Source organism: Idiotropiscis lumnitzeri, chromosome 10, assembly GCF_059441095.1.
Source record: "Idiotropiscis lumnitzeri isolate Australia: NSW breed Sydney's pygmy pipehorse chromosome 10, RoL_Ilum_1.0, whole genome shotgun sequence".
NCBI lineage: Eukaryota > Metazoa > Chordata > Actinopteri > Syngnathiformes > Syngnathidae > Idiotropiscis > Idiotropiscis lumnitzeri.
In genome coordinates, this window is record NC_142400.1 from 11,605,297 (window position 1) to 11,837,965 (window position 232,669).

At 40.5% G+C, this 232,669-nt stretch overlaps 17 protein-coding genes and 2 pseudogenes across 46 annotated transcripts; 11 read left to right on the top strand and 8 right to left on the bottom strand.

The window, feature by feature from the left end:
• The first annotated feature begins 3,071 nt into the window (after positions 1 to 3,071).
• Positions 3,072 to 12,288, top strand: fxyd6l (FXYD domain containing ion transport regulator 6 like). Of its 4 annotated transcripts, none has more exons than XM_088307497.1 (10): positions 3,072 to 3,301; positions 4,613 to 4,684; positions 5,633 to 5,689; positions 6,938 to 6,961; positions 7,076 to 7,102; positions 8,273 to 8,347; positions 10,998 to 11,034; positions 11,131 to 11,168; positions 11,284 to 11,310; positions 12,199 to 12,288. In XM_088307497.1, the coding sequence occupies exons 3-9, from the start codon at positions 5,638 to 5,640 to the stop codon at positions 11,286 to 11,288; spliced, it is 258 nt and encodes an 85-aa protein (XP_088163623.1). In that variant the 5' UTR covers positions 3,072 to 3,301; positions 4,613 to 4,684; positions 5,633 to 5,637; the 3' UTR covers positions 11,289 to 11,310; positions 12,199 to 12,288. The 4 variants fall into 4 exon arrangements, with proteins under 4 accessions (XP_088163623.1, XP_088163625.1, XP_088163622.1 ...); XM_088307499.1 differs by having other exon boundaries at positions 3,073 to 3,301; positions 7,079 to 7,102; XM_088307496.1 differs by lacking the exon at positions 4,613 to 4,684 and having other exon boundaries at positions 3,074 to 3,301.
• A 1,575-nt stretch (positions 12,289 to 13,863) lies between these two features.
• Positions 13,864 to 16,642, top strand: fxyd7 (FXYD domain containing ion transport regulator 7). The gene is made up of 6 exons (XM_088307209.1): positions 13,864 to 13,977; positions 14,484 to 14,519; positions 14,592 to 14,666; positions 15,912 to 15,948; positions 16,384 to 16,415; positions 16,493 to 16,642. The coding sequence occupies exons 1-6, from the start codon at positions 13,965 to 13,967 to the stop codon at positions 16,510 to 16,512; spliced, it is 213 nt and encodes a 70-aa protein (XP_088163335.1). The 5' UTR covers positions 13,864 to 13,964; the 3' UTR covers positions 16,513 to 16,642.
• Positions 16,643 to 18,181: 1,539 nt separating this feature from the next.
• Positions 18,182 to 27,120, bottom strand: nfkbid (nuclear factor of kappa light polypeptide gene enhancer in B-cells inhibitor, delta). Its single transcript, XM_088307425.1, has 12 exons — positions 26,979 to 27,120; positions 24,459 to 24,595; positions 24,363 to 24,396; positions 23,514 to 23,698; positions 23,249 to 23,430; positions 21,697 to 21,802; positions 21,479 to 21,625; positions 21,084 to 21,135; positions 20,198 to 20,355; positions 19,674 to 19,790; positions 19,436 to 19,600; positions 18,182 to 18,295 (listed from the first exon to the last, which is right to left on the bottom strand). The coding sequence occupies exons 1-12, from the start codon at positions 26,992 to 26,994 to the stop codon at positions 18,227 to 18,229; spliced, it is 1,368 nt and encodes a 455-aa protein (XP_088163551.1). The 5' UTR covers positions 26,995 to 27,120; the 3' UTR covers positions 18,182 to 18,226.
• Positions 27,121 to 28,991: 1,871 nt separating this feature from the next.
• hcst (hematopoietic cell signal transducer) lies at positions 28,992 to 31,279 on the top strand. The gene is made up of 4 exons (XM_088306545.1): positions 28,992 to 29,062; positions 29,583 to 29,654; positions 30,869 to 31,015; positions 31,133 to 31,279. Exons 2-4 carry the CDS (start codon positions 29,609 to 29,611, stop codon positions 31,177 to 31,179), a joined length of 240 nt encoding a protein of 79 aa, XP_088162671.1. The 5' UTR covers positions 28,992 to 29,062; positions 29,583 to 29,608; the 3' UTR covers positions 31,180 to 31,279.
• A 611-nt stretch (positions 31,280 to 31,890) lies between these two features.
• Positions 31,891 to 32,845, top strand: tyrobp (transmembrane immune signaling adaptor TYROBP). Of its 2 annotated transcripts, XM_088306543.1 has the most exons (5): positions 31,891 to 32,083; positions 32,160 to 32,177; positions 32,245 to 32,379; positions 32,478 to 32,530; positions 32,612 to 32,845. In XM_088306543.1, the coding sequence occupies exons 1-5, from the start codon at positions 31,906 to 31,908 to the stop codon at positions 32,666 to 32,668; spliced, it is 441 nt and encodes a 146-aa protein (XP_088162669.1). In that variant the 5' UTR covers positions 31,891 to 31,905; the 3' UTR covers positions 32,669 to 32,845. The 2 variants fall into 2 exon arrangements, with proteins under 2 accessions (XP_088162669.1, XP_088162670.1); XM_088306544.1 differs by lacking the exon at positions 32,160 to 32,177.
• Positions 32,846 to 32,946: 101 nt separating this feature from the next.
• LOC148329353 (uncharacterized) lies at positions 32,947 to 37,425 on the bottom strand (annotated as a pseudogene). Its single transcript, XR_015845579.1, has 10 exons — positions 35,849 to 37,425; positions 35,715 to 35,767; positions 35,598 to 35,630; positions 35,401 to 35,448; positions 35,159 to 35,206; positions 34,982 to 35,032; positions 34,829 to 34,870; positions 33,872 to 34,183; positions 33,750 to 33,800; positions 32,947 to 33,323 (listed from the first exon to the last, which is right to left on the bottom strand). The product of XR_015845579.1 is annotated as an uncharacterized LOC148329353 (transcript).
• Positions 36,776 to 45,230, top strand: LOC148329354 (casein kinase II subunit alpha-like). Its single transcript, XM_088306546.1, has 15 exons — positions 36,776 to 36,927; positions 37,663 to 37,754; positions 37,948 to 38,029; positions 38,145 to 38,273; positions 38,346 to 38,457; positions 38,555 to 38,656; positions 40,341 to 40,391; positions 40,476 to 40,535; positions 40,628 to 40,711; positions 40,807 to 40,917; positions 41,012 to 41,113; positions 41,199 to 41,299; positions 43,963 to 44,111; positions 44,214 to 44,303; positions 44,382 to 45,230. Exons 4-15 carry the CDS (start codon positions 38,173 to 38,175, stop codon positions 44,495 to 44,497), a joined length of 1,179 nt encoding a protein of 392 aa, XP_088162672.1. The 5' UTR covers positions 36,776 to 36,927; positions 37,663 to 37,754; positions 37,948 to 38,029; positions 38,145 to 38,172; the 3' UTR covers positions 44,498 to 45,230.
• Positions 45,231 to 46,094: 864 nt separating this feature from the next.
• LOC148329355 (serum paraoxonase/arylesterase 2-like) lies at positions 46,095 to 50,262 on the top strand. The gene is made up of 9 exons (XM_088306368.1): positions 46,095 to 46,395; positions 46,482 to 46,552; positions 46,623 to 46,678; positions 48,031 to 48,193; positions 48,597 to 48,723; positions 48,936 to 49,139; positions 49,238 to 49,319; positions 49,478 to 49,606; positions 49,683 to 50,262. Exons 1-9 carry the CDS (start codon positions 46,319 to 46,321, stop codon positions 49,842 to 49,844), a joined length of 1,071 nt encoding a protein of 356 aa, XP_088162494.1. The 5' UTR covers positions 46,095 to 46,318; the 3' UTR covers positions 49,845 to 50,262.
• Positions 50,263 to 50,417: 155 nt separating this feature from the next.
• LOC148329356 (serum paraoxonase/arylesterase 2-like) lies at positions 50,418 to 55,473 on the top strand. 4 transcript variants are annotated; one of them, XM_088306365.1, is made up of 10 exons: positions 50,418 to 51,009; positions 51,426 to 51,582; positions 51,672 to 51,742; positions 51,809 to 51,864; positions 53,332 to 53,494; positions 53,782 to 53,908; positions 54,018 to 54,221; positions 54,291 to 54,372; positions 54,494 to 54,622; positions 54,718 to 55,473. In XM_088306365.1, exons 2-10 carry the CDS (start codon positions 51,455 to 51,457, stop codon positions 54,877 to 54,879), a joined length of 1,122 nt encoding a protein of 373 aa, XP_088162491.1. In that variant the 5' UTR covers positions 50,418 to 51,009; positions 51,426 to 51,454; the 3' UTR covers positions 54,880 to 55,473. The 4 variants fall into 4 exon arrangements, with proteins under 4 accessions (XP_088162491.1, XP_088162490.1, XP_088162492.1 ...); XM_088306364.1 differs by having other exon boundaries at positions 50,418 to 51,582; XM_088306366.1 differs by lacking the exon at positions 54,291 to 54,372 and having other exon boundaries at positions 50,418 to 51,582; positions 54,018 to 54,225.
• On the bottom strand, positions 54,940 to 67,113 carry LOC148329357 (potassium channel subfamily K member 5-like). Of its 2 annotated transcripts, XM_088306362.1 has the most exons (6): positions 66,981 to 67,113; positions 66,759 to 66,863; positions 57,568 to 57,679; positions 56,377 to 56,543; positions 56,115 to 56,283; positions 54,940 to 56,029 (listed from the first exon to the last, which is right to left on the bottom strand). In XM_088306362.1, exons 3-6 carry the CDS (start codon positions 57,620 to 57,622, stop codon positions 55,326 to 55,328), a joined length of 1,095 nt encoding a protein of 364 aa, XP_088162488.1. In that variant the 5' UTR covers positions 57,623 to 57,679; positions 66,759 to 66,863; positions 66,981 to 67,113; the 3' UTR covers positions 54,940 to 55,325. The 2 variants fall into 2 exon arrangements, with proteins under 2 accessions (XP_088162488.1, XP_088162487.1); XM_088306361.1 differs by lacking the exon at positions 66,981 to 67,113 and having other exon boundaries at positions 66,759 to 66,974.
• LOC148329358 (uncharacterized) lies at positions 57,934 to 66,059 on the top strand. Its single transcript, XM_088305960.1, has 3 exons — positions 57,934 to 58,129; positions 58,642 to 65,324; positions 65,837 to 66,059. Exon 2 carries the CDS (start codon positions 58,987 to 58,989, stop codon positions 65,059 to 65,061), a length of 6,075 nt encoding a protein of 2,024 aa, XP_088162086.1. The 5' UTR covers positions 57,934 to 58,129; positions 58,642 to 58,986; the 3' UTR covers positions 65,062 to 65,324; positions 65,837 to 66,059.
• Positions 67,114 to 71,209: 4,096 nt separating the features above from the next.
• LOC148329359 (uncharacterized) lies at positions 71,210 to 101,343 on the top strand. Of its 11 annotated transcripts, none has more exons than XM_088305868.1 (33): positions 71,210 to 71,547; positions 78,831 to 80,425; positions 80,532 to 80,810; positions 80,884 to 80,988; positions 81,321 to 81,439; positions 81,582 to 81,800; positions 81,888 to 81,975; positions 82,814 to 82,966; positions 83,418 to 83,515; positions 83,792 to 83,964; positions 84,048 to 84,155; positions 84,691 to 84,873; positions 85,034 to 85,171; positions 85,281 to 86,072; positions 86,334 to 86,534; positions 86,619 to 86,834; positions 86,971 to 87,189; positions 87,272 to 87,490; positions 87,597 to 87,773; positions 87,852 to 88,085; positions 88,216 to 88,380; positions 88,528 to 88,725; positions 88,805 to 88,996; positions 89,469 to 89,662; positions 89,847 to 89,912; positions 90,002 to 90,040; positions 90,630 to 90,692; positions 92,856 to 93,029; positions 96,763 to 97,140; positions 97,595 to 97,717; positions 98,801 to 98,911; positions 98,999 to 99,079; positions 99,497 to 101,343. In XM_088305868.1, exons 2-33 carry the CDS (start codon positions 78,839 to 78,841, stop codon positions 99,524 to 99,526), a joined length of 7,122 nt encoding a protein of 2,373 aa, XP_088161994.1. In that variant the 5' UTR covers positions 71,210 to 71,547; positions 78,831 to 78,838; the 3' UTR covers positions 99,527 to 101,343. The 11 variants fall into 11 exon arrangements, with proteins under 11 accessions (XP_088161994.1, XP_088161989.1, XP_088161991.1 ...); XM_088305863.1 differs by lacking the exon at positions 71,210 to 71,547 and adding an exon at positions 72,971 to 73,126; XM_088305865.1 differs by lacking the exon at positions 71,210 to 71,547 and adding an exon at positions 72,971 to 73,126 and having other exon boundaries at positions 88,582 to 88,725.
• Positions 101,344 to 102,368: 1,025 nt separating this feature from the next.
• On the bottom strand, positions 102,369 to 103,708 carry LOC148329360 (allograft inflammatory factor 1-like). The gene is made up of 6 exons (XM_088306841.1): positions 103,592 to 103,708; positions 103,458 to 103,519; positions 103,312 to 103,378; positions 103,173 to 103,214; positions 102,921 to 103,086; positions 102,369 to 102,841 (listed from the first exon to the last, which is right to left on the bottom strand). Exons 1-6 carry the CDS (start codon positions 103,608 to 103,610, stop codon positions 102,757 to 102,759), a joined length of 441 nt encoding a protein of 146 aa, XP_088162967.1. The 5' UTR covers positions 103,611 to 103,708; the 3' UTR covers positions 102,369 to 102,756.
• A 1,816-nt stretch (positions 103,709 to 105,524) lies between these two features.
• cyp21a2 (cytochrome P450, family 21, subfamily A, polypeptide 2) lies at positions 105,525 to 110,243 on the bottom strand. Its single transcript, XM_088307017.1, has 12 exons — positions 110,116 to 110,243; positions 109,760 to 109,882; positions 109,586 to 109,675; positions 109,309 to 109,463; positions 109,078 to 109,173; positions 108,799 to 108,909; positions 108,624 to 108,710; positions 108,062 to 108,133; positions 107,629 to 107,742; positions 106,699 to 106,865; positions 105,911 to 106,014; positions 105,525 to 105,837 (listed from the first exon to the last, which is right to left on the bottom strand). Exons 1-12 carry the CDS (start codon positions 110,225 to 110,227, stop codon positions 105,590 to 105,592), a joined length of 1,479 nt encoding a protein of 492 aa, XP_088163143.1. The 5' UTR covers positions 110,228 to 110,243; the 3' UTR covers positions 105,525 to 105,589.
• A 285-nt stretch (positions 110,244 to 110,528) lies between these two features.
• Positions 110,529 to 118,113, bottom strand: tnxba (tenascin XBa). The gene is made up of 15 exons (XM_088306882.1): positions 118,029 to 118,113; positions 115,538 to 117,003; positions 115,325 to 115,456; positions 113,136 to 115,226; positions 112,942 to 113,064; positions 112,708 to 112,851; positions 112,496 to 112,615; positions 112,252 to 112,407; positions 112,041 to 112,153; positions 111,826 to 111,958; positions 111,598 to 111,749; positions 111,420 to 111,516; positions 111,176 to 111,337; positions 110,939 to 111,102; positions 110,529 to 110,851 (listed from the first exon to the last, which is right to left on the bottom strand). Exons 2-15 carry the CDS (start codon positions 116,904 to 116,906, stop codon positions 110,753 to 110,755), a joined length of 5,055 nt encoding a protein of 1,684 aa, XP_088163008.1. The 5' UTR covers positions 116,907 to 117,003; positions 118,029 to 118,113; the 3' UTR covers positions 110,529 to 110,752.
• Positions 118,114 to 129,160: 11,047 nt separating this feature from the next.
• LOC148329363 (C-type mannose receptor 2-like) lies at positions 129,161 to 132,762 on the bottom strand (annotated as a pseudogene). The gene is made up of 5 exons (XR_015845604.1): positions 132,576 to 132,762; positions 132,103 to 132,462; positions 131,680 to 132,018; positions 130,321 to 130,461; positions 129,161 to 130,140 (listed from the first exon to the last, which is right to left on the bottom strand). The product of XR_015845604.1 is annotated as a C-type mannose receptor 2-like (transcript).
• Positions 132,763 to 134,220: 1,458 nt separating this feature from the next.
• On the top strand, positions 134,221 to 143,764 carry LOC148329364 (retinoic acid receptor RXR-beta-A-like). Of its 6 annotated transcripts, none has more exons than XM_088306222.1 (12): positions 134,221 to 134,425; positions 135,433 to 135,601; positions 136,186 to 136,339; positions 136,467 to 136,646; positions 136,913 to 136,957; positions 139,428 to 139,588; positions 141,035 to 141,164; positions 141,496 to 141,622; positions 141,704 to 141,745; positions 141,833 to 141,948; positions 142,386 to 142,491; positions 142,572 to 143,764. In XM_088306222.1, the coding sequence occupies exons 2-12, from the start codon at positions 135,476 to 135,478 to the stop codon at positions 142,717 to 142,719; spliced, it is 1,335 nt and encodes a 444-aa protein (XP_088162348.1). In that variant the 5' UTR covers positions 134,221 to 134,425; positions 135,433 to 135,475; the 3' UTR covers positions 142,720 to 143,764. The 6 variants fall into 6 exon arrangements, with proteins under 6 accessions (XP_088162348.1, XP_088162350.1, XP_088162351.1 ...); XM_088306224.1 differs by having other exon boundaries at positions 136,913 to 136,948; XM_088306225.1 differs by having other exon boundaries at positions 134,224 to 134,425; positions 141,857 to 141,948.
• A 57-nt stretch (positions 143,765 to 143,821) lies between these two features.
• Positions 143,822 to 224,462, bottom strand: fhod3b (formin homology 2 domain containing 3b). Of its 5 annotated transcripts, XM_088306746.1 has the most exons (28): positions 223,948 to 224,462; positions 217,820 to 217,926; positions 211,508 to 211,572; positions 179,727 to 179,794; positions 177,635 to 177,740; positions 165,602 to 165,696; positions 165,036 to 165,147; positions 163,955 to 164,049; positions 162,762 to 162,905; positions 162,422 to 162,669; positions 159,228 to 159,347; positions 157,690 to 157,737; positions 156,807 to 156,914; positions 156,585 to 156,719; positions 156,456 to 156,506; positions 155,300 to 155,490; positions 154,411 to 154,986; positions 152,993 to 153,625; positions 152,721 to 152,959; positions 151,950 to 152,108; positions 151,179 to 151,361; positions 150,608 to 150,727; positions 149,036 to 149,197; positions 148,700 to 148,890; positions 148,416 to 148,608; positions 146,066 to 146,252; positions 145,778 to 145,939; positions 143,822 to 145,211 (listed from the first exon to the last, which is right to left on the bottom strand). In XM_088306746.1, the coding sequence occupies exons 1-28, from the start codon at positions 224,110 to 224,112 to the stop codon at positions 145,129 to 145,131; spliced, it is 4,746 nt and encodes a 1,581-aa protein (XP_088162872.1). In that variant the 5' UTR covers positions 224,113 to 224,462; the 3' UTR covers positions 143,822 to 145,128. The 5 variants fall into 5 exon arrangements, with proteins under 5 accessions (XP_088162872.1, XP_088162871.1, XP_088162873.1 ...); XM_088306745.1 differs by having other exon boundaries at positions 152,721 to 153,625; XM_088306747.1 differs by lacking the exon at positions 159,228 to 159,347 and having other exon boundaries at positions 152,721 to 153,625.
• Positions 224,463 to 226,251: 1,789 nt separating this feature from the next.
• LOC148329366 (sodium-dependent neutral amino acid transporter B(0)AT1-like) lies at positions 226,252 to 231,672 on the top strand. The gene is made up of 12 exons (XM_088306732.1): positions 226,252 to 226,450; positions 227,878 to 228,018; positions 228,091 to 228,228; positions 228,304 to 228,485; positions 229,043 to 229,153; positions 229,266 to 229,378; positions 229,458 to 229,586; positions 229,681 to 229,837; positions 230,237 to 230,441; positions 230,557 to 230,716; positions 231,239 to 231,401; positions 231,484 to 231,672. The coding sequence occupies exons 1-12, from the start codon at positions 226,252 to 226,254 to the stop codon at positions 231,670 to 231,672; spliced, it is 1,887 nt and encodes a 628-aa protein (XP_088162858.1).
• Positions 231,673 to 232,669: the final 997 nt, after the last annotated feature.

Below are 232,669 nucleotides of genomic sequence, written 5' to 3' on the forward strand. Positions count from 1 at the left end.
AAAGTATTTCTTCATTACCATATTGATTCCCATTGTGGATTCCCATCCGTCTCTTATTTTCCTCCACTGCCCTAACACGGAATTAGATCTGTTTGTGGTTTGTGTGCATAACAAGTTTGATTCCTGCAGAACCAGACAGTCTATTCAACAACTCAAGCTCTGGGGAGGTTTGCAAGGAGGCAGGCTTACATTAAGGTGTGAGTTCATGTCAATGGGCTGCATTCATATAAAGCACATTTTCTACCTTCAAGATATTGTCAGCGTTCCAGTTGCAGAATGAGAAGCTTCATTGGGTTACCTAAGCTTCATTGAGGATACTAGAAGAATTAAGAATAATATATTTATCTCATATTCACTTTAGATGCATTCAAACTGTTATTTGTGGAACCTTGACTATTATGGGTGAGGTTTCAACTGTTAAAGCTGTATTGCGAGCATTGAAGTTAAAGAGTGTGCCAGACCCGGGCCGCAATCAACGGATATCCTGCCAGTCATCTCCTTCAAGATGATGAAAGTGCTTGTCAACTCATGAATTTGTTTTGGGTGTAGTCCGGTAAAATCCGATACTTTACTATTTTTTTTTTTTGTCAGGGGCTGATATTGGACCGATATCTGATACAAATATCGGTTTGAGGCACCCCTATTTGTAATGCGTCTTTCGTGAGACTAATAGAACAAAATTATTTCTATAATTACTTGTAAGGCAGTTGTTGACTGCTCCTGATCATTTCTTGGGCTAGCATTTTTGTCATTACTGGGTCTTAACTTTTGAGGATATGGAGAATAAATGCCAAAAATAAATATGCATGCTAACCTTAGCTCACCATAAGTATGCTTGGCTCTAGGCGCTGATGTTACACCCCAGTCTCCAGTTCTCATTGGCCGTAGGGTCACCTCTAGCAAAATTAAATAACCAAACACTGAATAGTAAATACAGGACACACTTCATCTCCCTCATCAAAATGCTTCATGCTAAAACCTAAATATTTATATTTAATTATATTGAACAAATTTGTTTCTGAAGTCATTCATCTGGTCGCTCTCTGGGTGGAAGTGGCTCTCAGTTTCAAGAAGTTTGGTGACCCCTAATTTATAGTAACATTGGGCCAAAATTAAAATCTAACCTTCTTTTACCCCGTGAACTATTTTTTTTTTTGTGCAGAGGGAAACTTAATTTGACCACTCGCATAATCAAGTGCAGATCAGGCTGCAATGGGACAGTGCTATGACCATTCAGCTTAAGCTCTTAACAGCGAGAACTAAACAAGGACTCCACAGAGCCCTTTTAAAGGAATAGGGTGTGTGGTTTTTAATTGCATTCGGTCCAATTTAATTAAGAAATACCAGAGAATCCCCTATGGTAATTACTGATTAAAAAGCAGGTGAGGCTGACAAGGCATGGTCATCAAAAGCAACCAAGCTTGCAATCCAATCACTGCTTGTCATCCAAGGACATTTAAGACTCATCTGGGTACAATTTTCATTGAAGCCCTCACCTAAAATTCCGTCTTTTTGCCCTTAGTCCGTACTGTAAAGAATTATATTTTTATTGTGTCGCTTCCCTCTAAAACTGTACACAAAACAGCAACAACATTTGGAGACTTTCACAATCTCCTCTGTGCCGACCATATGAAATCTTTTCATATGTCTTGTCAAATCGGTGAACTGAATGATTGCCTTCTGTTGGTTGTCAACTTTGTCCAAGTCATTATTTTGAACGTTGAGAAGTTTAGTCATTATGGATATCACTCTGTTCCTTGTAGTGACCCTTAATTAAGCCGCCCTTTCTTGACTAACATCTCCATCTAGTGGAGAAGGATGTTACATCGTCTCCAAGCCTGATGCTGCTGTCACTCACACGTCCTGTTTGTGAAATGTGTGACATCGTGTTTCCTGGCTGGTGATCAATGCATGAGCTGTCAAATAATATTTTGAAGGTTTCCAGGATAAAAAGCCTGAGTGCTTCTCTATATAGATCAACTGAACACCTCTCTTCAAAAAATATAAAATAAATAAATAGATAAATCCCCTGTGTAGTGAATGGCTTGTCAAGCATGCCAGTCCAAAATCTCCTATAGATGTTTCAACGCCTTAAGTGCTCTTGACTGCGAAGGCCATGGGAAATCATTCTCATCCTTTTTCACACCCATCAAACCATTCATAGGAAGGTTATTTCATTAGCCTCTCCATCATTTAGGCTCCAATCAATAAGCCTGACTCAACTATATACCGAGTCATATTGTACAAACGGTTTGTCCAGCCAGTTCTATATTTGCTCGTCCCACAGGCGAGAATGTGTCAGTTCGGTGTGGAGGAGCCCTTGAGAACATAGCTGGGCAGCAACAGACTGATAGACCGCACAACAACACACTGGCATTATCTGCTTTTATTTTGGCGACACACTGACACATTCCCATGACACCACAGTGCAAGTCTGATTTGTGTTCTTTGTGACATTTTCTCTATCAATGTGACTTCAGTTCAAGGACATACCACCTGCACCCACAAGCCACAACATGTATCAAGTATCAGAACATAGAGCTGTAGGCCTATTTCTTTATTCAGGTGACAGCAACTAATGGTTAGCAAGTCTGCAACAGTTCAAATCTCAACTGTGGTCTTCATAAGTGAAGCTTGTTTCCCTCATGCTTGCATGTGTTTTCTCCGGGTACTCTCCGGCTTCCTCAAACGAGCCAAAAACATGTATGCTAGGCTAGTTGAATTCTTTGATTGCCCTTTGGTGTGAATATGAGCATGAATGGTTGTTTGTTTGCGTGCACTTAGGGAAGGCTACAGCTCACTCATAACCCAAATTAGGAAAAGTATGCCCACTGTAGAGAGACTGTTTGTTCTTTCATACATGAGAAAAACATAAACATGTGACTAAATAGGCTTCTTTACAGAAAATTGATGAATGGTGCAATAAAATACACGTTGTTAAAATGCTACAACTACTCTGACTGTTTCAATCAGGGCTATAAGCATGGGTTTTTTGTGTCCCTAAAGATTTGTCCTGTGGTTTTAGTTGTGCTGCATTCCCACTCCAGACTGGGAGTAACTTCACACCATCCGCCCCTCCTCCTCCTCCTTCATTCCTTAGTGGACCAAACAAGACACGCAGTCAACCCCCAAAGAGTTTTCCAATTCCTCGTAAATTAAATGTAATCTTTTTTTTTCTATTAAACATTACAGCGGATTTCATCTTTTCTGTCGGGGAGTTGAAGCTGAAGGAAAACCTTTTTTTTAATGTAAAGGAGTACACCTCAATTGGGTGTAGGAAATATCTGCGGTTTAAAAAGTGGTGAGTTCTCGTTTTTGACTCGTCCAATTTGCGAGATGCCTGGAACGCGCTGAACTTTATCTACACTTCCGACATATTTCAATCAACTCACGTTTGTTCAATGAGACCTGGAGGGTTATTTTTTTCTTTTTTTTTGTTGTTGTCTGCAATTCCAACTTCCAACTTTTATCCCAATACCCGTGGCAGCATGTGACTATTTAATAACGCCAAGCCGCTTTACTCTCGCAAGTTAATAATACAAGTGTGCCCATTTCTTTTCTTTTGCATTCTTTTTACGACTTCTCTCTCTTTTTTCAATGATTAGTGAAGTCCATTAGTGCTCGTCATTTATAAAGTCTTGCGTTCTAAAGTTACTAACAAGAACGATCTCAACGGTGGTATCGCGTTATTTCGTGAGAACGTGAACTCAGCACTTTTTGTTTATAGCGCGACACCAACTGCATCCAATGTTAATCTTGTTTCAATATAACCCGAGGTAATTTATTTGTAAGTGTTGCTCTTAGTCTTCCATTTATGCCTCTCCATCATTCAATTATTGGACCGGTGCCTATTGGTATAACTCACTCTTTGCGTTTGATTTAACTTGATTGACATGCTTTTGTTGTTAATCCCATTTCCACAGTTGAAGTGTTCATTGCTCTCCACCCGGGGCCGTTTTCACAACCCCACTGCAGTCATGCTTGAAATCTCAGCAGTGTAGAAGCAGGCTTGTCCCAGGGAGGAAAGCCTTGGTTCTCCTTGCAGTGGACAACACTCACACATGCCAGGGTTTATGTTTCAAAATCCGTGTGTGTTTTCTTTTCATATTTTGGGATTCTTGTAGTTGTGCATGCGCTCCGCCAAGGATCTTCTTAGGGCTTTCGTCTTTCAAATTGTCAACCATCTGCACACCGCAGAAGATAAACTCATAACTGAGTGAACTAGCTGTGGAGCAGGTAAACCAAAGTATTTGTGTGAGCTTTAAAACAACAATACCCAGCTAAATAATGATGTAAATGAAACGGCGCCTGTAGGTGCCGGCCAACAAAAAGAATAGCAAATGCAACCCAACACCGGTGATCTTGGACTGCAAACAATTTGAGGTGCCTTAAATAGACCCGTCGCTATCCCAGTCAGGCGATGTTGACTGCAGAACTCAAAAGTGCATTACTCTAAAGCAATATTTCCCCACCAAAAAAAAAGTCACTCAGGGTATACAATCTAAATTCATGATATGATTACGCACAAATTTCCTCACTCAGTGTGATTCAAAGTGGGGGGCGATGAGGAGGACGCATTTCGACATAAAAGCATTTTTATCTGTGCTTACAGCACTTCACACTCTACACTGTGTGTCTGTGGGACAAGGAGACATCACCGCACACAAATATCCTGCGCAACCAGGTCAACGACTTCACTGCCAGACTATGTGCCACTTAGCTGTAGCTAGCTCTATAGGCTAACGCAACTCCTGGCATCCATCTATGCAGCTCTTCTTACAATTTGGCTTTGACATGATAGCTGGAGAGTCACACCTGTGGGGGTGGGTGGGTGTTTCTTCATGGTAGTGTCTCTGCATTATAATATTTTAAACAATGAAGTCTGACAACTCCGGTCATAGCTTGAAAGTGACACTGAATCCTCACCTGACCTAGCTGTTTCTACCAAGCAGGGAAAGTCAGTGCGGAGCCAGTTATTATGTAAATTAGCTGTACTTTTACGTAACAGAACAGATCGCTCCCTAACACCGTTTCCGAAATAAGCAACAAAGGGTTTGCTTACTTGTTAAATTTTACACTTGATAGATGGGCAAAATTTCCAGGGATCCAACTAATTGTATACAAACACATCTTTTTTTGTTCTACCTTTGAAAAGAAAGTCAATCAGATCAAACATGATAGCAATGATAATTTGGACAGTTGAACAATTTCTAGTAGCCTACAGCGGCACCGTGTCTTGTGCACTTCTTCTGATTGTTTAATTTATCACTTGGTTCAGATCGGGATCTTGCGTTCTCACTAAAACCACCAGAATTTGTTTGAAATCTTCCCTGGGTTGTTGATTGGCTCCAGTTGATTAACTAAACGCTGTAGGGTATTTGCCTCCCTGTTAATAAGTCAACTGTGCACATCAATCGCCTTCTGGCACATCGGGAGGAGTTTTTTAAATTAGCTTGTTGATTTGTGTTCTTTTACACATCTAAAATGTATGCACAAACAAAGTTGGAGACATTTGGGACTTAGCTGATATTTCCGAATCAACCAAACCTTTATGGTCGTGTTTATCCTCTTCATAAGTACGTAAGAAAATAAAGTCAACTTCATTGACACTTGTTTTTTTTCTCCTCACCAGCGACAATGGATCTTTTGTTGTTTGTGGCATTCGTCTCCTGGTTGACTCCTGCTCTTGGTAAGGATGATTTTTGGTGTCTTTTCGATGGGACCTCTGCGTCTTGTTTCGTAAGGTTTCATTTTTGTTCCGAGTCTCCCCCACTGGTGGTCACATGGCACTTTGGCCTTTTGATACTCTTGGCAGACTTGCCTGTCATGCGCCACTTGTTTGAAACACAGAACCATTCTTAAATGATTTGCATTAGTTTGTCACCCAAATTGCTGGTAATATTTTTTTTTCTACAGTGAGGAACAAAGTCGTATTTATGCAAACTTTGTTTGAATGATGAAGTCTTTTGACTGCCGCTGCGGTTTTTCTTCTTTCTGTTTATTTTCTCTTCCTGCATTTCCTTTGCTCTGCTTGATGTTACGCATATTTGCAGACACTCACCATCATTTAAAATTGGCCATGCTGTCATTGCACACACATCTACGGTACATGACTTTCATATTGAGGATTGGAATGTTCCTCGGCTGAAAGCTCATTTTATAAGAAATGCTATGAAAAAGTGAATATTACTCAATCTCCCTCTAGGCTTAATGCCAAAGCTGTGAATTATAAGCCACCTGCAGAGAGTGTCAAACACAATCAGTTACGGGACACTGGTTGACCTTTAATTTGTTCCCATCTAAAAACAAAGGAAATAATACAATTTGAATGGCTCAATAGTAGCATAAAGCCGTTGCTACAAAGCCTTTAGCCAATGTACAAGGCATTACATTGAAATGAACATTTTAACCTTCCAAATTGTCATACAAGTGTAAAAATAAGTTAACCTCCATGAGATTGTTTAGAGGGTCCTCTGTTTATGACGGCATTCCATTCTTATGGCTGCAACATAATCCAGATTAAGATCTGATGATGCAGTAATGAACTCATAACTACAGTAAAAATGTAATTTAAAAAAATTAAATACAGAAAAATAATCAATTGAAAAACAAAGTACGGCAATAACCTACACCGCTGCATACAAGCTAGTTGATTTACGCCATTCGTAACCTCGGAATGTCGTATGTAGGGATCAGCAAACTGAGAACTGACTGTATTAAAAAAAAATAGATGTTTATTTTTTCTATTTTGGAGATGATTTGGTTCTACAAACGGGATTTCTAAACCCTAAGACTTTGTGTTGGTTGATTTTGCATCTTTAAATGGTGCATCTGAAAAGCAGCTGCAAACAAGCATTCCAATCAATCAGAGTCTATACAACTGGCAAAATAATTGTTCTTTAATGATGTTTGTCTAAGGTACTTTTTGTCTTCACAGTTTCAGCTGCAGACAGCGAAAAAGGTGTGTTTCGTTTGAGTTCACCTTCTGGCACTGCCAAGGCAAAGGTCAAGTGCTACATACCAGTCAAAATGTGTACATATGTTGCTTAAACCTTTCTTGTGTGTTTTCTTCAAGCAGACTATGACAGCGCGTTTGAATACGGTAAGTAAGCAAGTCTTACAAACCTCTGAAAGGAAACATCTGCAAGGTCAGATGATGGCATTTCAAAATTGCATTTCCTTCAGCTCATTTCCACGCCAACTGTGCATTTTCTATTCATTTTTTTTCTTTGAATATTTTAGCCTTTGTCTACATGCATATTAGCATTGAAAGTCAACATTTTCCATAATTCGGTTTTAAGTTTATCAACGATGTAGACTGAATAAACTCAACAATTTTTGGGCCACCTATTGCATGCCAGCATTTTTTTAAAATTATTTCCCACCCCATTGGTGAGAATGGAGATTTGCAGTTGTCATGTCCACAATATTCCCATACTCCTCCATAAAACTACTGAGAATGTGCATTCATGTTTTTTCAATCATACATCTTGATCAGTCGTGTTTTATTGCAATGTTTGCAACAAGATATGTCATAGTTATCGCAATTGTGTTTTTTTTACTTTTAGTTACCAATGATCAAGTCAGTACAATAAAATAGACATTGTTATTGTCGTTGACGGTGTACTCTAATCTCTTCAGCGGTTCGGAGGATGGATGGATGGATGGATGTTAAAAAGTGGTCCCAGCTCTCATAAACACTGTCACGAGTAGCGTTGTCCACTTGAATAATTAAACAACTTTCCCCAAAATAAACACCTCATTTTTCCTTTGGGAAATAAACATCTAGTTCCTGTAATTATCTCGTTTATACACAGACATTAAAGCATTCGGCCTATTTGAACTTTGTTGCTAACCAAAGCAGCAGATACCATTAAATGTAAAACTCGTTCTCAGTTTAATTAAGTTGTGATGTCTTATCACATGTTGTAGTCAAAGATCGTCCGTGTTTATGTTTTGGTGTGCTACACGCCTTCAGATTTGTTCTGACTTGGTTCTTTCATTGTGTTCGTCTATGATATTTTTGGTCTTTTTATGCATTTTTACAACGGCAGCAAAATATATTTAGCCTACTTTTCTTTGGGTAAAACTATTTCTGTGTTGACGATTTGGATGAGACCTGGATTTGCTGGTCTCCCAACAGACGGAGCGAGAGTTGAATTTAGGAATTTGTGCAACTGACAACTTTGACTGACATGTTTAATTTAATGTGTGTTGATAATCTTGCAATCTGTATCGCTGCAATTTAATACTGGAATCTTTCACGTTACAGACTACGAATCTCTGAGGATCGGTGGCCTGGTTTTTGCCGTCGTGCTGTTCCTCCTAGGCATCGCGCTCATCGTCAGTGAGTACTATTTACGACACATCTGCGCACTCTTATGATGAAGAGATTGTAGTCCATTATCAGCGCGTACACTCCGTGTCTCATACTGGTCGGACCTTATCACCAACCTCCTCACTTTCTTTCCGCCTGGCAGCACATATATTCACCAAAATAAACCATACGCATCACCCAAGAACGAACTCTGCCTGTGGATGGCATCTCATTGCTTCTCCTGGCTGCCAGGATGGCCGAGTGGTCTAAGGCGCCGCATTCAGGACCCAGTCTCCCCAGGAGGCCAGGGTTCAAATCTCGAATTTCCCCATTGTGGGACTAATAAAGGGAATATTATTATTATTATTATGTTATATACTGTCCCCCTTGAAAAGTCATTCTGAATCTAAAGAACATAATTAAAATACGCAACGGCCCTTTTCTACAGCTGACTTTGGGTAAAAGGTGGGGTGCTGGGAAAAAAAATACACTAAACTCTCCTTTATTCTTCTATTCTCTCCTGCCTTGACTAACAAAATAATAAATACCCCCCCTCCAAAAAAAATGAATTGCCTCGATTAATAGTTTAAAGTATAAATATACCACAATGATTTTCATGGAATTTCAAACTTGTCTTACATTACCCTTAAAATAAAATGGCTTATAGATTAGATTTATTAAAAAAAAAAAAAAAAAAGTACAATTGCTCAGCAAGACAAAAACATACACGCGCAGCAATGACTGCGTGACTTCTGGTAACAATCCAGGCTAAACTCAGCTCCTCTCCGACAGGCAAAGGTTTTAGACCCTAAATTGAGATATTACGTCATCATACTTCCTTGACACCAATGAAAACCTACCTGATTACATCTATTGGCATCCTAAGCCATTGCAGAAAGATTACAAAAATGCAAGTATGTTTTTCAGCAAATTTGTGAATGGGGCGGACGAGAGTTTACCATATATACATAGAATAAAGTCAAATATAATAGCAGGCTCTCCCACTGATGTAGCCACAGTTATATTTGTATGCAGCTTTCATATTTGCAATCTTGCAAGTTTCTCATTTTGTCAAATGTATTCATTTCAAAAGGTGACTCACGCATGCAAAACTGCAACATAAAATGAGACATTTTGTTACTGCCGGAATCCAATTAGCATGTAGTAATTTTTTTTTTAGTCAATCTTGTTTTTATTATTCAGGGTTTATGTAGTTGAGTAAAGGAAGGCGACAAGGTTTTCACAGCTATTCCCGATGAGGTCGGCATCGGAGAAACATCATAATAAACGGCTAGAAAAACTGACAAATCATAAAGACAGTGCATAAAAAAAGAATATAAAAGAGAGCAGTGCTGTGCAAGTTTACGGTTTGGCTCTTAAAAAAAATGAGAGCGCTGAGAGACTTCCTGCCAGTGAAAGACACCGCTGGCGCCTCCCAGTGGATGAATAAAGACGAATAAAGGATTAGCACAATCTTTCAAGATGCTTCGCCCTGACATGTAGGTCACAAGCCTGCTTTGGGATTTCCCACATCAAGCTTTCCATCTCGTGCGGCTACAAGAATGAAGTCTTGTTCTCACATGCTGTCCATTGAAATAAAAAGTATAATAAAAATGAAGGCCTCCCCATACTTTTCAAAAATAAGCAACACATGATTTTAATTAGAAATTAAATCATACTCATATCATTAAATAGAGATATTTTTACATTTGTTATTTATTTTTGTTAAAAGCTTGAGAAGAGCTGTTCTTGGCACAAAAAATGTTGTGAAAAATAGAAAAGGATTCTATTTATCGGTATTTCATCCTCCATCAGTGGTGAAAATGTGTGTTCGTTTGTGAAAAGTTTAGGCGTTTGTTTGGTCTTCCTAAAGATGAAACTATTCACCAGAAATGGTTGGAATTTATTTTTGGAAGCATGTGACAGCCCATCCAACAGCTTTTTGATTGTGATTTCTCAGAGGACTGTCTGATGAACTTTGGTCAGTACAAAAGTGGATTGGCCAGGTGATAAAAACCTAAAACTGACACGCAATTACGACAATCAAATCTGAGCTGTAAGGAAATCAAACTGCTACGTAAATGATGACAGAATATTAATTAGAATAACATTATTAGTATAACATTAATCCACGAATGTTGGCTTCGTGGTCAAGCACAATATGTCAAACGTATTTTGTTGTCTAAAAAAAAAATAATCTTGTTAAGCCAATTTATACGCCAGAAAGAGGATTTCCAAATGCATTTTGGTATTGAATGTTTGCTATGGTAATAAAGACATAAACGCTTCCTTTGGAATTTTCTGTCAGCAAACGTTCACTTCTTCTGTGGGAATTGTTTGGCAATGTCCGGCTTTAAGACAATGTCATGAAAGGGGCAAGGCAGCCACACGGGAGAGGCGGGGTTTTAGTGAGCAAGGTGTTGTACTTCCAGGTTCGAAAAATATACACCAAAATAACTAAATGTGTACCGTAATCATGTATATGTTTACAGTTAACTGTGAAAAGCACAAAATAGCCTGATTCAAGCCCTTTAAACCCAAATTTAAAAATGATCAATCAAAAAGAGTTATGTCATTGTACAATTTTAACTCGTGACAACAAGCAAATGTAAGTATGTCACGGCCATATTTTATAACTTTCTTTGTTTGGTTTTTTTAAATAATTTTTTCTCCCTAACAGGTAGAAAATGTGTGTGTAAAAAGAGTGACAAGTCAAGGTGAGTCAATAAAACCTCAGTTTCCGGCGACTGTTCAGGCATGTTTTTAGTTGTGCCTATAGTAGACTATTTTAAAAATATGTTCTTTTTGCTCAGGTCACGAAATCCAGATATGGACTCAGGTGTTCCAAGGGGTAAATATATTCATGCATGTTTTCTGTTGTGTGTATGTTTTTTTTTTGTTTTTTTTTTTTCAATGTTTTGCCTTTCTCAACAAAGTAATTGAACTTTCTTTTTTTTTTGTAACAGCATAATCCCAAAGACAAAGACCGGCTGGTATGTTCCGCTTAACCAGTGATGGGAAAACACTTTCCACATTTGAGTTTTAAAACTGGCAAATGGGGTTGGTCAAAAAAAAAGTTTTAATGTAATGCTTTATATTTATCTTTACTGGAAATACAAAATATGGAAAATTGTTTACAATGTTTTATTAATAAAATAAATTCTCTCTTTTTTAACTTACAACCAATTATTTGATATAATTGGAATTGTTAAATCTTTGCCTAAAATTGCTTTATTATTGGCTACAAAATGATCAGTAACCAACAAATGCATAAAAAGTATGTAAAATAGTAAGTGTATTTAAAATAATTATTTTCCAATTTTATTTCTTTATAATCAACAAATCAAATAATACAACAATTTTGAAAGTAAATCTGTCTTTATTTCACTAGTTCAACTGTATTGTTTCCAACCAGTCATCCAAACAGTTAAATAGATAAATATGTAATACAGTTAGTCTTAATAATAAAATATTGTATTTTTAGATGATGAGTTAATTCATTATTGTAGAATTGCTTATATTTCTTTAAAATCAAGTTAAATTATTTTTTCATTTTGCTCATTTTTAATTGTGTAGTATAGTGATTTTTTTTCTACAGTAACGTAAATCAATTAATAGTTTAATGAGGAAAATGAATGAAAAGAAAAATAATTCATTTTCTCCAGCCAATTTTTAAGGAAAAAAAACAGCTGAATAAATATGCCAAAAACTACAAGACTGATAATATAAATGCTTGATGAGACAGATTAGAAAATGGTACATATACGTGGCCACTGGGTCATGCTTTGCCGACTGCGGCTCAACAACCTCAACCGATTGAACTTGCTGTGTACAGTAAATGAATTTCCTTGACCGTTCCTTTTCTGCTCCTCTCCTTGCAGTTACCAAGCATTACCAGCAGATGCCAGCAGATGTTCTAATCAGCTGAAGACAATCTTTTCATTAATAAAGACTTCCGATTTTAAAACATCCCTCATTTTCATTTGTTTTGTTTTTCTTGCAAGCTCTTTAAGTTATCCGCTTGATGCAACAGTGCAACCAAACTATATTGTATATTTATGGACATTGGCAACATTGAATCATAAAATATGGCTTAAAAAAGGTTCCTGTGTTATCTATCTCATGCACGCCACTATATGGCTGGCGATCTGCCCGTGTGTTTGGGGCAGGAGGCAACCCACTGCCGCACTCTTGTGCTGACGCTGCATTTGGCTCGGTCGCCACCAGTGAACGTGAATGATTTATGTGGTGCAAAGTGGCCGTCTACAGAGTGGTTATCTGCAAAATTGCATCTCATTTCATCCAGCTCTGCGGCAATTGCAGCTAAACAGGGATTTCCTGCAAATTTGTGCATCTCTGAGGCTAAAAGCTGTACACGTTGCCATTATTAGATCACAGGAAGAGGCTGTGCTCCACTCCGACCAGTGCATATTCAGCAAAACCTCATCTAAAGCAACAGTTTCATGAAAAATTTGCACTTGCACAACATGTGCCCGCCAACTACACTGGATGGCTAATTTGTTGTAGTATTTCACTTGAGCATTTATTTGATATCCACCTTAAGGTCCATGTATGAGTACACTCTTCCTGTCCTCACTAGTAAGACAATTCAATACACTAGAAGACGTGGCGCCAGTAGCCACGAGTGTACTAGTAGCGGCAAAATGCCCACTAGTGATATGTTGTCTTACTACTGTGCATAAATGTCATACAGTCATAGGGGGGGGGGAATGCCCATTCCATTCATTCCACTCATATTCGTTCTAGTAATATGCCGAACTGTCTCAGTAGTAAGGACAAAGAGCAACTCGTGTATGGAATTCATGGAGCTTTGGCATACTAGTTAGTTTTGTAAAATTGTGCTCTCATTGAAAACTTGTACTATTTCTACTAGTGATGTAACAAAGTTTTCCTAGTTCACAACTAGTGCCTCACTAGTAAAACTAGCAGTGCAGAGGTGTCAATTAATGCACAGTTTTGTCTTGCTACTAACATGAGGTAAGCCGTAGTTCTTACCTACCCTTCTAGTATGCTAAAAATGGCCTCCTTGAGGAAATGTCATACATCAGCAATATGAGTTAACTTGTCAAATACTCTCACTTTTAGCCATCTGAGGGGCGGCCATTTTGTCACTTTTGCTGACTGAAAATGACATCACAGTTGCTCAGGTAATGACAATTGATGGCTCACCTGTTTTCTGAACCTTAGCCACGATTGATTGTTTAATCAGAATGCCGTGCTTAGACTATTGAATGCGTATAGAACCTTTTATTGCAAAGAAAGACCAGCACAAAAACACAAACAAAACCAGGCTGGTCTATACCTGTTGTTGTTTTATTTTCTTCTTTTGTAGAGTCAAGATTGTCTTTCATACTAGTGCACTGAATTAACATTTTAGTGCAGACAATGAGCGCACTAGTACGTAGCCTTTAAGCTGGATATGAAGGATCTCAAATAAACGCTGAAATGAAATGGCTTCCCGAGTGTTGCACCAGTCAGGCAAGTGCAATGCTTTACTTCCGCCACCAGGGGGCTCCTACTTGAAGGCGGGCTACACTTCTGACTGCTCAGTGCGTTTCCACCCATCTGCAGTCTGCGCATCAATTCACTTGGAGGAACTCTGTGTCAACACTTGTGCGCTGAAACCATGGGAACCACAGGTCAGTTCATATTACATAATCAGAACACGGTCAAAAAGTTGGCAGCTTGGTTATTTTCTTCCAAATTTTAAAGCTTGAATTTTCTTGGCGCTGTTATGAAAATGTATACCCTGTGAATTTTTATTCATGACTAGTGGATTGTTGCTACTTTTTAACACTACTTCTTCAAGTGTGCGTGTGTCACTGAGAAATGTTATTGCAGGAGATTATACATGCAATACATTTAAAATGAAATAAAATTAAACATGCATATGTATTGGATAACATTCTTCTTTGCTTGAGATGTAAATAATTAATCAGAACCGCACATGCAATTAAATACAAAAGCTACTGTGTTAGTGCTGGATTCTATTGCTCCATCTTTTTTGCTTTGCATCTTTTCTGCTGAGAAAAGCATTGAGAGGGAGGGGAAAAAAATACTCCAGAGATATGTGGACGCAATGCTGCTGCTGTACAGGAGGACTGCACACACACTTAACACTGTTTTTTTGTTTCTTTATACACAGAAGCAATGTTTCCAGACCATAATGACTTTGAATATGGTAAGAGATATGTCCAATAAAAGTGTGTGTATAATATCTACTTTGAGTTTATTAGATTCTGTCTCCTAATAGATGAAGAGACGTTGAGGACCACAGGGCTTGTCCTTGCCATTATCATGTTTGTGGCTGGCATTTTGATAGCCTTAAGTACGTTTTTACTTCTTTTATACCTTCCCTGTAGTACGCTCACTGGACTCTCTATTAGGTACACACACACAGGCTAATGAGATCCAAAAAATGATGACTTTACAAAGATAATGCTCAGATTTGATTGTAACAATAATATTGTAACCTACTAATTCACAGAATAAAAATTCACTTCAAGTAGAAATCTGGCCTGGGTATGAATAGTTTCAGTTAACTCCATATTTTTTGTTTGTTGTTTATACTTTTGCGATTCGGGATTGCTATATAATTCATCGTATGAGGCCTCTCACATGCCAATTTTTCAAGAATGTGTCTGAAAATGTATGTGATGAAAAATAAGCTCATGAAAAATTCCAAATGGTATGAGATTCTGTGGACCAGTGATTCCCAACCACTGTTGCCTGGCACATTAGTATGTTGCGAGAGATCATAAAGTGTGCCACTGGAACATTTCCGATTCCACTAAATAATTACTCTTTATTTACTACAAAGTATATTTGTTCATCTACAGCAGGCGTGGGAAAACTATGGCCCGGGGGCGGCTCGTTCAACGTTTTAATCCGGCCCGCTGGATTTAAAAAAATTTTAAATGAATAAACCTTCAAAATGTTTTATTTTCTCAATCCTGTGGTTTTTCAAAGACAGATATATTGTTGTAATGCTTTTGTTCACTTTTATTTAAAATTGTATTATTTTTCTCCGATGAGAGGAGGTCACCAAAACACTCCATCCATCGGCTAAGTGGTCCGGCCCCTCTGTCAAATTATAGAACCAATTGTCGCTCGCCAATCAAAATGTTTGCCCACCCCTGCTCTACAGGCCCACCAGTGATGAATAGTGACAAGCAGATTCATCAGTTTTTATGTTCAGCAAATCAAGCCCATATTTCACACTAAGTACATTTGCGAGTAAACTGATAATCATTATTATTTTAATACATATAATTTCATGACATCTTTATTTGGTAGCGTACTGTGAGATTTTTTTTTTTAAATGTAATATATGTGCCTTGGCACAATTAATGATCGGAAACAAGAGTGAAGAACACCATTAATATTACAGCTGTCTTTATTATTGGCACTTGATTATTTTGTTACTTCCACCATAAGGTTATCTTTGCAAAGGCTGAATTCTCAATACCGCCCTTGCATTAAATCTCATTAAATCGTGCGTATGTGCATGACAAAGTGGACAGTGAGCGTACACACTGATGTACTAGTAACCAATGTATCATTCCTCAAACAGGTAACAAATGCACTAAATGTGTAAAATCCTCATCCAAGTAAGACGTGTTTAGTGGATGTTGCGCCTGTGCATGTTGTATGAATTTGACTTTTTTGAAGAAGTGGACCAACCAAAGGATACTAACCTGCATCAATTAAACACACTCCCCAAGACATGACAGAGTTCGGGAACAATTTTTAGAACGGTCACTCGTCATGTGTTGGTAAAGTGTGATGTCTGAAATTGATCGCATGTCGCTTGTTTAAGAATACAAGAGTAAAAAACAAAACAAAACAAATGTATATATTGAAAAAAAAAAAGATTCTGTTGGACCTACTACTATACGGACTGAATAAATACCCTTTCTTACAGACCTTGTCACAATCCGACCCCCTGATAATGGATGTGCCTGATCCAATTTTGCCTCTGCATGTTTGAGAACTCTAAAAACATTTGCACTCATGTCTTTTATTTCCTCTTTCTGTACTTGCAGATCATCTGATACTCAAATACCAAAGACAGACGGTGAGCTCACTTTAATTTGGGCTGAAATACAAATTCTGTAAAATTCTAATCGTCTCTTTTTTTTATCTCCACTGCAGTGCCTCCCCCAGCTGTATAGCAAATGCAGTATTTTTTTGGAGCAGCGAGAGACCAGCATCGCGAGAACGGAAGAGTACGATATACATAAAGGTGTTTTATGGTGGTTGGACCTTAGCTGGATGATCAATAAAAAATGTACTTACGATAAATATTTCTCACGCTCATGTCAGATTCTTTTGGATCCACTTGCTGAATACAAAGAGGATGTTAATCTTTCATTTAAAGCACTCGACTGTCGCAGTCATGTGCATTAAAAAAAAAAACAATAAAACAATCAATAAAGTCGATAGTTCGGCAATAGATGTCATAACACAGACATTGTTTTTGACACATGCAGTTTCTGAACATGTTTTTGCGTTTTCAATTCCTTTTGGTTGATCTTATTTAGCTGCTGGATAATTGCCATTACATGAATTATTCATAGACAGCAGCACTCAAACAGGACCAGTCTCCACCAAGGCTCAAATATCTGGATGAATTGAAACAAGTCAAGTTTTCGGAAGATCCATCCATTATCTGAGCCGCTTTTCCTCACGAGGGTCTCAGGCTTGCTGGAGTCCATCCCATCTGACGACGGGCAATAGGTGTTGTACACTCTGAACTGGTTGCTAGCCAATCGCAGGGCACACAAAAACGAACAACCAGGCACGCTCACGATCACACCTTGGGCCAATTTAGTATTCCATTAACCTCCCATGCATGTCTTTGAAATGTTGTAGGAAACCCACACATGCACAGGGAGCACGTAAAAACGCCGCACAGGAAGACGGGAGCCGGAATAGAACCAAACCCTCTGTACTGTTCGGCACTGACATATTAAAGCTTACATGTAAGGGGATTTTCAAATATCATTCTGGGTAGGTGAGATATGTTTTATAAGAAGCATGCAAAACAACAAAGATTAGTCACAGACTTCAACATTTATTTTTCTCACTGAAATTACAGTCAAAGCAAATTTGACCCCTTTTGGTGGTTTTTAGTCATGATAATTAAGATGTCAGGATTTTTTTTTCTATGAACATTACATATTCCTAGAGTGAAGGTCACAGTTGCTACAACGTTCCTGTAAGCGGCTCAATTTCCCCATGCTGCTCATTTATGTTAACACTCCAAAACGTGACTTGTTTAGTTCATGACTCATCACTGTTACGTACAGTATAATTTATCATAGTCTATATGTGTGAATTCCTCACGCTTTGGTCATAAGACACAGAACTAACAAAAGTCAAAGTCGTTTTACTCAGTAAACATGTTGCATTCTACAAGTATGATTCATACAGAACAGGAAAAAGTTTTCAGTTAGCTCATTTTCAACATGAGCAATGTATGATATGTAAATGCGCTGATTGAATTCAGCAGCAGCATCGTCAGTGCCGACATCATGACAAAAAGTCCTCCCGGTCCAGACCGTTGATTTCATGGAAATCAAAGAGTTGCTGGAAAATGTGAACTTGTTTAACTCGGTAACTAAGATACACAAACCCGATCAAATACCAATCATACCAACTACAAAAAAAAATAGCCTTTTACTAAGCTAAGACTAATCAGTGTTCGTTTACTCACTTTAGCTAGATAATAGCACAAAAACATAAATATGAATTGTTGTTCTTCTTGAAAAGCAGCTAAATGTCGAATCATTGTCGGAGTTCAAATCCAATGTGGATTAGCCTCAGACATTCGTGCCTTTATGTCACAGAAAGAATATTCCAATCTTAAAACGAGAAGACTTTCAATCATTCCTGGTCCTGTGGGGCCAGCCGTCGACGAGTCGAGGTGCTCCGTTTCTTTAGCATGAGTTTGAGCTGAAACAAAGTTCAAGCAATATGCAGAAGGTATTTAAAAGTATTCAGAAATGTTTCCTCATTATAAATAATGTAAAAAAAATATCATGTGATAGACCAGGGGTGGGAAAATTACAGCCTGAGGGCCACATACTATGAATATTATAATGTTTGCTCAATTAATTGAGCTATTTTTTTCTGTTTAATTGAAATATATTCATTGATTTCATTAATTGTTATCATTTATCTAATATAAACTTGATTTTTGTTGTGAGTATATTTTTGTCAGTTATGTATTTACATATATTATTTATATTTAATTTTCACTTACAGATTTTTAAAAAAAAAAATCAAATTTATAATTGGTTAATTAATTACACTGAAATAAATTTGACAAATACTGTTTCAAAATGACAATGTTATGGTTTTATTATTAAAGTAGCCACCTTGACATCATTTTCACAATATTTTGCCATCGTGCCATACACTGTCATGTGAGATTTTGAAGGTTGGGGATTTTTTTTTTCTTTTGTTTTGAACGTCACCACAACTTTACCCCTGACCTCTCTGGTGTTTTCCTTTGCATTCCTGTTTTTTCACTTGTTTTCTAACACCTCACTGACTGGGTGACTTCTGACAAACAGTTGATGCAGTGTATTTTTATTTTATTTTTTTAAAATGGATACCATGTATCAATTTCTTTCCACTTCATAATTTTGTGTGACGTTGTGTTGGTCTTTGAAATGAAACCGCACTAAAATACTTTTGTGTTTGTGAAATGTGAATCCATAACCAAATCACAGTAAGTCATGCTTGAACAATGAAACAGTGTGAAGGCAAGAAAGAAAACGAAAGGGATGACATCAATGGGGTTGGATTTTACCTGGGCAGTTCCTCTTTCTAACGCGACGTTCACATGTGCTACTAACGACCCATCTGTACTTTGTATTATCCATATTTACCCAAAAAGTCTGATTGACGCTGTCCAAGCAATATATGTTGTCGCGGCACAATAGCGACTTCTGAAGGCAACTTTTATTTTCATTTTATTTATGGGTGTCAAAATAAAGGGGGGCAAATAGCTTTATATAATAAAAATAAATAAAACGGTAGACTGTATTTGTAAAATGCAGAATTTTTATAATGACGACTGTAGCTCACCTGCTCCCCTTGGGGACCGCCCTGCAGAAGATGCGCCGGCAGGCCGTTCTCCATATTGCGGATGCTAGGATCAGCTCCTCTGCTCAGCAGAAGCCGCAGGATCTCCTCCTGCCGGGGGTTGCCATGGAGACATGCCGCCATGTGTAAAGCTGTGTGGCCGTGTGCCTTGAAGCAGAAATTGGGCGATGAATCACATTGTCCACACAGCAACTTTATGCAGGTAAACGTATGAACTCACTTTCATGTTGACAAATTCTTTGACATTGTGCATGGGGATGCTGAGTAGATAATGGAGCAGATTGACATTCCCTTCCTTCACAGCTAAGTGCAACACTGTTTTGCTGCTTTTGATTTCCTGCAATTTGACAAGTGGGAGCAATCGGGTGGGTGGGGGATGCGACAAAACCACAATAAGTCGCACTGGAACGTACAAACATGACTAGAAAGAAAACAAAAGTGATGACATCATTGTGGTTAGATTTGATAGTTCCCCTTTTTTAGTTTTTTTTTTTTTTTTTTTTTTTTTTAGTACAACACTCACTTTAAGTAACAATACATATCTACCTATTAGATATTAGAAGCCACTGCAAAAAAATAACAACATTGCAATAGATAGATAGAAAGATAGATAGATAGATGTATAATTTGACTTCATTACATTAATATGAATTGAGTTATAAAGTATTAGATAGGCTAATCACGTAGCATAATTTAGCAAAAAAGAAAAATCAGTATCACAGCAGTTGGACTTTTATACTCCACCTGGCTGAGTGGTGAGGCGCCCGCATTGAGAAGCATCTGGACACAGGAGAGCTTCTCTGCAGCTTTGGCCTGCAGGTGAACATCCGTCATCCCGCAGGCAAACAAAGCCTTCATGGTGACACAGTGAGAAATGGTAGCACAGTGCAGAGCGGTCATACCTGGGACAAAAAAAAAGAAATCAATATCAGTTATAGTAAGAGCGACATAGATGGTGCAGGGTGCAACTGAAGATCAAATGATTACATCCAGTAAAGAGTGAAAAAAACAAGAATTGTGTTAAAATGCAGCTAAAAAAAAGAAACAAATCTAATATCCAAAAGAGGAAAAGGTATGACATGGGACCCTACAGCCCACAAAGGTGTTGGAATTTGGACTTCAAAAAATCTGCCTCATATGTTGCATTTGAGATGTCCAAAAGTGTTTTTTTTTTTTTCTTTTCCTTCAACTTTTGAGGAGCTCTGTTTACCGACAGTAAACTCATTCTGCATGTTTACCGCCACATCACGCGATCGCTACGTACCCTCAAAGTAAGGGTGACTCCATCAGTACATTTTTATTTGACAGAAGTTAATTTCCTTTCACACCTGTATGACAGTTAAATTGGTTGAAGTTGATTGGCTTCAAAGGGCTCTCGTTTCACCCCATACATCATCAAAAACTATTTGTTGAATGTTAAAATAATTATTTAAAATATTGTCTGTTGTGGGAGTCAAACTTTTATGATGGCACCGGCCTGAACAAATAAATTATTTAAAAAACGTTTTGAAATTTGAACATCATGGAAGCCTGTTATGTGCAGCGTATTAGTGATAAGCGATGGCAAAATTAATATTCCACACAAATGAGAGACTGTATTGTAGTGTGTCCTCATATCGTGAGAGATTACCTTCAAAGTCTCTTCCCTCGAGATTGACTGCGGGTCTGTTGGACAGAATAACCTGGAGGAAAAAATGCAATTCGTTTATATTGTTTTTGAAGCAAGCTAGAGATACCAAATATGCTTCCAGGGTATGTTTTGATATGTTCATTTGGCATGTTCAAAATGTTGAACTGAAGAAGCCTTTTGGATTAACGTTCAAATGTATTAAACAAAAAAAAAAAAATAAAATAGTTGCCATGGTGAATCTTTTGTGGATTAACTTGCCCTAGATGAATGAGAATCTACAGGAAAGCACGAATCTCCAATTTTCCAATCTTTTTTTAACTAACAACTAGCAATATTTTGAGATACAGTCCATTTTTTTCCACCCACTCCCACCTCAAAGTTGTTCTGTCCCACACCTGCAGTATCCTTGGCACGCCATCGTGAGCGGCCAGGTGAAGAGCATTTTGTCCTTTGACGTCACAAGCGTTGATGTCTGCTCCAAATGACAACAGATCTTGAACAATGTCTGGCTGGTTCGCTGTCACCGCCACCAGTAAGGCAGTCTGTAAATATAAATCAATGAATAAATTCATGAATATGTCCATGAATTATAACCTAAACATTTTTAACGTACTTTGCCTTTGTGCTCTTTTGCATCAAGCTTCTCTAAATCCCTCAGCTTCTCTGCAGCAGCGAAGGCCCACTCCCTGAGACCCTTAGCAGTGTAGATATGGAGGATGCTGACAAAACAAAGAAAATAACTATTTGCGCATATTGGGTAGTGCATAAGTGTTTGAATTAGACTCTGATTATCATGTAAAAATATGTCAAGTGTAAACATTTTGTTTTGAAATTATCTGTCTATAGCACTTGTCAAATTGAGGGTCATATGTTAACTGGAGCCTACTTACTTAGTTACTTTTCAATGAGTCGAACATTTATGTTTTTGGAATGGTGGAGGAAGCTGAAGTATATGAAAAAAAACACACGCAAGTGCGGGGAGAACATGCAGCAAGCTCCATATAGGAAGTCTGGGGCTGAGATTCAAACTCAGAACCTCAGGAAAGTGAGGCAGACGCGCTAACCAAGTACCACATATTACTGCCATTATGAAATTATCAAAAACATAAAAAAATATAATAATCAAAACTTGGAATTTCTAATTATTCTAATGAATGACTTTTTTAATTGTGACACATGACCGTAAATGTGTGGGAAGCCTTCAAACATACATATGACCCAGTTTGCTTTTAGAGCTGAATATATTCCACGTATGACTCAGAGACTTTTGTTTTTCTTTCTACGATTACCAGACATCAACACACCCAGACAATTTAGCAGGCAGTCGAAGTAGTGATAAACAATCATTCATAAACAGTACACAGCGATGTTTGTGTAGTGAAGTGTCAGTGTTGTTTTTATATCGTCTTCTTGTACACATCACATGTTTGTATTAGTTCATTAGACACATTACCCATTGTTAATGAAAAAAAACTCACATGGGAACTTGTGATTTGATACTATCACACAGTGTTAGCAATAGCAATAGTATCGCAGTGAAGCATTACAAGCTAATCGATATACTGTAAAGAAAAGACACATCACATTTTCTAAAGAAAAAAAGGGAGACTTGTAAACTACATATTTGATGAATGCTTCTTGCAGTGAAAAGAATTACTTGTTGAAAACTATGACAGATTCAAAAACAAACACAACAGTTAAAACAGTCATTAATTCCAATGTTATTTATTTTTCTAGCTAGCTAGCTATATCGCTAGCTGTCTGTCTGTGTGTGTCTCACTGACTCTCTCTCTCTCTCTCTCTCTCGCTCTCTCTATTTATTTATGTCACCTGTCAATAAGTTGATACTTTTTTAAATGGTATTTTAAGTTCATTTTTTTACACGATGCTTAGTGAGAATCTTTTTTAAATTGTACACTCAAATATACTGTATAATAAATTAAAAGCAATACTAATATAAACTATACATGACTAAATCTGCCATAAAAAACTAACTGAATTTGAAAAACACCAGTCAAAATGAAATAATAATTAAGTGTAATGGAAAAACTGTCTGCAACGCAGTTGAAATACATCTACAAGATACGCAAGGGCCCTCCAAATGCTCATGGTCCCGCTCAAATCCCAAGTTAACTGTACACACTAACACACAGACGACCACTCACGTGTCTCCATCCTCATCCTGGCCAATAAGTCTACTATAGTCCATGTCTCTCATCAGCATCCTGGCCTTCTCAAGTGTGCTCGTGTCCAACCACGACCCGTAAGATGGCTGAGGATCCTGACATGGTTCCAGAAGGGGCCAAGCATAAGCCGCGCCCGGATCTGCCGCTGGCATCAGGCACTCCTGCTCAAAAGAGCACAGACTCTGAATCATTTATGCAAATTCTATTCACAATAGACTCTAGCTTCAAAAGACATGTTGCTCACGTAAGACTGAGATGCAAATCCTTGAAGCTGCTGTTGGGCGTTGAAATCTGAGTCCATTGGGACGTCGTAGCCCACAAGGAATCTTGGGCCAGGTTGATTCGGGTCATAAGAAAGAGCAGACTCTTGTATTGGTGTCCACTGCTCACAGTTCATAGCTGACTTTTCTGTGTAGCTGCTTGATGCACCTGAATAAGAAAAGAGGAGCCAAGGTAGGTGCACTGTAATTGGAGAAACAGTGGCTTGGTGATCTTCAAGATTTGGCCACTTGTTTGTTTTGTGACTGCGGATGGTTGTTTGTCTTTGTGTGCCCTGCGATTGTCTGGCAACCAGTTCTGGGTGTACCCCGCCTACTGCCCGAAGACAGCTGGGATAGGCTCCGGCACCCCCGCAACCCTCATGAGGAGAAGCGGTAAAGATAATGGATGGATGGATGTTGTTTTGTTAGTGTTACGATTACTGCATTTGTCTTAGATGATTAGCTAAAAAGAACAAATAAAGTTCCTATTCCAGAAAAGTGATACTTACTCTTAATTAGCAAGGGTGGAATATTGTAATTTTCAAAAGCAGTGTTTGGACACCGCCTCTTGTGTTGGATCAAATTTTGTAGTGAAAGTGTACCTAATCACGTGTTTATTGGGATAACTCCAACTTGATTATAAAGCTTTTAAAAGCTTTTGACTGTTGACAGAAGTCCAATTTTACTAAAAAAGAACAGATGGTAATTGCCATGAATACATGAATACTTTGAATACAGGTGTTTAACAAATACATAGAGTCCCAAAAGTATCAAGTCATTGTTGTTCAGGAGATATTTCGGACACTGTTGTTCAGGAATTGTCCAAGTCTTACCTCCGCAGGTCAGTCGTTCTGGTGTCTGCAGGTGCTGTGAGGACAGGAAAAGGATTTTATAAGATAATGCAAGACACTAAAATGCTGTCGGCTTACATTAAGCATGCTGTGAACAACGGGACCAGTTGTGTTTGGCGGGTAGGAGGTAAGCCCTGAGGACGTCTCTCGCTTCCTCTTCTGTTCCAGTAGTTTTTTCACTGTGGGCAGAGTGCAGCATGGCTTCTCCTTTGGTGCTGTGTGGCAACAACACATACGGAAATTATTTCTGCTTAAAAAAAAAAAAAAAAAAAGTAGAATCATTCATTTTTGCTCTATGGTGTCAAAGAACGGGCAGAAAAGTAATATAGTGGTTAGAATGTACGATGCGCCTCACAGTTTTGAGGTTCTGGGATTTTTACTGGGGTTTCTCCATTACCTAATCAAAAATATTATTTTAGATTATATTAGGCTCTGGTTGATGTTTCCCATGACAGGTAGGTGAGTACAATAGGAAAATGTCACACATCACACGAAAAAAAAAAAAAAAAAAAAATGATTCCGCTTTGTGATCTAACACGCTGACTCCATTAGGAAGACACATGAGGTTTAACCGAAAACCTTCACAATGGGATTGCCTACATCTTTTCTATGACATCTTCCTGTGTGGCTCTGTTACACTCACAGAAACACGTACCACAAACCTTTCCTTGGCACCCCCACAGACGGAGACGTCACATTGTCACGTTTACTTGTCTGCTTTCGACTGCACTGCTCTTCACTGTGGTTGTGGTCACATGTTTCCATTTCATTGTTTAATTTCATGTGAGGCTCATCCTCCACTATACTGTCGAGTCGTTGGCTACCACTGGCAGCAAAATAATAGCAGAACATGACGCAACCGCTACTACAGTTGGCAGTTGGCACTGTCTTATGAGGTTGCAAAACCTCAAAAAAAAAAAAAAAAAAAAAAAGGCTAATTCATGTCATTGTGAGCAAACAGCTCATTCCGTGTCCCCTTCTGAACACAAAACTACCGTCCGGTAGATAATTAACTATCCCATACGAGTGATTGCAAACTTGAGTTGAGCTTCAAGGCGTCAATGTGAAGGCATTCGTTTCAAGTGTTTCTTCATCAGCACCAAATGCAAAGTGGAGGCTTTACTTCTGACGGCGAATCGGCTGCATCGTTAGTCCATTCATGCATATAAGTTTGTGCCTTCTGCGCCATTTCTAAAAATATTTACGCGCATTTTCACAATTTTTATATTTGTGCCTGTTTGTGCAATTTTGACCATGTGAGGATGAGAAAAAAACTGAAGTAAATTATCCATCTTTTTAAAATGCTGAAAATAATACCTCAAAGGGAAAGAAAGGGTTTTGAATAAGTTATCAATAGGTCTAGAAAAGATCAATGTGTGTGGGGGTGTGTGTGTTTGCGTGTATGTGTGTATGTGTGAACACAGCAACTGATGGTGACTATAGTCTTTTCTTTCTCTGTGTGTTGTAAAATATGATAAAGAAAATCAAGAAAATTCAGTTACTGCTTCTCTCTCCAAATTTACAACAATCGCTCCTTTTGCAGTTGTGTAACGTGCCCCGTAAAGGTCACTTGATATGACTAATGAGTTTCATGTTTGAGTTGAAAAGGTGCTACTACACATTGGTCACTTTGAGACATTTGATCTTTACATGGAAATGTCAACTTAGGTCACAGGATGAAAAATGAAAAAAAAAAAAAATAATTCCAAGTTTCAAGAATTAGCTCATTACGGTTTGGTGCAACTCAGAGAAGTTGGTTGGGATGTCATACACTGTATGTGGGCAGAAGCACTGAGACAACCAGACAGATCTTTTGTTCATTCCGCTTATACTCTTCTGTCACAGAGAGCAAGTGCCTAACCCAGCTGACTGGCGGAAAAGCGGACTATGCTGGTTGCCAATAAATCACAGAGCAAATACTTACACAATGAATTAAGTCATCAAAAATTGGAATAGATCTCTTAACTGAATGTGAATCTTACTTCTTCCTCATAGCAAAACATTTTGTACAATTCTTTTTGGGATGGTAAGACAGTTGTGCAGTACGCATAATAGTAGTTGTCCTAATATGTTTGTCCATATTTGTCTTAGGGTTACCCATTTATTCAAATATGGACAGTGGAAAGCCCTGGACACTGAGTCATGTGTGTGGGAGGAAAGACGGGGATTCCAGTGACCTTTCTCTTCTGGGCTCCCTTCTCACAGAAGTAAAGAAAAAAAATGAAAGAAAGAAAGAAAAAAAAGAAAGACACGCATAGACACAAGCAGCACACTGCCAATTTCCTCATTTTGTGGTCAAACAGAATCAAAGAGCATGAAAAAAAGTGTATAAAAAAAGACAGAAGATGTTTTTTTTTCGGTCGAACACCAACAATAGATCCTAAGAGAAATACGGACAACAGAAGGTCTCTCCATTTGGGCCTACTGTGCACCATCACTATATAACTGAAACATACTTTGCAGAAATTGTAGAAAAATGCCAATCAAAATGCTCGGAAAATAAGAAGCAAGGGATTTGTACTAACATCAAAAATCACTGGTTAGGAATGACATGTTAGATGTCCATTCATGACGAAGATGAATGGAAAAGGTGCTCACCTTTATCAAAGTGCATGTCTCTGAGGTCTTGGTCTTGGTTGTTTTTAGAAGGATTGAACAATAGACAACTACCGGCGCGCAGATGTGTGATGTATGAAGTGTGCTAGTCTGAAGTCTGTGTGCCTTGTTGTTGAGTTCTCACCACTGCCTCGATACACAAAGAATACACTGCCCACACGCGTGTGCGCATGTTATCCACGCCCTTACTGGTTTGTGCGCGTTTGTGCGCGCGTGTGGGCTTGTGCCTACGCGTGCGCTTTGCGTGTATTTCACGCTCTCACTCTCAAAATGATACATTCTGAAATAAGACGACTGTAATAAATCATAATAATAGTAACAATAATAATAATACATGACGTTTCACTGTTGATAAAGAACAGTAATCCTATTGAAATAATATTCTAATCTATAAATATAAAAATGTAGTGACACAAAGAGCAAAACACAATGACTTAATAGCACACGCTAGGAGTTACAATAATAAATGAAGTACTCATATATCTTGCTAAATGCTAAATTGCCCCTTTTACACAGTAAATTGACAACATGACATGAAATACTTACATGGCATAAACATGGTAGCCGGATAATTGTTACAAATACTAACTTGAGATATAAAAACTAATCTGATATTGGAAACATGTGGCACAATCACTTTGTGTATTTTTGCAATTTCAATTACACACGAACAAAAAAGCTCTATAGTAAGACTTTGAAATATTGACATTTGCTATATAATAATAATAATAATAATAATATGAATGTTATTATATTGTTATTAATTATAGTTAATAAAATAAATTTTGCGCCATGATTTAACACACGCAGAGCAAACTCCTCTCCTGTAAATTTGATTTAATTTGATAATTGTTAAAGAAGCAGAAAAAAAAAAGAAGACACTCCTGGTCACCTTAATAAAAAAGTCAAAATTGATACAAATCGAAATAACAGTGATAGATTAATAAAATTCTGATTTAATAAAATGGTAACAAATTGAAAAAGGTATTTCAAATTAAAGTGATAATGCTAGGCTAAGAATGTAGGTTCTTAAAGAGTTGTGCTGTGTCATGTGCATTATTTAAGTTAATAAAAGAGGGAAATATTTTCAAGTTGACGAAGTGGGTAATAATGACGTGTTTTACAACGCAGTGGTTTTAGAACGCTGGGTACTACGAGGGCATATTTATTAAAGGTTTTTAATCGATAATTCTGTCAACTGAGCTGGGCGTGGCTAATTATCCTGAACTGCAGCATTCGATGTTGTGGACCACGACCACGTTATCTTTGTGGCTCAATTGCAGCACTTTGTGGACAGTAGTGGTAGCGCCCTGATTGTGGTTTTACACAATATACAATCACTATTGTGGCATTAAAACATAGTAAACAAACAAATAAAAATAAATAAATAAATATATTTTAAAAGCTAAGTAAGTAAGAAAATCTTAAATTGGTAAAATGAGTTTTCCAGAGATCAAATACAAATGGATTGTATTTAAAGGGGAAGTAAATCCAAAAATGTTCTTTACAAGAATATGTTCTAGGCAGGCCCACTAGTTGGAACAGGGAAGTCTGATTAATATTGCTTTGACGGAATATGAGTTGAGCAGTAAAATCCGCCCGTTTTTAGCTATCTTGGGGGGCGGACATTTTGTCACCTTACAATCAATCACGGCTCAGTTTAAGAAAACAGGTGAGCCGTAAACATTACTATGTTTCACTTTTGAGCAGTATATATGAATCTGCACATTTTTACTTTTACCTATATGTATAGGAGTTGCATTAGTATCTACTTTTACTACAGAGTCTTTTTTATTTCTTTACGCAAGAATGTGATTTCTTCGTTAAGTACAGAGATTACATTTGGCACATAGAGGAACAGCACGCTAAATTAACACAGGTAATATGTGAATTCTTTTATGGACAGCGCCCTCTGCTGTTAAAAGTGAGAACCTTTTTTTTAAATAAATCGTGACCCAAGAAGGGCGGGAGTGAGCGCCAGTGTTTCGAGGCAGTGAAGTCAAAACTAGAGGCGCAGTTTAAATCACATCATCACCTTCTGGTTCGTGGATGGCACATCACCACAGGTAAGATCTTGTAAACTCGAACATCCATATTAAAGAGTTTGGCGACATTGTGAGAGCGATAGATCATTTGTTTTGCTCATCAAACTGTTGCATGAATTGTAATTCTGAATTAGCACCAACGAACAAACGCTATAGATAATTACGATATGTATATAATGTATAATGTGTATATATTTGTATGTATGCAGACTGTTTACTGTATAATAGACTCACAGTCCCCTCCAAATGTATTTGAATGGCAAGGTCAATTTATTTGTTTTTGTTGCACAGTATACTAAAGACATTTGGTTTTTCGATCAAAATCAGAATCAGAATCAGAAATCCGAAGGATGTTACACATCTTATTCACTTTAAATTAATCTCATAATTCCATTCCAACACTTTTGTATTTCTATCTATCTATCTATCTATCTATCTATCGATCGATCTATCTATCTATCTATCTATCTATCTATCTATCTATCTATCTATCTATCTATCTATCTATCTATTTTATTCTCTTAATTATTTTGTCTTTCAGAAAGTCCACAGCCAAGCTTAGGGACAATGGCATGCAGCAAAGTATTTGTCCTGATATTCTCCATACTCTGCAGTAAGCCTTACTACCATTTCTGGCTTGTCGGTTGATTCTACTTGTGCAGGAAGTGAAAACCACATACTAATTTCAATACGGAAATAATGACTGCCAAAAGGTGAACTCCAAACGTCGAGGTGTTAATGTAGCATGTTTCTTTTTCTCTGTTAAAGACCAGTCTGTGGCACTTAGAAGAGAGGGAGCACACAACTCAACAGGACACTCACCAGGCAAAACATTAGGTATGCCTTAACAGTCTAATGCAAGGCTTCCCAACTGGTCAGGAGCAGTGGTGGACTGTTAGGAACTAAATTTACTTAAGTGATTATAGTGCAGTACTTGAGGATCTGTAAACATTTTTTTTCATTCATACACATTTGATTGAGACCAACAAGAACTTCTGAAACCAGAATAATGACATGACACTTTTGAGGAGTTATCACACACATAAGGGCAATTTGAGATGGAAGGCGTGGTTTCCAAGTACCCACTTTGCAGCGATCAACTTTCTATCTTCCGCAAGTGGATATCTTGCAGTTTCTTATAAACATACTTTGGACTTCAGTCCATTATGCTTCCACCATGTAGACCGTGCGCCTCTCCCGCGCTGAATTTAAAGGGTGTGCGGGGTGCCACTTCAATTGGTCATGAATCAAGTCAGCTGTGCTCACTCCCACAACGGTGCAAATGTCCATTTCTAACCATGTACTGAAATGCCAAAAGAAGGAAAACTCCACCCATGCGGACCGTCAGACAGCACTTTATTTGTGCTGAGTGCAAAAACAAGGCCGTCATCAGGGGCGCCGAAAAGGGGGGGAATAAGGAGAAGGATTCTAGGGGCCCATGATTGACAAAATCCAAAATCCCTGGCAGAGCCCCTGGCCGGTAATGTTGTTTTTTGTTTTTGTCCACCGCTGGTCAGGATCCAAAATGATTCAGACGTTCATTTTTATTGGAAGAGTAAAATCAGATTACAATACTGTACAAATTGTGTTGTGTTGCATTACAATTAAATCAGTTTCTTATATATTGTGATTTATCCTCTCTCAAAATAATCCAAAACATTAGAAATATTTCCCAGCATGAAGTAGTGCAGTTCTACACCACGGCTAAGTGTACCCTCAACAGTGAACATGGTGTTAAATGAATACCTTTCCGATCAAGCTTGATTACATTTTTCCAGCCTTCTCTTTTGTGCCCACTCACTATGTGTTGTGTCATCTACCCACCAGACAGCCCGGTGTCATGCTGCAGGCTTGAGCCTGGTATGCTAGCGGGTATTATATGTACAGATGTGCTGCTGACCCTCATCATCGTCAGTATCACTTATCGATATGCCAGAATTCAGTGTTGCAAAAGTCAAGCGTGCAAAGACAAAAGTAAGGCCATAGTGTGGATGTGTGTCATGTGTGTGCGTGTTCCGGTAAACATGATTCATTAAGCCACCCTCCCCTCTCCCTACCCCACCCCTGTGGTGTGACATCCCTTCTTCACAGGCAATGAAAAAGTGTATATGAACATCCGCGCCTCGAAGAAGACCTGACTGTGTTCAGAGTTTTGGTTTTCATTTTTTCCTGACATAGTCATGGGTTTTAACAAGAAATAAACAATACCAAAAACAAAGACAATCTTTGGCTCAGACGGAGAAAAAAATAAAAGTAATTTGGGGGAGAGGGGTCTTTACAAAGAATAATAATTCATGATTTAATTGTGATGATAAAAAAAATCTGGTTGTAATTTCTTCGAATAAGTCATAATTTTTCTAAGGCATGTGGCTGTCAAACGACTAGACAACTTTTTGACTTTATTCAAATAAAATGATGGCTTTGTTGTCATATAAATGTTTCACAAAAAATCTCATAATGTCTTGACTTTATTCTTATAAAATGACAAGTTTTTTTCTCATATAACTTCATTCTCATAAAATTGTAACTCTTTTCCCCAAAAACTTGACTTTTAATTTTTAATTTTTATTTTGACAATTACTGTCATATTGTTGACTTTTTTTCCCCGCTCATATTTTAACCCACCACACTCATGTTTTCAGACCATTCTTATGAAATTATATTTATTTACTCCAAATATTACGTCTTTATTATCAAAGAGTTGCAATACATGGGCGTATTACTATACTGCGTATAGAGTCTATCCATTATTGCATCAACTATAATTCAAAATTTCCAGATAACCTCTACCAAGCAAGTAAATAAGTGAGTAGGTTATATTTATCCTTCAATAAATGAGGAAATGTAAATCGTAACTTCTCTTAATGGACGCCCGCCTCCTCCCCCCAAACACAATCACATGTCCACATACAATCCTGGCTTCATCTGCAAGTCTGCCTCATCCTCTTCCTCTGGAACATCAGCTGATTGACAACATCTCCTTCATGGATGTGACCCAACACGGCATGAAGGACACGTTTTGTATCGCGGGTTCACTATTTGGTGAGTGCTGCGCCACGTCCTTCAACTGTCCTGTAGTGTATTTGTACAATACCCTGATCATGAACATGTCTTGCAGGCTCTGGACGACCACAAGGTACATTCATTTGAGTAAGATGGAGGTTTTGTTTTGAGTTTCAGTTATGCCTTTGTGTCTTTGGTAGAATGTGGCTCTTGTTATCTCATCAGCATGCAGTCCGTCATTGGCATTATTGTCTCTGATATCGTCTTGACTGTCGTTATTGCGGTTTTTGTCTTCTACTTGCTGACCCTCCCCAAGAAAAGGACAGAGCAGAATGGTGAGCATTAGACTTATGAGCAGTTAAGTCTTTTTCTTGTTGTTGTTGTGTTTTTTCACTATCAATCAGTAATTTGCATATTTTGAATGGTCTAACAGCAAAAACACATGTACAACCACAACCAGAAGAGATAGCAGAATCTCCCTATCAGGTGAAGTGTAATTGCATTTTCTTTTATACTAAAACTAAAGAAAAGAAATTGCCAGCATAATAATATGTTTTTGTTTTGTAGGAGTTGGATGGAATTCAATCCGACGTGTATAGTGAACTTCAACACTGCAGGAAATGAAGCTTTTTTTTAAAAATATTTTTAAATTTCATTTAACTTTATACATTGTTCAATTGTGTACTTGCTAATAGTCGTGTCTTGTTTTTCTCTCACACATTATGTGCTACAATTATTTATTACAAAATAATACCAATGCATGGTAAGTAACTAAAGAGAGACACTAAATACAAAAGAAACAAAGCTAGAACCCTTGTATTTTTATTTTTCAGGCAATTTGCTCTTTTTTTCAAGACTATTGAAAAATATTTCAAAAAAGATATCAGAGTAAAAAAAAATAATCAAAATTATTCTCTTGTCCTACACTTATTTATACATCTTTGCAGGCAAAACAGGAAGGAATCAAAAGTGAATTTTGTCTAGACCGCTTGTCTTCCTCTGTCTACCTGTATTTTTTTGTACTACCAAATTATTTGTACCTTTTTGAAAAACTACTGTCGTACAAGTTATTAGGATAAAAAAAAACGACAAAACTATTTTTGAAGAAAAAAAAAAGTAAACAAAGTCATCAACTTAGGTACACTCGCAGTTCAGTTGCCACTCAGTGATGTGTGAATGTGAAAATGAATGCTTGTCTGTCTCCATATGTGCCCCATGATTGGTTGAAAAGAAGTCCAGGGTGTCTCAAGTCATCTGGGAGAGACCTGCAACACTGGACCTGAAGAGGACAACACAGAAAATCAGTGTATAATTGTATAAAGTGTATAATATTATTATAGTATTATCTGTCTTTTGCAAAAATGTTCCATTGAATTTGAACTTTTTTCCTCTCTCCTCAAAATAAATACAAATCTAAATTTGGGTGACATTTGGAATCCGCTGATCCGCTGACTGTGAGTCAACCGATGGTGGAAACAATTACACTCAAAACTGCATTCATAAAAGTTGACAAGCAACTTGTACGTAAATAAAACGGCAAGGGGTTGAATTTAAAACGTGTCACGGAGAAAGATGAAGGCAGAGGAATGTTCCCATCAGAATGCTTTAGTTTTGACAGCAAAAGCTAAAACATACACAGCAAACTGTTCGTAAAATAAAATATCAACTGTAATAACAGCAGGAGTTGATATGCACATATACGTACCGAACGGATTTGTTTCAGAGTTGACAAATTCTCTTGATTCTTCTCTTGATTCTGAGGGAATATCGAGATAAAGTGTTCAGGTGTATGCTTCCGTTATCGTCTTCTGTGACATTCAAACTCACCGTCATCGTCTACGTCTGTGGCTCCCGCAGCAGGTCTCGTCTCCAAACTGTCCTGGTCCACCAGTTCTCTGCTCGTGTCCAAGGAGTTGGCTCCTTCAGTGGATGTTTTTTTCTGGACACTGCTGCTTTGGACAGACACCATGCTTGGCAAATTTGTACCATCAGTAACTTCCTCCTCACTGTTTAAATCGGCATCTTCTCCACTTTGTTGATCTTGAGCTCGTCTCTTGCTCACACACGTTGCTCCCATTTGTCTGCAAGATGAAGCTTTGTCTTCCTCTTTTGTTTGAGGAGTCTCATCGCTGTCAATGTCTTTAAAAGCATCAACAGAATATTGATTTTCAATCCTGGAGGTAGAATCTACATTATTATAGTAATGATTGGATTTCAACTGAGAACTTTAGGCCACAATGGGAAAACAATTCCGTGTGTGCTATTGGAAACGTCCCAGAAATCTTTGACACTCAATGATTTATGGACTGTTTTTTTTTTCAGTATTAGTAATAATTGCACACCATACTAAATCCACAAACCATATTTTGTTAATTAATTTGGTTGTTTTACTAATATTTTGATGCATCCTTAAAGGGAAAGTCAATCCAACAACAATAATATTTTGCATGTGCCTCCACTAGTCTAACTAAACATGGCATTCTGTGGAATATGAGAAGGTCAGAAACTGGTAAATGTTACTGCTTAACTCATATTCGACAAACATAATATTAATCAGAATGCCATGTTTAGACTAGTGGGGCTGCATAAAACATGAAATGTTTGGGTTGACTTCCCCTTTAAGTTGTTTTTCCCATATATATTCATTTATGTTCATTGTTACAAATTTTGTAATTTTCATTATTAGTATTCCCTTGTTAATTCCATTCTCAAGGAAAGTTTCTAATTAAGGTGAAATTGTAAGGTATATACATTAGAACTATATAATTATTATTGAAACTGTACCTTTGCTTTCTCCTCCAAGGCTTGTGTCAGATACTGCAAGCTCTGCAATATTTATAATTATTACAACTCAGATCAAATGAGCTGCGTCCAGAATATAACGATCATTTGGAACATTTTTCATGCATTAATTTTTTTTTTACCACACAACGTCACCTGTAATTGTATCTTGGTTGGCACTTTCAGAAGACTGGTCCTCTGAAAGATCTGTGAATGAATGTTAAAAAAAATTAACACAGGTTCAAGTGAATCATGTAATAGTTATTTTGTACTCTCTTCTTACTGATGCAGAAAAGAGTAGAAATGTACTCTACATAATATATAGTAGATAACCTTGAGAATCTTGTTCTTTCTCTGGTTCACTTGGAGGGTTTCTGTGTGCTGCGAAAGAAAATGACTTATCAAACCATAATTTAAAAAAAAATCATGTCACATCACATCAAATAATAATAAAACCAGTGACATCTTAGCTGTATAAGACAAATCTATTAAATAAATACTATATTGAACATCTTTTGACCTTATCATCTATTTACGCTTATTCTTATCGGTTGATTGCTCACTCTGTCACAGACCTGTCATAATTGCAGGAAGGGTCTTCCCCGCGGTTGTGCTGAGGGCATCTAAAACAACAGTGATGAGCAGTTGATGTTTAGTGTTCATTGTGCTCAAGAGATTCCAAATACTGAATAATAACAAATATAGTAGAATAAAATAAAGCATGACAACAATAACTGGCATGCGGTGAGAAATCTGGCAAGAATATTCTCACCATTCAGAAAGCTTATTACATTTTCTCTTTGTCCTACAAAAAAAAGAGACGGTTATTGTTTTTGCAAAAAAATGTAACAATTTAATAGGTCTTTTTTTAAAATTCATAATGGCTTACCTCTGATTGGCGCTGCATTCATGAGTGGCAGGAGAATCAGCCAACATGCGACACTGAAAATACTAAGAGTTCAAAATGTTAGCGAAAGATCCATTTAATGACGGAAAATAGAACATTAAAATATGAAAACTCACAGCCTCATTGTTGACGTCGGTGTCCTGCAGCCACTGTGAGGAGTCAATTTTGCAACTGCAGCTTTTTATTGAAGGCATCTTGTTCTCCTCTTTCAGCCCCGTTGCCCTCTAATGAAAGATTCTGACCTGACTCTATTGTATTTGTTTGACCGTGCATGGCTCGACTGAGCAAAGAAGATCTTACAAAGTTGACAAAGCTCTATTCACAGTTACAATCCAATGTCTTGTCTCGAGTGGTCATATGTGGATAATTATCTCTGGGAAATGCCCCCTGGCTGTTTTTTTTTTCACCAAAGTATCGTTTTAAAAAACGCAGGCCTGACTGCAAATTGTTCTTTGTTACAGCAACAGTATCCCTATTGTAAACAGATGTGACCACTGTTAAAACAAAGGTCTTCTTCACAGGTATCTTAATGGACATTCAGCAGTACTGGGAAATTAAAAAGTTCAAATTCTTTTAAACATTACTTAACTAGATTTTTCAGGTATCTGTACTTTGCTTGCGTATTTAAATTTTAGTGAATGTTTTACGTTTAGCCCCTAGATTTAAAAATAGATATCTGTACTTTCTACTCCTTTGTTAGTCAAAACGGGTGTGTTACTTTTTTCATCCTGCATGGATGGTAGACACAACATCAATAAAATATAAAGAGAGAAGTAGAGAAAACTGCTGTTGTTTGGCTTCCTTAAGAAAAGTGTTTGACGTTGCCCGCTCCAAGAATAAGTGGTGGCGAATATATTGTAAGGTGCACTTATTCAGGTATTATAAGGCAACAAAACATTTTTTGTTTGGCAGTTCACAAGACTTAGCAAAGAAAATGTCTAACCTGACTCAATGAAGTTTGGGAAACACTGGTTAAATGACGTCCTGTGATATCCATTGGCGAACACTCTAATAATGTAGCCAAGTGAAGATGAAATATTATATTCACCTTCAATGCGACCTGTTGTTGGCGGATACATACCCCCAAAAAGTCTTGGGAAAAAGAAAAGGCAGAGCGCCCCCTGGCGCCAACGGCGCCCGAGCTAAGCTCCTGATCCCAAGCATCGCCATATTGATGTCCCAGCAACGCTGAGAGGTAATCGTTTTTTATTACGAATCGTCGTACGTTTGTGACCACCGTTGACCGTTCCTCATTCGAGGGACGGTGGGGACCACGTCGCGCAATCTCGCTACCTCTCTGCGGCCATATTCGTCCTTGCGGGGTGTGTTTTTAAGGCGTTGTCAGCCAGTCGCCTCGCCATCCAAGCAGGCTATTCACTCCCCCATGAGCCTGTTAGCTTAGCACTTTTTAGCTCTAGGAAATACATTTTTTCGAAGCTTGTGGCTCGGCTAAACATAAACGTTTATCATATAAATCGGCGATTCGCCCCTCCCGGTGCGAAAAATGGAATTTGTCGCGGGCTCGCGTCCTTGTGGCGTTGGCAGGTTATGTTAAGTGTGACTTGCAACCGGCTTTAGCCTCTACACTTGACGAGCTAATGCTAACTCGTTAGCAGCCCGGACAGCTAGCCGGCTTGCCCCGCGAAGCTAAGCTAACGTTAGCTCCTTCGCTGCATTGCACTTGTGCAGGCCGTTGAAGAAGGGGTTCTGGCGTGCACCCGCCGCGTTCGTTTAAGCGTGAAGCGGGCAAATTGGCCACATCCCCACGAAGCTCTTTGACACCTGATCACAGCATTCGGGTGGATTGATTGCTTGGTTACATCAAAGATATTCAGTCGTATGAGCCATAATGGATGGCGTGCGTTAGCATAGTTTGCCTCATTGACAGCATTGATTGGAATCAACCTACTTTGTTTTTTTGCCCTTACAGGAGGTATTGTCTGGTTGTTGCCCCCAGTGATGACTGTATTGAACCCCGTATGTCCTGATTAAACTGGGTGGATGCCCCCATTTAACAACGAGGTGAAATGACTTTACAGTACTCTACATCTATTTGCAATCTGACAAGTTGTCGCCTTGTAATACTACTTTACTTCCACATAAGAAAATCTAGACTCGCTTCCTTTGTCCTGATAACGAGTCAGTCACTCTGTTATGCAAATTGGTCACATTTGCTCTGTACACGCTTTTGAAATGTCTTATATCTGCTTGCCAGCGTAGCTCTCTAACTTTGGTGGTGTCTCAACCAATCTCGTTCCAATTCATCTGTCACCATCTTCCTGGAGGATACCTCCCAGGTATTGTCATCTTTTACGCAGTGAGAAAATATTCCAAATATGTAGATGCAATCTTCTACTGTATTTGTTGAGGGCGTGTACACTTAAGACCTTGTTGCTGTTTGTCTTGTTTCAGGAGATTTCAAGAAGATTCTCTGTAGAATATGTCTGGCCCTGTTCCAAGCCGCTCTCGAGTTTACCCCGATGTAAACACACAGAGACCTCGAGAATACTGGGACTATGAGTCCCATGTTGTTGAGTGGGGGTAAGACAAATACACGTTGTGAAATATTTGCCTTTTGGTCATGTCATTAATGTCTACAATGTCACCTTGCAGAAACCAAGACGACTATCAGCTAGTCAGAAAACTCGGTCGAGGCAAATATAGTGAGGTGTTCGAAGCTATAAACATCACAAACAATGAAAAAGTTGTTGTGAAAATACTAAAGGTATAGAATGCATCACAATGTGGACAAATGTTTCTGAAAAATTTGTTGTGACTGTTTTGAAAATCCATCATTGTTCCTCTCCTCTGTCTTTTCAAAGCCGGTGAAAAAAAAGAAAATCAAGAGAGAAATAAAGATCCTGGAGAACCTCCGGGGAGGCCCAAATATCATCTCATTGTTAGATATTGTCAAGGATCCCGTGGTATGTATTTGCACTCATCTCTGTACTGTGGGACCTCTAAAGTCCACTACGTGTTGTATGACACCATGACCATTTCCGTCAACCTCCAAAACAAAAATTCCTACCGAAATTTGGAATAATTGGTTAGACGGTCCAAAATGTTGGCATCATAGAACGTTTATTTAGTATACTGAAAATATTTTAATTAACAACTTAATTTAATCATGAACTCGCCTAAGTTTGAAAGTTAACTATTACAGTATGAAACTATGGCAATAACACTCACCGTCAGTGACAAATGAAGAGCGATAATTTACACTGGATCGCTGATGTACTTTGCCTCTAAGTATTCACATCGTCAAATCACACGCACTTGAACGCAAGGGATAAGCACATGGGTGATTAGTGCAAGAAGCTAACAGCAGTATACTTGTTGAGGGGTACACTCATATTTCCATGTACGAGGTGTTTGTGGTATACACTGGAGTCGCGTTCCTATGCTGGAAACATCATCCAAATTTGTAATGAAGTTGGAATGCGCTGGAGTTTATTTCTAACCTACGCTAACGTATTAGTTTAATCATTACAAGAGTGGCTACTTTTTGGAAAATCTCTTCCAGGCCATAAATATAAAACAATCCAATATAAACCTGTAAGTGTGGTGGAAACGGCATGCCTTTGTGTTTCGTATGTTGACATGACTGTTTTGTAAACTTGTCCATTCCGCACTGTTAAGAATCACAAAACTTTGTGTATATCAGGACTGTCGGAAATCAAGGACCGCCTTTACCCTTGCACACTAGGGCAGAACGATTTTGGAAAATGTTCCAATTGTAATTTGTTTCCTCAATATTTCAATTTAATATGTTTAATATATTTTTTTTCTCCACTGACCTTTTCTAATGTATTTTTAAGGCTTTTATAAGAAACATTGTCAGATTCATTATATATTGTAGGATACAAAGATAAAGGCAAATGTAGGGATAGGTACAGACAACTGTTCTTTTTTTTTTTTTTGCTGCGCACCGATTGGGGTTGGTACTCCCGTGCAGCGCTTCACATGAAATTAAATGATGCCACATTTCGGTTCTAAAGTTGCGACTTCTGCACAGTGGAAGAGTTGCGTTTTTATTGCGATTTTTTTTTTTTCCATGGCGCACATCAGCGTGCTGACGTCACTTGGGCTAAAACTACAATTTCAATTTGGGAGCAAGTGACACTGAAGTATAGTGTAGCCACGGTGAAGCCTCACACTTCCTATTTAGCATGTTTTGGTTGAGCATAGTAGATGGATTTTCCGGCGCTGGTGCCGGGTGGTGTCTGGCAATATACCTGGTTTCCCGCTATCGGTGCAGGGCTAGAAGGGAGAGCGCCACCAGCTGGGGGGAAACCTCCATCTCAGCCATTTGTGCGGGCAGCCCGGCCACGTCGCCCGACTCGGTCCGACACTGGCACTGGGAGGTCCGTCTTTCCCCACAAAATGGAATCATACTGTCAGGGCATGCACGACAACTTATGTTCACCACAAGTGTGTCATAAACAAAATCATAATGCGTGAACCCCGGTTTACTCACGGTTCGGCACCCATAGATTAACCTATGCATGGATATTTATTTCCAATGTAGCTACAGACCCTTTAATGTGCCCTCACACTTAATGGATAATGACGTGCATGTATTTACGTGAGTTTTGTTTGTTTTTACAGTCCCGAACCCCTGCTCTGGTTTTTGAACATGTGAACAACACAGACTTCAAGGTATGGCTCAACTCGCTTTTCATCTCATTTAAGAGCGTAGCAATCATCTGACACCAAACCTGTCTGTGTTTTTCTTTTCCACAGCAATTGTATCAAACCCTATCTGACTTTGACATACGGTTTTACATGTATGAAATCTTAAAGGTAAGTAACATTTGTAAGGTGTTTTATTAAGGTTTTTTTTGTTGGCACTTTGTGTTGGTGTAATTTTGACAGGTTGCATTGCTTTTATTTAGGCTCTGGATTACTGCCATAGTATGGGCATTACGCACAGAGATGTGAAGCCACACAATGTAATGATCGATCACGAACACAGAAAGGTACTAGCGCAATTGACGCACGCAGAAGTGGCAACATTCAATTCAGTGTTCATTTGTTGACCTCATCTCCGATATGTTTTCCTGCAAATATTCAGCTCCGCCTAATCGACTGGGGATTGGCAGAGTTCTACCACCCAAACCAGGAATACAACGTGCGAGTGGCCTCCAGGTACTTCAAAGGACCTGAACTACTGGTAGATTACCAGGTTAGTAGAACAATAATCTTCTGATGTTTGTTTTTTTTGGGGGGGCACAGAATAAATGCAAACCATATTCCCTCTCTTCTCTCATCTTCTGCAGATGTATGATTACAGTCTTGACATGTGGAGTTTGGGCTGCATGTTGGCCAGCATGATCTTCCGAAAGGAACCTTTCTTTCACGGTCACGACAACTACGATCAGGTGGGATGACAGCGGGCCTTCCTAGACGATGCACTTTTAATAATATGTGTAGTTGTTATTTGATCACGTTTCCATTTGTTTGCAGCTTGTGCGAATTGCAAAAGTACTAGGCACAGAGGACCTGTATGACTATATTGACAAGTACAACATTGAATTGGATCCACGGTTCAATGACATTTTGGGAAGGTAAGACAAAGCCCCCCCTTAAAGAAACATTTTCATTCCCATCAATGACAATGCATTGTTTGATTACAGAACCATTTCTTTTTTGCAAATATTCAATTGTCATCTTATGTCAATTTTTTATTTTTCTGAGAGCATTTCTTTAGAGTGAACGTTAAGTATTTCTGCAGATCCTTAAAATGTCTTTAATAGTCTTATGTTTGTTTGTCTGAATTGAACACCTTAATTATCCTTAAAAATACCACAAGTAAAATTAAGAGTTATATTTTCTTGGTAAATGTTTGCATTTTTCTTTTGACAAATTTATTACAAATCAAAAATCGTATTGCAAAGATACTTTCTGAATGATACGTCTTAAATCTAATTTAAAAACATTTAAACCGGTGTTCAGTTGGGATTTCTATCATATTCTTTCCTCTCATTTATTAATGTCGCATATGTTGGACTATCCAGTGAGAGGGAATAAACTCGAGACATCTATTTAAACGATGTCTGCCTTGTGATCCAGCTACATCGATCGGCGCGGTACTCTTTTACATTGATGCTGGCCGCACATCGACATATCATTATTTGTACAAGTTATTGATCGATTTAATCTATATAATTAACAAAATAATTTTATTGTCTCTGGACACTTGGGATTGTGCGTCACTGATGATCTTTGTCACTCTTGGTGGCAGGAAAGCAACTGCTGTAATCAAGATTTTTTTTTATTTTTTTTTTATTTTTAACCTACCCCCATTTGACAACCACTGCTATGGGCCAATGTGGACGGAGCTCTTCTTTTATACTGAATTTTAATTAGGCAACAATATTTATCTATTTAAAACCTGCAGATAAGAAATTTTCATATAAATTACTATTGTTAGTTTCATCTTAACAAATTTTTGTTTTCACAACTGGAATTTTAAACATTTGTAGGTGGACTGACCATCGTGTCAAAGTGTGATAACTTGCTCTGATGAATGAATATGCAATTAAGAATTAATATAAAACATTTGGAACATTTACACAGACCGTGAAACATTAGGCACAATTCAAATTATGTTCAAATCAAATGCCAATTAATGAATGAATTAATTTAGCATAATTTCAACATTGATCACAGATGAGTTTTATATCGCTATAGCCTCACTGAGTTTTCACAAGTTCAGCGTGAAGCGTTGAGGTTTGCTAGGTGGCCACCAATAACAAAATAAGCGCACATGCTAACGTTATGTAAGCTTAGCCTGTCCACTCCAGCTGTGTGGGCGTTGCAAAAGTTTTTTTTTTTTTGCAATAGACGGGCTGCTTTCAACTGAAATGGACTTTAATCTTACACTGGTGTCTTGATATACGATCCGCTGACTTGATTTCCAGATAGAGACGGCATGGTGGGTGGAGCCATCGTACATACATTTTGGCTCGCAACACAAATAAAAAAAAAAAATTAAAAAATAACTACGACCAAGCAATGGCTCATCTTCAATGCAGAGAAGTGCTAGGTTGTTGCTCTTGTAAGTTTAGGTACTGCATTATTTGTGCCCAAAATAAGAGAGAGAGCGAGAAATTCAGAAAGGAAAAAAAAACTTATTCCTAGAGAGATCCTAACATACACCGTGCACATTTTTTACTTTTGTAAATGGAATGTAAGATGATTGAAAAGTAATTGCAAAGTCATATACAAAATTCAGTTTTTTTCTGTGCAATGTGCTGTCCGATACAGTTAGTTTGCTTCTCATTTGTAATTTCACCATAATAAGCTCCATTAACTGTTAAGTTATTCACTTTATAGTCTCAATATAATAAAGTGGAACTACTCATCCCTTGCAGGTGCTTTTAGCATCGGCACGAGAAGTTATTTACTCAGCGATATGATCATTTTTTTTTTTGGGTGTTTTGTATGAATTTCTGCAAATACAATTAATTTTGTGCATTACAAACGGTCGAGAAGAAGCAACATGTGGGGAATTGAGCTTTAATCCCATTCTAAGATCTTGGTCGCTAGACCAAGATGAATCAAGCTTTTCAGGAATGCTAAAATCAAACCAAAAGTTCCTTCTTTTCCTTCTGTAGGTGAGAATGATGTCATGTGCTTACACAAAGTTCATGCCATTCGAATTGAGCGCACTGTTGTTCTTTTTGTTGTCGTAGAAAAATCCACCAAGAATCCTGCTTGCAACTTGGTATGACCATTTTTTTAGGCAATATCTCCGCAAAATTCCTGTGCTTTGTCTCATAATCTTGTTTCAAATTGCAAATCTTCGGCAGGCTACCAGCCATATTGGTTGTGTGCCAGTTGGTGGAAAAGTGGATGCATTTCTTTTTTTAATTAACAAGTGTGAACGTAGCAGTGAACTGAGTCACCCGCTAACAGGTTGTCTATGTATAGTTGACATGACGATAAGTCCTGGTTTACACAGGCTGACCCAACCAAAGCACATGTGGTTTTCGTGGCGCTCTCATCGTGCTCAGTCTCGTCGTCGCTTCACACACGCACGATGAACCTGTCGGTTGCCACTGCGCTGTGCTCATTGCCATGTGACAAAAGTGTCGGTCGGGGTCCACAAACAGGCCACCGGATGTGGCCTGTGGAGCGTCTCTCGGTGGCCTTGCGTATTAAGTGACCTATTTATTTATTTATTTTAAAAACTTATAATTACTTGTCATGTTTTTCCTTTCTTTAGACACTCTCGTAAAAGGTGGGAGAGGTTTGTACACAGTGAGAACCAGCACTTGGTCAGTACAGAGGCTCTGGACTTCCTGGACAAACTGCTGCGCTACGACCATCAAGCCCGGCTGACAGCCAAAGAGGCCATGGATCATCCATACTTCTGTTAGTGCACCCTATTTTTTTGTACGACTTGGGTCCGCCGGCCTAAACAGGATCCACATGTATGAGCTGCGTCCTGTGACATGAACTCCATCTTCGTTCTAGATCCCATCGTCAGAGATCAGGGAAGGGGGGCCACACCCGGAGGGATGGCGGCAAGCTCAACACCAGTCAGCTCTTCAAGTATGATGGCTGGTAGGTTGCGCTCCCCCCAGTGGGGAATGGGCCCTGTGGTCCGAGCCCACGTGAGTAAGCAAGCTTTGTGTGTCCCAGGCATCAGCTCAATGACCTCCTCACAGCCGTTGGCGAACATCGCTGGATCACCCGTCATCTCTGCCCCCAACACTCTGGCCACACAAGTCCCTACAGCCACTGGGGCCCAGCCCTGAGGGACTCCCTCCCATCCCTGTTGCCCCTCGTCCCGTGTTTGTGTGTGCTCATGGCCACATCCTGCCTAGTTCTCACTGTGGCCCCCGCGCCACGGTTCCCCTTTTTATGTCAACAATAACAAAGATGATTTAAATTGCTTTTCACATTCATTTATATTTTGACACCTGGACTTGACAGAACATGTATTGTTACACCTGTCAGGATTATTAGAATTAATTTGGGTGTGTTGACAATTCTAATAAGATGTAGACATGAAGAGAATGGATAATAAAATTTATTTTGTATGTTCCAAATATACAGTCTTGCTTGAAACTGTTTTGATGCGGGAACCTGCTGTACGACACTGTGAACCTCCCCACGACTTCACGCGACAGTCAGGACTCTGGTGTGCTCAGTGCTGTGCACACACACAACACACACATCGCTATGTGCAGGAGTTGTCGGTCTTTTGAAGTTGTTCGTTGCTATTATTCAAGAATTGGACTTTTGTAGATATTCTACAGTAACTGTCAGGTTGCATGCACCCAATGCTGAATATCACAGGGTCGATAGTTTGCCAATTTTATGTTACGTTCACTTCTGTACGTGTATGTATGTGTTCATGTTTGTTTTTTTATGAAGTCTCTTACAAATGATTTTGATGACATAGACAATTTTGTAACTTTTTGTTTTATGTTGGGAAGAGTCATCACCTACAGAAAACAACTTAAAAAAATAAACAGTTTAAACAGGGATTTGCAGGCACAGTCTTTTTTAATTTAACACTCCCCTAATAGCGCTTAAATATTTGACAGATCTGGTGACAATTGAAATTTATTTCAGCTCCTTAGCGTTTACAGTTTAAAAGCAAAACAATAAGTCAACTTTTTAAGACAAGTACAAGTCAAAAAGCTCTTCATTCAATAGCATGGGAAGGTGTGTCCCAATTTTGGTCTGGTGTTAGTCTTGATTTTCTTCTCTGTCAGTTTTGTGAAAGGGATTCCAAACTATTTTAGGGCCTTCAAAATCGCTTCTTGTCTTCAAAATAGAAACTATTGTACATGAATTATAGATAAACTACCCAGCGGGTCAACGACGTACGACATCTTAGGTTAACCTTCGTTTCACGGCGACGTAACGCAAATAAGTGGGCTACGCAATTAGTTTAGCCCAGTTGTATATGCAAGTGCAGTACAGTACTTTGTAACTTCAATATTTATACGGAACAATATTTCTAAATAGATGAAATGTTAAGTCAGACTGTATGGAGGTAGCTAAGCGTGTTGCGCGCCGTCGTAAACCGAGGACCTGTACCATCATTTCGCCAAATGCGACGTCTGTCTTTCGCGGTATTTTGTCCAACGTTACAGCCAATAGCCATATCAATCCCTCCCTTTAAAAGCAAATAATGTCCCTCAAATCCACCAATCCTGAAAGTAATGCTTTTTGTCATTTTTTTAATCAAAAATCAAATGCGTAATGCATGTAAACTTTCAGCTTCCGGTTTCCTGTTTGAGACTATGCTGCGTTTAGGTGCTTAACGCATGTAGGAAATTATACACTCCATATTCAAGTAGGACACAGACAGTTGAGTGTCGATGAGTCCAGGTGACAAACAACAACAATCCACTCTAAATGGACTCATCCGTTTATGAATGTATAATGCAATTCATCATTCCGATATGTTATTCTGCGGCGTACACTTTTGTTCCCAGCGAAACAGTGAAGGCATCTCTTTTGGCTGAGCAGAAGCACGGCGCGACACGCCCGCTTGCTTGCAGTTGTGTGTTGAAAAGTTGGCAAAGGTTTGCAGCGCTTTGCTAAACCTGCGAGTTCTGATCATGGGCAAGTGTGGCCTCGTCGCACTTGTTGTAGCGGCGTTATCTGTGCTACTTGGTGAGAGGATAGTCACTTTAAGGTAAACGACATTAATTTATTTCCTCTGGAATTCCATTCAATCAGTCGGTCTGTGCTCTTTCCTAACTTTTCATTCGTAAACAAAAGGAAGAGGGCCTTCGCTTCTCGACAGCTGATCAACAATCACCTCCCCAATTGCGTTACACTAAAGAATCTGAGTAAGCAAGCTCACCTTACCATTGTTATTATTCCACAACAAATAATTTGTTAAATATGCTCTTCTCGCAGATGACGGTTCAGAGGACATCACTGTCTTTGGGGATGGACTCGCCTTTATCAGCTCCGTAAGTGTTTGACTCGAACGAGCCAGTATAAGATTAGGATTTCATTTATTTATTTGCGTTTAATGAGGCAAACGTTTTTAAAGTGTGTACAAACGTCGGAAATAATTCGAGAGCCATTGCATTCATTTGCATGTTGTGAAGAGTGGATACAATTTGACAGTGATAAGAAAGTGGAACTTTGCCTGACTTGGCCAACGTGAATCTGTTTGTGTCCTCTGCTGACCTACGCTCATAACTTTAGCTTTCAGCATGTTAATTTTCTATTCCGCAAGCATGCATGTGCTAGTAAATAGACTGCAAGTTTTTCCCTGTGACTTATTTCTAGTTATTTCTTTCAACTGTGCAACGTGGCTGTTATCATGAATAAGTATCAGATCGCCCAGTGGGACTATGCCCAAAGAGAAAAAAGAACAACTGAGACATGTCGTCGCTTCTCTAGCTATGTAGGAATGTAACGCTGGTTAATGCAAGCCACGTTCTAGCACTTCACATCAATTGCTAGTTTCAGTATTTGTGTCAGTTCCCCATCTTGTTGTTCTGATTGATATATTGACATGCGGTAAGACCACACTTAATACGCAAAAAAATGCTTGCATGCTTAGATAAGTGCTGTTCTTTTGGTTAGCAACTCGGTTGAAATGAGCTGAACAGGAACGTTTGTAAATCCACGTGTACGTGTGTCTGTTGCACATTTACCCACTCGCAGTTGTACCTGCATCTGACTTCGAAGTGCTGCTCACAGACACCTTGAAATATAGGCTTAGAGAGTTGTAATAAAAAAAAAAAAATGGAAGGCTCCATTTTTACGATTGTTGAATACAACAACGATGGAGTGAATACTATTGATAGGCATTTTACTCTCCGCAAGAATTGCTTGAAACATGTTCATCCGGACTTTTCGTGTTTTTGTAACCTCCTATATTGCTTGCTGGACATGTGATGGTCAAGCAACTCAAAGGTACCAAAAGCAAAACAAGTGTCTTAAAGGTGAAGACATTCCAAACACATTCTTAACTTTATGTTCTATGCACCCCCACTAGTCTAAATAGAGTATTCTGATTTAAATGGTATTTGTCGAATAGAAGTTAAGCAGTTAAATCCAACATTTTTTGTCCATATCAGGGCGCAGCCATTTTGCCAGTTGTTATCGACTGAAAATGACATCACAGTTGTTCAGTTGCAATGAATTCCAAACAATCAAAATTCAATCTCAGCAAACGTATATTGATTTTATCCATTGCTGTGCCTATCGATGATCATGAAAAGTATAAAATACAAAGTGGATTCGCCCATGTGCTTGATCAGATCACAAGTCTGTCATAATTTCTTTCTGCAATTTTTCTGTTCTTCAGGGTCTCAAGTACCCCGGAATCCCCACTTCCGATGCTCCTGGAAAGATCTTCTTCCTTGACCTGAAAGCAACTCCGATGAGGCCGATTGAGCTGCGCATGGCGAGAAACTTTGACCTGGAGACGTTCGCCCCTCACGGCATCAGCGTCTACACAGACCCAACTGGTATGAGCAGTTTTGCGTTGAATTCATGAAGATTAAAAGATTTAACTCGAGGACAGTAACAGGTAAGGATTTTGTTTTCTAAACCAATTGGAATGGGAGTTGACACTTTAAGCATGTGTGCAAACCTGCTATGGAGCCAAGCGCCTGCAAAACCTTACTCTGGGTGTGTCTCTTTTACTAACTAAGCTTGGTTTAAATAGGCATCCCGGTACAATGTCAAAATACGATACTGTACAGTATCTGTTGGCGAAAGCTGTGAATTCATTTCAAGAATGTGTTTTTTTTTTTTTTTGCCTGGTGAATGTTAAGAAGGCATTTGAAGCCGTGTATGTCCTCCCTCTTTCCCATGCAAAAAATCTGTGGCCAGTTCTTTTTAACACAATGCTTTGTTGTTGTTTTTCAGATGGCACCGTGTACCTTTTTGTTGTGAATCATCCTCACTACAAAAGCCAAGTAGAGTTGTTTAAATTTATCGAGGAGGAATTATCGTTGACGCATCTAAAGACCATCAAACATGAACTTCTTTATAGGTGCACCTCTCAATGCAACACATATTCTTTTCTTTTCTTTGTTCTTTTTTTAAATTGCATTACCATGGAATTTTCACGAGTTTTGTTTTTGTGTGTTTTGTGTTTGATGTCGGATATTTCTTAGCAGTGTGTATATATGCGCTAACAATACATAATAGATCTACGTAACAAATGTCTAATCCTATTTTATGTGTTGCATATGTTTTTTCTAGTGTCAATGATATCGTAGCTTTGGGAGTGGATCGTTTCTATGCCACCAATGATAACTATTTTTCAAATGAACACCTTAAAGCGACTGTGGGAGTTGTCATGGTTCAACCTTGGACTAATGTTGTGTATTACAGTCCAGAGACAGTCAAAGTTGTCTCTGAAGGATATTATATGGCAAACGGCATCAACAGCTCACCGGACAAAAGGTTGGTGACTTTCTCAAGAGCTTTGCATCTTTTTTTCATGATGGTCTTGGAAATAATTAATTCTCATGAATTCATCATTCATTCGTTGTCATTAATAGGTATATATATGTAACGGATGTCCTTGACCATAAAGTGCATGTTTTGGAAAGGAAAGAAGACAACGCATTGGCCTCTGTGAAGGTAGATTAATTCAAAGTAGAGAAGTAAAAAAATAAAATCAAAGTGAATACTGATGAATAATTATTTGTCTAGAGAAATATTTCACATGATGACAATACCTGAGTAAGACCATGCAGACAAACATGATAATGTTTAAATTTGTCTCACGATGTCACCAGGCCGTAGATGTGGGTTCCCTCTGCGACAACATCGAAATCAACCCGAAAACAGGTGACCTGTTGCTAGGCTGCCATCCCAACGGATGGAAAGTTTTCAACTACGACCTAAAAGATCCACCTGGCTCGGAGGTTTGTATGCGGAAAATCACTAACAATGCGAACCAACGCAACATCATCATATCTCCTCTGATGTTATGTCATCCAGGTCATCTGCATTAAGAATATTCATTCAGAAAAGCCATTGGTGACGCAGGTGTTTGCTGATGATGGTCACATGATTATAGGCTCATCTGTAGCTACGACCTATGGAGGGAAACTGCTGATTGGATCGATGTTTCATAAGGCTTTATGCTGCGATTTGGACTAGGACATGATGTTTATCTTTCACAAAACAGCAGGAAACACTAATTGAAAGGAGAGCAAGTCTTTGCCACTGTTTTTCTAAAAATGCACTTATGCATCTCATCGCTGTACTTTTGTTTAGTGTGGGTATTTTTTTTTAAGCTGCGATGATTTTTTTCTGAATAATTATTATTATTTAATTTTTGGGTATGGACAGGTGATTAAGCTTTTTGCTTTGTGTTTGGCGACTAGTACATCTCTGGAAAATTCTTCTAGGATAGATTCCAGCTAAACCAACCGCAAATGCGATCGAACCACCATCTATGGTTGGATAGATGAATAAGCTTTTACAAAATTGTATGTTCAAACGCGAAACACATATTGGTTCAGATTTTGTTCTGTACAATCATAAAATGCACAGAAATAAAAAAATGTATGTGAAATTTAGTGCATCACTGTTGTTTATATTATTCTAATATATTCCAGTTGTTGAAGTATGAGAGGCAGAAATTGAATGCATTTCCTGGAAAAAGACACTGGAGGGAATCGTAAGGAAATTGTCAGTCCTCCAGCACACATATACTTTGGACATATGGACATAATACTTTCTTGTTATGCTTCACAAAATGTAACATTTGTTATGAGAGATTTATTTGATTATTTTCATGATCATCATCAGCGATAATCCTTCCAGCTACATGATCTGCGTTAGAAATCAGTGTATGTAATTGATAATTAATTGTATTGCTCATATTATAATAACATCACTAATGGTGTAGTGGTACACTTACCTGACCTGTGTAGTATATATATATATATATATATATATATATATATATATAGCCTTTGTTTAATTATACATATGTGTATACACACAAATATGTCACTTTTATTGTATTCCATCTCATTTAACTAGGATGTAATCTAATGGGGGAGTCCAACGAGTGTGGCCAAGTTGATAAGAGGGCGTAACTGAAGCCTGTTATTTTCAGATGGCCCTGGTAGCAGTGTTGAGGCCCGCCTTGGTTGCTGTTGTTGTCATAAACATCATCACCCAAAAATGGGTGGATTTTAAGGCTTAACTCATATTCCGCAAACGAAATATTAATCAGAATCCTGTGTTTCGGCTAGTGGGCCTGCATAGAACATATTCTTGTAAATAAAATGTTTGGGTTGACTTCCCCTTTAAGGTATGTGTTTCAATTCCTTTATTGTACTCAATTACACTTGCAACTGGCATGTTGAAAAAAAAACAAAAATGCTTGGCCATAATGACTGAAAGAAACCAAACAAGAGACTCATTTTAAAGTTGCATCATAAGGTGAAATAGACCTTTGAGTGTCTGTATTGATTTTTTTTTTCATTCAGAGTGTTCCAATGTGTAGGCTACATCAATTGGCAAGGCACAATTTTGATCTCGGGTTCATTCATATCTTCTGACAATTAGATGTCAGTTTCTATTCTGTGTAAAGTTGACAAATACTGGGTATTCTTTTTCAGACACCCCTTGGAAAAACGATTTAGATTCCTTGCATAAGTCCCACAGCCAACAAATAAAGCAGGGGTCATCCAATCCTCGGTTTATTTACTCTCTCTCTTTATTCAGATTTTGTTTGGTGGAGCTGAGTATGTTGAATGTCTGACAGTGTTAGGAGTCTCTTGGACAGTCCGCTCCGTGATTTAAACATGGAAACAATAGGCTTCGTCTCAGTGGCTATAACTTTGTTTTACATGTTACTTGGCGAGAGGATGGTCAATGTCAGGTGAGCAGCATTCACTTTTGATAATATTACCTACTTTACTTTTAGATTTTTCTACACTTCTTGCACCATCTGTTTCGCAAATATTGCAGGAAAATGTACCTTGCGTCTCGAGAACCTGTCAAGAATCACCTCCCCAATTGTGTACTGCTGAAGAATCTAAGTAAGATCATGTAAAGTTAAACATCTGTGTATCCTTAAAGCGTGCCATTGAACTTTTTTTTTTCAGATAATGGATCAGAGGATATAACCATCTTTGGGGATGGATTTGCTTTTATCAGCACTGTAAGTTTAACTGATCCATTATTCACCTTGTTGTCTTTCGTTTTTTTTTTATCCCAACTCTTATTTCTAAAGATTGAACAGTATAGACTGTTACAAAGAAATGAAAGAGAATTTTTGTATGTATTTTCTGCCTGTGGAAAGCAAACTGATCATGGTTGATGACCAAGATAAATTCTATATGGTTGGACCCAGTCTTAGAAAGATCCTGGTCAGTGGACCACACAGGGTGATGAAAAAAAGCATACATAATTTTCAGTTGCACTTAATAATCAAGTGATATGTTAATTTAATACATTTCAGTAATATGTGACTAATGTACATGTTTAAATTAAGTAAATCCAAATGATTTTTTTTTCCGTGTAGTGGTTTTCACGATCACCACAAGTGGGACATCGACTCCCTCTAGTGGTATGCAAAATAATGACTGCATTAAATGTTCAAACTGAGCAAACTGTTACAATGGCTTGATTTAAATCGTCCAATTGTAGTAAAAGTAGATTTGTTAGGTACTGTTTAACTACATTTACTTTTCAAGGACAATACATCGGCATTCATTTTATTAGACCTGTTTGTCATCAAGCATTAGTTTTTTTTAGTTAACTTCTGTGTACAATACATAATTATTTAAGTGCAAAGTTAATGTTAAAACTGTGCATAATGTTAACGTGACTTACTATCATCTTAAATATAACTTTTAAGAATAAAGTACATCTGCCTTGTTTTTAAATGAATACTTGGACCTAGTATGCTACTGTTTTTTTTTTTTTTTTTTTTTTTTTTTCAATCTTAGCCATTGCGGTGGTATGTGAAGTATTTTTAGGTGGTATTAATTATAATGCAAAGAGGATCTACAAATCCAAGTTCTCAGTCGCAGACTAACTGGATGGCCTTGACCCAATCCCACCGAATGCAGAAGAACTCCAGATTGGACGCAGTCATGATGTACTGCCAGTCCTTGTCCTTATTTGAACCATTCCTGATGCCAAGTCGAGTTGATATCAGAGCAGTTGCCTGTTGACATCAAGTCACTTTCCTGTAATGTATCCTAAAGTGACATCTGACCCCTAAATCATTAAAGGGGATTAGGGAAACGTGGCTAGTTTGCAGTAGAAAGATTCTCCCGTAAAGGAAAGTGCAGAACTCAAATTAATAGCCAGAAGTTATTGATTGGATACACTGTGACAATTTTGCTCAGTTGAGGTAACGGCAACAGTTGCTCACCAAGCTCCTATAACCAGAGAGTATCTCAAGGAAAAAGATAAAAACATTTAAACATCTTAACTGTTTTTTTCTTAATGACACACCTGACAAGCTCTAAATGTGTGTATTCTTCAGTTGACTAACACAGCACACCACACACAACAATAACCACGTCTACGTAAGACTACGACCTACCAGTATCCCCTACAAAGAAATTAATCAGAATCCAACAATCTTCCATCATGCTGATATCTTCAATATTTATAGGGTTTAAAGTATCCTGGGGTGCCATACTCTGATGCTCCTGGTAAGATCTTCCTTCTCAATTTGAAAGCGTCTGACATGGAACCAGTGGAGCTGCCCATATTAAGGAGCTTCGACCTGGAGACGTTCAACCCTCACGGCATCAGTGTCTACACAGAGCCAACCAGTATGACCACTTCTGATTTCAAATGCATTCATTGCCTTTTTGCAAAACCGTGATGTCATTATTTGTCGACACAACAACATGGGATTTTTTTTCTACTTCACATACAAGCTATGTTGGGCAAACCTATTCGGACACAGTTTGCTAATGGATATGTCAATGGAAAATATTCTTACAAACTCTATAAAACAAATGAAGAGCTTTTAAGTATTAAATTGACCGTTTAGCATATCTTCATATCTGTAGACGACTGTGTTGTTGTTAATTCCTTTCCTCCTCATGATTTTCAGATGGCACAGTGTACTTGTTTGTTGTGAATCATCCTCACCACAAAAGCCAAATCGAGTTGTTTGAATTTGTTGAGAGTGGATTCTCCCTGTTGCATTTGAAGACCTTCCAACATAGACTTCTTAACAAGTATTTTAAGGCTACCTTTCATTTTTATAATAACTTTACAAAATTCAATCATGTTCTTTAAATCACTTTGAGTCAGTAACTTTTTTTCTCGTTTTTTCCTCCCCTTTAGTGTGAATGATATTGTGGCTTTGGGAGTGGATCGATTCTATGCCACCAATGATCATTATTTTTCAGATGGACTGCTGAAAAGTATTGTGGAGCCTCTCCTGGGTCTACCTTTAACTAACGTTGTTTATTACAGTACAGAGATGGTCAAAGTGGTCTCGGAGGGGTATTACTTTGCAAATGGTATCAACATCTCACCTGACAAAAGGTTGGTGAGTTCTTTAGGAGTTGTATGATTGAAAAATATCTACATACTTTTTTTTAATGTATTTTATAGGCATGTATATGTGGCTGATATATTTGCCCATAATGTGCATGTGTTGGAGCGGAATGATGACAATGCATTGGCCTTTGTCAAGGTAAATTAAAATAAAAAATTGATAGTATGCATGTATCTTGAGTGATTAATGTCACATAGAAGCAAATGCCTTGTGATTTCGAAAAAAATCAATAATATATAATAAAAATATTTGTTTCCAGACCGTTGCTTTGGGCACAATCTGCGACAACATCGAAGTCGATCCGAAAACAGGTGACCTGTGGTTAGGCTGTCACATCAACCTACAAAGAATTTTCCACTTTGACCCCAAAAATCCACCTGGATCAGAGGTTTGCCTCCACACAATTTTGTAAACTCACTGCAATTGTGACATAGTCATCCAAACCCAATTTCATTGTACTTCCCACGGTACTGCGTCCTCCAGGTCATCCGCATCCAGAACATTCTCTCAGATGAGCCAGTGGTGACGCAAGTGTATGCCGATGATGGTCACGTGATTATGGGCTCGTCTGTCGCTACGATCTATGGCGGGAAACTGCTCATTGGATCAGTGTTTCATAAGGCTTTATGTTGTGATTTAGATTAGGGAAGAGAATGTCATTCAAGTGGGGAAAAAAGGAGACTGGAAAAATAATTTAAAAAGAAATGCAAATTTGAAAAATTTTATTTCAATTTAAGTGTACCTGTAAATAGATATAATGTAGACTAGCCTGGGATGTAAACACACAATTTGGAGCAAATGAAGACAAAACAAATAAATTACAGAAACACGTAAATAAAGTCCTGAGTATCACTTGGCAATGAAATGTTACAAAAGATTTGGCAGGTTTATCATATGAATACCAATGGACATCAATGTGAGCTTGACAAATTTCAGCCCTGACCTCAACTCCTTCAAGCACTGTTGAGATGAACCACAGCAGAGAAAACCATCAATTGCATATTGTCACTGTTATAATATCAATACTTTTGTCCATAGAGTGCATTATTTCTCCAAACCATGCCAGACAGTTCATGGTGTTATTCTAAATGTTATCCCTTATCATCCGGATTAAGTAATACAGCTTCCTCTGCTACTTTAGAAATTGTAAACCGAGTTCCAGCATCAGTTGGCTGTGCAATTTGTTCCTGTGTGCTTTCTGGGTCCGGCACAGTAAATAAAATGCCATCGCTTGGTGAATCGTTCGTCCCGTTGACGTCGTTAAGTGTCTCATCGGTTCTCGTACACTCCGCTGGTTCTGCTGTCGTAGAATTTTCTTGGGGAAGAATCTGACTCTCTTTGCCTTGGCATTCGTCATCCTTTGGGTTCATAAACACTTCACTGATGCTCATCAGACGTCTGTGCCGTGGCGAGTGATCCAGCATCTCGATGTTGGTCGCCACAATGTCACTGCAGCTCTTGGAGCGATTGAAAACGTCAATGGAACTTGGTTTTGCGGTCATTCCGATCTCTTTGATGACAGTGCTGTAGTCTTCCTCTTTGTCCGATAAGAAGCTAAAAATATCGATGACGATCGGCCTTTTCGTGTCCAACTTAGGCGTGTCTTCTTCAGCGCTTGGTTCGTCATCTTGAAAGGGTCGGCGTTTGTGTCGCCTTTTCTTAAACACCTTGTGAGCCTCCACGACCATGTTTACATTCCAGCTGAAGAACAGAGACAGCCACGCCAGGCCCATGTAGATCCATATCTCCACAAAAACTCTGTATAGCTTCAGGTATTCAATATTTGGATTCACACCTGAAATACATGTACATGTGGAGAATCCAAGTATGAAATTGCTCAACGTACAACAGAGAGGAATTAATGAGGATCTGAAGTCAACCTGCCACGTAATCTCCAAAACCAACAGTTGTGAGGGTGATGAAAGAAAAGTAGAGGCCTTCCAAGTAGCTCCATTTTTCCAGGGACATGAAGACAAGCGGCGGGATCACCAGATGCACGAAGAGCCCCCATAACAGGAATATCGCTGTGCAGATAAGCTGAACACGTTTCTGATAAGGGGGAAAAAAATTAAGTAACTTTATGTGGTTTCAAAACTTTATGACACATAATCTCCAAATCCAAGCACGAGTGTTAAGTCTTACCACTGGCACGTTTTTGCGGATGAGGATCTGGGACAGACGTTTTGCCCGGTCTCCAAAGAATGAACCCAACTTACTTAACCATACCAGACACAGCGGGATGCCGCACAGACCATACAGGATGCAGAAGATTCGACCTCCATTGGTCTTTGGGGCGACATTGCCATAACCTATAGAATACAGTAACAACAAAAATGCAGTTTTTTTGTGGAGGATATGGAGGGAATTCAACTCTCCATTTTTTTGTAGAATAAATAATTTCCGCATCATGTAGGTTCTTTTAAATACAAACTAAATAATAACCAGTGAAATATTGTAGAGCAGGAAAGTGCTCAAGTGGTTAGAACTGATCAAGTGTCATTACTTGTAATCAAAATTAAGGCAGAGTGAAGTTTTTATATTTTACAGTGATTAGCTTGTTTTCACTTGTGTGACATCTTTTGAAAATGAATGTGTGAGGCTTATCTGTTAGATTAATCACTTCATTTGATTTTATGTCTTCACATTTCATCATTCAAAACTGAGTATTTTACAATTTTTATATATTTTATTAAAGGGACAGTGTGTCAAATCTAGTGCCATCTAGTGGTGAACTATTGGAACAAAGTTCAATGTGCATGCGTTTTGAAGCTTGCGCACTACAGTGCCTCATAGAGACCACACTTGGCAAGCCTACCACCAATTTTTTCAGCAGAGGTGCAAAAATCACAAACGATTTCTAGTACTCCCTCAAGTAGCAAAGTAAGTATAATGCATTTGCTATGTATGTTGCAGCCATTGATCCTGCAAATTTGTTATTGGGTGATTATCTCCTTCGGGTTTCCGCGGCAAAAAGACACTCTGTGAATGTACACAGTGCCTATTGCAGTAGGTTTTGTGATGTTCACACAGCATGTTACTACCTACTGTATTGGATGGTATATTTAGCCCGAACATAGTTTTGCACCCACGTCCGACAAGACAACTGCTTTCCGTGTTGGTGTAAAGAATCTCACTTCCATATGAAACTATATAATTTGCCAAGTTAGCTCAGTCTGAATTCCTACTTACTTTTAATGCTTTATTGTAATATAGTTGCATGTGAATAACTTTAACTAAAAATAAGTATTCTAAGTGGTGTGAATACAAAATATTTTTTCTCAATGTAATGACAATTTCAAGTGCGTGGCCATTTTAAGAAATAAACACACATACCTATCGTTGTGACAACAGTCGCTGCAAAGATAACAGAGTTACCCCAGTCCCACATGTTGTGATGTTTGTCCCCAGTGATGATCACACCTTGACCTGCAGCCTCTGACACTACCTGGAAGGTGTTACAAGGAATACACTTATTGACATCATGAATTCATTCATTCATTTTCTACAGGTATAATGCTTGACCTTGTTACACCCTGAACTGGTTGTCAGCAGGGTACATAGAAGGAAATAAAACGTTTATAAAAAAAAACATTGGCACCAATAGACAATTTGGAGCAAGCAGAAATCTGGAGTCGCAAGAACGATGAGTATGACGTAGATTTTAACCCTAAATCTAAGAAATGCTTTAGTCACTGTTAGAAAGGTTCCGAAGTTGAGTGTCGTCATTGTTTGTGTGCTTGTTGAATGACTGGAGTTGCGTCGGTGCCGAGCTCTCGCGAGAAGCGCCCGCATACGGGTTACTGGCAAATGCCTGTAGCGCAGCAATTGTCAGCCGACCACCACTAGTATGTGACGTGTTCGATGCCTCAGTGTCTGTGTGCGTTCCTGACCGCAAGTGAGTACATCGGTGTATTTATTTGTTTACAGCGTTCATTCATCGCGCCGCTGTGCATCGTCTTGTCTACTCCCGTCTAGTCTGTATGTCGTTGTGCGCCGCCGCCATGTTTCTGGCCATGCGCCGTCGCCGAGCTGCCTTTGAAGTTCGCCGCGTCATTGAATATGTGCCTTTCGCTCGGTGTGTGAATGCCTAAATGTTCCCCGCGGTGTGCTAGTCATATAAAGGGAGGTTGTGCTCCACTAAAGCGCGCCCCTTTGTATTGTTTTATATAGTTTATGCACCTAGGTGCGTCAGGTCTGCTGCAACCTAGGTAGTACGTCGGCTGTAACCTAGGTAGTACGCAATCCCTATGGCCGCCGCCATTGTGCGCCGTCCACGGCCGTAGTTGGCAACTGTTTGATGCAGTTGATGTCTCATTTGAGCTTATGTAATTGCGCATGCAAATACAGTTTATAGCTGCTGTTTGTTGAGTTGAGCTATATATTTATGTGATGTTTCTTCTGTTACAGAACCACACACACACACACACATACACGTGACCACTGCTTGGCACACACGTGCTCACTGTCTGCCACCCGCTCATTGCTTCATGAGCTCACTGCCACAAGCTCACATGCATCCTGCATGCCTGAGCCCATCACCTCATTCCCATCTGTGCCTATGTTTTGTCCGCCTGTTGCCTGTGCTGTTACATGTTATGTGAAGATACACTATTAAAGCTGCCAACCCACATCTTGGACTCATCCTTGTGTTCTGACCGACACCCAGGGGTGAAAAGAGCATACCCCCATTGAACCAAATCACCTATACAGTCCACCCCCTAGGCTCTCCAACATTGTGGTCCTTCGAGCCGGATGCTCTCTTTACCCTTGATCAACATGGAGTTCGAAGATTGTGGAGCACGACCGACGCGTCAGACACGCCCCCCCACCCACTTAGACAACTACCATGTCCAATATTTTGGGCACAGGCAGCGAGACAGGCATGGGCACGAAGAGGAGTGGCCATCTCACGAAGAAGGAGCAGCCAAGATGACACCCCCTCACTTCTCCCCCACTCCCTATACGGATCACCACAGGCGGGATGCTGACCTCCATGAGGCGGACCTGTACCACCCAGTGCAGAGGATATACAGTCCGGATTCCCAGCTAGCCCACCTGCAGCGTCCAGAGGGAGATCCCAGGGAGGAAGTCCGAGAGCCACACTCCCCCTATCCGGTGCTGCACAAACGCGCCTTGAGAGATGGCACACAGGACATCCATAAAGAGAAGGTCGTGCTACATCAACCACAGCAAGCCCTTCATTCCGACGTAGCTGCACTCCAAGAAGTTCAGGCTGAAATGAGGAGGCTCACCAACACAGTACTCAGTCTTCAACAAGCTATGTCACACTCTGTCAGCAGTCATGACCTCCGTCCCCTCCACTCGGTAGATGAAGATGAAGAGGACTGGCCTGACCCCCCGCCATGGCCTGACACAGCAGACTGTGACAACCCGCCGACTCCAACGATGACTGAGCAAATAGAAGAGCTGATTTCAGAGTTACATCGGATGAAGAGACAAGCCTCTAGCCACTGCGAAGTATCGCCAGTCAAGGTCAGCAGTCAGCCGTTGCGCCGCCAATCCCAGCAGTTGAGCGCGCAGCCCGGCCACCCTCATCTAGCTTCCTCTTCCACTGCGTCACAGCACTACAAGTGGAGTCATAGATTCTCACCAAAGCATCCAGCTGCTACGGCGCCACCGCCACAACTCCAGCACCAGCCTGCGTACAAACCCTCACCGTTTAGGGCTACACCTTATGCCGCAGCTTATGCACCTCAGCAGCCTCCAAACCTCCACCCGCCTGCGCACTCACAGCATCTACCTCCTAGATGTCCATCCTATGCTGCGACCTGTACTCCTCAACAGTCAACGCACTTGCCAGCACCCACACAGCAAAGCTACGGGACGCCAGGACCAGGCTGGGAGACTCCAGCTCCACGGCACCAGGATCCACCCGCCACCACTGAACAGAGCTACAAAGGGCCACGCCCCTCCATACCCTACTTCAGCCACCGTGATCCATGTGAGTTTGCACGCTTGAAGATGGCTTTGGAGAACCTCTTACCAGTGGGAGGGACAGAGCTCTTCAATTACCAAATCCTGGTTGATCATCTGAAATTAGAAGAGGCCAAGTTGATTGCAGATTCCAACATCAACTCACCTACGCCTTACACAGACACCATGTTAGCCCTCAACGAGAAGTTTGGTCAGCCCCACCAAATAGCCCTCAAGAAAATTGCAAGTGTCCTCGACTCACCCGATGTTCGTCGCGGCGACACCGCAGCCTTTGAACGGTTCGCCCTTCATGTCCAAGCATTGGTCGGTCTCCTGAGGACATTGGGCACCGCCGGCGACGTCGAACTCCGCTGTGCCTCTCATGTGGTGAGACTGCTCAGCAAACTACCCCCAGAGCAGCGAGCAGACTTCCGTCGGTCCACCTTCCGACAAGCAGGCAACATTCCCACTCTGCTTGACCTGGCCCAGTGGCTCAAATATGAATCGTGGTGTCTGGACTTCGATGAGCCAACAGCATCCAAAGGGGAAAAGGAGAAGCAAGCATCCAAGTTCGAGTGCCGCCAAAGACAGCGAACTGTTGCCGTTCTCCACGGCGCCAAGAGCACAGAGAACAGCGCACCGGTGAAGGACTCACCGAGGAAGAAGGGGAGGCCCAAGCCCTACTGCCCTTTCTGCGAGAATGAAGAGCATTTTCTTAGTCAGTGCGCCAAAGTAACCAAGCTGAGCAGAGAAGAACTCACAGATTGGATAAAGAACAACAAGAGGTGCTGGCGCTGTGCAAGGCATCACCAAGCAGCCCAGTGTGATCTGAAGAAGCCCTGCAGCCTGTGTCAAGGAAAGCATCTACAGGTCCTTCATGAAGTCAACGACAGACAACACAGACCTTCGAACAGCGATACCAGTCAGCAAGTGAGCCCCACTACTGAAGTCCTGTACCTCGACCGCCCCCGAGAGGGAAACAGGGTCTTACTGAAGGTCGCTCATGTGCTTCTTCATCACGGCAACCGCACCATAACTACCTATGCCATCCTGGACGACGGGTCAGAGAGGACAATGCTCCTGTCAGCAGCTGCCCGGGACCTGGGCATACAAGGCACGAGGGAGGACCTCCCACTGCGAACCATTCGACAGGATGTTCAGACTCTCCGTGGCTCGACGGTGTCTTTCCGCATCTCTCCCGCTGCTGACCCCAAGACCAGTTTCAAAGTCTCCAAAGCCTTCACTGCAATGCGCCTTGGTCTGGCAGACCAGTCCTACCCGATGGATCGACTCCAACGGAGGTACCCTCATTTGGTTGGGTTACCCATTAAGCCCTTTCACAATGCCAGGCCACTGCTGCTTATTGGGTCCGACCACCCACACCTGATTACCGCTGTCGAGCCAATCAGACGGGGCACTCCAGGCGGACCAGTAGCTCTCCGTACCAGATTAGGCTGGGTCCTCCAGGGTCCAGCGAAGGTCATCCAGGACCCCTTACGTCCACAAGAGTGTTTGTTGACATCAGTATCCCCAGTCGATACAGAACTGTTTAGACACGTCGAAAGACTCTGGCAACTCGACACTCTTCCCTACAGAAGCGAGAAGATCGTGACGAGGTCAAAGCAGGATCAAGCAGCCGTGGCCCTGCTCGAAGAAAAGACCATCCGCTTAGAGGTGCACGGGATCCTTCGCTATGCCACCCCCCTTCTGCGTAAACGAGACATGCCTATTCTCCGCGCCCCGAAAGAAGCCGTCATCCCGAGTCTGCGGAGCACAGAACGTCGACTGGCTAAAGACCCAGAGCGTGCCAAGGTCTATGGCCTCGAGATCCAGAAGCTGGTGGATGCAGGCTCCGTCTCCAAGTTAAGCCATCAAGAAGTTAACCAAGAGGGAGAAGAGTGGTATATTCCGCACCACATGGTGAGCCATCGCGGCAGGAACAGAATCGTCTTCAACTGCTCTTATCAGTATAGAGGCCAGAGCCTGAACGGTTCACTGCTGCCTGGACCCACTCTCGGGGCATCGCTTTTGGGAGTGCTGCTGCGCTTCAGGGAACACGCTGTCGCCCTTACTGCAGACATTAAGGGGATGTTCCATCAAGTCCGCCTACTCCCTGCTGACCGTTCCCTTCTTCGGTTCGTCTGGCGTGACATGACCAAAGGTGACCCTCCAGAAGTGTACGAGTGGCAAGTTCTTCCCTTTGGCACCACTTGTAGCCCCTGCTGCGCTACGTTCGCCCTGCAACGCCATGTAGCCGAACATAGCCAACCAGAAGATGACGTGAGGTTCTCCATTGAGAGATGTTTTTATGTGGACAACCTCCTGCAGAGTCTTCCTACGCCTCAGGAAGCCAGTCGTCTGGTGGACAGACTCCGGACGCTCCTAGCTGCTGGCGGATTCGACCTACGGCAGTGGGCAAGTAACATGCCGAGCATTGTCGAACACCTACCCAAGCAGGCAAGATCAGACAGCTTTGAGCTCCATCTTCCCCACGACCAGGCAGACTCCCCTGAATCCACGCTAGGACTCAGCTGGCACTGTCATACGGACACTATGAGTTACCAACACCGACATATCGAATATGGCGCGCCAACGCTGCGGAACATCTACCGCGTCTTAGCCAGTCAGTACGACCCCTTAGGGTTCCTGATCCCATACACCACTCGAGCCAAGATGCTTGTCCGACGCCTCTGGGAGAAGCACAGAGGCTGGGATGATCCTCTCCTCCCCCAAGATCTCCTACAAGCATGGAACAGCTGGGAAGAAGAGTTAGGGTTCCTCCCTCAAGTCACCCTACCAAGAGCCTACCTACCTGCCGAGGTAGATTCGTCAAGTGTCACCCATGAAGTTCACGTGTTCTCGGATGCTTCCGAACAAGCATACGGATCAGTGGCATACCTGAGAACAAGCGACAAGCACGGGCAAGTCCACCTGTCTTTCCTTCTTGCACGTTCAAGAGTTGCACCCAAGCGTCTCCTCTCTATGCCCAGATTGGAGCTGTGCGGAGCTGTCACAGGAGCCCAACTAGCCAAGCTCGTCAGGAGGGAGCTCACGCTGAAGATTACCCAGACAATCCTGTGGACTGATTCCACCACGGTTCTGACATGGCTGCAGTCGGAGTCCTGCCGTTTCAAGGTCTTTGTTGGCACTAGAGTGGCAGAGATCCAGGAACTCACCAGCCCTGATGCCTGGCGATATGTAGACTCAGAGAGGAATCCTGCGGATGATATCACAAGGGGCAAGAAACTGCTAGACCTTGTGAAGCCCAACCGATGGAGTCAAGGACCTTCCTTCCTTCTCCAACCCCCAGAAGATTGGCCAGTCCGGCCTAAGCTTGATAAAGACGACGATACCTCAGAGCTAAGGAGGTCTGCCTTCTGTGGAGTCACGACAATCCCCGTCAGCACCGCAGATGCGACGAGATATGACACCTGGAAGGACTTGTTACTCGCTACAGTGCAGGAGCTGCAGGGGGCGGCAGATCAGAGCAGCGGTCATACTGCTGAAGATTACCGCAGGGCAGAGATCCTCATCCTCAAGCGATCCCAACGTGACAGCTTCCCAGACGAGCTGAGGCTCCTGAAGGCTGCCAAGCCTGTCTCATCCAGCAGCCGGCTACTCACCTTGTCTCCTGAGATGGATGAAGAGGAGGTCATTCGTGTTGGAGGTAGGCTTCGTCGCGCTGAAGATGTAGACCAGATAGCCGTTCATCCTATCGTGCTGGATCCCAGCCACCCCTCCACTAGACTCCTTATTCAAGACTTCGACAGCCGTCTGCATCACCCCGGACCAGAGAGAGTGTTCGCAGAGATACGGCGCTCCTACTGGATCCTGCGTGGCCGTGAAGCAGTACGCCGCTACCAACATACCTGCACAGAATGTCGACGCTGGAAGGCTAGACCTGCTGTCCCCAAGATGGCGGACCTGCCACCTGCTCGGCTACGCCTCTTCAAGCCAGCCTTCTTCTCCACTGGGATGGACTGTTTCGGGCCATTCCAGATCAAGGTGGGAAGACGCACGGAGAAGAGGTGGGGCATCATATTCAAGTGCCTCACCACCAGAGGCGTTCACTTAGACCTTCTGAACACGATCGACGCCGACTCGTTCCTGATGGCCCTCAGGCGGTTCATTGCACGCCGAGGGACACCCGCTGAGCTGTATTCGGACCAGGGAACCAACTTCCGAGGAGCAGAAAGAGAGCTGCGAGAGGCGTTCGCTACCCTGTCCCCAGATCTACAGCAACAGCTTGCCAAGCAGAAAATCAACTTCCACTTCAACCCCCCAGCTGCACCCCACTTCGGAGGGACGTGGGAAAGGGAGATACGTTCAGTGAAGGCAGCCCTGTACACCACGGTGGGAGCCCAGCCAGTCCCAGAGGAAGTACTAAGGACCGTACTGCTTGAAGTGGAAGGGATCCTCAATTCGAAGCCACTAGGATACGTCTCATCCAGCCTCAATGACCTCGATCCTGTGACACCCAACGTCCTGCTGATGGGGCGGCCGGATGGATCATTACCCCAGATTGTGTATCCAGAGACTGACCTGCTGAGCCGTCGCCACTGGAGACACTCCCAAGTTCTGGCGAACCACTTCTGGTCCAGCTTCCTGCGTAACTACCTACCGAACCTGCAGACACGACAGAAGTGGCAATCCACCAGAGCCGATATCATCAAGGGCGCTGTCGTGATGCTGGTGGACCCCCAGCTGCCAAGAGCGATGTGGCCCGTGGGCCATGTCACCCAAGTCCATCCCAGCGCCGATGGACACGTCCGCTCCGTTGATGTGCAGATCGGCGAGCGCAACTACACCAGACCAGTGGCCAGGTTGGTCGTTCTGCCAGCTCTCCCGGCTGGTGATGAGGACGTCGCTACAATCAAGACCAGCCTGCCGTGAGACATTCGAGACTCTATCACCTTTCTTAGGAGCGAATGTACTTCGTACATTCGGGGGCGGCTGTTAGAAAGGTTCCGAAGTTGAGTGTCGTCATTGTTTGTGTGCTTGTTGAATGACTGGAGTTGCGTCGGTGCCGAGCTCTCGCGAGAAGCGCCCGCATACGGGTTACTGGCAAATGCCTGTAGCGCAGCAATTGTCAGCCGACCACCACTAGTATGTGACGTGTTCGATGCCTCAGTGTCTGTGTGCGTTCCTGACCGCAAGTGAGTACATCGGTGTATTTATTTGTTTACAGCGTTCATTCATCGCGCCGCTGTGCATCGTCTTGTCTACTCCCGTCTAGTCTGTATGTCGTTGTGCGCCGCCGCCATGTTTCTGGCCATGCGCCGTCGCCGAGCTGCCTTTGAAGTTCGCCGCGTCATTGAATATGTGCCTTTCGCTCGGTGTGTGAATGCCTAAATGTTCCCCGCGGTGTGCTAGTCATATAAAGGGAGGTTGTGCTCCACTAAAGCGCGCCCCTTTGTATTGTTTTATATAGTTTATGCACCTAGGTGCGTCAGGTCTGCTGCAACCTAGGTAGTACGTCGGCTGTAACCTAGGTAGTACGCAATCCCTATGGCCGCCGCCATTGTGCGCCGTCCACGGCCGTAGTTGGCAACTGTTTGATGCAGTTGATGTCTCATTTGAGCTTATGTAATTGCGCATGCAAATACAGTTTATAGCTGCTGTTTGTTGAGTTGAGCTATATATTTATGTGATGTTTCTTCTGTTACAGAACCACACACACACACACACATACACGTGACCACTGCTTGGCACACACGTGCTCACTGTCTGCCACCCGCTCATTGCTTCATGAGCTCACTGCCACAAGCTCACATGCATCCTGCATGCCTGAGCCCATCACCTCATTCCCATCTGTGCCTATGTTTTGTCCGCCTGTTGCCTGTGCTGTTACATGTTATGTGAAGATACACTATTAAAGCTGCCAACCCACATCTTGGACTCATCCTTGTGTTCTGACCGACACCCAGGGGTGAAAAGAGCATACCCCCATTGAACCAAATCACCTATACAGTCCACCCCCTAGGCTCTCCAACAGTCACTATACTTTCACATACAAACACACATACAAACATCGATAATATTCAGGCTTGTAAAAAGTGACAGTATAAAAGAGTGACGTTCTACATCACTGCAGACCACAACAACAACGTTAATGTAATTATTTTCAGTTTGAACATCATCTTTGCAACAAGTCTTTGTTTGGATTCCATTACATGTGCTAGTTTGGTTGAATAAAATATAGTACAAGCGAATAAGAACGTTGATATAGTGAGTTACTCCAAACAAAAACACTATTTGAGCCATTGAAGACGAGACACACCTTGTGCCAACATTCCAATATTTGAATAAGACGTGTAAGTTCATGCTTGCCTGCATGTATAGCATTTTAAATATCCTCTCGCTTTTTCCTCCTCGATCAATAAGTCAAAAAGATTTTTTTTCTTGTGGATCAAACAGGAAGTACTGAGCATTTGAATGAGACGAACTTTGACGGAACGGACTGACTGAAATATTATAGTTCCACTCCCGCGTCAAATTTAGATGAACATGGGGTGAGTTTTTTATGTTTAATTCCAAATCAGTACTAACTAAATGTTGCCCTAATGTAAATGTATATGGTGGCTAAATACCTCAAGAATTTCATCCAGATCTTCTTTCCGAAGGCAGGGGTACTTCTTCAAAACCTGCTCTTTTTGAAGAAGATATTTGCTCCGAGCCAATTCCCAGTTTGGCTCCTCAAGAATTTGAAATATCGCAGCCCCGATAGACAAGTAAAAGATTATACAGGATGTTAAAAGGGGGCCCTGGTCAGCCATGTTCAATAATACTCATCTAAACGCGTCTCTCATTACCTTTTCAACGTTCTTCCTGCAAAAAAACTTCCTGACTCGCGTGCGTGCGCACGCACACGCCTCTGTTCAGTCACCTGAATTACGTAATTATCACCTGGTTGCTACAGCAGGTGAAAACGTTCAGCAGGGTGACAAAACAACAATACACTAAGTGTCTTTTTTATTGTGTGTTAAATTGTTAAGGTTGTAATAAAATATTGCAGAAAGAAATTTCCATGAGAAAACACGTTAAGCTCACACATCCCAAAAAGTTAAATGACAAATGTGAGATGTCAGGAAAACTTAAAATCTACATCAGCTTAGAAAGGTGAATTTAATTTTACCTCTAAACGCTTGATGAATTTAAATGCTCTGTGTATTTTTTTCCAATTTACTATATATGGAGCTGAAGAGGTGAAATGTATTGACCAGCATGATAGGCACGGTGGGTGACTTTAGAGGTCTTGGGTTCGAGTCTTGGCCCCTGGCACTCTTGTTTCTCACTGTTTTTGCGTGGGTTTCCTCCCATTTAAAAAATGCACGTTATTAGTTTAATTGAAGAATCTTTACATGGAGTATAGTACACTTCACTGTGTCAACCAAGTGAGTGACAGTTGCCCTTATCTTCATTTGTAGCAACCCAGAAGCAGAAACAGCACACACGGGGCTTGTGTAAAGCTTTAATCGAAGTAGGGTGGAGCCACACTGCAATGCATGATAATACTGTACATTACTGTACTGTACTTTGGGTAATGCACACTCAAGAAAGGTGACACTGGTCCTGCGACTGTGTGCTATTATAGTATTGTTCATATATATATATATGTATATATATATATATATATATATATATATATATATATATATATATATATATATATATATATATATATATATATATATATGTATGTATATATATTAGGCCTGTTGTCAAAATTTTATTTGACAATTTTTAACACATTTAAATATTTTAACTCAGTTAACTCAGTCGTATTTACTTAATAATTTGCATACTTTGCAAAGCCTGTACCATATTAGCTGTATATCTTTAGCATATCATCTCAGAACAAAACACCCTGCTCAAGTTACCACTGGGCCTTGAAAATCAACACTGCTAGAGTATGTTGCCTGTGGACAGAACTTAATGTACTGTATAGGTTTTGAGAATTGTTTCTAAGAACAATGCCTGTAAAGATGACTCAATTTACATTGTATTCAAGGATTGAAGAAAGTTATTAGAACAGTCTTTAAATTAAAATACACTTCATATTTGTTGATTTTACATTAATTCCAAGATATGTCTGTTACAAGCTTCACAAAAAATAGTGGGTGAAACATTTGATTAGTCACAATTCATTACAAATTGTATTTTTTTTAGAATAATTAATTGAAAAATGTAATCACTTTTCAGCGCTAATATTATATATATATATATATATACCACTCGAATCTGTCTTGTCTGGTGACATTGTTTTCAGGAATCTCTTCAACTGCGCATGCGCGCAACACCTCGCCCTCACCTGTGTTGCGGCTACATAATACGTGAGTGGTGAGTTGTGACTTTTTTGCAGCCCCCACAAGGCACTTAAATGGACAAAAACAGAACTACTGTTTATGAGTACGTAAATTACACTTCATAACTCCACCCTTGAGGTCGACCGTTTTGCTTCGTCATTGCAGCTGCGTCACCGCCTCCGTGGAAATCCGCCTGACTCCTCCTGGGGAGGGAAACACCGGAACTAATGGCTCCTCACTAAACATGGCGCCAACACATCATCCAAACATGTCGTCGCTCAGGTAAGGATTTTTTTTAATTATCATGCGCAGTCTACAGGTTAAAATGTTTTCAACTGAAATTTCTTTTCTCAGCTGTTGGAGGAGGTTCTCTCTATAAGCGCCAAGCACCGCCAATGTTTGTCTTGCTAGAGTGCTCACTAGATAAGACTCACATCAATAACATTATACGAATACTCTAATACCTATTTTCTGTTTCAGTTATCATTGTAATTATTTAAACCTTAACAACTTTGAAGAACGTTATTTTTTCAGTTGATGTAAGTATGCCAACAGTATAGTTACCAATTACTGCAATATGTTTTCCAAAACAATTTGTGTTTTGTATATGCTATATGAATCTATTCATAGATACTTTATTTTTTCTTATGTTTGCTGCCTGATATTTAATACTTTATCTAATGTACATTTTTCTAGGCATATACTGCTTGATTTTGTTTTCGCTCAGTTGACAGTCTTCTTTTTTGCTTTTTCATGTGGACACACTCTCTTGGACGTTGACATGAACATGTTGTGAGTATCCATAACCTTTTAACCTTGTAAATTATGATATGGTGTCATTTCCAATATCTAATCAGAATTTTGGTTGTGTATTGCAAATATGAAGTAATGGACCACAGGGTTACACGTAAGGACATTGTAGTTCTGTGCAACAGAGGCAGTGTGGCATTTCTTCACTTTTTGGAGTGGTGGGGTGGGGTCACCGAATCACCAGAGGCTTGTGCACGCAAACACATCTTTATCTTATGAGAACACATGCTCTCGAAATGCTTTGCAAGTTCTGTGTTAAGGTGTCCAGGAAATTGCGCGGGATTCCTTCACTCTTGCTGCAAGCCTTTTGTATTATTTTTATGTATTTGTCTTTATACTGAAAGACAACTGTTTCAGAGTTAATGAAGTCAAAATATTTGTCACACAGCTCTCTATAGACAGTTGTACATTTACACTTGCAGCAGTAAATAATGTAAATTAGCCATGCATCTTCTGTAGCGTTTGTCCTCAAACAAAACTTGCTGACTTTGAGTGAGAGCGAGGTACACCCTGGATTGGTCGCCAGTTTGTCACAGGGCTCACTGCTATACTTATTTACACAAACAACCATTCACACCCACCGTCACACCTTTGGGCAATTTAGAGTTTTCATCGAATCTCGAAGGTCTGTTTTTTTGACTTGTGACAAGCACCTGGAGAGTTTAAAGCCTGTACCTCAGATCTGTGAGGCAGATGTTCAAAACACCAGACCACCGTATTAATGGAGATTTTGATTACTAATTACGTAAATTATATTTTAATATTCCAAAATTGTGTGTCCAACTAGTATGAGCATTTCAGTGGTTGGATTAACAACGCCATGCGTTTGATAAATGTGTTCTTTTTTTTCTGCACTAGGTGGCAGCACACACAAGCAAAAGCAAGTAGAATCAAAACACAATGATGCACCCAGATGGCCAAAAATGGCTATCCCTGTTTGGCCAGTGCAATGTCTTTCTATGAGAGTTGTTCTTTTACATCCCAAGCAGATCAAACAATAACTGTGTATTTCACATGGTACTTTAGATTTTATTGTGATACATTTAGGATTGACCTCAATGCTTTAATGGAAGAATACTTACAGTAGTTTTTTTTATTTAAATTACTATTTATTTATTATTATATATTATTATGTATATTATTATAAGACTGTGGTGCACTTTATTTAAATTGAGTTAATTTGATGGCTGCCTGTAACTAACAGTACAGATTATTTCTGTTTAAAAAAATAGTGTTGATACAAGTTCATCAACACAAGCCAGACCAAAGATGTCTGCTTGTAGACTGGGGCAGCAACATTCCAGCTTTATGAATTCTTCATGATATAACAGTGCCTCGTGAATATTGATGTGTCATCGCCATCCCATTAGTGCTCCCGATAGCTCAGGGCGGGAGCACAAACAAAAACCACGGTGACCATGCTTCCGTGCGTGCGCTCGAGATTCATATTTTTTACAGCATTTTCCTGGCGGCGTGTAGTTTTACATAAGATGCGGGAGAGAACTACTCTATGATGTGTAACATGCACCCAGATGCAGTGCTGAAAGTCAGAGGGAGATGATTTGGGTGGATGCAGTATGGGACTTTATTATGTAATCATCGAGTGACTGAGCCAGAGAGGGATAAAGATGTTCCAAATAAACATAGTCCTCTCCCCACCCCCACCACTGTGCACTCTGCTGGAGCTGAATGATGCTCTGCATCATCATACATGAACAGTACATGTGCATGTTCTTTTTTTTGTTGTTGTTTTTCTGGGGCCGTGTCACTTTTTAAGGGTGTGGCTCGGCGTGTGAGTGGGAGCTCGTCAGTTAGCCTGTGGTTCCAGTCTCAGGGGATCTGTGAGGGCTGTGAGTGGCGCTCCTCCCCTCCTAGTTCTGTCTCCCGTTGCTCTCCTGGGTCCAGCACAACACCTGCCTCTTGCAATCGTGCACGACAGTCTCCTAAGCAACTGAGCTGCAGCACCACTCCTTCATATGCCCTTTGTTTTGCTCTCTCAGATCTGGACACATATAAGTGAGATGAACAGAACAAATAAACTAAGTACTGTCTTTCCCTCTGAATCGGGGCAGGATTTGTCGGGTCTCTTCCGGGAATGAATTAGTAAATATTTAACAGCACTTTGAACGCCCTGATGTGGCGTCACTTTGCTCTGTGACTAAAGTCTACAAGAAAAAAAGTGACTCTTGCTGTGCTGGGGATATAATTTTTTTTGCTTTCCCCAATTTGGACTCCTGGGATCAACAAAACCACCTATTTTCTGGTAAGATCTTTGTTTGAATAACTAACTGCTGAGCATACTACATGAACTTGTCTGTGAGACAAAGGTGATGGTGTCTGAGGGAATAATGAACCCCTTCACTGACCCCCTTCCCACCCGCCCGCTGCCTATCAGCCGTATGGCCCTAATGGGGTCAGGCAGATGGGTGGGCTCCATTAAGACGGCTTGAATGTGTGCACAGAAGTATGAATGTGTTTGTTTTTGAAATTCAGATTGATGGGACTCTACACTTCTTGTCGGTACTATGTGCAACTGCCTTTTTGTGCCATAATGATGAGATTGTCCACATGATTATGCTGATATTACCTTTGTGACTGTTGGTAAATCCTTTTAGTGTTTCAAGTCATGTTTGGTAAGTTAAACCTAAATATAAAAAGATGTCATGCGGCTTAAGCTTACTACCAGGCAGACGAAGCATGTGATTCATAGACAGTGAGCAAAGACAAAAAATGATAAGGACGCGCGTGGTAGTGGTACATATAAAAAGAAACATAAATCACATTGTGGCTACTCTGGCTTCCTCCCACATTCCAAAAACATCCATGGTAGGTGAACTTAAGGGTCTCAAAGCTGTGGCCACAGGGCCAGTTGCGGCCAACAAAATGATATTTTGTGGCCCCTATGTTTTTACCATGTTGTTGCCCTGAATGTTTTGTCTGCTCTGGCTCATGACGACTTTTTGCAAAGTGTAATTCTGCAGTGACACCAAGTGGAAGGAAAATATATCCTGTCACCCAGTCGCAATCATATATTTTTTTAAAACCTGCTGTGAAGAGAGAGGTTGGCGAGGAGCACAGCTAAATTTCACAAAAACAGCAGACGGATGATTTTGTGTTGAGCAAAGGCACATCCGGCGTGTCTTGAATACAAAGAGAAATTTGCTCAAAAAATCAGACGCCAGGAGTATGCAAATTACCAGTGAGATGAGACAAATGACCCGGCCGCCAATCTTGTTGACATTCAGAACACCCTTTAATGTCCTGAACATTTATTAATAAAGATTGAGAATATTGTATTCATTGTGCTTTTTAAATACTGTACTTAAACTTCTTTTTTTTGTGAAAAATGCAGCCCCACATTCCCAGATTCTATCTCCAGAGGAGCATGAGTTGAATTTGAGACCCCTTGTCCTAATGTGGGAATTTGAATTTTAGTTTTGACTCTCTATACGTGCCTTGCTGGCGACCAGTCCAGTGTGTGCCCAGCGTCTTGGTCGAAGGCTTCAGCATGCATAGAGTGATGGATAAATGCATTTAAAGATTAGTGAAGAATTGAATTTTGTCAAATGTTGATTTCGTTATGATATCCAGCACCAATATGAAGTAGCATCTATTAAGTTGGTGTGCACCTTGCATGTGTTGTCGAGGCGTGCTTTCTGGGTGCCGATTCGGGTCCAAGGGTGGAAGAGGCTCCGCCCCTTTACGAGCGTCGGACACCTCGAGCACAACAAAGCATGTGTGCCACCGCAATATTGTTCCTCATCTGAACGTGCCGAATAAGGAATTTCGTTCTCTTTTGACTTCTTCTTTGCTCTTCCTCATTGATGCGCAACCCACATTAGGTGAGTCCGAATGCACCGAGGAGGGTGATGTGAAGGATTTGTTGTTTATTTTGTTTTGCCGCACATTCGGCGCCATTTTCGTACTCGGATAGTTAAAATAGCCGCCGCACGGTGGTGCGACATAGACCGCTCAGACCTGCGCTTTATTTGCGCTAAAAGTTCAAAATGAAATCCGATCTATTTTGTTTGCGAGATTGCGTCCAAGCCTTAATATTGTCAACACTGTAGCAATCAATTGAATATTTTGCTCGAGTGAAATTATCACGATGGGGCACCTCACAAATGAAAAGTAGTCTACATGTGAGTTGAATGGGTAAACATATCTGTGAACGCATGTTTTCCCTCGCCTGTCATGTACATTTTTTTTTTAGAAATTAAATAATCGAAAGTAATACTTTAGGATTTGATCAATTAGAATAGGTAATTTCATGTTGATTTCCCCCCTCTCTGTTAAACTATTAACACGATTGTACCCAACGTGTTATTTGATGTCGGTTTTGCCCTTCTATATCCCATTCTTACATAACGCTTATTCCTCAACATACTTATTTGACGTGCAGTTGTTCTTCACGCTCTCTTAAAGATGCCTCTCTCTGCTATTGAATGAAATTTTCTGCTTGACTTGCGCTCACCCCGTGAAGGGAGGTGTGTTAAAATACCCACACTCATTTGGCGCAGAATATAAAAAAAGGTCACTAACACACATTAGCGACAGTCATGCTATAAACCTCATCTTCATTGATGCTTCTGTTGGATAAATATAGTCAGATTATCTTTCATGAAGCTGCAAATATCACGTGTGGATGATGAGGCAGAGGCAGTCAGGGTTCATGTGGTACACCCATTAGCAAGAGGAAACAGCCAGGTTAAGAAATGACAATAATGGCTCTCTATTACTTTGGGTCATCAATATGGTGCTGAATCAGCAGTGTTGAGAGCATCTAAGCGATGCTGAAGGAGGTTTGTGGCTCTGCTGTGTGAGAGTGAGGTTATTCAGGTCCCACAGGAGCTTGCGGCTGTTAATCCTCTTTTGGGAGTTATGATGCGTTAGGGCAGTTAGACTACTACTGTGTTGTGATAAACAAACCAACTCTACATTGTCAGTCGTTTCCTTGTGAATGGCTGAAGAATTTACTCACTTTTCAATAATGTGTTCTAGATGGATACTCTGCATCATGTGTTGCACTGGGTAAATGCTGCTGTTATGGTTCTTATTATACCATATTTAGTTGGCCCGATAAATGCAAATATCTGGAGAAAATGTCAACTGTTTGGAAGCCTTTTTCCTCAGTGTGCTCTCATGCCTCCATTCTCGCAACAGGCTTTGGCTGAGCTGATGTTGGAAAAGGTTTTGGAATCACTTACAGGGTGACTATACTAAATCAATCAGGCTGCCTCATTCATTTCCCATGGTGGTTCATGTTACACATCAGCAGCACTTACCGTCTGTGTGTATTGATTCATTGGGAACTGGGTTTGGATAAGTTAACACTGAAATAAACCTCAGTAACCGTGTACGCAACGTAAAAAAGGCACCATTGTCGTAGAATGACCTTGGAATACTGTCTCTGTTCACAGTTTTATTATACACTTAATTGAGTCTTTACACATTAATTACTCTGCAGAGGTTAGTACTGTATAGTTTCTTTTTGTTTTAGGATTGATAAAAATCATGACTAATAGCTGCTTCAGTTAGTCAATCCTCAAGTAGTAAGTATTGCTCATGTTGTTAGGCAGGTCTGTTTGCATTACGTGAACGTTAAGTCCAGTGAAAAATGGCACGTGTTGGCGTGTATGTCAGCATGTGTACTGTATGTGTTTACTGAGCAAGTATAATATCAGGGGCAACCATGTGGCATGAGGTCAGATATCCTGGCTTTTAGCTGAATTATACTGAATCTCTTTTTTAAAATTTTTTTTTTTTAGCCAGAAGGGTGGAGCCCCTTGTAATACCATGAATCAGCACAGCTGATTGTCTCTGTGTCTTCACCAGCTTGTCTCCATTGCACACACACAGACTCAAGCTGAATACCCATTATGGCTGTCAATGAGTCCAAGTGCATGGAGGCTAGGGTTAGAGTGATTGTCGGCTGGCCCAATCATCAGTGCAGATATCCCGCATTTTGCAAAATATTTGGATATGCCATTTAGTTTTTTTTTTAAATGAAGACCGATACAATATTTATTTAAAACTGTTATTTTCAGGGAACTATTAACATTTTCAGTTAGTCTATGATATGCTGCTGACCATGATTAGTCTCTGTACCCTTTGTTTTTAGTTTGAAATTAAACCAAAGTAATGTGAAAGTGACAAGTAACATTTCAGTCATTTTGAAATTTTGGTGAACTTAATTTCCTGTAGAAACGTTTTTAGTTTTCATTTAGCTTTTTAAGACATGTTGATGACCCTGGGAGCTGCAAGATTTTTGATTTGTTAGAATTTGAATGCAAAGATGCCTCTTGTCTAAGATAAAAAAAACAACAACACTGTAAAAGTAGTTGCTTGAAATGCCTAGAGGCATGTCAACAAATTGCAGTTAATATTTATTTTCCCTCAATTGCGTCAGTATTTTCCCTTTTACTGAAAATGCGCCAAATATTGGTATTGGCTCGGAAAAAATACATCGTTCTATCACTAATGGAGACAGTGAGCTAGCCATTGGAAGCAGCTAGATGGAGATAATCTCACTTGGTAACTTGGACCTGCTTACCTCTAAACTCCTGCTAATTCCTTAAGCCTACTCCTGATGGCAAGGTAAAATTATTTCCTTACTTTAAATTGACAAGATGATGTATGTTCAGAACATGTGTCAGCATTCCCATTCATGCATTAATGTTTGCATGATGGGAACATTAACACTATTTGCTACAATTGTATGCATGTTGGGGCAAGCACGGATGCATATGTGTATATGTGCATCCCCTATGCGTGCCATGTGCTGCAGAATGCTGTGAACATAAATAGATGTGAGCTTGTCAGTAAAGGCTAACTAATGAGTCCAAGCATCCTGAGCGCAAACAGCTATTTATATACCTTACCTCCTCCTTCTCTTCCTCATTCAGCCCTCCTGTCTCACTTCATCTCACATTTGCACACCACGTCAGAGCAGCTGTGAAGCATCACTGTTATATGATAAGAGACTGAATTTAAAATTTGATGTGTTTTTGGGAGGCGGGGGATGAGATAAATTGTCTTGAAATGGCAATCATCCAATCTCCCTTACTAGTGAGCTCAAGGAAATAAAAAGAATAACTAACTTGGCAGGATGTTTCATTCAACATGGCACATTTTAGTCACAATATTCCTGTAGGTCAGGTGTTTCAAAATAATTTCTGTCGCAGGCCACATCATAGTTATGGTGTCCCTCGGAGTTCCGTTATGACTGTGAACTCATGTATGATCACCTTAAACTACCACATCCACACAACAAATTGAAGGATAACTACCTTTGTAATCAGAAACCAGTAAATACTGAAAAAAAGTGGACTGCATTTAAATAGCTCAATTCAAAGCCTCACATTCACCCATCACACATACAAATATATACTAGTGGGAAGCATATCTCCAATCTCATATGTCGGTGTTGTTAAAACTGAAGACAATATGCTAGAAACATCAAGTTAACGTGCATGATTTACCTTCGCAGGCCCCATAAAATTATGTCGTGGGCTTGTTCCGGCCCCCAGACCTTAAGTTTAACACCTGTGCTGTTGGGAAATGAATTCAACTCACTCTTGCAAGAGGGTGGCCTACTTCATCTATAATTTACCTCATTAGAGAGACTAATTATGTAGTATTGGGGGCAGCTTTTTTTCTTTACAGTGCAGTGGTATTTATTTCATTGTCTCTCCACAGTGCAAAAAAAAAATAGATACTGCACTTCATCTAGCAAGCCCACTCCTGTTATCTCCATCAGTCAAGTGCTGGTGGCTCCCCCTGCTCAGCTGGCCTATAGCTGAGATGTTAGATAGACAACTCAAAATGGAGGAGGCAGCAGGCACAAGCTCAGCTGGTCCATTAAGAGCATGTCTTCTTCCTGACAATCAGAATTGAGATGACAGAGCATTAAAAGACCCAGTGGAGGCTGTGAGCACTGATGCATAGCTGCTGCTGTGTGTGTGCGTGTGTGTGTGTGTGTGTGTGTGGGGGGGTGTTTGTGCGTGTGTGTGTTTGGTGACCTAGGGAAAAGGCCTATGGGGGGTATGTTGGGGGGAAGGGTGGTCAGGATTAGTTATAGAGTGCAGTGTAGTTATTGGTCACTGGACACAAACAATGGGAGGGCTAAAGAAGATTTTAATGTGTGTACCCCCCTTGCATGTCCAATGGGAGGTGCATGCATGATATAGTGGGCCAAAGCTTGCACCCTTTGGGGCGGCCCTGTACATCTGGAAGATTGGCTTGCCCCTCTGTCTGCCTGCCGAGCATCTCCCCTCCCCCTAGTTCATACATGGCAGAGGTGGGGGCCGTGAACTCATATGGCGGACGTTAACTCTGCCACATTAGTTACCAATTAGGCAAGACTTCATTCAGATGAAGTGTTTCGATAGTGTAAGGGAGCATCTCAGCCAGTAGAGGTTGAATGATTGCATAATGCGGGCAGTTTATTTCAGCCAGTCAAAGGCTTTAATCGTTAGTAAGACCTTTCTAAATATGTGAGATCTGTCCTCTCAACAACCACAACAAAGTCATGTTCACTACACTGCAAGGCTGATTTGGTTCAACTGTCAACTCGACAATTACAATGTGACTTCTTGGAGATATCATTTTTAAATGCCGTAGGGTTCTCTGTATGTTAAATAACTGAACAGGACAGCAGCCAAACAGTTTCTCTTGTCTACTGTCAACATCTTAAGAAAGTTAATATGACTTCAATGTGGAAATTTATTTATTTTAGTTTTTTTTGTATAAAAATGATAAAAAATCATTCTGTAGTCTGTAAAATCTTCCTGGAAAGCAGTGCTCACTGGGATTGGGGGTTTCTGTGCTCACATTGTGTGTTTCTCTGTCATCAAGCTGTTCTTGTTTGTGAGAAGGTAGAACTACACAGGTTGGTGTGCAATGTTGGCACGGATGGTACAAGCGACGCTAATAGGCACCTCCACAGTGTAGAATGCCTCCTTTGTGCTCGTAAGATTTAATGAGACTGTAACAGGCGAATTTGTGATATTGGACACACCATCCAACAAGGACAGCTATTGTAGGATTCTGCGCTTGTGCGTGTATTGCAGAATGTCTTTGGATGAGTGTGTATTGTGAATATAGTCTGTAGCTGACAGTTGGCTAAATGCCACTGGAAGGGGAAAGAATCAACATTAAACAACAGGGGATTGCTTAATTGTTAATAGTAGTTCAGTGTATCAATGCTGTAAAGAGACAATCGAGGCATATATTATCATTGTACTATTATTTGTAATGAAACCTTAGAAGCAACTTTTAATTATTTTTGAGAATAACCGAAGCAAAATGTTTTGGTTTCTATACTTGACACATGTTAGATGCATACATAAACTTGTTGTAGTGTTGCTATTTATTGCGTATGTTTGCCAAACAGAATTACGCATGTTTACCACACACAAGATTATAGTTCATTGATCCTAATCTTGTTTGTTGTGGTTCAAGTGCACCAGTGTTGTGCTCTGTCACTTTCTGAATAGCGCTGTGACCTGTCTACTTGTCTGACTTATTTCTTGTGCTCCATCCCAGTGGCTACCATGACAACAGAGGCAAGTGCCGTAAGTGAAGCGGACACTGAAGGCAAGCAGAAGGCGAGCGCCGCTGAACCCGAACCTGAGAACAAGCAGAGTCCAGAGGCAGCAGCATCGGAGCCAGAGGGGGAGCAGTCCAGCAAGAAGGCACAGGGACAGGCGGCAGAGCCTGGCTCTGTTGATGCAGTCTCCTCCCCTGAAGAGGAGCAGCTTAAGCCTCGCACCAGAACCTCTGCTGGCAAAGGCCTCTCTCGCCTCTTTTCATCTTTTCTAAAACGCCGCTCGCAGTGCTCAGAAGGAGAGGGCTTTGAGGCAGAAAAAGCAAGGGAGGAAAAGGAGGACAAAGAAGAACAGACTGGTAAAGCGGAAGATAAAGAAGAAAAAGTGAAAACTCAAGAGAAGGATGCTCTCCCAGAGGAGAAATCAGATTCGAAAGAGGTAAAACAGAGTGAAGAGAAACCAGAAAAAGAGGAAAAAAAGACTGAGCCTGAGAAAATAGAGAAGAAGGGTAGTAAGAAGAAAAAGAAAGAAACCAAGAAGAAAACAGATGAAAGGGATGCAGAAAAGGTGAAAACTGCTGAGGAGAAAAAGGAAGAGGAACAGGACAAGAAGAAAGAGGAGGAGAAGGAAGAGGAGGAGAAGGAAGAGGAGGAGAAGGAAGAGGAGGAGACGAAAGAAGAGGAGAAGAAAGAAGAGGTGAAGAAAGTGGAGCATAAAGATGAGGCAAATGTAGAGGAAGCTGTAGAAAAAGAAGAAAAATTGGAAACAAAACCAGAGAAGAGGACAGAAGATAAAGGCACTGAAACTGAGCCTGAAAAAGAGACTAAAGAGGAGGAAAAAGTTGACAAAAAGGAAGCAAAGAAAAAAGAAAAAGAGGAAAGAGTGAAGAAAAAGGAAGAAGAAAAAGCTAAGAAAAAAGCAGAGGAAGAAGAAAGGGCAAAGAAGAAAGAGGAGGAGAAAGAGAAGAAGAGAGAGGAGGAGAAGGCAAAAGAGACAGAAAAAGCAAAGAAGAAGGAGGAGGAAAAGGCTAAAAAGAAAGAGGAGGAGGAGAAGGCGAAAGAGGAGAAATTAAAAAAGAAAGAGGAGGAAAAACTGAAGGAGGCCAAAAAGAAAGAGGAGGAAAAATTGAAGGAGGCCAAAAAGAAAGAGGAGGAAAAATTAAAGGAGGACAAAAAGAAGGAGGAGGAAAAATTGAAAGAGACCAAAAAGAAAGAAGAGGAGAAATCAAAAGAGCTAAAAAAGAAAGAAGAGGAGAAATCAAAAGAGGTGAAAAAGAAAGAAGAGGAGAAATCAAAAGAGGTGAAAAAGAAAGACGAGGAGAAATCAAAAGAGGTGAAAAAGAAAGACGAAGAGAAATCAAAAGAGCCCAAAAAGAAGGAAGAGGAGAAGGGGAAGAAGAAGGCCGATGATAAACCGGAAGAAGACAAAGGGGAAAAAAAAGAAAAAGTGAAAAAAGGAAAGAAGGAAGAGGAAAAGGGGTCAAATGAGTCACGAGTGAAAGCGCCAATTGCTGCCCCTGAACCAGAACTTAAAACTGAGCCAGAAACTGAACAAGCTCCTGATCAGCACTCACTCAGCAGCGCCGAGATGCAGGTCAGTGCAAAAAATCGCTACCGTGGATGGTTGTGTTCATGTTACTGAGCTCTCATTTTCAAACGTTCGCATGTGTTTATCTGTTCTCCCTTTCGGACTCTTCCAGCCTGCTCCAGAGGAACCCAAGGAAGTAGCTGCAATCAAGGAGGAGTCCGAAGATGTCCAAGTAGAGGAAGAGGAGGCGGCTGCTGAGAAGATAGAGGAAGAAGCAGAAGCAAAGGAGGAAGCAGAAGCAAAGGGAGATGAAAAGCCCAAGGAAGGAAAGCCAGTAAAAGAAAAGAAGACAGAGAAGAAGGGTGATGATGGCAAAGGCTCCAAACGACAGAAAACAATCCAGTGCAAAGTCATTTTGCTGGATGACACTCAGTATGAGTGTGAGCTTGACGTAAGCCATCACACACACAGCATGCACACAAGTGTGTGAATTTGTCTTTCTGATTACAATGCTTCTCATTTAGAAACATGCGAAAGGACAGGAGCTCATCACTAAAGTGTGTGAGAACCTCAACCTGCTGGAGAAAGATTACTTTGGCCTTGCTCACTGGGAAACACCAACCAGCAAGGTCAGCTTTTTTTGTTTTTGTTTTTTAAAGTGAATGACCCTTCAAAATCTGAAATAATATTTTTTTGAAAATAAATTAGACATTTTATTGTAAGCATATACTCAAAATTAGCTTTTCTAAATGCTCAATGTTTCATGAGGGCCTTCATGTTGTACAAATGCCATTTACAAAAATCATTTCTTATCTGATCTATTAAGGATTTATTACACAAGTTATATCAAATTAATCCAAGTCATTCTTCTTCTGAATCAAATCTAGTACAACTGACAACAATTTCAATTGATCATAAAATATATTGTTATTTATTGACTATGCATATTTTAATCCATCAGACATGGCTGGAACCCGCCAAGGAAATCCGGAAACAGGTGCCAGGTGCTGTTTACGAGTTTACTTTCAACATAAAGTTCTATCCTCCTGACCCGGCACAGCTTACTGAAGACCTCACAAGGTGAATTTCACTTAGCTGTTTATGATTTTGTGAGACAGCCCCTTGGCTTCCTTTTAGGTGGGAAGCAAATGTGTATTTTACCCAAGAAAATCTGAACTACCCTGTGGATGTTTGATACGTTACATGCTCTTTTCTTCCGCAGGTACTATTTGTGTCTCCAACTAAGGAAGGACATAATGAGTGGGGTTCTTCCATGTTCTTTTGTCACCCTATCCCTGCTGGGCTCTTACACTGCACAGTCAGAGCTTGGTGAATATGACCCGGAACTCCATGGTGCTGAATATGTTAAAGATCTTAGTCTTGCTCCTGGACAGAGCAAAGAGCTGGAGGAAAAGGTGATGGAGTTACATCGTACGTATAGGTAAGCCTCCAGAAGGTATCATAACTTGAAGAATCTGAACTAGTTTACAAGATTCCATTCAGAACCCATCTCCTTTTTGTTTGGAAGGTCAATGACTCCTGCCCAAGCAGACATGCTGTTCCTGGAAAATGCCAAGAAACTTGCAATGTATGGTGTGGACCTTCACCAAGCCAAGGTAATATCTAGTTCCAACAATTAGCTAATTTGCCTTACTCCCAGATCACATCCATCTCATTCTGTAATTACATCCAGTCTGTGGAAGCATTTGATAAAAAACACAGAATTTGGTTCATGCTCTCACAGCAAGCTTGCGCTTGAAAAACAATTTCTGCTGCTTACACCTCGTTATTATTCATCAGAAATATACCTGTAGGTTGCCAATGCCTCAATTTCTGCAAGAGACCAGAGTATCATTAATTGCATTCTTATTGTAACTCAGTGTGTCATATTCACTGCGACCAAAAGTAACAATAATTTAACTGTGCTCTTAAACCACACACCTCCGCAAAATCATGCCACATGATAACATGGCCAAACATGATAATTGTAATAGCAAAAAATAACACTCACAAACGTCCAATCTCCTAATGCAATACAACAGCTTTCTTTTCCAAACGACATGCTACTTGCAGTCATTCTGTAGCTCCATATGCAATGCTGCTTGAACGCTGTACCTTTGTAGCACATATCTTTATGAGCAGCTGTCTGTGATGTAAACCTAAGCGGTGGTTTGCATTTTACAATCCTACAAGGTTTGTACGTTTTGATGTTTCCTTTTATTTTTATTTTTACTTTTTTTCTTCCATTTTGTTATGACAGCCTGTTGTTCGCATCACTAATATTCAGATATTAATTAGAAAATGTAATGATGTCATAAGTCTCACAGTAAATACCCTTATGAACCCCATGACCTCATAGTGTTTGAAAGTCTGCCCCCCAGTGGACAAATCTAAAAAATGCAGAACTTTGTCATGGCCTGCGTCAATTTGACCTATGTGTTTGTGCTTTTGCAGGATCTTGATGGTGTTGACATTACACTTGGAGTTTGTTCTGGTGGTCTGATGGTATATAAGGACAAGCTGAGAATTAACCGTTTCCCTTGGCCAAAAGTTCTCAAGATCTCTTACAAACGCAGCAGCTTCTTCATTAAGATACGGCCGTCCGAGGTAAATCACAATTCACATTTTGCATTTGTGCGTCCGTTGAATTACATGGTTTGTGAGTTTGTACTGTATATCGTGAGTCTTCTCCGTAAAATCAAAACAGCACACCTGTTTTTAAAAAAAAAAAAACATACATATATTTATTTTTAATCTGTATTATCTTTAGTGGTCCTGATGGATTATTTACTGTCTTGATTCATGGCCGTTTTCCACTCTTTTTACTTTTCTGTGTGTGAGGCCTTATGAAGTATTCGTACGTTGAATATTTTGAATACATGAAATTGAATATAGTAGTCTGTCTGACTGCACGGGATTTAGAATGTACTGATGCGACCTTGCTCCGGGGTAAATGTCATGCTTCAAGCTGTGTGGCAGACTAATGTGATCAACCGAGTGTGACCCTTTTTGACCCTGGCTTAATTGTTTTGTTTTGTTTTGTTTTGTTGTCACACAGCAAGAGCAGTATGAAAGCACAATCGGCTTCAAACTACCAAACTACAAAGCCTCGAAGAAGTTGTGGAAAGTTTGCGTTGAACATCACACCTTCTTCAGGTAAGAACAACTTGCCCATTTTGAATGTCATGCCCCTTCTTGCAAACACGTGCCTGTCCTCTGCATAATTGGCTAACTGCTGCCTAATCCGAGAAATTGGCTCCATGTCCAATTGCCCAGCTACACTGCACTCATCCTGACCTTAGAATGAACCATCTAAGGGTCAAAGTCGTTGCTTACCAAGTTACGCAACACTGCCAATTTTGGAATTCAAAATCATGTACAGTAGTTCATCTGTGAAGAATGTGAATGTAAAGAAATGTCTCTATTCCTCAGGGTATCAACAACTGAGCCACCCTCTTCACGTCGCTTCCCCGTCCTGGGCTCCAAGTTCAGATACAGCGGGCGCACCCAGGCCCAGACCCGGCAAGCCAGCTCCATGATCGACCGCCCTGCCCCTCGCTTCACACGCTCAGCAAGCAAACGCCTCTCCCGCAATTTCGATGGAGGTATGTTTGAGGGCCCAACCTTTGTGCTACACTAAGATTTCATAACACAGATACAGAAATATGCTATACATTGGATTCAACAGCTGGAGACAAGACTCTCCAGAGCTTCATAGCATCAACCAGGTGTGAGGTTGATGACTGGTCGTTGATGCTTGTTTCTGAAAACCCCCACCCTTCCCTAAAATTTCCAGGTACCCGGAATTGTGTGGAGCTTTGCCCCCCTGCCCCTACATTCATTGCACTTTCTAATGGCTATACGGTTTCGTTTAATGTACCAATCCATAGCTGCTTTGCCATGTTTAACACTGACCAAAAAAAATATTCAACTAAGAGTGTCAATATCAGTTCAATGAACTGTTGAGCTGACCACTTTGTCCTTCCCCTGGCATGATCCCAGGGTATCTTTGGTCAATGCACAATATGCTGACTGATGCACGCTTGACATTGTTTTGTTTCGGCTTGCTCATGAGTTGTGGCTTGATGTCTGTTATGCAATGCTTAAAACACGTTTTGTAACCATCGCTGCTTCAATTGACTTACTGAAACAGCATTGCCCTTTTTGGCTATAGCATTTGTGCTAAATGGCCACATTTAAAGAAAGACTTCCCGTTTAGCTTTCTCACTAACCTCTGCTTACTGGACTCACCAAGATCTCACTTCAACGCTTTTCACGTAACTTGAAACCCCAGGAAGCATCATCACAATAATGGCATTATGTCTTCACAGCCAGAGGTGAGTCTGAACAGACATTTATTCAGGTCTGGAATACTCAGGCAGGCAATCAGCCATGGTGGGAGCTTTCATATGATGCACGGCTACAGACGAGAAAAGAAGATGACTGGTCTACCCTGATCGAACGAGATCCTCCTTTTCCATTTTCCCCATCTTTTGAGTTTGTAAAACGGCCAGGTATGAGCTTTTCTAATGCCTGCTAGCTTCAGCAGCATATTTCCCTTCACAGGTGTGCTCCATGTTCACTCATTGAACATTTCTCTTCTTCTGTATTTTTGCTTATTTGAAAATTAAAAAAAATTTTAAAATTAAATTATTTTTCCTCTCATATTGTCAGCTAAGCTCAGCTTGGCAAACATGAGCTCTCACATTGACAGGCTAATGCAACCAGCGCAGGAACGACACCGTGATTGGTTCCTCTACTTTGATCCAATCCCCAGCCTGTCCTTGTATAAGCATGTCGATAAACCTCAGCGTGAGTTACTGTGTGTGATTAGCAAGCAGCCATTGTATATTGTGAATGAGACATAACACTCATCTTTGCATCACGTTTCGTGTTGCATTCCTGCTTCTCTTGCTTGCAGACCAGCTCCAGGTGAATGATGAGGAGACAATGTTTGTCAAAGAGCAAGAGCTGACAGATGAGGAGGTCATTGAGAGGCTAGAGGAGATGGTGATGATGGTGGAAAAGCTAGAAGAGATGGAAGAGTTGGAGAGAAAGCTGAGGAAAGTTCGAGATTTAGAAGAGAGGCTCCAAGAAGTTGAAGAAATGTCAGAAATGATCCAAGAAGTGATAGAAGAAGAATTAGGGGAACAAGAAGTTGCCAAACTAATGGAGGAGGAAATACAGAAAGAAAGTAGAGCCATAACATGGACTGTGTTGAAAAATTCTGTGATGAGTATGAAGAACATGAAGGAGGGCGATGAGAGCGATGAATTGGAGGAGCAAATAAAAGAGGTGTTTCTAAAGGACCTTTTGCCCGAGGAAGACGATGCTAAAAAAGGGAAAGATGAGCATTTGTCTTGTTGTAGTCTGAGAGATGATCTACGTCAGATACAAGAGGAATGGAAAGATGAGGTGGAGGAAAAGTCAAGTTTTACATCCATCGATACCTCTTCTCAGGCAGCTTATCAGAGTGTGGTAAGAACTAAGAAGAGAGTTGCTTTTGTGGATCAAAGGCCACAGACGCTTGATGCTATGGAAGATAGACTTCTCAAAATCATCTCAGAAAAGACTTCCCAAAATGGTGAGATTGGATTAAAGACAGAAATATTGGAGGAAGTGCCTGAGGTTGAAGATGGATCTTCACTAGATCAGGATATGTGGTCCATGCTTTTTGACCCTCTACCATATACACCTATTATCAAACCTTCAGGTAAGGTATTGTGTTCTACAGTGAGCATTTTAAATTTTTGAGTTAATTTTTTATAGAGCGCTATCCGTAAAACAATTTCCACCCTGATGCAATGAGACTTTATCAATGGATTTTTCAACTGTGTTTTGCACTTGTAAACAAAATTCCGATCAACGGCTTCCTGCATATGTCAAGCGGCTTTGCTTCCTTTTGAGCTTTGGTGCAACTCGCGTTTATTACTTTTGTCCAAGTAATTGATTATTGTTTACTCACTTTCTTCAGTAACATCAATGAAACTCAATGAAAGTGTTGCGTTGGATGAGGGGGAGTTTTTCTCTCCAAAATCGGTGGTTACAGCAGTTATGGATGAAAGGGTCTTACTAGAAGGACGAGTAGAAGACCTTCCCCCGTCACAGACCTTTCTAGAAAGACAAGATGACTGGTTTGTGTTTCTGGATGGTGTTCCCAGATTTGTAAAACCAGGTACGTTCCCTTGTGTTGCTCTTTGCACAACACTTAAGCTTTCTTGTGCCCTGTTTTCACGCTCACACATTTTGCTCATATCAGTTACCTTGAAGGAACCAGGCCAGATGGAGGCCAAACGTTTGGTCTCTGTGGTTGAAAAGCATGAGGCGTTTAGGGAGGTGCAACTTGAAGAGACAGAGATAAGGGAAGAGGCACCAACATATCTTCAAGAAATTCAACAGCCGGTGAAAGAACGAGACGACGACTGGTTTGTGTTGGTTGATGTCGTTTCCAAAGAAACGTCTTATGTAGCACCAGGTATTGGTAAATTCCCTTCTATTGCTTTGCAGTTTTACTAAAGCAAACAGTTGATTTGAGCTTTGCTGGCATTTTTTGTATCCAAAAGCCCCTCTGCAACTTGTTGGGTCTAAGTTTGTATATCTTCTTGTTGAAGCTGCTGTTGATATGTCTGCTAAAGAAGATGTCTCTCTGACTGACGTGACAGTTGAATTGATGGACGAACCCGTTGGTGTAGTAGTTCAAGAGAAAGAAAGAAAAGAGGATCTGAGCCAAAATGAAGTCACAATGTCGTCACGCAGTTTAAGAGAAATAGACGACGATTGGTTTTTACTGCTGGACATTCCCACTAGAGAAGCACAGTTTGTACCACCAGGTATTGCTAACCTCGCGCATGCTCTTCTTCAGTACATGGAGCCTTCACTGATTCAATTTCTTCACATCCTTTCTCCGTCAAGTGACCTGGGCTGAGTATGTTCAGACTAATGCTGAAAAAAGCATTTCTACTGTGGTTGAAGAAAGAGTGGAGGTTGTGGTAGAAGAGGTGGTGCAAAAAGAAGCGGCTTCCGAGAAAATGTATCCAGAGCTGAAAATATTCCCAACAGTCATAATGAGGGATGATGACTGGTTTCTACTGCTGGATGTTGTTCGGAGAAAATTGGTCTTTGTACCCCCAGGTACACACATTTATCTAATTTTCTTCTTTTGTACTTTTTACACACATGAGTTGACCAGAGGAATCTAATTTTGAAAAATTAAAATACCTAACCCCACCAACGGCAGCTAAAATTTATCCAGATGTTGGGCCTGTGATTGAAATGAAAGACATAGTGCTGAAACCGCTACCGATTGGTTTGGACCAGATGATAGTGCGTCCACCTCAACCCCAGCCCGAGAAAGATGATGACTGGTTTGTGGCATTTGATGCCGTTCGTGATGAAGGGGTTATACTACCACCAGGTACAGTTTGTGTTTGCACTCACTGACAGCAAAGCTTATTTGCTCCTTATTCAATTTGATTTTGTCTGCTTGTGCCAGACACCCTTGTTGAAATGTCTCCAACTGTTCGGAAGCCCTTTGAGGCTAAGGCGTTAACCGCTGAGACTAGAACATGGGAGATGACGATAATTGGTGAGAACACCGGGCTTGATGAGACACGAATTTCAGAAATGAGCCCAGTTGTACCAGCATCAGGGAGAGTAGGAGAAGATGATTGGTTTGAAGTGTTCCAACAACAAACCTTCTCAGAAAAGACAGCTCCTGTACCATCAGGTATCCTTCTTTAAAAAGTGTTCATGAAGATACATTTAAACTCAACACATTAATCAGAAAAAAAATAATTATACAGTAAAACCACTGCAAGTTTAATTTTAAATCTCTATGTACTATTTTTTTCTATCAGTTGCTGTGGTTGAACATATTGTGGATGTGACCGCAGTAAACGCAACAAAACAAAAATCCAGCACAGAAGAAGTGAGGTTGCCTGCGAAGTTAGTTGAAATTAAACCACAACTACGAGAGGTGGATGATGACTGGTTTGTGTTTTTAGATGCAGTAAAAGTACCAGGTATGTCAGTTTTACATCACACAAAGCAGAGTCTAATTTACATTTCAATATACTTTTATTTTGGTACAAGTTAAACATGTCACCTTTTTTGGTTAAGCTTGATTTGATGTTTTATTTTTGTACATATTTTTAAAAATTCTGAAATAGTGGTGGAACCTGTCCAGAAGTATCCTGATGTCGCTGAATCTAAAGCTTTTGCAGTTATAGAGCAGAAGTCACTGCAGAGAATTACTGTAGTGGAGCAAATGTGGAAGCGGGAGATGTTGCAGCAGCAACCATTTGAAACAGGGCGAAAGATGGAGGATGATTGGTTTACTGTTCTAGATGTGGTGCCTCGGAAGACAGGTATATTTGAAAGGATGGTTGCTCGACTTCATTGTTATTCTTTGTATCATATATATTTCATGATATTCCATGACATTAGCTGCCGTCCCTGAGCGCCTCAGATTGCCAGCAGAAGTTCCAAGAGTGGTAACTTCTGAGACCAAAATGACGATTTCTAATTTTGAGAGATCCCGGTTTGAGAGACAGATACTGGAAGAAAGACGGCCCCCCAAACACACACATGTCCATGATGATTGGTTTGTTCTACTCGACGTTGGCCCCAGAAAGCCAGGTATTCTGCCGTTTGGATGTGCAACTCGCACATGGTTTTGCTTTGTGACCCTTGCTTATTAACATCAAATGGAGCTGGACGATCGTTGGCTGACACTCAAGGACCTCTGACAGCATTTTGCTATTTAGAATGAAGAGATCTTGCCTCCTAATCTCACTTTCTCAGCCACATTGAGCTTTGTAGCTTCTTGCTTCCTCACAAGAACTATACCGCAGCTTCTCATTCTTTCCACTTGGTAGTATTTTGTGTATGTTCTGCTGGAGTTGTCAGTGGAGTAATATTCAAGGTAAAGTATACCAAAGTATACCACAGTATGCGCTCTTTTCCTAGATGCTTGCAATATAATAAAAAGAACCAGTTTGGCAGTGTGGAATTTGTGTGGATCATTTTTTTTTTTTTTTAATTGAATCGCGTTTTCTCAACATTGATTTCTAATACAAGCGCACTTCTGCTTTGTCTGTATTGTGTTCAGTGGTGATCACACAGCGAAGCGCCCGTCCTGTCAGTGCTCCAGTCTTCTCCCAAGCTGCTCTGGCAGAGGCTGGAATTCCAATGGCACCCTTGGAGCAGCCTCAGACCTCTACTCCAATCAGGACAGGAATCAAGGAGGAAAGGAAGCTCGAGGTCACTTTAGAAGTTGTTGAGCCATCAAAAACTGATGACAAGGTAGTCATTCCATCATGTATGTTTACTGTTTGACACGTTTTTATTCTTTCTTCGAAGAACTGCTACCTCATGAAATTTGTCATGAAATGGGTCAGAAATAGTTATTATCATTAAAATATTTTCATTCATGAAAAAATGCTAAATGGCCGATCAGTTCTCTGAACTATGTCTCTTGCTGCTGTAGTCAGCAGTATGGACTGACCAGAGAACTGACTCCTCACTGACACTTTCCATCAATGGGGACATTCAGGTTAGTGTCAGACTCCAGCCTCAGAGGCAAGTTTCCGTTCAAGACAACAAGTGGTAGGTGTGCTAACATGTCTCCATCTCTCCTCGCAGTCTGAGGTGACGAGCAGAGAGTTGGTGCAGTTGCGAAAGGTCAGATTCTTAGCCGTGTGTGTCATTTCTCCATTTCTGCGGACAAATTGCTCCGTCCAAAACCATTCCATTTTCTTCTCATATGCAACCATGTAGCTAGGCCAAATAACGTTCAAGGCATCTGAAGTTTATTTGATAGAACATGGAACGAATAAAACATTATTTGCAAGCCATATGGACTATGTATATGTAATTGTATTCGTGCCTCGAGATTGTACACGCATTGGCCTTTAATGGCATTATTTTACTCATTGCACGCTGTTACAGTTTCTGGAATGCTTTTGCATGGATATACTGTGCACTTAAAATAGAGCATGATGACCAATTTTTTATTGCCACTTGTGTCGCCACACATGCTTGTTTCTTTAGTTAACATTAGACAAAAGGAATTAAAAACTTGTAGTGATTTGATCACCACCCCAAGTATTTTAGCCTCAAACTATTTTGCATGTCGACTCTTTGCAGTTCCTTTTCTTTATTTTTAATTAACACTTCAGTATACGCCATAGTGTGCATGTCCGACATGTGCTACCTTCATAGGAAGCTGACACCCTGACTCCTTCCTTTTTGTTCTGTTCATTTTTCACAGAAAAGGGCTAAGAAAATTGAGGGTGACTCAATTTATATGAGACATAGCCTTTTAATGTTGGAGGTTTGTATCCCCACTGGAGATGTCACGTCTCTCGCTTTGTTTTCTTTTCTTGCTCTTTGGTGCACTGGCTGCTGTTTCACAACACGCTTGCATGAAGGCTTGATTTTGAACTCACGTCAGCATTCAGCAGGTGTGATTGGCGATTTAGATCACTAAAGAAATGTGTGTTTTTGCCAACTCTAATCCACTTGTTCCAGGAGTGTGCTGCTGAACGCTGAAGGGCTCTACCAATAGCGCTGTTGCTCTTGATACTTGCATTGATTATACTTCACAGTCCATAAAACGATCCTTCTAGTGAGGAGCAGCAAACAAAACACGATTCACAAGCAGATTATGATTATTTTTTTATTGTATTTATTTTATCTCAATTGCAGAGGGATCCAAAACCTAAAGCACGCGTTAGGTCGTTGGCCGAACTGGGTAAACCTTTATTGAACTAACTAGAAAAATGTTTTAGAACTTAACTCTACTTTATTTAGAGAGCACTGAACACAAGATGTTAAATATAATATAATAATAATAATAGTAATTATAATACCAATATATTTTCTTCAGAAATATTAATAAATATAATTATTAATGTAAAAAAAAATCTGTCGTCTACAAAAAATATGCCTTTTAATAAAGGTTAAAATACTATAATTATAATTAAAAACTTTCAAGTTTCTTTTCTCTTATATAATTTTGTCTAAGATGAAGTTTGTGTGTAGGAGATTCTCAGGATGAACTGATGGCTTTCATCAGTAAGGCAACTCCTATTTGATGTTTTATTAATTTTGACTACATAGAGCAGCATCTCATAGAGATATGTGATACAGATAAACAGCGTTTGAGCCGCATATAAACGGAGGTGCCTAATGTTCAACAACACAGCTGTTGCGCTGCATTATGGGATTCTTAGGTGATGTTTCTGTTTCATGGTTGCGCTTGACATAGCGTCATTAAAAAAAAAAAGATATTGTGCAGAGTTAGTGAATTGGTGGAGGAAGAGGAGGAGGCGCTACCCAGCATGCTTTGCTGGAGTCACAATTATTACTCTTTTGTTGTTGAGACTGTTTAATGTTTTTTGTACAGACAATTGAATTGACAATTGAAGTTGTGTTTCCAGTGTGCAGTCTGATTATTGCAACTTTTGGTGGAGGCGAATCTGTCAACCAAAGTAATGTAACGTCATCAAACAAGCTGTCTTAATCAATTAGGAACACTCAAATACAGCACAGTACAGGTTTGGTGTATGCGTGAAACAGCCTACCTGCGCTGAGATTTTGAAACAAATGATTATCAGGATCTACCTGCGCTTTTTTCGCCATGCTTTTGCCATCCCATTTGCTGATTTGCTTAAAACGCATGCAATTACAATCTCTGCACCTTTGCAACTAAAATTCATCTACTAATAGAATTCCAATTTAGCATCAATTTGAAATAGATTATACGCTGTCATACGGCTCTTTTGCTACTGTACGTATTCTAAGAATTTACAGTTGGGACACTTAACATTAAGTAGCTTTATGCTCCACAGGTATTTCCTTACTAAAGCTTTGGTGACTTTGTGTGATTGCACATCCATAGCAATCAATTTAATGCTAAATGTTCAGTGTTATTGCTGCTTGGTTCATTTGTGTTAAATCCAAAGTTTTTGTCCCTTCAGCCACCTGTTTCATGGCTGCAGTTTTCACTCCCACTGATTCACAGCATGTTTTCCAGATTTTTGCAAGCATCATGGCACTAAATCAGTCTGATTTAAAGATTCATAATCAACTCTGTTTGACAAATCATGGCACAGGTTGGAATATCATAAATTGAACGTCACAGAACATGGCGTTGCACAATGTGTCTCTTGATCAATAAAGTAAAGCGCACTAGCCGGAATATTCCAGATGTGCCTCATTTACTGTTTGTCAAAATTGAATCACTATTATTGCTTTTGCTTAGTTAAACATTTAATCATTGACCAAAAGTAAGGATAATCCCAGATTAATTTTCTTATTCCCATCCTTTTTCTCTCCTGCCCTGCTGTCACATTCCATATTCATCTTTTCAATCTTTGCTTTTACCCGCTTGCTTTCTTCCTTCCATCATTTATTTTGGGCTTACTTTTCTGGATCATCTCTCCCCATTCACCCTACGGCCCCTCTTCCCTTCACCTGGCCCTTCTCTTTGTAGGAGTTTGATAAGCCTCAGGAGGACCTGCTCAGGCATCACGCCAGTATCAGCGAGCTAAAGAGGAACTTCATGGAAGCTGTGCCAGAGTCCAGGCCCAGTGAATGGGACAAGCGTCTGTCCACGCACTCACCGTTACGTACTCTGGGTGTCAATGGTCAGCCCAGTGCAGATGGGGTAAGTCTCACACACCAAACGACACATTACTCTATGAAATGAAACAAAAGAGAAGCACACACAAAATGAATCAAATACAGAAAACGTGATCCACATTTGCATGCGCCGTATCATCAGATATCAGACATCTGCTCATAGTTTGAGAGCTGTCAGGGATGTTGTTGTTGTGTGTGTTCGGAAAGCATCACTGGAGTATGTGCTACTCTCCATGTGCAAGTTGGATGTTTTTTCACTGTTCCATGTGACTAAATTGGCAATATTTGATGAGGCTCCCCAAGTTGCTTTCTTGGTTGTTAGATGGTTTGATGGTAACAGACTGGGCGCATGTTAAGACCTATTCATGGCATTGGCATGTAAGATGCAACGCAAGCATGATCTGATGAAGAATGGACGTTTGACTGGTTGAATAGAGTCTGCACTTGTATATTGTCACTCAGTCAAGTCTGATGCGGATGAAGCATCTCCGCGTTTCCACTGACATGCTTCATCGCAGATGCATCAGATTTACTGACATGTCCGCATTGCATGCTGACAGACGTGACGCATGACAATGGGAAATAACCCCTTGCCCTGGAAGATTTGCACGTTTTCACACACCACAAAGTGTATTTTACTCCTCTCTTCATCATGCTTTTTCTGCTTCTACAACACTTTTGCTTTGCACTCTTTTCTTTCCACATTGCACTTTACTCTTGCTTTCTTCAAACCTTGTTTGTTCCTGAAGAGAGAAGGTCGGATTCACAACTGTGCTAGATGTTTTTTACCCTCTAGCTACCATCAAAATCAGTAACTAAATCATAACTAGAATAAATATAAAAAATCTTGAATTGTTTCTTGTGTAATCTGATTTGAAACATCGCACCGATATTGTAGTTTGGATCGATGAAGGTTGACTTCTGGTGTTGCTCCTGTGAAACTGCGCCCATAATGTCTGCACTTGGACACAAATCCATTCGTGTGGAATATCATTTGAAATGAGCATGAGAAATGCAAAGTATACCAATTATGTAATGTATAATGTAATTAATTTATCTATCACACTTAAAAGAACATTGGAAAGATTTTTTTTCAACTGTACAATCTATAATATAGACATACAGTAGGTTTCTTGCTTAGAATGGTAAAAGTGAGGACGACTTTCTGTCTTTTGAAACTTTAGTGAGCTGTAGTACATGGAAGTAAAAAAAAACAAACAAACAACCCCCACCCAAAAAAATGCATGTTAAAATGCATGTGCTGACCAATCCCATGCTTGGAACAACAGGACCTGAAATCTAAAATCAAACACTTACCTTGTTACCTAAATTTCAAATACTGACGATTTGGCATTTTTGCAAGTTCAGCGGCCATCAAAACTCCTCCCTCTCATCTCTCTCCCCTGCTCCCCCCACCCCCTTCAGTTTGTCACCCGCCTCCCGCGCGGCCCCCTGCTCGACTTCTACTCCAAACGCAGCTGAGGGGCCGTCTGGACTCTGTGGAAGTCCCACACAGGCGTGAGTGTGACCTGCGGAGACAGAACCCAATCACCTTGTCATCTCTCTTTCTCTTCTCCGCCCTCCGCCTACTCTCTGACTTCACCGTAGCATTCCTCATTTCTCATCCTTCGCTCCACTCGAGAAGCCACCATTTTTTCCCCCTCTCCTTTGTGGAACAAGACTGTCACCTCTTAACACTACTATTTCCAAACAGACTGATTAGAACTGGAATCAAATCCAACACTGTTTTACATCATCTCTGACTTTCTGTTGGACTCATTACCAAACAGACTTTTATTTACGTCTTATATTGCCTCTTTTTACTACTTTTATTCACACTGAAGTAAAGACAAATTTATTGAAATCAGCCAATAGTTCTGGTGTACTGAGACATTCATAAAAATATTTGTCACGGCGAATTAATTCTGTGATGATATTCCACAAGGCAGCTAAATTGTAATACTCAACTTTTTTTTCAAAATAGCTTTCACTATTGTTGGACAAGGCAGTGTATAGCAACTGCTTGAGTCGTCATGCATGACCAAAGAATAAAGGCATTCCATTTACACATCACTGGTTGTGTATTCATGCATTTTGTATTTTTTTGTATACATTTTTATCGTGTATCAAGGTGTTAAATGAAATTTAATTGGTATATACAAGTTAATGACTGATGTTAGTGAAAGTTAAAAAAAAAAAAAAAAAATTTCCTATGTGCTCTGTATGAATACGGAACATCTAAATGACATTGGCAAATGTTTTTATGGAATAACACATGGCTTTATCATCATAGTAAATTGTCTGATAAAAGCAACCAAATAGTAGCTTACAGGGTACCTCCAACAGCCCATTTTGTGGTATTGATGTGGGAGGTTTGATAAATATCTGCTGTGCTCATCCTTTTGTCTAGTCTTGTATTCATCAAAAGTGTGCACATGCAATCCCCTTGGTTAATTTTAATGCAAGGTGTCGTGGTAGGAATGAATGTGACGTCATGTCTTTGACACACACAAGCACTTCTGTTTTCTTTCTCGAATGTCGTAGGGTGTCATGCATATGCTACCTCCACATACACAAGTCACATATAGTTGTAAGACGTGAATCTGGATAACTCATTCGGCGTTTGTTTGCTAAGGCGTCTCAAACGGATAGAGTCCTCGGGCTATTATATGTTTGCTTTAATGTAACAAGTGTGATCAAAATGCGGTTTGATGCAATTTTTCTTGATAAAACATATTTATGTTTTCATCTGACAACCACAGGTACCCTTGAAGTTGTTTTTCTTTTAAACTACCTGCTGTCTTGTGTAGTTTGCGGCACATCCTCAAATCGTGACTTCCACTCTAATGGATGCTATGTTTCAATGAATCATATTAATGTTGAACACCTGCCTTCACGTCTCTTTTTTTTCCTTTTCTTGAAAAAAATAGCTGGCGATGCCACTGAGTACCTGTAATTGTATTTGCTATGGCCACATTTCTATCAAGTGCTAGTTTTTTTATATGCTTCACTATGATTTGGTTAACATCTCCACCACATGTAAAGATAGTTATTTAAATAGTGTAAACTTTAAACTACCCATTTGAATAGTGTTGGAAAAAAACAAATCACTTGGTGTTAAACATGATCAACAAAATGGACATCAACATAGTCTTACAGCCGAGCAGCAAGTGCAAACTTGAATAGACAACCCGGTCAGAGAGCTTGTGCTTGTCTGCTTTAGCCGCACTAGTTGTCTGTAAATGTGAAGCACAGACATTTCAGGGAGTAGGAAACAGTTAATTCCGCCGTCACTTGCACGGCAGTTACTCACTCCATTCCAAATAGAACATTCCTCTGTTGATCAATACGCATCACTGTGTTAACTCCATTCCCACTTCCACAACATCTGATTCTCTGCTTTTGGGTAACACCCTCAGGCCACTATTTACATTTGCATGTTATACAAAAATTGGCTTGATAGCAACCATGATTATCAATTCTTTGTCCCGATAATAATAAAATATTTCTCCCAATCTGTATCGTTTGGTGTCATATCAGGTTTAGTCTCTTGGGTGAATTGAATTTTCCCATAGAGATAATGTCTACCTATACATCCGTATTTTAGAGCGTCGTAACATTTCAATGTTGTACATGTTGCCCGAGTGTGTCATTTAACCGCAAAGACTTTTGGAAAAGGAGTGTGCTACTGCAGGGCACACGATAAATTCACATCATTATAATTCAAATGGCTTGGCGTTTTTCTTTTTTTCTTTTAGAGCTTGCACATTAGTCCGCTGTGCAGAGATTCAGAGACCAGGGCTGCACTCGAGGAAACCGCTGTGAGTTTGGGCTATTCCAACAAGTCCAGTCCCCTTGTGAGCCTTCCTCATAGTGCAATGGCTCCCAAAGTTCCTTTTGACAAGTCATGTGATCAGGAAGCACTTGTGGTGATTGGATCATCCTTGGTGCCAGTGGTTGAAGTGGAGGTGGTGCAATTGCGTCCCTCCCTCGACCTCAGCAGTAAATTTTTAGATGAGACCCAGAAAGAAGAAGGTTCATGTCCTGGATTTTTGGAGCACTCTGGGAATAAAGTTGGATCTTCCCCTACTTCTTATGTCATGAGCAGTGGTCCGCAGGTCATACACAGCTTCCAGGTAGCCTCCTGTCTCCTTTAGGCTCATTCTTTCTCTCTCTTCTAACTTTTTTGCTATTTTCAGGGTTTGCCACACTTGCTCATCGCTGCAGCACTCTTGCAAAAACAAAAAAACATGCGATGGTTTCTACTTATGATGCTGCAGAGTTGTCGCACAGTGGTGCAATGGGCTCTCACATTTGGTGATGGTGCTCTCTTAACTTCTGACTTTCTTTTACCCTCTTGGTTTTTCTGTCATCTTTTGTTAATTCCTGGGACTCTCGCTTCATATTTTCTGCTTTCCTTTTGTACTCACTGGTGATGGAAAGGGAATGATTCAAAGAAGGGGTTATTTCATTGTGAATCAGCCCGTTCTGGGAATGGCCTCAAAAGGCATGCATGGTGTGAAAGGTTTGCTGTGGGGTGCAAGGTGTCTGGGTAAACACCCACTCATGGGGCTATGCTCCCATCCACAGCCGCCTCTGGTGCAGACCCAGACAGTCACCATCACAGCTGTCCCCAACTCCTTACCCAGTGGCATCTCCACCACAGAAGTCCCTATCGTCCCAACCAAGACCGTCACCTACGAGTCTGCAAAGGTAGGGGCTCCAGAACTGGCCTTGCCCACTTCTGTTCCATCTATGTCAAATAGTCACCTGAAGGAAGCTGCAGCGGAAAAGTGTGAGTAGTTCTGTCAGGAATAAGGCCAAACCACAAAGCCCCATACCCGACCTGGTTGATGCTCATGAAATGATGATCCCCACTGGAATACAGTGAATCTGTAAATGTTTGTTTGCCATGTCTGTCACATTGTAAAGAACGCAGGTCCCAGCCATATTCTGAAAATGCTTTTTTTGTGTCCATTAGGCAGATCGGTTTGACCGTTTTCCGTGGTTTTAAAATCTCGAGGTTTCAATAACTGCTAAAACAGTCTGTCACTGGTAATGAACGCTTCTGTTATTTTTGGATCATCTAAGCAGGGAACAATATTATTGGCTGGTTACTGACTTGAGTAAACGAGCCACCTCTTTTGATGTTAATTGCCTCCATACAATTTCGATGTCAAGTGGTTGACAAATACTGTATTTATTGTTCGACTTGACCAGTGCTTCCTCAAACTTTTATTGAACCAAGGCACATATAGTATTTTACATTAGAAAATTCTTACGCCAAACCACAAAAAATCATATAAGTATATATATATATAAAATATACATATAAAGTATATATTTTGAGATAATGATTTTGTCCTACTTCACTCGCAATTTATATACTTGGTGTGAAACCTGGACCTTGAAACTGAAATGCTAAGTTGATATACTTGCAGGCAATTAATTATTCTTTTATATGAATGTCAATAAGTGGTTACACATGTTATTTGTACCCTTTTTCATCTAATGGCACATTCAAGTCACTTATCTGTCTTTGCCATAGATAGATTCATGTAAGATGTATTTAGTCATTCATAGTAAATACCTTTTTTTTTTTTTTTTTTTTTTTTACCAATGTAGTAGAATTGGGTAATTTTTTGCAACACACCTATTGTGAATCACAGGAGCCAAAAAGGTTTTTGAAAAAAAAAATTGTCAACTTGCCTCTTGAAATACAAGACAAGGTACAGATGACATACACAGTGGTTATCTCCAACCATTCACGTACATTTTTGGGTTTGTCTTTCTCAGGGTGCAGTTGATGGGACAGATGAAGACAAAGAAAGCGCAATGTCCATCTCTCAGACCTCAGAAACCATTAGTGGCACCACCGTCACTACCACCACTACACACATCTCAAAGGTCAGCTGCTCGTTTTTCAATCTGCTCTTCTGCTCTCATATTTTCAATTATTAAGATATGCATTATATGCTTTATTCCCCAAAACAGATTGTGAAAAGTGGCTCCTCAGAAACTCGTGTGGAGAAAAGAATTGTCATCACTGCTGACAGTGACGTTGACCAGGATAAGGTACAAAGCTTCATTAATGCCCAATGACATAATTCCAAAGCTGTAGTCGATAAAAATGTCTCTTGAATCAATCCTTATCTTCAATGTTTAGTATTATGAATTTGTTATATTTGTAAATGTTTTCCAATGTATTTATTTAATTTATTTCCATCTCAACTCCCCATGGGAAATTACTGGAAATTATCCACCCCTTTGTAACCTTATACGTTCAGCCTTATACGTACGGCTCTAAAATCTGAAGGCAGCCAGCTCGTAAAAGCAGCAATGTGATGTTGTGAAAAGTTACGCACAGTATGTTAGCTTTAAATGACTACCAGCAATCTCTGTGAATCTCCAGAAGTATTTTTCAATTAAAACTATTCCCTAAAATAACATACAGTAATTTGGCCTCCAATTAATATGTATTGTCTCTTACAGGGGAAAGATGGCGGCGCATCAGCATTGTAACTGGGCACCATAAGCAGCTACCGTGACTCCTTCGACTGTCCATCTCCACTATCCCTTGGTCAGAGTTCATCACACAAACACACACTGACTGACCCCCCCCCCCCTCTTAACGCACGCACACATATCTCTGAATGTGCACCAGCTAGCAGAATCTGCGTAGATCGTGTTTGTTTTCATTCTCTTTTATGATTTGAGCTGTTTATAGGAAGTTAGAGGAAGGCTGCACTGTGCTGATCAAACCTCACCTACAAAGGGTCAGAGAAACTTCTCACATCCACTGCTATTGTGGTAAAAGATATTTCTCTTTCTCTTCAATTGTAGCAGATAAGTTTGATTTTAAACTTGTCTATTACCCTTTTTAAAAAAAAAAAAAATGTTTCACAAATGCACTGTTTCTGAGTTAATGTCCACCATCAGTGTTCATTCCCTTGGACAATTCACAAGGGAATTCTTCTTTTCTTGTTTATTCATTCAGGAAAATTATTGAAATTATCTTGCTCGCGTTGATTCACAAGACAATTCTGTGCCCAAATTCGGGCAGTTGTTTGGTGTCGCTCAGGAAAAATAACCAAAATTTCCTTCTTTTACGACCAGCCGACAACCTGTAGCCTAAAAGTTCTTGTAAAGTTTGAATTAAAACTATTTTGACATATTTCTCTATTTTATAGGTGTAATGCTTTTATAGTGTTTGTACAAATTGAAATTTTTAAGTTATTCGTATCCCCCACTGATTTCAGTTTTGCTGTTGACTAAAGTCGAGGTGTCTTTCTTCCATGATTTGATCTTACTCAATTCCTCTTGTGGAACACCATGTCAGTCAGCCTGCCATTCATTAGCCATGGTCACAATGTGCTGTCCTCAGCCATGATGCTTTGAATAGATTTGCTTGATACCCATTTAAAGCGCTGGTCTGTTTCTCTCAGGTTTTAATATACTTCGCAAGACCACAGACCTCAATCAGAATGTATGAGGAATGTCCATATATTTATAGCTGTCCCTACTTTTAATGTACTTTCATGTTCAGCCGTGTGAAGTTAATACATTTGAAAGAGCCTGTTCTCACGAGAATTTCGGAGGAATGCGTACAAAAGTGGAGGTGACTTCAAAAGTCTTTACTTCTAATAATACATTTTGTAGTCATATTTCCTTCGACCCAAAGCCCTCATCTCCTTCCCATTTGCATTAATGGGAAAATACATTTGTCGTCGGAGCACAGTCTCTGGAAAACAGTCAAATTGAACCGAATATTGTGCATAACTTTTTGTACAATTTCCAAGTAAACTCTTGCGAGAACACGTTGCACTTGTAGCTCGTCTGCGTAAAGCGCAAGTGGAAGGTGAAGGCAGCTGTCCTGGTAAATGTGGCTTTTTTTTTTTTCGTCATAGGAGCACACAATTTTTTGTTTTTTTTTTACGTTCTACTATACAGTTATTTATTTGTAAAGTAGCAACTGTTTCATGTGAGTTGATGTACTGTGATGTTTCAAGGAAAAAGCTGCTTCCATTTAGAGATGTCACAAAGTTTATATCAAGAAAGTTTGTAAAGCCTTTTACCACATAATCCGAATAGATTTGCTCTCACTTGCTGTCCAATGTTTTTTTTTTCTGTAGAACATAGAGTTTGTCAAACACACCAGTCCCTTTTAGACCACGTGTTTCTTAGTCTTGGTCGCAAACTTGGTAGCTATAACAACTGCAACCTCCCCAGAAGAAACTTAGTATTTCACATGGGAAATATAGATTTTAGATGGTGAAAAATCTTGTTGCTTTGTGATTCTTCTTTGTCTTTTATTAAAAAAAAAAAGTGATATAAGCATTCATTTGCCTCTTAATGAACTCTGTACACTTCATACCACCGCACAAAGTATGAATGAAATGTTTCCCAAATGCTTCAATAGACAATTTAGAGCAGTGGTTCCTAATCACTGTGCTTTGGAACATTGTTATTTAATCACTACAAATAACGTACTTTTTTTCATCTCTCTATTCCAGTGACGTACAGTGACAACAGGCATTACAATTACATACTAAGACTACATAAATATGTCTCCACGTTTTTTGTTTTGTTTGGTTTTTTACTTTAGGTTTTCTGGCATGCAAATTTTCCAATGTAAACTGTGAGTTTATGCTCAAAAGTAGGATAACGTTAATCTGTAGAACAGCAAATTTAGAAATAGCTCACGAAGGGCAATATTTCAAAGTGATTTAGTAGTTATGCACAATGACTTTATTCATTATCAGGCTGTAATTTAATAGAGCTGCACTGCCCGCTTGGACATCATTTGAGGTAAAAATCTTTCATCCTGTCTCGTTTTTTAATCTAAGTCTGGTATCAAGACGACCAGATGAGCGTTACGCTTGACGTGGAAGAGGAACATCAACATTCTTTGTGTGGTAAAATATCAGACAAATCCAGTTTAAACTTCGAGCAGGGGGTTTTATCGAAGTACTTCCTCTTTCCTGTTTCAGAAAGTTGCATTGAATTTATGAAACGATATAAGGACAAACCACATATATCCGTATTATATTTCGTTTTAATTGTTTGGGGTTTTATTTTTCAACATTTGCTCTCAAGCTTTTCTGAGGCATTTTGTTTTCCAAAAGTTTTTTTCGTCACCATTTGTCTGTGAGCGCAAATCTACATAATTGATTTCAACTAAACCCATGCGACACTCTTTTTGAATATGGCTTGAAATTTTTTCCTTAATATTTCATTTAGCCAACACAAACAAACAGTTGATAGCCTATATTTATGCAAACATAACATATTAAAGAATTTCATCCAATTTACATCAAAATGAGACTTTCTCGATTAGTGAGCATTTAATTGTTAGTGCATTGAAGGCATGTTTCACATGTATTAAAAAAACAAAAAAAACAGAGGAAGCAACGTAAATATTGGGAGATAAATAATTTACAATAGTTACATAATAGGTAGCAATGGGCATTTGGGTGCACTTCCTTGACTGCGGTGAAAATTGACTGTTCTTTAATTGATTTAAAAAAAAAAAAAAGAAAATAACAGAATTGGACAAATTCACTGTAAAGTTCGCATTGGCCATATTCTTTACAGCGCAGACTGGCTGTGACTGACTCAACGGTGCCTCTTTTTCTAACCAATGAGTAGACTCCTTTTCATTTCAAGACAAAAAAATCCGCGATTACCGTGCCGATCACCAATATTAAGTGAGACATATGTATTAGTTCTAGCATTTGATGGTTGAACTTCCCTCAGGGTAATTGCGAGAAGGTTTTGGGCAAAGCTGGTCCCTCGAGTCTTTTCTCCTCCTTGTTCATACCTTCAAACATCAGAATTCTGCAATCAAAGAAATCGCATGTAAATCCATGTAGTTACTACAATATGGAAGTACAAATTCGTCTGAAGTTCCACTCACAGCTTCAAAATGGCATGTCTTTTTCCCAGCATCATATCTAGGAAATCAGTGTAACTAATTGTCTCTTTTGATGCTCCTCCAACCACTTCTGACATCATCTTTTTCAACTCCAAGTGAGTCTTGGCCAGTCCCAGTTTCTCCAACATCCTCTTTAAGCCCATCATGTCTAAAATAACAAAATTTAAAAAAAAAAAATCAAGTAGTCATTGCTCAAGGCGTCTGGAATTGTAATTCATGGATCCCAAGTTTTACCTATATCTCCTTTGTCATTCAGATCAAACTCCATGTATTTCTCTGGAAAGTAAGAAATAAATAATAAAAAAAAAACAGTTCATTTCAAATCCAACTGATACTAACATTTTCAATTAGTCAGTGAGTCTTAAGTTGTTACGTTTGAACATGTCAAGCTTGGAGGCAAGGTCTTCCACTTCTGCGTACTGCCCATCCGACAGAAAAGCCTAAAAGGTAAGAAAATACCACATTGTTTTTCGTTGTCCAACATTGTGCTGTTGACTTGAAAACGTTCAAATGTCTCACCTCATTGACGGCGTTTAGTTTGTCTTCTTGATGAGACTTGAGGAGGCCGTACGCTTTACCACCTGCCACCAACAAACAAATGTTTAATGATTCAACAATTAGAAACATGAAACATGCCGAGCAAAATAACAAACCTTGAACCTTGATGTCCATTTGTACTGTGCGGAAGCGAAAGCTAGACGCAGCCTGTTGTTGCTTCTCTAAAGTGAACTCAAGGAGGAAGTGCACTTCTCTTAGTATTAAAGCGGTAATCAGACTTTCACATTTTTTCACAAGACTTGTGTTGCATAAGATGTACACGCTTGCATGTTGCAGTGTCATTCACACTTTAGTGACAGCACATAGGATGTTTCTCAAATTAACATTTTCAAATGACTTCATTAGAGGAAAGACCTTTAGAACATTTGTAATGTTCAGTGATGACCAAACATCCTTTAAATTTGCAATAAGGGGGGGATCGGAGGATGGGTTGGGGGGTTCTCAGTTCATTACATTTTTATCATCTTTAGTCTATCTCACAAATATAAAATGACTGAAAAACATTCATCATGATGGTAACTGAGTGTGCCTTTTTGTGCCACATAATGACGTATTCTTCGTTGGGCACCAATGTAACCATGACATTGTGTATGTCAGGATTATCATAAATGGAGGATCCCTTGTCTGTCGGCATTATTTGAAAAATGATTACAATATTTCAATCTCTAAATTAAGACGTGTTTCTAAAATGTGAGCCCTAAATTTATCTCATCAAAATAACTGTGTAATTTTAAAGCATGAAATTAACTTCAATACACTGATGGCCTTTAAAAGTGCCACAATTCTAAAACACACTTGTCAGTGAAATAATGTATTAAAAAAAAGCCACAGTTAGGTTTATGACTTTATAGATTAGTTTGAAAAAGACAACTCACACACACCAACGAACAAGTGAAATTGACTTTTTTTTGGGGGGCGGGGGGGGCAACTGACTTTGTAAATGGTGGTGCAAGTCCCGTGGTAGAACCACTATATTAAAGTTTAGTTGTAATCAATCAGGCAGTTTGGAGTTTCATTATTATTATTATTCTATATATGAAGTTCTTTCCACAGTAATTTTAAAATAATCCCCAGATCCTTTTACTCTTAGGCCTTCACTTCTTGCCGTAACTTGGGTCTCGTGTTGTCCACGTGTAGCCTGAAATTCCTGTCAGATCAGTGTTATTGTTTGTTCATTCAGGGCCAGGTGTTGAATAGATTTAAAACTATTGTGGGAGGAGTGAAAGTGACATTTCTATGTTTTTATGTTTTTAGCAGCTCCATCTCTCTTTTGTGAAAGGGTGGTGCCTTAGATTAGAAAAAAAAATAATTTGCCTTTGATTTATTAAATGCCTATGACCCATTAAAAAAATTAACCTTAAAAAAACTAAAACTTGTATTCATGTGTTTAATATGCACAGCGATCACTGACTGACATCTCAACCAATCAGTTTGGCTGATTGTGCTGAAAGCCAGCCGCTGATGTTCTGGGGCAGGAAGGCGGGACTACTTGAGAAACCCAATTTCCATCGAGAGTAGTAATGCGTGCCAACCGTCATGTCATGGCCAGTGAAAAGGCATACCACAAAGGTCATAAGTGCCATAAAATACAAATAACCTTTTTTTCTACCCTGTGTTGTAGTGTCATGTTTTGTCCACATGGTGGCAGTATTGTTCATTTTAAAGGCGCTCTGATAAAACGTTTGCATGTCAACATAAAAATGTCCTACAAACGTCTGTACCATATGCTGTATAGTGTCTCATCGTGATTTATGGTTTCGTATTTTGTTTAACAAGTGCTCCATCGTCTAACTGATCAAACGTGGTGATAAATTACAGAAGCACATTTGAAATTTTAAAATGTGCACACTAAAGCAAAATCACATTTATAGGCACCAGAGTTTGACACCTATTTTTTTTTTTTATGAAATAAACATTTTCATGAATCAAATTTAATAGTACTGTAATAATTGTACAAGAGAAACAAACTAATACTCAATAGTGATGGTTGTTGATCTGTTCAAAGCATCTCGACATCATCACTAAGTGTGTCATCCTCAATTATCATTTGGGTATCATTTTATAATTTAAAGCTTTACTAATAGTTCAAGACTTTAGATACGGTGAACAGGTCGTGGGCATACAATAACTTTGTATGCCTTGACCTTGAGTACAACACTAGCAATGCCTCGCAGGTCGGGCAGACAGGCATCAGTGGGAAAAAAGTGAAAATCTCTCAGTAAATAGGCCGTAAAGAGAAAAAGCTCCATTTTGGCAACTGATTCCCCCAGGCAGAGACGAGCCCCCCCACCAAAGGGTATCAGGGCTCTCGGGGAGGCACCTCCTCCATCAAGGAAACGCTCTGAAAGAAAAAATGGTGAGGTGTGGTGTAAAAGGAAATATACTGCAATGATTTTTAAAAAGAAATACCACACCTGGTTTGAAGCTGTACGGCTCAGTCCAGACTGAAGGATCATGATGAGCTCCAAAAAGATTTGGAATGATCACTGTGTTCTTGGGGATGAAATAACCTGCAATACTACACACGGATCGATCACTTTAATGTCAGCATAATAGCATTAACCCTTGCGTTAAGGAACGTCAACAAAACCAACAAGATAAAAGGGAAATTATGAAATGACATTGAATAACTATCTCAATTTTTTATGAAAAAAAACCCCAAAATGTTAACTTATTCTAATTAGTTATTTTAATATATATAACAAGTTATTTTAATAATACAAAGTTTTTGTATGCACATATGTATAAAATATAAACCCCATCCTCATACCCAATCTCTGTAAATTTATATATATATATATATATATACGGTAATCAGACAATTTTCCCCAGTGTTATTCTTTGAATATTATAATGTTTAGTGAAGCTTTTTTTTCTTTTTGTTTAACAGTACAAAGTTTGATCAAAAATATATCAAAAGAAAACTGGATTATTTGCAAGGTTGTTATGTGTGACAAAAGAAACAAAATGAATAAAAGTAACATTTAAAAAACATTTTTGTAAATGAAAAAAGATTTTTAAAAAGTGATATAAAATTATACTTAGAAAACCAGCTCTAGTGAAAACATTTGGTTGTAAAATACTAATAAAACAAAATTACAACTATTTTCGAAAAATGTGAAACTCTCAAGCTCTCTCTAATACCTAAATACAAGTAATTGATTTTGAAAATTGTGGGTGTGAGTCACTCCAATCTTTTGACCTGCTGTCTCGGACGGCTCTGTGCGGCACGGCCAGAGGTGCGACAGGCCTGAGTCGGAGCACTTCGTTAACGAGCGCGCTCAGAACTGGAAGTTTGTGCCTCTCGCTATATTTGGGATAGTGACCCTCCGGTACTGTGCACAGCTCCTCGTACACCTGAGTCTGGACCTGATGGGAGGGATGATTAAGCACATGCACGTCAAAGGTACTACAAGTACATATCGTTCTGTACGACAAAATTAATATAGAATACAATTATTAGCAAATCCTTTTCAAGATATATGCAATTGAATATACTTTGAAGACAAGATATGTAATGTTCAACTTCAAACGGATATTCTCTCATTTTTACTTTAATGCCTGCAACACATACCACAAAAGATGAGACAGCGGCAACAAAAACTGGGATATTTGAGGAACGTTCAGATTTTGGAACAAATACGTTTTTCAGGGACATCAAGATAATACCAAGCCACACGCATATATTAATAATTAAAAAAGTGTGGCTTCTTAGTAAAAGCGTGTGAGTACTTGACTAGCCTGCTTGCAGTCCAGACCTGTCAACCATTGAAATTGTGGCGCATTATGAAGCGCAAATTACAACAATTGAAATCCCCGGACTGTTGAGCAACTGAAGTTGTACATCAAGCAAAAAAAATCTGCCAGTGAAGCTTCAACAAACAACAGCTTCCTCAGATCCCAAAACCCTCCTTGAGTGTTGTTAACGAAAAGGTAACTAATACAGGGGTTGAACATGCCCTTGTCACAGAATTTTTGGAAAGGGTTGCAGGAATCCCAATCAAAATCCTTCCATCCATCCATTATCTGTAAATCATTGTGTTATTATTTGCATTTTGCACAACGTTCCAACTTCAATGTCATTGGGGTTATTTCATGCAGTAAATGAGGAATGAAAACGCTGAACACTTGCCTCTGGTCGGTGCAAGAGGAATGCTACAGTCCAGTTGAGCCAGGCCGCTGTTGTCTCTGTTCCTCCAATGAGCAGGTCCACAGTGGCCATGTGAACATGAGTGTCCGTCAGCAGCTGGTGGCCAACACAGGAACCACATCAACTTATATCCATGAATATTTATCCATCACCACAGTGCATTTGATATTAAACAAATTTTCATCAAATGTGACACAGTCACTATCACCATAAGATGTATTGGGGATTTCCCATTGCACCGCCCAAAAGTTACGATTTTCCATTGAACTTCATATCTTTCTGGACAATGCTGATGCATGCAAACCAGCAAAATCTGTATTTTCATGATATCTAAGTCCTTCTGGTGAGGAGACCCAAGGACTTTTGGAATGGTATTGACCAAACACGTAAAAGTTGAGTTAATAATCCTGCTTACCACTCCGTTCTTCGTATCGAGTCCCTTGAGGAAGAGGCCAGTGATGGTGCTTTCGGGTTTGTTGTCTTGTGACTGCACAAGAGACGATAAAATAATACGACTTTTTTAGTGAAGGATATTAACAGCTCAAAGCAGTTCAAGTATAATAGTAGTGCAGCGTTATTTTTCAACGAAAGCAAACACAATGGCAATTACAGTTGTAATCAGGGGCAAACTTGCCCTCGCATACTATTTTTTTTCTTAGCGAATCCCTTAAATGATCATCAAAGTTAGATGTCTTACTTTGCTCACATTTGATGGCTTAGGTAAATAAGCTCCCCATAATAGTGTGAAAATAAAAATAAAAAACACGGAACAGTTCAAAGAAAAAAAATTATATTTTGTAGAAACAAGATGCTTTTCCTGCCGTTTGCCAGAACCAAACATTGTCCATTATAAGCGCTAAAAAAAGAATTGTAGGAGTATGTTATTAATGCTCTTGACAAATGAGACGGGACCTCATCCCTAAACACTGTTTCCTCTCAAAACAAACCGCATTGCAATGACATGAGGGATCACAGACCTTGTAGTCGTTGAGGTGTTTGCGTATGATGTTGTCTCTCTTGGTCACTTCTCGCATGAGATTGGAGAAAACAGGATTGGGTAATTTCTTGAAGAGAACAGATCACATTATACATTCAATGTTTTTCTTTTTCATGATTCTGACTGACTTTTGAATTATTATTTCTTTGACTGACTCTCAGCAAAGGGAAGGAGTCCAGGGCGGAAATCCAACAGGATCCCCACAGCGCGACAATCTCATTCAGACAATTGTGTAATTCCTGCAGCTCGGATGATCTCTTGTCATACTGAAACAATTGACCAATTACATGTCGTACAATGCTTAAAAATGGAAGAAGCAATCCCTGTCATTATCGATGCATTTATGCCAAAAATACATGTGCTATCTTGGGTCATCTGTCCCTTTTAAAAATCAAATATTATGTCTCTTGAGTTTGCGAAGGACACAAACTCACTTCCTTTCCAAAAGTCAAAGTGGTGATCACATTACTGGCTGCCACTGTGAAATCCTCCGAGAGATCAACAGCACTGCCTTGATAGGCCTTCAGAACCTGCAAAAGAAAGTTGCAACCGATATTTCATTATATTATCCATTTCGATTATCAAAAAGCCCAACAATTTAGAGTTCAGCAGCAACAGCAACTTTCTCGAAGCTCTTTGGTTGCTGCCGTGTTGTGTGTACCTACCTTGCAGAGATGTGCCGCCTGCTTTTCAATCACCCCGTGCAAAGAGTGATGACAGCATCGCAGCAAAGCACCATGGACCAGGCGACGATGGGCTCGCCACTCATCGTTGTAGTCTCCCAGCGAAATGGAGCGCCCTCCATCAGACACGACACCTCCTGTGGTAGAGGGCAAGTTCACAGTCACAAAGTATGTTAAAAATGGGAGAGATGCCCCAACTGAGGTTTGATTTTGGATTTCCTGATTGTGAGGCAGACATGCCAACCACTCTAGCGTTCACCTGTGAATGAAACGGGCCTCCCTGCAAAGTCTGACCATTTCTTCACCAAAGCCTCTTTTATGACCTCACTGCTGTTGAGAACCACCATACCTGAAGAAAAAAAAATGGAAGATGTATGTTGACCATGCATCTAAAGATGAACAAATGTTCACAACAACCAATTTTGCTAATTACAAGTCTTTCCACATTTAAGTTGGAAGATGTGTCCGTAGCGCTGCGCTAGATGGGTTAGGTGAATTGGCAGATGGTCGTGAGTTAACTCCATCATGTTGCCGATTAGGAAACTGCTTGGAGGGCCTGAGAAGGAAAAAGAACAAAAAGGAGAACAGCATGGTCTAACAGTTATTTATATCCCGTCACTGTCCAACAAAATGCATGTTTCTCATTATTATTTTCTGAAGAACCATTACACTTTACTCGTCTTCTTTTGTCAGAAGAAAAAATACTGATCGATATTTTTCAGAGATTTTCTTATTCTGAGAAAATTATCATTTTTGTTGAGCATTAAGTATTATTCATCAAATAGTTACCTGGTGGCGTTTTCCCTCTGGTACATTGAGAGTTGTTTCTAGCTGCAGATTTGAACAAAGTTTGCAGGAGCGTGAGCACCACCACAAAGAGGGCAGCTGCCACAATGAGCATCTTGTCTCCTGTGATGCTGCTCCGCTTCGAAAAACTTTTCATCGAACTTCACGCCTCATTTATAGCATCTCTCATCACGATTGCATGTGCGGGTATTTTTTCCACTCATATCAAGGGCGTCTAAATGTTTTCTTTTGCATCCCCGTGAAGGATATGATAACACCCCCTTATGCAACATGACAGATTGCTGGTCAATGTTTTTGTTTCATGCAAAGAAGGAGGACACTGATTTTCCCTTAACAGGATGTGTTTAATGTAAAACCAGTCCAGTCAGACTCACATTTATTTCAACTGAGTGAGACAGTGCATATTTACAGTAGTCGTGAAATGAGTCAAACGTTACCCCGTTGAACTGGATGGGCCGGACCGAAAAATTGAATCAGAACAGAATGCATCTCTGCAGAGCTCAACAGAGATTCGGCTCTGGTGAAGTGGAACACAAAAAACAAACTGGTGAAATAGTGACGTACAACAACAATGAGACCCTATCTTCATCTGCAGTTCTTCTTCAGTGCTTGATCATCCTTAGCCATGTGTCGCAGGAGAGAACCTGGACGGTCTGAACTTCATCTCGGTGAAGGGAATGGAGGAGTCTTTACCTTTCCAGTCTATCCATACCACTCCCTGCATTGGAATAAACAAAAAATGATTCCATTGGGTGACTGGCTAGGAACACCGAAAAGAAAAGTCCAGTAACTGCTGACTGCATACCTGATTATTAGTGCTGATGCCATAAAGCCCATTGAGGTTGGTTTTGTAGCAGTTTTTATACCACCATCCTCCCATGTAGGCCCGAGAACAGTGGATGCCCAAAGAGTCAGGGTCCTTATCCCGGGTTGAGAATGGACGGTCGTTGTGGTACTTCATAGAGTCACCTGGTCAAGAATGACAGTGTTAATTACAGTGAAGTTCGGCTGATTGTTTGCAAGATTGAGCCAAACACGACACCTGCAGTTCCTGTGTATCCAGACACCGTGAGGGCAAAATAATTCTCCTCAGAATCAATCGAAAAGTTAGCATAGTGAGCATAAGCTGTTTCGTTTCCGGATCGCAGGTCGACCCTCAAGCTCACAGGGCCGATGCTGGTCAAGTTGTGCAGAATTGCATTTCCTGTTTGTGGTAGGAAGAATGTGATGTACATTGTAATTGTACTATGAAGGGACATTTGGTTGCGTGTTAGCTTTAAATGTACCAAGCCAGAAGTCTTCACTAAGATTTCCAAAGCCAGCTCTGTATTCACTCCATGTTCTGTAGAAATCAGTTTTTCCACTCACTCTTCTTTGGAAAACCTAAAAAAGAAACAATTCGAGACATCTCAATGAACAGCCTCATAATTTCCAAGTCATTTAAATAGCATTAGTTCATTTTACCGTCCAACCGCCTCCATCAGTCTCCATGTCGCAGTAGACTCTGTAGACCTGACCCTCCTTTCCCTGGGGGTAGATGTCTACCTCCCCTGACTGAAGAGCCCCATTCAGCAGCTCCTGAGAGCACTCGGTTGGGTATGGAAAACGCAGCTTCCCTATGAAACGGGTTTGGAGGGGAAATAATGAGTTCTATTAATGGATTGGATGGATGTGTTTGGGTTCTTGGTTTACCTGTGATGAATTCGGTGGCTACAATTGATGTGTATTGGCCATCTCTCTCGCCTTCTACCAGAACATTATAGCGTGACATGGGTAGCAATCCTGTCAGTTTATACTCTGTGATGGTGGGCTCCAGGATAAGATCCTAGAATAAACGGAAAAATTACAGTAATACCCTATTGATTCATTTCATTGTTTGCAAACAAAAATTATGGGCCACGACTCACCATTGCCTCCTCTCCGACCACTTGGTAGATCAGCCTGTAGTTGTGATAAACCACAGTGGAACTTCTCCAAACAATCAGAGCAGATCGAGCACCCACTTCACTGGCTTTGACAACTTACAACAGATACATAAATGGGTCAATACTAAGTTCTGGTCTCTTCATAACCCAATTAAACTAACTTGATCCAACCCTTAACTTTCCATCTACTCACCATTGGCAGTGGTGAAAGTTGTTGTAAAGGCTGCACTCTGAAGACTGTCCTTCTGGCTCAGGACTTTGATGGTGTACACAGTGCCTCTTTGCAGGCCTCTCAGCTGGTGCTCCACTGAGTTTCCAGACACCATCACTGTCACAGTCACATTAGGAGCTGTGGAAAGGCGAAAAATCACTTAGCTGATTTTGCAACCAATAGGATCAAACCATCAAGACACTAGATTTATGGTTGCAGCACTCACTCTTGGAGGACTCGTAGCTGATGATGAAACGGTCTACTTTGCCCAAGCTGGGAGTCCATTGTAGTACTGCTCTAGTATCTGTCACATTGATGGCTCGTAGGTGAGTTGGTGGTGCAGGCACTGAAGATGAGTGACAACACATAAATGCACTGTGCGAAATACGCAGGACGTTCACAATTCCAGAACAGAGGTGAGTGGAACTTTTGTTGTACCTGTGGTGATAATGGACACAAGCGCATCACTCTGGACTCTGCCCTGTGTTGTGGTGACGGTGATTATATAGGATGATCCAGCAGACAACTTGGAAAGAACCACATCAGTCTGTTGGGAGTCCAAGTGAACTGAATGGGTATCGCCTTGAAGGAAAAATGATAAATGATACAACATTTATGTATTACTGATGGTTATGCATTTACGCGTTCTGGATTTTTTTTTTTTTGACAGACCTGTGACAATATGCGTGTACGTGACCATGTAGCCTGTGATTGTTGTCTTCGGTTTGGACCAGGAGACCATGAGTGACGTCTCTGTTATGTTACTGAAAAGCATATCTGTGGCTGGCTCTGGACCTAAAGAAGAAAGACAAGAGGTTGGACACATTCACTGACTCTAGGAAAAATGTGGTGCATTTTGTTTTTACCTGTAGTTGCAATTACTCTGTGAATCTTGGATTTTCTGTCCACAGCAGTCCCATATATGTGCAGGACATAGCGCGTGTTAGTGCGAAGGTTACTGAACTCAACTGACCGCACATTGCCGGGCACCACCATCATAATCCTTTTGGTTTCTGTTTTACTTCTTGATGCAAAAACTTTACTTGAGGTGGAAGGGCTCTCCTTGTGTACCTGGACCTCAATTTTACTATTTGCTGCATAAACATTGTCTCCCTCGAAAGCCTCCTCCTCAAACTCCTGATATTCCTCTTCATTGCCTTCTGTTTGTGGTTCCCTTCTGATCACTGTAAAGTTTTTGAACATTCCTTGTGGTGCTGCCCATGAGATGATGAAGCTGTGGGAGGAGATGTTTACAACCTTCACAGAACCTAATCCTCCTGACTTTGTGGCACTTGCCATAGAGCCGCCACGGGTAGTTGTTTGGCTCTGGGAAACTCGAACATTGTCCGAAGTTGATGCAACAGAGGCATTCACTATGTATTGACTTTTCACGGTGACACTACCTTTTCCTGTCTTGCTTGCTTCTGTGGTATCGATAGAAGTGTGTACAGTTGAAGTATCTTTTCGTTTTCCAGTTTTGGCATCTACAGAGTGCACTGTTATGGTACTCCTACCTTGTCCAGTTTTGCTAGCATCTGTTTTTCTGTTGTCAGTAGAATGCACAGTTGTAGTTTGTCTGCTTTGTGTAGTCTTGCCGTGAGCAGATTCCACAGTACCTCTGCCTTGTCCAGTTTTGCCACCAACAGAGTGCCTTGTCATGGTGTCCCTGCTTTGCCCAGTCTTGCCATCAACAGAATGTTTTGCCACAGTATCTCTCCCTTTTCCTGTCTTGCTGGCATCTGTGTTTCTGTCGTCGACGTAATGTACAGTATGTCTGCCTTGTTCAGCCTTACGAACAACATAGTTCACAGTTGTAGTATGTTTGCCTTGTTCAACCTTGCCATCAATCGAGTACAAAGTTTTTGTTGTTTTCCCTTTGCCAGTCTTACTAGCATCTGCGTTTCTGTCGTCAACCACCTGGACGGTAGTAGTATGTCTGCCTTGATCAGTCTTGGCACCAATTGAATGCAATTTTATGGTTTCCCTCACTCTTCCGGTTTTGCTAGCATCTGTGTGTCTGTTATCAGAAGAGTGCATACTTGTATTTCTGCCTCCTCCAGTCTTACCATCCACAGAATGCAAAGTTTTTGTATCTACCGCCTTTCCGGACTTGCCATCCACAGATTGTGCTGTTGCAGCATCCCTCGTCTTTCCGGTCTTGCCCGTATCTGATTTTCTGTCATCACTAGAGACAACAAGTGTAGATGTATGTCCAGTTTTGGCATCTGTAACTGAATATCTCCCTTGTCTGGTTTTGGTAGGATCCAGGTTTATGTTTTCAACAGCAGGCACGTTTGTAGTACCTGTCTGTTTTTCAACGTTTCCATCAACAGAGGATACAGCTGTATCCACTTTTACCTTTTTAATCTGCTTTGACCCTGATGGTTGAGTTGAATTCTTTTCAATGAGTATGGACTGTGCTTTGGTGTCCTTTCCAGCTACTGTTTTGTTCGTTGCCACAATCCTGGTAAGAATTGTTGCCAATTTTGCTGTTCTATTGATATATGTTACATCACTTTGGGTTATGTTAGACTGAGGTTCATCTTTGAGTTGATCGGATTTTGAAATTGTTTTAGCCGTGGTTCCTGCCTTGATAACTTTGAACTCAGTCTTTTTAGCACCTGAGGCCATCATTTTTCCTTTGGAGGCCTCCTCTTGCTTTCTGCCGTCATGCTTCAACAGAATCTGGCCAACAGTAGGAACGGCGGTCTTTGTGGAACCTTTTATTGTAATTTTCTCCTCTGCCTTTGCAAGACCTAATTTAGCCGTAGTGGCTAACTTTGATTTTGTGTCAGTCTCTTTGTCATCAGTCCCCTTTTTCTGGTCCTTCTTCTCCAGTTGCACCTGAACTGCCTTTTTGGTTCTGTCCTCTATATTTTCCTTGTTAGTGGTTCTTTCTTTATTCTCTTTCTTGGTCTCTGTGTCCACCTTTACTTTTATCGCACCTTTGGCTTCTTCTGGCATTAGAGAGCAGAGAGATTATTGTTAGAGAATGAATTCAAGATTATTACATTTAGTCACATTTAGTCATTCAGTCCATGAGACAATTCCTTACTTTTACTGCACTCGGCTCCTTGGGCACAGTTACTACAGTCTGGACCCATGAATCCTTCCCGGCAGATGCATTTTCCTTTCTGACATTCTCCATTGTCACTACAATCATTTGGACAATTTGCAGAACATGGACCTGATTGGGGAAACAAGAATAGTTTAGTTATATGAAAACACAGAAGCTAGCAACCATATAGAGGAAAAATAATAACCCTACATTTGTCCATCAGCGAGGACATCTCTTTCTCCAGTCTGGCCAAGCGTGCTTTCAGCTCAGTCATCTCAATTTCACAACCGCCTGTACAGCCACCGGGCATCACACTGATTTTATGTGTCACGACCAGTGGACTACCAGGTTTTAGGCTCATTTCATGCTCATTGTTGTTGCTTGACTCACAATCATTAGCAATAACCACCTTGATTGGCTGTGAAGGGGCAGTCTTTCCTTTGGTGTCACTGGGAGCCTTGTTAACAGTTGCCTGATCGGCAGAGGCTGGCGCCCTTTCCTTGCCAGCAGCAGAACCACTCGCTTTATTTTGGTCTGTGTGCGCAGGGTTGTTCTTTGAATTCTTCACATCACCAGTAGAAGGAGATTTGATCACAACTGTAGGAGCAGCAGAGGCTGTGATGCGGGGTTTTACAGCTGCTGGGGCACTGGTTACAGTAGCCTTTGCAGGTGAGGCAGTTTGGGCTGCGGAAGTTGGTTTAACTTTGGAGTTCTTCAAATCTTTGACTCCTACAGTCTGATTATCAGATCCCATGGTCTTCTCTTTGACAGCGGCAGAACCGCTGGTTGCAGAGGCCTTTGCAGGAGTTATAAGAGGAGTCTGGACTGTAGGGGCAGGCCTTTCTTTAGAGTTCTTCACTCCTTCGATGGAGGGAGACTTCACAACAACAGTCTGATTGACAGAGGCTATGAGCTTGTTTTTGGTGGTTTTGTTGCCACTGGCTAACTTTGTGGGTGTTGACTGAGCATTTTGAACTACGGTGTGGCCTGGCTTAACTTTGGCAATCTTCCCTTTGCTGGTTGAAAGGGAATTCTCATGAGTAGTCTGATTGACAGAAGGTTGGAGTTTGTCCTTAGTGGTTTTAGTGCTGTTGACTATTGCTGACTTTATGGGGGCTGATTGATCATCCAGGGCTCCAGTAGGTCCAGGATTGTCTCTAGTAACCTTCAATTCACTGGTTCTTGTGGATTTTCCTGAGCCTGTCTGATTAACTGACACTGTGATCTTGTCTTTTTTGGTTACCGTTCCACTAACTGTGGATGCCTTCAGTGGGGGGGACACAGTGGTGGAGTTCACTGTCGGTTCAGTTTTACTTCTGGTGCTTGCTGTAGCGTTTATCGCTGGAGGTTTTTGGTTGGGGAGAGGCGTCGGTAAAATTGTCTGATTGATGTTATTTAGATTTAGGGTGGGGCGACCGGTCAGCTTGGCTGGAGCAGTGCTGGTTTTTGGTTTTGGAATGGTGAAAGTAACATTGGTTTTAGTCAAGGAATTTCCTGTGGAGCTTCTCTTCTGATTGGCGCTTGTTTGAAGTGAAGCAAATGGGGTGAGAAGGAGGAGAAGTCCAAGAGTAAACAACATTTTGAGGCAGTAACCAGAGATTGACTTTGGAATATCTGTTGTATGTTATTCTCAAGAATATGAACTCCTTCTTCTGAGGGGTTGAGCCAGCTCTTACCTACAAATGAGAAGAAAATTAACGATTGTGTCTTTTTGGTAGATCAACAATTTCAAAAATGTTAAGGCGCTTATGTACTTCTTTATTTGCACTCAGTCCTAATCAATTTCTCATCAAGTCTAGACCATTTGTTGGCAACTAAGATGCTTTGCTAAAACAGTATTTTTTTCCATTTTAAAAAGGGGGTCTTTGAAGCTTTTTCAATTCTGTGATCACAAGTTCTGGAAAGGTAGAGTTTTTCTCTGCAGTCATCGACCAAGGATACCATAAAAAAAAAACATCCCATCAGTCTTCTGTATCACTAAATAAAAATGTAAATTCATGTATGTAATACACATTAACATATAATATTGATAACTTATTGCTGTGAATAAAGCTTATCCACGATTCACATTTGATCCAAACTGCACTTGGCATTCCATTTCAAAATAAGCCTAAACTAAATATGAGCTGACATAATGTGACAGTGTTCCGACCCACACCCAAAATAGTTCATTCATCTGCTTGCACAGGCCATATAAGATGGTTTTGAACAGGAAGGGAGAAGTCTGATGGTGAAACTGAGTGGAGAACTAACAGTAGGGGACTGTATAGGACGGAGGGACAATGTTTATCTTTCACCCCACAGAAGCTTATATAAGCCTCTGCTGTTGCGGCCAATAAAACCCACCTAAAGAAATATTCCATACCGCTGAATAGAATTGATGGAATATCAAGTAAAGTGCTCAACAGATGAACAAATTGCAACAGCCAATGACTTACACTTTATGATTGACAATTAATAGTGCATGTATATCTTCATAGTAAGTGACTGCACTGAAATTCACCACTTTAACTTCTAAATAGAGAAGACGCAAGTTATTACAAAGTAATTCACGTTACCTTTTTGCAAACTGTGTGAACGTAATATGTGAGCCAAAAACAGCAAAAAATGCAATAGCTACACAATACAGACATCAGTTCGCTGATCAAGACATCAGTACCAATAAAATTAGGGTGGGAAAATTACACCAAAACACACTTACCTGATTTAAAAAATTTTTTAATCTTATCTCTGTTTGCCTCCCTCCATTTGATAGAAAAATTGTACACGGACTTGCAGGGTGGAAGTTGAGCAGAAAAAAGGTGGCAAGGGGATAAAGTTCGCTTCTACTTAAGGGACCCCTGCATCCTCTCCCCCCCAACTCCTCCCCCAAATGACACGCTCACTCAACCTCCTCTGAAAATATTTGAACTCAACAAAAAAGTGGGTACATTTCCATTGACTTAAGATTTTCATTTACTACGGCTCTTCTATTGTTTACCAACATCTCAATACTTTGTTTATTCGAATTCAGTGCATCCTCATTTATGTTCAGTTCAATTTACAGTTGGTACATCGCCAATTAGTTTTTCTTTATGATGTTATGCAACACTGTATCCATGTAACATGGTCTGACTCATACACACATGCACAAATAAACATACACAAGTATAAATGTATACACACGGTGATTGAATGAATGTCCGGTGTGAGAATTATGATTCAACTGGAATACATAACATAACACTGCAGGTATTCAGTGGCCACACTGGGGGTGAAGGGGACAGGAACCTCTTTCTATATGAATTGGCCGTCTGTTGCCATTAATGAGATGTAACTTTGCCACAGTTATGTAAGAGACCAAATATCCAGCACATTTTAAGGAATGCTCTGTGTTCGCTCTGCATCTTGGACCAAAATGCCCACCCACCAACCCTCCTTTTTGTAAACCACATGAAGACAAGTTAACCCGGGCTTTGCAAGCAAAAAGGCATGAGTCACATTTTGCAGAGGTGCAACACTTCCAACTAGTGCAGCATGCGCGCATATTAAGAAAACCAACCATTTTGATTTACTGAATTTTGGTCGCATTTTATCAAATTTTTTTTAATCAAAAAAGTGAAATGAAATTGTATTCTTAATATGATGTAATGCATGTATTACCCAAAAGTAAAATAAAATCCGCCAAAATAATTCTACTTATATTTATAAATAGCATAAAAGTAGAATGTTGAAACAAAGCTGAACAAATACAGAAGAAGAACAAAAGAAATGCTGCACTGATGAACAAATTAAAATATGTTCCGCAGAATCAAAAGAGAATTTGCCATTTTTTTCCCCCGCAATCCATACATCGTCACGGTTGGGGGTGAACTGGCGCTTATCCCGGCTGACTTTAGCAGAAAGGCTGGGTACACTCTGGACTGGTATCCTGCCAATTGCAGGGCATGTAGAGACAAACGACCATTTACACTCAAATTCACACCAATAGACCGCAGCTGAGTTTTGAACACTGAATCTATCAACTGCGAGTTAAACATGTTTACCATGAGGACATCGTGCTTCCTTTTTTACAATATGACACTATTATTCGGTTAAAAGATTGAAACGAGAATAAAATGAATAATATAATTAATATAGACATCAAATGTAATCCATCCGTCCATCTAGAATCACAATTGTCCTAAATACGCCATCCATGGGGCTCTCGTCATCAGTGCTTCCACCTGATGCTTATGAGATGTAAGTGCAAATTGCACCACTCCACTCCACTCCACTTCTCACCCCCCTGCATCACCGTCTCACTGCTGACCCTGCCTTGGCCTTTGAGAGAGGCCCAAACTTAAAATACGAATGAAAAGCTCGACGTGACATATTTGTCGCAATAACAAAAATTGTAATAATCCACCCAATTTATTTTGCAGTATCTGCGAAATTCAGTTGAAGTATGTTCTGCTTGTGAATTAAAAGTGTATTGAACAATTAGAAACACAAAATAATGCGCAAGAAAAACACTTTTTGGAAATTCAATGTAATGCTAACACAGTTTTACTATCCCATAAAAAAGAAATATATAACTATATATAATTAATAAGTATATAATTATTGTGTATTCTGTACTTTCTTATTTTTAATACATTTTTAGAATGCAAAAGAACAAGAAATACTCTCTTCAAAATGCACTCCAGATCATCCTGGGAGATGACAGTGACTTTTTGCTGACAAATCTACATTTCACTGACAACACCAATGTATCAAACAGAAGAGCAGAAGATAAGTGTTGGAAGATTCGGCCATGGTTGGATATGTTTCGCAAACAATGTCTGCTATCACCCCGGGAGAGCACAAGTCTATTGATGAGCAAATGGTGTCCTTCAGAGTGACACACAGTCCCTTAAGACAGTATGTAAAGGGTAAGCCCCACCCTTGGGGACTGAAAATTTGGAGTCATCGTTGTTCTTCAGGAATCCTCTGTGATTTTGTAGTGTACGAAGGTGGCACTGGGAAAAAATCTTTACTTGGCATGGGAGGTGATGTTGAGGTCAAGCTTTGTGAAACTCTCCCATCAGACCACAACTACAAAGTCTTTGCCGACAATCTTTTGTCTTCAGTACCACTGGTACTCAACCTTCTTCAACGAAAGATCTACTTTGTGGGAACTCTGCGTGGCAATCGCTTAGCTGGGTGTCAGCTTGAAGATGATGGAAGTCTTGCCAAGAGAGGCAGAGGGTCCGTTGACGCCAGGGTTGAAAAAAACGAAAGGTTGGTCATTGTGAAGTGGTATGACAACAAATCAGTAACCCTAATCTCATTCTATTGTGCAGTTGAGCCTCAAGATAATGCTCGATGCTGGAGCAAAGCAGACAAGACATTTTTGGAGGTCAGGAGGCCTCACATTGTGAAGGAATAGAACACATTCATGGGAGGAGTGATCTTCTTGATGCATGCATTGCAAGGTGAAAGTATCACATGAGGTCACGGAGGTGGTACCTATACTTGTTCTGGCACACCATTATGTTAGGTCTGGTTAATGCTTGGTTGATCTACCGCCGTGACTGTAAACTACTTGGTGTCAAAAATGTACTGCGCCAAAAGAGCTTCCAGGCAGAGGTTGCCACTAGCCTCATTCTTCTGCAGATTCGAAGAGGCCGACCATCACTCAATCCCACATCTTCACAGCCACCACCACCATCCAAAAGGGTTCCAGATGATGTTCGCTCTGACCAAGTTGCACATATTGGCCTGTGAAATGTGACAAACACGGCCGCTGCAAACACTGCAAAGTCAACGCAACTACCACCCTCTGTGAGAAATGTGATGTGCGTCTTTGCTTCACTGAGGAACGAAACAGTTTCAAGTCTTACCATGTGGTGAAGGCTAAAACCTTTTTTTATTTTTTTTGCACTACTTTTTTTTGGGAGTCTGTTGATCAGTTCTCTGTACCCATGGTAGCTTGTTACTAATGCAACCAAATATGCAGCATTATTTATTTTTGATACAGTTGGCAATTTTGTGACACAAAATGTGTAAACTGAAGAATTTTATTTTAAACCTTATCGTTAAAGTCACAGCCACAATTTATGTTTTTGAAATGCAAATAATTGGCACATTTCATGTTACCAAGCACTAATAACTGTCATGTTTACTCATTGCCAAGTAAAGAAATGTTTTACCACTAACGCCCAATGTGAAATATATGTAACAATTGAGATCTATGGTATGAAAAAGTATTATTCTGAAAAAAAAAACATCAGAAATGTGTTTAATGTGATCCACTTGGCCCGTGGTATATCCCATATAATTTTCCTTTATGGAAAAATGGGTCTGGGTTCTTATGGGTTAATGAAAGCCACAATTTGGTTTTGTTGCTGCAATACAAAGTTTCAAATTCGAGATAAAGTTTCCTCCAAGGTTTTTCCCATGAAACCTCAATGAAAATTAATGCATCAACAGATTCATTAAAAACAACCCAAGCAAAACTTGAATCTATGCTTTTAAAATCTTCATCGAGAGCCGCTCTGATTATGGGAGATAACATGTAAAAAACAAACGGGACGGCTGGAACAAAATTTGCTTTTTTATCCATCTCTAGGGGCGGCCATTTTGCCAGTTGTTGACCGAAAATGACAACACAGTGCCTAAGGTCTTGGCTTGCGAGCGTCACATGACCACACCAATCAGGTGAGCCGTCATTAGGCCCATTCCACAAACACAATATTAATCAGAATGTCATGTGTAGACTACCAGGGGGACATAGAAGATCAAAATGTTGGTGTAGCTCAGCTCTTTTTACGTGCCAAGACGGTCGCCATCGACTCCTTGCTTTGCAGGTGACTAATGTTTCAGCCTTGGCTAGCACTTCTGGCATGTATCCTCCTCAGATTCAAACGTAATGACATGTCTAATGGCCGGAGGCTGGTACAGAGCAGCCATTGATGGGTCCGCATTGAAGTGATGCTCAAGTCCTCCCATGTTGTTTACATTGGACTGGGCCTCAGATTAGAATAATATCAACACATAAACCCTCGCTTGTTCCTCACTTCTGCATCGCTCTCTCGCTCTTTCTGTCTGTTGATTTCTCTGGTTGACGTTCACACCCTCAACATATTAATTACTGCTTTAAAAAAGGGGAGATGACACTTTGGACCACATTGGGTTAAAGAAGGGATATTTAACTCCATGTGTCCCCGGTCCACACCACTGTGAGCAAGTGAGTCCATGGACATTTGATGTGAACATTTTGTGCCAACCTGAAAATGACCGCATCTCCCTCCTCTTCCTCCTCCATCACATAGCAGATGTTAGGAGGCAGGCCGTCTGCGACTTTAAGGACGACTGTGTGGAACACAGAGACCCCTCTCAGGTTCTTTACGGCAAGGCCAGTGAACGAAGGAGAAAAAAAACAAAAAAAACCTTGAAAATAAATATATTCAGCTGCATAGCTGAATCAAACCAGCTCACTAAACTCAGTCAGCCTATTTGGAGGGACATAACAGCATGAATGCATCTCAGATTTTTTACACAACACTGATCTATAACTTTTATCTAAACATTTTTTACAATAAGGTTAGTAACAAAAAATGCATTTTTTTTTCACCAGAAAAAAGGAATAACTTTGTTAATTTGAAAGAGAATTAACTGAAATCTTCGCTAGTTAGCTAGATAATGCGATAGCAATTGCAATAGTAATTTATCATTGTAATTATATCAATTCACTGGAACATAATGTAGAGGTTAAACATTCACACTGTGCTTAAATAGGCTATTAATTATTCAATTTAAATGTAACACACATAAGAGTAACATTTTGATTTTTTTAATCTACCTGAATGATTGTTTGTAATCAAACAATTCTCAATGCTTAACAGTGAATTTATAGTGCTTCAAAGTTAAGTCAAGCTAAACCTAACAAATATTGTATTGGATTTAAAAACGACACTGTAACATTCTTACCAGTTTTGACTTTTAAATCAGTGATTCTCATGTACCACTAGAACATATCATGGGCTTAATAGATCAATTGAATCAATAAATTTACCTAGGAACTAATTTATTTTGGTTGCTGTTTTGTTCAAATTCTGCACATAGCAAGCAATCAGACAAGGTTTCAAGTAAAAAGCACAAGCTGCCAGGATGGCCGAGTGGTCTAAGGCGACGCGTTCAGGACCCAGTCTCCCCAGGAGGCCTGGGTTCGAATCTCGAATTTCCCCATTGTGGGACGAATAAAGGGAATATTAAGTTGTCCTTAGAGCTGCTGTATATATATATGTATTTAATTTTACTCGCTTGGTATCATGGATTATAATTCATTGTTGTCATTCAATGGGTGGGTTACTTCATTCACGCCATATTAGGTACTTGAATGACTTTGAAACCTACACATCCATACATTTAGATGACATATGGGCTCACCATGGAGATAAATTGACATATTTGGATAATTTTCAAAGTGATAATTTAACTTGCATTTCGCTAACACTCCTTTCCTTCTCCATTTGGCCCAATGCATGCGTTTTCACAAGCCCAATGCTGCATAGGATTCCCTCCAACTCCACATAAGTCTCCTTGCATTGTTTACATAACAGATGAATAGGGCCTTTAGTTATGCCACTTGAAGCGGCTCCCCCCACTTGAGTGGAGAGCTACTAACACTCTTCAGCTCCTCAATTTCAGCCACAAACTCATTGAATGGCCATTGCTATCACACTCTTGGAAGGAAAACACGACTTTAATATTTTATTTTTATTTTTTAAATCTGAGACTATATCTCGGAAGTATCTGACTTAGACAAAAGAGCTGACTTTCTCACTCCTGAATTTGATCCCTTGTCCACATTTGTTTTCTGTTTTACCTTTGGGCATCAAACGACTGACCTTCCCCTCGACACACAGATTAATATGATCATCCGTGGGTTACAGCTGGTGGAAAGCTTTTAGAGCCTGCATCACAATGCAGAGATCAACATGTCTCTGTAAATAGCCTTGGACGACCATTACATGAGTTATTTTCATGCTGCAAAAAAGACTTCATTAGAAAACCATCAAGAGAAAAAACAAAGCAAACGACCAAACTTGCCTGCGTGATCTTCCCATACACACAGACTTTTAACCAACAGTGAAATCCCTAAGATTTAACACAATTCTTTCCCCGAAGGAAATATAATTAAATCATAATAAACCCTTTAGAAATGTTAGTGCATCACCGTGCCCTTCATCTTTGAGCAGCAGCAGGAAGAAAACTTTTAAGAACTAATCTTGACAACAGCGCCACTAAGTGGACATGCTGGGTCTCGTAGCTATTTTTCTTCAATTTATCTTTTGTCATTTTAAGTTTTTATTGTAACGCTGAGAGAGTGTTTGCATAGTATTAGGTTGCCGTTGGAGGAAAAAAATGCAAAAGCACCAGAGAGCAAAAATACAGTTGCGTTAAAGTTATCCTGATAATTAGCCAATCATCTATAAGTGCTTGGACCCCAACAACTTTTTTTTCATGCAGCTTCTCATCGGGTATCTGTGGGCAACAAGCTGACCACCACATCTAATGGGTAACTGGGAGGGAAATATGAACGACTTTGAAAAGATCTCTGCCATAGATCAATAAGGTCGAATAAGCTACTGTAGATCCACGCAAGGAGGCTGAAATTGATGCTTCTGTCTCCCTATTTTGCAACCTGGACACAAGATAAACATTAAAATCAGCAAACATTCACAATATTTGTTTTGTTTTTTTCCCCCGTCAATGTGTGTTTGTTTTTGCATCATGCAGAAACTATGAGGCCAAAATTTACTTTATTGAATTGTGTTAACATGATTACATTAATTTAAAAACACAAACATTCATATTACTTAACCTCTCAAATAATAACCCAGAAAAAGCATTTTCATGACTTGAGTTGACAAAAGTCTCAACGGGGTTTTCCAAAAAAAGCCACATTTTGTGGACAAAATTATACGATGATGATAATCTTTCACATTAAATAAATAAAATGAAAAGGCTGGGTATATTTATTTGACAATTTAGTTTCTCAGAATTCTCCAAATTGATTTACTGTGGTTTGTTAAAAAAAAAAAAAATCGTTTTACATGTACTAATGTGCAGTCATGTGAGGCTTGTTGGACGACAATGAGCATCTAAACCATTTCTAACAACTTACCATATTGAAGGATGAACAAAATCAACTTTATAAGCACAGCCCACTTTGAAATTCTACAAAAAAAATTTTGAAAAATTGTCCAAATAAAATGGCTCAGCTTCATAAGGGAAGACAAACATGTCTTTGGGCCTAACTGGAGAGGGAGTTTAAAAAAAAAACAACTTGTTAAAAATCATGATCATTATGAAGTGTCGTTCCTCTTGGTGAGTCAGTCACTGCGGAAACAAAGTGTATTAGTGAGAGTCTGGGGCCTGATGTCCATCCACAACTCCTGGATGGGGAGTACAAGAATTGCGTTTGGACAATCAGCTCCAGACTCCCGGTCACAGCAAAACCATCCTTTTGACCCCAATGTTGACACTGCAGTGGCTTAAACACAAACAATATAGTGCAAATTTAAAGGCAAAAATCTAAATTGAACACTAAGTTTGAAAAAAAGTTACAAAGTTCTTTTTGGGGGGAGAAAAGTCTGAATTTGTGAAGTATTAAGTGAAATCCAAAATACACACATGTACATTCAGTCATGCATTTAATAATAATAGCCCCAGTTATTACGAATGTGTCCATCAATACATAAACTGGAATAGGTACCTTCAAGTGATCTTGAATAAGTCCACACTGGTGTGCATCCGACCTCAAGCGCTGCCTGTTCCGTTTGCCTCCTCATGAGCCCCTCTCAGCCGCTTCCCATCTATCCATCTCATTTCATGCAGGAGCGGGGTTACCTAAGCGACTGGGCCTCAAAGGAGAAAATCTCCTTTTCTACAATTAGCTTTGAAAGTGACAGAAGGGAAAGAAGGGAGGGGTCCGTGGCGATTGGGGGGAGGGGGGGGGCTCCAACGCGGAGAAGAATGTCACGTGTGGAACGGGATCCGGACCCAGAAGCAGACAGGGGACGAAAGTGGCGACGTAAAAGTCGTTGTATATAAAAATTCCAAGGAAAAACAAGCAGGGCTGGATTCAGAACACATGGAAGAAGGCTGACCTCCTCACATGAAGAAAGCTTAACGTACTGACCATGTGTCACTGAGTAACTCAGTCTTAAATACTCGAAAGCATCAAACCTATATGACATAATAAAACAGAGCATAAAAGGTCCATAGCAACTGATACATTAAGATATGTCACAACAAAGAAAATAATGACAGCAGCGTGCGTGACGGATACCAAGATGCAAAGGTAAAAAGTACTCATCCTGAGTGGTCCCATTACATATTTTTCCCACTAAAAAACATGAATGAAAATATGGACTTACTGGCCTCTTCAATGAGATCAATCTTTTTGTTTTTTTACTCAAAATTATAATGATCAGTTTTGAGATAAATTGGAGAGGTATTCATGCATATCCTTTTTATGTTGGGTTTGCTTTTCCGGCAGCACCGGAAAAGCAGGAGTCGACTCTAAAAACGCAGGCTCAGAGAAGAGAGATTCGTGATCAAGGAATTTATTACTCCAGCAGCAAAATCTATATGCAAACAATCATGGCCCGGACATGTTGGTGGTGTTCCTCCACTGAGCGCGAGAAAATTAATATGTCGTCAAGATACAAGAAACAACAGACATTGAGCATGTCGCGTAATACGTCGTTGATGAGACTTTGAAAAACAGCGGGGGCGTTGGTCAAGCCGAACGGCATTACTAAATACTCGAAGTGCCCTAGGGGTGTCTTGAACGCGGTCTTCCACTCGTCCCCCACCCAAATCCTCACTAAGTGATATGCGGAACGTAAATCGAGTTTTGAGAAAATGGTGGCTGATTGCAGCGGAGCGAAAGCGGAGTCCAATAATGGCAGCGGGTAGCGGTTCTTGACGGTGATGTCGTTTAACCCCTTGTAGTCTACACACGGACGTAAAGTCTTATCTTTTTTTTCCACAAAGACGAATCCCGACCCCACCGGGGACTTCGAAAGCCTAATCAATCCAGCCGCGAGGGAGTTGGTTATGTATTCCCTCATTGCCGCTTGCTCGGGCAGGGATACTTTATACAAGCGGGCGGCTGGCAGGGTCGAATCCGGGATTAGCTCGATGTCGCAATCGTAGGGACGGTGTGGCGCTAGGGACTGAGCCCTATCCTTGCTAAACACTGCACGGAGGTCATGATAATTCTCGGGTACGTTGTCTAAACAACAAAAACATGAGGCATGACAGAAACGGATCATGACATTTTAACTACAAAAAAGTTCCATCATATGAAGCAGTGCAGTTCTCCAAGCACAACAAGAAACTTTTATCTCTCTGTCCGTGTCGATCAAACCTGATAATTAACATCTTTGTTGGTAAAATGTTTCTCATTTTCAGGTGTCCTTAATGTTATGGCCGAGAATTGGGATTAGGCCAATCTTGGCGACATTACACTTTTGCGTTCCAAAGTGAAAGATGCCCGTCGTCATCTTTAAAGATGCGTTGGGAGTAACCATGGGGAGCAATACACAAAAGGGTGTGGCGTGGGAATGTCCCCCAGAGGTCAGGAGTAAGGGTGAAGAGGTCAGAGGTCAGAGCCAGCTGGACAGCACACAAGAGAAGAGGGTGAGAAAAGATGGTGAGGGGGGGTGCCGGGGTGGAGATGGGCCACAAATGGACCAAGTGGACCCAATGGGACATTAACATTGAACTGATGGGATGCTCAGTGACCAGCGTCTATTGACGGGGAAGCCAAGCTATGGCACACTCATGCGTAATGGGCCGTGGTAATTGACAAATGACAAGAGGCTCACTGGCGATGCGAAAAGCGGCCTTCCAAAAGCACTATACGATTACAAGGTTGTTGGGATTGTCTGAAATGATGCCAAATTCCCATTTCCTGTGATTTGGAATTGAGATGTAACTTTCACAAGCGTAAGATATATTAGAGTGCAGTATGTGTGTGAGGACAACTTTGGAGGCTGATCCTAATGTAAAATCCTTTTTTTTCCTCTCTCTGTTTTATACATCATTATGGTATTCTGTATTCCCGTCCTCTTCCACAGTGACAAAACATCGAAGCATTTTGACATGCAGCGCTAACACAATGCCAAAGGGACCATGCATTTTTGGGGGCACAGATTATTTATATGAGAAAGGACTTTAGTTTTGACAACAGGGGTAAACTGTTTTGGATTGTAAGAGACATATGAGCTTTTGCAGGTGATCCATAGCGTTCTGCTAAACCATCCGGGTTGTTTTTACAAAAGCATTAAGTGAATGTAAATGAGCCAAAGCAATTGAGAAGGATCTTTGCTTTTGCCATGGTACTGACTCTTTGTATGTGATAGGAATCTCCTTTGAACAGTTTTGGGGGCGATATGAGATTTTGCTAGTGCACTGAATTATTGAGCAGAACTGCAAGACTGTTTGGCCAAATGATCTTAATGATTTGTTTTCACGAAATTGTATTGTAGCATTTTATATTCATATACATTGGATGATTGCAGTATTTTTTATTTTTTTCCACTTCACGGCAAATGGGAACTAAAAACTAAGCAATTGTATTCTGATTGAAGATTTTCAATTATTGTACACAATATAGAGCACTAAGTTTTACTATTTTTTTTTTATTTTGGATGGATCACATGAATTTAAATAACGTTCAAAAAAGTGCCTAGGGGCATGATATTTTAGTATAAATATCCCCAATAAATCAGTAACATTCTGTAATGCTTTGACAACTACTGTCCTTTTTCTTACCTGTCGTTTATGTTGATGTCTCTCTGAGTGTGGAAATAATATATAATAATTCATCAGAATGCATGAGATGCTCATCATCATCATCATCACAATCCAAACAATGCGAAGAAACTGTTCAGCTGTGGATATGAAGCTACTAACTGCACTGAAGTTCTGATATTTTGTATTTCTTTTAATCGATTTTATTGATCATTCATTTGAATTTTTCACAGTTTCATGATCAGAAACGTCGTTCAGAATATTTTGAACAATTCCCACGGTTCTAGCTGATCGCCGTAGACCTCAGCTCTAAGGACAAGGTCACTGGGGGGGGGGCAGCAGGCCGCCTATATCGAGTCCATGGTGGTCCTAAAAAAAAGAGCATCTTGAGCTCAAGCAGAAGGGGTCAACATGCAAATGTTAACCCCTGAGTGAAAGCAACGGATCAATGTTCTCATGTCACTCTCGCCGCTCATGAATGTGTCGGCCGGCACAGCGCAGTGTTTTCATATTTAATGACATTCACATTGAACAATGGCGGTGGCAGCCCTTGAGTATCCTCTCATACGAGTGCACTGTCTCAGTGGGACAAGCGAATGAATCCTGTGAATATAACACAGCCAAACTAGTAACACTAGCTCAGGTTTGCATTGAGGCAAATTCCAAAATCTCGCTTATCCAGCACAGTCTTGGCAGATAAAGTTGAGTTTCTGTGTCTCATGCAAGCCCATCCACTGCTGCCCCCCTGTGGTCAACATGGCACCAGCTACTCCACATTCATTTGCACGCTCTGGTGGTCCTTGTCCAAGGGCCCAGTTCTGGAAACAGTCAGCGGACGAAGCCGTTCCAAAACCAAAGGTCAAAAGTGCAAGTGTAGCGCAGACCAAGCCAAATGTGGGATGATGTTGCATTCTTTGCCATCTTCGCCACTTGATCCTGAGCGCTTTGCCCAGTGATGAAGACAAGGTCCATGTAATGCTCTCTGCAGTAACTCAAGGCTTCAACCCAAGTCATGTTTTCATGAATTAAAATCAAGTTTCCTGGGGGAAGAGAAGCGAAAATTAAAAAAATTGCCTTTACCTGTCAGTACATAGGGGTTGTAAAAAAAACAAAAAAAATACACGTGACCTCTCATTGCATTGCAGTTGCACTGCATTTTGCTGAGAGCCCATAAAACACCTCATATATTTTGCGGCATTTGCTGGTGACACATACTGTACCTGTATTTAATTGTTCAGTCGAAGTAGCTGCTGTGGAATTTAACAGAACCCCGTCTGAAGATGAGTTGTTGGAAGGTGTTGTGACAGTCACTGGCAGCGTCTCCTGTGTGCTTGTCTGAGGAGTTGCAAGATTGTTGCTGGCTGCAGCAAAAGACAACATAACAGCAATGAGGGATTTCATTCTTATGTAAGGTATAACCTCGTGTATTTAGATGCATCTCAGCAAAAAATGGAATATCAACGAAAGCATCATTTATTTCAGTCCTTCAATTCAAAAAGTCAACTTAAGATCCAATAGACGACCATAGGTTAAGATCCAAGTCTTTGTCTGGACATTTTAACAATTAGATCTTATAGCTGATTAAAAAATAAACAGCCCAAACTACCAAAAGCTGGTAAATAACCATAAATTTTTGTTTGCCAGAAAACTCACCTGACACAAACCCTCAACAGTGTCGTCGCAAGAAATCAAGCAGAAGGTTCTAATGACAGACCAAACACTTCAGTGTGCATGGCTACCGTGTTCAAAGGTTGAGATTTGTTTTTGCCAAATTTTAGTGAGCACATATTGACATTATTAGATAAATCTCACAGGACACCAGCAAACAAAAAGTATACAGTCCCGTCTTGAATATTTGTGGGTCAGCATTTGCCACTTTGCCAAATCGCTGATATTAAAAAAAAATATATTGCTTTGGTGCTATTTGCTGGCATCTTGGCACCATGAATCTAAGACAAACTGATGTGAGGAGCTTCAGGTAGTCAGAACCTTGCTTTGTCTAATGGAAATGTGCCACAATCTTGCAGCATCAATAGACGATTGTAATTAAATTCAGCAAGGAATTACATTAAATTATTCGTGGCCACGCGAGGTCCATATCTTTCACAAATAGTTGGGGGTTCAATACGGTGTGCTGACATATCGAAGATCTTGTCTTCATTAATTCACAAATTTACATACTCCGCATCTGGGCCACTATTGATTTTTGGTAATCATTAATTTAGACCATAAAATTGTCATTTTCTATTTAATTCAGAATCAGGCTAAAAAATAACGAACCACAAGCCCCTATGACACAATTGTATCTGTTTTCACTTGCAACAAAAAAACAGTCTTTCACCTGTTCGGGGACGTATCTCCATGATAGCGAGATATTACTGATAAATACGGTAACCAGTCAGCATTCATATGCGCTTTTTGAGGGAATTGCATTTTTAATCAATTTATACTTCATATTTTTGGTGGTTGTTTTGTTGCATGCTGTCGTCTCGTTGTTGTAATAGGTGAAAATCTGAATTTTTGCAAATCAAGTCCACCACAGCTGTCGTTTGATGCCAAATAGACATGAGTCAACTTACGGCCTTGACAGACAAAGGTGCGTTGGCTGCTACATTTCAGATCATTCCACTGGCCATTATCTTTGAATATAGCAGCAACACAATGCTGGTCGCGATAACTTGGTTGCTGCGGTTTCCAGAAGCGGAATGACGACTCGCTCCCGTCTGACCACCTCCAGGAATCTCGGAAGAGGCCGATCCACACAGTTTGAGCTGTGGACACATTCCGGACTTCCTTGTTCTCTTCTGCAGAGCCGACACTGACCAGATCCAAAGATAAATCCCTGCAGTGCTTTTGGGCGTCCCGCCATGACATCGTGTTGGCAACAAAAACGTAGTCTCTTGGAGCATCACTGTTGCCTGCCAGATTTTTGGAAAGCATGATTTGTGAAAACAATGACTACAATTTTCGGATTATATTTTTCTAAATTTGTACTTACTTACCGTGACAAACAAAGCTCCTTTGGGTTTCACGCGCACTTTCAAACCATTCTCCCTGTTGGTCCATCGCTGCACATGAATGTTGACCCAATCCTTGTGGATGTCCCACCTTCCAGTTAAAGAAATCTCGTTTTTGATCAGGCCAAGCCCAATGCCACCTTGATACACCTCCCAGCTCCAGTCCTATCCACGATCTGATGGTGTTATTCGGAACCGAGGCAATCAGATCGTTCATATCAGTCAAGTTGTTGATAGTCGCAATGTCCGTGTGCATCCGTCTACAGTAGTCCTTTGCTTCTTCATAACTCCTCTCAAGCGAGATGTAGTGGAAGTTGGAAAACGCCACTTTAAAGGTGTTGAATTCTATGGAATGACAGCCCACTTGTTAGGTAACAAAAATAATACATAATAATAATAATAATATAATGTTTACATGTCTACATTTACATTAAAATGCATTTATATGTTTTACAAACCTGAAAATAGCAGTAGAAAAAATGTTGTGCTCCTTTTCATCATGATAAATGTGTTTTTGGGGAGGGAAAAACTACAAATATATTTAAAAAAAAAACAACGGATGCTCTTGTGCAGCTAATAAAGGTACGAGGAGACAGCAGCAGTCTGCAATAAGTTTGCAATTAGAATGCCACTTGTCTTGTTGAGAGGCTCCTCTTCAGAAATGTCTCTTACCAAAGCAGTTTTTCTTGTTTGTCTCTTTTTAGAACTGCATATCGTCACACAATGTGGCTCCCGGATGGTTGACTTTGACATGTAATCACCAGGAATCTGATGACAAATTCATAAAAATGTTGGGCAGGTCATGTCGTGCCATTGTGAACGATTGCTGAGGCTTATAAATGATACACTTCATATCTGATGCTATCCATTTGACTCAAGCGCAGACTTCCATTTTTTATTTGCTGACGTGGAAGAGTAGGCCTACTCAAAAATGTCTTCTGTCTCTCAGACACTCAGTCGCTGTCTTGTTTTTAACCCTCGTGCTTGAGCTTGCCCTGCAGCACTCTTTGAATTCTCATCAGATGCTGCTGGATGAACAGCTATTTCCACAAGATTTATCGCTTTGAATGCCTCTCAATTGGAAGCTCATGCTTTTCATTCTGTTAAGAACCACATGTTTTCACATGATCCAGTAAATTCTGAAATAGTGGAATCAAACTGTTTGTTTATGTTGGTATTCAGATAAAGTGTAGTCTACTTACTTTCCAAGTGAAGATTTTTCTCCCACATTACAGAAACATGCATATTAGTACAACTAAACGCTCCTGTTGTACAGGTGTTAATGTGAATGTAATGTTTTTTCCTTTTATGTTGTGTCCAAAAAAGTGTCATCCAGCGTAAAAACTATGCCCCCCCTCAAATAAAATCATGTAACTCATCCTCAGTGTTGACCCTTCTATCAGCCATTTCATCAATTATTGGTGGTATGCCTGCTCAACATACAAATTCATCTATTATCGATTTCCAACATGCTCCAAACACATGCTCAGTGATGGGTGTGTGTGTTGGTTGAAGGGCTGCCTCGTCAATGTGACAGTAATGCATATTTTAAAATGTTATTATTTTATTTAGTGAATCAAAATACGCAAATAAAACAGGAAAGGGGTAAAAACACAGAAGCAAAGAAATACATTTTTTAAGCGTGACATCATCAGATGGCGCGCAGCCCACCTCAGGACCCCGATTCAATCTCGTTGGCCGATCACTTCGAGTACTGACCCTGGGGCCACCGCCTTCTGCACGCCCTTGCTTCACTTTTTTTTTTTTCCTAAATCAAACATTTCAACTCCAAAATTATTATTTCATTAAAGACACCTTGAGATTTATTCATCCCTCTTTTCGAATTTTTCTATTAAAATGTGATATTTCGTGATATTTTACATATTTACCTCTTTATTACATTTAATTTCATTTTTCTATGCAACATTTCGCCAGTTTAATTAATTCTCCCCAGCATTGCCGTGCAGCCTCAGTTTTGGGGCATTCACACGCCGAACTGTGCATTATTGTTGATTAAACCCTAATAACCCTAAAAAGCGATGATCATATTTGTAATACAAGCCACACATCCTCCCACCCATTCCCATCCTGTGCGGCGCTGTCACGTGACCCCGCTACTGGGTGGTCCCAGGAGACATTTTGGCTCGAGCGGTGCTGGCACTGAGCCACCATGGCCAGTAAACAACAACAGCGTCAAGTTGAAGGCAACTGGTTCTGAGCGGCGGCCTTGCTGTCTGCTGTTGCTTCTCGGGAAGCACAATAAAGACACAGAGGCGTGCTTCCCAACAATGCGTCGATTGTGTGTTTGGTGAGTTTTTTTTTTTTTACCCCCTTCGACCTGCAAGCGAACACATTCGTTGCCATTATCTCGCTCGCCCGACTACCACCATGTAGTTAGCCGTAAGCTGCTGGTAGCCACGCTAGCTAGGTTAGCCTTAATCGTCGCGAAGCTTCGCTAAGTAGATTAAATGGCGATGCGCACGCGGATTTAAAGCGGTTCTTAGAAATCGTCGATCTTTGTCGTTGTAATATTTCTGTCAAACGAGGAGCTTTTGAGTAATTTGAGCCACGTAAAATCCGAACCAGGTATGCTGATAATGTTAGCTGGCTAATGTTACTAGCTAAGGCTCGAGCGTCCATCTCGATGTGCCGTGCCGTGCCGTACTGTACATACTGCTAACTTTATGTTTGCTCAATGATAAATGGATGAATCTGAATCATGTTTACTAATATTCACACTTATTTGATTGTAGTTTAGGTTCACAGTTACTATTTGAAATGGCGAGGGCGAGGCAATGGTTTTGCTGGTGCATATGGAGAGCAGCATTTATCCAGCAAACGTGTTAACAATCCCAAACTGTAAACTTGCTTCCTGCCAAACACTAACAGCATATGGTTACCGGTTTAAGATCAGTCACAAATGCTGTTCGGCTTCTTTATTATGTATATTTCTAAGTCCACGGGCCACCTTTATGATGATTACATAATAAATTACCATTGTATCAAATATTCAGCATTAAAAAAAAATTCAATTATTTTCCGGGTAGAACTGCATTGCATTACATTGAGAGCTGTTTATGATCTGTTTGATTCTCATGCGATTAAGATCACAAAAATCTAAGACACAGCTCTTTATATAGAATAGAGTATGGTCTTTTTTAGTTCTGCAACGATTCAAGATGGTGCAGGACAGGGATAGCTTTCAAAAGGAAGAATGTTTGACACATCTCTTGTATTGGATCTCAATTTATTTTGCATGCGGTCGTATTGTTGTTCCCGTACCAATTATTTCTCATATGTAATTGTCACCCCCAGACTAATATCCATCTGGCGGGACCTCATCCTGTGTATTTGAGCAATGTCTTCCCAGCAGCCGAACAGCTCAGCACCCAACAGCCCCACCAATGTCATTGGTTCTCCTTTCTCTATCAACTCTCCAATGGTTTCACCCTCTCTGGGATTTGGACCCATCAGCCACAGCCAGGTCAATACAATGCATGTTTATTTATATAGTGTTTTCACAAATGGACAATAAAAGCAAAATTCAGTTATGCCATGGCACTGTGGCCTTATGTACTTTTCATGTATTCATTTCATCATCAAATCGTTTAGGGCATGCAGCCATCCATTATTCAAACTGCTTATTCTCACGAGGGTCGTGGGCAGTTTTTCAAATTTTTAGATTAGAATTAGAAATCCCTTTATTGTCATTGTACTCAAGTGTGCAACGAGATTAGAGAGCTCCCCTCTCCAGTGTATTTTTAGTATATTTTTGGTAAAATTATTCTAATTAATATTATGAATTAAATATTCAGTGTTTCTCCACCCTATTGCACTCCAATTTTGCCACATTTGTTTTTAAAGCAGTCATTATTTTCTGGGGTTTTACAGTATACTTACTTATTGTAATGCCCCTGCTTGAGGGTAACGACAGGCACAGTCGGGGATTCACTTTCCAACTGTGTATTGAATGCATAAAATAACAGTAAAGCATTTTAAACAGTGAGTACACTGGATCTGCTGTCAATTGCCAAAAGTTAATTCTCTCTGTGATTCTCGTTGGTTCAGCTCTCAGCTTCAGGTGCCATGTCAGGGATGCATTCAATCAGCAGCTCTGAGGACATCAAGCCTCCATTTGGCCTGAGACCCATGTCTGCGCACAGTCCGGGAATCATGTTGTCTCAGAAGCGCTTGTGCGTCATTTGTGGAGACCGCTCGTCTGGTGAGTGAATGAACCGCACTGTTCTTTCATTTTGAAAGACAACCTGTGTGTGCGCTACTTTTATTGTCAATATTTGTTTGAGCTTATCTCCTCATTTCTCAGCATACCTGTGCTATTTGTGCGCTAGGCAAGCACTACGGTGTCTACAGCTGCGAGGGCTGCAAAGGTTTTTTCAAGAGGACGGTCCGCAAAGACTTGAGCTACACGTGCAGGGACAACAAGGAGTGCCTGGTGGACAAACGCCAGCGTAACCGGTGCCAGTACTGCCGCTACCAGAAGTGCCTGGCTATGGGCATGAAGAGGGAAGGTATGCAAGTTTCGTATTGCAAAACTTGTCCAGCAAAGTAACAAAACAAAAAAAAACAAACAAACAGCAAAGGAAGTGGAATTCACCAGGATGCAGGGTGTCTTATATTATTTTATCACTCTAGAGTAAAACGGTGTTCTCGTAGTAAAAGGAGTTAAAATAGTATAGAAATGTGGTGAAGACTGATGCAGTGGGTTGGGTTTATAAATCTAACCCCTGTCTTCCCTTCATTTTCCCAATTCTACCCTTTCTCCATCTTTCAATAGTGGTAAGGTGGATAAAAGAAGATGGAAAAGATGAGGGTCGGATGAGTATGGCATTGACATTTTAAAGCTACTCTTTTACTGTAATGTGTCTTGGATTTGGTATTGTATTATTGAACATGTAGCGCGTAAATGACAATTATAGACACCAAGCATGATATTTAGGATGGCTGAACATTCCCTAATTATATGTACATGTACAACCGATAAAGCTGCAATGAAGATACATTTAAGACTCAGTCAAAATTACAGGAACAGTTGACACCAACGGGAAAGAAAATCTATCCAATAATTTGTAGCTTGGGTTAGTGTTTATTTTCACATTTAGAATGACAGAACAAAAAAATGAGCGTGATTTGTCACAAAGATTCTGTTCTCAAGTGGACCAGATAATTACTTAATATATTTTTTTTTATCGTATATTGTCATCAAGTGAAAAAACAATATGAAGTCGCGCTGGGCGGCATGGAAACAATCTTTCATGCTGTAGGCCATTTTATTGACTCATAACGATACACGATATATATATTTTCAATTATTCTATAAAAAAAATATTTACAACACATTACGACTACTTACTTTTTGTCAATGTATTTTGCAGTGACATTGAACAGACCTGTGTCAAATTAGAAATATATCTGGTAGTGCTCAAAGCAAAGTAGCCTACAGATGTATTTTTAGATGTCAATCTAAATACGAATCATACAAAATAAAGTTTCTCACAGAAATTGATTAAAAAAAAAAAGAAAAGGATGAGCTCTACTGTAATGTAATTTTGAGAACATTTATTGTGCAGATCACAAAAGTCTAAATTAATTCTTACGGCTGTGTTTTGAAAATAAATCACATTTGTAATTTTATATGCATTCAGTATACTGTATCCCTCTATTAAGTGAATATCTTATTCTCAATATGAATGGACTTAATCTAGGCCACTCCTCTCAGCTGATGTGCGGGACACCATAACATTTCCTGTTTAGTGATTTGTGTAGCATTTTTTTTTTTTTATAATTTTCTCTCCAGACACTTATTACGTTTCCTGCTATTTGCTGTTCACAATTGGATATGCTCCTCTTTAACGCGGTTGCAGGGAGGCCTCCGTGAAGTGTACGCAGTCACCCTAGCACTTAATTCCGGTCTTTCATGATAACATTAGATTAGTTTAGCAAATTGCATGGCTTCTCCATCTTTCCCTCTGTTATGTACTCCTTGTAATCCCTTTTGTGAGAATATTCCTTGTAAGAAGTGTAACTTATTTTCCGCAATGGAGGCTGTGACTAATGATGGGAAAAAATTTAAAAACTCAAATTCTCCCTTTTGTAATGCTTTGCATTTTGATCAGGCTCAAAATACAAACTGCTATGCTTGTTACCCAGCAAACCTTGAGGGCTATTTTTTTTCGTATATATATTTATTAATCTTAATTTCTCCAAACTAGTATTATTTATTTAAATTCACCCATCATGTTGGTTTTCATTGACTATTAAATTTAATTTTGCACAAATTGTTTGTACGTAAATCTGATTTATTTTAATTATATTTATCATTATTAATGTAGGATGACTATTAATGATTAATTTCCTTATCTTATTGTTAAGTCTGCCCCCTGGTGGCAGCTGTGTAGCGTTAGATTTATAAGCCCATCAAATCAAGCTTCCTCCGACATTCTTATTACACGTCGTTTACTACAGATGGCAAATGATGATAGACACTATAGTAGAAAAGTGACATGATAGGAAAAAAGATTCTATCGTCTACGCGATCTATTTTGTCATATCGCCCATTTCTAATATGAAGCATATGGTCAAGAGAGAGGCATACGTTCATGATCGTCACTGCCGCTATGCTCTGTGCTGCTTTTTGTATTTGTCATTTTCATATTTTCATGTACCCTGCAGCTGCTTTTCCCATCCTACCAAATGCAGTGGAACTTCCCAAGTCAGATGAAATTCATTCCTCCAACGCTGGTTGACTTTCACTCTAATTTCCCCAAATTTCCCATAAGAAATAATGTAATCACTTAAGTAATTTCTGGATGGGTTCATTTATAAAACAAAAATAATGTAACTAACCATTTGAAGATCTTATGGAGAGGAAATGAGAAAGTGTCTGCAAAGCAGTGCTGTCACTTGGTTGTGATTCATAGGTATTGCTAGAGTTGAAGTGGGAAGCGTTTAAGAGCGATGCCAGCTAAAAATACATTTTCTTTGTCATTTATTATTCATCGTTTTGCATTTGGACCCTTTCTTATTTCCCATTTCTGTATTTTTTGTTGTCTTTTTTTCCTTCTTTGCCATTACTGGTGCCCTTGTGTTGCGGCATAAAGAAACCCTCGCCTAGTCAATCCTTTAATGAGTCATTGGTCACAAGATTGCCATTAAAAAGATTTGTCCCTGCACATATTAATTGATAAAATTGCAGTCAAGTTGATAAACTGTCTCACTGTTGCACCTCTGCCATAAGCATGTAAACACAACTGTCTTCTTAATATAAATCGTTCCCGCCTTATGTGATGCAGCGGTTCAGGAAGAGCGCCAGAGGAACCGCGAGCGGGAAGGCGAGCTGGAGTTCAGCATGGGCATTAATGAGGAGATGCCAGTGGAGAAGATCTTGGAGGCGGAGACTGCGGTGGAGCTGAAGACAGAGCTCCACTCTGATGGAGGCTCTGCAGGCAACTCTGTGAGTGCATGCGACTACTTCTTGTTACTCAACACAAAAAAGATGCATTGGTTTGGTTGTACATTTGCACGAGTTCAATCAAATTGAAGTCCCACCAATTTATATTGACATGTAAACAGTATAAACGTGAGTTGGTCGCAGCCCAAGCAACAGTGGCGGCCACGCTCCAAAGATACTTTTTGTTCCTTGACTACAAGTAGTTTCACACTGGGGCTACTGGTGCACTGCAGTTTTGTAGCTCCAGCCAAAATGACCTCCAGTTGATTGATATTTCTTTTGTTGTACAAGCAACCACTTAGAGCACTTGATTAATTGGTGTCAGACGAGCAGCTACCTTTTGTCTGCCCGGAGGGAAGTCTCTTATTGCGTCTTTCAATGGATGCCTGGTGTGAACATTTAACTGCCACTTAGTCTCAGGAAGCCAGCGACCTTGTCGCGTGTAGCTTTGTAGAAAGAGTTACGGCCATCGCATTGGTGATGTAATGTAGCTCTGGGTTGTCTCATTGCCGGTGTGGAGCGAATCTGGTGTTCAGTGGTGCACAAAAGTTGAGCTAAATGACGCATGAACACCACTTCCCACCTACCACGTTTACCAACTACTAGTAACCTCACAATCCTTTCTCTGACTTTGGTCTGACTTCGTCAAGATTAGTTTTATTCTGAATAATTCGTTCCTTCAATAAACCTTTATTTACTGTACAGGTGATATTTCACATTTTCATACAAGTGCAGGTTTTCTTTTTTGGCCATCCAGAAAGTATGTACATTGCTTTGCTTTTTCCACATTTTATAAAGCCTCATTCCAAAATAGAATAAATTAATTTTCCCCATCACAATCCTACGCACAACACCCCATAATGCCAATTTGAAGAAAATGTAGAATTTTTGCACCTTAATTAAAATAAAATGAAAACTAAGAATTCCCATGCACATTAGTATTCGCAGCCTTTCCCATGAAGCTCAAAATTCAGCATTGAACAAGTGTTTCTTTATCACATGATGGTTGCGGCGCAACCGCCAAATATGGGTCAAGACTGCCATAAACGAAGGACCCCTTGAGGTAGAAATCAAAGCAATGCTTGTTTTGGATGAGGCTCCTTTCAAGCCAATTGCAATGGAACAAAAACTGGAAGGAGAAATGCTCCCTCTCAAAATGTCTTCAATAACAGCACAGCAAAAATGTTGCAAAAATGTAAATGGGGAACAGTTAAAGCTGGCTTTAAAACTGTACAACGATACATGGATAATGTTGGACTTCATGATGTTCAATGTCCAAAATTTGCAAATTTATAGAATTTTCTTCCGCTCCAAGCTTCAAAAAGTTCTACATTTGAGGTGCACGTGTAGGCCATGTTATTTCTTTGCAAAGTGCCAACTGTCAATATGAGGCAGGTTTTGCCTTTGCTGTGGTTTGTGCCTGTTGTGAAGCAGCAGTTTGTGTTTCAGCCCCATGACGCGGTCACCAACATCTGCCAGACCGCAGACAAGCAGCTCTTCGCCCTGGTGGAATGGGCCAAGAGGATCCCTCACTTCTGTGAGCTGCCCATTGATGACCAGGTCATCCTCCTGCGTGCAGGTGCCTCATCTCACACACTCATACAGCGCGCGCTCGCTATTGGTGGGATTTGGGACCGAGCCCCATCGCAAATTGTCATTGCGTTTTCAGTCTTCAACCCCACAAGGAGTTTTGCCTGCCTGTCCAACCTTAATGGAATCTTTTATCAGGCTGCAGTTTGCTGACCAGCTGGCCAGCTATCAGCCTGATGGTCACCGCTAGGGATAGGAATGAGTTGTGAAGTTTTCCAGCCAATAGTTGTACGGTTCTACCAAAAAAAGTCAAATGTAGGGGGGTTCACTGTGCTTACGCGACAATGGTCTCCAAGTAACCCCAACGCTGATGTTGCCAGGATGGAACGAGCTCCTCATCGCCTCCTTCTCTCACCGCTCCATTGCCCTGAAGGACGGCGTTTTGCTCACCTCGGAGCTGCAGCGCGATGGTGCTCACAGTGCAGGCGTTGGCGCGATCTTTGACAGGTTTATACATTGGCCAGTTACAATTACAGCATCTCAATTGGTTCAAAGGTCCTCATAGTAATCACACTTGTTTTAACTCAGGGAGAGTGTGCAGAGTGCAGAGGTTGGTGCCATATTTGACAGGTAACACCACACCTTTGTTGTAGTTCTTAGATCAACTGCATAATTTTGTTGTGGCAACAAAAAAGACTTTATTTCACATTTCCAAAGCCTTTTTCAAATGTTGTCTTTCAGGGTTCTCACCGAGCTTGTCAACAAGATGAGAGATATGCAAATGGACAAGACGGAGCTGGGCTGCCTTCGCGCCATCGTTCTCTTCAACCCAGGTGAGCCCGCTGGTGGCGGCATCCTGGTAATGTACTACCTACTCTGCAACAACACAAACCTCGAACTGTCTCAAACAAATGGTTGCTAATATCTGATTCAAGCACAGAAGGAATGCCATTAATCTGCCGAGCATCCTGCATTTCACCCGCAATTTCAGATCTGAGTGGGACGCTGAATATGGAAAACAAGCAGGTTGCCTGAATGACAGTTTGAAGAATTTAAGGACAGGGCTCTATAATCTGGTCCATGAACACATTGGCAAACACGAGCACATTAGACATTTTCATAAATGGGGAGATAACATCAAATTTTGTTACTGAAATTCACACCGAAGGGTGAGTAGGCACTTAAAAGACCCAACCAATTTCCATTCGTCCCCTTTGAAGGAAGTCGTGCTTCCTCTAAAATGTAAGACCAATGTGTTGTTGCACTGCAGATGCTAAAGGTTTGTCCAACACGGGGGAGGTGGAGCTGCTCCGAGAGAAGGTTTACGCGTCGCTGGAGGCCTACTGCAAACACAAGTACCCCGAGCAGCAGGGCAGGTATGTGCTGGTCATGCCTTTTTTATTTTTTCCAAGACAAAGCGGCAGCCGGCGCTTGACTGGCTTTGCGTGTGCGCCAGGTTTGCCAAGCTGCTCCTTCGCCTGCCCGCGTTGCGCTCCATCGGCCTGAAGTGTTTGGAGCACCTGTTCTTCTTCAAGCTGATCGGCGACACACCCATTGACACTTTCCTCATGGAGATGCTTGAAGCTCCTCATCAGCTGGCCTAGAGGGAGCGTGCAGACTGGAGTGGCACTTTAACTTGGAAACATTTGTCCGCTTGTCTCACTGCTATCTGGGTTCCACTTCCTTTTCGTTCGTTTTAGTGCTGCACACATTTTGCTCTTTAGACCAAACAGGCCGGCTGGTGCTACGTGTCGAAAGAAGTATTTCCCCCCCTCCCCGCCCCCTCACAGGCTATATACCATTTTATATGAGCTTTGTACACACTGCTTAAGTGGATCTATTTTTAAACAGGAGCACGCGTCGAAGACCTAGTCTTCTTTTTAATCCTTTCTAGTCAACATGGATCTATTCCACAAGATGAAATCTTAGCAGAGACAAAATGTCTGCCCTCCATTTAGACTTGTTTACGACCTTGCCCTTTTCTGAGGCCAATCACTTGACTTTCTAAAAGCTGCCATCTGAATGTTGGAGCCTTTTCATATTTGGTGCTATTTCAGAAAATGCAACTTGATTGGTTTGAGAACCCCCACACCTAAGAGGATATGCAAACATGAGCTTTGTTTTTTTTTGTTATTATTTTAAATAAAATGTAGCAATATAAAATGTTTAAGTGCTTTCTGCCTTTCACTCATTCAGGGGTTTTACCAAGTAAATCACGTCTGGTGGAAAGGGAATATTCCATTTTGTAATTTATACAATTCTGAGGTACTGTGCAAAAGTAAATGTTCAGGGAAAATGTATGTTGATTAATTTGAATTATGATCAGGAGATGCAAATTATATCATTCTTAACCCGTGCCCTTGTTTTTATTTTTTCTTCAGATAGCAGAACATGTGTTGGGTTGCACTGGATTTGCTGACAGTGTTTCAGCTTTTATTTTTTTTTTAATCCTTCTATGCTCCATTGTATTTCCTTCCATCCTTCTTTCCTTGCTAGGTAGCTGTCCTGTCCATTGTACTGTCTCTGCAGTTTATTCAAAGCAAAATTGTCACATTTGGTCCAGAGCACCTCAAGTCATTGATCAACTTGACCTCCATGTGCTCGACGCATGGTTATGGACTAAAAAATAAACATGACTTCAGTTTGTGACTCCTTGTTGAATGTTTTTGTGTCCTTCCCGAAAAACAAGACCACAATAGACACACGGAAGAGTTTTTACAAGCATTTTAATTGAAATAGTGACATTGTTCCTGGCTGCATGTGAAGCCTTGCTTGTGTGAATGTAGCCGAGTTGTTTAGTGCAATGATGTCAAAGCAATCAAGTGTCTGGAGCACAAAACCAGCGTTCATTTCAAACCCTAACTTGCAAAACAGGCTCATTTCTAAGCTTTAAATTACATTTATAATACTGCTTTTAGTCTATAATACACTATTCTACAATTGGAGCAAAAAGACATTTTACATCACTGGCCTACTTGACTTTAAACACTAGTCTGCTTGTTTAAAAAAAAAAAAGTTTGCCATAAGAAATTAGATGCTACACTTTAATCTAAGGTGCTGAACAGAGTTCTACGGCTGGTGTTTTTGTCATTGTGATCAATTCTCAATGGCTATGCTCCCATTCTAAACGCAAACTCCAACTTTAAATGTTGACGGAAAAATGTTAAAAGGTTATGCTGGATTATAGCCCATAAAATAAACTGGCCCACTTTTCTTTATTAAAAATAACTTCCTTGCTCACATCACTTTAACATAGATGTTTAGAAATATAAGTTAAATGCTGATTTTCACATTCATTGTAAAGAGAGGAGTGCTTGTAACAGAATCTCCAGTGCTGCCAGTTGAAGGAGATGTCTAAGTTTTTCTTTTCACTTACAGTTCACATGAACTGACATGTAAGGCGGCGGGGAAAAAGTGGTCATAATAAATACATAATAGCTTCATTATGAATCGATCCGAACACTGTTAAGAAATCATCGCAGCTGGTGCTCGGTCCTCATCTGATTGGATGTCCCTGAAAAACTCTCTTTCATAAATAAGCCTCTCAGAAAGGCACTGAAATGTGCAGCTGGGACAACAGAAGCATCTGCTGTGCGCCACATACTGCTGAGCAACTTACCTATTTCATTCCTCAACCTGCTCGACTGAATCGGGTTATAGCGTGCTACTGTTTATCTTTTTGTGAAATGGTTCACATTCTATTGACGGCCAGCCGATCACCTTCTGGAGCGCAAGGCAATACACAGAGACGCTAGCAGCACAGTAGTAATTGTACACACGCAGGTGACATCTTTGGACTTGTTTCTCTCACTTTGACCACCAGAGAACATGCTCGCACACAAACACGCAGAGGTGTCAAGCGCCGCAGGAGTGCAGGCGGAATCTGCCAGAAGCAAATCTCAGTGGTCTCAACGCGGCGCTCAGCTTCTTCTTCTCAAGAAAGCGCAAACAAGTCATCCAAGTTGGGACGGGAATCAGGTAAGGCGGCGTGAACGGGCGTCCTCGAGTCCTGGTCACACTTCCAAGTCAGGACCACCGGACATGCCCAGGGCGTTGGCCTCCTCGGATGTCAAACCGCTCTTTAGCGTCCTCCTCACTTCACAAAGTAGAACACAAAGTGGGCATGATCACAAAATGGTATGGCGACAATTTCCCAAAATATTTGTTTATCATCACAAATTGTTATTTGGAAATATAAAACATTATTGTATTCATATTTATCTTCATCTATTCTTTATTTGTGATTCTGTAATGTCTGTGAGGTATGTAAAGCTTTGGTGGGATGCAGGCACCCTCTGGTGGTAGACAAAAGAATCACTGCCTACGTAAAGTTCAGTTGTATTTAACTATTCTATTTCGGTACAATTGTTATTTAACATTCATGAGTGTTACGGAAACAGTAAGTACAGTTTGTTTGTTACTTTCCTATATTCAGGCACAGCGTTAATGCTCAAACTGCGTAATGTGACGGTGACTTAAAATAAAAATATATTTTAGAAATAAAATGTTGGTCATGATGGTTGTACTTGGAAAGAATACACATCTTTTTTAAGTGGTACTTGGAGTAAAAAGTTTGACAACTACTGGTTTACAGTACACGATAGAGATATAAGCACAGCAAGCGGCATTCACCCCAAGGTCAAACCTTCCAGAATGACTCACATGATTTGCGATTGACTCTGGAACGCCGTCTCTCGCGAGGTTGCGTCCTCGGACCGGGCGCCTGAGTGGCCGAGCGCACGATTCGCTCCATGATCTCGTCGGCCGTGTCGTCCGTGCAGTTGATGGCGTCGTCGTTGGCGATGCACCACGGCGGCACGTGTGCTGAAAACACACAAGTTGGAATAGGGATTGAATACATAAGTGATTTTATTTGAGGATGGTTCTGTGATTGACTGGTGATGGTGAACACAGAAATAAAGTCAAGTGTAAAATGTCATTTTGAGTCACCTCGGGTGCTGCTGGCTCGCGTACGAGTTCGGAGGCCCAGCACCGTTGAAGTCTCGCCGTCTCCGCTCTGCACTCTGCCCTTCAGCACGGCCTTCATGTTCTCATGCTCGGCGGCGTCCTCGGCGTACTGGATGCCCTGAGGCTGGCTCTCGGGTGTATCGGGTTGGGTGCCGCCGAATTTACCGCTCTGCAGGGGAGGGGGACGTATAGGCCAAGGTGAGGTTCAACAGATCGCTGTCGTGTCTCACCGCACAGCACTTTTCAGGCTTGATGAGTCCCTGTTAACTCAAAGTCACCTTTATAGTCAGCACTCTATAGCAGTGCTTTCCAACCACTGCACAGACAATTATTTCACTTCATCTGTCCAAAAATGTATTTCAGTACAAATGTATGCCTGTTCATCTATGCATATTTTGATGATTATACTGTATATTGCGTCTTTGGTCTTGAATGACATATTTCAGGAGACATTTTAATCATGTTCAACAGTTTGTAAAATTTTTGTGATTGTTTATTGATATTTATTTTCCATTTTGAATTAGCAACCTACAATTTCAAAATATTTTTGATTCATAGTACAGTTCAGTCGACCACTGCGCACCCCCCAACCCCCATTATACATGGAAAATTAATACTATTGAATGTTTTTCTGTATTTTTACATTTTTTTGGAGTGAAAGTGGGAGTTTTAAAAAAAAAAACTTCATTTCCCGAATGGATTTCAATCGGTGTCAATAACACACTTATAACGGGGGCCGACTGTATTCTCATAAAATACAGCAATGTTGGTCCCGACGAAACTTTCCTCTATGCATGAGTGTCAACACTGCAAAATGAGCATGCTTTTCAACAAATGTTTCCTTTTACTGCAGGACACATCCATCAAAGGGCGTTATTAGTCATGATCATGTGTGTTACATTCAATTTTTACAAAACAAATGGTCAATCATTTCCAGATGTACTCCAGGTTTGTTTTTATCTTAGATCTATCCTTGGTAATATATTGTGAAACTATCATCATTTCAACCCGCAGCCATGCACCCGCTGTCAGTCCTCAAGTTTAAAGTCTTAAACGTTAGTCACTACAAAAAGTATCTCATGCAACCGATTGCAGACAGAAGCATTGCCCCTACCTCACTGTCACCTTCGTCGTCACTCTACAGACACGAGAGAGGGAAGGAGCGGTAAAACAAAGGCCTTGAGAGGTCATGCGCGAACTTCCAATGACAACATTGCTTATGTTACGAAACAGCTCTTTGTCATACAGCGGAACGCCCCAAAAAGGGTTACAGTCTCGTCAATTGAGATCTAGAAGATAAGTCTATGAGTGTTTTTTTTATATTCTTTGGGTTTTTAGAGCAATTGATAGTAGAATTTAATAATTCTATCAATGCCTACAAAAAGGTCACAAGGACACAATACTAAGGAGTGATCGGTATCTCTAAAATGTGAGTCGTATAGGCCAACTAGAAAATGCAATTCCTGGAGAAATTGCGTGTGAAGGCGGAAAAGGCTGGAATCTTTTTTGTGGAATGATTTTGAATGAGACTGAATGACATTGAATGATTTTGAATGACACTGAATGTTTTTTAATTAAATTGAATGACTCTGAAATATTGAATGAGGTTGAATGAATTTGAATCATAGTGAATGAAATTGAATGATTTGAATGACAGTGAATAATAGTGAATCATATTGAATCATCATGAATGAAATAGAAAAAAATATTGAATAATGTTGAAAAATATTGAATTACGTCACTTCCGGTTTCGTGACGTCACTTCCGGTCAAAACACGCAACTTCCGGGTTCGTGACATCACTTCCGGTCAAAATACGTCACTTCCGGTTATGGGAAAGGAATGACCTGAATGACTTGAATTTCGAACTGGAAACATTTGAATGTGAAATGTTGAATGTCCCATTGGAAATGAATGGGGAATTTGGGGGTGAAACATGTAAAATGGGAATGCATGAATAGAGGGAATCACATGAATAATGTGAAAGGAGTTAAAGGAATGCGAAATGAATGACTTGAATGTCTTGAATTTCAAACTGGAAGCATTTGAATGTGAAATGTTGAATTTCCCAATCGAAATGAATGGGGTGAATGAAGTGGAATGAAGTGAATCGGTTGAATTAAGTGGAAGTAGTTAAGCGCCGATAAAGTGGGAGGAATAAGTTTAATATTAATAAAAAATCAGAATAACATATGTGTGAAGGCCTCCGCCTTCACACAATTAGGAATGTTTCAATTTTGCTTGTCCCCAAAACTATGTCAACCAAAATCCAGCAGCTTGAAGAGAGTTCGATCAGGAAAGAGAAGAAAAGCAGAGTCGAATTGTTCACTCACATCCGTGATCATTTTCCCTCTGGTTTTGTTCCTCTCACGATGGTTGGCCCTCTTCTGTTTCTGCTGTAGCACGCGCTCCCTGGTTGTGCGGTACTCCAGCGCAAATTCACTGAGGATTTTGCTGAAGCGATGAATGCTGACGTCGCGGACGCCGTATATGGGATGACCCAGGAACAACAGGAAAGCGTGAAACCTGCAGGAAATCATCACGCATGCACATAAAGGCGAAATTAACCAAAGAGGAACGTGGCGACGGGGTAAGCGGCAATGCTGCCAAAGCATACCTGTTGATTATCCTCCTGTGGACGATCTTCAAAATGATAATCCTCTCCGCGCAGTCTTTGAGGAAGTCTGACATTTTTTGTTTCAACGCCGGTTTCATCTCGTGCTTGGCGATGACCTTGAGGTGATCCCAGGATGCTTTGCACCTTCGCTCCATCTGAGCCAAATTGTCTTGAAGTTGGTCAAAGTCCACCTGATGAAAGAAATCTCAAATAATAGCAAATCTCTCACGTTGACGAGCGCAGACAGCTGAAGCTAGAAACTCAGAATTTCGATCTGAAATTTCAAGGGGAAAAAAAAATCCAATGCGGTCCGTTTGCTTGTCAACTCATTCCCACCTTGGTTAGACGGGTGATGGCTCCAATCTCGGAATACAGATCGGAGCTGTCTGGAAACTTCTCCACCACGATGGCGCAGGTGTGATGCAACAGAGACTGCTTGTGAACCGTGTCCTTCACCTCGGGGACTTTCTCCAGGTAACTCAGCTCAAAGCCTTTGGCCTGGAGGAGGAAGCAAACGCAAGCATGCTCAAAAGAGGAGAAAGAGGAAGGCGGGGGTTGGGAGGGGTGCCTCATTCTGACAGGAGTAATCAAAAGGCCCAACAAGCGCAGCAAATTGCAGCGCATTTCCTCTCTGGCAAAGACACAGAAAGGCTCTCAAAGCGTGCCAAGAAGATATGTAGCTTCATTAGGTTGTGATTATCAGGAACCACAATCGACTTCCAGGCCGGCAGATTGCTGGGCTGGCCACAGTGGAGCTAAAGCCAGCACATAGCATGAAAGACGCAAACACACACTCCTTTGTTCCTCTTCCAGCTTTAAATGTCAAACTGAAAACAAAAATTCCAGACGTTATTTATGGGAACTGCCTTTTTTTTATGTCGAGGGCTTGTACTTTCCCCTTGTGTGTTTGTCCCTCATACGCTCATTCATAGAAGCACATAGCAGGGATTCAGATGCTTCTTCCTAACATAGCCGCTTCCAGAAAATACACAATCCCTCAAATATTTATTTCTTCTCAGAAACAAGTCAGCCGAGCTTTCCCACAAACTGTCAAGTGTTGCTCTGACTAATTAAAAGGACATCAGTCGCAAAATAGAAAGGGCAGATACTTGAAAAAGCACATTCACGAGAACATCCTCTTCAGGGACCAAATAAAGGATTTAAATTATCGACCGTAATTGCATTCCCTCTGTGTGCACGCGCTGCGATTGGCATTTTTCCTCTTGTAAGATCTGAAGAAACATTGTACGCAATTTGCCTGACATTTGAGTCACTGTCCACAAGCGTCAATGGCTGGCTAATTGTCAGTAGTTATACAAAGTAGCACTCGGTTGGTTCTGTCAACCAGTCTTCATGCCGACACCGGTTCAGCTTGCAGCAAACGGAGCCACGTGGTCGGAACTGATTGAATTGTTCCCCAGTGTTTGGCAACTCGTATTCATGGCTGACGGTTGCCCACTGGTTTTGCCACAATTTAGAATTAGCACACATAACAAAAGCCAATATAAATTGCAAAAAATACATATACGTAATATTGAAAGCTATAGGAAGTACTCTGTAGATATTTTCCAACGGCCTCTCAAAACAGCCACTTTCTCTCCTTATTCTTGCCTGTTTTCTCTTTTTTGTGGCGGTCTGCTTCGTCCTTATTGACAATCACTGCATGTTTTTGTGGTTCAAAAACAAAATAATAGAGTACTGTATATTGTAAACGGAACCTCGAAATCCAATACAAGGTCACAAACTTTAGTTTTCAAAATGCTTGCTTTTGGAGAAGCTAAACCAGAACTTCTTGATTATAACGCCGTATTGGGGTCTCAGCATCGGTTAATGCGTTATATCCCAGCCTTTTGTCAAATGTAGGTCACATAATTACAATGAGCACACAATAGCTTGAAGTTTACTCACATTAGTGCCATTAAGGAAGTTGCCGATGGCTAACAGTGTGGTCAAAATGTAGCGGAGAGTTGTGTTCTTCTCCAATTGGTCCATCCCTTCCTTAAGATCCTGCAGAGGCTCCGCAACTTCCTACAAACATAATTTCGAATTCACAGTTATTCACTTTTACAAAGATGAAGTGCTCTTCAAATATAGATGGTACTTGGTACTTTAATCATCATATGTGCCTTGGCTCAGTAAAAGTTGTGAAACACTGATTTGAGCAAGTTTATTATTGTGGGTGGAGTTTGATGTGGGCTGTAAAATATTTTGTTACTTTAACTTCATGAGAGGGCGATACATTGATAGCAGTAAAGATTAGCCTAGCATGTTTTTTTTTGCCACAATGGTAGCAAACAATTATATGGATATAAATTCCTTAAAATATTGCCTTTTATGGAGTACTTTGTTAAACAGCAGTTGTAGTTCAAGTCCTTTAGAAATAAAAGACGAGATGAGAATGTAACTCGCTGAACTTTATTTACTGCTCCTGCTTGAACGGAAGCACGTGCATTTGATTAAAGCAAGCGGAGACAGCGACCTTCTCAATAAGCTCATAGTCCATCTTGAAGGCCCACAGCTGCAGGCGGGCCGACAGCTCGGTGATGGAGGAGAGGATGAGGAGAAACTGCTCAGCGCTGCCCAGGGGAATTTCGGGATTGAGCAGCTGAGCCTCTTGGATCCTCTGCTTCTCTTCCTCCGTGGGGATCATGGTCAGGATTTTCTAAGAGGAGATGAGATGACAGAGAGGGGGGACGGAGAGTTCCAGGGGGGATCGTTTATCAAGTCCTCATCGCCTTGTTTTCACACAGCACGCCGGGACGGGAGAGGACACAAATTGATCCTGACATTTTTCACCTCAATTTATCGAAGATGTTTCCAGATTTCCAGGAAATATGCGTGACGAGTGAACTTTCAACCTTTTTATCTAGCTTAGGAAAAAAAAATTTGAAAGGCAAAAGGTGAACATGAACTCTTTGTGGAGAATGATCTCTCCGAGTCTTACATAATACTGGAGGGACACAACATTCATCGTTATCAACTGAGGTCTTTCGAATCATTTTCAAGGGCCGGCGGACATTTTAATCGTCATAATGATTAATTACACGCCGTCAGACAGACATAAGATATGTCAACACCGTAACTATCCTACGCTTGGTGAAATAATTCTCCTTTTTGGGGGATCCAATTGTGCATTTTTGTTGCGTTGGCGCAGCATCAGTCTACAAAAACATATTTATTTTGGAGCCAGTTTAACTTGCTGGGATTTCTCCTGCCAGTTCATATTGAGAAGTGTGCTCGTAATTCTTACCTCAATGCCTTCTTTGTTCAGTGCGTACTCATCAAAGTTGAGGATGGCCGTCTTGATGGTACGAGGAGGCGGTAAGACAGTCAGTCCGATGTTTATGGCGTTACTGCGTTTGGAGTCCAGGACGATGATTTCTTGTCGTTTACCATCAACTGCTGCTTTCTAGGAAACGAAGCGCAAGTCAGCTCGCTCACCAAACAAGGAATTAAACCACATACAGAGGGTTCCTACGTTTTTGGCTAATTCATTCCTTTTTAGCATTTTATTTCAATAGAATGTAACATTTACACCTGTGGTCTTCAATCCTGTTCCTCGAGAACCGGTGTCTTGCCCGTTTTTTCCATCTCTCCCTGGTGCAACACACCTGAACGATTGTTATCTAGCTTTTGCAGCCAAAAAAAAAATAACACTGACCATTAAAAGGTCCGTCTGTTGTGTGCACATTTTCCCTGCATCTCACTGAAATACACCAAAATTGCACTAGAATGCCTGCACCTCAAATTAGACCTGCTTTTTGCGAGTCTAAAAGTTTTTTTTAACCAAAAACAAAATGTTTTGGAACCAAATTTGCAGATGCACTAGAGGGCGAGGCAGAAACAGCCAATGAGGCGCAGCTCATCAACCAAATTCACAAACATGCGAACTAAACCATTGTTGCTGCATGAAAATGACAATAGGCCAAGCACAAACTACTTTCTGTCACCAATTAATCAGCCGTGTCAACGGCGAGACATATTTGTGCACCTGTAAATGTACAGAGCAGGCTGTATGTACCTTGGTCACAGGCAGCTCCTTGGATTTGGACTCAAACAGCTGTTCCAGCTTGGACGTGTCCAGTTTAAGTGGCTCTAGTTTGGACCACAGGGACTCTTTACAGAATTTAGGGCTCTTGCACTGCCATTCCATGGGGCGCACTTCCTTCCAGAAAAGCCGAATTGTCTTCTTCTTCTTGAGGAAATGAGGACCGTCTACCCGGTTCAGCTGAGGGGAAGGAGACGGCATGAAGGGTGGAGGTGGGAGCACCATTTTGCCAAGGATGGGAGGAGGCGGGGGGCACCCAAAAAGAGGCGGGGGTGGCGGTAGAACAGCATTGCACAGTGGTGGCGGCGGCGGCGGCGGGACATGATCACCAGAGCCTATCACATTGTCCATATCTAAAATATCCACGTCATCCTCGTCCCGCAGGTCGGTGAAATCCATTTCTTTGATGCGTAGCTCCCTGGGCGCGGCCATGAGCTGGTCCCAGATTTGGTCCGATTCCTTCTTTTGGACCGACGAGATGCTGCTGGAGGATTTGTCGCTCAGAGTGTGCGGCAGCTCCTTTGACGCCTCCGCTTCAGTCGGAGATGTCAGACCTTTAACCAAATCACCAAATTTCTCCGCCACGGCGCGTACAGTGCCTTGTTTGTCCACAATGCCCACCTCAATTCTCTTCACATTTTCTTCTCTGGCTTGCCTGTGAGCCTCCAGTGTGGAGATTCTGCTGGCCAAGCTCGCCACAGAGGGGTCAGCCATCTCGGGGTCTTTTTCACATTTACATTGAGTTTCTTTCTCTGTCTCTCCTGCTCCGTTGTCGTCCTCCTTTTTGGACGTGTGAGCGTAGAGCATGTCCAGCATGAAGCGCTTGTTGTTAAGGATGTTGTTCTCTTCTGAGACTTCAGTGCATTGGCTCCACTGGCCTGTTGAAATAAAAAATATATCTGAAAATAATAATCGAAAAAAAAGATAAAAAACTGCAATAAACATCTCAGGTTGACTTCACATTGGGGTGGACGACAACGTATGAAGTCTTGTAAGATTTATTTCATCATTTTAGCTGTTTTCCCCTTCAAATAGGCTTAGTAAAAGGTACTTATACATTTCCTTTTTAGAGCTGAATCAGATTTTTAAAAAAAAGTTTGAATTTCCATCCCGTGTTTTCAAAAAAAAGGACACTATTCCAAATTGACAGCGCAACAAATGCACCAACAAATTAATTAGGATTCAGTTCCTTTTTTTGGTCCGTAACATGTCAGTTAAAATCCGCAAAATTGCTGATCATTGTTTCCAAAAGTAAGCATGATGTTTTCAAATGTCTTATTTTGATTCAAGATAATCAGCCTGCTTTTATGAAGGACCAGAAAAATGTGAGACTATTTACTGTTGAGAGGCTTAAATTCCCAAGACTGAGACCATTTTAAATTCAACAAGGTCGCTCAAAATAATTATATCTACATTTAAACAAAAATACTATTACCGGTACTTACTTAATTTTATTTAACTTAGCAACTAAGAATACATTTTTACTCATCGTAGAGGATCAAATATATTATTTATAAATATATTATTTAATAATTTTAAAAAAAAGTATCTCCAAATGACCTGGTTCATGTATTTTAAAAATTAAATGTAGCCATTGGCACATTCGTTTGCCTATCCCTGCTCTCCATGGATAATTCAAAGAATCAAGGTGCACGAGTAATACCTGCTTCAATGTCATTTTTGACTTTGTCCTCCCGCTCCTCCCTCTCTAGAGTGCTGCTGGTGGAGGAGATGCTGGATGCCGAGCAGTTGTCCTTCTCGTTCACTTCCTCGTTCTGTCTCTCCTTCTCGCTCAGCAATATACTTTCCTCGACATCCCTGTCTATCGTCTGAACCCTCTCACAATTCTCCTCTAATTCAACATCCTCGACATCCACTTCCACGGCTATACTCGCTACCTGTGCTTCCTCGGCTACTTCCACTTCATCAGCGACTTCCACCACGTCCACCTGCTCTCGTACTTCTATCCCAGTCTCACACTGCTCTTGCTCCTCAAGCTTTCCCTCTTCCTGCCTCTCTTCATTCCCCACTCGTCCCTCTTTACACCCCTCTGGCTCTTCAGCAACATTCTGAACTGGTTGAGTGTCAGAAACATCCTGCGTGTCTGCTGGCGGCTCTTTTGCAGCCATATTTGGTTGCGAGGGAGGTGAGGGACAACGTTCTGATCCTCTTAACTCTGAGGTTGGACTTTTTGTTCTTGTTGGAGATTCGGGTTTGCACTCCACGATGGATTCATTTCCTGCGAGAAATTTTAGACAATTACAAAAAGGTAACGTGCCAGCGGAGGACTGCCATATATCTTTGGAATTTTCTCAAGTGTTCCAACAAAACATGTAGATGATGCCAGTGGTTCTCAATGTGATCTGTGTTATGTCATTGTCTTCTACCCACACATATATATGGTGATGGATTTTCAAACTAGATGGTAGATTAGATGATGTGAAATGAACTATATGGGTTAGTAAAGTCTACGTGCATCTCGTCCTCCTTCCGAGCATCATACAACACATCATCTGCATGTATTTCCTTTGTGCTATTAGTAAACATTTTACCTGACATCTGCTGATCATCAGGTGTCTCGTCTTGCTGTGCGGCGATTGATGAAGTGGTGACACAACGGGATGCCGAGCGGACGGCGGGGTTGGAACTCAAACACAGTGTGATCTCCGTGCGGCCTCTTATGGGCACCCGGGGCCGCTCTCGCTCATACTCCTCGGCCGCCAGCCTCTCCACGGCCTTGTACCTGCCACGGCAAAGGATAACGCTAAATTATTATGTTGATGATGTCCCAAACATGTACAACTGTTACAACTGGCATGAATGTGTCAGGGAAATATCACAATAACTAAAGCGTTTTCATATTTAAATTTTTTGCAGCTGCAAATCAGTGACAATGTTAGTTTGAAAAGTACAAAAATTTTGTCATTGTACTTAAGTAGTTTTTTTCCAGGTATCTGTATTTTACTTGATTCATTTCCTGCCATTGACGGCTTAAGACTTTAAAGATCCATTTTTTGTACTCAGCTGGTAGTGAATGAGTTCATATTGATTTTTTCTGACCACTTTTCACATATTCTTGAAAATATATCTGTACTTTCTTCTCCTGAATAGTAAAATTAATAGGCTTGCTTCACTCACAAGTATTTTTTTCAGTTATGATCATTAGCTCAGCATTTTTTTGTCCATCAGTCATCCATCAAGCTATATGAACACATTTTCTCAGGTGTTTTCTTTTCTCTTTTGGTATGAGAATGACATGCGTTACTAAAAAGGGAAGCTAGTTTGGGTGCAGTATTTCTTTTTGTTGTGCCAAGTTATCAAAAAAAAAAAAAAAAGTACAATTATGAAGTACAGAGTGTGAATACTTTTAATACTTTTACCACCTGCGCAAAGAAAAGACGTTCCACTGTAGAGGCGGGAAAATGGTCGATGGCAAAAAAAAAAAAAAAAAACTTTCAGGGCACCTGGAGCACATCCACGCCAAGACAATGACACACTTGTCTTGTTAATTTGGTCACATCTTAATGGTGAACAGGCCTGGAGGGGCCCTGGCAGACGCAATTCAGCCTGTGGGACTCTGTGAAACTCTTTCCATCTGCTCTCGATTTGAATTACAGCGTTACACAATTTTTATTTTTATTTTTTATTTTAATCGATCATTACAACTGCAAAAATATTTTCAGTTGATGTAAACCAAATAAAACCCACCGTTCCTCTCTGGCTTGTCTTGCTTCTTCCCTTTTTTCAACATAGTCTCGACTGAGACGGATAAAGCAAAAATTATTGTCTGGATTCATAATACAATAACGCTGCTGTGTTTTCCAAGGTGAGACTGACTTGAAGCGGTCCCTCTCCTCCCTTTCGATCCTCTGCAGACGCTCCTCTCGTTCCATGCGCCTCCTTTCCCTCTCTGCAGCCAAAGACTCCTGATGCTGCCTGTACGAGGAGCTCAGCAGGCCTCCCAAAGCAGGTCTGCATGCATCAAGTATAAAGATACAACATCCATATGTTGGGAGTTGTTGCTGAGATTACATAATGCACATTATCATCCAGGCCAACCTGTCTGTTTTTGACTCCGGTGTGCAGGTTGCCGTACTAGTGAAGCGATGGCTGGGTGATGTTGGAGTCTGGTGCGTGCCTGCATGTGGTGCTTCATTGGAAGTAACCCTGTAAACAGAAGAGGCAATGAACACATATATTCACTGGGAATAGGGACCAAGCCCTATCGCAAACGCAGTGAGTAATTGAAAAACCCACTAAAGACTCAAAATTTTCTAGAGGAGCCATAAAACTGCAAAACAACTATTTTTGTCTCAATAAAATTCATCAACTCACTTTGACATAGTTCAGTGAAAAGAAGATGCTACAGTCCGGCAAAGTATTATTTGTGTCCCAATTGAACTGCTCAACTCACTTAACCATAGTTCCTTGCCACCAAGATGGTGTTCAAAGTAATACTTTAATTGGGTTGGCCTGACCACAAAAACAGAATAGTAGTTGTGTTTTATTGAACCGAAGCATGGATTAAAAAAAAAAAAAAAAAAACAGACACTACAACTTTGTGAATATGTTGGGGTTGACTGAAGCCTGAAAATCAGTTTACCAGCCACTCTGAATGGCTGACTAAAAGAAATAACCAAAGAACAAGCAGGCCAGTTGAGCACTTCTTCATTTAGACTTGATATCAAGATTTACTGTACAGTCCAAGCACACTATGACAAGTTCAAGGCAGAAGCAGCGATTAATACAATGCAACCTTAGATAGGTGTAAGGAGCAGTATTTTTGTAATAGACCAATGAGCAGTTTGGCAAGAAGCAAGCTGAAACAACAGCAAAGGCGACTACGGTTTAAAAATAAAAAGCAGCAATCCTGTTTCTGTTTGATGCAGTGACAAGGTTCATGTTCTACAACAAAGCATCCTTCAAGTATGACTGCTTTTACCTTTCCGCCCAGCAGGTCTTTGTAAGAGTGTTAGATGTTTCTGTCAGACTGAAAATGGAAGAATGCGTGAAACAAAGTGGCAAAAGTTGAAATGATGGAGACAGACAGAAGTGGTACAAGAAAAAGGTTACTCATCAATATTACCTACAAAAATCAATTCTAATCAGCAACTAAGGAGTGATAATAAAAGGAAAAAAAGGGATTAATGTTACAGAATTCCACACATTTAATTAAAAAAAAAAGGTGCTTTCAATGAGGCAAGAGAATAACTACTGCATTTTCTTCTGATATGACGGCTTTAGGGGCAAATTTAGAAATTTTCTCTAAAATTTGACATTTTTTTAAAAAATTGTAATATAATATTTTTCCTCCTAAAATCACAACTTCGTTCTTGTACAGATACTACTTGCGCCCTATGATATTACAACTTGATTCTTTTGAAATGTGGACTTTTTCTTCATTCAAGTTCTTCATCGTCACAACTTTATTCTTACAACTCCCGTAGTAATATTCTTCAAATACGCCTTTGTACACAGCAAATTTTGGGCGTTCTCTTTTCTCGAAACTCTGAACAGTGATGAGGTGACTCACACTATAATCCCTTTCGTCTTAAAAATACAGTTGTTGACTTGTCTTGTGTTAACAGTGGCTTGGATCAAAAATGAAAGACAGATGAGTGATAAAATTCTCAAAATAACTGTTTCCAGCAATTGTGAAAAGAAGGTAACTACAGCTTTTTTTCTTCATTTCCCTTTAACCACATCTTTAAGGATGTCAGACAAATCGGTGGGAAAGGAGGTGTTTTAGTAACAGTGGTGGAAAAACAGTACGGACGCAAGGAGGAGGCAGGAAGGAATGAAAAAAAAAAAAAGGGAGCAATTTTACCATGGATTCAATCTACAATTTAAATACTACTGTGGGTAGACATCATGGCGGGGGAATGTTATGTTTTTAATTGGGGTAAGCTTAAGAGTAAAATTTTTTGGTTGATTCGCAATAGACACGTGATGATGTCAAGGCCCTTAAGCCTATCTACTCTTCGACTTTTGCGATTCAAAGCACAAAAAACAGCAACGCTGAACCGAGCAGAGCACCATTTTTTTTTAGCCAAACCACAAAAAAAATGAAATACTGCATTAAAAATTTTCCATTTAACTGATTATGGCGGCTCTACGCTAATCCCAGCTAAGCGGAGTAAACATTCACCAAAATGATTTGAAAGCATAGCCTTGAAAACAAAATACCAAGAATTACAATTCGAGGTTTATCACAGTGGGCGATTCACACCAAACTTGCTGGAAATATTGTGGTAACAATGAGGTCACGAGTCTTGCTAACTGCTTATTCATGTAGACTGAAATCTGGCTCCTGCTGTGACTTTTTTTTTTGTGCTCAGTCTTATTCATTGTGCATTTTATTATGTTTTATTGGGAGGGTGGTGGTTGTAAAAAATAATCTTGGTGAAAGAAAGCGATCTTTGACAAAGGGAATAAGGGGTTGCATTCTATCGAGGACAAAGTTAGCCTCCAATTAAATACCTGTGAACGTCCTGCCTAGAGGACTCAGTGACCGGATGACTTTCATCATCTGCCTCATCGTCATCCTCCAAATCCTCCTCTCCTTCCTCCTCCTCCTCCTCTCCTTCCTCCTCCTCATCTCTGTGGTAAGGGATGGTTTGAGGGTTGAAAGGAGGGAAGGGAGGACGTAGGAACGAAAAGTACGACACAAGGCAAAGTGAAACGATGGTAGCAAAAATGACTTTAGAAAGACAACACAAATGTGGTGGCAAATCTCAGTGTTTCCCATGTAACATTTTTCTCAACCGAGTATTTCACCACTCACTTTTTCCACTTCTGGAAGCCATTAAATCCAAAAGGAGTATATGTAAACACATAAAAGTACAGTTTATCATGTGACATTGCGTGCCTTGTGTTTGTGTTCATTCCGTTCAGCACAGGCTAAACGCAAACTCAAAATCATAGCGCTTTGATGTAGGATTGACTCCATTTGGAATTTCGTGGGAAACGCTGAACACACACATGCAGCAAGCAGTAGTTTCAAGTGTAGAAGACAAAGGAACAGGTGCAAGAATGTTTGTTAGTTAGCTGGTTATTATTTGGGCTCTGTAACCTCAAATCCTGTTTCCTTGGATGCTGTGCAAAAACTATGGATCTGAAGGATACATTGTTAAGATTCAAATAAAAGTAAAAACAATCCAGATTTTTACATTGATTTTGTTTGTCCCTTTGTTTGTTCATTAAGAGGCTAATTCCTGGATGGTCCTGCAACTTCTACTCAGGAAAACAACACCCGATAATGAAATTTTTTTGTACAGTGGTCATCACATATACCATACATGTCTTCGAAGCCTTCCCTCAATACTTTGTTGATGCAGTTTTGGCAGTAATTACAGTCTCAAGTCTTTTTGAACATGATACAAGCTTGGCACGCCTATCTTTGGGAAGTTTCACCCATTCATCTTAGCAGGACCTCTCAAACTGTATCAGGTTGGATGAGGATTGCCTGTGTGTTTGAGCAGGTTCCAGTCTGGACTCTGGCTGGGCCACTCGAGGACATTGACAGAGTTCTGAGGTCCTAAGGATTTTGAAACAGGTTTACATCCAGCATGTCTTCGTACATCGCGACATACTAATTTTACTCGCAAACCGATTACGTTTAGCACTGGCATTCACGCCACAGAGTTCAATCTTTGTCTCATCAGATCACAGACATTTTTCTCTCTCATAGTCTGAGAGTCCAGCAGTTCACTTTTTGGCTCATGGCACGCTGGCTGCCCTGTTGGCTTTACTGAGAAGTGGCTTCCGTTTGGCCCCTATACTATACTCATAGACCTTTATGGTGAAGTCCTGCAAAGATGTCTATTCTTTTGGAAGACAAGGCTCATCTTCCCCAATTGCTCAGTTTAGACAGGTGGTCGGCTCAAGGAAGAGGTGCCAAATCCAAGTCCAGAAAGTAAAAGCCCTGCCACAGTTTGGCTTTAGCGATTGGTGCTTCTTCTCAACTGGCAGTTTCTACTTTCTAAACTTGGATCTGACACCTCTGGCTCAAGGAAGAGTCCTGATGGTTTTGAAATCCTCTGCGCTCACTGGAACCTTCAAAGCAGCGGAAATTTTTTGCACCCTTCCTCGGATTTATCCCTCGAGACAATCCTGTGTTGGAGTTCCACAGACAATTCCTTTGACGTCATGCTTGGCTTTGTGCTCTGACATGCACTGTCACCTCTGGGACCTTATATAGACGCGTGTGCCTTGGTGGACTCCAATTAAGATAAAAGAACCTCTCAAGGATGATGAGCGGAAACATGACGCATCTGAGCTCAAATTTGAGCTTTGTGGCAAAGGCTGTGATTAGTTATAAACCTGTGATTTCTTAGTTTTTTATTTTTAATAAATTTGCAAAAAAAAAAGAAGGCCTAACGTGTCCTCAAGGTGGCAGTATTGTTCGATGACGTACGTGGATGCGGATCATATTCAAAAGGCGCTAATAAAAACATGAAGATGGGAATACAAGAACCCTGGTGGAGATAAAAATGGACCAAGACACAGGGGGTATTTACAGGTATGTCAAATATTATAATGGAAACAATCTGTTAATGATTCATTTCAATGTTGAGAGCGTGAAAGGCTGCAGGAGATATGCCCCGTGTTATTTCCTGTTCTCTCTCCTCACACGTGAGTTTTGTTGCCCGTTTGCTTTTTAGATCCATCGCTCGCATCGGGCCTTCTGGCTTTCATTAACAAAATGGAAAAACGTTGATCTTCAAAGGCCGCTAGAATTTCCTGTAGTGGGCAGGTATCACATGACCGTCCAGACCTGGGAGCTACCACAAGGTTTAATTGGTATGCTATTTCAAAACCTGGCTGGGATGTGATGCATTAAGAGTGGCAGTGATCAGATGATATAGAAGGGGCACGACCTAAAATACTAATGCAGAGATTGAAAAGTCAACCTATTTTTGTCTGCTCACTGGTACTGATAAAAATGCAACAGGGAAGAACAACCTCTTTTTTCCCTGTTGGTTCTATAGCGACCCGTGAGCAACAATATCATAAAACAATTAACTTACTACATCTATTTGTGCCAGGTCCCGCAGATGCTGCTTATTTCTTTGTTCCTTTCCAATATGAATTTCACATTCAATTCTAGTAATTAAATTGTTGATCTTGTTCAGGGTTGGGGAGCGCCAATTTAAATTTAAAGTGACTAAACAAACATCTCCTAATGCTATATTGTAGTGCTAATTTGGAGCCACGGCTTTATTTTATATCATCCCTGCCGTTGTGCATGTGCAGGTCAAGTATGCATAGCAACATCATCGTTAGTGACCCCTTAGTGACCTGAAGCGTGTGTAAGAGCCAGGGTCACCAGAGGGTCAGTCTCTGTTTTCTTTTGGTGTGTTGTTTGCATTACCGCCAGATTCAGCTCTACCCTGCGGATAAAAGGAATTGTCTATCTACGACTGCATTCAATCATCGGGAGCCTTGTGACCGTGTGTCTTATTACTTGCTCTCTATCCAAACAAATGTCATCACTGGTGATTTTATTATATGACATTTTCTTGAGTTTTCTTTGCATGCTATTTGAATTATTTGAGATGCTAATGCATAAAGTCCTGAAGTACCATCACGGAATCATTTATGAACAATCGCTGAAACTTCAAGTCAAAATTAAAGCTTTTGGATATCCTGCCTTCTCACGCAGTGCTCCTCACCTTTCGCTGATATCTTCAACACGCTGGCCACCAAAGTGCAGGTAGCCGCTTCCATGAGCGTGAGGGCTGCTCGGCGACGCTGGCGCCGAGACGTGACCTCTGGTGTTTTGGAGAGAATGCCTCCGGCTGCGTCGTCTCTCCAGGCCGCGCCGCTCGTTGGTGCCGCCCATGCTCGCTCTCCGGCGCTCCTTCCTGCCGCTCGGAGGCAACTGTGTTTCATCGTCACCGTCCTCGCGGCGGAGAGTCGTCTGGGGTAGAACAAGAAACACGTCAACTCACATTTACAAAAACAGGGTTTCATCAGAATAGATTTTGTTTGCTGAATGAGGAGCTTCCTGACCTCATAGATGTTTAACTGCTCGACAAGGTCAAGGTCAGAGCCCTTCCTGCTCAGGTGCCTCTGTGCTAAGGCCTCAATGCCCTGCTCCTCCAGACAGTCCACCATGTCGTAGTAAGAGTCTTGATCAGGCAGGCCGGCCAGAGTCTGAAACAAACATACACAAACGCAAACGCTGCATCAGAAATGCAAAAGTACATGGGTGGAGCACAAAATGGCATCTGTGGAAAAAGATGCACAGTTAAGTCATGAGAAGAAAATGACGCTGTGGGTAGACTGAGTTGGAAATCAATTAAAGAATGAATGCACTTGGTAGCCTATTTGAAGATACTCAGTTTCTGTTACATTACTTTCTTGGCCATTTATTTTCAAGTGTAATATTGAAAGATGAGTTTAAAATGATTAAAAAATTTTTGGGCATCATGGCATGGTTTGTAGTACATCCAGAGCAGGCGTGGCGAAACTACGGCCAACGGGCCACATGCGGTCCGTTAAACGTTTCAATCCGGCCCGCCAAACTTGAAAAAAATTAAATGAATAAACCTTGTTAATGTTTTATTTTCTGAATACTGTGGTTTGTCAAAAACATATATTTTGTTGTAATGCTTTTGTCCACTTTCAATTAAAATTAAATGTATTTTTTTTTTCTCCGAAGAGGTGAGGTTACCAAAACACTCCATTCATCTGCTCCAAGCTGTCAATTTTTGCCCGCCCCTGATCTAGAGTTTAGGTCACAAATGTAGGCAATTAAAAAAAGAAATCAATTATTAATTGTTGCACAAGTCGAGGCAGGGCTTAATATGTCTTCTTGCAAGATGTGTTCAAAGATGTTAGAGTGTGTCTGTTCTACTTCAACTTGATAACTTTTGATGGGGTTTAGGTCAGGGCTTTCTTGTGAATGAATTACATTATATAAAAAAAGCTGCCTTGTTCTTCCAATGGAATCCTTCTCGTCATAAAGAAAGGAAAGAAATGTGGGAAAAAAAACCTTATCACTGCAAGCAACTGTTCAAAATACACTGGAAACTGAGCGGCCTAGTCCAAAGGAACATTTATTCATACAGCACATTTCATACACAAGTCAACTCAACGTGATTCACACAACCAAAAGCAGAACAGCAAACATTTACGGTCTCTCTCAATACTTTTTTTGTCAATTTAGTGCACATAAACAATTCGCTTGAAGTTCTACAGACCTTGTTGATGAGTGTCATCGCATACACCAGCAATTCAGTATCCACTCCGTCCTTTTCATTCAGGATCTCCATAATGTTCCCCCATACTTGAGTGCCTGAAATGGTCAAATACAGACAACAGATGCTTGTGATGGGAGAATCGGCCAATCCGTCCTTTTTCTAAAGCACTTGTCCTTATGAGGGTCACTGGTGAGCTGGAGCCTATCCCAGCTGCCTTTCGATGAGAAACAGGTTAGACCCTGAACTGTTGACCAGTCAATCACAGGGCACATGTGGAAAAACAATCATTAACGCTTACATCAACGCCTTTGGACGATTTCAATCGATGTAGAGCTTTCAATTAAATGCATGTTTTGAGAATCTAGGCGTATGCAAAAGAAGTCAGACACAAGTATGGGGAGAACATGCAAACGCCACAAAGAAGGGTCTGATGAGATTTAAACCCTGAAGCTTTTTACTGTGAGGAAGACATGCAAACTGGTATGCCATGGAGCTGCCTTCTTCAACTTCACGAGTTTGTTTTAAATTGGATGCTGCACTCCACAATACAAATGCGACATCTCTTCCTGAATATGCCTTGTTTCGTGCGCAACTTCTGTTGTGACTCATTATTTAGTGGTGAGCAGGATTACGTAAACCAATTTGCGCAAAATCTTTTGAGAGGGTGTTGCAACACACTCATGAATGTATAATTTTGGTGCAGATCCAGGAAAGGGTGCTTTAAAATAGCTTTTTTTTTTTTTTAATTGCATAAGTCAGGCAAATTGAGAAACATTTCTCTTTCATTCAACAGAAAAATACATTAATGTGAATGCAAAAAGGCAGGTACATGAAAGAGGCCATCTTGAGAGATTTTTTTTCTGGGGGTGTGTGCATTAGTAAAGTCATTTCTTCAAGTTTTATTCATACATTCAACAAGTGGATTAGAATGAGATTATGCTTTAACTCTGCACTGATCGAATTAGGATGCATGACTCTGCAATTAGTGACTTCACTGTACAAAAATGATTGAAATAAGATTGTGCTAATTTGCACTGATCCTCTGTTCTTGCTCTTCTGCTTTTCATGGGTGTCACTTTACCTCTTTTGGCATCTACATTGTTCACGGCATTAATGAACAGGGCGGCGTTTGACTCTGCATACTCCACGAACACCAGCAGGAGCTTCAGCGCTGTCTTTACCACCAGACGGAACTTCACAGTGAGAGAGATGCACAATTGAGAAGTAAAAACATTCCGCAATTCAAGTTTTATCATCATGTCCCATCTTGGGTGACTTAATAAGAGCCTGGCAGGTAATTGTGATTGTGTATGACGGTTTAAAATCTACATAAAACCAGATGGTATAATATGCTAATTTAAGAGATATTCATCATGGAAATGAGATTGTCATTAAATAGAAAACCAATTATTGAATGAAAAAGATTACAAAGACAACGAATTAAAATATGTTCCAAAATTATGTTCCATTTATAGCTGTGTAACGGGTGTAACAATCTGGCCACTAGAGGGCTGAGTTGACTACACTAACATGAAGGTTGAAAGACCCAAGTGTGAATTCTTTTCAGAAGGTACTATTCATGATCAGGCAGTGGACATATAGAATCTTGATAGAACTCCAAAATCATAATTGTAATTTTTTTCTTACCTTGGTTCCGACAAGAGTGTAGAGCCATTGGACTATTTCCTTATGCGCAATGAGTCCATTCATGCCATCCACAAACAACATGATCTGTCCAAGAGCTGCAGAGAAAAAAAAAAATGAAATGGAGGAGATTGTTTAGTTAATCATCCATGCAGTAAAGTCTTGTCATTGTCTTCTCTGTAAGAACTGAGTGTCCATTTCAAAACAAGTGGAAGAACTACGAAATTTCCAACTTCAGTGGCCATGCACAGCAGGTCGTCTTGGTCACTTTTGAAAGAATGAATCACAAGGTCACAACACACAAAAAAATTATAATAATTATTGCGAGTAAAACAAAATATAGACCAAGGGTGTGCAAAGTAGAGTACAATATGTAGTTTTTTTTTATCTGGCCTACAAAGCATCTATTTATTTTGTGCCTAAATTATGAAGCATTTATTTATTTTGTATTAATTTAGCTCATTGAATATTTGCTACAGTAATTTAAAAAAATGGATGGATGTTATTTTTTTTATTAAATAATGGGTTAATTCATTAATATACAGTAGTAATATTTTCAAATGAAGATCAATTCCTGTTGGAATAAATTACACATTTTAACATATTCTAATACTTGTGAATGACTTGACTATCACTTTTAAAAATCAAACGTTACATGTAGACTATTAATGTATGAAAAAAGAGCTTGACCCCTTCCCACATGAAACACACACATCACAAACAGATGTGTATTGTTGTGAAAGGTGCTAATTATATTGCCGTGCCCCACGTCGAAACTTGAGCTACTGTCCGACAGAAACTTGAAAAAACAACTCCGCGCACTCATCCCTCAAGTCAGCCGACATGACTGTAAGGAAAATATTTGAGCAGACCGCCTCGATGGACGCTGACATGACTTCCATGTGTAAGCGGATACATAAATAAGAGGAAAATAAGAGCCAAGGGATCTCAGTGGGGAAGAGCTCGGGTCAGACAAGTGTGGGGCTTCTGTTAAAGAGGGAATTGGGGGAAGGTGAAGTACAGCTGAACTGACAAACGTTCGTTTTTTTTTCTTTTCTTCAAACAGTAGGTGCTTAGTAGAGCCTCAGCGGTCACTGCAGCACACACAACAAGGGGTTAATGCGTTCACACTAACAGGATGAGCCCAGCTTGACCCCACTACCTCTATTAATCAGCTAATGGGAAGGGGCATGGGGACTGGAAACCAAAGATATAAACAATGAAAACATGGTAACATTGAAGGAATGTTTATTTCTAATTACCATGTGGTAAAAAAGTAAAACTCAGTTACGACAAGTCCATCGAGACACCTTTGAAATTCAATAAGGTATTCCCGTATTTTAATTGAACATATGAAGACAAACAGAATCTATCCCAGCAAGCAGTTCTGGAAGAAATCGACTGATATCTGTTGTCTTGCACTATTTTCATTTCAGATTCTGCATTGTTCAACTTTTGGTCCATAATTTATTTGAAATTAACTTTCAAGTTCCTCACCCACAAAAAAATTGCTGTTCCAATTGTTTATTAAAGTCCCTTAAATGTCACAGAAATTATTAGGATTCCAAAGGATTCTTGCTTTGTTTCATGATTATACAAATAACAAGAAATGCCCTGTCCTATCTTTGCTGACATCTGTACCCCAAATTCAGATCCTGGAAAAGAGTAGAATTATCCAACACCTATTCATCTTAAGCAATAGCAATTAATTGATTATCCGCCCATTCCTCTTTGTTTTCAAATGAGTCTTTATTAGTTTTCAGATAAACACCTGCCCGAGATCATCAGAATTCTTGTCTAAATATATCTTGGATTTGAAACTGTCAGACAAAGAACTTGACAAGACTAGCGTGTGTACAAAATTCCCTACGAAATTGCTAGGGATGACAAAGAGGAGCTTTGAGTAAATACAACATTTAAAGTGGACTATATGACCCAATAAAACAAGTTTTATCTGATCAACAGCTTGGTCCAAGACTTAGAGTGGCTTAATTGAGAGCTCGTCAGTAGTTAGGAACTAATCTCCACTTGGTCATGTTAAACTCCTTCCCATGTCATGAGATGAGAGACTGCACCTTCAGTCACTTACATCTTTGAAGGGGCGGAGAACAGTGTTGTTTTAGGCAGGCATTTTAGATTTAGTCTTAGTCTTTTGGACAAAAATGCTTATTAGTACACCCTGAACCGACGTGTAGTATACTTGTTCAAATACAGTACCACAAGAACACTCTATCAAACATGTATTCTTTACTTGTGTAAGGTTTGGAAGTGTGTATGAATTTATACTGAGAATTATTAAGTTTAACAATAAAGTAAATTCATATATTTAATTTAATTTGTGTTAAGATATTTACTTTTGTATTTTCAGAATTATTATTTACACATTTATATATTTTTTATATTCTCATTAGTGTTGGTCAAGCAGTTGAGTTTATGCATTTAAACTGTTATTCTCATTTACATGTATCTAAATTCTCCTCGCTCCTGATTGGTGAGTGATGGTCAGCTGGGGGAGTGTGTCAGGAAGTGTGTGCTGGTAGCCGCCGTGTATTGAGTAAAAAGCGTTGCTAAAAGCGAATTCCGTCCCCGTCGCTCACATTACGCTTGCAACAACTTGCTGTTACCAGAACGAAATTGCCTACCGAGCTTGATTCACTTTTAGGAAAGCGCTTCTCTCCAAAATGACTCTCGCGCTCATGCGGAGGGCGGAGCTTAGCTGGCGTCTCCCGCTGCTTCTTCTCTAGCTGGCTGTGTGCTACGCGTGCTGCGTTGCAATTTTTTGAAAGAGAGATAACATGTACAATAGGAAGGAATTTCTTAAATTTCGAACGTCTGACGGACCACACACTAACGATTCCGCCCCGTTCGCGAGAATCCATGTACGTCACGTCATGTTTTCGTCATCAAAGAGCCACATTTATCTCGTAATTATCTAGCTATCGTCATGAAAAAAGTGGCGTTATCGAAATTTTAATAATATTATATAATACTCGTCATCGTTGACAAAAAACACCGTCGGAGAATTAAGTTTGCCACAGATAAGACAGAATTCCCAGGTGCAGCCGTCTTGACCGTGTGTGTGCGTGCGTTTGCGTGAACGCTACAGTTCATCTTTTATCAATCAGAGTTAATTACTCCCGGCATGTCAGACCCGAGCATTCCTGACAGTCCTCTCGTGCGGCCAGCCCTGAGCGGCGGCGTGGACAATGCGGACAGTCGGGGCGGACCACATCAGTGTGTGTTTAGAAAAACATGATTAACCTCCTCAGTCAGCGTGGACTCAAGTGTCACCCTACCCCCTAACGTTCTCGTTCTGCTTGGGAGCACTGCTGATGGATGGGTGACAGCAGTAATGACATGATGAACAGCTGCTATACCGACTCAAGAACTCAAACTAACACACTTTCCAGACTTTTCCATGATGAGCTACATTCTTCTTTTCTAGACGACCTGCGACATGACCACTGGGCCAATGTTTGTGTCTCAGTTACACCTGAGTACTGGATGCGTGGGCCACAAAGATTTTGAACAAATGCCAGGTTGAGGAGAAGATGAGCCTTAATGTCTGAAGTCTTTTCAGCGTGTCATCACACAACATGAATGCTGAGTTGCTGACAGAGGACCATTAGCGCTCCAAAAATGGACCACTAAATGAGCCCATGTTTAGATTATCATAACACACATGAGGATTTTGTGTACCCTTGTCATCAGATAAAGACATTAAATGTAGAAATGTTTTTACACGGTACCAAAAAAACCCCAAAACTTTCCCTCAGTTGTTAAAAATGCTTAGTCATGGAATTAGTTCATGCCAGTGGAGGTTTAAGAACATTTAAACGTAAGTACACAAAACCGCACAGACTAGAGTTATCCTGTTAACGTAAAACGATACTTTAACTTGTTTTAAAAACTAAATTTACTATTCATTATGGAAAATGCAATCCTGGGAAACATCTAATTATTCACATAGCAGCCACCTCCGTGAGAAGCAAACTTATTTCCCCCAATTTATGATTAAATGGCTCATGAAACTGTTCCTGGAAGAAGAAAAAAAACACCTGGGTGTCCAAAACATGAAGCAGACTTCCCAATTCTTTTGTTGTTTTTATGGGGAAAAAAGGCAGCATATGAACTTGTATAGGCTACAATGTAGCCGCTACATTGATGCAGCCGTGCTCCAGTTGTTTGGGGCAGACAGTTGAAAATAAATTTGACCAAAAGCAGTGCTGACCTGCTGGGATGGATGGTGCGGGTGGTGGTATGCCTGGTGAGCAAAGAGTGAAGATAGGGGGGGGGGGTCTTGCCAATGAGTGATGTCAGTGATTTTAAGGAGCTTGACGGTGGTAAAAAAAAAACAAAAAAAAAACAACTGCAGCAGAAAATTGGAGACTGTGGAGTTTAATGCTGCAGGGTCCAGCCTAAGATTAAGTTAGCAATTACAACTAATTATGATTTACCTACAGCCACTCTATATTGTCCAAAGGTGTGAATTGAGTGGGAATTGTTCGTCTATTCATGCCCCATCTTGGATATAATCCAGCTTGCTCAAGACCGTGAGGAGGACCCGCCCTCCATAAAATGAATGGATGGAATCACATTTTTGTCTTTTCTAGTCATGGTCAAAAATGATGACCTAGCAACATCCAGCAGGGGTTTACATAACTGGCTGAACAGGTACTAGAAATAAACTTTTTTACTGCTTCTGTACAAATGTGTGAAATTCTTGTTTCTAGTTAGCAAGCAGGCACAGCAAGAGATCGATTGAAAAAAATGGGATTATTTTTCCTAGCTAGATCTAACATTGCTGTGGTCACTTTTTGTCAGATTGAGTTCCGAGGCCCGTGTTAACTTCTTTCCCTGTTGGCCGAATACACAGCTCTGTAAAATTTTAAGACGATACTCCAAAATGATCAGTTAATGCCCCCCCCAAAAATCTTCACTGAGAGCAAAGAAACTGAAGTCTTTGACATTTTCTGTAAACGTCTCATTGATTGTGACATAAACTCAGTACTGGCCCCAAAATTAATCCTGGAGTTTGAAGTACTCTTATTTTTCTTTTGTTTCATTTAAATTAATGTGTTTCATCTTGCAGAGTTGTATGCCACTCACAACCATTTATGGTGTTTGAATGACCCCTGGATAAGAAAATGAATGAGCTGGCAGGAACAAGAAGTCAGACATATATCGAGCATTTTTATTCGGAAGTATCAGCCCCGGTGCCCACTCGGTGTCGCCATGGCAAAAGATTTCTTATAACATGGATGATAGCAAATACCCGGAGAGCCAATCACCCACGCACCCCCAAAAAATCTACTGTTTAACAGACATCATCAATATATTCCTGGGAGCATTCACAAGAAGAGCATGTGAGTGCTGAGGCTGTGCAGGACAGCGTCCACTTCAGGCACTGATCTGGGGCCAAAAATGTGGGCCTCCATTTGGGTTAATCATGAGCAGCTCGAAAATACCTCACACAAAGTACAACAATAACATCGCTCTGCCCCCTTTTGCATGGATGTCACGTAATGAGATGCTGGCAGACGGTGAGCTGCCTTCAAAGCTCAATGATTGGAATTTAAATGTATCCATGATGGGAAAGGCTAGCCTGGGAAGAAAACACATGGCCGAAAGGACAACAAGCAAAAGACCTTCTGTAAGAAAGACCCGTAGCCAGCGTCTAAGCTCCAGCGGTGGTTCTGAAAGTCTTTCTTAAAGACCTCTCTCTCATAAACCGCAGCAATTATGCTGCAAATCCACAAGAATGTGCAGGAAGGGCTGCTCCCTGACAGCTGCCAAGGTGAGAAAATCTCTGAGGTTTGGTTGGCAGCGCCAACATGAGTCAGCTGGCTCCAACGGAACGACCTTATCTGGAAAGATGCGTGAAGTCGACACAAAAGCCTCCTTTCCCAAATTCATTCATCACTTTGCGCCTTTGGTTTTTAATTTGGAAATGTATACAAAAACTAGGTCAGTTGGACCGTCCGTCATCGAGGAGAATTTATTTTATCAGCACTTTGGGAGAGAAGCCAAATCTCCATCGAGTTGAGGCTGTTATCTCGCTATTCTGTGCATTAGCCAGCAGCTGCACTCACAGGTCAGAGACGTGCATGCACGGAGGCATGCTCGTGAGCGGGACACGCTTCACTCAAAGCTCTTTGCAGGATAGAAACTGTTTAATGTAGATTCGTTGTCTCTGAAATTGCTGCCAACATCAACATTTCAACATCCCATGCAATAACATTAACATGCATTTAAAGACATAACAAAAAAAAAAAAGGAGGTTTTCTGGAAACAACAGATGAGAACCACAAAGTGAAGAAATCGAAGCCATCAAACCAAAACAACAAGCTCAAACACCCTAAAAGCCTCTGTAACATGTTAGCGGATTTATCAGAAATGATTAAGACCTTCTATTTCAAAACATAAAAGCATACCACAGAACCTCTAAAGTTGAATTTGCTGGTCTGATCCTTGGAATTCAACCGTAATCAACCATAAGTTTAGAGAAAATCACAGGTGTGAAGTGGTCCAAAACATCACGCCAAGTCGAGCATCTCTGCATGCAAGTCAGTAAGAACTCTTCCGACGCTCCATTATGAATGCTTATCATTACCATGCTCTGCCTTCCTTTTAAAACAGTTAGAATCAATAGAAAATATTACAGATATTAATAAAGTTGTATTGTTTCTCTTTTACTATCAACAACTACTTTTTTTTTTTACGCTTGTATGACCATTTACGATGCATCTATTGGATAATTCATGTTCACGGAGAACATAATCAAGAGTCCAGACATTGGTGCAAGACAACTTGCCCCTGCCAAAACATCTCCAGTCAACAAGACTGCCAGAAATACACCAAGGCCACCAAAACGTTAGTACTATATAAGGAGGATGCTTTCATTTTCAAGTGAAGCACACATCTCCAGGCATTTGACAATTCACTGTAGATCGAAGCCCAAATAAATTCCCGAATGACATACAAACAACTTTAAAAGCATGAAATGGGTCAGCTTGAAGGCTTTGTGAGGAACTGCAAGCCCCGAGTTGTTGCATATTTGTAAAACTTGCTCTATATACAAAGTACCTCAGATGTTATGAATGAAAAGCTGTTGAATGCTCGACTGATGAGTTTGTCTACGTCATACCTTGCAGGCTTAAGATTGAACTTGTATCGAGTAGACGCAGCAACGTAGAGTAACAAAATGTACACATTTTTGTTTTCCAAGATACTCGCAGGTATTAAGGGAGGAGAAACGCTATATAAAAGGTCATGCAGGTGGGGTTAAATCGCCTGCCGATGTGAGGACGATATGAAGGGGCTCTGTTAGGTTTCACCTGAAGTACGATCGGGGAAACTGGTATGATCTAACCAAAAACAATGTCACGAGGTCAGGGTTTCCTTTCGTGTAAAGGTTGCTGAGTCAAAAGCTTTTGAGACTTGAACATGTTAATTGACTTGCCAGAGCACGGCGCATGGAGTCATTTGGAGAGAAACCATATTGGAGGCTAAATGTCACTAGTGGAGTTGAGGAGTTGCAGGAGGAAAACATATGTGGCACTCATTTGCTCATACGGGCAGTTGTTATCGAAGTCAATTACAATATGCAACAATGGAAAGGAAAAGAGTTGCATGCATAAAAGCAGGAGTGGAAGATTCCTGCAAGCCGCACCTCTCACACAAAGCTCGTGCACTGTACAGGCGTCAATCATCTGTTTTTTTTCTCCCACACATTTCCTTTATCATACCCTTATCTAATCCCGTTCGTCAATCTAGCATGCTGAGAAAGGGAAATCACTGCTCCCGTAATAAGCAGCATGCACATGCGTTAATGCAGACGATGGGCAATCGTAAAGGTCCGGCCCCACTGGAGGAGCCAAGCCGTAACGCGGCCAGACGACACAATACAGTTTCCAACGACAGCTTCCAGCAGCACCGTTATGACAGTCACGCCTGGGCTTTCACTTAATTCTCTCCAAATGGTCAAAGCAGCAACATGAGCACATTCTGGCGCACTATGTCAAAGTTTAGTTTGGGGCGGGTCATCGTGCATGTCAACATTGTCCCTTTGTCAAAAATGGATAAGAAAGTGCTCGACGATTATATTGAGGAGTCCTGAAGTCAGATATCACGATTTAAAAAAAAAAAAATCTTGTTGGTTAGACAATGTAGAAAAGAAGTGATGTCACGAATCATAATTCAAATCCAAAAAGGAAACTACAAGCGTTCCCCTTGGAGGTAATCCCCCAGGAGTTGAAATTGCTTTCCCAGCTCTCTTTGCCATGCCTTCATGCACTCCTGGAAGGATTCATCTGCAGTTCCGTCGTATTGATGTCATCAACATCTTCAGAACTTGATGTGCCCCTTGAGCGTGGGAAAGAAAAGTACAGAGCTAGGTCAGGTAAGTAGAGTGGTTGCTCCAGTACACCAGTGTCCCTCTTGGCCAGGAACTGTCAGATGCTCAAGGCCTTTTAAGCAGCCGTGATTTGACCTGACACGAGTCTTGCCTTTTTTTGTGCAAATGCCAGCGCATCTCTTTGTAGACGAGCTGTTTTGTTGTCTGGCCTGCAGTGAACTGGAAAGGTTCGGCTTGACACAAGTCTTAGAACATTTCTGACACTCTTTGTATGTCCAAAATATTTATATATTTAATAAGAACAGAAAACAAACAAAAATAAAAGGTTAAATGCTTTTCATTGGATAGTGACAAACTCACCTACACTGTCAGTCATTTTCTATACGCAGCTCAAAAAAAGTCAAAAGCTTGAAGAACTTAATGCAACAAAGGAAAGTGTTACACATGATGCCAATATGGTATTCGTAGATGCCCCAAAAGTTTTATGATGGCAATGATTTTACTCTTGAACATCTTCTTAAAATTTTTTATTTTATGAGAAAAATATTTTCATATTCAAACAAATTGGAAGTTATCCAGTATCTCAGAAGGGATTACACTGGACTTGGAGATTATCTTTCTGTTTTTGAACATGGCTAAATCAGCACTGTGGTAAATGCAGTGCAAAGTGTCACAAGGAGCTCTCGACTTATAGCCTTGTAACCACCATGTCATTAAAGACAGCAGAACGTCTAACTGTTGTGCCAAAAAGATGAAAACTCGCGTAAAAAAGATGTGATAAAAGCACAACAAGAAACTTGAGCATGACTTATCTACTACAATTGGACTGCCAACTTTCGAAGCTATAGAATGTAATCCACTGTATAACATAAAATAGCATGTCGTGACTTATGTTCCCCGGAGTAGGCTACAAGCGTTATATTCAGAATCATCCCTTATGCTCGTGGACTTTAAAAGGTATAAAGGGAAGTTCCTCCACATTCCTGTCATTTAAAAATGTCACGTTTAGTTCCATAGCGTGTTTCATCATAAGAAAAAACATTGCAGGAGCAGAAATAGCAGAGTTGGTGTCAGTAAAAACATAGATCATGCTGAAGACCGTCCACAGAGACCGTTTTAGAGAAAGAGATAATTGCTTCAAGTTGGCTGTAATTGGTTTGTCTGTCTGATGCTGCTCCCATGTCTTTTGCTGCGTTGGCCAATTTAAAGGAGCTTTGCGCTTACCGCAAAATGCGAAAAATCACATTAATACAATTGTTTGTAGTAGTTCTTGCAAGTTTGTTTAACTTTTGGTCAAAAGAAAAAAAATGTCTACCTTGATTTCCAGCTGACTGAATATAAGAAAAGGATTTGTCCCATATTGACAAAACTACCATTTACAGATATATTCTAGGTGAAAAGAGGAACAGTGAACACACGCATGCCCCACGGGTTATACAATACAGAAAATTTCTGGACAAATAGGCCCGTAAAGTTACATAAAACTCTCCTTGTAGACCACTGTCCGTAGAGCAACAACATTTTGTTTTAGCATTGTTATCAAAGGGTGCTTAATTGTTTGTACATTTAGCTAAGTGCTACAAAAGGGTACATTTGGCATTAAAAATCAAGACTTACAAAGCGGTGTAGAAAATAAATGAGAATCAAAAACTGACATGTTCCCTTGTACAGTAAATTTAGATTTTTTGATAGTAACAGTTATGACATCAATTGTTTTGAAAACTCAATCTGTAGGTTGATCAGCATCCCAGAACAGATTTTATTTGATTTATTTATTTATTTATTTTCATCCATGAATTGAAGAATGACTTCATCTAATGAGGCTTTAATTACTCCGGTGTATTAGTGACCTTGCAGCATGGCTGGGCATAAAGTAGCTAAACCAGATGACAAAAACGGCACCTCAGAAAGCGTGACCTCATTCCCATTTGCACTGATGGGGTGATGAAGGCATACAAGGCTCCCTCTGGGCCACAACTGCAGGCCTCCAGCAAGTTAAATCCCTAGTCTGGAAGCCCTCTGGACCAGGTGTGAGGGGGCCCCAAAAAGGGACCGGACCCTGAAATAACCTACATCACATCACTAACTGGTCACAGACACCTTCAGGGCAACAAGCACTGAGAAAGGGAAAAAGCAAGATGTGGCTGTAGATGGCATTCTTCCAAGCAATGAAGTCTGGGAACCTGCTCTTGTAAAATATATGCTCACTCGGTGCAAGTGTGAATATTTTTTTCCATTTTCCAAGATAGTTTTATTGATTCATGAGGGAGCTTTCAGAAGCACTCCAGACACAACGGTTCAGGTCTGTCGTCCTTACCTTTTGAAACAGGCATCAACTTGAAAGCCATCGTGTTAAAAAAACAAACAAAACAAAACAAACAAACATCCCCCCGCCTCGACTATTTCTCATTGAGATTTTGAAACATTAGGAGGAACAAATAAGTGATAAGGATGTTTTGATCAGACAGGGGAGTGAAATAATCTGAAAAGTGGTCTGATGATTCATCACACAATAACACCAACATCTCCCCTAGCGCTGGAGAGTCCAAACCAAACCTCCTCCTTCTCCTACGCAATTCAATCTGAGCAGGAATGGGAAAAACATTAAAGATCGAGGCCAACAGATTGCAAGCAGGGGTCATGTTCATGTTTAGAACCCGCAGAGAGGGGGGGGGCAACAGAGGTAACTTGTCACTGACATCCAGACAAGGTCAGCTCTTAGAAAGGTTGCACATTGGGGGCCATGATGCATCGAAGGGAATCAACACTGGAATTAATATAGGTCATCAAAATCTTGTTTTAGTGATGGTCGTTAAAGCACAAAAGTGTTTGATTGAGAACACAGCAAGAATTTTGCTCAAATGTCATAGCATGACTTGCAAAGTGTGTTTTTGTTTCATCTGAAAAGTTGGGAGTCATTTTCCAACGTTGCATTTTCGTGGGATTTAACAGAAAATGTTCCGAATTTCTTTTCAATTCAATAATTTCCCCCGAAACTGTAATATCTACTAATGATGAACATCTCTCTTTGCCCTGTGCAAACATTAAAATTCTAATTAGATATTGCCTGATATTCATTAAGAACATTCCGAAGTTCTGGTTTAATAAATTTGAGTATAATATATATCCCCATGCAAACTTTCCAACTTTGTAAATTCCTGGAAATTTGCAACCCTTAGTTGGATCACAAAAAAACACAAAAAAAAAACAAAGCCAGCCTGATACTATTGGCTCAGGCTTATCAAGCAAATACAGTTAAAAAATGAGCTGAGGAAAAGATAAACACAATATAAAGGAGGGTAAATTTTATGATTCTAACAGCTTTTTATGGGCTATTTAAGCACGTGTGACCCTGATAGCAGGCAGTTAAATGTCAATGACCTTGCAGTGGGCGAGTGAGCCCTTCACTATCTGGACTGAAAGCATGTGGTCTCTCACCTTCACTACCAGGGGACTGATAAATTAACCAGCCACTAAACTAGACCTCAACGTTGCTCCACATGCTTTTTTCATATGAGAAGGTCATACAGCCGAGGTATCAATTTACAGAGTAAACACATGGTTCTGGACAGGTTTATGGAGAGACAAGTGTTTGCGGATTGATTGGTCAAGTCCTCCTTCAGACCCGAAGCCAAAGTGTGACTGTAATAGAACGCCATGCGGTTCTGATGCTCATGTACCTCTGAGGATGTAATTCTGGTAGTTCTGGTCAGCTTCAGCACCCACTTTGATCAGACAAGTCAGTCCTTCAGCCACCACAAACTCATGCACCAGATCTTTGTCATCCTGAAAAAGGCAAGGGAGAAGACAACGTAAAGGATAAGTCAATACAGTCAGCAAACTTCACATTGACCTGAACTATATTTAAAAACGTAGCGTGGCAGTAGCTCAACCAAATAGCCTCGGGCTTTGGAACCATTAAAAAAAAATGTGTGTATCTAGTTATCGGAGAGAGGCTTGTTTGCTTTCTGAAAACTGTTGAGGTGCCTATTGAGTAAGGCTCCCATCCTCCCTAACCTCAGATGAGGGGTGCAACCCATCACTCAGTCACATCTCCTTGCACAATGAACTAAGGCCCTTTGCCATTCAGATATCCGCCAGAGAGTCAAAGGCTTCTTTCACATCGTCAGTTTGCATTATTTGGCTCGAGTCCATCCATTATTTGTACCGCCTCTCTTCACTAGGGTCGCGGGGGGTGCTGGAGCCTATCCCAGCTGTCTTCGGGCACTAGGCGGGGGACACCTTGAACTGGTTGCCAGCCAATCGCACCACATACATAGCCGAACACTCACACCTAGGGGCAATTTAGACCTGCCATGCATGTTTTTGGAATGTGGGAGGAAACCGGAGTACCCGGAGAAAACCCACACAGGCACGGGGAGAACATGCAAACTCCACACAAACTCACGATCTCTGCACCTCACCCACCTAACAAGCGTGGCTTTAAGGCATCTGGGAGTCACTGTTACTCAATGTACTGTTGCAGAGATTTACATACACAGACTTCAAACACACTAAAGTCATGCCTGTTAAAACCTAATCTGTTGACATGACAAATGAAGTAACATCACCATATAACACTTGAATCCTGTTAGCTGCTGATGCTATCGTTAATTTTATTGCACTACTGTGCATCCAGCGCATCACATGATACAAAAAAAGGTGGCTGTGAAGTACAGTTTACACTAATGCGGCCCTCACATCACATGAGAACCATGTTTGTAATCATCTCCACACCAGAATTGTTTGCCGAGTTCATACCTGTCCAACTGAACTTCACGAAGCAAACTAAAGGGGGCGACTTTGGAATCACCGTGATGAACTCAAGAGGGGTTCCTCTGTTGTGATCACGCATCTTGGATCAGATTTTCAGTCAACAGGTTTCTGGCTTTGGTATCGAGATTGCTGAGAGAGAGCTTTGCCAAGAATCCTCAATGGAACCGATTTAGTAGGAAGTTCCATGACTCACTGAGGGGCAAATACCAATGTATACTTGAAAAAATATATTTCGCAGCTGAGTCTTTCACCCAGCTGCAGCAGCAATGGTGAGTCACTGCGTCAGAGCGAGTGAGCATATGGAGGAAACTCATTTCAACAGCTTGTAGGAGCCATCTCGTCTTTCAGTCACGAGACGCAGATCGTGTGGCTATAGGTGAGTGTTGGAATGTAAGTGGGATACCTAGCTTTAAGACCACCATCTTTTGCTATTTAAGTTGAGATGGACTTCACCTGTAGTGGTCAAGAATGCCAACAACCTTCAGGTGCTGCCCCCCGCCACCCGTTTATTATAAGTTCAAGGACCAAAATCTGTGTTATTTCTTCAAATGGCTAACCAATCTCAAGAGGTGAAAACGGCTTGCACTCTTTTGACAATGTTAAAGGTTGAACAAAAATGCCATTTTGGGCATTTCCTAAAAATGTAAGATTTTGAATTTTTAATGCTTCAGCCCAATGCCAGCGATTCACCCATTGCAGCACTAGCAAAGTTACCCCTTATATTGCAGCTTGGTTAGAATACTTTTGTTGTTCTGACAATTTTATCCCCAATGACAAAACCAACTGCAACTCTCACCTGTCAGTGACATTGTTATTTAAAGCCCAGCTGGAGCATGTTCTGATCAAGCCCAGCCTTCGGATGGGAGCACTGTGGGGCCATCAAGGCTCCTTCTCTCCTCTGGAGGGGGTTAAACTGCTTCCATAACTGCTTTACCATCGGCACGTGATTGTTACTACCAGTGTGGAAGTGGAAGAAACCAGCTGCTGAAAAGTTACCTGAAAGATTTGCTTGAGGGAAAAGAGGGCTCTCCTCAGCTCCCTTCCAGTAGAGTTGTAGAGTTTTTCTGTGTGAAGATCAAAGGAGATAAATCAGTCAAACACGTGGAATCCTCCTTTAATGCCGTCCAAAAGCAAGTGGTGAATAAATAAGACAAATTTGTTTTATTCGACCCGAAATGAACCGCCTATGAACTGCGGTTTAAGCGTACTCAGTGTGCCACGAATAACAAATAACTCCATTGTGTCCACTGACTTAATAGCATCAATTATTCCTGAGTAGCTGAATGTGAAAAATATGCTGAGACAAAAAAAAAAAAGCCGGCGTAAAAGAAGAGCAGACGTCACATCTGCGTAGAGTTAGCGAGTCGTTTCCTGCTGACAGTGCTGAATCTTCAGTTTGTGATTATGCAAATTCGTGGCGGAAACACCACAATGGCTGAGAAACAATCTTCCTGATAATCAGTGATGGAAACCGTGCGGGTCCTTCTAATGGTCGTGAGCATTTCCTCCAACAACCTTTGGTCATCTGTCACCCTGCAAGTCGCCTGCACAGCTGCCAGAGAGCGGCAGTGTTGAGCACATTGTGAGACGTCCCATCAATGCTCTTGAACGCTCTCTGACTCAGCACAAGTTGTGAAGTGCTACTGCGGATACAGCAACTGTCTAATGCGATGTCTACTCTCCCTCTTCTTGTTTATTCAGGATATTTTCATACATAATAGATGCACATTTTAAGTATGCATATTTGACAAGTGCACTTAAAAAACACGATGACTGTCAGCAAGGATTGGACAGGCTCTCTCTCTCGCTCTCTGTGACATGATTCTATGCTGCATTGTAGACACACACGCACACACATATACACACCCTAGTGCAAATGAGTGACTCTTCTTTATAAACAATTGCTGCTAATCCCATTCTAAAGTGTGAGAAACACACACCGATTGGTGTATACGCTTGAGGTTTGTAGCAAAAGGTTCCCATTCATTATTGTTGCTGGCCATCGCAGCTAGCGAGCAAATCCCTTTAGCGGATGAAAAGAGGGAGAAAGAGAGAGGATGTATGTTGGCCGCCAGTTCTGTGGGCACACACAGCCGACTTCCAGACACTGGACCCGACAGAATAAGCAGGCTGGGCCTGATGTCTTTCGGGTGGCGTTCCAATGACACACACACACACAGCTTTTTCCCACCGTGTGCGTAGGCTCACTGATGCAACAATCGTGCAACATTATAACATTTATAAACGTTGTAAAAAGATGACTTCATGTAAACAGGAAGGTCGTCGAAAAGTACATCCTCATTACCCCCCAGAGGACGAGCGTTTTATTTTTAGTTTGTTAGCCGACACTGCAGGTCTGATTCAACATGTTACACAAAGAACAAAACTGTGTCGGTGATCTTTGCACGATCTCTTCACCCACTTTGGTCAACATTGCCCGGCTAATAATGGTGGCGGTAGTTGAGTGTGCTCTTCTGAGTGCCATTCCAGCAATGGTGGGCCATCATAGCTAAAAAAAACCTTCGCTGTTGGCCTACAGAAGCACTCAGAGTCATTTACAGTACAGCTTAAATTCAAATATTTATTTTATGAAATTATATTAATTTATCCCCAACAGTCTATTGTCACCAATTTATATCATTTCTCCTCACTGGACGTTTACCCATATGTGTATGTTCGAAGTATTTTTTGACCTAATTGGATTTCAGCCTCGATGTTCATCTATTCTGCTCAGGGCCAAATCCGTGCTGGCCGATGCAACTTGAACTATGTCAGCAATGGGACTGGTTCTTTAACAAATCAAATTGCAAATTTGAATCACAGGAAAAGATAACGTTTGTTAGAATGCTACATTTTTATATCATATTGTTGGTTTTTATAATTCCCGCGAAACTGAAACACTATCAATCCTACTGCGCCAAATGCATCATCATCATCAAAGTGTATCTGCCTAAACAAAGCAAAACAACCTTTCGAGACTGAAATGTCCCTGTTCTAGATCCCTTGGTGAATTTCAAAATGCATCACTTTGACAGCATAATAATATTCATGTTTTTATTATCATTAAAGTTTAACTTTTATGTTTGGAATGACGTCAGGTATGTACGTGTGTTATGTTGTTTAGTTAACAGAAGATAAAATTTGATCATTGTAACCAATTGTGGTTTGCATGTGTGGGTGTGTTTTATCATTAACACCATAACGGCTCCAAATTCAAAGAATTTAAATTTTCTGTCAATTACCTAATGATTCCGGCTTTACAGGGTTAAGAGCTGGTTTAAGTCGGGTAAGTCCCGGCACCAAATGCTCGAGTCCTGACACAACATTCAAGTAGAGGATTGTACCGATTCACGTTGAAATAGAGAGGACATTTCAGAGTGTAATTCATTGTTTTTTGCAGCAAAAACACATTCTAGCCTCATAGCTCAAACCAAAGTTGGAGTTGAAACATTCAGGTGTCGCGTGAGATGCAGCAAATCTTGTCAGACTTCAGCTAAGTGTGCAACTAAAGGATTAACTACAAAGCGTCAGGTCTGCTGTCTCAGCACCCTGAGCTCCAAATTGTGTACTCGTGCATGTGTGTATGTGCTTCAGTCCTTTCAGGTGTGTCGCTCAGCAGCTGTTGCCCGATATCAATGAGCTGCTCTTCTTAAACCGGCCTCGGACGCCACCACGCCGCCAGATTTTCAAAACTCTACAACAAGTCTGTACATCGAACTGCTCAGTATATTTTCGGTTGAGGCCTTTAGGAAAATCTATCCTGACTTGTTGTTTGGTCCCAGCGTGCCACGCTCCCTGCACGTCTGCTCGCTCCCAAATCTGTCAACCTGGACTCAGAACTTAGATTCTAATTGTTGACCACCAGCGGCGACATGTGACTGTTGAAAATGGTTGCAAATGGTTGCCAGTACATTTTGAATGGTGAACTGAAATTGGACTATATGTGGTTGAGAGTCTTCATATGAATGAACTTGCTTGCTAAAAAGCAACACCTCCAAATGCAAACTGTTCTTGTTCACGTAACAATCTTTCCCTGAATCTGATTTATGATGGTATGGTATAAGTGCTTAAAAATGTTTTGCACATTCCGTGCCATACATGGTTGAAATAGCTAATGAGCAGGGCTGGTCTTTTATGGAAAATGTCATAGTCACAGGCAACAGCATCCACAAACAATAAATATGGAAGCTGTGGGGAAGCTGAGCAGTGGTGGGGATAAATAAGCTTTTAAATAACAGAACATACCTGAGGCTATTTTTGGTTTTACCTGCTACATTGTGTTAGCCGCAAGGGTAAGGTAGAAGGGGAAGTCAACCCCCCCAAAAATTATTGACAAGAATACATTCTATGCACCCTGAGTTAAGCAGTAAAATCCACCCATTTTTGGACATCTCAGGGGCGGCCAGTTTGCCACTTGATATCAACTAAAAATCACATCACAGTTGCTCAGGGCTCAGATAATGACTAATTTCAGAAAGCAGCCGAGCCGTGATTGGTCATTACCTGAGCCCTGTGCAACAATAAGTGAAAAAATGGCCGCCCCCGGAGATGGCTAAAAACAGGTGGATTTTATTTCACAGTTGTAAAATTAATCTCAATGCATTGTTTAGTCAAATGAAGGCGCATAGAACATATTATTGCAAAGACTTTTCGGGGGGGTTTACTTCCCCTTTAATATTTGCAAACTGTGGCATATACTAATCACAAATACTACACTGACCATTATTAGTTGCATTTATGGATTCCAACGTCTCAAATGGAACAAACTGTGATCACTGAGGTGAAAAGACAACGGAAAATAACTTTGTATCCACAAATGCCAGCACCATTACTTTCCCCTTTCACTCCAGTGCTTAAATCTGTAATTTGACTGTTCTTCCTCATGAACGTTGAATGTAAATCAGTCTACAAATAACTGACAGGCAGCCATGCTTACCAAGTGACTGTGACCAGATCACAGCAAGACCCAAAGACAGTGATGCATCGGCACCTGTCGTAACAATGACTGGGCTTCAGTAAAACCACGAGCATGGTTCCATCTTCCTGTAGCCATACACTCAAGACTTATTCTCTCTTTCTTAGCCCTTTATTCCGGACTGCAATAAAAATGTCAGAAAGTTATTCCTTCCCGACACTAAATAAGGCACATCTGCAGGAACAGACAGATCTTTTCCCTGTCCCTGTCGACGGTCCACCTTCTGATGTAACACTCAGAGGCCCATCTCTAATGAGAAATAGCTCAGTGGAAATTAGTTCCATACCGTTTGGCACGGACACACACCGAAGAGCAGGCATTTTCCTAGCCAGGTATGAAAACCACGGAGCATATTCATTCAAAGAAAAAAAAAAAAGTTTCAGGTCCGCAACTCTCACAGTCATGTTTACCTGAAACCAGCTGAAACGTCCAACTGAATGGTTCAGTGCATTTGTCAGGGCTTTTTTATTGTACCAATGCAAATCTAAGCCTAAGTGCCCAAATAAATCTAAAGCGATAACATATGTTTGGGGCAGTCAAATATCATTTTGGCTCCATCTTTTGTGTGACTGTGCCGAAACCATAATTGAGCTGCATAATAAGCCTGGATCATTTACAGCTTGATGATTTATTCAATACATATTTTTGATTTAATAGTAGGTTGAGTATAATTATATGTTATGACCAGATCCTCAAATTAAGACACACTAGAATGAGCTGAGAATTTTTCTTACTGAAATTTTAAGTATTTTACCTCATACATTGTAACACAAAAGCAATGCAACATCTCCAAGTAAGTAAAGGTAACATCATTATAATCTGCAATATACAGTATCATAAGCAAAGTGCAGAAGTAGGGCACTTTTAATCAGTCACCTCAAAAGACACCTTTGCTGTGTGCGGTAACGCTTCAAATGCAATTCAATTCCAATGCAAGAGCCGATTCTTTGTCGCATTCTAACTCAATCTGAGACACGCGCAGCTAATCAGATCTTTCGTCTTTCCTAAGAGATTTTACGAAAGTAAACTGAGTGACTATGAATATTCAGGCCCAATGCAATGGAGAGACCCCGTTGGCCTGGACAATGCAGCTCACAGCGTGGTATAGCAAATTGTGGTTAAAAGTGCAGCTTTAGCAATACAGCGCATAAAGATGGTTCTCTGCATGTCTTATTATAAACTTTTATGCAAGATGAAAAGACAACGCTCAATAATTTCACATTCCAGTTGCCGTTCATTACGTAGGCCTCGACATCCCCCATTTAGCCGGCTATCCTTGAGGGCTGTGTTGCTTTAACTGCTAACTGACTAACAAAATAGCCAGGGGAAATAAAATCCTCCATCTGTGTGATTATTTCTAAGAAGTTTTATTACAGCCACGGCAACATCAATAAACTTTTGTCTGGCCTCATTGTTAATCTAAAGCAAAGATGAATCGCAAGAAATGACATGACATTTTTTTTTTTACTGTCCAGAAAAAAGGCAGGGATGGATTCTTTATTGGAAGGGGAGGTTTACTATTAATTAAAAGTGAGAAAAGTAAATTGAAATGGAAAATCCCGGGGACAAAAAAAAATCTTTGACCCCAGCATCATGAAACATTTTTTATGGAATATAATTCAAAATCTTTCGGGAACAGCCTCTGAGCGCCGGGCCTCTTTTGACACAGAGGTGAGGCACATTTTTACATTTATTTTATTTCTTTATCGTTGAATAAATAAGGTGATTTTTTTTTTATATAAGGACTTCTAATACAGATAGAAGCTTACTTTTTTTTTTCAAAGTAGTCTCCCAGCTCTGTCACACACTTTTCCATCTGTGCACAAGCATCTGCATTCCCTCAGCGTAAAAATCTTTGGACTGATGTTTCGGGCAGTCGCTCACAAGATTTCGAGTAGCCAAGGTCATCAAGGACAATTTTGTGTGCTGTCCCAACAGATAAACTCAAAGTCCTTGCAAAGTCCTCCACAGTCAGTCCGAATGAGCTCATCGACTGATTCCATCACTTTAGGAGGCCTTACTTCTGTCTTCCTCCTCAACACTGCTTTGTCTTTCTTTTAACACTTTAGCGCACTTGTAGACATTTCTTTCATCTGAAACATGTGGCACCATACACCATACTCAGCAACCAAAAATGCAAATTCTGGAGGATGCTTCTCGGTTGGGCATCTTTTTAATCATCAAAACGTTTTTTTTTTTTAATCTACAAAACAAATTCAATCCAAGTACAACGAAAAAAAATCCATTACAAAAATCAATCTATTTGTCCTTAAACTGAAAAATTAAATGTATTTATTGAATGACCCTCGTTCCCATTTTTCTTCGGTCTGTTTTTGTATTGCCCTCGGTGTCGATGAAAATAAAATGTGTGCCAAATCCAGTGGAATGGATGAAACACTCATTCCCAGCCATTGTTGTCCATGTCTCATTTTGCTGTTTTAATACGACTTGAATCTCACAGTTTGCGACAATAAAGGTTACAACCTATGTGGTGGAGACCCCAGAGCTATAATCTAAATAAGAAAACGAGCTTCAGACCGTTTAAATTTTTGGAGATGAGCATTTCAATAGCATACTAAATCACAGGTTCAACAGGACAAATGAATGCATTGCCACATTCCTGGCGGTTTCAAACGCTGGTAAAAGTTTTCCAGACTTAATAAAGGAAAAAAAAAAAAGATAAAATCAGGTTTTATGACTTTCCGACATTGACGTTTAGCATGCTACTGGCCAGGAATTACCCCCCTTCTGCCTGACTGAAGGTTGAAGGAAGGGTCAAGAAAAGCAGATTATAGCACTCAGGTGGAAATTATTTGGCAGCAGTGCAGGTAAAACTGAGCTCACATTTGGTGTTTGGCTTTTGGCGGCAAGTAATACTTGGATTAAGAAAATATCTGCACCAATATGCGCTTTCACTCTCACACGTCTACAGACTGCTCAAAATGTGCACAAAGGAATAAAGACATTCATTAATTTGTTCCTGTTGCCTGGAAATGCTTTGGATGTTATGATGAAAGCCATGTGGCGATGATGGTTTAGATTAGAGAAAAACTGAGCCCGGCCACACAGATTGAAGAAGCCTCTGCCACTGGGACACATAGAGAAGGCCTCACAGCACACAAGGCGTGAAAGTCCAAGCACGCAAAAAGCAGAGACGTGGGGGAGAGATGAAAACCCCCAAACAAGTCATAAACCGGTACGTAATCTGATCATAAACACGTCGCGAGCAGACAATGCAAGCATTGCTTTTGGGAAGATATTCTTGCTAAAATACAAATGTGCAAATAAACCATCATCATTTCTTGTAACTCTATTTCCCTCACAGGTGTGGTATGGCTGGATTTCCTCAACACATCATGTGGAGGGCATGGTGTCTATAATCTCATGGGAGCGGGGCACAGGAGGTTGCGTTACCGGGCTGCGACACCCGATCCCGCCTGGCCCATTTGATGCAAAGACATACCACAGCCAAGTTCATATAAACATAAAACCTGTCCCACAGAGCTCAACAGCACCCATTGTGCCCGAGTGGAAATTGGATTGTGGTGTTTATTGACGTGTTTACATACGACATATGGCCAAAGTTGACCTTTTTGTCAGTCATTATAATTCGACTTGAAGGCAGCAATGACATTTTGTCTTTGAGTATCTCAGACTTCAGCTCTTTTTCTTCAAAGAGGCCTTATTGGGTGGTTGTTGGTGCTTGACGGGCATGCCAGGCTCAAGCTTTATTGCTAAGCCTGTGTAATATGTACTTCAACCACACATCAAGATGCTATCTGATGCTGTCAGAGAGTCTCAATAGCGGAAACACTTGGTTGATTCTGCACACAGATGCATGACTGCAAGGCTAATATGAGGACAGGTGTAACTTTCATTAGGACCTGCCACCCAAATGAGTCATTTCTTACCAGGTGACCCACACGAGCCCTCCCCCTTTCAGCACCCCCCCCGTCCTTTTCTTTCCTGTGTTTTTATTTTATGTAGCCCACTGCCCTCTATTCACCTCCTCAGCGGGGTTCCCCCGTGCTAAGCACCACTGACACAGATACCGACTAAAGGCATGCATCCATTCAGTGCACCGGACAAAAGCCTGACACACATACAAACTAGCGGATCAACGTTTGAGGCCGGGTCCGATTTGGTGTCCGTCTGTCAGGTCCAGCTGTACCACAGCTAAATCAAATCATCTAATGCGTTCAAAAGTTGTGGTGACCAAACCACCTCCAGATGATGATCGTGAACTTTATTTCTGTAACGGTGTCAGTTAAAGTTCACTGATGCCAAACTGCCCAATTCTCGATTTTCATTTTCAACCAATAAAAGAGGTTCACAAAACGGAGTGATTTGCAGGAGTTTCATTTGAAGATCACGACAATTAAAGGTTTCAATTCACTTGATGCAATTAAATCTCAAGTTTTTTTTTTTTTCCAATGTTGGGGAAGACCAAACCTATTCACTTTCTCCTCTTGGCTGCCTCTCTGACTGTCTCGGCTCCCCTACAAATGTCAACAACCTGACACGTGGGGGAAAGCACAACTGCAGACAATCTAGTGGACACTGTTGTGCTGAGATCACATCTAGACTTGGCTCTGAGTGGACACGCACACACAGTATTGTTCTGAATCCCAGCTGTTCCTATAAAGTCTGTTTCACTCAATTAAAACAACAAAATTTACACTTTTAACACTTGTTTTTTGCAAGACACAGTGTGTTGTCTCCTGTTTGCTCAGTGACAGACACAAAATCATTTGGTAGTTGTTTTATACACTTGATTTGCTTGACTAAAGTAGTGGAAAACAACTCAGGTATTTGGAATGACGATGCTTGATCACACACTGCATTTGTCTAAATCAGGTGTGGGCAAACTACGGCCCGGGGGCCACATGCGGCGCGTTAAGCGTTTTAATCCGGCCCGCCGAACTTGTAAAAATTAAATGAACAAAGCTCGTTAATGTTTTATTTTCTAAATATTGTGGTGTGATATATATTTTGGTGAAATGATTTTGTTCACTTTCCTTTAAAATTAAATGTATTTTTTTCCTCAGATGAGGTGAGGTTAACAAAACACTCCATCCATCTTCTCCTGGTCCGGCCCCTCTGTCGAATTTTAGAACCCATTGTGGCCCGCCAATCAAAAGGTTTGCCCACTCCTGGTCTAAGCTATATGTGCCCGCAGATTGCCTGGCGACCAGTCGTACAATGTCCTTTTCAGTTCTGAGGAGAACATGTGCGAGAACGATACATTGCAAGGAAGCTGATTTAAGTTCCAACAGGAGAGTGAGGAAAAGCCGCCCTGCAACCAGTCTAAATTTTAACGATGACACGTGCAATATCTTCAGCCTATGGAAAATTAAATACAGTCCGTGCCAAAGTGAAGAACACCCACGCTTTCCATGTCGCAACCCAGTGCACAATTACACACAAATGTTAACGTTGAAATGTTCTCAGGTGCAATGTAATATCTCTTTTCTTGGCTGGGTGTAGTTGAAGCCGTTAACTTTGATCCAGCGACTACCGACAACAGTCACCCAACAAGCCAGCTCATGACTTTGTTTTCATAGCGCATAAACCTCCCCCCTTTTGGATGTGGCTCTGCAACTCTTTCGGGTGAAAGGTTTTGCAAATAATCCACGGAAGACATTCAGTGATAAATGAGCTTCATTAAAACTGCTCCGATGGCTAACCGCAGACGTAAAATGAGGCATTCATGTTATTCCGAGTGCATAATTTGCGATGTTGAGCTATCACTACAATCTTGGCCTTGCATGGGTGCCCTGTCATGTCGCATTCCTTCACCTTGGCACCAGCTTCGCTATGCTAAGTTGGTGCGATGTGCTATATGACTGCTGACAGGTGGCAGAGGCTGGGAAAGGGTCATCTTAGCAGATAGCATAGACACCTTAAGAGAAAAGCTATGCTGACCACAATTAAAGAGCCAGGGAGGTCTTGCTCGGATTGACCTGCATTGTAAATTTACTACATCTGAACAAACAGAACAAATGGAACAAAATTAACACCAGTTTTTGCCTGTTACTTCGTTTTGATAAGCATTGCATCAATTAGAGTAACAGGGGAACTTTTGTGTCAACCGGTTCGACTTCTCATGACGGATGTGTTTTCTATTTTACCCCATGTAGATCATATTAGACATATCCCCACTCCAGCTGGTGCTGCTAGATAAGGATTAAGTATTTGCTTGGCAAGCCAATGATAATAATCCCACCCACACTGCCTCTTAAATATTTTGTTTAAAACAAGTTTGCCTGCTGTCTTCAAATGTAGAGCGCAGATGTATTTCGCCATGAAAAACCTGTGATTCAATCCAAGTCGAGCGAGATAGACATCATCCTATGGACAGATTACAAGAAAAGATCTGAAAGTAGAAATTTGGGCGCAGTGGAAAAAAAAATGCAGTCTTTACAAACTATGGTAAAATATTCTCAGCACATTTGTCAAAAAAGTAAAAAATAGAGATCATGTACTTTTCTAGGTGTGGTGACATACCTGCATCCTAACAAACATGTCGAAGCATTAAAGAGTAAAATGGCAAAGTTTTGGACAACCCCCATTAGGAGCCAGTCATGCATCCCAAGAGCGTGACATTGTTGGGGTGGAGGGCGGAGGGATTGATCATAACACCTTCAGCAACTGCACTTTGTGATAAGAAAAAAAAAAAAAAAAGGTATTCTAACTAACAGCACTACAGAATGTGCCGTCTTCGAGCAAGACAGAATGATTTCTCCACTTATTTATTTAGCCAAAGTCAGTCACGGTATCAACATCTGAGATTTTGCCAAGTTTCTGGTCCAAAGCTGTCAAAAGGAATGTCAACAAATTTTCTTGCAATGTAAGTCATTCATGGTATGAGGATGACAAATGGTGCTCACAACCCCTTTTTAATTTGTTTTTTGTGTCACTGACAGAGATAAGAAATTTCCTGGCAGCCTTGAACAGCAGAAATAAGGGCATTTGAGGCTGCACGAGATATTAAAGGAGATATAATTCATTAGCATTTACATTGCAAATGTGATATTGGATAATATTTCTTTTGCACAATCAGCCTTGAGAGGACAGTCTTGTCTTGTATTGTATAGTTAACAGGCTTAACTATCCTACCAAGGGGAAGGGAGAAGACATACAGACTTTGATCACAACTCAGTGGGGGGTAAGCTTTACGCATGGCTGCAACAAGTGATACGCATACCAAAAATAAATGGGAATTTTGCAGTCTGGTAAAAGTGGGTGAGGGCGATATATATTGTGCTCAATATTATCGTCAAAATTACCGTGTATGAATGCTGTCACCGTAAACAAACAGGTCCATTGATTTTGACGTAATTTGGTCAAAAAACATTCAAAAACTGTCGCAGAGGCGAACAATTGAGATTTGTTTTCATTTTAGCCCATATCATCACTGAACAGCAATTACGAAAATAAACGTTAAATGGAATAAAATCCTTCTCGCTCAATGGAATGAAGACCGATCCTAAACCGAAAACATGTTTTGTTAATTACTGATTTCATCAGTTTACTACGTGTAGTTCGGTCAGGCTTATGCCCTGTAGGGTCACATTTGGCTTTCTGACAGATGGAGTCAATAGAAGTTGGCACCCCAAAAGAGCAAGTCCCAAGTCTGTTTGGACCCGTACCAAGACCACCGACAAGAGTTGATTTGGTTGGCATCTCATGCCTGAGTTTGATTTGTATGTTGACACCTGACCAATTCAACCATGCCAACAGGAAAAACAAGCAAATGTTCCGTTTAAATGGACTAAACGGTGCAAGTGTGAAAGCACTCAGATTCATGCATTATTCACTGGGAATTTAAGGAAAATGCGAAAATAATGTTTATGTGAGCGCACGCAGCTGCCCTGCATAATTACAGCGTAACAAGTTGAGACAACGAGGGCCGAGCACACTGGCACCAGATTGCGACTGGTACATGTTTTTACATTTAGGTACTTCATTCTTCCAGCACTACCACTTCCTTTCCACAACCACCCCCCCCCTTCTTCCATTCAATCTTGACCCTTTGCCAATTTCACCAAAATCTTTCAGGCACAGCTGGTAGTGGTTGTAATACTAGTGCATTTCCTTTGAGTGTTTCTGCCCAAAAAAAACCCCAAAAAACTGGAAGCCCTTGACAAAAAGGTGTTCTCATTAGCCCGTAAAAATTGTTTGCTGAATTCAAAAGGGGATTTCATAGCGACACAAGCAAAGCAGATGTTTTCGAGACACTGACATGATATTTTTAGTTCACATTGAATATATATTTCTTCATGCTCGTCTAGCTCGACACATATATCTGCTTTAAAAAGAAATCGGGTTTGGTATACTGCCTTGACTTTGTAAATGGAATACAAAATAGCTCCAAGTTAACCACAAAAAAATATTCCTGGCCATCAGCAGTAGGGGGTATTAGTGCTTGTGCGCTGATTGCATCACTTACTTGCCAACTTCTGTGTCCTCACCAGACCAACACTAGGATAGTAAGGAAATATCAATTGCATGAGCTTGCCAACTGTGCAAAACATTTCCCCTGCTATAGCTCGCCTCATTTTCAAATTAAATAACTTTAAACATGTACAGCAGCTTTCTTTTCAAAAAGTCAAGGATATAAAAAACATGTAACCACCTTAACATATCAACATTTTCATAGGCGTGGACAATGAGTCAGTTTATACTCAATTGTATTGTTTGTGACAAAAAATATGCATACTGTAAGTAAGATTTTTTTTTTTGGTCTTAATTCCCCTTGCCAACGAGCGACTGAAATGATTCGAGAGTGAGTTTGAAATGATTGCAACCATCATATTTGAATGTCTTCAAGTTGTTGAACACTGTGTCAGAATCACTTGATTCTGACCCAACCCAGATAAACGAAACTCTGGAAACACTTGACCAAGGCAGCTGGCTTCCATAAAGGCCTCAAAGCCGCCATTGCAATCTTTGTGGAAGCCACGGGCAGGATTTAGCTAACAGACAACACAATCTCTCCATATTCTAAATATGACATGATTGGAACAAGAACGATAGATAAGCAGCAAAAACCATGACAGACTTCCAACCGCAAACTATGTTTGGACTGAGAACAATGGCGGCCTTCAAATGAGCAGTGAGATTTGCATAATACGAGCGCATGAAGGGCACAAAAGACTACATTTTGCTCAATGACTTAAACAAACATTGAAACGTTGGTAATGGGATCCAGAGGTGGATGCGGACATGTTTGTTTACATGTCAGGGTAATGGACCTGCCATTTTATTTGGTCTCATTCGAACTTTTTTGTTACGTTTGATTACAGGATTGGAGAATTTAATTGCCAAATCTATCACAGCTTTTGTACATTTTCCACGATTGACGAGCCAAAAAGTTGTAGACAGCAGGTTTAAAATGAAAGAATTAGACACTTTGGTTAAAAGATCCAATCAATTTTTAGGTGATTGGATGGGTTTGAAATATAGTTTTTTCGAAAGAGAAAATGAAAATTCCATGTTTGCCAGGAATAGGATTTGTTTTAGCGCTTTGAACGTTAGTTTGCGGAATATTGTCACATCACTCTTGTACATTTCTTTTTTTTTGTTTTTTTTTTTGCAAATGCCGAGTAAAAAAAAAAAAAGATCTTTGACGTGTTTATCCGTCAATGGTAATAATTGAGTTAATAGCATTGAGAGTTGGGCTACTTTCAACTTTCACCACTTGAGTTAGAGAGTTTTATTGTTTTCATGTCTCAATATTAACAGTGGTTAATTTTTCTTGCACATTTATATGACAGTTAAGAATGTTAAAATTCGGTTAAGTTTGACTCTAACACACATCTCTAATTTGGGGGACATTTATTTCAGACTTCCACTAAAAGTGAAACACGTCATAATGCTTCGTCATTTATATATTTTGAATCAGTTTTTATAGGTGTAATAAAAACAGCCTTTTCAAACGTCAAAATGAAAGCAGCCCTAAATGTGGAGCTCTGCGTAATCTTACCTGGGAAATAACGACTATGCGTAGCTCTGCTCCTGAATTTAATGGTTTCCTCCGCGCTTGACCGGGTCCACTCCTCCGCCTTATTTCATTAAAACCGACCTGGTTCTTTTAGAACAAACAACACCCTGATGGATATACTACCCCTTTAAAAATAATTTGTGAAGAGGTGGAGTGGGTTGGCTAAGGCAAATGGACAACAAATCTATTGGCAATTATTAACTTAGCAATCAAGAGACCCAGTAAGCACTGGTGTAGTTTTCCAACTTGAAGAGGAGGTTTCTGCCACTGGATACTTTCCACTTCAGAGAGTGACCTTTGACTCCCAGATATCAACAGCTCCTAGAGCCTGACTGCTTCATCAAGTGCTAATTGTCACTTTAGAAAAATAGGCTATGTTTTGGGATCCGTAGGGGGCAACTCTCTGACCACAAAGCCAGTTCCATTGCATGTGACTGATGAGTTCAGTTTCGTGGAGATTAACTGCGTGTGACATTGTCGACGGACTCACCGACCAACTGTCAGACAGATAGAGATCACGTAAATTAAATAGCAAGAGTATTTAATGGATTGCCATTGTCTGTTGCAAAATATTAGACTACCCGGCTGCATTGGGTCCACTCATCAATCAGGTGGCGTTCATTTGACAACCAATATTGCTGTGGCGAAAGGTGGCTCTTCTATTTTTCTTACTTTGTTTAGCAGCATTTCATTCTGAACACTCCAATGTTAGAATTTAACATTGTGATTTATATTGGAAGTGAGACGGCCAAGGAATTTTCCCCTCAGACTACACACCTAATGTTAAATCCAAAGAATGTCGGGATCGCACTTTTGCGGGCTTCTATCTTGATTTGGTGCTTCCCACGGGGCTGAATAAAAATATAATATAGGTATAGTTTGGCGGATGGACACCTTCAGCAATAAATTTTGGAGGATGACTGGGTTCTTTGATTTATTTATGGTTTATTTTGAAAACATAGGGATTTATAATCTGGCCTGCATTTAGAAATGGGTGACACAGCTGTTTTTAAATTGAAAAACCATAATTGTGGTTTTACTTTTACTTCCTGCATGGTGCCAAAACAATCAGCTGGACGAAGCTTGATGTTTTATACGAAGATTCCAGACCCAACCTGCTTACTCCTCCCATACGGTATCTCCTCGATTAACCACTGACCTCGACCATGTTTTCTTTTTTTATCCTCTCAGCTAATGTTAACACAGCCACAAAGCATCCCTTTACAAATGAGCTTCCCCGAAACAAGCATTTACACAAATATAAAGACAACTGTCTCCCATGCCGTTTATGTCAAATGTGAATGATTGCAGCGGAACCGACACTTTGTGCAAGCTTTGTGGGAGAGCAAGTTTGTACTTTGAGCATGTTGTTTTGTTGTTCAATAGAAAGGAGGGAGAGACGTAAAGTCTGCATGTGTGTGATGTGTGTTCGACAACCGCAGATCCGGTTCACAGGGCTACAGAGATCCGCTCTGTCACAACGGCCAAAGAGCCATCAAGTGACCCACTATAAACACAGACTGCGACTTTTTTCTTTGTTTCGCTTATGTGTACTGCAGAGATGGCCTTGTTTTTGTTTAGAATCGACCAAAAAATGACTTGGAAAAAGTCATTCAATTTAATTTAAAAAAAAAAAAAAAAGAAAAGAAAAGTAGATACACAATATTGCTATGGTGGTGCTCGATGGCAAGGAGTGCAAAGGTTTTAGGCCACAACTATCATTGTTTTGATGACCTTATTCACATCAGTCATATCAGATACAGATAGCAAAAATACACCCAAAAATGTAAGACCAAAGACCTGCTTTATGTTGATGTAGGAGGCAACGCTGAGGTTCCAGTCTTTTTGAATAATCATGTCTTAAGTCTACCTCGTCATCATTCACTTCTCACCAAAATGTTCACCAAATTCACGCAATCCATTATTAAACTGGATTACTACCGCTTGTTTCTTTCCCATGCACCCAAAGAACCCCGAATGTTGCTTCATGTTAGGCCATGAAGAATAAGAGAGAATAGCTGCCCTCCCTCCAGGGAATAGAAACGAGTGAATGTAAATCCAGATAATTTGCCTGGCTAATCACGTCGATGTACCTAAATGACCACTGTGGCTAAGCATTGAAATTAGACAATACACGACAACAGTCATCACATAAAGTATAGTATGTATTTGTTAAGATTATACAGATTAGAAGTCTGAAAAGACTACTCATCTTGGAGCAGGACAAAATGAAAGCCTTGAGAATCTTTGTTGTGGACAGAAACCAAAATACTAGATGTGCATCCCAGTAATTTGAGACCGCAAAGGCGAAAAAAACAAACAGCAAACAGAGTAGAAAATATACTGGCATCATATTCAATTACAGCTAACAAACATATTCAGACCACAAACATGCGCAATCAACTCACAAAGCAAAAATGAACTCTTTTGGAGCCGAGTTTCAATGACTTGACATTAAAGCACCAAAAATATATTTATATTGGCATACTTAGGGTCATGTGTCCAGGTGGCACACACTCAAAGCAATTAGTAAAAAAAATCTAAACATTGAAAACAACTCAGGATGAAACACAGTATAACTAATGTATGTGTGAAATTTCGTCTCCATTAAAAAAAAAAAAAATCATCAGTCACTTAAGCAATATTTTTAAGTCGCTTGTCATTTTGACGCCCAAGTCATTAGTGCAATCGAACAATTTATGTTGAGCCTCCTAAATACTAAAATTCCAGGAGGCTTTCGCTTGTCAGCTAACCGCAGCACCTTCTCATATCACCTTGTTTTAATTAATAACCCGCCACTAAAAATGGAAATAATATGTACACATGTGACTATATTGGCGCAATCACAGGGTAGCCATAAAAATAATTGCGACTGTGAAAAGGTTACGTGTGATAGCATTAGACCCAGCCATAATTTGGCTTCCTGCCACGCTGCAAATTGGTGAGGAAAAACATCTAGAAAATATGGTGTGATAAATGATTAGCTTTTATTCCAGCTTTTATGGCTGTGGTGAGCGCTGCATGAGGTGTTTTGACAGGGCCAGGTGCAACTTTTGATGCATTGTTCCCTTGGAGCACGCAGAGACGGCAAAACACCCACATTCACAGCTACACAAATTCAAGAGTGCTTTCATGATCATCTGAGTGAATTCCAACACCTTTGCATCAAATCTTCGCATACTCTTCTTATATGAATGACACATGACTTGTAAGTCATAGACAGAGAAGTTCCAGCACAATATTATTATTTTATTATTATTATTGATTGTGAGGCACCACGGACAAACAAATCACTAAAACAATTAGCCTCTCAGAGTTAATACTTGAACAAAATCACCTTAAATTGAACTAAACCTAGCTAAAACTACACTGATTGTAGCCGAGTGCAATTACGAGATCTAGTCTATATTCAGTCCTCACTTTTCTACACTTTACTGAGCATGAGGAAATTTCCCAAGACAATCTATGAAGGCAACAACCTGATTCACAACGTCAAGTCAGGAAAAAAAAAGTAAAAATCTAAACACAATAGTAACTTTTTTTTCTCATCACAAATCTTCCCAAATTCCAAAAAAAGATGTGTGTGAGGTTCATTGAAGATTGTTAATTGTCCACTCGTGTGAATTTGAGTGTGAATTCTTCTAAATGTGTCCTCTGATTGACTTGCGACGTGTTTACGCTGCTTCCCGCCCAAAGTCCGCCGGGATGAGGACTGAGGACTGATTAAGAACAAGTGGTATAGAAAATGAACACATGGCTGGATCAGTTCTATGATTCTCCTGATTGAAAATAATCTCTGAGTAAAGCAAAACAATTTGGATCAGAACCGTGACAAACTCACAGCTGATGCAGTATTGCATTCTGACACTCCTGTTAGTCTCGTTAAAATCACTGTGAGGTATTACATGTACACAGTATGTTTCAAATCAGTGTTCATCTACAGTACACAGACCTCGGGAGGCACGAAAAACAAAAAGCGCAGAGTGGTTAAAAGGCTGGCTTGTGGCCTGTGACTGACACCTGAAGTTCTAAGTTCCATCCATTCATTTTCTATAGTGCTCATTTTCATCAGAGTGGTGGTGAGTTGGAGTGTTTATCCGAGTTGACTTTGGGCAAGGGTAGATTGCTGAACTGGTTGCCAACCAATCTTGGAATGGAGTTATGGCTGCCAAGAACGGTCAAAATCACACAAATTCCACAAACTAAAATTGGCACAAGGTAAATTGTTGATGCGGCTCACCTGAAGATTTTTATTGGGGACATAATGGACCGTCAAACGTGAAAATGTAATGCCTGCAACCATAAGTGCTCCGGTATAAAAACATCCTCATCATTCGAGTAAATTTGATCTGAATATGAGTAGGAATCGCACACGGCTGTTATTCGCATTAACATGGAGCACATTTCTAAACGGACATCTGGCGTTTGCTGTCCGCACATGTTCGGAAAGTGAAACCTGTCTATCCCCAGAATACATGTGGGTTACATCAGAAAATAAATGAACACCACTGCAACCCGGCCACCAGCTGACCAGTTTAGAGATAGGGGTTAGGCTAAATATACATTCAAGCACATGTAAAACCATGAGGTAAAAATACAGTACCTAACATTTGAAATAGGAGGCCCAAGGCGAAAGTCTCGAAACAGCAATTTAGCTTGCTAATACCGAGCCCCTTCTCTAAATAGAAAAAAAAAACGACAATGCTTTCTGATTCATGTTCAGGTCAGTCACTCAGTGTCGCTCTTTATATAGAGAGGGATTATGTACAAATGAGAGCGATTATTTTGGTGATAGAGCATGGAGATCAAGTGACAAACTTAAGTAGTCAAGTGATGACAGCAAGAATAATCTGTTAGATTGGACAGGCAGGGAAATGTGCCATAAATTTAGACTTTGGAGTTGGTCTGAATGTATTGGTAGAGTCAGGTTTGCATTGTTGGCAACAATTGTTCAGTATGGGAAGACATTTGTGTATAGGATGTTAAATTGTGTATGGCATCATGGTCACCACACGATTTCGTCGAATGGATCCAATTATAACTCATGTCCTGGAGAACTGGAGTCATAGTAAGCCAAAACATGTGACTATGTTAGAATAACAAATCCAATCAATTTAAGGTGGGCTTTTATCCGGTACCAAATGGGTTTCATGCTTAAGAAGTATGAAATTCTATTCCAATAGGACTGGCTAAAAGCTTTTTGTTTCTGTTAATGGTACACAATACCAGTTCCTTCTGTTTGCCAAGTCAGGAAGTGACCATGTTCTTTGGTTGAGACAAACATCCGCCGATTTTCAAAACTTCGGCGGGGTGCTAATTTGTCACGCTCTGCACAACGTGCTCAACATATACGAGACTATTCAATCTCCTGCTGGCTCTCTGGGCTAATCATGAAGAGCAATGTAGATGGACAGAATGAAATGGATTCCTGCATTAAGTGGATGAGGCCCTCCTCACTATGGGATATACTTCACATATGGCGCGCTTTCTTCCCACATCCTTCAGAAACCCCCAAGCAGGAGTGTGTCTCAAACAAGGCCTGATCTTGGACTATCTCACCGAACCAATCAAAGCGCTCCTCATATCCCCGCATTGAGTCTATTCACTCGGAATAACAACTAATGCTTTCTTCAGCTCGCCTCATTCTGCTGCACTACACTCTCTTTGTCATTCAATGCAATAGTGAGCCCGGGATGTGTTAGCTGACACTGGACTCCTTGCTCCCGCTTTCTGTGGACTCGACACTTTCCAAAGATAACACTAGCCAAAGATTTCCACTCACAAGCAGGCTGAGGCACTGCTGAGGCAGCCATCCTGATGGGGAACAGACCAAAAACAGCTCAAGACAAGTCCTGCAGACCCCAAGCCACAGCACTCTATCAGCTGCATGATATTATTGAAGGTACCAATATGTACTATTTGTAGTACCTGGTCAGCCTTGGGTCCCAAAATGGTTGATATAAGCTGGTTGCCTTTTGGATGGATGCTGAATGCATTACAATTCACACTCTCGTCTTGCTGCTCCTTGTGGATAAAAGCTAAAATACTCAACGCGGTCAACAGTCACGTGTGCTCAAGTAAATAAAGGAGGCTCCATTTCTCATTTTTTATCTCAAAAGCCGCCAACGAGTAGCAATGACGTTTACGTCTCGACAACATACGAGTGTCAGTGAAAAGGATGGGGTCCTATACAAAGGCACAGTCCAAAGCAAACACTTGTGCTCATCATATTGCAGGTCCTCCCATCGTACCTGTTGCATGCAAACATATGTGTATGATATTTTCTATTAAGCAAGAAGTAAAATGAGAATTTCGGCCGGTGTCTGCAGCAAGAGCGAGCCAGCGTGGCCTGGCCGTGTGCAGAGTCACGCACCACATGACATCTTAGAGGGGGAACATTCCTCCGTGTATTTCATACTGCTTCAAAAAAAACAAAAAAACAACACCGTTCCCAATTTAGAAACAGGAGGCATAGAAAGTGGTTTGATGTCAAAATATTGATTTATCAAATTAATACAAAATCAAACCATAAAATATGACATAAGACAGATTTTCCAGAAACACAATGAAACGGGAATCTCTCATTTTCGAACTTTCCACAGGACTGAATTCGACTCGGGTTTCTCTTCAAGCTGTTCAAAGAGGGTCAAGTTCATGTTTTAAAACACACACCGCAGGGCTACTAAAATATTTCCTCTCCTGCAATGCTCTTAAACTCAACATCAAGTGGCAGGGGGGCAGACAGGATCTGATGGCTTCAGTATCCAGTTGCACCTTACAGGAGTTGTGATTGTGTCACTTGTCCATAAATCACTCCTTGATGACAGGGGGTGATCCTCTTGCCACTTCAGTCTACTCTTGCCCTCTAGACTTGGAGATGACAGCTTCCCTCCATTGTCATCTCTGACTAAGAAAGGATTTAACCAGTCGCCCGTGACAATCACGTAGTGGCCTGTGCCAAGACACCATTCGTACATTTAGAGCAGAGCTCACGGATGAAACCACAAGAGGAGCCTGCAGGCCTGTTCTATAAATAGATCACTATTTGAGACATTGTGATATTCTAGGAATGCTGTACGGAATTAGTGGTCATTTCAAAACGCAATGACTTAGAATTAAGTGTTGCATATTGGTTGTTGTGTTTACTACCATTTAAATCATTATTTATTGTAATAAATCATTAACATAATCAGTGTCTTCACATAACGGAATAAAAGTCGGATAGAGCGTATGTGCAAATGCGAGAGATTATCAGACATAACCTCTATGGGCAACCCATGTGTAGGAGGAGATAGTGTAATCCTGGTGAGCTGTGCAGGGGGTCCTCCAGGTGGCTCATAGGTTTAAATGCTGTTAACCCCAGTTGACCTTGTCTCCGTCTGTCAAAGAACTGCTGGCACGCCACGTTTAAATGTCGCCAACTCTGGAATAAAACCATTGCGTTCAAATCCATCCCTTTTCCATAATGCTTATCCTGTTCAGTGTCGCAAGAAGCTGTAGACTATCCGAGCTGAGAGCAAACCAAGAGTTAGACCTGCTTTTACAAAGTCTGAAATCTAGTCTACTGTGGAATCAAATTCACAGAAACACCCGGTGAGGCATATTTTGTCTATCTTCCTCTCATGATAAATCAGGCTGAGACGTAAAACAAGGAGACACAAATAATGGGCGTCACTAAGATGTGCTAAATGTAGTCATTAAAAAAAAAAAGCATTAAATCACGACAGAGTTTTTAAGGGGGGAGAATTTACACATACAGACCTATTAGAAAAGTGCCAATGTTTGGCCCAAACAAGTTTCCCTTTTAATCAAGGGGCCACTAAGAGTGTGGTTGCACGTAGCCCGCAAGCCACCAGTTTCCCATCCCTGAGCTAAAGGTATAATTAAGACCAGACAACACAGATACTTTTTGCATGCAGGACTCTCTTCCAGCACAGCTGCTCCTGCCTCCTTCAGTCGACTGCACGGAGCGGCAAAAACGGAATGTTGGCGCAAGAGCGGAATTGATAGAGGGTTCATGATGACACGACATAAAGTACCAAATGTGCACTTGTTGCATTCCTTGCAAAGTCACATTCAAACTTAATGTGACGTCCATAATAAAACAGAGTGGCTGGCATAAAAATGTGTTTGCCTGTTTCTATAAACCCTGAAAGCAAAAGAGCTCAAATATGCAACTGGCAAACACAATGAGATTAAAATAAAAAATACTGCCTCTCAAATATTTTCTGCTTAGTCAGTGTGATACTATGTTTACAGATCCATGATTTAACAATATCATTCTTTCCATTAACTATTTAGCGACCACCTATGAACAACACATACCTCTAACTGCATAGAATTCCATAATCTAAATGTTCCCTATCCATCCTGCATTACTGAAGTCCATCCTAGCTGGTTATAGGTGAAAGGTGAAGAAAATCCTGCAGCGGTCGCCAGTCAATCACAGGTCAGATATAGAAACATAATCATTCACATTCACAATCAAACCTATTAATTGGAAATAATCATTTCCTTTTTCAACCCACTGGCATTGGAACTTTTTCATTTACCTTTTAAGTTGACTTTGTCCAACTAACTTTGAGAGTGCCTTTGTGTCAGTGTAATTTATTTGAAGTTTGATAGAAAGAGGTCAGCAAATTATGGCTGTAAATAGTTAATAAGAAATGTTTAGATTTCATTATCTTCCTTGCCAAACAGTTGTTCAAACATTTGGTCTAAATAAATATAGAAGGGGTATGATCATGGATATATATTTTTGTAATTTTTAGTCATGATATTGGTAAAAAAAAAAAGAAAAAAAAAAGAAAAAATGTTTTGATATTTTTTTTTTAACAAAAGGGTTACATTTTGGGGGGAAAGGGAAAAAAGAGATAAAAGTCCTATTGGGAGGAAAAAGTAGTTTATTAGCTGGACCATGGCTCGAACCTTTAAAATGAGTGCCGAAGTTTTAAGAATGAATTACATTTCTATCTGTGTGCAAACAACAGGATCGAAGTGAAATCCCATATGGGCTCTGTCGGCTGAACAAAAGGAATTGATCGCAGAGCAGAAAGAGCAGAGAGGCTGTTGAACACAGACTTGCAGACACAGAGAGCCATTCAAACATGTTCAGATTTCCAAACAAAGCAAAGAAAGGATTGCTTCTATTCAGGCTTGTATACAAAAGGTCTAAACAACACATTTTAGTGCTTCATGTATATAATGGATTGGCTGGCAACCAGTTCAGGGTGTACCCCGCCTACTGCCCGAAGACGGCTGGGATAGGCTCCAGCACGCCCGTGACCCTCGTGAAGAGAAGCAGAACAGATAATGGATGGATGGATGGATGGATGTATATAATGACGCTTAGGTGAGCACAGAGAATCCCCACCAAAGGCAAGATACAGTGTTTTTTCCTTGATCACACACAGACCTGTCAACTATTCCTTAGAAATATTGCTCTTTCGCTTGTCTACTTCAGCAGCATGCAAAGTCTACATTTTTGTAACCTGCAGTTGAGAGCGAGCCATCCCTGCTTGTCGAGCAATGCTGACCAGATTAAGTGCGCTCTTGGCTGTTGCCTCCACAAAGCATACCGCCTCCTCTCTTTCCTTCTATCCACGGCCTCTTTTCATTTGCTTTAAGGAAAGATACAAAACTTCTCCAATCGTATCCTGCTAAGGCCACTTTGAGCGGTCCACTTAAAGGTTATGGACTGGATTGAAGAGAAGAGGATTGAGTGTTTCAGTGTTGTTTGCTCCAGAGATGAGAGGCCCAGTGACCCTTGTAGTTTTGCTACAATAAGGATTTGCTTTTTGGGTAGTCGTTTAATCAAAGAGTGTCAAATAGATTATAAACAAACTAAAATGAATCTTTGGAAAGGGATTCTGCATAGGAATAACCCATTTTGATGCAGGTCTGCAATGACAATGAGATTTTTTCAATGAAAATCTTGTGAATCTTTAAAAAAAAAAATACTTAGTGCTCTCGATGGAGGTCATCTCTCTTTTGTGCAACGTTTTAGTTCGAGACGTCTGAGTGCTACGTTCGCATTCTACACTTTAGGGTTTTTGCATTTTATTCTCCAGAAACCTCATTCACCTCGTGTTCTTTATGATGGGAAAAGAATGACAGCACTGGCAAGGAGCTGAGCAAATAACGCTGAAAAGGATATTATGTTTCATTATAGGCTCTGCAATATAAATATTATTTATCCCACTCTTGGCTTGCACTTGAAACTTACATCACCGCTAAAAATAACAGCCATAGTTCTGTCTTGGCCTTGGACATGTTTGCAGTTGATAAAGCGAAACGAATACCTGCTCTACCCACTATTGTTGTAGAACTTCTAGAAAGAGGCAATAAAACTACTGTGGTGTCTCTAAACCCATGCACCCTAAAAGCTATAAAGCAGTAGCAGACTGCCGACTCCAGCATGGGTGGCAGTAATGCACACCAGAAGTTACTTGCCAACTGCTTAGAACGGCAGAAGAAGAAAACGCGGAATCTAGTTTTATGAAGTAGCCATCATTGCCGAGTATTTGCGCGCTATGCCAGCTAAATAAAACGCCACACTGAGTCAGGAGTCGATCACTAATAGATCCAGGGAGTGATGGGAAAATGAAGCCTCAAATCTGCTTTATGAACCAGTTGTAGTATTTCTGGACTCCTGTAGATGGCAGTCTCTGTTCAATATTGGACTGAAAGCACACTGACTTGCCATATTTTAAACCCTTTATTTAAACCAACAGTGCCATCTAGAGGACTCGGAAATACAAAAAAACTGGTTCATGAAGCAAATTTTAAGCTTCTTTTTCCCATCACTAGCTCCAGGGATGATTAAGCGCAGTGAAGACTGTGCCACTGAATAGCCATGAAGAAGACCGTGCATGTTAACTGCTAGCGTTGACTCGGTCTTCGATGTTCCACCATATCGTCGATCACACTATACAACTAAGATTAGTTTCATAAGTCTGCGATTTTAACAGGAAATGAAACACAATTACAAAGGCAGCACACATAATGTGTCGATGAAAAACAGAATAAATATTTCTCCACAATAAATCCCTTGTCCCTGGATAGTTAATAAGTGTTAATGGTCTTAAAGAATGAAGGGTAATTTCCAGCGCTTGGGTCTTCGGGGGCATTCCGGGGTTTTAAGGCATCCACGTTGGACTTGGGACAAGCCATGTGAATAAGATTGTCACATCCTTCTAATCTTAAACCTGTGGCAGTTTTTCCAGCTGATGTCAGGCTCAACATTGGATCAATCTCAGCACGTAAACGTGACAAAAATCCAATGAATCCCCTTTGGAAGCCAAACGGCGATGTAAATGATTCAAAGCTAGCCAGCTGAGGCAACATCACTTGATCCGAAGCGAGAGAAGAAATAACAGCCATGCTTCACATAAGACCGCATGAATGACAGTAGTGTTACGACAAACAGAAAATATGTTTTGGGACTTATTAGGCTTATTCTCTTGATCGATGCAGAGCGACAATCTGACGTTTCCTTCCAATGTGGCCGGCATCAAAGCTGAAGGAAAGAAAAGTGAGGTAGGATGTGGAATGGAATTCAGTGTCACACTGGGATTTGGCTAAAGGCCAGTTGCATATTGAACTAGCCGTCAGGGTTTTTACTGTACTGGTCCTCTAGTAGAGCCAACCATAAATTCTGAGCCAAAATTCAAGCACGATGGATCGTAAAACTTTTAAAGCTACATATTTGCTGTGGCCTACCATCATGGACACCATAAATACAGTACTGGTTAGCTAAAGAATAATGATACTGACACAATTAGAAGAGTAGTTCTCTTTAAGCAATGCTTCCCTCCATCTGTAAAGCAGCCCAAACAGGCTTTGACATAAAGTTTCATCCATATGCTTTCGTGACAGTTTTGTAGAAGTTCAGCATGATTTACTACCACATCGAAAGCTTGTTTGGATAGTCAATAGTATGTTGAAAAATCGTTATTTTTCCAGTACCACTACTCTTCATCCTCGCATGAAGGATGTAGCGAGCGGGTGGACACTGGTTGCTTGCAGAAGCACTCGAGCCTTTGCTCAATAACACCACAAACCCTGACATTAAAATACAATAAACTATATGCTGCAGAATTAAAATACACGTTGGTCGAAGGAAAACAAACCACTCTGATGTTCTTTCCAGTGAGCGGGCAGTTGTTTAAAGCCTGTGGCCACTGAGGTTACACACCTGTCCACTTTAACATGGAATGAGAGAGTTTCATAGCTGAGCTCTTTCGCAGCATGCTCTGCTTCGCATGGTCGTCACTCGGTGCCATCCCACCCATGTGTGATCAACGTGGGTTACTTTAACCAGCTGTAGTCTGGTTTATGGTCAGTTACAAATGTGATTGGCAGCCTCGGTTTAGAGTGGGTTATTCTAAGGCAACTCAAAGCATATTGTACAATTTTGAAAGCTGTTTTGCTGCTGGAGAGTGGGGGTGGGGGGGGGGGGGGGGCTACAGGCAAGAGAATGAATTTGACTGCGGTATGGTGATTTTCGCTCTGTGGTTGATTGGTGAATGAATGATATCGCTGATAGTTAGGGCTGTGCACGAATATGTGGTGACTCAAACTGAGTTGAGAATTGGCCGTTAACGCAAAATGAGAATTTGGGGATTAGAGTCCAAATAGAAATATTTGGAAGACGCTCACATCTACAAAGAGAGTGTACATGTGTGAAAGCTTGCTACATTCGAGTACAACACCTTGAAGCATTTTATTTGGCCGGTTATTGTTAAGCAGTCAGTCATCAATAAAGCCGTGCTAGACAATGTATCAAGATTTGTTTTTAAATTATTTTGCATATGAAGGATACGAACAGTTTCAACACACAACAGGAGATAATCAAAGCAAAAAAAAAAATGGATTGAACAATTGGATGGGGTAGTTGTTCAGGGCTCAGGCAACGACCAATGACAGCTCACGTTTTTTGAAGCAGAGCCATGATTGTTCATTAGCTGAGCCCTGAGCAACTGTGATGTCATTTTCAGTCGGCATAAGTGACAAAATGGCCGCCGCCTGAGATGGCTAAACATGGGTGGATTTTACTGCTTAACTCATATTCCGTAAACGCAATATTAATAAGAATGTCATGTTTGGATTAGTGGGCCTACATAGAATATATTCTTGAAAAGAAAATTTACGGTTGACTTCCCCTTTAAGGATTACAGTAGTACAAAACAGTTCTTTGGCACGGAATGAAGATACACTGCCATCCGTTATTGAGAAGACCTGACTATCACTTCACAAAGAGCTTTAAAACGGGAATTGGAAGGATATCAAAAGCGTAATTTCACAAAATAGTGAGGATTAAGCACAGAAGATGACTCACATATTTACTAATATTTCCAGCATGTATATCCTCTTTGTTTAACTTCATTACAAAGTTGCAGCTGTATTGTTGTCAATTTTTGTGGCTCACACATCACCATCACCATTCTGTCGACATGCCTTAGCATAGCAACACAAGCCAGGTCAACATTCAGGGCCAACCAATCTGAACCATACAGTGGGGAACTGAACCGAACCGGCCTAAATCGTCCACAATGTTGACAACTTTGTCACTGGGGGAGTCTGCTTGTCCCCCCCCTCCCTCCTGTCCACAGCGAAAGACTAAAACCCCGCTTTGGATGGAAATGTAGACAGCTCTCTTCTTTTTGGATGGGTGAGGAACAGTGCTGAGGGGCCTTTCAACTGGAACCAGATGACTTCTTAAAACGCGCATGCCTTTGTATGAGTGTGTGAGAACATGAGCATGTGATTGTCCTTAGACAAATCACTGTTGTAGTCATCCCGGCCTTGTAGTGGATGTAAACTGCATAAAAAAAAAAGCCCAAAAATTACATCTATTTTTCCCTAAAGATAAAATGTTTTTGTTCCAAGGGCACTGGGACAACACGGAAAACAATCTTCGGCACTGCAGCTTAAAAAAGAAGCATGCACCAAGGCTGTTTTGTTATCGCACAGCACGGGGCTGTTGGGCTTGTGGCCAAATGGACAGAATACAAAAACAGTTGAGGGAAAAAAGTGTGAGGTGAGTGATACGAGCGATCCCTCCACTGATTTGAGAATCAAGACTTGGTTCACTCTCCCGTCGCTCTGAGAAGTTGGCTGCCTCGCATTTCCCCTCTCTGGCACTAAGCTGTTTGGGTTGGCTTCCCAGGGTGACTGTAATCCCATTTTGGGTCTCTTGGAGGGAATTCGAAGAGATAGACCATTTCATCTTCCACTGAGTCCCCGAGGTGCCATGTGATATGCGTGTTTTGAACTAGAGCGTGCCTGCTCGTTTGCGTGCTCTGGTCGCAGAAACAAGGAGAGAAATTTGATGAGACGACCTGATAAAGACTGCAAAAGCAACAACAAAAAAAAAAAAGTTATGCAATATAAACCTCACCTTTAAATTCACTGAAAATTCTGACATGAACAGCACAAAGTCATAAAATCTTGTACTTATTAAATAATGTAGTATTTCATAGTGAAACAAATAAATGAATGTTACCATTAACTCATTTACAATTAGCAGTCTTGGACAAAATCACAACTTCAGATTTTTCAAACTGATCTCGTTTTTATGGGGGTCTTCACAGCTGGTGCTTTCTTTTGAGGTGCCCACAAGATCAACAAACTTAGCACCCGTCTGGCACCAAGTGTGGAAAACACTGGATCTTCGCCTCGAGAGTCAATTGCCTGACATTATCCGAAACCGGACTTTAAAACAAATCGTAACCTTAAAAAAAATCTTCACCCTCAAAGCCCTTTGAAGCGGTGCTGGTGACGTCGTATAAAATGACTCTAAATTTCCTCACCAAAGTGGTTCAGAACTTAATTTGGTTACATATAATCACGCATATAAACAAACCATTAAAAAGCATTATAAAGGCCACATTTCACAGTATGCAAAGATTCTGTCAGCTGCAAAGAACTGTCCACAGGGTTTGCAAGAGAATTATAAAAGAAATTGCACTACTCATTGAATTCCATTTTTAGTGTCATTGTTAGCTGGAGTTTCCATTTGTAAACATGAAGATCAAAACTATCAATTTGACAAAATTATAGTCTGAAGAGCAACCCGAGTCATCAGCAGCCACAATGAATCACATTTTGAGTTGGGATTATAAGAGGTTGTAAAAGACAAGTCAGATAATCCACTACAAATGTGATTATGGTTTGCCCAACACTTACTAAGCACAATTATTCATATCTGTGTAGTGAACACATTGGTCTGTGTGACCACAACTCATTCGAATTTCATTATAATTTCCTATTGGAACATTTTTCATTCTTCATTTGGGATGCATGTTTCGGAGCTATGGAGACCATCCTCAAAGCGCAGATTCATATTTGAAGGATATTGGTCCATGTTGTGAGTCTTCCGTTTGTATTTTTTTATTTCGATGACTTAAACTCCCACCATGGAAGGCTCCTTGGACATGTTGCCATGGAAAGTTATTTTTTTTAATTAATGTAATTCATTTTGGATTTGTTTACAAAAAAAACTCATAGTGAGGAAACAGCAAAAAAAAAAAATACAATTTCACCATATCAGAAATTACAGCTGCCAAACCGGATCAATAAAAGGAAGTTTAATATATCATTTCATTTAGGTGGCTACTTTCCTTGCCCCAGCTTTGTTGCAAAAACGTCTGCCAGGTCCCTGCAGAGGCCTAGTTGTTGGACACTACGGTATGTGGGTGATAATGGTCGCGATTAGGTAAAGCTGGATTAGGTCTTCCGGTGGTTTATGACACATTCAAACCGCCAGTACATTGCTCAGTTAATTTTTTGAACGTGGATCTTCACAATTAAAAATAAAACACACTTAAAGGGATACTTGACTAATTTTTTAATTTTCAACAGTAAATTTCAATAATGAATTTGACCACTTCATTATTTTCCATGTACAATTAACACCATTAAAAACACAATTGACTGTCAACTGAAAATTACATCACATGTCGAGGGCTGAGGTAACAACCAATCTTGGCTCACACAAACCACCGTATATATCGATAAATATATATATATGTACATTGCCTCCAGCAAACCAACGGCTTTTGTGTTGCTCCTGTGTTGAGGCGGAAAATCACCTCGTAATGCTGCACTTATGGGGCTTCAGGGTAAACCCTCCAGTCAGATAAAATCAGGCTCAAATGTCTGGACAATTTACAGTAACAGTGACCACCTTGGCTGGAAGGAATAAATCAGATAGCCTCACGGGAAGTCTCAGGGCATGACTGGGGAAGGGCAACAGGTGGTTGTCAACTTAAAGAGAAAGACGGTCATCATCCACTTAGGGAAGAGCAGCAAGTCTGTCTAGCTCTCTGCAGGCTGCGTTAAGATCAGCCAAGCAACAGCAGGAGGACTGAGTAAAGCTCTGTGGAGCAACTTCACAGTCGAAAACACCTACGGTATTCTAGTCAACATGTTATCATGACAATTTAGTGGGTAAAGGAAAGGTTAAGCGCTAAATCAGATTTGGACTGGACTATCTTCCAGTAGAATACATGTTGGTCACTACTGCAAGGTATGCAAGAAAGGAGGCACACTTGTCTATCCGTAAATGTGCTTGCTTACAGACCGACTTGGATTTTACCATCAACTGGGATTATATCACCAATACCCATGTCCAAGGTTACCGGTGCTACCTACGAAGCCATCCAACCACCACAAAATTTTTTCAAGGATCTTACATTGAATGTCTTCAATACATCTGTCCAAAATGGTGACCATCTTCAGATCTTTAGTCCAAATCCAATCTTGGACCCAATCTGCTGGGTCAAAAGAATAATGAACACAACCTCTTGTAGAAGTAACCATATCCGCTCGAAATCTACTGCTACCCAGCGAGTGTGTTAGAAAAACAACCCAACATTTTTTTTATGTGAAGGATCCATTCGAGTTGAGGTCATGTCCAAGTAAGGAGAACAAATCATCAGAATACTTTGACACAGTAACAACTAGTTCCCAGACCACAGTGACTGTTTACTTTAGTCCATGCAGCCATCCAGTTTCTGTAGCGTTTGTCCTCATTAGGAGCAAAATAAGCCGGAGCATATCTGACTCTGACTGGCCACCAGTCCGTCACAGGGCACGCTATAACCATTCACATTTATAATTACGCCTATTTCACTGAACATGCATGTTTCTGGAATATGAAAACTTCCCACTAGGTATTACTGCCCTACTTCAGTAAACTTCCCAAGGGACAAAAAAATCTAAATTACAAATCAAAATTCAGCGTACGCGTGTTCCACCATGTGTTCTATTGAAAATCAGTAAGTAAATAAGTGCAAAGAATCTGTTAACCAGGAGCATATGCCAAAACACGACTGACTTTATATCATTAAAAGCTTAAGCAGCTGCTGATATGTTCATTGCGTGCGTGCGTGCGTGCATGTGTGTATGTATGTCACAAGCGGGCACGTCTGCATGTGTTTTCACTCAGCTCTTTGAGCAAGGTCCCTCCCATTATTCAGACATCACGAGACCCAATAAAACAAAGTGACAGAACATAGTAACTTTAAAAACAAAATGTTTTCAATCTGTGCCCTGCGCCAGTGTGCAGCTTTGCAGACTGTCGTTGAAATGTTGGTAATTTGCACTCAAATTAAGATTCAAGCTGTTCCCCAAAAGCTGCCACTGTGCATTGTATGTAACAGCAATAAAAATTTTAAAAAAAGCTGCTGGTAATGGCCAGGCGGTACTGGAAGCTCATACCACACAAGTGATGTAGCACAAATTTCACGATTATAGGGTGAGAAATGTGCAGTGTGGGTTTACAGTACTCACCGATGCAAGCGTGGACTCTGACTGACAGCTGCGTTCGAAGTATGAGGTTGTGTTTTCTGCCTCTCCTGGAAAGAAAAATAAATACAAATGTGTGTGTTGATTAACACAGAAACAGAATGAATAAAATCAAAACACATATTCACAGCTGCACTTAAAAGCGCTAATAAGAAAATAGAGTAAAATGTGTGAAATGGAAAATCCCAAAACATAGATTGTATTTAAACCTCTTATTTTTTCAGCTGCTCGAAAACAAAAAGAAGCCGGGCAAGCAGCACAACAAGGAAAAGGTCTCCATGGGTGAAAATGAAGGATGGGAGAAGCCCACGGGTCAACCCCGCCCACGGTGTTAATGGAGACACGCAAAGACTCGATCACCATCCTGTCAACAGCTTACAATGTCTGAGTGACAATCAAAGAGAAAGATGCCGGCAGTTCACCACAAAGCTATTCACTTCTCCGCTCAAAAGCCTACTCTGGGATTTACGTCTGAAGTTTCCTGTAAGGTTGTTTTAAAAGGATAAGGCCTGCTGTGTGAAGACATTAAAAAAATGAACAGTTAATTCAGTGATGAGAGTAATGATTTATGTCGTGCCTCTCATACCTGTGGATGCTTCTTCAACATTAGGACAGAGTAGACGTTACAATTTGAAAATTGTGGAATCCAAGAAAAAAAACTACCATGAACACAAACAGAGTGAGACGAGCGATCATCTCACAGTCTACTGGAACACTAATGGAGTAAAACTACATCCCAATTCATCTGAAAGATTATTAATTACGTTTTTGGTTAGCAACAGAGTTAGCCACAGAGTAAAAACAGCTGAGCAGTCTACTACCAAATGCGACTTGAGAGACCTGCAATTACTACCCCTTTTTTGTAATGGGAAAAGGGAGGCTTCTGTTTGACAGAGATGCTCATTTGGTGATTAATTGAGGCACAACAGTCATTCTTAAAGGGGAAGTCAACCCCCCAAAAATTGTTTGCAAAAAAATGTTTTATGTGCCTTCACTCATCTAAACATGGCATTCTGATTAATATTGCATTTGTGGAATATGAGATAAGCAGTAAAATCCACCTGTTTTTAGCCACCTCATGTGACGGCCATTTTGTCACTTTTGTGGACGGAAAATGACATTATAATGGCTCAGGCCTCAGGTAACGACCAATCACAGCTCAATCATGTTTTCTGAAGCTTAAAAAATGTCCCTTCTCTCAGTAAAATGTTGGGAAGAGAGCACCACTCTTTAATGAAATCTTCACACAGTGATCAATGAGAACGGCGTGAAATATATTTGATGAATGCTGCTTTGCCCGCTATCACACTTATATGTTACCTTCTTCAATAGAAATTCTGGCACCCATTTGAATGACAAATTGAGGCTTTATCATCCCCCTTCTCTACAAACAAATCACAGAAAGAAGCCCAGTAAACACAACTCTGGTGAAGAGCACAGCAGAGACAGTGTCCAACTACACCAATTCAGCTCTGACAAATGAGCTTTTATTCTTGCTGCTCAAGGAATGTAAAAAAAAAACAAAAAAAAAACACTGATTGGCACTGCACCAGACAGAAGTCTGTTAGTGACACTCAAACCGCAATGGACCTGACAGTAGACAAAGACTCAGCTCACAATACTGCCTTGCTCTAAAAAAAAAAAAAAAGCATTAATACTACCCAGCTCATCCAAGCTGACATCTTTCCTGCTCCAACCAGTAGGAGACTGGACCCAGCGTGCGCACGAGCAGATTACGCAGCGGGAGGACGTCCGCACACCGCCGCCATTTAGCAAATATAATAGCAAGCAACAGGCAGATGTGAGACAGGATCAACATCTGTCAACACCGCTGCCGAGATGAGACGGCAAACAGGGACTTAATCCAAAAGGGTAACCAGAACCCTTTAGTGCCGAACGTCTGCTTTCTGTCGGCTTCACTGCAACAGTATCCCTTTACTGCACCTGAGGCTACACAGGCCAGCGTGCTCATTATCAAATTAAACAAACACGCACGGAATAGAAGAGAGGCCCTCCCCTTCTCCAATTAAATATGAAAACTGGGCAATCCAACAAAGAACGGGGCTTTCGTGTAGAAGTCAGGCCGCAGAAGTACTCCTTGTGATGAACTTCAAGTGGTACCTAATAAACTTTATGTTTGCTTCTCGATCCAAAATTCCTCAATGCATGCCCAGGTGATGGCTGATCACGCCAAGTCCAATTAAACATAACGGTCGTTTCTAAGAGGTCACCAGTCTGAAAAATCATTATTGACTCCAACCAATTGGAATTTTTAATACTGGGAGAAAAGAACTAAAGGATTTATCGTAAGCTTTATTACATGACTCATTTGACATAAACATCAAATAAATATAGCAAACTGTGGGCAAATAAGGGCTTCATTAATGGAAAGTTTGCATTTAAAAGATCAACGTGACTGAAATGCTAAAAACATTTCTGGTAGGATCACATCCCCATGAATGACTTACCAGGAATCCCGAGAGTGAAAAATCAGGCTGAGCGACAGTTTACGCAGTGAGGAAGAAACCTCTTAAACCACTGACCAGGCGTCTATACTGTATTTGTGAACACGCACACACAAAACAATGACTACGCTACACTGCACTGTTTACGATACCCTAAAGCAGCCCTGCACACAAAGCAGCCAAGTAGTATTTTATTCCCCCCCTTGATGTTAAATTTCACGAGGGTAAATTCATTCTCCTCCTTCAAATGAAATCAAATGCGCGCTGGAGTCCATCTGTGACGTCCAAGTGGGTCAAGGCAAAATGAAAAAGCATGAAAGCCGAGCAGTCTTTAGAGAGTCGAAAGAACGTGACAAGAAACCTGCAGCGATCGCAACATGAACAATTGGATTTTGATATGTTTGACTCATACGATCTTGTCCAGAATATCCAAAACACTTAATAATTCCATGAATGGCAATCAAAAAAGCTGTTTTAGATATATTTCCGATTGTACATGTACAGTATGTGGTCGAGTGACGACTTGTAATGTTTACCTTCCTTGCTGTGACACGCTTCACTTAAAAAGACTCACCATACCGTCTTTAAGCATATTGCTACCTAGCATGGATGTAAGAAGCGTGCTTTACCACTTATTGGTCAGTGGAACATAACGTAAACGTGTCATACTATCCATCTATATCACTTGCTCTCATTCGGGTCAACAGTGGACCTCTTCCAGCTGCCCGAAGTGGGATACAACCTGGAGTAGTAGCAAGCCCACCACACAGCATATTTAGACAAACAACCAGAAACACCTTGGGACATTTTGGACTTTTCACATAAGCTAACGTGCACGTTTATGGAATGTGGGAGGAAACCAGAGAACCTGGAGAACCAGGGTCTAACCACTAATCCAACATGTTCATTTGTCATGTAATCAATGGGATTGCTTTGTCCGGCAGCTACATCATGTAAGAAGAACCAAAAATTATTCACAACGTCGGGGAAGTAATCGCAATGCAGGGTCATACAAGGAAATTATGATCATCTCGGAATGAAGGGGAGAGTAAGACCTACTGGGACTGGCCTAACAATTTGTCTACTGTTAAACTTCAGAGCCGACTTGTATAGATGACTTCATGATAAGGCAAGTCTCATCAAATGTCATCTGATCCTAAAACAACTGTCACACACTTTTGTTGCTCAGTCCACAAATGACGGGCGCTGCGAATGGGACGCAATTGAACCATCAAAGCAAGATCCCTAAATGCCACTCTGACTACCTAAAGCTGCGCACATGTGTCGGAGCGTATGCCTGGACTATACGCTCCATTTATAACTTAAAGAGGCGCTGTATCCGTGATGGGATGGGGGATTTACGAGACGCAATCTTCTATAGCCGAGCTTCATTCGGTGGTGTGGAAGTGATTACGGCCTGTGAGCTCTTGTGATATGGATATCTCCTGACTCTGTCAGGAGGACCAGACTTTAATATGATTGTGAACACCCGAGGTATGACACAGGCGCCCCTGGAATGTAACCTGTCATTAATATCAATTACAGTTGCATTTAATAGCCAACCGAATAATGGCTAAGCTTTAAAAAAAAAAAGTCTGCTAGTTACCTCTGCTTGTTAGTGCAGTGGTGCTATACCAAGGTCAACGTGTATGATTTGGCACAGACGTAAAATGTGATCAACATCTTAACTACTTTGGACTCCTTTAGTTGGTTCTTATATACGTGACTTATAAAAGCAAAAGGCCTCATCAGAAGTAATGGTCATCAAATCAACAACAGACCACGCAGGGCGGGTGGTGTACTCTTGCACATATCATTGCCATAAAAAGCCAGGAGGTCTACTGCCCTATTTTTACAAAATAATTGGCTGGCCACCCCCCCACTCCTCTCACCTCCCCCAGCCTCCTCAGACAACACAGTGTGGGTTTAATGACACACATCCATGCCAGCTTGTGCCAGCTGGCAAGACGTACGCCTTGGCAGGCTGGATCAGTGAGGAGGGACGACGCGGACCACTTTAACCTCACGGCTCTCACCAGCTTCCCATAAGCTTCAAAACATTTCACTTGACTTGCAATTGGGGAAGGACAGTCGTCTGGAGAGCAGCATGTGAATTCCACGTTAGATAAATAAATCCGCCACATGTTTGTGGTCCAGCCGACCAGGAAAGCGCATGCCAACCTTTGGATCGTGATCCTCTATATGAGTGGAGACGTCAACACAATCCACAGTGAATAAAACATATGGAGTCAATAAAGAACCTGGCCAAAAAAGTGAATAAAAAAACACAAACATAATTTCCAAATGTTCTCTTCTTCATCCAGGTCTAGAAAGTATGTCACGACAAAACATATTAGATGCTGGGAGTCACTTCTAATGAGAACAGCGAGGTAACTGGATTGTGATGAGGGCAATTACTCATGAAACATGTCCACACCTCTTAAGTGGTTGCAATGACATCACTGTTGACTCGTGGCCAAGGCATTTTATTGGACGTGGACTTGCGGGGGTCCTGGAAACTCTTAACCAACTTGTTTCTTTACCCTGATAAAGAAGTAGCACGCAAACTTACCATGGATAGCATTTCACACCAAGTGTTCAGTTTATGACGGCGCCAACATTTCGAGGTTGCGATTGAGAATATGCTGACGTGCAACACAAGAACGTAAACTCAGTTAACACGGTACTCGCTGTTTTTCATGATTGGGTTGTTTCTATTTTCAATTTACTCTTTGGCTGAGCAGTGCTTTTCATATCGTTACTGTAATTATGACATTTCAATTGTACGGACAGCACACAAATAGTTTCCATAGCCGTCCCAAAATATGTCATCAAGCGGCACGTTTGGTTCCCGGGATAGTTATTGTTTTTAATTAAAATGTTTTGTATTTATGTCGTAGACGTGTGTTGCTTATGAGAATTTAACATACGTGTGCGACAACGTTAACATAAGTTCGACACATTCCAACCTAGGTACAAACAAATGCCGGTTATGTCGGCGGTGACAGAGCAGAACCCGTACGGTCAACCCTCCAATTCAAATGCAAATTCAATGTCGAGGCTGAACAACAAGTCCTGGATTCACTTAAAAAATGTCACTCTATCATTGAAAGTGACAACCGCACATAACAACCGATGTGTCATCCTTTTTAGTGATAGATATTCAAATTGGTTTTGCAATAAAACACTGAAGTGAGATAATTATGAAAAAAAAAAATCAGACAGGGTGCAAATTATCTTTCATAGCACCGCCAGCTATCTAGAATTTATATTTTATGCATTATCGCATTACATTGTTTGTACAAATATCGAAGTTTTTATGATGACGGTTCGATCAACTTCCCAATGTGATTGCGTTCGGCCCTAAGAAGTTCAAATGCACGTTCACTAATGATTTATTGATCCAACTCATTCACTACCATTGACGGCTAAAGACGTCAAAGTGCAATTTTCTTTTTTTTTTTTTTTTTACTCGGCTGGTAGTTAATGAGTTTAGGATACAGGAAACATGATATGCAGTATAAAATGGCTGGATGGTCGATGATTTAAGAAACAAATCACAGATGCAACTTGAAACAGCATTTTTCCACAAGAAAAGTGCTGAAAGACTTCTGGAGGGGCAAAGACAAACGCTTCAACTCTTTGACACACTAGTTTAGCTTCCTGAAGCCAAGTTTGGGAACGTGAGATCAATCAGCTGAGCTTCATGAGAAGGATAATTTTCCAAATTTGAACAAACTGTTTCATACTGAGAAGACATTGTTGCACTAAAACCGCATTAAAGCACCGCAAAGAGAGTGAAAACACAAAGAGACAAAGGAAATGATCGTACCCTCCTTCCTCTTGAAATCCCTCCAGTTCGTCTTTTTGCTCTGCCAGCGTCGACTCCAAGTCCAGATAGCTTCCATTATGAGACAACTGAAGTGCACAGTCATCAGGCTGCAGTGGAGGGAGAAACATATTAAGTACATCGAACAGTATAGTATAAGTATACAATTTTAATTGAACAGTTTTTAGATTTTTGTTCAGACCCTATATATAAGGTTTTATATATATATATATATATATATGATTTTATTTTTTATTTTATTTATTTATTATTATTATTTTTTTTAAAGACTGCATTGTCTTTAAACGGAAACCTGCATACGCTCTCCCTACAGGGAGTCCTCGGGTTCTGATTGAGTTCACAAATTTGTGCAACAGTTTTATAAAAAAAAAAAAACAGAGCAATAATGCAAACGAATGAAACAGTAGGTCTTAAAATAAGCACGCCTTTGTATGCCGCATGATCCATATTTTCACTTGATTCTTACTACGCAATTTATTGCACGCAGTTTGTAACCTCAAAAGCACGTTGGGACTGTCAACAATGTGGAATATGTCATGCGGCATTTATTTTAAACATCGCTTGTAGATCCTTCACAAATTTTAATCTTTCATCTAATTTGATGAAGCGACTGCATTTTTTTTTTTTAATTACCGCAACTTATTGCCTCACTTGCAAAGCACATGCAACTGGAGTGCCTGCTGTCTCTATTGAAGTTGCTGATGACATTTTCAAATGGCTCTTTACCCACAAAATCCTCCTCCTACTCCTGTCTTGCTCTGAATTATGTCATTGACCTCTTCCTGTCACCAATGTAGCGTCTGCCCTCAAAGTGCACTGATCATGCGAGCACCATGTAAAGTATATGATGCGTCTCGGAACTGCTTATCAGCTCCTGTCAGCACTTAACAACGACAAATTTGGGAGCAGATTGGCAGAGCGGTGTCTCTTATCTCTTGTACTTCTCTCCTTGATTAACTGTCACACAAAAGAGGTTTGTCGAGGTTTGATTTGTCAGGTTTTTAGGTGTTTTCATCAGTTGATTATAGTGGGCAAGACTCACAACTACGGTGACTAGAGCTGCGTTTTAAAAAGAAAATGATGACTCAAATCAATTTTCCTTTTCAGAGAGCCCAATATCGCTCCGTAAAATCTGAAATCCATACGGAAATCCTTTTTCCCCATAAATTCACGCGAGAGAAGCGAATCAAAACAACAATGGCGGAAACACTGAAATCAGCGGCGACAAGCCTGAAAGCAGATGTCTGGAAGTTTGGGGGTCTAAAAAAAAAAAAAAAAAAAAACGAAGACAGCAATGAACTGAAACTTTGTTAGACAGTCAGGAATGTGAACGTCGGGAGTTTACAGTATATTTTTGACACTATTTACACAGCCTGCCCTGCGGTTGGAAATGATTTACATTATTATTTATTGTTTTGATCAGGGCATGTTAAAAATAAGACATACATGTTTAATGTAACTGCATAGGGTTCGATTCTTAGCGTAAATATTCATATTTTTACGATTGTGCCAAGTTAGAGCAAGACATTTTTATTTGCAGCATTGCGTCTTCTGAGAATGTCTTCCATATGAAAGTAAAATTGTTAGAACATGAATGTATCAAAGTGAATTGTGAGTCATAAATCATATCGAATTGAATTTGGAAATTCTAATTTGACCACGTATTTGCAGGTCTGAAACATTTTTGTTGACATTCTGAGGAGAGCGGAATGATGAATATATTTATTAAGGACATTTTAAATGTCCCTATGAAGACAAAGTATACAAATGCACTGTACTTTAATCCTATTACTTGTGCGGATTTGGATTACTTTTTCTACCCCAAAGTTAAGTGGGCAATCGAAACAGGCAGACAGAAAGAAAGCAAGTGAGGACAGCTAAGCCGAGTAAAGAAAGATGAGGCTTGAGAGCGCTTCTCCAGACTGCAAATTACAGACGAGCACATCCAGACATACACACCAAAGTTGGGCTGACCATTTATTTGTGCCGAGAGACTAACTTGCCTCTAACGCAAATGTGAGTGACAGTCACATGAAACGTGTCAAGACACTATGAGAGACAGACACCAAAAAGGGGAAAATAGATTTGACAGCTAAACCCCCCCCCATTCTGCAGGGATAGCGATCAAGTGCTGGCACAAGCGGCTGGCAAAAAACTACAGTAGAGTGTGGCTAACTGAAGCTCTCAACTCATTCCAACATGTTTCCCTGGCACCAAATGTTGCCAGTGCACAATAACCGGGTGTAACCATTTTTTTTTTTTCTCAACAAATACCCCGGGCCCTATTTTCATGCCAAGTGCAAGTCTACCGCAAAGCGCAGTCTAACTCTCAGCATGGGTGGAGTTTTCTTTCTTTTGATAGATTTTGCACAGGTAGAATTGGACATAGCAGGGTGTTTGCACCTGTGCCTTTGTCTGCCATTGTGAAAGATATTTCCCGGCCAATCCTAGCAAGATTCTTCATATTTATCAAAATTGGGCGGTCTGAGCCATGCTTGACATTGCAGAAACAGAAATAGGCCGGGGTCCGTAAATGACATTGGTAGGAAAACTGCAAGATCCCCCCTTGCGGATGATGTAGTTTCGAGACTTATGCACCTATATCGCCTACTACTTGGAAACACATGAAAAATAAATTTCACCGACAGCCAGGTGAGGGCATACCTGTCTTATGCACCGCTGCCTCCTACTCCGTAAAAAGACAACTGAGAATGACTGAACAAAAATGCCCCTCAAAACAATCATATTCTGCACACTACAAAGCTGCAAGTAGTGACATTCGCAGTTGAAAACCACAATCGAGCAGCAGAAAGAAAGTTTGACATCACTAAAGGTGCATTTTTAAGTGACCAAGACAAGTAGGGAAGATTTAGAACGTGCCTGAGGTTACTTTAAGTAAATCGCCCTTTGTGTCAGATTCAAGCATTTCCTCGGGTAGACAAATGTGAACAAATCCAAGAGTAGTGTTATCACATCAAGGGCAGTGAAGGTTTTTCTTAGCTGTCCCCCACCCAGGATTTGAACCCATGGTGGCCCTGTGCTGTGACCAAGTCCAGAGAGGCAACCACAAGTTGTGCGCTCTCACACTGAGCCTTAGCCTCTCCCTTCAACCACCGTACTGTGGTCCACTGACCAGGCAGCCAGTCAAGGCAGAAAGACTAAAAATAAAAACTATGCAATTTTCAATTGAACTGTGCTATCTCCCTCCAATGTATGGTGTATCTGCACAATATACACGGTCAAAGCACTTCTATTTGTACAGCAAGCTTTCCACACTTACATTTTTTTTATTGCTTGAAAACGGCATGTTTATAACACATTTCAACAGTAATTAGACTACAGAAGTCTTATTGCGGGATTCCTCTGCTGAGAAACTGCACAACCACAAATGTGCATAACAATGTGTAAAAGTATTTGAAGGCCTTTTGACAGGCACTGAGAAGGAACCTGTATTTTACAACATTTCACATAACTTCTCATTATGGGACTCTATAATTTCTAGTGGAAGAAATATGCAGGAAAACAACGTGTCCAGATTGGAATTGGTGAGAAGTGAGCGTCCGTCCTCTAAGACTGAGCAATATTTTCCCCTTACTTGGACACACTCTGCAAACCAGACTCAAGGCCACCGAGTCACTCATGAGAAAAGGGAAAAAAAGAGGAAAGAATTTGAAAGACTTGATCAATTGATTTTTGTAGATAATGGAGGATTTGGAACAAGTCCATCAGAATCAGAATCAGAAATCCCTTTATTGTCATTGTACTCAAGTGAGCAACGAGATTAGAGAGCTCCCCTCTCCAGTGCAATACAACAATAATTCAGATAAATATATAAATTAGATAAATAAGAGAATAGTTAGTGCAATGGAAAATAATACTGAATAGGATATATAAAGACACATCACGTTGCTGTTCTGCAAGGTAAGGGTGGTCGTGTGTGTGTGTGAGAGTTTAGAATGGAGATGGCTCTCGGAAAGAAACTGTTTCTCCGTCTATTGGTCCTTGATTTGATGCACCTGTAGCGCCTGCCAGAGGGCATCAGGTTTGGAACAGAATATGCACTTAGGCAAACATGACAATGCATTTTAAAATTTAAGATGTAAAATACTGTTAAACGAAGCCGTCAAATTATTATTTCATATTAAATTATTTCCCGAACATTAAAATGATATCCTTGTAACTGAGTGAATTGTGTTAAAAAAACAATTGATTTTATATAAAACTCTTAATTGATTTTTGACCATACAGCAGGTTAACTAACGGCATGCTCCCCTGTTGAACGCCATCAGCCATGAAAAGCACAACATGCACATACATGGCCTGAGCAAAGACAGCAGAATGACAGCGACAGGAAAGGCGCAGGGATCGCACATGTGAGCCATTTCAACTCCGTGGGTATTGTGTGTTGGAAGCGTGTTATTTATAAACAAGCAGAATTCAAAGACAACAGTTTTCTCTCATTGAGGTTTTTGTCACTGGGACTATTCTGGTCACTGAGACTCCTCTAAACATTGACGATGTCAGCTGGTTGGCCTCAACGTTGGGTACACTGCACAGCTGAGTGAGACCCACAACAACAAACACACCCACATTTCAACTTTTCATAAACATCCATACTTTTTTCTTCATTTGTGTTAAAGTTAAATTCATTTTTTGTGACATTGTCAAAAGACAACCAAGTATTATTGCAGAGTAAGCATTTTTTTCATCTTCCCTGCAAGTGTATCTGAGATCTTTTAAAAAAAAAAAAAAAAAAAAAAGAAAAACAAAATGCTGTGTATTTGTTTTGTGTTTTTAATTGTTCCCACTCGCAGATAGTAGTATTTGCTACAGGGGGAGGAGCCTTGTGGTTGACCAATACACCCCAAGGCTTCCTTATCTTGGAAAATCACAGATCTAAAGAAATACACGGTCGATCAGTCCGAGACGTGCCGTAAGGAGTTAAATGCTGCAAAATAGTGCTGCAGGATTCCGTTTATTAATTTACTGCATGTGGGGACTTACAGCCTCTTTAGAACACTGCCGCTCTTTTATTTGAAAGTTTTTCTCAATCGATTTGGTACATTTCGCAGCTCAGAATTGACATTTGCAAAAAAAACAAACAAAACAAAAAAAAAAAACAAGTGCATTTCTCAAAACAGTTTGTAAAAATAACAACATTTGGTTGCCCTGCAAAAGGCATTTTCTTTCTCAAAATCCCTAGATCATCCCTTAAAACTAAATGCACAAACGTTTGCATGGATGAGCCAAAGCAATTTGTTCAAAGAAATGAGACACGGTTTTGTTGATGTGCGCAAATGAAATAAATAAAAAAAGAGTAACAGGAAGTGGTTTTGGTCTGAGAAAACTAACAAAGCAACTCGAAAAACAGTAAAGTGTCAAAAAAACAAAACAAAAAACAAAACAAACAAAAAAAAAAAAAAACAGTAGCTCTCCACCATCCGCGTTCTCGAGCTCTCGTTTGGGTTGTGGGTGAACTTCAGCCAATCCCAGCTGATTTTGGAAGAGAGGCGGGGTACACCAGTCAGTGCAGGGTTCTTATAGTCACACTCAACATCCACACCTATTCAGAGTCTTCAATTAATCTAGCATCCAAGTTTCGAGGAAGTACGAGGAAGCAGGGAGAACATGCAAGCGCCGCACAGCACTGATTCAAACCTTGTACCTCCAAACTGTGAGACAGAAAAGCAAACCACCAGTCCATTGTGTTGCGTGTACTTAAAACAATCCCTTAAATTAAAATGACGTACACCACTCGAAGACAATAAATGCATGCTTTTTTGTTGTTGTTGCTTTTTGTAATCAGGTCAAACCGAGGGATTAATGTAGTTAAATCAAACATGAGCAGATGCTTCAAGCCATCAGATCAAAAATTTCCACCTCACATTCAAATCACACACAGCTATACGATAACCAAATACGTCACAAAGCATATGGCATGGATTTCATGCGTTAACATGCATCAACGTCAGCATCCCACATCAGCAAAGTGCACTTGCTTAATGGTCCATCCATGTTGTATTTGTTGATAGCAACCACAAAGGCTAATTATTAATGTGTATGTGTGAAGGAGCAGGTTAAGCATTAAGGAGCATCTGAACACTACATACCTTATGCGGGGCTCTTAACAACCTGTGCACTCCGGCAATCTGATTGATGAGAGGAATATCTTCCCTGAATGTGTACACCGGAGGTCTGCTGGGCTCCGGAAAGTTAGTGCTGTTGAATGGATCAGTATCATCTAAGAACTGCACCCTGCACACAAACGTAGCCATGGTGTGTCCTCCATGCAAGGCCGGCTGAGGGGGGTCAAAACAAGCGGACGCCTCCCGACAGAGCCCCCGGTGCAGGTTCCTCCGCAGTTGTCTCTTCTTATCCTACTCGGAGCGTCTCCATGCGGGGCACTCACCACCACCACCACCACCACCTCCACCATGCACCAAGCAGCGACAGGACAGTTGACACAGCCGGCGTGAGGAAGTCCAAATCCGAGGCTGTGACTCTATCTCGCTCTCTCCGTCTCTCTCTTATGCGGCATCCAGCAGCATTGTGGTGCTGAAGCACTGAGTCGATGAGGACCTCACTTCTCGCTCTTTGCTCTTGGGGAGCGATGCGCCAAAGACAAACTGGCAGCAGAGCGCGGCTCATGATACAAGCAATGGTGGCGCCCTCAAGGGGCCTTGATGAAAAGTACACTTTGATGAACACGTCCCATGACGCATCACAAGAGCGATACTGTAAAAAAAGAAAAACACACATACGAGCACACGCCATTCAAAAAGTATATGATATATTACAACCTTGGAAATGTACTTTTATAATGAAAAAAAATTTGCTGCACTACACCATACACTGGGAGGTGATTCTAATCAATTTTTAATACTTTTGACAGAGCCCATCATTTTTTTAGGTCTATCTATCTATCTGTCAATATGTGGAGGGATGTTCTTATGTTAACTGTAGCATAGTTTTGACGACGATTAGTTCTAAATTGTAAGTTGTGCCTTAATGTGTTTGATTGATTGCAAGAGCAAGAACAAGATTTAAATTGTCACTTTTACTGGTTTTGCTGTCATTTGTTGACAGATCTCATTGTAATTCAGAGGGGAAATACATGAATGCATAGCGCAAAGACAACAACAAAAACAAAGTAGTAGAGTCAACATAGTGCTGTCTACTTGGGGAAAATGATACATCACGTGAAGTATAATAAAAATTACAGTGCAATTTTCCTGCATTTGACGTTTGTGACTTTTGGGCCACACATTCACATCCACATTCCGAAAAATATCTTAAGCTATTTCAGAAAACTGACCAATGACTGTACAATACATTTTGTTCAACATGACATAAGGATTTGATCATGTCTGACAAATCAGATAATTGCACATAATCGTTTACATGGATACGTCAAAGCATTTGCAACTTGTTCCAAAAAAAGTGAGGAAATGCTTTTTAATGTTCAAAAGGGACACAATGATGTGAAGAGTGAACAAGTAGTTTTGATACTTTTCAATTCTAATTAGAAAAATGTACCAAAGTGACATAAAAAGTGACTCATGTGCCACAGGTGAATGGTTTCAGGGAAGCTACCTCCAACAAGCGCCACTGAGTAACCTATTTGGACATTCATGACCTCGACATTAGGTTGTATCAAGTGTGCTAGCTCCTCTTCAGCGTTCCATCCATCATTGGGATCCAACGGCCATTGTAGGATTCTCCCTTTTATTATCCATCATCATCATCAACACCGCTTATCCGGTTCAGGGTCGTGGAGGGATGCTCAAGCCCATCCCAGCTGACTACGGGCGAAAGGCGGACAACACGCTGAAATGGTCGCCAGCCTGTCGGAGTGGACACACAGGCACCGTCACTGAGAAACGGATCCCAAGCTGCCCGCACACAAGTCAGGTGAGTGTACCACCACGCCATCAGTGACTTATTACTCATGGTCAATTAATAACTTTACTTCTCTTGTTGTGCAGAGTCATACATTTGGGTTTAAACTGGTAACACAAACAGATACACTGATAGATGGACAGACAGATAATCAGATAGATGGACTGAGCGATGGATTTCGATTACCTCCTCTCACTTTTACAGTGGCCAGATCATCCTGGTTTGCACATAAAAACAGCGGTGAGCTGTCCTGAGACAGAGATTACCAAAGCCTTGAAGGCCACCGTGTACGGTAAATACTCTTAAAACGATATGTTTCCTCATAAACGTTTACAAGAGCAATGACCTGTCACTGTCAGATAAGACACTACTTCAGTTTCATGGGTGGGCTTCAAAAAGTGTCACACCTCCAGCTTCTTGCTCTCTGTCAATATGTAACAGACATCCAGTATATAGTCCATTTACATCCCAGGACTGCACAGTGCACCACCATAGCATCGTGTTAGTGACCGGTCATGAAGCTCACAGTCCCCAACCCGGGCCTGGATGACAGAATACTGTCGCACCAGCAGCTGGACAAGATGGAGCAGGACGAAGCGGGAGACAGGCCCAAATGGGAGAACAAGGCGCAGTATATGCTGACCTGCGTGGGTTTCTGTGTGGGACTGGGAAATGTCTGGCGCTTCCCCTATTTGTGTCAGAGTCATGGAGGAGGTGAGTGAGGACTTAAACCTTTTACAGTGTATCCTTTGTCATATTGCTTGGCCCTCTTTAATGTGACCTCTAACCAGTAAAATTCACATTGAAAAATAACAATGAAGAGGCTACAGAGATTTATGGCAAGTAGTGGTTGTGTCCTCCATGTGACAACAATCTCACGTGAATATTCTTTATACGGTTAGCCAATGGGTTAGGGTGGCAAAGCTCTTTTTGGTCCTCGATGAAAAATATCAAAGACTGCCAAGATTCGGAAAAAAAACTACATGAAGTTCCCATGTGACAAAAAATAAATAAATAAAATAAAAAGAGAAAAATGTTTTTAGGGGAGCCATGCTCTAATATTTTGGCCATGATGGAATTATGAACAGTTCCAAATAGCACTTTTGACACAAACTTGTGTAAGATGCCTCGGCGATGTACCTGAGATTTGTCATGCTGCTAATACATATCTTTAAGGTATGCACACTGATGCGAATTAATTTAGTTCTTAGTATTTGTTAAAATGCATAAATATTGTTAATAATCATGTACTTTTCTTTTTTTGACTGGTCTTAATTAAAAATGTTATCTGGGTTTTTATTTTATTTGACATATATTCCCTTTTCTATTCAAAAAATCAAAATTATTTCAGTAGTTCAATTTAAAAAGTGAAACTCAGGCTATATAGATTTATTAAGTACATGGTAAATTACTTTCCAGAGGCTCAAGTCCCACTTAATTTCTATGTAAATAAATAAAGTAGAATTTTTCTTGTGTAACATTTCTTGAGGTGGCAATTTGTGACCGTGAACAAGAATCATCAATATGAAAAAAAAAAATGAAAGCTGCTAAATATATATATTTTGCCCACGATCTTTGAATGTATTGAGATGCATCTTTATTTGGATAAATTTGGATCATACCATCATCAACCGATTTCATCGCCAACCTGCACTTTAACAAGCTACAATGAACTTTCACACACCTATAAAATACATTTGTGATGTAATATTTTTAAGTCTACAGTTTATAGAGTTGTAATATAGTTGTGCATTTTTTATTATTGTATTGCATGTGTTGTATTTTCCGATGACTGTGGTCTTTAACCAAATCACCCCTCAGGGACAATAAAGATTGGAATTATTTCAACTGTGACCTGAAAGATAAATACAGTAACACGTTTTCAACCCAAGTGCAGTTCCAAAGAACCAGAGGCATGTTATTGTCGTCTGTAACTTACTTTTTTTTTTTTTTCTTTCCCCATGAGGTGTAAAAGCTGCTGATCCAGCAATAATTGTATCCTCACTGGAAGATAAAGCTTTTTTATATTCTGTACAAAGGCTGGTATTCTTGTAAAAGTGCACGTGCTTTTGAGCTTGCAAAACCGGCTGCATCAGCTGGGTGTAAATAAAGATAACCGTTTTGAACTGTTTTCCGCTCAGGGGCATTTATGATCCCCTTTCTAATCCTGCTGGTCCTTGTGGGAATCCCCCTGCTGCATCTCGAGTTTGCCATCGGTCAGCGTTTGAGGGGAGGCAGTTTGGGGGTGTGGTCCTCCATTCATCCTTACTTGACCGGGATTGGTGAGCATCATTCGAAAATTGTCGTAGTAGACTTTAAAGGACCCTAAATGAAATGAAAACATGTATTTACAGGTATCGCCTCCATGTGTGTGTCTCTGATCATCAGCCTGTACTACAACACCATCATTGGTTGGATTCTTTGGTACTTCTTCAATTCATTTCAAGACCCTCTGCCTTGGAGTCAGTGTCCAATGAACGAGAATTTAACAGGTATGCCTCCACTGAATATTAGCGAATATTTGCTTAGAGGATGTATTACAGACAACAACAACATCATAATTGCAGGCCTGGTCTCCGAGTGTGCAAGGAGCTCCCCAGTGGACTATTACTGGTACCGGGAGACTCTGAACACAACTGCGAGTATTATCGATGATGGCGGCATACAATGGTGGACGTTGTTAAGTCACATATGTGCCTGGGCTGTGCTCTACGTCTGCATCGTGCGGGGTATCGAGACTACTGGCAAGGTACTGCATAATCGGACACACAAAAAAGATATTTTTAATTGTTTATATACGCCACACACACGCACTGATTTTCTTCGCCTATGACCATGTGGCGGTTGGTGATGCACGCATCACATGCGTGCCTACACATTAATTGTCAAGTGATCACTTGTCATTTGTCAAGTATGAAGTGCGGTCTCGAAAAATGCTTTTATCATCACTTGCAACTTACCCGGTCGTCATGGTAACTAAATCCATATTCCTCATTGGCCCAGCAGTATGTTGGGGTACAGAGAGGACCTAGTTCATTTACGAGTCTGACTTTCGTAAAAATTTCTTCATGCAGTTTGCAGCCTTGTTAGTGGAAGCAGTGCAAGTCAGCAAGGATTCACTTTTAATGATGAAACACACCAAAATCATATACTGTATTCGGCTGACAAATATTTGGTTTAATTTGTGGAGAAACTCCACAATATGTCTGCTGTGCGACGAATAATATGGCAACAGAAGTATTTATTAAACAATATTTCATATTATTTAATATATAAGATTTAATTAAATAATATTCTTCTTGGCAGGCCGTATATGTGACTTCGACTCTTCCGTATGTGGTTCTGACCATCTTTCTGGTCAGAGGGTTGACTCTGAAGGGATCTTTGAGTGGACTCAAGTTTCTATTTACACCTGATGTAAGATTTTATTTATTTTTTTTTTTCCATTGGGGCTCATCACTGGGGTCCGTTTTTAATTCCTTGTGTAAAGCCAATATCAGTTTCATGATGAATTGCTCCAAATTTTCAGCTCACAGAGCTGGCAAAGCCATCAACGTGGATGAACGCAGGTGCTCAAGTTTTCTACTCCTTCTCTTTGGCTTTTGGGGGCCTCATATCCTTCTCCAGCTACAACTCAGTACAGTATGTCTTACATTTTATATTCAGCTTTTAAAACCTCAACCATGCGCAAACCTCATCTTGTATGTGTGTATGATTTCAGTAACAACTGTGAGCAGGACGCAGTGATCATCTCCATCATAAATGGCATCACGTCTGTGTTTGCTGCTACGGTCATCTATACAGTCATCGGCTTCCGGGCAACTCAACGCTTTGACACCTGCCTGAATGAGTGAGTGTTACTCATCACATTCTGACATTTACTTAGACGTACATCTTTCTACGTGATGAAATCTATTTTATGCACGTCTTGTTTTACATTTCAGGAACATCCTTACACTCCTGAATACATTTGACCTTCCTGAAGGACATATCATTGACAGCAACTACACTGAGGCTGTGCAGCATCTTAATGCAACATATCCGGATGTTATTCAAGGACTGAATCTGGGCACTTGTGACTTAAATACATTTCTTAGTGAGGTAAATATGCATCAGTTTTCTTTACAAAACTACAGTGGAGCAAGCACGAGCAACAGAAATGATGACGTAAAATTCCGATTTAAAGTCACACACTTTTTTGGGGGGTTATTTTGCAACATTTAAGGGCATACTGGTTTTGAATTGTGATTGCAATTTACAGGGGTTAACTTTCGCAACATGATTCTTTAAGGTCTAAATTAGAGTAATGAGGTAGTTTTACATGTACTTGTACTTATTTACGGCATTTGGTGTGTTTACTTCCTTTTTTTTTTTACATTTGTATAATTTTCAATAGCCAGGCAGTGTCTTGGAAGTGATTGCACCTTAGAAGTTCCACTGTGTTGAAGATCGCAGCTTTGTTAATGTCCTTGCTGATCAATTGTCTGTTCTTTATTTTAGGGAGTTGAAGGAACCGGTCTGGCGTTTATCGTGTTCACAGAGTCCATCACTAAGATGCCTTTCTCCCCACTGTGGTCCGTCCTCTTCTTTGTTATGCTCTTCAGCCTCGGCCTGTCATCTATGTTTGGGAACATTGAAGGTGTTCTGGTACCTCTGCAAGACCTCAAAGTTTTTCCTAAGAAGTGGCCCAAAGAAGCCATCACCGGTAGCTCACACACTCTCTACACTTATTTATGATGCAATGGATTGTTCTTTTTTTTTTTTTTTTGTAAATAAAATTTTGAAAATAAATAAATAAATAAATACATTTTCTTCCTTAGGTGTGACATGTGCACTCTGCTGTCTGGTGGGCTTGATTTTTGTCCAAGGCTCAGGGAACTATTGGTTGTCTTTATTCGACACTTATGGAATATCAATCCCACTGCTGGTTATTGGATTCTGTGAGATGATCTCAGTGGTGTACATATACGGAATAGACAGGTAATGAGTCTCTTTTTAATTTCATTTCCACCTTACAAAATACCATTGTGTTGATGCACGTTTCAGTTGTATCGTATATATAAGTGGCATAATTGCCCACTTGGGCAGTATCTCCTTCAATCTTGGGTCCTCTACCAGAGGCCTGGGCGCTTGAATGCTGTGGTGCAGGATCTTTGTTATTTAAAACAGAGAATGAAAACCTTTCCATAGGTTGACACGGCTGCATTAGCACATACCGTTTTGGTACACTCCAATGTTCCCAAAAAGTGAAAACGAGGCATGTTAAAGTGCTTTGGACAAAATATGGTGTGATAAAGTTCGATATCATTGCACTCCATTTCCGACCCTGATGTGTTTTTCAGCAAAAGTACAATTAATAACCTATTTGAATGGATTTGTGATACGATGGTTAAATGGTAAACGTATATGCGAATGCGGATTCGGGCACCAATAGCAAGTACACTGATAACTATGACGTTAAGACGCCTAAATCACCATGCACTTTTGTGTTTGTCTGTTCAGGTTCAATGAAGACATCGAGTTCATGACTGGACACAAACCTAACATTTTCTGGCAGGCCACATGGAGATTCATCAGTCCGATCATCATGATCTTTATCTTAATATTTTACTTTGTCACTAAGGTTTCAGAAAAGATCTTTTACAAAGCCTGGGATCCCCAATATGTACGTTTATCTGTCTACAAGTAGAATGATTAAGGATAGCCGACGCCATCTGTAATTCATTATTAATAAACTTTGTTTTCAGGAGAAATTCCCAACTCTGGAGGAGAAGTCATATCCACCATGGATCTATGTGATCATCTTCATCCTGGCAGGCATCCCCAGTCTTGCTGTACCTCTCATTGCACTCTTTAAATGTATAAGGGCAAAGATGACAAAGAAGTCACAACTCAGCATTGAAATAAATGACAAACCAAAAGTATCGCTGGGATAATATTCTTTGTTTGAACCCATTAAAAATAATATATAGGCCCTTATTTTTTCTAGTGTTATTAAAATTAATCTGTCAATGTGAATATTGTACAACTAAAATACAGGCGATCTTTATGATGTTGTAGCTATGTGTCCAGCAGGGGTCAGTATAGAAATGTGTTCAGTGTAAAGTATTTTTGAGGCGTGTGAATACAGTAAAAATAAATCTGTTGCAGTTCAGCATCACTGCCGTTTATTTTCTGTAATCTATTTTTTTCAGCAACCATTGGAATCGTTAATCTTGTCTTTCTTATGTACTTTGTATTATAAATGTTAAGTCCTTAATACCACCATGTGATGTTTTTAACGTGTAGTGTATTAAAAATGTGTAATAAACCTTCGTGCACATTTTGTAGTAGTTTAATCTTCACATTTATTGACTGACTGTATACTTTTTTTTTGGAGGGGGGGGTGATTTAACCATAATTCTAATCTAATGACTGTCAAGAAAAAGGATAGAAAGGCACGTAAAGTACACATGCAATGTGACATTACACAAGTGATGTTTGGTTTCATTAAAAAGCAATGCATGACATGTTTTTTTAAATTTAAAAGTAATGGGATTTTATTAATTATTGTCAGAAATAAAGTCTTGAGATAGGTTTTACTGGGATTGGATCATCTAAGGTCCAGCACCCTGCAGAGATTGCTCACTTAACTCTATCGTATTTCTCCTTGTGGTATAAATTAACGATTTAGCTGAATAATAAATGAAGCCAAAGGCAAGGCTCTCATTAATTAATCAAGACATGAATGTATAATAATATATCTCTGATGTAGAGGGAAAAAATGAAGAATTTAAGTTCCAGAGACACATATAATTGTGCCCACATCAGTTTCAAATGTCATTAAAAACAAGCAATACTGGTGACCCCTAGTAGGGAAGTTTTTTTCTTTTGTTAATTGAGATAAAATATAAGCCTACACTATTGTCATGGCAGCCACATCAGCACCATTAC

Coding starts and splice junctions, on each gene's coding strand:
- fxyd6l (XM_088307497.1), top strand. CDS start 5,638: ATGGATCTTTTGTTGTTTGTGGCATTCGTCTCCTGGTTGACTCCTGCT. Junction 6,962..7,075: donor AGCTGCAGACAGCGAAAAAG/GTGTGTTTCGTT, acceptor GTTTTCTTCAAG/CAGACTATGACAGCGCGTTT. Junction 11,035..11,130: donor AAAAAGAGTGACAAGTCAAG/GTGAGTCAATAA, acceptor CTTTTTGCTCAG/GTCACGAAATCCAGATATGG.
- fxyd7 (XM_088307209.1), top strand. Junction 14,520..14,591: donor CCATAATGACTTTGAATATG/GTAAGAGATATG, acceptor GTCTCCTAATAG/ATGAAGAGACGTTGAGGACC. Junction 15,949..16,383: donor TGTGTAAAATCCTCATCCAA/GTAAGACGTGTT, acceptor CTGTACTTGCAG/ATCATCTGATACTCAAATAC.
- nfkbid (XM_088307425.1), bottom strand. Junction 21,136..21,478: donor GCGTGCCAAGGATACTGCAG/GTGTGGGACAGA, acceptor TTTTTCCTCCAG/GTTATTCTGTCCAACAGACC. Junction 19,601..19,673: donor AAGAATTTGTCAACATGAAA/GTGAGTTCATAC, acceptor TTCTGCTTCAAG/GCACACGGCCACACAGCTTT.
- hcst (XM_088306545.1), top strand. CDS start 29,609: ATGGCATGCAGCAAAGTATTTGTCCTGATATTCTCCATACTCTGCA. Junction 29,655..30,868: donor GATATTCTCCATACTCTGCA/GTAAGCCTTACT, acceptor TCTACCCACCAG/ACAGCCCGGTGTCATGCTGC. Junction 31,016..31,132: donor TCAAGCGTGCAAAGACAAAA/GTAAGGCCATAG, acceptor CCTTCTTCACAG/GCAATGAAAAAGTGTATATG.
- tyrobp (XM_088306543.1), top strand. CDS start 31,906: ATGGACGCCCGCCTCCTCCCCCCAAACACAATCACATGTCCACATACA. Junction 32,380..32,477: donor GAAAAGGACAGAGCAGAATG/GTGAGCATTAGA, acceptor ATGGTCTAACAG/CAAAAACACATGTACAACCA. Junction 32,531..32,611: donor TAGCAGAATCTCCCTATCAG/GTGAAGTGTAAT, acceptor TTTGTTTTGTAG/GAGTTGGATGGAATTCAATC.
- LOC148329354 (XM_088306546.1), top strand. CDS start 38,173: ATGTCTGGCCCTGTTCCAAGCCGCTCTCGAGTTTACCCCGATGTAAAC. Junction 41,114..41,198: donor GTCACGACAACTACGATCAG/GTGGGATGACAG, acceptor ATTTGTTTGCAG/CTTGTGCGAATTGCAAAAGT. Junction 44,112..44,213: donor CATGGATCATCCATACTTCT/GTTAGTGCACCC, acceptor TCTTCGTTCTAG/ATCCCATCGTCAGAGATCAG.
- LOC148329355 (XM_088306368.1), top strand. CDS start 46,319: ATGGGCAAGTGTGGCCTCGTCGCACTTGTTGTAGCGGCGTTATCTGTG. Junction 49,140..49,237: donor AACAGCTCACCGGACAAAAG/GTTGGTGACTTT, acceptor TGTCATTAATAG/GTATATATATGTAACGGATG. Junction 49,607..49,682: donor AAGATCCACCTGGCTCGGAG/GTTTGTATGCGG, acceptor TATGTCATCCAG/GTCATCTGCATTAAGAATAT.
- LOC148329356 (XM_088306364.1), top strand. CDS start 51,455: ATGTCTGACAGTGTTAGGAGTCTCTTGGACAGTCCGCTCCGTGATTTA. Junction 51,865..53,331: donor GATTTGCTTTTATCAGCACT/GTAAGTTTAACT, acceptor CAATATTTATAG/GGTTTAAAGTATCCTGGGGT. Junction 53,495..53,781: donor TGTCTACACAGAGCCAACCA/GTATGACCACTT, acceptor CATGATTTTCAG/ATGGCACAGTGTACTTGTTT.
- LOC148329358 (XM_088305960.1), top strand. CDS start 58,987: ATGCTCTCTTTACCCTTGATCAACATGGAGTTCGAAGATTGTGGAGCA.
- LOC148329357 (XM_088306361.1), bottom strand. CDS start 66,944: ATGGCTGACCAGGGCCCCCTTTTAACATCCTGTATAATCTTTTACTTG. Junction 57,680..66,758: donor ATCTGGATGAAATTCTTGAG/GTATTTAGCCAC, acceptor AACACCTTCCAG/GTAGTGTCAGAGGCTGCAGG. Junction 56,284..56,376: donor TCCGCAAAAACGTGCCAGTG/GTAAGACTTAAC, acceptor CCCCCTTATCAG/AAACGTGTTCAGCTTATCTG.
- LOC148329359 (XM_088305868.1), top strand. CDS start 78,839: ATGACAACAGAGGCAAGTGCCGTAAGTGAAGCGGACACTGAAGGCAAG. Junction 82,967..83,417: donor TTAAGATACGGCCGTCCGAG/GTAAATCACAAT, acceptor GTTGTCACACAG/CAAGAGCAGTATGAAAGCAC. Junction 85,172..85,280: donor GCATGTCGATAAACCTCAGC/GTGAGTTACTGT, acceptor TCTTGCTTGCAG/ACCAGCTCCAGGTGAATGAT.
- LOC148329360 (XM_088306841.1), bottom strand. Junction 103,379..103,457: donor AACTAAACGCCGTCAATGAG/GTGAGACATTTG, acceptor CTTACCTTTTAG/GCTTTTCTGTCGGATGGGCA. Junction 103,087..103,172: donor GAATGACAAAGGAGATATAG/GTAAAACTTGGG, acceptor TTGTTATTTTAG/ACATGATGGGCTTAAAGAGG.
- cyp21a2 (XM_088307017.1), bottom strand. CDS start 110,227: ATGCTCATTGTGGCAGCTGCCCTCTTTGTGGTGGTGCTCACGCTCCTG. Junction 109,676..109,759: donor ACTTAAATGTGGAAAGACTT/GTAATTAGCAAA, acceptor TTTTTTCTTCAG/GTATGGTGGTTCTCAACAGC. Junction 105,838..105,910: donor GCCGTACAGCTTCAAACCAG/GTGTGGTATTTC, acceptor TTTTTCTTTCAG/AGCGTTTCCTTGATGGAGGA.
- tnxba (XM_088306882.1), bottom strand. CDS start 116,906: ATGTTGTTTACTCTTGGACTTCTCCTCCTTCTCACCCCATTTGCTTCA. Junction 115,457..115,537: donor GTCCTCGCTGATGGACAAAT/GTAGGGTTATTA, acceptor TTCCCCAATCAG/GTCCATGTTCTGCAAATTGT. Junction 112,154..112,251: donor AACTTTCACCACTGCCAATG/GTGAGTAGATGG, acceptor ATCTGTTGTAAG/TTGTCAAAGCCAGTGAAGTG.
- LOC148329364 (XM_088306222.1), top strand. CDS start 135,476: ATGTCTTCCCAGCAGCCGAACAGCTCAGCACCCAACAGCCCCACCAAT. Junction 136,647..136,912: donor TATGGGCATGAAGAGGGAAG/GTATGCAAGTTT, acceptor ATCTTTCAATAG/TGGTAAGGTGGATAAAAGAA. Junction 141,949..142,385: donor CATCGTTCTCTTCAACCCAG/GTGAGCCCGCTG, acceptor GTTGCACTGCAG/ATGCTAAAGGTTTGTCCAAC.
- fhod3b (XM_088306745.1), bottom strand. CDS start 224,112: ATGGCTACGTTTGTGTGCAGGGTGCAGTTCTTAGATGATACTGATCCA. Junction 156,720..156,806: donor CCGGAGTCAAAAACAGACAG/GTTGGCCTGGAT, acceptor TGATGCATGCAG/ACCTGCTTTGGGAGGCCTGC. Junction 149,198..150,607: donor ACTTCCTTAATGGCACTAAT/GTGAGTAAACTT, acceptor TTCCTCCTCCAG/GCCAAAGGCTTTGAGCTGAG.
- LOC148329366 (XM_088306732.1), top strand. CDS start 226,252: ATGAAGCTCACAGTCCCCAACCCGGGCCTGGATGACAGAATACTGTCG. Junction 229,587..229,680: donor TTTGACACCTGCCTGAATGA/GTGAGTGTTACT, acceptor TTTACATTTCAG/GAACATCCTTACACTCCTGA. Junction 230,442..230,556: donor GCCCAAAGAAGCCATCACCG/GTAGCTCACACA, acceptor TTTCTTCCTTAG/GTGTGACATGTGCACTCTGC.